The 288,358-nt window shown below is 38.3% G+C and overlaps 1 protein-coding gene across 7 annotated transcripts; it reads left to right on the top strand.

Moving 5' to 3' along the window:
* The first annotated feature begins 51,629 nt into the window (after positions 1 to 51,629).
* PTPRC (protein tyrosine phosphatase receptor type C) lies at positions 51,630 to 174,157 on the top strand. 7 transcript variants are annotated; one of them, XM_029231319.1, is made up of 32 exons: positions 51,630 to 51,722; positions 51,804 to 51,921; positions 105,857 to 105,883; positions 109,216 to 109,413; positions 115,138 to 115,281; positions 116,064 to 116,144; positions 117,313 to 117,342; positions 119,020 to 119,214; positions 120,426 to 120,554; positions 121,704 to 121,847; positions 128,934 to 129,053; positions 133,608 to 133,763; positions 134,934 to 135,148; positions 140,023 to 140,083; positions 147,663 to 147,771; positions 148,377 to 148,411; positions 151,010 to 151,119; positions 151,677 to 151,767; positions 151,859 to 151,935; positions 156,451 to 156,487; positions 156,586 to 156,683; positions 157,407 to 157,532; positions 159,254 to 159,411; positions 159,625 to 159,760; positions 161,653 to 161,802; positions 164,863 to 164,953; positions 166,181 to 166,314; positions 167,389 to 167,523; positions 169,133 to 169,255; positions 169,479 to 169,657; positions 171,171 to 171,306; positions 173,025 to 174,157. In XM_029231319.1, the coding sequence occupies exons 2-32, from the start codon at positions 51,849 to 51,851 to the stop codon at positions 173,298 to 173,300; spliced, it is 3,774 nt and encodes a 1,257-aa protein (XP_029087152.1). In that variant the 5' UTR covers positions 51,630 to 51,722; positions 51,804 to 51,848; the 3' UTR covers positions 173,301 to 174,157. The 7 variants fall into 7 exon arrangements, with proteins under 7 accessions (XP_029087152.1, XP_029087155.1, XP_029087158.1 ...); XM_029231321.1 differs by having other exon boundaries at positions 51,639 to 51,722; positions 51,807 to 51,921; positions 173,025 to 174,153; XM_029231322.1 differs by lacking the exon at positions 109,216 to 109,413 and having other exon boundaries at positions 173,025 to 174,153.
* Positions 174,158 to 288,358: the final 114,201 nt, after the last annotated feature.

Raw genomic sequence — 288,358 nt, 5'->3', positions numbered from 1 at the left:
GTTTCCAGTATTACATTTAGGTCTTTAATCCACTTTGAGTTTATTTTTGTATATGGTATTAGAGAATGTTTTAACTTTATTCTTTTACATGTAGTTGTCTAGTTTTCCCAGCACCACTTATTGAAGGGACTCTTTAATCCATTGCATAATCTTGCCTCCTTTGTCACAGATTAATTGACCATAAGTACGTGGGTTTATTTCTGGGCTCTTGATTCTCTTCCGTTGATCTATTTTTGTGTCTGTTTTTGTGCCAGTACCATACTCTTTTGTTACTGTAGCTTTGTAGTATAGCCAAAAAAATCAGGAAGTGTGATTCCTTCAGCTCTGTTCTTCTTTCTCAAGATTGTTTTGGATATTTGAGATCTTTTGTGTTTCCTTAAAATTTTTTAAATTACTTGTTCTATTTCTGTGAAAAATGCCATTGATATTTTGGTAGAGATTGCACTGAATCTGTAGATTGCCTTGGGTAGTATCTCTGCTTTGTTTATTTCCTTTTTAAAAATCTTGTCTTGTTCCCTTGTTTGAAACATATTTCTCTGTCTCCTCATTTTCCCCAATTATCCGTGTTTATATCTATGTGTCAGGTAGGTTACATTCCAGATCTTGAAAAAGTGGTCTTATGTAAGAGGCATCTTACTGGGTCTGGTAGCATGCTCCCCTCTGGTCACCAGAGCTATAGCTCTAGTGGTGCTCCCTGTGTGGGCTGCCTGCACCTTTCTGTTGTGCTGGGGTCAACTACTGGGGGTCCACTGGTAGGCTGTGCTGGCCCCTGGCCTCGTTGGCTGTGAGGCCATGCCTCATGTGATGGCTGTGAGCATACTGGAAGGTGGGATAGACTTCCCATGCAGTTGGCTGCATGGCCCAAGGGTGCATAGGGTGCTGTAGGCCTGCTGAAGGGTGGGGCTGCACTCCCTGTATTAATAGGCTAGAGTGAAGATTCCAAAAAGGGGCTTGCCAGCACTCATGTTACTGCTGTAGAATGAGCCCCCCAGAATGCCTGCCACCATTGCCTCCTTCCCCAGGATGAGTTTCAGCTGCCTTCTGCCTCTCCAGAAGGCTCCCCAAGATCAGCAAGTGTGTCTAACCCAGCCTCCTTTCAAACTACTGCCTCTGCCCTGGGACTCAGAGCATGTGAGATTTTGTGTGTGCCCTTTAACAGTGGAGTCTCTGTTCCCTACAGCCATCTGGCTCTCCCAAATGTAAAACCCACTGATTTTCAAAGTCAGGTGTTCTGGGGCCTTGTCTTCCCCATTCGGGACCCCCAGACTGGAGAGCCTGATATGGGGATTGGACCCCTTGCTCCTAGGGGAGAACCTCTGCAATTTTGACTATCTCCCTGTTTGTTTGTTGCTGACCCAGGAGTGTGGGTCCTGACTGTACTACGTCTCTGCTCCTCTTACACATCTCATTGTGATTCCCTCTTTTTGTCTTTAATTGTGTAAAATCTTTTCAGCTCTTCATCAGGTTGTTCTCATATGTAGCTGCTCTATAAAGTGGTTGTAATTTTGGTGTGTCCATGGGAGAAGGAGAGTTTAGGGTCTTCCTATTTCATGATCTTGATCACCTGTCTCTACATTGATTGATTTTTAAATGTTAAGCCAACCTTGTGTTTCTGGGATTCAACTCCACTTGGATTCAATTTGCTAAAATTTTTTTTTTTTTTTTTTTTGCGGTACGCAGGCCTCTCACTGTTGTGGCCTCTCCAGTTGCAGAGCACAGGCTCGGGACGCGCAGGCTCAGCGGCCATGGCTCACGGGCCCAGCCGCTCTGCGGCATGTGGGATCTTCCCGGACCGGGGCACAAACCCATGTCCCCTGCATCGGCAGGTGGACTCTCAACCACTGCGCCACCAGGGAAGCCCCAATTTGCTAAAATTTTGTTTATTATTTTTGCATCTATGTTCATGAGGAATATTGGTCTGTAGTTCTTTTTGTGTAAAGTCTTTGCCTGGGTTTAGTATTAGGGTTTTGCTAACCTACTATAAAATGTTGAGAAGTGGTCCATCTTCAATTGTCTGGAATGGTTTTTGTAGAATTGGTATAATTTCTTCCTTAAATATTTGGTAGAATTCATCAGAAAAGGCATATAGACCTGGAATTTTGCTTTCTAGGAAATTTTTTTAACTTCAGATTTGATTTCTTTAATAAATATTGGGCTATTCTGATTATTTTTTCTTGAGTAAGTTGGTTACTTGTGTCTTTCAAGGAATTTGTTGATCTCCTCTAAGTTTCCAAATTTATTGGCATAAAACTTTTTGAACTATTTCCTTACTATACTCCTAATATCTATAAATTCTGTAGTAATGTCAACTCTTTCATTCCTGATACTGAAATTTTGTGCTTTATTAATTTTATAGATTGTTTTCAAAGAATGAGTTCCTTGGTTTCACTGATTTTCTCTATTATTTTGTCTGTTTTCTATTTCAGTAATTTATATTCTGATCTTCATGAATTGCTTCTGCCTACTTTGAGTTTATGTTGTTGCTCTTTTTCAGTTTTCTTAAAATTTGGGCATTAAGACTTAAAAAAAAATATATAACTGTTTAGTGTTACAAATTCCCCTACATATTGCTTTTGAGGAATCCCCAAATTTTCAACTGTTATTCAAATGCATCATAATCCATTTTCATTTCAAAATACTTTCTAATTTTCTCCTGATTTCTTTTTTGAACTATAAATTATTCATAAGTGTATTACTTAGCTCCATATATATGGGGATTTTCCAAAGATATTTCCCTTATAGATTCCAATTTAATTTTATTATTGTCAGAAAACATATTTTATAAGTCTTGACTCTTTTAGATTTGTTGAGAATTGTTTTATGTCTTGAAATATGGTTGATTTTGATAAGTGTCTCATGTGCACTTGAAAAATTTGTGTAATCTATCGTATGATTAGGATCGAGTATGAATTAGGTCAATTTAGTTGATCGTTTTGTTGTCTAAGTATTTTATATACTTAACAATTTCTCTACTTGTCCTATCAGTTATTTACAGAGAAGTGTTGAAATCTTGAACTATAGTTGTAGATTTGTCTCTTTCTCATTGTAATTCTATCAGTTTTTGCTGTATGAATTTTGAAGCTCTGTAATCAAATGCATATTTAGGACTGTAATGTTCTCTTGAATAATTCACCCCTTCAACATTGTAAAATGATCATTTTCATCTCCAATATTTCTTATTCTAAAATCAAGTTTGATCTTAACATAGCCACTTCAACTTTATTCAATTTGTATCATCATGACATATCTTTTTCCATTCCCTTACCTTAAAACTGTGTCTACTTAAACATCATTTCTTATAGGTAGTGCATAGTTAGGTCTTGTTTTTATATTCAGTATGACTGTCTGCCTTTTAAGTGGTTTGCTTAGACTATTTACATTTAATGTGGTTGTTAATATAGTTAGATTACAACCTATCATTTTGCTATTTGGTTTTGATTTGTCTCATTTGTTCTTTGTTCTCTTTTCTTCTTTTGTCTTTTGGATTGAGTTTTTTCATTTTTGTTTTTATGATGTTTCTGTAGACTTATTAGCTATCACACTTTTGTTAGTAATTGCTTAGGGTTATCAGTATACCTATTTAAATTATTAGTTTGCTTTCAAATGATATGATATCACCTTATGTGTAGTATAAGAGCCTTTCAATAGTATATTTTCATTTACCCTCGCCTGCCCTTTGTGGTTTTGTTATATACATTTTACCTTTACATATGTCAAAAATCCCATATTATCTCATTATTTTTTGTTCAAATAGTCAATTATCTTCCAGAAAATTTTAAATAAATAATAGGGAAAATTTTATACATTCACTCACCTAGTTACTATTGTTGGTGATCTTCATTCTTTTGTGTAGATTAATATTTTCATTAGGTATGATTTTCTTTCTGCTCAAGTACCTTTTTAAACTTTTTTTTGGTAATACAGATCTGCTGGTGATGAATTCATCAACTTTTGTATTTCTGAAAAGGCTTTTGCCTTTATTCTTGAAATATATGTTTCCTTTCTATAGAATTCTAGACAGTTTTCTTTTTTAAATTTCAGCATTTTTAAAATTTCAGGTGCTTTTTCTCACCTTGATTGGTTTCAGTGAGAAATCTGTTGTCATTCTTATCTTTGGTCTTCTCTATGTAAACATGCTTTTTTCTCTTGATGGTTTCAATATTTTCCTGTTATTATTGGTTTTGCGAGATTTGATTATGGTGTTTGCTATAGTTTTCTTCATGTTGTGTGCTTAGGTTTTATATTTTTTGAAATTCTTATATGCATGTGGGTTTACAGTTTTCATCAAGCTTGAAAAGTTTTCATCCATTGTTTTCTTAAGTTCTTTTTCTGTTCACCCCATTCTGTAGACTTCAATTAAATGCATATTAAAGAGTGATGTCACCAAAACGACAGAATAGAAGACCTCAGCCTCTGTTCCCCAACAAAAATCAACAATTAGACAGCTACTCATGAACAGAAATAGCTCTGGGAGATCTTAGAAGTCCACTTAAGAAACTTGGCAACACAGTGAAACAAAATGCCTGAGAATACACAAAAAGAGAAGGAAGAGCAACTTAATTTTGCTTGCATTGTCCCATCTCCCAGGCTGAAACTGCTCATTGCTAAGAGGGAATTCCCAGGCTCAAAAGAGTTCCCCTTGCCAGGAGAGAAGGGTGGCTGATCAGCCTCCCCAGCCTTTTGTGGTCACTGCACAAAGAAGGACCCACTTTGGATTCACCCCACCCAGAGGCCAGAAAAGCTAAGATGAATAGAAGACAACTTAGAACAGGAAAAGGGCAGTGGAAACCAGTACGAGCTACATGGTGGGAGTGACCACAGTTCCCAGGGGCATACTCTGCAGGGGATCCCCACAGCTTTTGCAACTGAAGGAACCAAAGGTAAGCACAGCCATCATGGAGGCCCTGCAGATTTCGCCACTGATGTTTTCTTCCTATAAGTCTCATCTTTGCAGATGCCAACAGCTTGAATACCTCTCTCCTCCCTCCTCCCTACCCTCTAGCCCTCACTGGAGCCCAGGATCCACTGACCTCTTTAGCTGCACAGGTACAAGACACCATCCTAGACCACTGCAGCTCACCGCCACTGCTCTGTGCACACTGTGAGCTAGAACCTCCAGCTGTGCACCTGCATGCCACTCACCTGACTCCCATCACAGGCCTCCATGCCATATGTTTACCTGTGATGAGACCCTGTAGCCATAGTAGGGCACTCTGACAGCCAGGTGCCCCTCCCCCCAGGCTGCTTGTGGGCCCAGATCCAGCCCTCTCTCTTGACACTGGTACGCGCTGTTGGGCTTATCTGCAGCTAACCCAACCATCTGTGCATTTGCATGCCCCTGATCCTGCTGCTGTTACTGGTCTGCACTGTGTGTGCCAGTGGTAATGCCCAGCAGCCATGGGAGTGCATGTTGACAGCAAGTACCCCCACAACTGTTGTGTCTGTGCAGTTGACCACAGCCATTGCTGCTGGCCCTGGCCCTCAACACTGTATGTGTGTCTGCAACCAGCCCTTGTCACTACACAGGCACCTGCAGCCAGCCCTGCAGCTGAGTGTGTGTACATCATCATACAGGCCATGCCTGCTGCCTTTCCTTGTCCCTAACTGGTGGACTTGGAGGTGCTCCAAAACACCCCAACAGCCCTTGAAGCCTCTGCAGACCCCTTCTACAGTGCTCTCTAAGAACTATGCAGTGTCGATGTCATGAATCCCAGCAGCCTGAGCAATCAAGACATCACAACCCTCAGACCCAGAGACACCACATACTCTGGTGCTTAGTGCCCTGCAGTATTAGACCCAAGGTCACAGCACGCTTTTCTGGACCCCACTCCACGGATGAAGGTCTTCCTAATTGAAGTCAGTCTACAGAGACTGGAAGAGGTGACTGCTTCTTTAAACGTGCAGACACCTACGCAAAGCTACAGGGATAACAAAGCATCAAGGGAAACATGACACCAACAAAGAAACACAGTAAACCTTCATAATCTGATCCCCCCTCAAATGGAGATACATTAATTGCCTGACAAAAAATTCAAAATAATTGTTATAAAGATGCTCAGAGAGCAACAAGCAAACACACATAAACAATTCAAGAGAATCAGGAAAACAATACAAGAACAAAATGAGAAGTTAGCAAAGGGATAGGAGCATGCAAATGAACTAAACAGAAATTTTGGTGCTGGAGAATACAGTGGCTGAACCAAAGAATTCAATAGATAGCTTCAACATCAGACTAGACCAAGCAGAAGAAAGACATGGTGAAACTTGAAGACAAATACTTGGAAATCCAGTCTGAGGAGCAAAAGGAGAAAAGAAAAAAAAAGGAAGAAAACTTATGGGATTTATGGGGTATCATTAAAAGAAATAATCTATGCATGCTTGGAGTCTCAAAAGGAAAAGAGAGGGAGAAAGGAGCAGAGAGCTTATTAAAAGAAACAATGGCAGGACTTCCCTAGTTGCGCAGTGGTTAAGAATCTGCCTGCCAATGCAGGGGACACAGGTTTGAGCCCTGGTCCGAGAAGATTCCATATGCTGCAGAGCAACTAAGCCCATGCACCACAACTACGGAGCCTGTGCTCTAGAGCCTGTGAGCCACAACTACTGAGCCCGTGCACCACAACTACTGAAGCCCTCGCATCTAGAGCCCATGCTGTGCCACAAGAGAAGCCACCTCAATGAGAAGCCCGCGCACCACAACAAAGAGTAGCCCCCGCTCACCACAACTAGAGAAAAGCCTGCGCACGGCAATGAAGACCCAACACAGCCAAAAATAAATAAATATATTTTTTAAAAAAAGGAAAAAGAAACAATGGCTAAGAACTTTCAAAAGCAGGGAGAGATTTGGAACTCATATGTCCACAAATTCAACTCGAAGAGATCTTCTCCAAGACACATTATAATAAAACTGTCAGAAATCAAAGACTCTTGAAAGCAACAAGAGAAAAGAAGCTTGTCATTTAGAAGAAAAGCTCGTAAGTCTGTCAGTGAGTTTCTCAGCAGAAACCTTAAAGGACAGGAGAGCGGAATGACATATTAAAAGTGCTGAAACAAAAAAAAGAAAACGGTCAACCATGAGTACCTTATCTGGCAAACTTGACCATCAGAAATGAAGGAGAAATAAAGACTTGTCCAGAAAAATAAAAGCTGAGTCATCACAACTAGACCTGCCTTACAAGAAATACTGAAAGGAATTCTTAAAGCTAAAGTTAACAAATGCTAATTAGTAACATGAAAACATATAAAAATTAAAACACATTTGTAAGGTAGGTATATAGTCAAATTCAGAATACTTCAATACTGTAATATATTAGTGTGCTAATCACTTAACTCTAGTATAAAGGTTAAAGGACAGAAATATTAAAAATAGCTATAGCAACAATAATGTGTTAATGGGTACACAGTATAAAAAGATGTAAACTATGATATAGAAAACATAAAATACATGTAGGGGAGTAAAAGAACAGATTTTTTATATGCAATTGAAGTTAAGATATAATCAGTTTTAAATAGCCTGTTATGTCTATATAATGATTCATGTACAGGGCAACAGCAAAGCAAAAACCCACAGTAAATATATGAAAGAAAGCAAAGGGAATCAAAGTATAATATTATGGAAAATCATCAATTTATAAAGGAAAACAGCAAGAGAAGAAGAAAGGAACCTCAAAACTTCCAGAAAACAATTAACAAGATGTCCGTAGTAAGTACTTACCTACTAATTACATTACATATAAATAGATTAAATTCAACAACAAAAGAAAACACAGAGTGGCTGAATTGCTAACAAAACAAGACCCAACTATATGTTGCCTACAAAAGACTCACTTCAGCTTTAAGGACACACATAGGCTCAAAGTGACGCAATAGAAAAAAATAGTCCATGCAAATGGAAAACAAAAGAGAGCAAGGTAAACTGTATTTATTGTCAGGCAAAATAGACTTCAGGTAAAAAAAAAAACTGTAATAAGAGACAAGAAAGATCATTACACAATGATAAAGGGTCAATTCATCAAGAGGATATAACAATTATAAAGATATATGTACCCAACATCAAAGCACCTAAATATATTATGCAAATACTAACAGCTTTGAAGAGAGAAATAGACAAAATGCAATAATAGTAGAGGACTTCAATACCCTGCTTTCAATAATGGATAGATCATCCAGACAGAAAATCAGTAAGGAAACATGTATACTTTAGACCAAATGGACATATGCAGATATATACAGAACACTCCATCAAACAGCAGCAGGATAAACACTCTTCTCTAATGCATTCCTAGTTGTGTTCATCTCCCCAAACTCTTGGTTTCATCTCCTCAACACAGGAAATGTTCTGATCTTTCTTTCTGATCTATGAACTGGAGTCTCATTTAAGTCAGTAGGCTCAGGCAATTGTAGAGCTGACTTTGTCTTTTTTCTTTGTTGCGTGATATCCAGCGTCTTGAAGATCATTGCTTCATGTATTTTTTTTTCCTGGTTTTTGGTGACTATGAAGAAAAATAGAGCAAGGTAGGGGATGGAGATCAACAAGGAATAGAGTATAGATTTGGATAGGCTGCTCAGGACCCTCTATGAGGGATTAATTTGAAGAAACGATGAAGTAACTAACAGAAGGAGTGAGCTACGAGGCTATCTTGGGGAAGAATGTTTCAGGTGGAAAGGTAAGCAAATTTAAGAACAGGGGTGGGAAAATGACTGGCTCAGCAGAGAACACGTGGAGGTCAATGTAGCTTGAGTCACTTAATGGGGCTGAGAAGATGAGAATGGAGAGAGCCAGGTGCTCAAATAATAGGAGACACATAGGAAGGAAGGACTTTGGGTTTCACTCTCAGTGCGATGGGAAGCAATTGTAAGATTTTTAGCAAGGGTGTATGTTTAGAAGCAAGAGATTTAACACTTTAAAAGATAACACTAGTTGCTATATAGAAAACTGATTGTAAGTGAATGCTTACTACCCTTATCTATATTGGATTCCAAAGGGATCAAGAATAGAATCCAATTTACACAAGGGTAGTAGCATTGGAGGTGGTAATAAATGATTCAATCCTAGAATATTTTAAAGGCGATGCTGAAAAGATTTGGTAGATTGAATGTGAGGTATGAGACAAAGAAAGGAGTAAAGATGTATTCCCAAGATTCCAGCCTAAATGGTGGTCTCTTTTCCTAACATCGATAGCAACAGAGAGAAGAGTGATGTTGGGGAGAATTAAATTATGTTAAGTTTGAGATGCAAGTGGAAATGTCAAGTTGGTAGTTGGATATTCAAGCCTGGAGTTCACAGAAGATGTTAAAGGGGCATCACTAGGAAGTGTGAGGCTTAAAGAAGCCCAGGGACTGAATTGTGTTGCTTTCTAAACTTTAGAGGCTGGAGAATTGAGGCTGAATCAGCAAGAGACCAAAAAGGAGCAGCCAGTGAGATGGGACAAAACACAGGAAAGCGTGGAATCGTGAAAGCCTGGCACTCAGAAAGCATTTCAAGTACTAGGAAGGGATCAACCTTATCGAGTGTTACAGAGAGATCGAGAAAGATGAAAACTAAGAATTGATATTGGATTATTCAACATGCAGGTCTTCAGGGATAGTTCCTTTCTTATTATTTCACAAGCCTCAAATATTGGAGGCATTGCATTTATTAAATTAAATTCAGGTGAGCATTACAATTCAAGATGTGCCCACATTCTCCACTCCCGAGTTTGGAAGAAAATTTTGCTATTTGTCTGTGTTTAAATTGAGAAATATCCTGTGTTTTCCATTTTTCACTCACTAGGTTGTTGAAGGTCACTGTGGGATCGGTGCCCTACCATCTGAGGGATGATAGAACACCGTCCTAGAAGGGCTGCCTTGTGGAGCTCCTTCAAGCAACATGGGCAGTGACCTCGTAGTGGATGGGCTTGCCTTGTTCCCAGGGGATAGGGATCGTCTCTTGACCAGGATCTAAAGGAAGAAGTCAGTATTCCATTCAGAGTTTATTTCTTTGTTTAATTTTGAATATTATCATATTCTATATGTACCCCCAAAGATACTAGGAATCCACGAGAACCCAAAGGTACGACTTGATAAAGAAAACTCTCCTTTTCACTCCATTAAAAATATTACACTCCACCTGTGATTAAAAACAGTAAGACAGAAAGAGAAAAACAAATACCGTATGCTAACACATATATATGGAATCTAAAAAAAAAAAAAAAGGTTATGAAGAACCTAGGCGCAGGACAGGAATAAAGATGCAGACGTAGAGAATGGACTTGAGGACATGGGGAGGGGGAAGGGTAAGCTGGGATGAAGTGAGAGAGTGACATGGACATATATACACTACCGAATATAAAATAGATAGCTAGTGGGAAGCAGCTGCATAGCACAGGGAGATCAGCTCAGTGCTTTGTGACCTGAGGGGTGGGATAGGGAGGGTGGGAGGGAGATGCAAGAGGGAGGAGATATGGGGATATGTATATGTATAGCTGATTCACTTTGTTGTACAGCAGAAACTAACACACCATTGTAAAGCAATTATACTCCAATAAAGATGTTAAAACAAAACAAAACAGTAAGAAAAATAAATTCAAAGTAAAATAATTAACTATCAAACTTATTGTCCTGTTTGTGTTTTTAACGTTTGATTAATTTTAACTTAAACACTAAAAAGGAATTTCAAAAGAAATGTCTACTGAGAAGCTCACGGATTTACACAATGTTTTATGTGCATGGTTCAACACATTGGTTTAATTTTAGCCTTCCAAATGTAGTTGCCTCATTTAAGCTACTGTATTCTTTGTTATCGGAGTTGACTTTGCACAGCACATCTTTTTCTTGCGTCATTATCTAGATGCCATTTAGGATGATTTAAATAATCCATAAGTGATATAGTTTCTAAATGAAGCAAACTTTATTTTTCAGATATGGTAGCTTTGGAGAAAAAGTACTGTGAAAGTTTTGAAGGGTTAGAGCAGAAGTGGGTGCTTGGTATAAATGTGCACTCCGCCTCCAGTGACATGGGCCTGCCCGTGAAGTTCTTCTACGATGAGAGCAGCTCTTTACCCATCAGAGCTGCAAGGAGCTAGCAGGCCCACTTGAATGTCCTTCCTCCCAAACTTACAAAGGAAATACTCCAATTATCTGACTGGAAAGTAAATAAAAGAATAAAATGGGGAAAAAAATCTGCTGCTTTTCCATCATATGACTTCCTACGTTTGAAATCAATCGTACTGAAGAGTGTGGTAGGAACCAGTGTTCTCAAGGACAGCTCTTAGCCCTTCTCGGATAAGATAAGGGAGTAAAGTCCAGTAAGAACTTCTCCTCTTCTTTGTTAGCACTCTGATTCTTAGCCTTGCTTTATGTTCCCCTCTGTGATGGTCAATTTTATGTGTCAACTTGACTGGTCTTGGGGCGCCCAGAGGGAACATGATTTCTGGGTTTGTCTGGGAGGGTGTTTCCAGCTGAGATTAGCATTTGAGCAGGCAGACTCAGTAAAGTAGACGCCTTTCCCCATTGTGGGGGGCAGGGCTCATCCAATCCTGAGGGCTGAATATAACAATGGACAGAGGAAGGGGGAATGCTCCCCTGTTGAACGGGGGCATCTCACCTCATCTTCTGTCCCCAGACTGGGATGTACATCAGGGGCTTCCCTGGTTCCCAGGCCTTCAGACGCAGACTGAATTACACCACCCCTCTCTTGGGCCTCCAGCTTGCAGATGGCATGTCGTGGGACTTCTCAGACTCTATAATTGTGTGAACAAATTCCTTCCTCTCTCTCTCTCTCTCACTCTCTCTCTTGCTCCCACTTGCTCTGGTTTTCTCTCTCTCTCTCTTTCTCTCTGTTGGTTGTCTTTCTCTGGAGAATCCTAACTAATATACCCTCCCTCTGGTCCTTGAGCATAATAAATCAAATAAAGATGCTAAATCAGACCTCCAATCAGACCTTCAAAAACATCCTTTTTTAAAAAAAAGTTAATTTAATTTAATTTTTTTTTAAGGGGCTTCAAATGCTTGGCTATTTATTTATTTATTTATTTATGCCTGTGTTGGGTCTTCATTTCTGTGCGAGGGCTTTCTCTAGTTGTGGCAAGCGGGGGCCACTCTTCATCGCGGTGCGCGGGCCTCTCACTATTGCGGCCTCTCTTGTTACAGAGCACAGGCTCCAGACGCACAGGCTCAGTAGTTGTGGCTCACGGGCCCAGTTGCTCCGCGGCATGTGGGATCTTCCCAGACCAGGGCTCGAACCCATGTCCCCTGCATCAGCAGGCAGACTCTCAACCACTGCGCCACCAGGGAAGCCCTTTAATTTAATTTAATTTATTTTTTTGTACAGCAGGTTCTTATTAGTTATCTGTTTTATATATATTAGTGTATATCATTTTGAGTCAAGCAGAGGATCGTTAGTGAGCGCTCCCACGATGGACAGTCCTGATCTGGAGATCTGAATTCTTTAACTGAGGGGGGAGAGCCTCCTTTCATGAGGTTTCTGTATGGATAGGTTAGGTTAGGCAGTGGGTACTAACAGCCTCAACCCCTCAGAGACTTAGAACCAAGTTTGTGTCTTGCTCATACTATGTGGGTTGGCAGGGGGTCTTTCTCTCTCTACCCATTGCAGTCACTCAGAGATCAGCTATGGTCCTGCTTTCAGGATCACGTAGCAGGGAAAAGGAAACTGAGTGAATCCTACCCTAGATCTTCACGCCGCCACCCAGAAGTTGCACGTTACTGGAACTCACATTTTATTGGGCCAAGCAAGCATGAGGGTGGAACGATTCAGGCTTCAGTAGAGAACAACTAAAACCACATAGTTAAACCAGATGGCGGTTCTCGAGGTTCACGGCTGGGTTACCCCACCGTGGTTAGAAACATAGCTGCCAATATCTGGGGCTATAACAGCTCCAGGTTTAATGATCCAAGGCCAGGAACACAAGTCAGGAAAGCATTCCAAAGAGGGAGAACCCAAGGTGAGACTTAGCTGGGTAAGTGCAAACTTCTGAGCCATAATGAAACATTAAATAGGCAGACAGCCAAGCCTCTCCAAGTATCTAGAATGGATATCTAGAAGCTTTACTCTTCCATCTGACATTTATTCAAATGTTAATTCCAATAGACACAGAATGTCTAGTTCTTTAGGGCCCCCTCATATTTCGATTCAATTCCTGACCTCAAAGAACTTCAAACTAGAGGCTTCCTTGGTGGCGCAGTGGTTGAGAGTCCACCTGCCGGTGCACGGGACACGGGTTCGTGCCCCGGTCCGGGAAGATCCCACCGCGGCTGGGCCCGTGAGCCATGACTGCTGAGCCTGCGCGTCCGGAGCCTGTGCTCCGCAACGGGAGAGGCCATGACAGTGAGAGGCCCGCGTACCGCAAAAAAAAAAAAAAAAAAAAAAAAAACAACTTCAAACTAAGAGATTCCAACACCTTCAAATTATTTCACCGTATTATAAAAATGGACACGTTTACTCTATACTTTATTTCCACCAGACATTTCGTATGAAAATGGTAATACCTAAGCATCTATTAATATTCCCATAATAAATTAGCCATGGTTATTGATCTAGAGGTGAAGTGCTAGATATTCATTGAGAACTTTCTCTCTGCTAGACATTTAACATGCTTTATACAACTTGATGCTCCTATCAAGCCTGTGAATTTGTTGTGAGAAATTTGATGCCCAGAGCCTGTTTACCAACCGCTCACCACATTCCAGACCCTGGCATCACATGTTTTACATGGATTATCTCAGTTAGTTCTCACAACAACCTTAGGTAACCACAAAAAGTTTAGGTAAATTTGCCAAGTCACAAAGCTAAAATACAGAGGAGTGGATTTTTGGATTAAGTTTGTCTGTTTGGCAGACTCTATTCCATTACAACAAGCTGCTGTTTATTGAAAAAAAATTCTAAACTAAGAATAACTAAAAAAAAAAAATCTGCTTTATCCCATCACATGCTATCAATTAAGATTTCAGTTCAGTTGGACTCATACAATTATATCCGTGGCTTACCTGCCCTCCATTTATTTATTTATTTTTTTACCTAAATTGCCACTTGGATGTACTGCCTTCTGTCAGCAAGGATTCATTTATTACAGAAAACCCTTCCACTGTCATTTCAAGAGTGAAGGTATTTATCGCTTTCTTAACAGGAAGTCTGGAGTTGATTTATCAAAATCCTGGGTTGGTATTTTGTAATTCTGCGGGACTTCTTAATGCTGCCACCCCAAAAGGATGCCTCACATCCATCACATTTCATCATTCCAAGCAACGATAATGGCAGCTTGAGTAGAGACACCTTAACACATCACTAAACCAGATGGTGCCTGACTCTCACAACAGAGGGCATGGGTAGAAAGCAAAGGGTCATTTAAGGAGGAATGAAGGAAAGAAGAGGGAAGGAGAGAAATCTCATCTGACTCTCTTCTATCAGGTAAGAACCATCTTTTCAAGAAGCCCATGCAGCAGGAGGATTGCTTCCACTCACCTCTCACGGGTGATAGCAAGTCCACAATGCAATCCCTATCTAGGAGGAAGGTTGAAAAAAGGAAGTATCTGTTTGTTTCAAAATATGTTGTGGGTGGTAATTTTCCAAAACTTGTTGTGGGTGATGAACAAGGTAGAGAAGTTAGCTTAACCAACTATGACTACCACAGGCCTCCTAGCCACTGTCCAGCTATTCAGAAGCAGTTTATTTCTGTTCAGCCCTGGAATTCACCCTATTATCTGCTTTTGATATCACAACTATCCTTTATTTCAAAATTCAAAAAATTTTGTCATCCCATTTACCAACAAGTTCTTCCGGTTTTAATGTTTTCTTCTGGTTCCTGTATTAAAGTGCCAAGAAGTGGACTTTTAATTTTCTGTACAAAGAGCCCTCCAGTTTTGAACTTTTCTACCTTCACATCTCACCCCCATCACCATATTCAAAGTGGTGACGTCAAGTCCCATCAACCCCACCTCAAAACTACATTTGCAGCCTGTCCATTTTCTTCAACCTCACTCTGACTCTCCTTATTTCTAGGCACCATCATTTCTCATGTTGCCCATGGCAACAGCAGCCAACTTGATATCTTCACTTCCATCCTAGATTCCCTATAATACATGGTCTACAGAGTAGTTCAAGGAGATTTAAAAAATGTAAATCAGATTATGTCGCTGTTTGCTTAAAACTCTTAACGACCTTCCTGTTGTGCGGCTCTCAAATCCCTTCTCATGGACCACACCCCTAAACTGGGAACTTCTTGAGGAAAGTGACAAACTTTGGTTCACATCCTACATTTAGCAAACAGGACAGTGCCTGTTATATATGCATGTGTTTGCGTGCAGATGTGTGTAGTAGATGAATGAATGAATGACAGAACTGTAGGTTATTGTTATCAGAATATATAAAAGATTCGTAGTAGAAACTCTTTGAACAAGTTCTTCGCTTTCACGGAAAAGATATTCCAAGGTCCCCTTTGCAATACCATGTGGATAATAGGATCATAGAGCAATGATCATATAGTCAATACAAAATAGTATTGACTGACTTAATTCACATTAATACTGATATAATATATGTGAACACATAACATATCTAACTAATAGTCTATTTTCAATTCTGTTGTTTTACATGATCTTCTACTTTAAGCATCAAAATTTTGTCTAAAAGTATCAGTTGGATCTACCAGTTTACCATCTTAAAATGATGCCTCCAAGCTAGTCATTTAATATTCAGCTACATAAAGCTAATAAAATTGTTGGGCAGAAAGAAACCTCTCCTATGAAATAACATGTCTAGTTTACTAAACAGTTTAACCTAACCATAAACATATCTACTATCTACAAGTAATATAAAAGTTTAACAACAATGTTTTTCTGCATTAGTTTCCATTTAGTCTCACCTGATTATTATTGAGAATTGTAGTCAGAAGCAATTAATGCAGTTTTCTTGTTCCTGTCCCTTTCGATGATTTCCTTCTTTTGATATTTCTCTGTCCACCTTTTGCATCTTACTCTGATCTATATCCCATGCGAAGCTGAAACAATTCAGGTGGGTAGTAATTTACCTCGGAATTGACACACTAATTAGAGATGGTCCCTTGTCTCAAAAGTCAGTCTTTTAAAGTACAGAGTATTAGTTAACCTTGAACTCCACTGTTAGAGTTCTGCTGTTTCTGTTTGTGTTTGGCACGTCACAGATACAGGCAATAAAATCCCTCCAATTGCTGTTGCCAGTTACATAATGCCTGCAAGCAAGCATGTTTTCCTTTCTAAATCTGCACAGCAACAGAGGTTTTGCAGAGACAAACATTCATTTCTGATGCCACCCTGAAGAATCTCTCCAACATTACACAGTATTGAGAAATTCATCTTACTTTATTTCACCTGCTGCATGACAACGAAATTCACACTCCACACCCCACCCCAGCTCCTGGTAACAATAGCAGTAATTAAAAACGATCTGCTCCTTGTCTGCTGGGATCTTACCATTTAATTTTTTACACTCTACTGTGTAATAACAAAAGTGTCCTCTAAAATGCAAAACTATGAACGTAAAAATATCATTGTACTTTTAAGAGTAACTCTTTTGATTCTTTAGCTGTCCATTTTTGTGATTATTCTACTTATTACATATAACCCCTCTCAGAGTTCTCCTTGTGGATTATAGCAAATGGCTCTTATTTAAAGTTTATGAGTCAAGGATAATGCTAAAGTGTGAAGTGCAATGGGCAAGCTCTATTTTAATTCCTCACTTGAATTAAATCAGAAAGTACTCAGTTGCATTGATATCTATAGTTTTTATAACATTAAAATGCACTTAGTTAAAAGCATTTTTTAAAATGTGCCTTGTGTACTAGTGGTATAAAAACCACATGAATTGATTTAATTTTGAAGAGTTCTATGTGGTATCATTTGTCGGTTGTTGACTTGGCAATCTTTCCTTACTAAAATCCTAAGTCACTTGGTTCCCTGTTATTCAATGATAACTGAATGATTGACAACGGGTTTACTTTATCTCCCAGCCCAGCTTCACCCGAACACGTGGCAACACAGAGGTCGGGACCTGGTTGGGGAAAACTGGGAGGGTGTCATGCAGGGAGCATGTAACTGCCATAGAGAATCATCACATTACTCTTGACTATGGAAAAATCCACTTATCCCTTAAACCACTCACAAAAAAATGAAACACCCCAGCTTCTTACTGAACAGGTTTCTCTCCATTTCATCTCTATCAAGATATGTGGCAAAATTAGAAAAATTAAGTGTGTAAGAGTTTTCCTTTCCTAAGGAAAATGGAAAGTTGGCAAAATCTATGACACTTGTCCTTGAAATATTGATAATCAATAAAATCTGAATCTATCAAAAAGAGGGAAGGTTTTCTTTTGGGAAGAAGCAAAACCATCTGATTTTGTGACCATTGTTTCTAGTAGTAAATGTATAGCAATCCTAAAATTCCAGTAAAATGGCAAATAGTTACTCTGTGTGACATTAAATCAGTGGTTCTAATCAGGGGTAATACTACACCCAGGGAACACTTGGCAACCGCAGGAGACGTTTTATGGTTGTCACACTGGGCGTGAGGTTGCTACCGGCATCTAGTGGGTAAAGGTCAGGGGTCATGCTGAACAACCCTGCAGGCACGGGAAAACCCCACAGCAAAGAGTTAGCTCACCGAAATGTAAATAATGACGAGATCTGAGTCGGCTTGAGCACAGCCTACCGTGTTAAGTCATCCCCAACGTGAAATGTCCTGGGAAAAGTTTAATTCACAGAGTAAGTCTCTTCGTTTTCAGAGCTATCTAAAATTCCTGTGGTCAAAATCCAGATTAAAAGCTACTCAGAGTGACTCAGTCTGATAAATAGGAAATAATGTGGTAGAGGTGACGGGGTAGGGGGTATCTGGGGAGACTTTGCTAAGTACACAAACACAAAGCCGCCCTCTGAGCTGCCTTTTGAAGAAGGAAAAAACTTGTCTCTCAAGCCCTATGTTGGCCGCTCATTAGTTTCCCAACTGGACTCTGCTCTTTGCAAGAGAAACTTCCTCTGGGGTTGGGGGATGGGAGAGCAGGGGCTCCAGGGGGGGGAGGGGGCGGGCAGTTTGCAAGTCTGAGGAATACAAATCTTTGAGGTGACTAAATTAAAACCATGCTATGAAGCTATAAACTCACTAGCGGATCTGTGGCCTCGGGTCAGAAGCCCTGCAGGGGAGCTCTTTCCTCAATGCCCGAGCTTGTTAACATCTTCTATAAGGAGCAGCCCAGGGCGAAGTCAGCTCTGAGCAGGGCCCCCAAGCCCACATCAAAAATGACCACAGGCGGGCCAGGGCGACAGGCCTGGCGGGCGGGTCACCCTGCGCGAGGTTCTGTCCCGCACACCCCGGGAGAGCAGCAAGGACGGATATAAATGTGCTGTTTCATTGAAAATCACTTTGGATTAGACAAAGCCCATTCTTTTCCACTTGAAAAGCTACCAATTTTTGCATTCATACGCGTAAGAGATGAAGATTTTCCACGGGCGCCCGAACAGCCCGGTAACAATTTCTGTGCGTGTTTTATCCACACAGCGCGGACGGTGTGATGTAGCGGCCCTCCAGCCCCGCTGCCCTGGTCACACAGCACCCTCCTCAGGGCTCCTCGGGCCAGGCTTTCTAGCTGCGGAAACAGAAGAGAAAGCCCGCCATCATTAGCCTAGGTGAATTGAAGGTGGTTTGAAGCCAATGCGAGGTAAAAGAGAGTGCTCTGTTTCTACTGTATTTTATTTACTTTTTAAAATTCCTAATGCCCCATCCAAGGGTTTCAACTGGGGGCAAATTTACCTCCTCGCTTCTTCCACCCAGGACATTTTTGGTTGTTGCAACTGGGAAGTGTTACTGGCATCTAGTGGGAAGAGGCCAGGAATGGAGGTAGACATGGCACCGTGCTCAGGACAGCCCTTCGCAGCAAAGAATTACCCAAGCACAGGGCCGATACTGACAAGGCTAAGAAATGCTGGCCTGATCCAATGTCAAGAACATAAGTGGAACCGAATGCTGGCCCTTTATTGAACTATTAATATGTCAAGTAAATAGTCCATCTACCTAAGGAAATTCAATGGTAATACTGAGAGTCAAAAAATTTTGCTTCAAACTTTCTGGGCCTTTCAAAGATAATTATGTTGTAGATCTTGAATAGGAAATTAGTCCAACTCACACCTACCCAGACACACCCCTTCAAGAATACCTTTTTGTACAAAATGGAAAATTAGTTTAATTATAATAAAGTTGAATAATAAAACCCTAGAATATCAATCTCAATATATAGAAAGAGTAATCACAGGAGCTTATAAATGAATGTTATCTTGTGTAAACCAGATATGGCAGTTTTAACTATAATGCCAGCAATGTCACATTTAAATCCCTTTATATCATAAATATTGTGTTAGACTTAAAAGTCTCAAAGGCTTCAAATAAACCTAGACTGTGATAACTTCAGGACACCTAGTTCAAACCTCAAAACCTCATTTATTAATTAATGCTTACTTATAAATATAAGTGAATATCACATGAGTTTTTTTTTGTTGTTTTCTAGTTTTTTTTTTTTTAAATTATCTGCCTGCATTTTCATATTGCAAGATTGAGCATAAACAAGTGAAAGTCTTGAAATAAAAATTGCTTAGGAAACGACATATTCTAAATCCTTTTGTGTTAAGTTTTGTGAAGTGTTTTCTTGGGCTAAATTGAGGGTTTTGATCCTATGAAATATAAAACTCAGGCTCCATGGCTGGATTCATTATGAATTATTATGTAAGTGCCCTATTTTGCTATCATTTAGGTGGTCAGCATTTGCTATATGACACAGTGTTCAAAATATGTACTTTATGTAATTCATCATGCTTTTGGCATTTTCTTACTTTTAAGTGTTTATATTTTCTATTTGGAAGTGCAAAAATAAACGAGGTGCAATTTTTTGCCTAATTTAACAAGTTCCCAAATCACAGCTTCTTTTTCACTCTATAAATAAAGTCTTTGTGCTAATGGGAGATGTATTTAGCAGGTTTCAGATTTCTACAAGTAGAAGTACATTACTTAACGCAATATTTGAAATCCTTTAGTCTGTCAGATCAATGCTGGCCATGTCGTGTAAAATAGATGACAACACCTGTGTGAAAATTAAAGAGCTTTTTTTTTGCATTGTTTTTACTAATCAACTTTGTTATCAAAGCCTTTTAAGATGCATTGTTTTATTAAATGGATTTAGGAGCAGTCTATGAGCTGTGATAATCTGCTGTCTGCATTTATCTACCGGGTCAACCCTGTAAACATCTCCACACCAAGTGCTCTCATCCATGAAGAGACAAGGGCCATTCTAATTAAGTCAGATTAAATGAAAAAGAGAATTCTAAAATTTTTGTTTCAGGTAGTGCCTAGAAATGGCACTCCAGAAATGTGATTCAACTTCCAGATCTGACAATAATTAGCCATCAGCCATGAGTTTATTGGGGAGACCATGATTGGGCTCCAGTGGCCTCCTGTGTAAAATGAAAAGAGCTACATGAAACTGTGAACTCATCTCCTTACACATATTCCTTAGGGAGTTTTATCCTTCAATAAAAACTTGCTCAAACAAAATGAGTTGAGCATTTGGAAGAGTTATTTCAAATTTGGTGGAGTTATTGCCATTCTTGCGGTCGTTATATATCCACGCACAGTTGATGTCTAGCAGATAATCTCAATTTAAGACTCTTATAATTGTTAGCTTAAAAAATGTTACAATTTGAAGTTTTAGGGCCTCTGTTGTATTTTTAAGAGCTCCAGAAAACATCTTATATACACCGTGTAAACATTGCTTGTGCTCATTTCTAAAAGGGAAAATTGTATCTTTTACTCATAAAATGAAGAACAGATAACATTAAAGTTCTAGTCACCTTCAAATGTAAATTGGTGCAGCCACTATGGAGAACAGTATGGAAGTTCCTCAAAAAACAAAAAATAGAGTTGCCACATGATTCAGCAATCCCACTCCTGGGCATATATCCAGACAAAACCATAATTCAAAAAGATACATGCACCCCTATGTTCATAGCAGCACTATTCACAATAGCCAAGACATGGAAACAACCTACATGTCCATCAACAGATGAATGAGTAAAGCAGATGTGGCACATATAATTTATTTCACACATTTAAATAGTGAATGGAATATTACTCAGCCATAAGAAAGAATGAAATAATGCCATTTGCAGCAGCATAAATGCAACTGGAGATTATCATACTAAGTGAAGTAAGTCAGAAAGAGGAAGACCAATACCATATGATATCACTTATCTGTGGAATCTAAAATATGACACAAATGAACTTATCTTCGAAACAGAAACAGACTCACAGACATAGAGAACAGACTTGTGGTCGCCAAGAGGAAGGGGGGACAGGGGAGGGATGGACTGGGAGTTTGGGGTTAGCAGATGCAAACTGTTATATATTATATATAGAATAGAGAAACGACAAGGTCCTACTGTATAGTACAGGGAATTATATTCAATATCCTTAATAAACCATCTTGGAAAACAAAAAAAAACAGTTCTAGCCACCTTCAACAACCCCAAGGGTCTCTAACAGTAAGTCTGAAGAGCTTGAGGCCTGCAGGGGGCGGGGGGGGGGCCCAGGTCACCACTCTCCCGTTCATGTCTGTGCACTGCCAAATCCATCCCTTTCTAGTCTCTTGAGTCCGAATTCTGCTCACTCTTCCACCTGTGGTAAAACCCCACCCAGCACAAAGGAGGAGACCACACGCTCAGGACCCTTTTTGATTCTAGAGGGTGGAGGATGTTCCTTTTCATGCTGGAGGTTTGTGTTTTACTGGCTGCTCTTTCTGTCTCTCCCCCAGCCCCTGACCCAGCTGGGGCTGTGCTCGATGAATGTTGCTCTTATTTTAATTCAGGGTCTTTTAGACATAAGGCTGTTTGGGGAAGGGTTGTCATGACCTCTGCCACACAGACTAACACATTTATAATAATATGAACATATTGCCCCAAAATAGTGATTTGTGCATTTTAGCTGAACTATTTTTAGTATATGAGAGCAAAAAATTATATATATATATTCACCTGCACGTTCATAATTTAAAGCTCTAAATTCCTAAAATTTGCCATCTTCAGAAACATTCTGTTTTCGAAAGATTGTACTATTGTAATGATTGTGCTATTTTCCTTTTAGCTGGCACTATTTAAATGTGTGAAATAAATTATAGGTAAGAAAAGCAGATATATTGGGGAACTATTTTCTGACAGGCTTTTAGTTGGATGTCAAGAATTCAGGTCATTTGGGTAGCTGAATTTCCTATTACTTGGCAGGAATTAAAAAAATATTTTTTCCTAAGAAAATGTAGCCACTATTTTTGGAAAGTGCCTACTTTCTTTTGAAAACCCTGTCTTGGGAACATACATAAATTCACTGTTACCCTTCCTCCTTTTCTTGCTCCTGTGCTATTTCTCTTTTTCTTCTCACAGCAGGAGCTTAAAGATTTCATGATTTGGTGGGTCCTCTTTATCAAAAGGAATACAGAAAGATCTTGCTTTTGCAAATTTTATAAACACATACGACCATGTAAACACCTTTGTAGGTCCTCGAAAGGGGACTGTATAAGCCAGGGGCCTTGAAACTTCCACTTAGTAGCTTCAAGGTACTTCTACTTCTGCTTTATTTCTGAACTCTGCATCAGTGGGCTTTAATACTTTCCTTTATTTCTTCCATGTGAGAGCGTGATCACATGTAGAACACTTACTCAGCTCCACAAAGTTACTGAGAGATAAAAGGATTCCAATGTAAGGAACTTGCTTCCTGGGGTCCAGGCTGTAGATTTGATTCTCTCCATCTGCTTTTCCCTCCTAGCACAATCCACATCTAGGCAGTGATCCACTTAGTTTCCTGGAAACAAACTGGGTGGGGAGTTTCTTTATCTTTGAATATGATAAAGATATCAATATCTTTGAATATTCCAAGATATCTTTATCTTGGAATATGCTTTCAAATCTCAGGTGGTTCAGTGCTAGATTCAACCCTAATATGCATTTGGCAATTATAAATGAAAACAAAATCATCTTTGAACCCAGGAACTCTCGGCACAAAATTAGTAGAGAAAGAAAACACTTTGGGCTTCCCTGGTGGCGTAGTGGTTGAGAGTCCGCCTGCCGATGCAGGGGACGCGGGTTCGTGCCCTCGTCCGGGAAGATCCCACATGCCCCGGAGCGGCTGGGCCCGTAAGCCATGGCCGCTGAGCCTGCGCGACCGGAGCCTGTGCCTCGCAACAGGAGAGGACACAACAGTGAGGCGCCCCAACAGTGAGAGGCCCACGTACCGCAAAAAAAAAAAGAAAACACTTTTATTCTTGAATAAGCAGTAATCCAGAATGTGGCATATATCACAGGCAATCTGCTAAGAGACTGCAAAAACAAAAAAACTCATCTCCTGCTATAGCCAGGTAGATACAATCCATTACATACATGTTTTTCAGATTCTAAGTAAAGAATACCTAGTCCTTAATGAAGAGAACTTGACAGTCACACATAGTTCATCCTAACTTTACCATGGTAATTGGCGTCACCATTGATGTTAGCTGATTGGCTTTATCCAGAGGAGAAACAAATGCCTAATATCTTTATGACAGGCGATAATTTTGAACTTGGAGCAAGGTAACCGCTGCTGTTGGGTTTCTAGCTTCCCATGGAAACTGGGAGACAGGGGTGCTAGCTCCCTTGAAGTTACATTTCAAAGAGAAGGCTCCCAGGTGCTTGGGAGAGAGAGTCCTGGTCATAAAGCTGACAAAAAGTCTATCTTGTTTTCAAAATGATATGAACACACATTGGAAAGAGAGGAGAAAGTACTTAAAATTACAAATTTTCTAAGGTAAATGCTTTAAGAAAAAGGAGCGGAGGGAAATCTTTTCCCTTACTTTCAACAGGCAGAATTAAACCTCTTATTTTTAATTTGTGTTTTCCCCTATAATGTCATAGATGAAAACCCCAGGTCACTGAGGGGACTTTATCACAATTGTCTTATGAATCGTCTTTGTGTGAGGACTTCTCCTATTTTTTTTTGTTTTTAAACTACCTGCCAGGTAAATTTTTAAAAATTTTCTTTCTTTCTTTCTTTCTTCCTTTCTTTCTTTTTCTTTCTTTCTTCCTTCCTTCCTTCCTTCCTTCCTTCCTTCCTTCCTTCCACTACATTGGGTCTTCGTTGCTGCCCGTGGGCTTTCTCTAGTTGTAGCGAGCAGGGGCTACTCTTCCTTGTGGTCTGCAGGCTCTAGGTGTGCAGGCTTCGGTAGTTGTGGTGTGTGGGCTCAATAGTTGTTGCACACAGGCTTAGTTGCTCTGTGGTATGTGGGATCTTTCCAGACCAGGGCTCGAGCTCATGTCCCCTGCGTTGGCAGGCAGATTCTTAACCACTGCACCACCAGGGAAAGGAGTTGTCCTATTGAACTTTGTCTTGTCTGGATAAAATGTTGTTTACCTCAGACTTTTTTTTAATATAAACTCTTTCCAGGTACTCTTTTGATGTTGAAAACCAAATTAATTTACTTTTTTTGTTATTTGTGATGATCTTTCTTGATTGATCCCATCTTGTGTCTGTAGCTCTCTAGCTATGAAAAAGAGGACCCAGGAAACCAAGCGTCACTCTCAGGCTGACAAGGTCTGTGGTTCCTACCCCTGCTATGACTTTTCCCAGCTCTGCCAGGCTGTGCAAGATGTGTTTCTGCACAGAGAACCCCATTGACTTCAGAAATGCATAAAACCCATTGAATTTTAAAACTGTTGTCACTGGGCCCCCACCTTCAGTAATACAATGATTACTTGACTAAAAGTGCATTGCCTATTTCTTAAACTCTATATTTTTAACCTCTCTATAATATTTGATAGCGCTGATCATCATTTCCTCTTTGCAACTCTGCTGTTAGAACGGAAAGGAACCTTGGGAATGATTAGTCCATGCCTTTGTGTTACAGAAGAGAAACAGTAGCCACGAAAGTGGAAAGACTCGTACTTAGGAGGTAACTAGACACAACTCGTCTGGTTCTCGTCTCACTTCTCTGTCTCCTCCAGAAGCTGCTCTGTACTTAGCAAGAAGTATGCATCAGTCAAGGTTCCTTTGTTTTACTTTTGCTTTTCTACGTTCTCTTTCTTCCAACTGATGGCTTATATAATCAACCCTATGTGAGAAGGAAGACCATGGATTTAAGAGTAAAACAGCCTGGATTTGAATCTTTGCTCATTTACCCCCTATCAACTTATAAACATGTCAAACTAATCTTAGACAAGTTAAGGACCCTTTAAAGGATTTGTAAGCACAAATGCTGTTAGAGAGGAAAGACGTAATATAAATGAGTAAAGCTTGTGGTATAAGATAATATTAGATGTTGAAAATCAAAGATCTAAGCCTCCATCTCAAGAAACTAGAAAAGGAATAGCAAACCAAACCAAAGTATTGATAACATACAAAAAAGGAGCAAATATGTATAAAAGCAAAAAACAGATCAGTTAAATAGAAAATAAATATAGGTGAGAAAACTAACTAAACTTCCAAAATTGGTTCTTGGAAAGGATTAGTATATATCTAGCAAAACTCATCAAGAAAAAAGAGAAAAAAAGATAAAATATTTACATCAGTAATTTAAAAAAAGATATCACTACAAATCTTATGAACATTAAATTTTTTTCCAGTTTTATTGACATATAGTTGACATATAACATTGTATTAGTTTAAGGTGTACAACATAAATATTTGAGAGATATATATATATATATACGTATATAGTGAGATATATATATGTGTGTGCATATATATATATAGTGAAGTGATTACTACAATGAATTTTGTTAACATACATCACCTCACATAGTTACACATTTTTTTCTTGTGATGAAATTTTTAAGACCTTTCCTAGTACGTTTCAAATACACAATAGAGTATTGTTAACTACAGTCACCATGCTTTACGCTACATCGCAGGACTTATTTACTTTATGACTGGAAGTTTGTACCTTTTGACTACTTCAACCCATTCTCCCACCCTCCACTTTCCCACCTCTGGCAACCTCCAATCTGTTGTCTGTTTCTATGAATTCAGGATTTTTTTTCGATTCTGCATATAAATAAGGTCATATCTATCTTTTTCTATCTGGCTTATTTCACTTAGCATAATACCTTCAAGTTTCATCCATGTTGCTGCAAATGGCAGGATTTCCTTTCTATTTATGGCTATATAGTATTCAATGTGATATGTATATATAGTATAATATATATCATATTATCTTATCCGTTTATCTACTGATGGATGCTTAGGTTTCCATGTCTTTGCTATCATAAATAATGCTGCTTTGAACATGAAGGTACAGATATCTCTTAGGCATAGTGATTACTTTTCCTTCAGATATAAAACCAGAAGTGGAATTGCTGGATCATATGATGGTTCTATTTTTAATTTTCTGAGGAACCTCCATGTTGTTTTTCATAGTGGCTGCACCAGTTAGATCTTATGAACTATAAAAGGATAGCAAAAGAATAGCAAGAGTGACTTTGTATCAAGAAAGTTGTCAATTTAGGCTAAATACACACATTTCTTGAAAACACACTTATCAAAACTTCCTCAACAAGAATTAGAAAAACTAAGTTTAGTTTACCTAAAAAATTGCTTCTATTATTAAAATCATTGCTCTCTTCTCCTCTAAACCTTCCAGGCCCAGATAGTTTTTGTAAGGTTAACACCTGTCTTATATAAACTTTTCAAAAGAACAGAGAAAAGAAAATAGCTTCCATTTTATTTTTAAGATGGTAGCACAATCTTTTTATCAAAAGTTTATACTGGCATTACAAGAAAGAAAAAGTACAAAAGAAAGCAAAAATGCTAAATAAAATATTAGCACATAGGCACTAAAGAAATATATAAAGAATAATATACATCATGGCATTACTCCAAGAATGCAAGGAAGGTTAAGCATTCAAAAAACAATTCATGTATCTTACCATGTAATCGGGAGAGAAAGAGAGAGAGACAGAGACAGAGGCAGAGAGAAACAGAGCGACAGAGACAGAGAGACACAGAGAGAGAGAGAGACAGACAGACAGACAGAGAGAAATCCCATAATTATCTGCTCAGATCCAGGAAGAAAAGAAATAAACTATGTCACAGAAAACTCAGTGAACTGGGAAGAGAGAGGTACTTCCTTAATCTAAGTAAAGAGCTTCTATTAAAGAAAAAAAAAATCCTACAGCAGATACCATAGGTAATTGTATAATATTGAAAGCTTTCCCCCTGTGTTTGGGGTTGAGAAATTGTTGCCCAGTATCATCACTGCTTTTCAACAGGGTACTGGAGGTACATCCTAGTCCAGTAATGCCAGAAAAGAAATAAAAGGCATAAGGCTAAGGATGAAAGAAATATGGTCAAATGTATGGAAAATCCAAATGAATCTACAAATTACTAAAATTCACAAGTGAATTTAACAACATTGAAGCTACAGTTGCTGGATATGAGGTCATTATACAAAAACCAATTACATTTCTATGTATCAAGAGCAAACAAATAGAAAATGAAAGTAAAAACAACGCAATTTACAATAGTGTCAAATAACATCAAATTTTTAGAAATACATCTAATAAAATTGTGCAAGACACCTACGGTTAAGATAACAGCACATCCCTGAGGAAAACTAAGATTATCTAAATAAATGGAGATATATACCATAGTCATGGTTTAGAAAACAAATAATGTGTATAGCACAGGGAACTCCACTTCACTGTACAGTAGAAACTAACACAACAGTGTAAAACAACTATACCCCAATAAAAAAACATTTTTTAAGAAAACAAATAAAGTAAAGGTATAGATTATCTCAAAATTGATCTATCGAATGTAATCTCAACCAAAATCTCAGAAGATATTTTCAGAATACTGCCACACCCTTTTTAAGATTTATGTGGAAATGCAAAGTACCAAGACTAGTCAAGGCAATCTTGTAGAACAAAGCTGAAGGGCTTGCATTTTTATGTATCACTTTTTGGTAAAAGTATGGTAATTAAGACAGTATAGTATTGGTATAAGAATAAACTGCCCAGAGAGCTGAGTAGAGTCCAGAAAAACTCCCAACCATTAATTGTGTAACAATTTATGACAAAGGTGCCACTGTAGTTTACTACAGAAAGGGATTTTTTTTTTCAATAAACGGTGCTGGGTCAGTTGTGTACCTGTGTAGAAAAACAACATTACGACGCATACCTCAACACCATGGAGAAAGAACAATTTCAGATGGATTATAGAGCCAAATGTCTAAAGGTAATAATAAATATTCAAGAAGAAAACAGCAGAATATCTTCATGAACTCCATATGGGCAGCAATTGTGTAAACAGGACACAAAACTTCATAGAAGGAAACATACAAAATAAATGACATGGATGAATGAATGAATGAATAAATGAATGAAATGAAAATTGAAAAAATGACAAATTGGATTACATTAAAAAGGAAAATTTTTGTTCACTAAAAAACACCGTTAAGGGATCAAAATTTAAACCACTTAGTGGAAGAAAAGGATTTGTAATACATATGTCTCACAAAGTCTCATATCTAGAACATGTAAAGAATTTCTAAAAATTAACTAGGAAGGGAAGGACAACTAAAAAAAAATGGGTAAAAGACTGGCATGCACTTTACAAAAGAGAATAGTAAATAGTCAACAGACTTATGAAAAGTACTCAATTTCATTCATCATGAGGGAAATGCAGATTAAAAGCATGACGTGATACTATTATACCCCCATCGGAATAACTAAAATAAGAGGAAAAAGAAGGAAGAGGGAAGGTGAGAACTGGGTATAGTTAGAATACTCTTCTGATGGGGTTGTAAATTGGTACAGTCACTCTGGAAATATTTCTGACATTATCTAACTAAGCTGAATATATATAACCCAGCAATTCTACTCCTCAGCTAATTCTCATAAGAAAATGCATGTATGTTCACCAAAAGATATACACCAGAATATTACAGCAGCATTATTTGAAATAGCCAAACACTAGAAAAAAACTGATGTCTCTCAGCAGTTGAATAGGTAAACAAATTTGATATATTTGTGAGTAGAATTCTGTACCACAACCAGAATGAACAGGCTACAAATAGACAGTACAATGTGAATGAATCTCAAAAATACAATGAGGGTGATAGAAGCCACACACACAAAATAAATTGTATATTATTTATGTAAAATTCAGAAACAAGCAAAAATAATCTACATGCTCGAGTCAAGATAGCAATGATCTTGCGGGGGGCGGGGGTGGGGGACATTACTGGGAAAGGGCACAGGGGCTTTGGAAGTGCTGCTAATGATCTGTTTCTTCATGTGAATGCTTCTTTGTGCAAATTAATTTCTTATTTGTGAAAATTCATCAAGCTGAACTTGAATTGTTTGCCTTTTTCTAAAAAATACATAAGTGGACAGTTGATGGCTCGTTTAGAGCTGGCATCCATCATGCATCTTTATCATGTTATTGTTTGGTAAAAATGTAGGCCCTGGTGTAGCACACAATCTCCTAGTTTTTCAAGAGAAATTAAAAATGTGAACTTGTAAGTAAATCCTTCTTATTTTTAAATGGTAGCAAAGAATGCAGACGAAAACAACCACAAAAGCAATATGGGCCAAAAAAAAAAAAAAAAAGTCACAATTTTTTAAGCTGGCTTTGAAATCCACGTCCCAGCTATGTAACAGAGATGATACCTCACTACTCAATATTGGTTTCAACACTTAAATGAAGCAATGTACACAGAAGTTTTCAAAAAAAAATGCCTGGTGTACAGCAAGTGATTAATAAATGGTGGCTATTGATCTGTTGCTATTGTTTTTATTGTTGCTGTTTGGAATCATAACCTGTCTCTTAAAATTTATTTTATTCTTTATGTTGATGGACATTTCTACTGAATCTCACACCATTACTATAATAGCATCACATCTAAACTAATATAGGGTGGATGTTCAATACGAATTTGTGGCTTAAATATATTTGATTACTTTGGTGGGTTAATAACGACCTATATTTATGTACTTTAAAATTTCAGAGTAGTTGACATTATTCAGTGGCATGGCCTATATCTTGGAATATTGTATTAATGTTAAGATTCTGGAAAGCATGGAAAATGTAGGGCTTAATTATAGATGATTTAGGCTAGTTATAGAGGATTTGTAGGCAGCTGGAGTCAAGTAAGTGAATCATTAAAATACATGTAAAATGTGTTTCCTAGGCAGATGCTAAGAAGAGGTTCTCAATATCCCTTCTGCCGTTTGTGAACTCTGTCTGGCCTTCTCCACATTCCTTTCCAATAGTCCTGAGAACATCTATAGGTCAGGAGGGGGTGGTCTCACATGTGCTGCCACTGGCTCATCCTCTTGTGCCCCCCCTCAGCACCTTTAGTCTTTATTCTTTTCAGCTCTGGTGACATCTCTCCTTCTCTAGTCCTGGCTGAAAGGTGCTACTGATCCCTGCTGCAGCTGAAATCCATAGTCACACCCACAAAGATGCTGACGTGCACTGATGAAGATGTTAATGTCTGTGTCAAGGGCATCTTATCACAGCAGAAACAATCACCATTGTATCCTGCTGCTGGAGAAGAAGCGGTGCCCTGACACCTTGTACCAAGGCACTTTCAGATTTCAGTTACACATTTACTTGTAACCCTTTTACCATTTACAGGAATCCCAGGGAGTTGCACTGGAGCTAGGTCTAAGCACCAACACATGATACTATGCAGGGAATAGGGAAATGGCTGGAGAGAGATACGGAGGGAAAAACACAGGAGCCCCAGAGACAAAGGAAGAGGGGTTGACAAACCTCATTAGTTGCAGGGAGAAAAAGCGGCTTCAAAAGGGAATTGATGTCGTTAATGTGCTGATTTCAACCAGGCTACATACTGCATCGGATGCAAACAAGCACAGACAAGAGATCATTGAGTTAGGGGCTCAGAACTCTTGTTTTGACCCTGATATGAGAGATCTGACAGCATCAGAGAAAACTGATGTATCCACCGGGGCCATTGCAGCTCTAGAACCTGGTTGTGCTGACACTGTACTTCTGTTTCATGTTCGTCCCTCCAGGGGAGATTGGTTCTTCCATGGAGACAATGTTTTCCCGATTTTAACTTCAGCACATTAGATCCTTAGAGACCCCCCCAATCCAAATCATTTGTTTTCCCAGTTACAAAACTGACAGATCAGTTAAATAATTTGTAGAAATCAGATAATTAAGGGCAGAAATACGTCTAGATTCTAGATCTTTGATGTTTAGTTGAATACTCCATCACTATATCGCTATTAAGGATTTTTTCTGATCCTTACTTGAGAATGGGTTTGCTCAGAAGGACGAATGAAATAAACCAGAAAGAAAAGCACTAGTAATTGTGTCACTTCACTATTTTTTTTTTTCTGCATGAGCTACCTTGAGTACATTGGCATGAACAGCATTGAGCATGTTCTAATCCACTAAGGGAGAGGGTAAGAAAGTTAGCTCTGTTCTGTCCAAGCAACAGCTCTTATCTTGTTCTGCTTGTTGCATGTTGCAAGTTTTTAAAATATTTAAATGAACCACTTTGTAAGTGGGGTCCAAGTCTAGCCATGGAGAACATCTAATAAATATGGCAGAAGATGTTAAAAATTAAGGATAAATGTCATCCTTGTAATAAACATGATGAGGAAATGTATACACGATACAACAGTGTGACTTTGAGCTTATTCCACTTCATAATTATGTACACCAATATGAAAACGATGCATATGAGATTCATTTATAAGATATACCATGAGGTGAGAAATGTACAGACCTACTTTGATGATGATTCTTTCAATGAGTAGAAAGAGACTCGTTGAAAATGTAACAGTCATTTTGACTTATTTCTCTCATGGTTTAGCCTGCCTCGGTCTATGAATAATTCTTTCCTTAGGTACAGAGGAAAATACAGTGTTGGAGAACGTTACTTATTTAGCATTTCAAATTCTTTGAAATAAAAACCTCATACTCAAATGCTATCCTAAGTGGAAAAGAAGAAGAAATATGAGTGTAAGTACAACATAAAAATACCTCCATGCCTTTGCATTGTTCTTGAGAAAGTCAACTTCATACCTGTGTACTGTGTACATAGACTATGTTTCTGGTGAACACGTTCATGTATTTCTTAAATAGGACAGGATTAAAGTCAATGTGTTTATCTGCTTTTTGATACTTTTGTGTTTAAGATGATAGAACACTCATTGTAAAAAACCAAGCAAGACTAACACGTACAAAGAAGAGAACATCACCTGACCATGCAACACTCAGAGATAAGCCCTGTTTGTCTCCTGCCAAATAGTCATCTCTATGTATACATTCGTGTACACACACACACACACACACACACACACTTTGATGTCAATAGAATCTTACAGAATGTGCTCTGCAGAACCTCCCGTTATATCTGTCAATAAACACACACATTTTATAGGAAGATGGATAAGTTTGTACAGGAATGTGTATTTGGAAGCATCCTTTTTAAACTGAGCTTCAGCCGTACATGCTTTTCACAGACTAGCAAAGTGAATACTACTTAGTAATATGATACCGAATGAGAATATTTTAGAGCGTGACTACCAAATAGCTATGATTAGATACTGTTAACTGGAAGGTAAATCTGCATGTGTGTTACATATATTCTTTTTCAAAATTTGTATTATGAAAATTTAAACAAAAATAAAGATAACTGTACAGTGATCACCCACATACCACGCCTAGACTCATCAATTCTCAGCATTTTGCTGTATCTTCTTTGTCTGTCTGCCTATCTATCAATCTCTCAATTTAATCTCTTTGATGTTTTTTTTCCGGAGCATTATAAAAACAACAGGACACTTTGCTCCTAAAGACTTCAACCAGAGTGTACAAAAATTATGAACATTCTCCTACATTCACATTTGTATCATCATAATGTCATTAGCACATACCTAATAAAATTACCATACAATCCCGAATATCATTTAATATTGAGAATTGACTTTTTCTAAAAGCCAACTTTCAAAAGCTAGAAAAAAATTTCCTTTTAATTACAGTTGGACACACAGCTGTGTACAGTTTTGCACACAATCTCCTTTGCACGTGATTTGTTGTGGGCATCTAGTATCTACAGTGTGTTGACATTTGTGAGCTTCAAACCAAAACAGCTGTTTCTACCATCGGCACGGAAACACTGCCAGTTTGTGGGATTCACCCCTTTATCCAGAAACCCAAAGTGCATTTACATTCTTAGGCAGAGCATCGCTGTTTTCAAACACAGTACAACATGGACCTGGTTCTTGTCTTTCAAAGAAACAAAAATTAAAGTAAACAGCAAAAAAAAGAAACAAAAAAGCTGGCTTGCAGGGATCTTATTCCTTTGGATCTGTTGGGACCAGGAGGGTAAATCCTATAGAATGAACTGAGTTCCTTCATCAGTCTTTAAGCTGGTGACTAGGATCAGAATATACATTTTCCTTCATCGTATACTTGAGACTATAAGTCATTTCGTCACTGGCATGGTCCTGTTCGATGTCCCCCCCCCCTTTTCTTTGCAATCATCACTTTTCCATTGAATGGACACTCAGTGCCATGGTAACGGGGGGGGCTCTCTCCCTCACTCATTTATTTCTAGGTGTAGTAGGCATTTCAACCCACTCTAGATGTCCTCAAATCATACCTTCTTATTTAAATGAGGAAGGATCCTGTCCAGAGGTAGGATGTATATGTCAGCTGGGGGCAGGGATGGGTGTGAGCCCTGGCTGTGTGTCAGGGAAGCTGCAGTCCCCACCGTGCATGAAACACACACGTGAGGGAGATCTATTGCCACGTGAAGGGCTGACCATTTTGCTTCCCGCCTCTGCCACGGCCTCAGGGTCTCTACCTGGCACAAAGCTCAGCTGCCCGGCTGTGATCTTGGTGCTGGGCCTCACCTGGGAAGCAGCCTGTGCTTCCTGCTCCAGCTCCGCCTCCACCGGCCCTGGAAAGCAGCCCACAGGTGGGCAGGGCAGGCACAGCATGCAACCGGCCCCCGGTCCCACTCAGAGAGGGTTCACCAGGCAGCTAGAGAGGCCTGGCTGCGAGCCCGCAGGTATTGTGAACAAGCAAACTGTTGGCTTCCTGTGAGCATCTCACCTCTGATCTCAGCAGAGGGGCTGCCCCTTCTTCACAGAGGAAGTGCTCTCAGCGCCCTGGAGGTACTGCTCCAAGGAGCTGTGAGCTGTGGGTGGGGAAGGCATCCTGCAGGAAGACAAAGGGCCATATTCCCACTGGTCAGGTCCCCCGGGGCCTCTGTTCTCTCTGTTCCTAACTTAGAGCCAAAGTCATGGCTCTGTGGCTCCCAAGGTTCACAGCACACACTTTGCAGCTGCACCGCCCCGGGGGTGGGGAAGCAGCGGAGCATCGCGGGCTGAGCTCACTTCCGCCCACATCAGAAGCAGCGAGGTTTGTGGGGAACTACATTTGAGCCCTCCATTAGCTGTTTTGCATCTTCTAAACCGAGATGCAACTTCCTACACCATGTGCTGGCGGGGGCCACGTGTCCACCATGTGGAGGGACGGTGCCCTGAAAGTGCTGAGGTTTTGAGATGTCTTCCTTCCTCACCCTGGCTTCCCAGGGACCTTCTGCAGCGGAAAGGAATGCTGCTCCCCAATCCCTCCCGGAATCTTACGTCCCTAGACGCGTTCTGAGTGCTTGGAGGAAGAAACAAAAAAACACACGCACACAAAGAAAGACAAAGAAAGGAAAAGAGAGAGAGAGAGAGTGAGCACATATCAACCAAAGGTTTATTAGAAGATAAAAGAAGATAAATTTTTTTTTGAAAGGGAAGTTACCAAATTGTACATTCTTGAGGGAAAATGGAAATGAGATGGTAGCAGAGAGGAAGAAAACACGAAGCATCTATAAGATACAGAACAGGAGCAGCTGGAATGAAGAATAGGGAGATCTTTACTTTTGTCACCTTTTAAGTTTGAATAGTCTGAGAGTTTTTCATTTCTCCCACTCCTGGGGACAGTCTCAAATGTATTGATGAGGCGTCTTTAGCAGCTTTGGCTTCTGGTTTCTACCCTCAGCCTCCTGGCCTTTCCTTAGCCCGGGCTCTTATCATGGTGTCATGAGGAGTGTCCCTTTACCTAAGCTATTGGCAGGTCGATTTACCTCTTCTGCCCCTGCTTAGAATGCTTTGATGATCCTTCACTGCCCACAGGCTGAAATCCAAACCACTGGTGTCACATCCAAGGCGTCTCCTGACCTGAGAAGGGCCCTTCTCTCCAAATTCCTCCTCTGCAGTCCTCTCTGACTTGGAAACGCTTGCAGCTCTCCAGACAAAGAGCTTTGCTGAGAACCTGGGTGCAGAGCGTTTGTACCTGCCACCCCTCCCCCACCCAGCTTGCTGTCTCCTTTGGGCACCTTCTACTGTCAACTCAGCCATGGTGGATCACTTCCTCCTTCAGGCCACAGTCTTGTTCAACTGTTATCACGCTGCACCTGAATTACTTGTTTATACGTCTGTTTTCACTACTAGATGGTGAGCTGCTGGTGGCAGTGGACTTTGTGCCTACTTGTCTTTGTGTTCTTATGTCCTATCACCACGCCTGGAATAGCCCTGATATAATTCCAAAAGTATTAGATAAAGAGTAAAGAAATGAATATTCCACTGCAAGAAAGGCTTTTTCCATGTGGTGACTCAGGGCACTTTCTGTTGCAACTTTCACAGAATTGGACTTCATCTAATTGAAGCAAAGAGGTAATTTGGGGGCTAAGGTAAGATAAAATATTTAGGAATATTACTAGATTAGCTATAACTCAATGGAGCATACCAAAATGTCATGTGTTTCCACATCTCTTACTTCCCATCCCTACGGTTGCATTTAAGCTGTTTTTCTTTTTTTTTAATTTTTACTGGAGTATGTTTGATGTTCCATGTTGTGTTAGTTTCAGGTGTACAGCAAAGTAAATCAGTTATACATATACATATATCCCCACTTTTTTGGATTCTTTTCCCATATAGGTCATTACAGAGTATTGAGTAGAGTTTCCTGTGCTATAGAGTAGGTTCTTATTAGTTATCTATTTTATATATAGTAGTGTGTATATGTCAATCCCAGTCTCCCAATTTCCCCTCCCCACCCGGCCCGGTAACCATAAGTTTGTTTTCTACATCTGTGAGTCTATTTCTGTTTAGTAAATAAGTTCATTTGTACCAGTTTTTTAGATTCCACATATAAGTGATATTGTTATGATACTTGTCTTTCTCTGTCTGACTTACTTCACTTAGTGTGACAATCTCTAGGTCCATCCATGTTGCTGTAAATGACATTATTTCATTCTTTTTTATAGGTGAGTAATATTCCATTGTATATATGTACCACATCTTCTTTATCCGCTCCTCTGTGTTTAGACTTGTAGGTTGCTTCCATGTCCTGGCTACTGCAAATAGTGCTGCAATGAACATTGGGGGTGCATGTGTCTTTTCGAATGATGGTTTTCACCAGATATATGCCGAGGAACTTTAGGTTTAGAATGGGTATGTTAGCAAAAGAGGGTCCAAACTCCAGCCTCTTTTATTTTTATAATTTTCAGTCTAGAAGAAAAAAAAGAGTGAGAGTTCTTTCTCAGAAATACCAAAGTCGCTTGAACCAAATTGTCTCTGACTGGTATGTGTGTCAGTTGTGGAACCAATTTCTCTGTCCAGGAGGATGCTCTACTCAGATGGCCTCAGGCGTGAGTTCTGTGCTATACCTGCCTGTCAGCCTCCCCAGAGCCCCGGGGTGCTGAGAGCGGAGAGGTGGATACACTCAAAGGGTTACCAGAAGAGGAAAGAATTAAAGCTGGGTGACAAAAACAATAGGTCCGTGAAGATAGGGTAATAAAGCAAACACCTTGCTCTCTTAAACCTAGACTTGGGAAGTTGAGAACTTCATCTATTGCCTCACTGCTAATGGCAAAATCAGAAAACACACCTTCTATTGGATTTTCACATAATGCATACCTTTCAATGTGATTTTTAAATGGAAACTCTGCTCATTTTATTAATGGAGTTTTGTCTACGGCACCAAGAAAATTACTTATTTTGATCAGTACAGTCAAAATTGTTGATTCATGTGGCCCAAGGGAAAAGGGCATTTGTAAGGGATAAGACCAGGGAGATGGTCACCAAGTTTTCAAAAACATTAAATGTAGCTTTTCATTGTCGTCTTTGTTGTAAGGGCTATCCCAGTTAGATTATCTACCAATGCTTAACAAACTACGGCCAAAATTAGGGCTTAAAGCAAATTTTTATTATCATACCTCATGCTCTGAGAACGAAGAACTTGGATAGGGCACAGTGCAGATGACTCATCTTGCCCTGATAGCTGGGGTCTCAGCTGGGAAAGCAAATGTCTGAGGGCTGGAGCAATTGAGGGCTCATGAACATCTTTTTCTCTCTCTGTCAAAAGCATTCTGCAGCCTGTTGTACAGCCTGTGAGCTAAGAAAGGTTTTAAAATTTATTAATGTTTTTTAAAAAAATATGAAGAATAAAGCTCCATGAAGTCTGAAAGTTATATGAGATTCAAATTTGTATCCATACATAAAACTTTATTGGCACACAGTCACACACACTTGTTTAAATGTTGTCTACTTTCTGTCTACTCTCTTTAAATGTTGTCTATATCCTTCAAAACACTTACTATCTGACCCTTTACAGAAAATTTGCTGCCCTCTACTGTAAATGACCTCCACATGTGGCTGTCATAGTAGGCTCAAGGCTTCAAGGGTGAGTATTCAAGAGACAGGACGTGGAAGCTGCCATTTTCTTAAGGCCTCTCCTATTGTTCAAATCTTGTCAAAGAGAGTGTGACCATCTTTCATCTCTCTCACTTGACCTACAGCCTTTTTCCAAAAGTGGCAATTTTTGGAGGGCAGAGGGCCTTTGTTGAATTATTTTTCCCTAAGTCAGTGAACATGTTCATGATTATAGTTCAGTTATTAAAGCGATAACATCTCTTTGCCTCGATGTCTAACTTGGGGAGAAAAAAAGCGAGTTCCATCTTACTTTCATCTTTAGTTTGGAAATGAGGATCCAGTGGAGAACTGGAGATTTTAGAATTCTAATTGCTGTCCGTGTTCTGACCTCCTTCTAATAAACTTGAAAACTTTGGTAAGTTTTCTATGGTAAGTTTCTGATCTTACCATAGGGCATATTCATAATTCATCCAGATGTTTCCAAATGAGGGTAACTGATTCCTTTTTAATGAAGTTACTGATTACTAAATAGGTCCCCTTGACTTTCTACTTCATGCCAAATCACGATGAGATAGGGTTTCATTAGCTGGTCACCCTTTCATGTGTTCAGAGTGGAGGATGGAGTCTCAGTGTGATTCTAGAAAGTGGGAGGGTAGCTTCCTTTGACAGTCTTCCCAAAGCACGGTTCCTCTCCCAAAAGAAACAAAGGTCAAACCCCCTAGCAGTCCATCTGAGCCAACTGATTGCATATGACAGCAAACTCCATCGACCCAAACACAGGTGCTGCCCCTAGGCCTGGGGCAGATTCCTTCAGGTTTGTGATTCTCAAACACTTGTACGCAGTTATTAAACAGTTAACTAAGAGGTTGGAAAAGATGGGCTTGCAGAGTTTTGAAAGCCATGTTTAAAAGTGGTTACAAATTACAGATTGACATATTTTGGAAATTGGACTAGAATATCATTTGGAAAAAGTTAGCATTTTAATTTTTGCTTCTCTTGCCACTATTAAGGTTCATTAAGAAACTACCTTAAACTTTTCCCAGATGAGACAATGATGGATTTAAGCCCCCAAATTAGGGCTTAAAGCAATTTATTATTATCCTATAACACTAGCTATAGAAGCTAATATGTGAGAGAGAATTTTATATTTAGAAAAAGGTGGAGTATTTCCCTTAAGTAAAGAAATAAGAAAAAGACTGGCTAAGGGGTCAGAGAGCAAGTAAGTGGGAAACCCAAGTATAGAAATAAGTCCTTCTGGCTCCTGGATCAATGTCTAGATCACAGGCTGTGTTCTCTAAGAAACTAACATTTCATGTATAAGACATGGTGCTAGATGCTTGACATTCGTTTCATTTAGTTCAGGTTCATATTCAGTAAAGTAGTAGCTACCATTTTATATTGAGAAACTGTGCTAAGAAAAAGTGCCACTACATGTAGATAGCACAGTAACTTTTTTTTTTTTTTTTGCGGTACGCAGGCCTCTCACTGTTGTGGCCTCTCCAGTTGCAGAGCACAGGCTCGGGACGCGCAGGCTCAGCGGCCATGGCTCACGGCCCCAGCCACTCCGCGGCATGTGGGATCTTCCCAGACCGGGGCACGAACCCATGTCCCCTGCATCGGCAGGCGGACTCTCAACCGCTGCGCCACCAGGGAAGCCCCGCAGTAACTTTTTATAAGATCTCAAAACTTAGTGGCAGCAGCTAAATTTTCAGGAAGGAAAGCTGACTCAAAAGAGTAAGCTGTCGGGCTTCCCTGGTGGCGCAGTGGTTGAGAGTCCGCCTGCCGATGCAGGGGACGCGGGTTCGTGCCTCTGTCCGGGAAGATCCCACATGCCGCGGAGCGGCTGGGCCCGTGAGCCATGGCCGCTGAGCCTGCGCGTTCGGAGCCTGTGCTCCGCAACGGGAGAGGCCACAACAGTGAGAGGCCCGCGTACCGCAAAAAAATAAAAAATCAAAAAAAGAGTAAGCTGTCTATATGTTACGCTATATCTCTATCTAGCAAATTTATTTATGTTAAAGTTTCCTCACATGGGAAAAAGAAATGCACCTCTTTCATTTATTCATCTTGTTCTTGTGTACCATCATTCCTTCACTAACAGACATGTACTGAGCACCTTCCAGAAGACAGACACTGTTCCTGGCACCGGTGATTCAGTGACGGACAAAGCAAACAGATCCCCTGCCCTTATGGAGCTTACATCCAAGTGGGGAAGATGGATGAAAGGTTAGTAAATAAATGGACAAATAAAAATATAATAATTATTGGACGATGTTACAAAGAGAAAGTGTAAGGGGTTGAAATAAAGAAGCGAATCAGAGTTGGGGATCTTTCTTAGGAAGGATGGTCAGGGAAGGCCTTTCTGATAGTCAAGCCATGATGTGAAAAAGAGAAGGATTTGGTGATGGGAAGTAGGAGAGAAGGAACGTAGTAAACAACACACATCATGGCCAATGTTGGGGGAGGACAAACATGGAAGAAGCATGGAGCGAAAAGTCAACAGGGTCAAGCGTGAGATCCAGGCTGGAATTTGCAGGGCTCTATGGGGTTTGGATTTTATTTGAATTGCAAACAGAACCTTTAAGCAGGTTTAATGCAAGGACCTATCACGGGCTTATTTACATTTTAAGAAACTCTCTTGCTGCCTTGTGGAGGCTGGCTTTGAGCACAGCAGGAGTGGAAGATGAGAGTCAGGTTAGGAGGCTGTGCCAGTCCTCCAGGAGAGAAGGGGTGTTGTACAGACATGGCGGTGGTGCTGGTGGGAAGAAGTACATGAAATGGATACACATTTTAGACGCAGGACTGAGAAAACTTGCTTCTGGATTGGGCTCGGCGGCTTGCGATGATGCTGGAAAATGAGGATGACTTTCATGTACCTGGCCTGAGTAACTGGGTAGGTGGTGGTGCCCTTCACCAAGGCAAGAGCATACTCGGGGCAGGAGGGCGGGTTTAGGGGGGTGAATCGAGAATTCAGGGTCTGCGTGGTTGTCGGTGGAACACAACCTTGTCACTTTAGGCAAAAGGAAACAGGGGCACAGAGGTAAGGTTCAGGCCTCAGGTAGAAAATATGGATGAAGATTAGAATCAATGGAAATCAACAGCGTTTTAATTCAGGGGAGTCCATGAGATTGTCTTGGGAGAGAGTGTGGAGAGAGAACAGGACCACTGACTGCAATGTTGAGAAGCTGGATAGAAGAGATTGGATATTAGACCCCTGAACAATTGCTTTTTATATTATAAGTGTTTGCACTGTTTATTACTTCTGAGAGACAGGAAGATAGGTTTGATTGAAAATGTTTCATGATTCTGTGTCATTTCTGTTTCCCTTTGAGTTGCATAGAGTTGCATGGATCTGCAAGTGAAAACTCCTTAGTGTAGAATTTTGGGGAGTTGGGTTGGGTTCAAGTTCTGAAACTCAGGACTTGGGTTCAAATTTAAGTTCTGTCTCTTACAGTATAAATGAACTAGGGGAAGTTTCTTTACTAATCTGGGCCTGAAAACGTGACGACATAATACTACCCAGCCTCATACTGGTGCTCTGATCCCACGAGAAAATTCAAATTAATGTGGGAACAGCGCTTGATGAATATATTACAACTGCTACTACTATTACTACTCTTATCAGTGTTTGAGAAGACATAACTAATTAAAGCCAAATCTTTCCTCTTGGTACTTTAAGCATAATCTCATTCTATAGAATTGTTCAGGTACATGATATTTTTCCATTTTCATGCCAGGTCATCCACTATTGTGGTGCCTTTGTGATCTTGCTTAGTTTACAAAGATTTTTTTTTTACCATGAAAATTTACTACCTTACATATTAAATATACCCTCAATTCACAGAAAACTAAAGTGTCAAGGTTATTTGACAGGTAATAAGAGGTCTCAAATGCCATGCTTCTCCTATAAAACAAGTTACATTTGCAGGGTAATATTCCTTTGGCACCCAGAAAACCCAGTGCTTGACAATCATCTCAAGAAAATGAAGATAATTCTTCAGATCTCAGCATATCCTAAAGGTTTGAAAATTCTTATATTCATCAAAAAATTGAACACATACATACGCCTATGTACATATCTTACGTTATAGTTAACTGTGCATTTGTCCTTTTCCTCCCTGGCCTGAACTCCTAGAGGGTGTGGATAATATCCCACTCGTTTTCCTTTACCCTGTACACTGCACATAGCAGTTTTTAACACTCTCTTTTTTCTACGTCCAAGTTCTCCTGGTTTTTTCTTATCCAAACCCAGGGTATTTTGGGCAAAAATGTCTAGCTGTCCTCCCAAACTTATACTTATTCTCCTCTTCCAGAGTATAGAGTTGCTGCAGGCAGGTAGATTACCACCTGGAGACATTGTCCCAGTCTACATTTTCCCATTACCCCTCCCCCATTGTATCTGGATCTGATCATTGTCATTAGAATGGGTGGCGAAGTGATATGTGCGCTTCCAGGCCAAGGCCTTAAGGATTGTGTGGGCCTTATGCATGCTTTCTTAGCCCTTCTCCCACTAAGTGCAGACAACGCCGAGGCCAGGGGATTGTGAAGCCTCAAGATAGAAAGGACCTGGTGCCTGAATCACTGTGTGGAGAAGATCAGCTTCCAACCCTGGAACGCCACCTTGGACTGTCTTTTGAGGCAGAAATAAGCTTTCACTGCGTTTGAGCCTTTATACCTTTGAGAGTCTCTTTGATCCAGCAGGAAGTGTTAACCCTAACTAACGGAGTGCTTATTAGGAGGAAAGGGACTTCCATCAAAACAGAGCTACATCTTTGGAAGATGGTTTTGGTGTTACATGCTCTTTTGTTTCTTCCTGCATACGGTGCAGAAAATGAACTTGTCTTTGAAAACAGGAAGAATAAGTGTGCCCTCCTCAGCAAGTACGGATCTTCCTTCACTTACGATGGGGTTATGTCCCGATAAACTCATCGTAAGTTGAAAATATCATAAGTTAAAATGCATTTAATACATCAAACCTCTTGAACATGATAGCTTAGCCTAGCCTGCCTTTACTGTGCTCAGAACACTTACATTCTAGCCTACAGTTGGACAAGATCATTTAACACAAAGCCCAGTTTATAACGAAGTGTTGAATATCTCATGTAATTGATTGAATGCTGTACTGAAAGAGAAAAACAGAATGGTTGTCTGGATACAGAATGGTTGTGAGTGTATTGGTTGTTTACCCTCCTGATCTCATGGCTGGAGCTGTGGCTACCCCCGTCCAGCATCAGGAGAGAGTGTCGTATAGCATATCACTAGCCAGGGAAAAGATCAAAATTCAAAATTCGAAGTATGATTTCTAATGAATGTATCATTTTTGTGCCATCGTAAAGTCAAAAAAAATCATTAAGTCAAACCATCGTAAGTTGGGGACTGTCTGTCTATATAGCAGATATGATTCTGTGACCTTAATTCAAGTGTCCCCAAATTGTCACAGTTCTTTATTTTCTGTAACTCAAACTAAATCTAACCTTCTCCCCATTTTATACCAGGAAGGGTGGAAAATTTAATCCTCATCTCAGGGCTGCAAAAAAGTCCTGAGAGTCTTAGGCAGCCCAGGAGCATCAGGAAGGGTGCAGCGGTTATTCATTCATTTAACAACGAATGAGAGTATGCCTCTGCCTGCGGGCTGAGGTAGCAGACCTCATGGGACGTATGGTTTGGTGGTAGAGAAAGAAATGAATCAAATAATCACCCAAACAATGTGACTGGTGCCATGAAGTAGATGAAATAAATACTGGGAGAGCAGTGGGAGGTTATTTGGTCTAATCAGAGAAGTAAAGGAATACTTCCCAAGACAGGGATGATTGGTCCTACCTGTAGGATTAAAAGAATGTTGCCAGATGGGGGAAGAGTGTTTAAAGCAGAGAGGACACTATATATAAAATCTTTTACCTGGATAAAGCTACGGTAAACAGGAAGGTCTGAGCCAATGTCTGTATGACTAGGGTGAAAAATTGGGTTTGTAGAGGAGTAGAAATCTGGGCCATGCAAAGCCATTGAGGTTCTCTTAAGCATTTTTCTTTCAATCCTAAATTCTGTGGAAAAATACTGACAGAATCGGGGGCGGGTGCCCAAGATACAATTTCATTTAGAAAAGACCTCTTGAATACAGAGTGGAGAATGAATTGGCAAGTGAGAAATAATGTTAGAGCAGATATAGGCAGAGCTGTTAGGAGGTCATTTTTTTAAAATTAATTAATTAACTAATTAATTAATTTTTGGCTGTTTTGGGTCATCTCTGCTGTGAGCGGGCCCTCTATAGTTGCAGCGAGCAGGGGCCACTCTTCACTGTGGTGCGCAGGCCTCTCATTGGGGTGGCCTGCCCTGTTGCGGAGCATGGGCTCTAGGTGCAGAGGCTTCAGCAGTTGCAGCACGCAGGCTCAGTGGTTGTGGCACGCGGGCTCCAGAGCGCAGGCCCAGCAGCCGTGGCACGTGGGCCTAGCCACTCCACGACATGTGGGATCCTCCAGGACCAGGGATCGAAACCGCTTCCCCAGCACTGGCAGGCGAATTCCCAACCACTGCGCCACCAGGAAAGTCCCGGTATTTTAAATGTTTATTCAAGAGGTGGTAGTCCCTTGGCTGGTGGTGTAAATGGAGAAAAATTGAGAAATTTAAGATCTACTTAGGAAGTCATATGGAGAGAAGTTAGTGATGGATTGGAGGAAGTGAGTTTCGAGAATGACACCGAGGTTTCTATTTTCATAACAGAATGGCTGGTGGTGCCACAAACTGAGGTAGGAAACTCTAGAACAAAATTGTATTTGGGGGAGAAAGATTATGAGTTGAACTTGCATCTTCTGTTTCCCACAGGTTATCGTGGATGTGTCCACTGTGTCCATTTTCTAAGCCTGTCAGGTCCCTTGAATTCTAGTTATACTCTCAGAGTTCTAATTTTGCTAGGCTCCCTCAATGACATCTTGTGACACAGCCTATTATAATGACATGGGAGAGAGAAAAGGATACAAAAGTCAGGGTAAGAGAGAAACCAAAGGCCAGCCTGTAGGGAAAGCTGAGTGTGGGTCTCTTACACACGTGGCTCACAAAGTCACAGACCCCCATATCTCTCCTTACTCCCCTGAGAAAGCTGGCTTCTCAGAAATCACATTTGCACTAGGAAGTACTTTGCACAACTCAGTGCCCCAAGTGGCAGATTTTCTCACCCTTCTTATTCTCGGAAGCAGCATCTCTGATGCTTCAAGGTAGGCAGTCTTGCAGCTAGCATAGCTTTTTGTTCTTCAGTTGGCAAGAAAGATGTGGAACTTGGATATCTATGGTATCGACCTAGTTCCTCCTGGGCAACGTACCCCAGAAGACATTTGGCGTGAAGCACTCCATGGACACAGGTGTTCCATGACTGTCCTACTGCTACAGGGGCTATAGGGGGAGGGGCTGGAAGACAAGATTCCTTGGAGGAGGTTGCCTCAGGTGTCTCCACCAGTGGGTCTTATTCAAGCAAACAAAATGCTTTATGAAAAGCATTTCTGTTTACCAAATTTTTAAAAATCATACAGGAGTCCACTGCCCTCACAGTAGCAGGTTGGGTCTTCCCTGGCCATCCAGTGGTTAAGACTCCACACATCCACTGCAGAGGGCATGGTTTCGATCCCTGGTCAGGGAACTAAGATCCCCTATGCCGTGCGGCCAAAAAAAGAACAAAACTAGCATGTTATATCTCACATTATCCACCTAAAGACGTCTTCAAGATCATGTCCAAGTGAAACCTCCATAATCAGAGCTCACATGTTAAATTTAACCCAGTCAGAGTAGAGAATGAGTCTTTTTTAATGAATCGCTTTTAATTGAACTGTAGTTGATTTACACTGTTGTGTTAGTTTCAGGTGTACAGTAAAGTGATTCAGTTATACACATGTATATCTATTCTTTTTCAGATTCTTTTCCATTATAGGTATTACAAGACATTGAATACAGTTTCCTGTGCTCTACAGTAGGACCTTGTTGTCGTCTTCTTTAATGTGTTTTACTAACTGGCCAAAGTGATGTGCAATGACTTTAAGATGCCAAGAGGCTGACTGTTGAGATTTGCAACAGATTGAATTTCTAGGAGGACGTTACATCAAATCTACACATTTTCTCACGTGCTTGGCCCTTGTTTTATTTAATTTAGTTTTGTGGGGTTCAGTCCATATCTCCTCTGACACTATTTCCTTTATGACTTCATGTGACAAACTTGAAATATCTGCATGTCCATATTCTTTGACATTTTGAAATTGGCTGTGAGCTTTTTGAAAGAACTATTTTTTTCATTGGTTATCGTCCATTATTTATTTGGATTAATTTCAAGCTGGATTCAGAAATTTTAACTTCAACTCAGGTGAACAGCAAAGTGATTCAGTTATACCCATACAGGTATCCATTCTTTTTCAAATTCTTTTCCCATTTAGGTTATTACTGAATATTGAGCTGAGTTTCTTGTGCTCTATAGTGGGTCCTTGTTGGTTCTCTATTTTAAATATAGTACAGACTTTTAGAAATTTTTTTATGGAAAAATAAGTAAAACGCAGACTACTATTTAACAATATTTTCAAATAGTAAGAGCTAGCAAGAAAGAAACCATTGCTTTTATACTAAGTTGATGTTGAAGAGTTTGAGCCTTGTATGACATGGGATGGGAAACAGCACACAAAAGTAAACACGTGCATGCAGGTGGGCAGGATACCAGCTGCGTGGACGTGATATGAAGGAAGCATCAGTGACAGTTCAGATAGAGCCAAGTGTGCAGTATCTTCTATTTTTTATTTTCTCTCTTGTTGAAAAAGCCATAACACTTGGTGTTGTGAGAACTAAATGAATCAATTGAGCGAGTGCCCAGTGCATGGCTTGGAGTGAACGTGTTAGGTTATAGTTAAGGCATATACAATGGACCATACGTAGAGTCCCTATTTTACACGGTCATAGTTTCCAACATTATATCTCATCATAGCATTTGGAGGCTAATTCATCTCCTGTGCAAAGGAACCAACCAATGTTAAACGTGGCTTGTCATCAGTCATGTTACTGAAGTAAAGCACACACACCTCGGTTCAGACCTTATGGAACAAAAACAAAGTGGAATCCGCAGACGACCCAGACAGAGTGGAATATTCTCTTAGTTTATGAAAAGCTACAAGACTTTCTTATTGAGGCAGATTTGGAAACTGGTATCAGAACTCACTGCCCGTCTTATAGTCTTTTACATACATGACTGGCTTATTAAACAGTCTGAGCTCATTAAAATAATTGTATATTTCTCCTGACACAGGTCAGCTGTTTCAATGTATTTCATTGATTCTGAGACACATATTTTATAAAACATTTCGACATTGCTGAAATCAGCATGAGTCTTGCTATCCACAGTGTCTTTAAGCCAAGTAAAGAAAACAGCATATTGAATTTGCCTTTTCCATCTCTTAACAGTATATAGGGAAGTTCCCCCAACTTCCTAATTACACTGGGGTAAAAAAAGAGGTTCATTCAGCTGAGTTGAGCACAGTCAGTGTCACTCTTTCACCTCCTCTCCTGCTGTGTCCACAGGACGTTGCCTGGGTGAGGTGCAGAATGTTCTGGTGAGGTCAGGTCCTCGGGGTCCTCCCCCCTCCCTCCTTTGGGTCTCTCCTCCTCTGTTTGTTGGGGCTGGAAGGAAGGGCGGGATGTATGTTCTACTGTGTATGCTTTTAATTGTAACCTAGTGTATTGACACCATTAACTGAAAGCTTGTTGAATTAATTTACTTCTCACAGTCACACTAAGGTAGTATTACTAGCTCCACCTTAGAGAGATTCAGTCATTGCTAGGATTAGGATTTAACCCTGTTTCTTGGTCACTAGGAAGAATCTTTTTTTTTCCTTTTGCACATCAGTATTGAATTTTTTACATCAGTTGACAGTGATATGTGGGGATCCATGGGTGAGGGTTACAGAGAATTGCCAGGAGAGTTAAGGTTCCGATGCTCAGGAAGAGTGAAGCGGGGCCAGACCTGAGCTTGTCATGTGTCACAGAACTTAGCAGTCAGATAGAAGAAGGGCCCACATGGCAGCCACTGAGGATAAGCCAGTGAGGGTCAGGGAAAATCAGTAGATAATGGTGTTTTGGAAGTTGACCAAAGGCAAGGGTTGGAGGAGGGGCTGACAGTACTTAGTGCTGCTGTGTCACATAAGATGAGCACAGAGAAGTGAGTGAAGATATCAGATCTGGTGAGGCCAGTGTCATTGGCAAGGAGACTTGGGAACAATGCTTCACATGCCTCAATACCTCCTGTATCTTTCAGGATAAAGGATAAAGAGATCAGTGTCCTAGAACCTACAAGGCCTGGCAGGGTTTGACTATCACCTCCCTCTGAGGCCAGATCTTTTTTTTTGTTTTTCATGTCTGACTTTTTTTTTTTTTTTTTGGCGGTAAGCGGGCCTCTCACTGCTGTGGCCTCCCCCGTTGCGGAGCACAGGCTCTGGACGCGCAGGCTCAGCGGCCATGGCTCACGGGCCCAGCCGCTCTGCGGCATGTGGGATCCTCCCGGACCGGGGCATGAACCCGTGTCCCCTGCATCGGCAGGTGGACTCTCAACCACTGCGCCACCAGGGAAGCCCCTGACTTTGTTTTTTATTCAGACAGAATTGATATATAACATTGTATAAGTTTAAGGTGTACCATGTGATGACTGTATACATTCGTGTATTGTGATATAATATATATAATATATGTAAATATAAGGCTCTGCTTCTCTCTGTGACAGGCTCATATGCCTCTTTCTGTTCCTTGAACACACTCTCCTCCTTTAAATATAAAGTTATTTCTGCCTGGAATACTCTTTCTTTCTCTCCATGTTCATTTAACTTCTATTTTTTTTTCAAGTCTAGCTTCATTGCTTTTTATTTCACGCGAACTTCCTTGACCTCACGACCAGACCCAATACCTTCTTATGTACTTAAATCGTAACATCAAGTATTTCCTGTGTGCTAATTAATTATTGTCTCTTCCACTAAAATATATTCCATCAGGGCAGGGAGCACGTCTTTTTTTGCTCACCATTTTTTCTTCATCATGGTAAAAATGACTGTCTTATATTGGGAAGTGACTATATATTTGTGGATGAATAAATGGATACCATCTGCTTCTGCAGTTCATCTCATGTAATCACTTTCTATCTTTTTTTTTTAACATCTTTATTGGAGTATAATTGTTTTACATAAGTTTCTATCTTGATGTAACTTTTACTTTATATAACAAAAAATCTGGGAAATGATTAATTTAAAGAAAATATTTAAAATTTAAAAATACTATATCTTTAAAAAATCTAGTATAAGTCAATCAGCTATGATTATTTTGGCATTTATTGATGAAACTTTGAGATTGTTTTGGAGTGTTTCAACCACTCAGGAAGGACCCAGCTATTTACTCTTTTACATATAAATTCTGACATCACTTCCTGGTCCTTTCCCAGTGTCAGTGGTTCTTAAAAATGCCATTCATCAGCCTTCTGCCCAGTCCCTGTTTCTCAGAATCAGTGGATCATACCAGTGTCACAAATGCTCCTTCTGTTTTTTATGAGAGTCTGTGGCTGCTACTGCTTGTCTAGGGCCGTGTTGGGCCTACATGTGATAAAGCAGAGATTTCCTCGGGTGCCCTGTGGAGAGGCCAGCTGCTTACCAGGCTCCCACCTCTATGTCCAGTTGTCCACCACCAAAGGGGAGCTGTGCTCTGTCCCCCAACAAGCTGTGAGGGCCTTCCTTCTTGCTTTAGCTCCTGGGTGCCTTTGCCTCCATTCTGAGAGCACTTGAATTGTGTCCTATTCACCCAGTGCTGTCTCTACATCAGGCCCTATTTCTTTGTACATTTAGAGTATCCCATAAGCATTCTGCTGCCTCAAGGTCTAATATTTCTGGTTGACACTAAACCCAATTTTAACACCTTAAAACGCATAATCCAACTCATTTGTTGTTAGTTAATCTCAGTATTCCTTGGGTAGAATCTCTCTACCCGCCTGCCTGAAATGAAGTTGAATCTCCTAATTTCTTATTATTTCTTCAAAGCTGTGATATGCAAGCCCTTTTGAAATGTCTCTTTGAGGCGTCTGACCCCCTCTCCTTAGCTTGTTCAAAAGTATGTTTTCTGAACTTCACTTCCTTTTAAAAGATGGTGTGTCACGCAGTTTTTTCCTGGCCTCCAGTTTTACCAAATACCCTGCCATAGTAGCAAGCTAACAGAACACAAGTATTCACTTAAACATACTCTAAGCTAACCCCCAAATAGATTTCCATTGCAAATGTATTTTAAGAAATAGGCTGGGGAGCCAAGAACTAAAATCTGTGGCCTCTGACGCATACATTTCCTTAGACCTACCTCCTAAACAGTAGAGCAGGCATGCCCAGCTGTTTTATTTGTTCTCTATTGCAAAAAGAGAACAAGATCATTTTTATGACATCAAGTTCTATCTTTCTGAGATTAAGAATCATAAAAGTACAAAGTAAAAAAGATTGGAGAAAGAGGTGAGAAAAATGAAAGAAGATAGCAAGGTAAATAAGGAAAGCAAGATGAAACTTGGGGATGGTTTCAAAACATAGCTTGTTAACTTTGTAGCTGTGAGACCTTGGACAAATCACCTAACCTCTCTGAACTTCATAGATAACATGAGGAATTATCTGTCTCATTATCTATCTCAAGGGTTGTTGTACAAATTGGATTAGGCAATTAAAGGGTTAAGCATATTCCTGGACATGGTAAGAGCCCAATAAGTTAGCTACTATAATAATAATCGTATAAAATCAGAATCCTAGTAAGAATCTCATTATAGTTTTACTATGCAGAAATTAAGATGTGGGATTACTTTCATTTGCACCAAGGTTGGCTGCAAATGTGGCTCTGTACTTCCTAGCAGCCTAAGTAAGTATAAAACAAGCAAGGTTGCAAACTTCAAAAGATGTATATACTTAAACGCAAAAGTCCTGCAATACTGCTTCCTAACCAGCTTGCTGCAAGGGCTCTGTCTCTCTCAAAGTCCCCTCAACATTATCTGCAGTTCAAATAATAATGCCTGGTATGTCTGTGCACGAGGATTTTTAAATGCATTCAGAGATTGTGACCATGATACCAATTCACTTAACTGTATTGCTGAATTCACAGAGGCTTTCTGCCAGCATGAGTTTTCCTAATTAATGGACTTACTAAGAACACCATCAGAATCAAGAAGAACACTGTGTGTTTGTTGTCTTTTAATCAGAAATATTGAGAGAGTATTACTGAGGGAGAAAAAATGGTTAACTTTTGTAAAAGACAGCTCTTGATTTAATGGCTCATCTTTTCCTCATCAACAGCACCAAGAATATCACAGAAGTATTACTTTTTTGAAACAGGACTTGCTGCAGTAGAAGTGAGTGTCCAATTCCATGGCTGGCTCCACAAGGATATCTATGAAAGATTTGGGGCAAACCTGTGAAGCTCCCTGAGAGTGCTTTGCATAGGAAATGGCTAGATGCTAAAACTGTCATATTGCTGGGTTTTGAATGCCCTGATGGTAAATGATACTAGTTGTCGAAAATAACCAGATAGGTAGTAGTTTTTTCATTCATTTGGTCCTTTTAAAACCCATACAGGTATTTTTTACTAATTCAATTAGTGTATCATCTTGCCAACCCCCATTTTGCTGTAGCCATGCTGACTATGTTTCATCATCTTTTAGGTAAAAATGTTATGGATTTTTCAGGGGGGGTTATATTCGTTTTTGGTTGTAATGGATACTGCTTGGGAGCGTTATTTGGATACTAAAAACACATCTTCCTTGTAGGGAACATCTTTTGAAAGGCCTGCTAACTCAGTCTAATCACTTGGGTTAAGGAAGTAAGACGCCTTTGCAGTGACTTGGAACAACTTTCTTGACTTCCTGCAAAGAGGACGCTTTACAGCATTTTTGGAGAAGTTAGTAAAACCGAATCTGACATCACTACCTAGCAGCAAGTGGTTTGTTCTCAGCAAAGGAGGAAATTGCTCCCTGTCCGATAAGACGCCAGTGAAGAGTATGCATTCATTTCTTTTCTTTTTGATTCAGTCTTACAGAGAAACATTTTTGCGGAAATAACCATTATTTTGCCTTTCAGAAGGACGCATGCTATATTTCACAGGAATACGGCTGATTTCCAGATATGACCATGTATTTGTGGCTTAAACTCTTGGCATTTGGCTTTGCCTTTCTGGACACTGTAGTGTTGGTTACAGGTAAGTACGAGGAAATTCATATTTCCTTAGTGTGTGTGTGTGTGTGTGTGTGTGTGTGTGTGTGTGTGGAAGGTCATTGGTTTGAAATAGACATAAAAATAAATTAAGCATTGGTGACTGGAGGTGAGGAAGCCAACTGTAAAACAGTCAAGGTTATTGTACCTCAGAGGGACATGGCTTGCTATGTGACAGAATACATTGTTTCTGTTTAAAAAGGCATACATGTTTGGCCAAAAAAAAAATCACGATTTAAAAGGCAAACATTGTCTCTCTGTATCTTGGTTTACAAACTGTTCAAGGATATTACAAAAGCTATTACTTAACCCTCAAAATATACAAACACAAGTTTATGAATGTCTAAGGAAATTTTAATGACAAAAGAAGTAAATTTTTGTCTTTCCAACAAAAAATGCATTTTAAAAAATCATAATATGGCTTTGCTTGCATGCAAGCCACTCCCTCTTTTCGGACCAGTAGTTTGCTTCCTCAAATTTTGATTATGACTGAAATATTTTATTGAATACTTAGTTGTATGGTAGTTTAAAATAATACAATTGGATATTTAATTAAATATTAACTTTCTGCAAATTCTTATCACAGAATGTATTTTAAATCAAAGTTTTGGTCCCTTACAGTCATTTTAATGATTATTTGCTTTGAAAATTCTTATGGGGCCGCCGCCCTTCCTGGGTGATGGGTAAATAGTAGCGCCTTGACGAGATAAAAATACTTGAACTCCTAAGAATCATGCAAATGCTGTATTCTATAGGAAACTATAACTAATCGGACCTCTGGTACCTATTCACGTTTGAGATTTTTGTACACTTATGGTCCATTTAATGTACATTTCTTGAATAGTTTCAGTTTGGGTCATAAGTACATTTTTGGTTGATATGTAATATTACTCCTTATGGTGTAGAATCTAAAAGCAATGTTTTACTATTGAAAAGATATTTAAATGGTATTTTTGTAGATTTCCAAATAAGTAAAAAAAAAAAAAGAAAAGAAAACAGGAAAAATATTTTTAAAAATCTTGCTGATGGTAATTCACTTTGAAATCTTTTTTTGACTTTCTACTGCTCTCCTTTTCTCTAAAGGGCAGGGCAGTAGCTACCTTCTGAGCATGCTACATTGTTAATTTACATTTTGTGTAACCAAGGACAGTAGAAAACAGCGTGGATAGTGTTTTTTTTGTCTGTTTTCTTTAACTGCAAAAACGGATTAAACATTTTTTATATAGGTACAGCATTTTGTCTAAGTACAGAAAATGTTTACCAAGTTACCATTCCTATAAAGTTGGTTATAATAATAAAAGCCAACTTATAAAGAATAATAATTTTAATAAGGTAATAATATGTGTATTGTCGTAAGTCAGAGTAAATTCCATTAAAAATTCCCACTCAGGAACTGTTGGGAAACATTTCTAAATGAGCATCAAGAAATTCTCAAATATTTTATAGGCCACAGAGCAAACCACCATAAAAATTTCAACACAGTCTATTAAGGATTTTTACCATAAGAAACATCTTTGAATTTATCATCAAAATAAGAGTATAAAATGATCTAGCAACCTTTAAACCAATTGGGCTGAATAGTTTATACTATAAATAAATGTATCGATATACACAGATTTATTTTGAAAACCAAGTTTCACTTCAACTGCTCACATAAATATGGAGAGCAAACATACTCATTTTTAGAAAAAATATATAGATATAATTATTTAGGTGTGCAAATCTTGTTTATCATACTTTGAAGTCCCCAGAGAGATTTTGGGATTCACTGTATAATTTTGGAAATTATTAATTCTTTAAATGATATATTTTTCTATATTAGCAACCTAAGAGTTGCATTATATGTTTTACTTTAATGTGTTCAGTTGAGTTTAGTGTTTATAGGAAATATTAGACCTCAAATTTATATTGTGAACTCTAAAGGCATAAAGAAATAGAGCCAAATGGAGAGTGACTTCAGTGGATAAATTGTTGCACCACTCGGATGTGTTATTTAATCTCTAAAATACAAATATGGGCAAAGTTACACTTTGCCAGAGCAGAGTAACATTGCTGGCTGAGTTTTACATAAATGTCTGATCTATTTGCTCTGTGCCTCTTTGCCATGTTAACCGGAAACCAACACTTTGTTTAAAATTTAAATAGTTCTGGGGGACAGTGATGGTTTCAAGCATGCAGGTAGGAGTGAGTGATCTCTGGCTCTCACAAAGTAGTGCCAGAATCTACGGCTTCACACCATAACAGCCATGAATACATGAGTTATGTGAGTTATGAGTCATAACAGTTAAGAGTCATTTCCTGGACATAAGTTTTCATTTTTCCATCGAAGTAAAAAAGAAAGAGCTCTTAGTTCCAAGCATGTACCTTGCCTTGCCCATGGCAGGTATTCAATACTAGTTATGAATTGAATTTGATCAGCAATCCTATTAAGTTCTGAATACAATGTAGAGTTTGGGGGTGGTGAGTATGATTATATATTGAGTTTTTGGAAAACATTTTCCTAATACAAATCTGCCTGGGATTGTTACCATCGCTAGACTCTGAAATGCCTTTGGTTAGAGGGAAGGTGAGGTGAGGTTAGGGGTCTGGTTTCCTTTTCCTCCCTTTCTCTACGTGACTGAGCACAGGGTCAGAGCCCTCAGCTTTGAGCTGGGTCTTTGCTCTGTTCTGGGCTACTTGGTATCCTTCTACCAGTGACAATTAAGTACTGTAAGAACATAGATATTTCTACACTGTTTGTATGCATATACATACACACACACATAAATAGATGAGTTATATATATATGTGTGAGTTATATAATACACAAACATTATATATTTATGTATATATGTTGGTCTGTCTGTCTATCATCTCTCTACTGGTTCTCCACATTTGTCTACTTTTAAATATTGGAGTTCTATGGGCCTCAATCTTCGGCCTGTTTTTTTTTTTTTTTTTGGTACACGAGCCTCTCACTGTTGTGGCCTCTCCCGTTGCGGAGCACAGGCTCCGGACGTGCAGGCTCAGCGGCCATGGCTCAAGGGCCCAGCCGCTCTGTGGCATGTAGGATCTTCCCGGACCGGGGCACAAACCCGCGTCCCCTTGCATCGGCAGGCGGACTCTCAACCATTGCGCCACCAGGGAAGCCCCTTCGGCCTGTTTTATTCTTATTTCCTAAACTCAGAGTTCCTTATCATCACCTACTATGTACTGATGATCCTGATTCTCCATGTCCAGACTCACCCCTCAAAAGGTGGAACCTACTTCCTTTCCTTTTTTTTTGTTACATTTTTGTGTTTAATATTTATTTAACACAATATTTTCCAACTGAACCATGAAACCCAGATATATTGTTTCATTCCTAACTTTCTCAGTCAAACAGACAGTGATGTAGAGCTATTCTAGAGCTCTAACAGTATTGAGGCAAAGTCTCTAAGCAAAATTATTTTAGCCTGTGTGCTGAGGGCTTATGTCTTTTTACTTTTTCTAATTTTACTTTATTTATTTATTTTTATACAGCACGATCTTAGTAGTTCTCTATTTTATATATATTAGTGTATATATGTCAATCCCAATCTCCCAATTCATCCCACCACCACCACCACCCCACCACCTCCTTTCCTAAATTTAATCTTGTTTTACTGTGTTGTGTTTTTGCAAAAAAGAAAAAAAGAGAGGGAGAGAGGGAGAAAGAAAATCTGAAATATATATTTAAATGCTCCCCAAGTCCTATCATTTTACTTTGTAATGATCCCTAAAATCTTCGCCCCCCCCACCTCTATTGACATCCCTTTAATTCCCAACTTTATCCCTTTTCACCTGCAGTGTTGTAGTAGTATCCTAATCTGTCCATTTCTTTTCACACCCTACAGCTTAAAAATAGAAAATCAAAGAGGAAAAAACCCTCCGACATCTTTTCGTTGCCTTGGTTTCTATTCTAAACTTTTGCCAGAACAACTGAGTCCACCGATGAGTTAGGAGCATGGCAGGAGCTGGGCAGGGATCTTTTTTTCTTTTTCTTTTATGATTGACTAAAATAGAACAAGCAGCAGGTAGTTTCAACACCCTGCCGCTCTACACTTCCTCAAGACCTCCAAGGCGCTGCGCCAATCCTATTTCCCCTCTAAAATTCTCTTTCATCACTCTTGCCACAAAACATCTCCACTGAATTTGGATACTTTTTAACACCTTTCCTTGTCACTTTTCACATACTATTTCAGTTTGCTGTTGCTGGTATTATTGTTTACCAATCAGAGCATTATGGCCATTGTAACCTACATGATAGCAGAAACCGTCTTATGCTTTTTTTGTATCATTTGTGCTTAATTTCTTCCCAGACACTGAAAAAGCAATGGGCATTTTTTGATGAAACTGCAGATTATAATAATAGAGGAGAAGGAGGAGGGTAAGAAAATTTTCAGAAAGAAAGGACAGAGAGGGGAAAAACATGAAATGAAAAAACTAGTCAGAGGCAAAGTGGAAGGTGGAGGCCATTGGACAATTTTATCACGATTAAGTAGAATCATTTTAGATCTAGATCTTTATAGGCTTTGCCCTTCCCCCCAACCCCACCCCATTTCCTTCTTTCATCTCCTTATTTTACCTTTTCTCTGGAAAGAGCCTCCTGATTTCTTAAAAATCCATAGTTCATGCATATGTTGTTTCTAAATTTTCCTCAACCTACTCTTTGGACATTCTCGCTAGTGGCATTTCATTTGATGGGTCTGTTTTGTTCTTCAGATCCAGACGTCCACAGGAAGAAAAGTAAGGAATAGGGAGGGAGGGACTCATGTAGCAGGGGAACGAGACAGCCCTGGCACATACTGGTGTGGGTAGCACTTGACCTGGGACTGTTGCCAAAGGCAGATGGAAAATGGCTCACCCTGCCAGTTGCATTTTGTGTGCACAGAAAGCCTGGAGGAGTCTGAGCATCATTTCTTACTAGATAATGTGGTAAAGAATTTCAGTCTGAGCAGGTGAAGGGCAGAGATCTGTAGTCAGGTTGATTGACTTTGTTGATGAAGGTGCATGCAGCATTCATGTTACAGGGTTTTGTTTACAGACCATGTGTATATAAGAGTTACTGGTGCAGAGAAAGAAATTCGTCATCACTGCAGATCTTTGATCTTTTTCAGTCATCTTATAAGTCTATAGGAATTGTTAGACAGGAGAAAAGAATGGAAATTTCACTTAACCTCAGTTTAAACTTAATTTCAATCTTGTGTAAGTAGTTTTGTCAGTACGAGACACCCAACCACATACTAGTTGCTGATCACCAAAGAGTTATTGCTATGACTTTTGCATGCATAAAAATAGTAGTCTTATAAACAACAAGGTCCTACTATACAGCACAGGGAACTACATTCAATATCTTGTAATAACTTACAATGGAAAAGAATCTAAAAATATATATATATGTATACAACTGAGTCACTTTGCTGTACACCTGAAACTAACACAATAATGAAGTCAACTATACTTCAATTAAAAAAAAAGATAGTCTTATGGAAGGATAAAGAAAAAAATACAATATTGCAGGCTATTCATTTAGCAATACCATGTGATATCTATTTCTACACAATTCTGCAATATACAGAAGTAAAATTTACAGTAATTAATAGATTTTGTGTACATGGCTGTAATCAATATTTAGATAAGAAAATATTTAATTATTGCCTAAAATCTTTAATGTGCATTCCTTTTATATGTCAATATGTTATTCCAATTTCAGTCTCTCAAGAGTCTAGGGAATGGCTATTGTAAGCAGAGTATTATGTGTTCAGGAAAACAACAGAAACAAGAAAAAATAAAGAAAGAAATGAAAACCTTCCTTCTCTTTCAGCTGGGGCAAGCATAAATATATATAAAATTAGTGTTAGGGAAATAGTCAAGAATCTTTCACGCTCGTTCACTTTATCTTCAGTTGATTCCCTTCTGAAAAGATAATCAGCAAGATTATCAATGCTTTTTCTTAGGTTCTGTACCGAAGACCCAAACTCAAACAAACTTTAACATCTTTTACGGTGCATACTTACACAGTGTTGAAAGATTAAACATTCATTTCCTGTTAAAAATGAGACACAAGTATCTGAAGTTAAAAAAGTGACTTTACTAAAACTTCAATTTCTCCTATAAATATATCGCAAGTGTGATAAAGGTGTAACTCCATGTGATGATATTTAAATGAAAATGATTGCCATTCATATATTCAAAAATTTGCTTCCAACCAAAATGTGAGCAACTGGAGGAAATTCATCAACCATCTGAAAAAGTGATCTGCTGGAGAGCAGAACTTGAGTTGAGGGCAACTCAGCATCATACTCAGAGGTAGTGTTAGGAAATAAATACACGGTAAAGTGAACTTAACAAAAATCACTGATAGAGAAGAAGAAACTCTTTGCTTTGTAAATTAAAACAAAATGTCCTGATAGTCATGAAAATAGATTAGAGACACCTATGCAAATAATAATGATGTATCGATAAAAGAGGTTATCAAAGGGACAAAATCAAGAAATAAAGTGTGGTCACCATATTTTAAATATTTCCACTTAAAGAAAAAGACAATAATTTGTTTACTGATAAAAGCAATACTAAGCATCATAGGAAATGAGTCAGGAGCCATCCAAGTTGGAGAAAACCACGGCAGGTGGAACGAGAAATATTTTGGAAAGCAAATTCTATGAATAGTGTGAGCTGGATCCAAATCATTTTCCTTCTCTGATACACCATTTCCTCATCTACAAAGTGTTGTAAGCATTAAACGTGATAATATTTGTGACACTGCTTTGAAAACGGTGAGGTACTCTGCAAAGTTGTAAATTTCATTTACGTAATCCCTCGAAATCACAGCACACAGCTCTTTCCCGTTGAAACGTGACCCCAAATCACATCTCTTCCTTTGAGAGATTCTGAGAAGATAAGGTTTAAGGCTGTGTGGAAGAGGAATAAACTCTTATAGATCTTTGAATGTTTTTAACTTTGTATCGCCTATTTTAGGGATTTTCAGACTCCTCTAGATTCTACCTCTTAAATAGTTTATAGATACATTCCGTGTCACAGCTCTGCTACAGCATCTTAACATTAGTAGCCTGGAACCTTGTGTCCCTTCAGCTGTTACCAAGATAATCTTTGTAAAAGGCAAAACTCACTTTTGTACATTCCTCCTTCAATGGCTCCCAGTTGGGATAGAGAATATACTGATCCCATGATTTTGGTCTCAAGGGGTTTTGACTCAACATTTATGAATACAAACATTTAATTAGAATATACCAACATTTATAAATTTTTCTTGAAAATATATTTCACAGAAAAATTCCCCTCCATTAAGCTAGTTTAATTCCTTGAGTATTTTTTATATAACCTGATTAAATCATTACCAATTTTTCCATTTTTATTTTACTGAACTAATGTTCAACAGCATCTATTTTCATTTAATTTTTACAATCACTATTAAATTCATGAATTGATTTTTATCCACGGCACATTTTACTGATTATAGTTTATGCCTGTGGGAATTTTCCTTTATGGTTATTATTTTTCTTTTCTTTTCTTTTCTTTTTTTTTGCGGTGCGCGGGCCTCTCACCGCTGTGGCCTCTCCCGTTGCGGAGCACAGGCTCCGGACGCACAGGCTCAGCAGCCATGGCTCACGGGCCCAGCCGCTCTGCGGCATGTGGGATCTTCCTGGACCGGGGCACGAACCAATGTCCCCTGCATCGGCAGGCAGACTCTCAACCACTGCACCACCAGAGAAGCCTGGTTATTATTTTTCTAAGTGCAATTTTTCTTGTCAAACCACACAGATCTAAATTGCCCAAAAAGGCTTTAATTTTTCTATTTAGCCAGAAATAACACTTCATGTGTGCAGTTTTAGCCACTGTTGGTTTCTTTCTTTCTTTTTTTTTTTTGCATTTCAATGTCACATAAAATATGTCATGTAATATAATTTTTCACTTTTGTCAAAGTTTAGATTGGGCAGTACTAGCTATACTCAAATCTATTTTGTGTTGATATTTCTATTAGTAACATCCATTTTGTGATTGAGAGCTCCTTCAGCAAGATTCCTTTTTGAGATTTTGAGAGTTTTTGGTTATTTGTCAGGTAGCCAATGGAAACATTAGTATCACTTATTAGACTGCTGTATAGCCCAGCATTGGTGTATTTTAATTCTCATTCATTTGTACCAACTTCTTACTAACTGGTGGAACAAAAAGCGAATAGAAGAATCAACACAAGTTTAAAATGTTCTCAGGGCACAGTGGTGGGTGAGGTCAAAATAAGGTGTCAAATCATCCTCCTTTGGTCTCTGTGCACTTAGGAAAAATGAAAGCAAACAGCATGGCACACACGGTTCTAATTTAATCCCTCCAGATTTCTCCAGCTTTATCTGGGGTCACTTTGTGACATGTACTATGTACTCTTGTAACTTTCATTTTCCTAAAAATATAATGTTTTCCTGTCTCCAAACTGTTGCTCACCCCTCCATGTTTTCTTCCCTCCATAATATTTTTAAACTGGGCAAATTATAATTGCCCTTCAAAATTTAGTTCAAAGGTCACTTCCTCTGGGCAGCCCTCCTGCACATCCTCTGTTCTTTCACCCCTTTCACACCTGCACAGGTCCTCTTCTGACCTTCTGGGGATCTCTTTACCTGGCTGTTTCTCACAGTAGCTGGTGAGCTCCTGTAGGTTTTCACTGGGTCTCTTTTTTTTTTTTTTGCTGTACGCGGGCCTCTCACTGTTGTGGCCTCTCCCATTGCGGAGCACAGGCTCCGGATGCGCAGGCTCAGCGGCCATGGCTCACGGGCCCAGCCGCTCCGCGGCATGTGGGATCCTCCCGGACCGGGGCACGACCCCGCGTCCCCTGCATCGGCAGGCGGACTCTCAACCACTGCGCCACCAGGGAAGCCTGGGTCTCTTTTTATTTACCAGTGAGTTGAATGAATGGATGGTGTGTCAGTGCAGCCCACCCCTGTACGTAGAAAATACTTAACAACTCAGGCAAACAATTTTAATTGTCCTTTTGTTGTTGTTTCTTAAGTGAACTATTCATGGCAAAATTTCTACATGATAGAAAATTTTAGGAAATAGAAGAAAGAAAAAAATCGCTTTAAAATCTTTGCCAACATTTTTTCTTTCTTTTTCCCGATCTTCCTCTCTTTCGATCACATGCTGTGTATAAAACTGCATATCCTATTTTTTTCCTAAGTAAACCATGATTATTCTAGGCAACTTGAGAAATACAGAAATGAATACATAGGAAAATAAAAATCGGATTACCCATACCATCACCTAAACACTTTATGAGTATTTCATTTTACCAGGCTAGCTAAACCTATTTATTTATTCATTTATTCGTTTCATGAACATTTTATAAGTGTTTTCATTGTTCCATGAATTGGGCATACCATATCCCATTCCTCTCCTTGTGAAGTCTGTAATCTCAGTGAAGCAGTGGCTACTTAGAGATGGGGTTTTAAATCTCCCAGATTCTTCAAAAGTTTTCTCTTCAAAGTAATAGTATACCTCACAACAGATAATTATTTGTGTTCTCAATGTTCTATAAATTATAACTTATTCCTTTAAAATCTACATATAGTACACTATTTAAGTAAAAACTCTATTCTTGCCAGACTACATTTAGGCCTCCATTCCAACCAGATTCCTTTGGAAGGCTTTTGGTTATAGAAGTTTGGGAGCTGCAGAACTAGGCAATAGCCTCAATTTGTTTTTGGTTTGGTTTATGATTTAAACCGAAAATAAAAGATTTATTTGGAGAGAAATTTTAAACATACACATATATACGCCACACAAACAAAACCTCAACTGTTTTTGGTGATCTTCCACAGTAATTTTCCAAGGTTACCAGTTCATAAGGAGTAAGACTTGGGGAGGAGAGGGTTGAGATTTCATGCGGTGTCTATCTGATTCTAGGTCTATTTTTTTCAGCCTTCTGAAAGGTCAGCTTAATAACCAGGTAATTGAGGACATGATGATGGTGGTCAAATCACAGCAAGTCTGAAGGGTAGTTGGTAGTTGCTTAGAGGTCATTTGTGTGAAACATGCATTAATCCCCATGCACCTGATTTAGCTGCATGAGTGAACCATTGTATACTGAGCCACTTCCATATCCCTAGTGAGATCTAAAACTATAAAAAGCAAAGAGGCATCTTTAATTAATTTGTCTTTACTATGAATGCTGATGCCATGTTAATAATGCAAAAGTGATGTTATCATCATTGTCTTGAAAGGTGGTTAACAAAGCATAGCACCCAGTCTGTCTCAAGGTGAGTGATAGGATGGAAATAATGGATCTTCTCCGTCCCTAAACTGTTTTTGATATTACATAAAATGAAAGCCATTGAATAATGTACCAAAATATCTAGATTTTTTTGTTGCTGTTTTTGAAGTGCAAGGGAAGCAACCTGACATTTGTTAAATACTTTGATCATGGAAAACACATGAGGTTTTCATATTATTCCAGGAAGTGTAGGCACTAGACAATCTTTTCATACTCATCCAAGAGGCATATTAAATGAATCCGGTAGAGCTCTCTTACAGTTTGCTACTCCAGGAATAAGTTGGCTATAACTTAAGGGAAAGTGAAGACAAAAGTATGTGTATTATTTGGTTACTCTGATGAATGTGGGCTGCCAATCAGATAATTCAGGCCAAATATTGTACTTTGACTTCTTAAACTTGAGTTTCCAAATCCCCTTTTTGGTTTCTAAACTAAGATTTTAACTTATGCCTAATAAACCCTGTCTTTTTACTTTTCGGTCGTTTTATTTTCTTAATTTACTTACTGATACTTCAGGTATGATCAAGATATATAATATCTAAGAAAACATAAATGAAGTGGAAGACATCAGTTCAGAGTTTTGACTGTAAGAGGAAGTGATGACATGAAGGGGACAGATGATGGAAAGAAGAGGGTCAGAGAGCTGATGGAAGTAATTTAAAGAGATAATTATAGAAATGTTGGATTGAGACATGCTCTCTCTTTTTTTTTAAAGGTGTTGTTTCTTTTTTTTAATTAATTAATTTATTTATTAATTTATTTTTGGCTGCATTGGGTCTTTGTTGCTGTGCGCGGGCTTTCTCTAGTTGCAGCGAGCGGGGGTCACTCTTCATTGCGGTGCGCGGGCCTCTCACTATCGCGGCCTATCCCGTTGTGGAGTACAGGCTCTAGATGCGCAGGCTCAGTAGTTGTGGCTCACGGGCCTAGTCACTCCACAGCACGTGGGATCTTCCCAGACCAGGGCTCTGAACCCATGTCCCCTGGATCGGCAGGCTGACTCTCAACCACTGCGCCACCAGGGAAGCCCCAGACATGTCTACTTTTAAAGTGCTTAAGAAATTAGTCTTTGACATCTTGTCTGGAGTCCATTCTGAGCTTTCCAATTATGAAATGTGAGGAAAATTACCTTTTAAATTCTCAGCTTCATTATCTGTACAATGGGAATAATGGCAGTAGCTCTTAAATGAGACGATTTACTCCTTGATTCAGTTGTTTTTAGAGCCCCTACTATGTGCCAAAGTGCTGACACAGTGGTACATACAACAGAAATAAAAATCGTAGTAAATAAAAATAGTGGTAAATAAAACTTTCATGAAGCTTATATCTTAGCAAGAGAGATAACAAAAAGCCAAAAAAGTATTAGAGAAATTTCAGATATTGATGAGTGTTGGGAAATGAAACAGTGTGATATGACAGAGACTGGCCAGACTTGGGGGTGAATGGCCCTTTAGACAGAGTGATCAAGGAAGGCTCCTTTGAGGAAGTGTCGTGAAGCTACTTGTTGGCTGATGAGAATGTAAAGATTCAGGTGAGAGGAACTGGCAGGTGCGAGGCCCTTTGGAAAAAGCAAACAATTGGTGGGTCCAAGCCACAGAAAGGAGGCCGGGTGCTTGCAGGATGGCAAGTAAAGGCTGAGTGGTGTGTGGTGAAGAGGGAGAGAGAAACAGAAGGAGAGAATTTATATTCACCCTAAGTGTAATGAGAAGAAGCCATTTGGAATTTTTAAGCAGGGAACGGTCAAATCTCTTTTCCATATTAAGAAACCACCCTGGTTGCCATGTGGAGAGCAGGCTGGAGGTGAGACAAAGCCTGGGGATTAGTTAGAGCCCGCTGAGTTGGTGGAAGGGAGAAGGGTTGGGGACCTGGACCAAGCGTTGACAGTAAAAGAAAAGGACAGATCCACATGGGATCTGGAGAAGTTGCTGTGCAGAAGGGGAGTAGGAAGTTGTTCAGAATGACTCTTTTTTTTTTTTTTTTTTCCATGAGTAACTAAGATGGGAAACATCCCAGTTGGGGGTAGACAATCCAGTGTCTGCTTTGTCCATGTGAATGCTAGAATTCTCATCAGGCATCCAACTACAGATGCCAAGAAGTCAGCTGGAGTTAAGAGTGAGGGGCTGATCAGGTTTTGATCGGAGCCATAGCTTTGGGAGTCGTAGTGCAGATGGGATTTAGAGCTGAGGGATCCACTATGAGAGAGTCAGAAGAATATTCAGACGGAGAAGTACCGACGCTCCGACTCTGAGCCCTGGGACACTGCATGTCTGAAGGGGTTGGAAGGAGGGGTTAGGAGAGGAGAGTCAGAGGGGGCAGTCAGTGAGGAAAGAAGAATGTTTTGCTTGGGATGTTGAAAGAAAGGAGTGATGATTATGAAAGGCTTAACATGTTTGCTGGCATATAATAAGAATCCAGTAAATTCCACTGAAAATCCAAATTCATGTCTCCTCTTGAAAGCTTACTGAACAGTGATTGTGAACATACTAACTATTGTCAAATATCCCCTTTTAACTTTAATATTATCACAAAAGTAAGTATGAAGGAAGTTATAACAATATTTGGAAGAATCAAATATCTTCAATGTATGTATTATACATGTCTCTATATATGTTTACATGTATCCTTTGTTAGCTTAGCTATTAAAAAAAGGTACAGCTTAAAATAATCTCTTTTAATAAAAACTATATAAAATGTATTGAGAGACTAATGAATCAGGAATTTAACTGAGAATGTCTTGAAAAGACAATGCTCTGTTGAGTCCATTTTGGGGACCTTGTTTTGATGCATATTGATAAAAATATCTTTAAATATTATTTAAGCCAATATTAGGACAGGTTGGGGGTTTGCTGAGAGTTAATTTGTTACATAAAAGGCTTATTTCTTTTTTTATTGAAATATAGTTGATTTACAATATTGTGTTAGTTTCAGATGTACAGCAAAGTGATTCAGTTTATCTATCTAGCTATATTAGATTATTTTCCATTATAAGTTATTACAAGATATTGAATATTGTTTCCTGTGTTATATAGTAAACCCTTGTTGCTTCTCTATTTTATGTATAGTAATGTGTATCTGTTAATCCTATACTCCTAATTTATCCTTCCCCCCTCCCTTTCCCCTTTGGTAACCATAAGTTTGTTTTCTATGTCTGTGAGTCTGTTTCTGTTTTGTATATAGATTCATTTGTATTATTTTTTAGATTCCACATATAGGTACTATCATATAATATTTGTCTTTTGCTGTAAGAGGATTATTTCTAAATCAAATTTTAAATCTTTCATTTCTTTGAGAAAATTGAAAACAATTGGTTATCACATAGACTTATACTAGGTAGAACCTAATAGCCTTGATAATTGTACAGGATACAAATAAGGATTTGTCTTTATGAGATCATACATAAGATTTTAATATCAGACTTGGCAGGTTTGCTTAGAGAAGATCTTTAGAGCAATGTAATTTTTGTAGTCACTGGTAGCTAGCTAGCAAGAAAAGTAGTGCTTACCAGGTACTGCTCTGAACGTTTTATAAATGTGGTCTCGTTTAACTTAAGTACACAAACCATTATCAAGTCTAGCTTATACTTGTCTTTGTTAATTTGTTTCCCAATATATATCATAAAATGTACTGATTTTCGTGTCCTAAGAGGAAAGAGCTAAATTTCATTTTCCTTGTTCTAATTGTAAGTACTAAGATTGACCAAGAAGGAAAGGGAAGCAGCCCAGGGCCCCTCCTGTGTGCCTGGCCCTCTGAACGATGCTTTGCGGGCACCATGCTGGTCTCACCTCTTTCTACATTTTCTGTATTCAGAATTCTTCAGAGTATCAAATAAATGTTCCAACAATTCTTGTTCTCTAGTCTTAATAGCAGATAGCAGAATTAAGGTTAAACCAAAAAAGTAAGTGATCTAAATATTACTGATATTTATTTTTGTATGATGGTGTTTTGCTTATGTTGAAAAATGGGCACATTGAATGTTTTAGCAGTTTACTGTGATCTCTATTATGAAATCGTATTGAAAAGGCTCAGCACAGGAGAAAGTTGTACAGCTTTCTCTTCCGGCCCTGCTGCATTTCATACGGATGTAAAGCTTAATTTAGGCACATCTGCTTCATCACACGTGCACACAAGGTGGAAGAAGGCGGAAGAGGGGATGAGAGAAATAGGACCAATTTACTGCAGGCAGTATCTTAGTGCAGGGGAGATAGATAATCATGCATGTGACTGTAGCATCAGTGAATCAGAAAGCCTAGTTGCTGTAATGCAGAAAATCTGCCTGTGTGTAAGTAGTAGGGAGATAAAAGCCTGGTAAACCTAAGTAATCCATTTTCAGATGTGTGAGCTCAATTATGGAGCAAATATGACTTTAGCTGCCCATTGCTTCAAGGATAAAAGTTCGAATGAAGGAAATGACTTTCCATCTAAATAATAGAGGACTCAGAGTCCTTTCAATGTGAACAGCTATGATGCTGCCTTGCTACCTGGTAACTTTAGAACAATGGAGCCCATGAGTCCATCTACAGGTTCAAGAAAGAGAGGTTCTTACAGGGAGGAAGAACATTTGCAGGATGACCTACAACAGAAACTCACCAAGGCCTTTGAAACCCAAGATTATCCCTGTTCTAAGAATAGAAGGTGGTGCTGTGTTGAGGGCAGCTAGAAGGCATGGATGAAAGAACCATTGGGATGACCAGTGAGAGACCAAAGGCAAGTAGAACCTCAAAAATCTGGACGTGGAACAAGTTAGATACAATATAAGGAGAACTTCAAAGATGGTAAAATAAGAATAATAAAAATACCTTTAGTTGTCAGATGTAAAATTTGTCCAGTTTTGTCACTTTCTATTTTTCAGGAGCATTGTAAAACTAAAGATATTTTCTATTAACATCAATTTAGCTCTACGTGTTTTTCTCATCTATCTTCATTGGTCAATTTTCAAAACAACAAAAAAAGTATATGTTCAAAGAATCCAAAATGACTTTTTTGTTATCCTTAATAAAATGCCTTCTTTTAAACTAAATTTTAAAATTTACATTTCTAAATAGGGGGTGGTTACAGAAAATGGATGAGAAAGTACTTCATAAAGTATAATGAAATGAAATCATAAGGGATTCTTACTTTAAGCATTTGGAAAACTATGGAGTACCAATTTCTGTTATTACTATTTTTATAAATTTATTTATTTATCTGTTTGGTGTTTTTCTTTGGCTGTGTTGGGTCTTCGTCACTGCATGTGGGCTCTCTCTCTATTTGTGGCGAGCGGGGGCCACTCCCTGCTGCGGTGTGCGGGTCTCTCATTGCGGTGGCCTTGCAGAGCATGGGCTCCAGGCACATGGGCCTCAGTAGTTGTGGCACGCAGGCTCAGTAGATGTGACTTGCAGGCTCTAGAATGCAGGCTCAGTAGTTGTGGCTCACGGGCCCAGCCACTCCGTGGTATGTGGGATCCTCCTGGACCAGGGCTTGAACCTGTGTCCCCTGCATTGGCAGGTGGACTCCCAACCACTGTGCCACCAGAGAAGTCCCTGTTATTACTATTATCACTAGCTTCTCTTTTGTTTTTTCACTTTAAGAATTGAAATAAAAGTTGAAATCTTTATTTAAAAAACAAGAAATGTTTGCATATTAATCTATAAATCAAAACACAGAAACATGGAATGTTCAGCCACTATCAATGTAGACTCCTATTTTGTAATTAAACTATTTTACAAACATCTGTATTTGCTAAAGAGCAACGGACTAAGAAAAGAAAAAAGTCAATGCAACCCACAAAACCATGGTTCTGTGGAATCTTTGCTGTGGTATCTGTTTTGTCAATTTATGAAAGAAAATGCTTATCATGGTTCTATTTTTTGCTAAAAGAGTAACCTTTATATTTTAAATCAAATGTTAATCAAGTATTTACATAATGTTGTTTCTGAAAAATAATTCATGTGCCTTTTATTTTAATTCACTCTTTATTCCATTCCATATTGAATGTAGAAAATATTACTACAATTCTTTTAAAACAAAAGTAAAACATAATTCATTTAAAAATCTATTTTGGGGCTTCCCTGGTGGCACAGTGGTTGAGAGTCCGCCTGCCGATGCAGGGACACGGGTTCGTGCCCTTGTCTGGGAAGATCCCACATGCCGCGGAGCGGCTGGGCCCGTGAGCCATGGCCGCTGAGCCTGCGCGTCCAGAACCTGTGCTCCGCAATGGGAGAGGCCACAACAGTGAGAGGCCCACGTACCGCAAAAAAAAAAAAAAAAAAAATCTATTTTGGCTTTCCTTGACCATGAATCTTCTCAGAAGTAACACTTCTTAAGGATATCAGATACCATAACCTGCCTTTCTTTCTAGGTCTCCATTTTATGGGCTGAACATCTGGATTTGATGGGCAGGAAAATATTTCCTTCTGCTGACTTTTCTAATAATCCTTTCTTATAGATACACATGCTTCATGTTTGTTAATAAAATTGACATGATTTTCATATCTACTGTTTTTAACACACAGTGAATTATGGAAGTTTCAGTGGCTTTTTAAAAATTAAATACATTCTAAATTCCTTATAAAAACAATATTAAGAACCTCTCTAAAAAGTATTAGGGCCACAGATGTTTTCCTTTATAGTGTTAATTGATTTAAGATCCATCAAAATGTTGTTAAAACATCCAGAGGTTAATGTGCTATAATGATGGCACATGGGTCAGATTAAAATTCTTTTCATGGAAAAAAAAAAAAAGAAAAAAAGAAAAGAAATGATAACTTATTTTCTTCTGATTAAAAAAAATTAGCTAGTGGAATGAAATAGCAATCTGACATGTAAAATGTCTTTTGCTTTTTTTTTTATAATGAAAAGGGGTTTAAAATTAGGACTTAGGGGTTACATGGTACCCCCCAAATTTATACATACAGGTTACAGGTACTAGTTTTGTTTTTAGTGAATAGATGAGAACTATACATATTTTCATTTTTTTTTCCCATGTCCTCTTTTACAATTTTAGCAATTAATCTACTGAACTTTTTAGTCTTCAAAATATAGTACATAACAAGTGACTTTGGTCCCTCTTTTGCACTAAACTTATGAGTATGAAAATTAAAATTTAAAGCACTGATTAATTTTTCTTGTCTACAATATTAAAATTACTGAGAACGAATTGCAGATCCGTGAAGACTTTGGGGAACTTTTTTTTTTTTTTTTTTTTTTGTGGTACGCAGGCCTCTCACTGTTGTGGCCTCTCCCGTTGCAGAGCACAGGCTTCGGACGCGAAGGCTCAGCGGCCATGGCTCACGGGCCCAGCCGCTCTGCGGCATGTGGGATCTTCCCGGACCGGGGCACGAATCCGTGTCCCCTGTATCGGCAGGCGGACTCTCAACCACTGCGCCACCAGGGAAGCCCTGGGGAACTTTTATCTCAGGAAATATATCAATGGATTATATTTGTCAAACAAATTCCATTAATTCAGTAACAACATCTTGCTGCTTACATGGCTGCTTTTCTTTTCTTTTTATAAAAGTTTTTATGTGGCATGTATACAGTCAAAATAAGTTAATATGTACACAGGATATAAAAGGACCAGAAAAACTTGTCTTCCTATTAAAATCATAGACAATGTGGATACGTTTTATTCCTGAATTTTATTATACGCTTCACTATTTGCTGAGAGCCGAATATTGGTCAAGGCACTGTTTTGTTCTGTTTAAATCAGCAGCAATATTTCCTGCTTCTTTCTGGGTTAGGATTCCTAGAGAAGTTTATAAAGAAAGAGAAAGGGAATTTAGAGACTATGATAATGTAAGGTGTTATTATTTATACAATAATAGAATGTTAGAGGAATAAAAAGACTTTAGAAATCATCTATTTTAACTCATCTATTTTTTAAAATAATTTTATTTATTTATTTGTTTTTATTTTTGGCTGTGCTGGGTCTTCGTTGCTGCATGCGGGCTTTCTCTAGTTGCAGCAAGCCGGGGCTACTCTTTGTTGTGGTGCGCGGGCTTCTCATTGCAGTGGCTTCTCTTGTTGTGGAGCGTGGGCTCTAGGTGTGCGGGCTTCAGTAGTTGTGGCACGTGGGCTCAGTAGTTATGGCTCACGGGCTCTAGGTGTGCGGACTTCAGTAGTTGTGGCGTATGGGCTTAGCTGCTCCACAACATGTGGGATCTTCCTGGACCAGGGCTCAAACCCGTGTCCCCTGCGTTGGCAGGAGGGTTCTTAACCACTGCACCACCAGGAAAGCCCATTAACTCATCTATCTTACGAGACAAAAAGCTGAAAGTCAAGAGTGTTCAGTGGCTTATCCTGTGTCACACCCAAAATGAGGGACCTTGGTCCAGAATTTGTCCTGTACACCACCAGGTACTTAGCCATTTGCCTGACAGAATGAAATGAGTATCAGATTAGATGTTTAGGGACAAGTTTTGAATCTTGACTCTGTCACCAATTCCTGTTGCCTAGACTCAGACTCTGATGTGTGGTGTTGGTTCAGTCACTTGATGTCCTCAGACCTCAGTTCCTTTTTTGGTGAAATGCACTTCTCCAGTCCCTCAGCCTGAGTATGATTGACATTCTGGGCTAGATAACCGGGCTGTCTTGTGCATTGTACCATGTTTAGCAGCATCCCTCGTCTTTACAAATCAGATGCAGTAGCACCCCTGACCCCCTTCTTCCCTTCCCCACAGTCATGACAACCAAAATGTCTTTAGGCATTGCCAAATGTCCCTCAAGGGCAAAATGGCCAGCCCTCACCACTTTCCTTGGGAACTAGTGGTTTAGTTGAAATCATTTCTTTAGGACTCCCCTAGCAGTACCACTGTACAATTCTGGACTACAGGGTTAACCCTTGGATGCTTCCAGCAAGGACCCACGAAGCAGGAAGTTTGTTGGATACTGTTTACAGTGACCAAAAGGGACATAGATTTTTTAGAAACTTAGAAGAACAGAAATATTCACAGGTGAGAATTTTATCACACCCATGAGATAGTAAATATTAGAAAGGTTTAAGAAGGCTTAGCAAAACAATATAAAAATGTATTCATTGTAAGTGGCATCTTTTTATTTTTTCATGTAAGAATGATCTCTGTATTTACCAGTTGTCCCAAAGGTACAGCAACAATTCAGTCTTTATTGCATAGATTAATAGGGACCCACTTCAAATCATAGGTGTCCACAATGCATGTTCCTCTCTAAGACCATTTCAACTGTGTCGGACAGTTGTTTCTGATAAGATGTGCTAGAACAAACACTAAGTGTTTCATAGTGAAAAGGATCACAGACATATTTGCACGTGGAAGAAATAGATACCCATTTTCCTCAGTTTTTAAACTAAAAGATATTGTTGCTTTCCTTTCTCTCTCTCTCCTCCATCCTCAATTCTTTTTCCCACTGAATCCAGATAACTGCCAGTAGAATAGGAGAGCCTCATTCAGAGCAGAGCTACAGAAGGACCTCGGAAACTTGTTTAGCAATTGATGCAGCTCTGCTGCATGCCACAGAGTTACTGTGTTTGTCATGTGTTGCTACTAGTTCCCTAAGTAGGTTTACTGACTTAAGATTTTACAAGAAATGCACATCACGGAGGTGTGGAGGGTGGAGGTCAAGCTTGCAGGGAAAGTTTAGTTGCTATAGAGTGGGAGCTGAGAGCTCAAATATGTTGGTTATGCTCTACCAGATGGAGTTAAAATGGAAGCATGTGCGATGAATTGGGAGATTGAGATTGACATGTATACATGATGTGTATAAAATGGATGATTAATAAGAACCTGCTGTATAAAAAAATAAATAAAATAAAATTCAAAAATTCAAACAAACAAAAAAATGGTGGCACGCATCCTGTGAGTAAATTGTTAAAGTATGCAGACTTCTACCAGAGAGTAATAACAGAGTGCACTAGACAAGGGGATTCAGTTAGAGAGGGAAAGCAAATTTTGTTTCAATTAGATCCATTTCTTGTGTTTATAGAACATTTAAAATGCAGCATAGGATGGAATTAAGATCATCTTACACCAATAGGTGTATATAGTATACAATGGTATATACAGTAGTCTATATGTATATGAATATCTGGAATAAAGATTTTGATTTATCTTTTTCCAGTCAAGTAAAGTTTGGACTGATATCCAAAACTTCTGGTTATTAGAGCAGAGAAAATTACCTGGGTCTTTTCCCTAATCATAGTGTTGATAACTCTTGGAGAAAAGAAGCTTTTCTGATACTGAATACTCTCACCAGATTACTGGTGCTGTAGTATTTTTTTTTTTTCATTAAAGAAATTCAACTTTTGTAAGTCATTCTGTTTTCTGTTTTTACTGGAGTCAAACAAGGAAGACTATTTCTCCCCAAGCTAAGATAAAGAATGTCAAGAAAAAACTACTTTTCATTTTAAATAAAAATAGATTTATTATAGATAGTCACGTAAAATCCCTAACATACCTGAATGAGGTAGACTCAGTTTTATGGGTAAAAATCAATTGTCATTTAAAAAAGAATAAACAGTGTTTCCATTTTTAACTCTCTCGCTGTCTCTGGGTTCTGACTGCCGAGTCCAGAAGCAGAAGTTGCAAAACATTGTGAGAAAAATTTTGCTCTATTTTTTTTCAATCTCCACCCAAATGGAAATACCAGAAGTCCATTTGGTACTTCTGGAGGAAAGTCCATTCTTACTAAATGCTCATTTCTGTGCTGCACCTTCACAGCAGGGCTTGGTCACCCCCTACCCATTCAAAATTGCTGCTCATGTATTAACATCCCACTCTCATCCTGAATGAATTCTTGCAGGTTTCTTGTTGCCACTGGCTTCTTCCATGCCCCCTAAAAATACACATTGGTTAGCATCTCTTCCATAATTATATAGAAGTAGTCTAATTATGTTTAGAAATACTCAGTGAATGTGTTAAAGTAAACTGTATCCAAGTAACAAGCTCTGTGGCATAGCCCGTTTTTTTTTCACTTTTGTAGGGAAGAGGTTGGGTACATGTAGATTGCAGCCCTCTCACATCCCCACAGGGACATCCTCTGATCCCTGTGTCATGGGAATGCCCTTCCTTATTTACTTTTAATTTCTCCGAACAATACTGTAAATCCCTCTCAGGAGGGACTTTTCCTTGTTTGCTTTGCGTCCTCAGATGCAAATGCTTTTGCATTAGAGAGCAGCCTTTCAACACATCCCTGTTGAATTCACAGGAAACGAATGAATGAACCCTTAGAACTCTTTGAGCTACCTTGTTATCATGGGAATATTTTAGACTGTTTTGTATAGAGACACTGATACTGATGGCTGATATTCTGAGAGAAAAATGGCAAACCACTGAATTTGAGTCATATCTTATTGTGTTACTTCCTTATATCAGGAGGGGATGAAACAAGGCAGCATGCACTGTGAATAACTGTACTCATGAAAGAAACGTGGTACATAAATGCTTTACGTCCTCGAGACAGAATGACAGGGATAGCCTAGAATGTTCACCGTGACTTACCAGTCTCTAGTATATGAGAAAAGTATTTATTCCACGTGAAGTGGTACGTGTTGTAGAGCCTTTTGCTTGGTCTTTTACAGATGAAGGTAATGAGTTTTCTGTGCCTCTCACCCCCCAAAAGGTGGTTAACACTTCGTTATTTATGACCCGAGACTACTAAATGAAACACATCTCTCTCTCTCTCTCTCACACACACACACACACACACACACACACACACGACAAGATGATGAAATGGCTCTTCTGTTCTGATGCTAGTTTCTGAAAAAATCATGATAATTCAGGTCCCCCACAAAGACTTCAGAGAAAGTGACACTGCTGTCTGGAAGCTTTTCATGATAATCAGAGAAGAAACCCAGTTCTCCCTTCCCTCTGGAGTAAAAGTCTCCAGAAGAAAAGGCATTTTTTAATGAGACTTGGGAATGTCAAGTTGAATAATTGACATGGTCCTACCTCACAGAACCTTACAGGATGTGGCAAACATCTGCTCCAGCAAGCAACGTTCTGCCTTTGCAGTGGTAAATGAGAAACACCATTTTCCTCTCAGACAAGATTTTACAAAATAACATTTCTTAAAAGTCTTAATGGTGAACTTAAAATTAAAGACCAAGTTATTTCTGGTGAACTTAAAATTAAGGACCAAGTGATTTCAAGTAAAATAAACACTTTTGGAGGATTGAGATTATATTTCCTTAAGGTTGGAAACTGCAGATGGACCCGTGGAAGCACCTGGTCCTAAGGTGGTGTCCACACAAGTCCTGGGTCTCTGAGGAACAGGTACCAGCAACCTCACACTTTGATGTCTGCCTCGTTCTCTTGCCTGTGTTCACTAGACACATACTATGTCACAGAAATCATTTGCTTATTTCCTACAAAGACTCAACAAAGGTACTTATCACTCAGTGCCAGGGGACAGAGGACACAGCAGGGGCGGGAGGTGGCCTCTCCCCACGTGGAACTTCCTGTGTTTCCCCCCTGGAGATGCGGAAGTGAGCGATGCTTACTCTGAGGCCACAGCACGTGCGGTCTGTCTCGGGAAAGGGACAGTGTGCGTTTAATGACCAAACCAATTTGGTCCTCAAGGATATTTGACTTACTTTTTCTGTGAAACTAGTTTATTAGTTTGCAGTCAAAGAAGAATGTTTTGGCAGTTTTTCTTTAAAATGCATATCATTATGCAGAAACCCTTGTCCTTAGATGTATGACCATTTCATTAAGACAGAGTCCTTGACCTGGAATTTCTCTTTCAAAAACCAGGAATGGTTTAAGTCTCTCCATGTGTATGAACACATGGCTTTTCAGAAAGATTTTCTTGTGGAGGCTCTTCCTGGCAACGTATGTGAGTTTCCTGTCTTATATATTTGTCAGGGTTTACTTGCATCATTTTCAAACGTTTAATTGTAAAGCTGCAACTGGTGCTCCTTAAAATTTCTATTTTGCATTTAATTTGATTTTTACTGCGGTTTTTTTTTGCATTTGCTTCTCATCATTTGCATTTCCTCTGTGAAGTGCATTCTCCTGTTTTGCACACCTATCTTTGGTGCAGCTGTGTTTACATTTTGATATCAAGTTGTACGGAAGAGGAGAGAACTATATGTACATTCCCAGTTGATACAAATGTTAGAACCAGGACAGTGGGTCGAGATTGCCAGGTTATCAGCTGTGACATATCCTAGAAGAGGAATCATATGTGCTTCGATCAATTTTCATCTTTGAAGGACTCTTGACGATTAGTTTCTGGAATGTTCAGGGGAGACTTGTGAGGCCATCAGGGAAACCAGCCTTTATCCTCCCAGGAGGAGGTCCCCTAGGAAATGTCGGTGACTTGGGTGGTGAGCCCAGAGCCTCATGACCCTCCTCTCAGAGAACCTATCAGGGGCACAGCAATTCAAAGTGCACTGTTCCTTGCCCGGGGGACTCTTCACTTTTTGCTTCACCCCAAACTTCCACCCATAACCACATGCCTATCTGCCCACTCTCCCAGCAGCTTCACGAGAACAATATCTGAGTAAACTCCCTTTTGTTTCCTTTTGCAAGGGAATTGCACAATCTGAGTTGAAAGAAATCTTGAAGGCCATTAATGTCAATGCCTGTATCTCTTTTAGCACATACCCTCCATGTTTGAATAGTTTCTAAAGACTGTTACTGTAAAAGAAAAGCTTAGTTTAGTGGTGAAATTGGTGGTTTCAAAGCCTCTCCATGATGACTGAAGCTCATGGACCTCAAACATTTTAGTCCCAATATGCCTTCTTCAACGTTCTTTAAAATAAACTCCTTTCTTCAGCATCATTATGGATCCTGAAGAGTTTTTCTTTATGTGGGTCATATCTCTATTTACCATAGTGAAAATTAAAACTGAGACTTTAAAATATTTATTTATTATTAATTTAATAATAAGAATAAACCCAATATATGTTAATATAAATAGCATTTTTTCATGAAAAAATAGCCACATATTACAAAACAAAGATTTAGTAAGAATAGTGCACTGTTTTACATTTTTACAAATTTCTTGAATGTCTGTCTTAGTAGAAATACTTGGATTTTCATATCTGCTTTTACGTTTTAATAGCTGCAGTATCATATGGTATGTAGCCTCTGGAAATATCTATTTTCTACTAATGATAGAGAAAAAAAGGCAAAAAATAGCTTAGTATCATTGTGACAATAGTTTTGACCTTGAAGACACTTGGAAAGATTCTTGATGACCCCTTGAGGTTCTAGAATACACTTGGAGAACCACTGACTAAACCAACTGGATACAATTCTTTTTCTTATATCAGCATAAAATAGGACGATACCTTCTTCCATATAATAGTATTTCAAGTATTTGAATGTATTTCTTGTAGCCTCACTGACACTATTTAACCTTAGGAAAAAATATCCTACGTTTTCCTAAGTTTTCTATATTTGGCATGCTATATTTCACCCCCCATCACCATACCATCGGGTTAATCTCTTCTGAATATTTCAGGATTTCAATTCCATTCTCAATGTGTGGTATCCTGGGCTGGACCCAGCTCTTCAGGGACCTAGTACCTTGACTCAGCAAACGTATGTCTTAAAAAGGATGGCTATTGAGAAGCGACCATGTCCAACTGATAGACCAACTTTTCATATTAAACACTGGTAATCTCAGAGCCCACCTAACTGGGTTCAGGTGATACATTTCTTCCACGCTGTATTGGTTATTTGAATCATACTGTCAATAGGAATAATCCTTAAAATTCCTGACAGTATTCAGCACTTGAAATGTGCTGGGTGCTACGTTTAATGCATATATTCATTCACTCACCTAATTCTTAGGACAATCCTATGGTGTACATACATTTCTTATCCTCATTTTATAGATAAAGAATGTGAAGCATAGAGAAACTGGGTAAGTTGTTTGAGGTTACATGGCTAATAGGAAGCAGAGCTAAGATGTGATCCCAAATCGTTTGATTCCAGGCTCATTTTGACTTGGAATTTTCTGGGAGCTGTGTGTTTCAATAAATATATAAAAATGTAAACATAAGCCTGTATTTGTATAAGCGTACATATCAATATATATTTTAGACTGAAATGTCACAGGTAGGAGTGGCTTATTTGGTAGCAATGAGTGAAATGGAAAAGGACGGTGAGAGAGAGAGAGAGAAGAAAGGAAAAAGTAATTATGAAGATTAAAGGATCTAAAGAATCGTCCTCTCCTTGTTCTGGAGACTCCTGCTTTAAATCCACTCAGTGACTTTCCACCACACTGACAAATGTCACTCTTTCCTTTTCTAGGACAGACTTAAAGAGGCTACAGATATTCAGCTACTTGACAGTTACATTTCTTTTAACATGCCTGCCTGTGTTTTCATAGGAATTATGAAAATTACTGTTTCTCCTTTAGCTCAGAGGACTTCATTTCAAGCCCTTGTTCGGGACTAAGCGTCCCCTTTATGCAGTTGCTGTAACAATGCCATATGCATCCCCTGCCCAGATGTGGGAGGGAGGAGCTGAACTGCCACGGTCCCCAGCCAGGGCGTGAACCACCTGCCACAGGAGAAAGCGAGCAGCTGTGTCCTACTTCCCAGGTCTCTGCGCGGGGAAGGCCCCAGCCTCCTGAGTCTGTGACCACACTGCTGGGGAACAGAGACACTCTCCCAGCACAACTGCCCCACAGGCAGGATGCCCCTGATCATGACTCCTTCCATGTAATTCTGCGTTCCTCAGACCTGAGCCCTGCTGGGTACTCCTACTCCCCTGGACACCTTGCTGAATTTCATTCTTTTCAGTCCATTTACGGAGCCAAAAGCTGGTAGTGTTCACAATTTGAGTAATAATGGTCTTGAACTTTTTATCTTTCTTTAAAAAAAAAAAAAGCATTCCGAAGAGTGCCTGAAGCTATATGGTTCCTTTATCTAATTAAATAAGCTGAAACCCCTGGTAAAGTGTAAAAGGGCCCAGGTGGGTTTGTAGAAGTAGAAGGAAAAAATCCTGAGTCTTAATAAGTGGAGACACTGGCGAGCTTCTGGAAGCAGTTAAGAGAGGCTTCAGTTAGAAGTTGGTCCAACGGATGATGCCCTGACCAGGCCACTGCAGACCTGCAGCCTCCCTCTGCATCCAGCGCTGACCTGGTGGCCTTGAAAAATACTATCAGTTACAAGGTAGCTTTGAGGTTGGTTAAGATTGAGGACTTGAATAACATAGACTTCTTGGATTTAAATCGCAGCCCTTTCATGTACTGAATTTTCTTTGGGAAAGTTGCTTAACTTCTCTGTGCCTCGGTTTCCTCATCTGTAAATGGTGAGATTTTGAGCATCTACCTCCCAGGTACTAAAGAATAAATGACTGGCACAGACAAATCATTGAATATATGTTAGTATTCACTATTATCATTGCTATGCTATTATTTGTATTATTATTCCTTTATGCCTGACATCACGTTACCTGCCTATGAGCAGAGTAGAACAAAAACCAAAAAGCTTTTCTCTATTAATAATAGCAACAAACACTTTCAATGCTTCAGAACGATACATTTTTCTCCCATATGCCGTTAGGTCATCTAAGGAGTAGTACATCAAATAGCAAGAATATACGGGGGTGAATAGGAAGGGAAATAACATTATTTAAGGCGGTGTTACTCTAATTACTATATATCCATATAAGCTTATGTGTTCTAAGAAAATTGGTCTGTGGATAATTGAGGTGATAGTGGCTTTTCATTGTTTCCTTCAGTGTCTGTGGCTGGCTGTGAGAAATAAGGAACAGACCATCTTCCCACATCTGAAAGGGAACTGTACAAAAATGGGAAAATATTTGCTCAGAATGGTTTTTGCTGTGAATTCTGCTGTAAGTGTGAAGGGCTTTAGTGACAAATTCAACTATTTGGTTGGCAAGAAGAAATCTAAAGATGCTCTGTGCGTAGGAAAACCAAGTCCTGACCTATCTTTCTGAGAACAGGTTTCAAAGGACAGGATATTTTCCATACCCTTCGGACTATCTCCTTGGGGCCCAATGTAGAAACTGTTTCCCTGTAGAAAACTAGAAGACAGGGGTTTTTTTTTTTTGGTCAACTCATAATTTTTAATAGTCATGTTACTTGATGACAAGGTCAAGTAGAGGAACCCTTAATCATATTTAGTGAATGCTTTTTGGAAATTTGGAAAATTCCAATTTAGATATGCTAAGCGCTGCTCTGATGTTTATTTCCACTCATGTGTATGAAGCTGGCTGGAAAAGAAGATAAAATCTCCCTGAGGCTACTTAGGACCCTGGGAAGCACCAGGTTGCAAGTTGAGGACTTGGTTTTCCACTGCCCTGGGCCGCCTCCTTTTAATCTCTATAGATTCTAACACCGGAAGAAGTGCTTGGACAGCTATTTTCTTTCGACTTTGTGATACTCAGTATCAACAGTGGTCAAAGGTTAGAAGAGAAAGAAAAATGCTATTTTTATCCTTTGAAGGCTAATGTTCTGGGGGTCTCTGAAGAAAAATTCAGGTCTTCCAATTTGGAGATTGTCTTGAATCTGAATGGGTTTGGAGCCAGTACAAGGGGAGCAATTTTGGAACCTTCCTGCAGCCTTTTCTAACAGTTTAATGGATCATTTCAATATCAGAGTTTGTAAGGGAGTACATTTTATTATTTTTTTACAATGTTGATGGGCGTGTTTTGACATCAAAATGGGCCCAAGAAATCAAGTTAGGCACAAGGGCAGTGGAGTAAGCTGGAAGCAAAGCCAGTGAAGCAGCAAATGGGTCAGCCCCCAGGGCATGTGATGCTCTCATCCCGCTCTCTCGACACACTTATGTGTTCCTCTTTCTTGGTTCCTTACCATCTGACTGGTAAACACAACAGAAACATTCAAGTATGTTCCATATGGTGCATGGCAAGAAATACCGCAGGGCAGACCAAGGAGCCTCTTTGGTAGAGTGTAGAAGTGTTGGCAAAAATATTCTGATTGGCGCATTCAGAATAAAAAGAGAATATGGAGAAATATGAGCGAATCTCTTCCTGGTCCTGGAAAGACAGCCCAGTGCATGCATGATTCATACTGTCATTAGTGTATCTTGACCTACAAAGGCAGCTCACTGTCTTTTAATTCATTCAGATATTCACATTTACAGATGTAGGGAGAGTGAGAGTTGTGGACATCTACTCACAGAGTTTGAACGGTAGAAGTGGGCAAACGTGTGTCTGGAATAGTGTGTTTTTTTCACGCTATTTTCACTTTGCTCATGGAAGAGGGAGAGATGGGAACGAGGGTGAGATTCCTTTGGTGATCATAGTGGCCCCTATACAGATTCTTTGGATTTAATAGATTTTTTTTTCTGGGCCAAAAAGTTTTAGAAACTATTGGTGACACTGATCTGTCTTAGAAAGAAAAAGTTTAGTAAATTAAAGCATTTACTAACCATGACTAGATGCTGAAGTAAATGTAAAATTGAAAGTTCTGATATGTATCGGTCAGCTTTGTATTCAGCTAGCAAACAAAATAAAATAATTCCTGATGGTTCAAATATAGAAGAGCTATACCACTAGAGACCTAGAGTAATTTAATCCATGACCAGCACAGAGGCATCGGGATGGCTTAAGCAACTAACCTCTTGTGTCTAGTCTACCATTCTATTTTGTAGGCTTTTGTCCTCAGGCTTTGCCATCTCACATCTCCTGATGGCTGCTCTGCATCCACACTTTTCATCTGCATTCCAGGCAGTAAGAAAGGGAAGGACAAAGTGGCAGGAGGTTTTGGGTAGTGAGCTTTGGCCTTTTGTTTCAGAGATGGAAACCTTTCCCAGAGACTTTGTCTACGCTTCTTGGCCAGAAAGATATCTCATGGTACCCACTGCAATATGGGACGGGGAGAGGGCACCAAGAAATAAGATATTTTTGCTTTCCAGCCTCTATTGTAGCCTTACACCAGGAAGAATGGGGGTAGGAAGAGCTTCTGAGGACATATTGTGTCTGCTCGTTGCCAGAGCTGGTACTCATTTCCTATGACTGAATCTATCAAATAAGGCCATTTTATCTGACAAGCTTCCCCATGTGCAAAGATCAAAGAAAAATAGTGAGCTGGCCTCGGATGGGAATAATAATTCCCAGATGAATCTGGGAAGCCAAGATTTTGGCTTAGTTTCTTTACTGATGGGCACCGAAGGGCGCTCATCCAGGTGTGGGTCACTTGGGTCATTCTAGGTGTGGTATCGAGTCCTTATTATTGACAGAGCAATGGGCTCAACACTGGGCAGAACCCAGAAAAGAAAAAGGCGTGATCTTTGCCTCCAAAACATGTTTCCTCTATTTGTGGGACAGGACGCATACCGGCAGTTTACAAGGTGCCATAGAAATATGCAAACCAGATATCACTACAAGCTAGGATGTCCGCAGCAATACTCAAGTAGTTGATAGAATTTAAATCGTAAGATATGGACAAGTAGTCGCTGTGTCACAGGCATTCTGGGCAGTACACAGCGTGGGAAAATAAGGTCATAAAAATAAACACAGGCAGAGTGAGGGAGTGTTAGAAAATTACTCAGGGATTTAGCAGGTAGCTAACCCCAAATGCAGAAGTCAAAGTTAAAATGTGCGGTCATAACAGTGGAACAGTGACTGTAGGAGGGGTCAGTGTGGCCTCACAGAAAGAGACATAACACGGAGAGCAGAAATGGTGAGAATTAGCCATAGGTCTAGGTGGGGGAAGCACATTCCACATACTCAAATCAAAGGTGAGGATACGGTGTGACACGTTTTACGTAAACAGAGGCACAGAGTGACATGGTAGCAACAAGTAATGTTAGCTAAGGTAGGGTTTTGAAGACCGGATGGGAGTCAGGGGAGGGCACGGCACACAAAGAAATAGGCACATTCAGACATCAGAGGTACGAACCTGCATACAAACGGAGGGCTTTAATTTTGCCAAGCACCTTCCATACAGCTACTAAGAATGGACAGTGTTAGGAGAAGGAAGCAAGACTCTTCCTTGCATTTGGCAAGTAAATGCCAAATGAGCATAATTATTCCAATTGCATGGTTTGGAGGAAAGACCACTGATCAAGGTTAAGGTTAAGGTGAGAATGGGTGATAAGTCATTAGTAGGTTCTGTATCAGGAAAGATGATTTAAAAGAGAAGAGGGAAATATGGCAGTAGCTAAAATGTGTCCCAGGAAAAATCAAAGATCTTTTCAGATTAGGTGAAAAACGCACATGAGAGCAAAGATAAAGGAGCAGAGAAGACTGAGTGTACATTCTAGAGATAAACATGGGGTCACAGAGATTTCAGACTCCGAAACGTGTAGGGAGATGTTTTAGCCTTTCAGAATTGGGGAATCCACTTCTCCCTATGGAAGAATTAGAGCCCTTTGGTGAACAGATATATATTTAAGGGAGATTAAAAGAGTCTAACAAAGACCTGCCATCCATCCCTATAGCAAGACCACTGAGGGCTATGATACTTTTAGCTAGAAGGTATTTTCATATGCACAGTAGGTGACATGGGACATATAGACTGAAACACGGAATTGAGGCTCTTTGGTCCCTGTTGGCCTACAGAAGAAACCATTTTATGTGATTCAGCCTCATGGCAATCTCTTCAAAGGAGTGACTTTTGTGCAAATAACATGGTTGAAATGGTACCCACAGCTAACACATTGGGTCAGAATTACAAAGAAGTAGCTACATTGTTACATAGTAACCACAAAAAATGAACACATTTTCAGAATTCAAATCGTGGTCGATGTGAGAGTGTGTTTGGAAATGACTAATTCTTAGCTTTCTTTTCTCCTGCACACGCTTTTCCGGGACTCGCAGCCCCCTACCCAGTCACCCAACATTCTCCTTGGATGCCCTCTGGCCTACCTGCTCACGCTGTGCAGGCCTCCCTCCTGCTTCATCCACAAAACAAGATCTATTTTTTTTTTTTTTTTTTTTTTTTTTTTGCCAAACCACTCGGCTTGTGGGTTCTTAGTTCTCTGACCAAGGATTGAACCCTGGCCCCTGGCAGTTAAAGCCCCAAGTCCTGACCACTGGACCGCCAGGGAATTCCCACAAGATTTTTTTTAAACCTTGAGAATCCTCATTCTTTACCTCCACTGGTCTTTAATATTTACATTTAGCCCCTTGTTAATGAATGACTGTGTGTAGCAGATAAGAATTATGTTTGCTTGTGGGTTTGTGTGTGTTTATGGAGAAAAGGATAGCATATTTGTGTCTGACACTAACTAGAAACTATTCTATGCTTAGAAAAAATATTAACTCATTTGTTTCACTAAGAAAGCATCTGATGGCTTAGAAAGTCTACCAATAAGCTTCATTTGTGCAGGGAGTTGAAAGATAATTGATTTATTTGATCAAGAGTTTTTCAAGTTATAAAGCCTGAGATGTAAGTTGACTTGTTTCTTTGGAAAGAGATGAAAGAATTAGATTTAAAAGTTAAGTATTTCTTTTAAAATATTTTCCCTTATTTTTCAAGTTTTCACATTATTTCCATGCCATGTTTTAACCTTTGCTAAGCATCCCACTGCTGAATCCTTCAGATACGGATTACTTGGCTTGTGTATTCTGTTAGAAGCAGAGCCAGGGTGTAATCCAGAACCTGTGCCACTCACACCAGCATCCCTCCCCTTCCCCCCCAAGAAAATGTAAAACCTGTTTCTCCTACAAAGAAACAACTGGGAAAGTTTTACAAATCAGGTTTTATTTTAACTGAATTAATAGGCTGGTCTTTGAGCTGTTAAGTCTAGTGAATGACAGAGTCATTTTTTCCAAACTACACCCTCTTCTTCTCCACTTTTCTTCACACCCTCATCCTCCTGAAAATTGCATTTGTAAAGGAATGGATTTGATGGGCTATTTCTTTGGCATCGCTCAAAGGACCTAAGTGAAAAAAAGCTAATATATGATCCCCTTTTATTTTTTCTATTGTGAGCATCTTAATTCAGAACTGTAAGGACACATGCTATTTTTTTTCATGTTAAATAAAACCTAAAAGTATTATTAGCTTCTGCTTTGAATTCATTTTTATACTTATCTCAGGAGTTTTGTTAGTGATCTACACATTTTGTAAATTAGGTCACAAGTGAAATACATCCCTGGCATAGCTTGGCGAGGGCCCATATGACAGATTTAACCTTAAATACTGAATATAAATGTTACTATTGTTGATTTGCCTTATCATTTTTAAGGAAAGACACTGAAAGCCAAAATTCATGATAACTTTTTTATAATAGCTGATTAATGTTATACAACCCTATTAAGTATAAAAATTATATTCAACTTCCTAAATATGAAAACTGCTCAGTTTGGGGTTTAAAGACTGGTAATAAAAGGAAACACCATTGAAGAAATACACAGAAAAAAGAACACGAGATAGCTTTGGACACATTCACTACTTAAATTTATAAACAAAAGTTTAAAAGCTTAAAAAACTTCCTAATGGATTTAGTGCATAATATAATCCCAGAAATATTTGCATTACATTTTAAAAATCTTTCTTTGATAGGCTGCAAAACAATTTGCAGCTGTGATCATCAAAACACAATTTTGGGAGAAGCGCTGTAATTGTGATGTCAGTGCAATTAACAAATAAATACCCTCTCTCCACTCTGCATCGCCAAGTCATTCTTCTTCAGCTCTGTCTTCTCTTTCACAGACTTTGTGAAGATTTTTTCCAGCCTCACAGTTTACACCCTCACTTCCCATTCACCGATCCGCCTACTACTTTCTGTCTGCTTCTCCTCCGATGCCCCTGAAACTACTTGTATTCACACACCAGCATCACCGCCCATGTCCCAGTTTCTAAGAAATTAAATCCCATGGACCAAGCTTGAGGATTTATTTTACTCCACTTCTCCCAGACGTTTGACTTTACTGACAACCTTCTTTTTGAAACTCTTTCCTCTCCTAGTTTCCATGGAACATGAAACCACCTTCTCTAGGTTTTCCTATCTATCTCAGTCCTCTGGCTTCTCTTTCTCTGCTGGCTCCTTAGATGCTGGTGTTGGTATCTTTCTGGGAGCGATCACTCACTCCCATGGCTTAGTCTGTGCTCTGTAAGGTGGCGGGTTCTACGTCTGTATCTGCAGCTTTGCTGTCTTCTCTGCTTTAAAGACCCGCTTGTCCAACTCTGCACCAGATGCTTCCAACCCATATCCCAGGCGTCTCAGACACAGCCTTACTGAAACTCAACTCAAAATCTTCCACTAACCTACTCTGCTCTTCTATTCCCTATACCAGTGAATTCTATCAGCTTTCACACAGTTCGTGTCTAGGGCAGAAACTTAGAACCTATTCTGAATTTCTCCATTTCCCTTACTCGGCATTCAGTTATAAAATATTCCTAAGTCTACAGTCTTTATATCTCTTGGAATATTCACTCCTGTCCACTTCCATTGCCACAGCTTTGATGCAGCCTACGGTAGAACCACACGAGACTGTAATCGCCTACACCTCTGTTTTTCTTGCAAATGAGAGCTTCCTTTTTGAAGAGAAATTGATTTTGTACTTATTTAATTATTCAGCTATTTATGCCTTTCCATGAGACTTAAAGTTCAGTTAGACCTTGCTGATTCCACGTGACCTAAACTTAGGGCCTGATTGGTCAGGGTGAATGATGGTGACCATTTTCCCTTTGACAGGGGTGCAGTTTAGACCAATGAAACATAAAAAGGGTTTGGGGATACTTTGTCCTCAGTCTTAAAAAGAAACAAAGGGAAGACAAGGCCCCTTTCCTGTCTCTGGTTGATATTTTATGAGAAGGTGACACAGTCATTTTGAGAACTTGAGGGCAGTGAGGCCCAGACCCTGTGAATGTCAGAGAAAACATGTGGAAGGAACCTGGGCTCTGATACCATTGCTAAACCACTGAATTAACCCTGTTCTGGAAAAAAGTAAATTCCTTAGTGTTTATTCTGTTTGAGGGTTTTTGTTGTTGCTAGTTGCAGCTGAAAGTATTTTCACAGCATTTTAAAGCATTTCGCAGGCTCCTAACCCCTGTCCTCATTTTGCATCCCTAAACTCTACTCTGAATGCCACACGGGGATCACTCACCAGCTGAAAGCTTGACAGTGGTTATTGTTGCCTGAAGATAAGAGTATATAATAGGAGGTCCTTCCATCAGCAGAGCAGTTTCCCTTCCAGAAACATTTCTAGCCCTTTCTACCTTACCTCTTGCTTTCACTTTCTGAAATGTACTAGGTTCTCCACTCAGGGCCACACTGTTCTGTTCTCTGAAAGACTTGTCTTCCCTTCCTGCACAACTCCAACGTGTCCTTCTCAACTCAGACATTGCTTTTTCCTGGGCATCTTCCATGATTACCCCAAGATTGGCTTAGGCACTCTTTGTTTTCATGGCCACTGTGCTTGGTTCCACTAAGGCACTTAGCACGTTGCCATGTGGTTATAGCCCGATGTTTAAAAGAATTGACTTTGAGCCCTGACGTCTGCATCCAAATCCTGTAGTCCCGGTCAAGTTGTTTAATGTACCTTATTGTGGTTTCTTTATCTCCAAAATCAGGATAATAATTATACACACCCCATATGATTACAATGATCGAGGAAGCTAATGTATAGGGTACATTTTACACAGATATTGGAGATGGTCTATTATAGTGCTGGATACATGATAAGGGCTGTGCACATGTTAGTGTTATTAGGACTGTATTATTATGACTGCATCTCTGTTAGGCTGTAAGTTGCTTGAGGTCAAGGACTGTGTATCCTTAGCATCAGACATGGCCTCTTATACACAATAGGGATTTGAAAATATTTATTGAGTGAATAAAGAGTGAAGTGTTTGTTTTTAATAAACAAAAAGACACCATTTGGGCTGTTTCCTTTACAGAGGCAAAGTCCCACTCTGTCACCCTCAGTTTGTTATTTTGAAAAATGAAAGAGTTAACTTTTATCATTCCTCCAGTGATATTAAGGAATACAGTCTCTTGTGGAAAATTAACAAAGTATGATGAAAGGCCACAGAAGAATATACTCTAAGAGTGAAATAGAATTTCCCCAGGAATAAGCCTTTTGTTTGTTATATATATATGTATATATATATACACACACACACATACACACACACATATATATATATATGTATTTATATGTTACTTATGTTACTTTGCTGGTATTTTTTAAAAAGCAAAGCCAAATTTAAGAATTTTACAGTCAGGAGATGTTCATAATGTATTTTTCTCCAAATTTTGCTTTAATTAAATGATTAAAATCATTTAACTAAATTTCATACTATGGATGAATTATATAAACATATGGGGGCTAAAAACCCTAAAAAATAATCTTCTTTCATTGATTAGTAGACTTTTGTCTATTCATTTGGTATACTGTAAAGTAGCAATCAAAAACTTTTATGAAAAAATTATATTTACACATTTTCAACTAAATTCCGATTTATCTCCTTAAACCAAAGACATTTATTTCCCTGCATTTGCTTATTCCTTACATGCAGTAGAAATGACACTAACTCTTTGGCCTAAAGACCATATCCTCTTTTTATGGGCGTCTGAAGCAGTAGCTAAAACTCAGCATCACTTCCATTAGGTGATGGATGCTGTGTCCACATCTATAAAAAGTTATGTTTTCAGTAAAGACATTTAAGAATAAACTCACAAGTAGTGAGTAGGGGTTTTATATATCAGTTTCTTGTGGGCTTCCCTGGGACACGGGTTCGTGCCCCGGTCCGGGAGGATCCCACATGCCGCGGAGCGGCTGGGCCCGTGAGCCATGGCCGCTGAGCCTGCGCATCCGGAGCCTGTGCTCCGCAACGGGAGAGGCCACAACAGTGAAAGGCCCGCGTACCGAAAAAAAAAAAAAAGTTTCATGTATTAAGTAGATGATTAGGTAAGCTTTATTGTATCTTTCAATCCTGAAATTTTATGATTCCTTAAACAGAGCACAGTGTCCAACGTGGTCATTTTACTAGTGGCTGTTTACAGCATCTGTATTATAACTGCATGAAGACCGGGGCCATGACGGCAAACATTTACCAGGTGTGCTAGGAAAGCGCCTCCAATTTCAAAATAATTCTATTTCAGAGTGAAAGAAAAGCTGCTTCATCTTTCTCAGAAGTATAAAAATAAAACTTAAAAAAATAGCCTTTAATTGGGGAATAGTTTTAGATTCACAGAAAAGTTGCAAAGAGAGTTCCCATTTACTTTTCACTCAGCTTCCTCTAATTTTAGCATGTTACATAACCACGGTCCATTTGTCAAAACTGAGAAATAGTCATTTGGATTTCACCAATTTTTCCATCAATGTCCTTTTTCTGCTGCAGTGTCTAATCCAGAATACCACACTGATTACGCGTTATGCCTCTTTAGTCTCCTTGGATCTGTGACAGTTCTTAAGTCTTTCCTTGTTTTTCATGATCTGGAAATTTTTGAAGAGTTACTGGTCAGATGTTTTGCAGAATGGCTTTGAATCGGGGTTTGTCTGATGGACTAGTTGAGTTGTGATGCTCTTTCTTGAACATAGATGCTAATCATAAGTAATTTTCAAGAGAATTTTATTATTAAAACTAACTTCATTTAGGACTAGTTTACAATAGTATCACTCAGCGCATGCGATTTCATTCTCACAGTGATGCTGAAGCCTGGGGTTCTGTGGCTCCCAATGACATATTTTCCGCTCTGCAGCTAGACTGTTAACACAGGGCTCTGTCCTCATCTACGTGGCATTGGCCTCCCCTCTGCAAAATTCATGCAGTACCTACATCACAGATCCCCTTACACAAATATTAATGAATACAGATTTCCTTATAGAAACTTCCAACCGGTATTTGCTGTAGCCTTTCTGTAGCTGGTTGTTTCCTACCTCAAATTTGCATCCCTGGCAATGAAAACAGCTACCTATTATTTGGAATGTTTACTATGAATCTGAGGCTTTACATATCCCTAATCTTCACCACACCACTGCCAGATAAGTCTTACCCACCCAGTTTTTAGATAAGAAGGCAAAGCTCACTCCCAGGACCTAAATCAAGGGGTGCGAGGCAGAGCCTCTGAGTCCCCTGCCCTGTTACCCTGGACCGCAGGAGCACGCATTTTGTCTGCGTGGCCATCCGGTCCACGATAATTCTATTATGCCTCCTGCCTAGCCCCCCACAGGACATATATTAAAGAAATAGTGATCTTGAAGAGATACTGCTTGGGAGAGAACTAGTAGAGCAGCGAGAGAGGGAAATGATCCGTATCAGTCAGAGACTGAGTAGAGAGTGTCAGGATGCTACATAAAGGGAGGACTAGGTAACTAAGCACCTCAGGGTCAGACTAGCAGGGTGAGGGCTTAATTGACATTAACTACGGTCATCATCACTATTATTATCCCTGCTGCCATTTCTACCATTGGAGGGAAGCTCCAAGTGATTTCAAGTATTTTCTCATTTTCCTAATTCTTCATTTTATATTCTTCATTTTTAAAAGATGTGGCTATGTGTTCTAAGATACTCAATGGGTCCACTGTTCTGATTTATTATAAATATATCAGCACATTATTTAAGCATCCACACGTTTAGTGTGTTGTATAATGTGATCCTTACCTTCTGAAAACATAGCTGCTGTGTTCCTTTTTATATTTTTTCAATCTTTGTCTCAAAACCAATTAGCAGAAAATATAGAGATTAAATGTAGTTTTAAATAAATTTCTCTCAGACACACACGATTAATATTAATTTTCTAATTATAAATATAATGGATTCATGATAACAATATAGACACAGAAATGTGTGAGTTAGATGGATAATAATGTAAATAGTTGATAATACTTAATAGTTGACATAATGAGGCATACGCTTCTAGACTCCTTTCCCCATGCATACACCAAAGTGACTGTATTTAATTTACCCCAAATTTTAATTGTACCATATGCTGCAAAACCACACTATCAGAATTCCCACTCCATTTTTGGAGACTCTGCAGTGCCCCATTAGTTTGCATAATTCTATAAAATAATGTATTAACAGTCATATAGCACGTGAATTTCACCTAACTGTTTCTCTAATCTGAATGCCTGATTTCAGTTATAACAATTTTTTTCCAGTCATCCTTGGAAAACTTTAAATATTTCTCAATTCTACTCACTTTAAGGACAGTAGTTTTTGACATGGAATTAATTTTTGTGAGAAACAGACGTCTAAGTTTTAAAGAAAATGTAATTTTGTTGAGGTAGGCGAGAGGCTGTGAAAGAAGTATTTATTATAGGGGAAAAAAAAGCCCAGCACTTTCTCACTAAATGTGCCTCAAATTTACCTTTATCTCATTCACATTTAACTTTCATTCTTTAAAAAGGTATATGACATTGATAATAACTCATTAACCATAAGAATCTACCTAATTTTGGCTTCACCTTCCTTCTCACTAGGATCAACTGGAATAGATTCTCATAAAGAGACAAAATGATGTAAAAAAAAATGACAATAAATCTATGAGCTTCTCATGAGATTTCCCATAAGAATGATCTCAGCCCAAGTATGCTTTTGGTTCTATGATATTAACTGATATATTGGGCCAAGATCTGGATTTCCTTTGTCATAGATCAGGCATAAAAATTATTTTTCTATCTCTGTAAATTAGGTATGTCATGAAAATATGTTAATGAATTAATAATTCAAAACTCACGTGGTCTGTTTTCCCTGGACAGTTTTATCACTACAAAAGGAAGGCAGGCATCCCTATCCTATTTTATTTTATTTTATTTTATATATATATATATATACATATATGTATTTATACATGTATATTTTTTGGCCGTGCAGCTTGCGGGATCTTAGTTCCCTGACCAGGGATCGAACCCGTGCCCCGTGCAGTGGAAGTGTGGAGTGTTAACCACTGGACCACCAGGGAAGTCCCCAGGCATCCCTACCCTTAATGCCCCCCCAGTGGCTACATTCCTGGTTCTAAAATGGGTGGGCTACACCTCAAACTTGAGGTTATGGATGCTCTGTGAGATTAAAATTGCACCTCAGTGTGAAAAGTAAGTAAAAGACATGGCTACAACGAGAAACAGACCAGTAACAAGTCATTTTATTTAGGCCACTGCACATCCACCCTCCAACGTTGTAATCGTTGTTGCTGTGTTTTTTAACAACTTGATTCAGTCCAACCAGTTTCAGTTCAGTACATGGAGAGTTGACGTGCTGTCTGGGCACCCAGGCTGGCACTGCACATGTCAAAGACTCAGGCCTAAGGAAACCATGCCCTGAGGTTTTAAAAGGGTGACAATTTTAGCATAGCTTGAACCTAAGCCTACGGTGTTCTTTTGACTTTGGGGAATGCCTCAGCCCGTCGGTAAGGAGAAACAGTGAGCTGAATGTGAGTCTGGAAAGAGGCCATGCCTGTCCATTCTTTTGTACAATTGTCAAACTTAAGATCTGTGTCAGTGAGTGAGGGGTTCTGGAGTCGTGTTCTGGGTGATGGCCAGGAAGCTGGGTCCCAGATAGCATGGCGCTGGTGTCTGAGCGCCTTTGGGAAGGGGCACCTGGGATCCAGAACCCATGGGACCCAGCCGTTTCCACTGCTTGCCCCGAGATGGAAATCACAGATGATAGGTCATTGGAAAACCACGTGTTTTTGAGGTCTGGTATCTTCATGGTCACTCATAAGCCTTGCTTTGATAAAATTTTTTCAAAGCCCTCCAAGGGATGGGGGCATGCAAAAGGAATATAGAAAATGCAGCACTGGATATGAAAAGCACATCCAAGCTAAGGGAACACGGAATGCTATATTCTGGGTGTGGAACTCAGATTCTTTCCTTTCTTGCCCAGCACAAGTTGCATTAACCATAGAAAAAGTCTGCAAACATTCATAATTCAAGACAGTAGGCACATATAGATTCTTACCCAACCCATGATGAAAACTAAAATGAGATTTTGTGTGCCAATTAAATAAACAGATGGCTCAGCCCTGAGAGCCTCTTAAAATGGTAGTTTTAACTACCACAGGATTCCTGACTCTCATCTGAAAATTATGACCACTGATGGCCACTGAGTGTAAAAGGCAGAGGGATGGATGGGTGTTGCTGTACTGAACATTTATTCAACATCACCTGTGTGCTTGCTGTCCATTTTGGGAAGCCCTCTGCAAGTATTACTCCATCTAATCTCCTATGTACCTGTACATACATTAGGTGTGGTGGTTCTGTCTCTACATACAAGGAGAACAAAGCTCACAAATACTATTTAGCCTGTACAAGGTCCTAACTGGCTGAGCTAGGATTCAAAACCAGGTCAGTGCGAATACAATGCAAAGCCCAGTTCGTTATGGGTATAGTTTTACATTCTGTTCTTCAATGCAGGACATAAATAGAGATGTGTGTGAAAATTCAAAAGCACATGAAAATGACAAGAGGAACCACAATACCATTTCATCTTATGAAATGAGAAATGACACATACCATATATTACAATGAGTTTCAAAATTATATTGCTCAATGTTGTCTTACCAAGTACAAAATATACTAAGACTAAAACCCAAGATATTTATTATTTACCTTCCATAGATTAGCCACTGTGTAAACTGCAAGGGATGACGATTCACCAGCACCTTTACGAAACACAAATAGAGTTAATAAGTCAAATGCCCAAAGGTGATAATCATGGTGATGATGACAAAAACAGTGATTAGTATCATTTTTTGAGTTCCTAAGTGAGGAAGGGCTCAATGACTACTTAAGGGTTCAGTGCACTTAAGGGCTTCACAGACATTGTCTTACCTAATAGCCGTACAGTCCTATGAGCAGATATTATAGATTAACGGGAGAAGAACTGAGGTTCAGAGAGGGTATGTCACTTTTCCAAGGTCACACAGCTAGAGAGTGGCAATGGAGAGATTCAAACCCTCCTGTGCTGGTTCCAAACATCTATGATCTTAACTGGAACATTCCATGTAAAGAGATAACTAACTAGATAAGTCGATTTATCATGTGCATCCCCAAGAGTGCTACACATCATTATTATTCTAAATGTTAGAAGACTTTGGTGGCCTGAGGGGACCAGGAAAATTGTCATGAAGTTGGATTTTGAATCAAGTCTTGGGGAAGGCTATGAATCAGGGTCATTAAAAGAAGGAAAGATATCCCAGGCTAGGGTAAAATTAAACTGAAAGGGAGAGAGGCAGCGTGTGCTGAAATCCTACTGGGTGACAATACATTGTGTTTGAACTGAATTTGAAATGAAATAAGTGATTTCATTAAAGAATATTGATAATGTTATTGAAAAGGCAACTTGGAGATAGATTGGGAAGGACTTTCAATAATAATAGTAAAGATTCTGGAATCTTCTACTAAAATATTTTAGCAAGAATGAAGCATACCACTACATTGTAAAAGTGGACTCGTGGCACTACCTAAAATGCACGGGGGGTGGGGGGAACTTCCCTGGTGGTCCAGTGGTTAAGATTCCACGCTCCCAGTGCAGGGGGCACAGTTTTGATCCTTGGTCCGGGAACTAAGATCCCACGTGCCACATGGTGTGGCCAAAAAAATAAAATGCATGGGGATAGGGGGAGTCATGGTTTAGAACTGAGTATAAAGGTTGGTGAAATAGGATAGGATAAGTAGTCAGACTAGGGGAAAGCACAGGGAAAAGGAAAGAAGCCCAGACCCCAGATACTAGATATTCACGGACTATGTACCAAAGTTCGAGAATAAAGTGAAATGGATACTCTGTATCCTGCAGTCCCAGGAGGTGGCCTTATGTGGTTAGTAAAAACATGCAAGAGCTTTGGTGTCTGGTAGGCCTGGGCTTGAGTTTCTGCACTGCTACTTATCACTCTATGTATTCATTGAATTCAATTTATACAAACTGTCAGCTGCCTCATTTCTAAAACAAGCATAATAACACCACCCAGAGATATTCTGAGGAGAGTAGGTATTCCAAAAACATTCCTCTTTTTACTCAAGAGAGAGAAGGTTCCTGACATAAAAAGCCACGAGAAACCGACCCAATATGAATCTTTCTGAAAATCTTCAATAAAAATGATCTCATGGCATTTTCCAGGGTAGTTAATTTATGGATGTTCATATATTATTTTAATATTTTCTACATCATAAGCTAATTATCTTTAGCTAAGACCTAAGACCGTTGGTAGAAATACTCAGCATGGAAAATGGTTACCGACCAGGGCTGAAGTGTGTCGGTTAACATGGCAAAGGTAGCAAAACTCACCTGTACGTTTCTGTGTTCTCAGGCGTGAACTTTCAGGAGACTTCAAGTGTGATGTTAAGGAAGTCACTTAACTTATTTAGCTCAGAACATTTGCTTGCAAAGGGTGGTATGTGGTATGTCATAGTGGGAGAGTAACATCTGTAAGTGATGATAAAGAGCTGTGTGCTTTGTGAAATATCCTCACCTCCACTCTGGTCATTTCATAATCTTGAGGTTAAAGGAGTGTGAATTCTATTTACAAATAAGCACGTTTGTCTTACTTTTCTCTTGGGAACCTGTTTTTTCCAAGTTGCATTATGTAATGAATGAATCCAGTTTCACTGCGAGCCCAAGAGAGGGTGACTTCTTATGTTACTGAAGAGACGATTGGATTTAACTTTTTTTTTTCTCACTAAAATATGATTTGCGGGCTTCCCTGGTGGCGCAGTGGTTGAGAGTCCGCCTGCAGATGCAGGGACACGGGTTCGTGCCCCAGTCCGGGAAGATCCCACATGCCGCGGAGCGGCTGGGCCCGTGAGCCATGGCTGCTGAGCCTGCGCATCTGGAGCCTGTGCTCCGCAACGGGAGAGGCCACAACAGTGAGAGGTCCGCGTACCGCAAAACAAACAAACAAACAAACAAACAAAAAAAACATATGATTTGCAAATGCCTTTCAAAACGAAGTGCTTCCAAGCGAAACAAATCATCGTTCTAATCCTCAATCTTCTCTTTGAAACACCTTTTCATTGAAACAAAAACAAATCACCCTGAACTTCAGTTTTGCTGCAGGAGCTCATTGTCTTATCAGCCGGCTTCACCATAAACTATAAACTAGAGACGTTGTGGTTTAACTCCGAGATGGGGCTGCTGCGGCCGTTGCCATGGCAACCCGCTGCACCATTTGCAAAGGCTTGTGCGCTTAACCGCATCAGCTACACCTCTTCCTTTCCTATAAAGACTCAGAAAAAGAAAAACAGAAGTACCCCGAGGAGGAGAAACCACAAGAGCAGAAAAGCCACCGGTGTGCTCTTCGCTGTGCAAACAGCCGTCTGGCGAGGAGAGCGTGTTGAAAACCTATTCTATCTGAAAGGGGAGCTTTTCCCGTTAGGCGCGGTTCCTTTAATGATTTTGAAAGTCAGTCGAGTGTTTCTCTTCGGAGTTTTCAGCAAGGGGAAATGAGAAGAAGTTAGTAGCGCGTGTATCAGACTTTGCTTTTATTTCCCTTCCCTTCTGGGCAGCCTCGGCCGACCCTGGGATGCTGTTTGCAACTCTACTCCAATAAAAATTCATTTAAAATAAATAAATAAATAAACCAACGGAAGGCCAGTTGGTTAGGCGGAGTCCCTACAGTCTAGCGTGGATCTTCTGTTTATCTCTTGTTATCTTGTACTTAGTTCACCAAAAAAAAGAGTATGATTTAGATTTCACTCCTGATTCGTCTAAAACAATCTGCGGATGGTGTTGCCAGTCGCTGGCCTTGACGCAGAACTGAGTCAACGCGCAGCCCCGCCCCCAGCTTTCAATGACCCGCCAACCGGGAACCTGCCCACCGTGTCTCTCCCTCTCCCCACTTGTTTTAGGAAACGTAGGTTTGATCAGCACAGTCCTTTTTGTTTGTTTGTTTAGTTTTAAAGCATGCCCGTAATAACAGTAAACCATTTTCAGGCGTGTTCTATTTTTCCTTCCTTGAGGATTTGGGTAAAAATACTGAAGGATAAGGTCCCAGCTTGGTTTTAGTTTGTCTGAGGTCTGTTCACATCCCCTCCCCGCCTTCCCAGCTTCTCCACCCTCCAACTTTTCTCTAAATAAGAATCTACCTCTTTTAATTTGCACTTTTTAAAAACACATTTCAATGTGGGACTTAACTCTGAATCCCATTTTGATGGTCCACACGTGATATTTTACTCATTTGGGGTCTGTTTAGAGTAACTGCTGGATTTAGCGTTAAATATCTTTCCCTTATGGCAGTGTGTAGTTGAACAAGTGTGACGCTCTTTAAAGTCAGATCTGCATTTAAAACCAAACTCCTCTTGCAATGAGCTCTTTAGCCTTGCATAGATTTATTTATTGAGTCTTCCTCTGTAAAAAGAGGACAATGCTATCTACTTTGTGGGGTGTCTGATTAAATGAAGTAATACATACATTTATTTATCATAGTGCCATTCACACAGGAGCCGGTTATTAAATAGTAAAAACTATTAATAGTACTAAAGACACTAGTAAAATAATTTCACGACTTGTGCAAACATCCTTCGATGACTCTTTGAATTTCTTTGACTACGATCTTACCCTATCCTAGAGAAAGCAAAGAGCTACAAAAGCATGCTTACTAAGAGATTAATACAATTAAAAAGTTTTTGCTATCTGGAGTATATTTTATAAATGTGGTGTTTATCCCTGGATTTCAATAAAGGAAAACAGACTTTTTCATAAGAAATAAAAAGACATTTAATACATAAATAAACCTATTCTGAGAAATGTTTTTACAGAGTCAGTGTGTGAGGAAGTATTTTCACCAATTATTCTTAACCCTGGTTCCCCACCATCATCAGAGCTTTAAGAAAATACCAGCCCACAGGTCCCTGCACACGTGGAAAAAAATGGGTTTGTGTCAAATGCTTTTGAGAGATTCTGGGTTAAACAGCTGCATAAATTTTCTCTTTGCCTTTACTATATTAACACACTTTATATATCTCTCCAGGGGACATGTAGCATGAAATACTTCTGAAAAAAACATTGACTATGGGCCATTTTAAGACATTCAAGTCTGAATCAAAGACTCCAGGTTGGCCATCAATACCCAAGAAGTGATAATCTCGTTTTCTTTTCCCCCATGACTTATAGATACATATTTTAAGATAGAAAGTAAGGCAAAATAACCAATCTTTTATAGATGGTCATCTTGCATTTATTATTATTTTTTCTTATTTGTTAGTTAATTACAATGGCTAAAATTGATAGCATGTTTTAAGCCAAATATAAAAGACATATAAATGCACACCTAGTTTTAGAGGTGGATGTGTGTGTACTCACACGTGCTCACGTGTGAACAAGAATATTTGTGATGTGGCACATGACAGTTGTTTGGGAGACAGCCAGATATGACTGGTTTATTTATTTATTTATTTTAAATTAATTTTTATTGGAGTAGAGTTGATGTACAATGTTGTGCTAGTTTCAGCAAAGTGGATCAGTTATGCATACAAATACATCCACTCTTTTTAAGATTCTTTTCCCATATAGGTCATTACAGAGTATTGAGCAAAGTTCCCTGTGCTATACAGTAGGTCCTTATTAGTTATCTATTTTATATATAGTAGCATGTATGTGTCAATCCCCATCTCCCAATGTATCCCTCCCCCACTCCCTTTCCCCCTTGGTAACCATAAGTTTGTTTTCTACATCTGTGACTCTATTTCTGTTTTGTAAATAGGTTCATTTGTACCACTTTTTAGGATTCCACGTATAAGCGATATCATATGATATTTGTCTTTCTCTGTCTGACTTACTTCACTAAGTATGACAACCTCTAGATAGCTAGATATGACTGCTGTATTTAAAAAAATTAAGAATTTTAAAATTTTATTCCACTCCAAGGCCAAGTGCATTTGCCTTATTTATCCTTAACTGAATTTTACAAATTGATACCTTTCTTTCTTATTTGTGTTTTTTTCAAGTGTGTGTGTGTGTGTGTGTGTGTGTGTGTGTGTGTGTGGAGAGTTTACACACGACGTAAGTTCTATAGTAAAAGACAATCCTTTGCCCCCATCCCACCCCTCATCCTCCATCTTTCCAGAAGCAAACACAAAGATATTTCACCATTTCTAAATGGTATTGTCTGTTGTTCTGCAGTTTCTTTTTCTTTTTTCCAAAGATTTTAGCCAGTATCCATTGACTTCCTTTCTTCTTCTTGGAATGTTGCTTTTTAATACCCCTTGTTTTGTTCATGCATGCAACGTTGTCTCATTTCTGAGAAGATGAATTATAGTTGGTTTTAGCGGTTTGTGTTCTCCTTGAACTGTCTTGTTTCTCCCAGGCCTGTCTTCTGTTTATCTTGATCTCTGTCCTTCTTCTTAGAGGCTTCAGTCTAAGTTTCTTGGAAGTATATTGTATTTCAGAGTGAGGTTCCCCAATAGGTATGTTGAAATTCTGTCATAATTGACGGAGCTTATAAGTCATGGGTCTTACTAAATGGCATGAAATCAGAAAGGCATTTAAACTCAATGAGACTTAGTTTCCTTATCTATCAAAGGAGCTACATGTCAATAGATATTAAAATCCTATGTTTCTATACCAGTTGAAATGTCTAAAATTATTTTCTGGTGGTCAGCAGCTCCAGGCACTTATAACAATATAAGCAATGTTTTAACACAAATCCTGCATGAAGCATAAGAAAACTAGTATTGGATAGACTCCTTCACACCTACCACTTCCTAGGTGTGTGACTGATCAAGCTCCTTGAAGTATCAGTTTTGTTCCCTATAAAATGGGAAAAATAATTGCTAACTCATTGACTTGCTGGGATGATTAAGGGCAAAAACATGTAAGGAGGTTTGCATAGTGTCTGATACATAACATTTCAGAAAACTCTGGCTATAATTATTATATTTACTGGTGGAGGGAAGGAAAGACTACTTCCTATGATTCTCTGAAATCCAGCTAATGCTTTGTTTGTCATTTGCACAAAGGACTTACTCCACAGGTACTTAGTAATTTCATGCATTTATTGGATTTGCTGTTTGTGGACCATATATCACATTTACAGAATAAGTAAAGGTAGAATCCTTTTATTTTTATTTATCTGCTTTATTATTATCCTGCCTTAGTAAGCAAGGAAAACCATACATATCTCTTTTAGTTGACCTGTGTTTTTTATCTTGATTTGCTTTTTCCATTTTTGTATTGCCTTTATGTTTATGGAGGTCAGGTGTGCATTCTCAACCTTCAAAACATGAGACCATACATTTTAGGCTGGATGCTGAAAATCAGCATTTATTTCATCTCTTCTGTTTCACCCTTCTGTCCTTGTACTTTTCTCAGATTTGCTGAACTAGACAGATTTAATTCCCTTTGGAAATGGTGTTCCATTCCTTCTGAGGAAGTGGGGGGTCAGGGTGGTGGGTGGTGATGGGAACAGTTGGTATTCAAAGCCCAAGCATGTCTTTTGAAATGTCATTTTCACTCAATTGATTCCTAGTTTTTGCTGAAATCTCTGATGGGGGACTTAGGGGTGCAACTTCAAGGTAGCTTTGATTTGCAATCACTTGAACATTTTGAGTTGTAAAAGAAACATATTGGGAAAGGTAAATTCAATAACAAGACACGTGTTAGAATAACACAGCTCTGAAGATCAAGTGGTCTGTTAACTACATTTTCATTTGTTTAATGTACCTAGTCAATTCCATGGGTGATTCACAACAGGATTATAACGCTGGGGAATGATTTGCAGATTTTTGGTGCTATGGTGCCACCTACTGGAAGATTTATAAATAGTCCTTTGTCTAAATAATGAAAACAGGCACTTAACGTGTGTTAAAAAATGGTGTAGAAAATATTATCCCCAGAGGAGTAAAAGTCAAAGGATAATATATAGAAACACAAGGTATATAACAGTGCTCTCTTTTATTACATTTATTGGATGTGATGTGTGTGTAGAATCTAAGAGACCATTCAATGCAGTTCACACTTTGAGAAATCCTGACACCTTCCCTTTACTGTCACACCCTAAGCCTGTGACCTCCTAATTCCCGCCTCTATTTCACATATTTTTCTTTACCTGTTTTCCACACCCTCACAGCATTGTTCGCATATAATGTCTACACATATTGTAATGCTATTTATATTAATACAATCTCCTAATTTTAAATAGGTATTTATTGTACATAGTTATTAAGTGCTTTAGGTAGATGTTTTATTTGCTTTTCCAGGTCTATTTGACTCCACTATCAGTAGATGACTGCTTTCTAGTCATACATAAACTTGGGTATAAAGACAGCAGGGCTGTCCACCTACATCAGACAACAGACGTAACCAGATTAACTCTGCTGGCCGAGCAGATCCCTCTGTGACCAAACCCAGCAGCCAAGTGGGTAGATCGTGACATAGTTAAATACCTCATACAACCCGTCTCATCAGGTCTTCCTGTTTGGTGATGAGAATTCAGCACAGTCCCTTCTGTCTATGATTTTGCTAACGTTCTGATAATGTCTGAAATGCAACGGACACTTGAAGAATTACAAAACGTGATGAGACATTGACAAATTATGCAGACGTATGGTAATATTGTCTCCTCTAAATATTTAAGTAACTTCACCCATCCTCTACTTTATCATGTTTTTGTTTGTTTGTTTTTGTTTATTTTTCGCCAGACCTCGGGGCTTGTGGGATCTTAGTTCCCTGATCAGGGATTGAACCTGGGTCCTCGGCAGTGAGGGCGGGGAGTCCTAACCATTGGACCACCAGGGAATTCCCATCCTCTACTTTATCTTGTGTGGAGAGACAGCCTCTGCAGAAGTATTTGTCAGTGCACATTAATATAAAACTCAGCACATTATTTGGGGGCTGGATATGTCCTTTAGATATTACTTAGATTTATAACTAGTCTATTTCATGTAGATTGTCTTTATATGTGTTCCTACTTTCCGAATTGTAGTTAATTTTTTGATGTTTTAAAAACTAATTGAAATGTTTTTTAAAAATGTATGTAGTCTAGTGGATATAGCTTATAAAAATGAAAGTGTCATTTCCAGTTACATTGCTGTAGTGCCTGAATATTTTCTTAAAAATGTTGGCTTAAATTTGGGAATGGCTTACATTTGTAAAATTTTATTTTCAAGTGCTTCTATCCTATATTTTGAGTGCTTAAATAATTTTCACATGATTTATCATGTTGACTAAAAGTGTTACAGGGACTGCAAATCTGCTTATAGGGATTTTGTGACCATGAGAACAAGCGGTTTTAGTCTTACACTGAGTATAAACTGTGTTGCCGAGGGCTTGGAATTTTCTTTCAAAAAGATAGAAGGCTCTGTGTGTGTGTGTGTGTAATACTCTATAAAAAAATGAAATAAAACATAAGCATCTGTGTTTTAATACACTAAAAATCACTGAGCGGACAAATTTAGAATCAGCTTCTGAGATAAATGGATAGAAAAGAAAATGTATATTCAATCTGAGAAGCTTTTATGGGAAGTAAACAGGAACAGAGAAGAAAGGAAGTGTGATCAATGTTTAGGTATTCTGCTGCGTTCCATGGATGCTGAATTTTGTTGCATTGAAGGTTAAAGGATTTGGGGAAATGTTAGATATGAGATCATGATTAGACCAGAAATATGTAGATATAGGTACAGATAGATAACTTATAGATATACAGATATGTTATTATTCTATTCCCAAGCTCCAGAAGCCTCTTCACAGCTAAACAAGAGAGGTGTGAGTGGTAATTCTTTTGATGTTACTGTTGTTTGGTTGCCTTTCCTGTCAAAATAATATCCTGTAGTAAGTTAAATTGACACACCACTGAATTTTCTGATATTGGTCTGTACCATACAGAGAGCATTCACTTAGCAAACTATAATTTAGTCTGAACGTCCATATTTAGGGTCAAGTTTATTTTAGCCTTCGTAACACTATGAGTCATTTACTCTGAGGTCCGATCCTGATTAAGATGCTTTTTTACTCAGCTTCTGAGCTTTTCATAAACACTGACCTCTATGGAACCTAAAACACTGGCTAAAAGAATTTCCTGGCTGAAAGGTCAAATGGAGAGAAAGGCTAGAGGGCCAAGTTGATGGGGAAAGCAGGATGCCAGAGGGTGGAGAGATGGCCTGCGGAGTCAGACGGGCTCAGGGTCAAGCCCTGGCTAGCCTGGACCAGCCCTGAGAGCTTGGTCAAGGCATCCGTCTTCTCTGAGCTCCTGAGGGTTACTTTGATGTCTCAGAAAGAAAATACAAGCAAAAGGCTTAGCGTACTGCCTGGTACCCAGTAAACACTCAATACACGTTAGCAATTAGTAATAAAATATTATTTCTGAAATGTTCTTTAAAAAAGACAAATCCCTAGTAACTGTCTTCTTCATTTTTGGTAACTTACCTTGCTCTCCTTTTCCAAACTTAGACTAAAATACTGAACATCGTCTATTTCCTTTAAAGAAATGCATTGCTTTCAAACCAGTTGGAATTAAATGAGTATCACTGGGGCACTTGACACAAATGTGGCCTGATAAGTGGTCTACTGGTTGGAAACATTTCTAGCATATTTATTCTCGTATTCATAGTTCTTAGGTGAAAAAGAAATAGCTTCCTTGTTGTGCCATCATTTCTTTTCTCATGTCCACAATAAATATGTGATAAATTATAATTCCTTGTTATAAAATGCTCTATGTCATTTGTGTTACGTATTTTAGTGGCAAAAAATTAATAGATCAGAACAATAGATTAGAGTGGTCTGTGGAATTAGTGATGGAGCTAGTATGGGTACTATTAAGATTTCTCTTTGTCATCAAATCTACTATTTGATTTTTCCTCTATATTAATTGATTCCATCACTCAGGACAACATTCAGTCTCCTCACCTAGTCTCTAATGTTCGCTCTTGGCTTTTGTCCCAAAGCTGTTGTTTTCAGGTCTGATTTCTCCCTTGCATTTACTCATGCTCAGAATCATTCAGTAATGACTTGTGGACCACATATTATGTGCAAGACTCTTTGCTATGTAGCCAAAGCTTCTTCTCTTCTTCACCATCCTCATCTTGTGTGATTCTTGCTGACCTCAGGTGGACGGGATTTTATTTATTAGTCATAATAAAGTACATCTATGACTTAAATGTCTGTGCAGACCACTGAAGATTAAATCTCTATCTCTATGTCTTATGGGTTATGAGCTTTTCCAGGGAAAAGGACCATACCTTTGTCATGTTCAAAAGCAGCCACTAATAGCATGCCAGCAAAACGATACATCTTTCTTGGACCTGACTGAATCAAGTGAACTTGTCTGAAGTTCCAAGGATTTAAGTGTTTATACCGAGAAGCGGCACATCAAAATAGCTTTAGATACTTAAAACCTTATAGATTTCTCAGATGAAGAAGAGGGGTGTATTCTATGAAATGTGTTCATACACTTAAACTAACTTGAATATTTTGAATGTGGCAATATGCTAAATTCTTTATGAACAATTTCCACGAGGGCTATTTTTTCTTCACTTAAAACACAAGATGTTAGTTACTGATAGGCTGATATTTTATTTCTCTTATTACTTTTTTTTTTTAACAAATCAACACAATTCTAAGAACTTTATTTAGAAGGAAATAAGAATAAATGAGAGGAAAGGGAAGACTATTAACAGGAAGATAAAAACTTAAAAAAAAAACTTTAAAAAAGTCATTTTATATTATGGGATAGAAAGATAAAAGCTGACTAAAGAGGAGGGACAAAAATGCAAATAATATAAATTTAAAACAATATTAAGTATGAATGGTAAAGAAAAAGTAGAATCAACTATACTTCAATAAAATAAATTTAAAGAAAAGGAAGAAAACCTAGAGAACTATAATAAGAAAATAAAGTATTTTATATATTTTTAAAAATATATTTTAATTACACATATTTATATAATATATATTTTACATATACGTATATAAAATACAAAAATACATTTTATTTTGAGGAATAAGCCAGGAAATGTGATTGAAGAATACTGGGTCATATACCTCTGATGGTGCTTCTGAGGGGAGAGAGTTTTTTCAGATCAGTTTATTCTCAGAAAATAAAATCTCAAGGCAGGAAGTACCTTAAATACTCACGCACCCATACTTCCATCTGCTGCTTGCTGCCCTTTCACAAGGTGAGTTGACTGTCATTTGGGGGAGAACTTTATGATCTCTTTATTTAATTGTCTCTTACTAAGATGGCGGATGGATCCACGTCTTACTCGATGTGGATGGAATCCAGTTCCCATCACGCCAATAAAGCCGGTTTTCCCAACATTCCCACAGACCCTAGTGATCAATCCAGTGACCCATGTTAGTACTCGTCTTAGTTCAATCATTTCCTTCTTGAAACAACCCTTGCTCTGAAGTCTTGTTGACTTCGGTCTCTCCACTGCATGGAATGTTAGGTCGCCTTTGCTGGGCTCTCCTTCAACATTAAGCTTTAGGGTTCTATCCTGGATGCTCCTCTTTTATATGACTTGGAATCGTCACCTCCACAGCTGTAATATCTGTCCATATGCTGATCTGCAGCCTCAGCCCAGATGTATAGCCTGAGCTGCTCACCTCCACAGATAGCGCTGCTAAGCGTTTTCACACAGAAGCCTCAGGCGTATCAGATGCTCCCCTCCCACCTGCTTTCCTTTCTTCTTTCACTCAATGAAAGCATCCACAGTCTCCCTACTGCAGTTCACTAAGATGTTCAGTTACCAACTTGAGTGTCTTTCCAATTATTCCTCCTCCTCCTTGCATTCAAAGCTTTACAAAACCTTGATGACTACCTCCTAAGTGTTTCATGAATCCCATTTTTTTTTTTTTTTGAGTTGTGGGTACCATTTTCCTCACGTAGGACATCATCCTTCTCATACACTTTTCTTTAAGTCTCCTCATTTTCCTGTTCCCAGCTTTGCCTTCTGATAATCTATCTTCCATTTCATAACAAGACTGATCGAAAATTGAAATGCTTCTCCATTAGACCTCCCCTTAACACCTCTTGCCGATGGCTAAAGCCTGCAAGATAAATCCCAACTTCTTCTTATTCTAGGACTAAGGTAGCTGTCCATAATCCTTTAGGTCACAGACTAAATGTACCCACGAAACCCTCTCTAACACCTCCTCCACCAGCCAGCCACCAGCCCTGGGAGTCTGAATTAGGTGATCCTCATATTTGTTTCTGTATCACATTTCTTCTCATCTGTCATCACACTGTATGGCTTTCTTTCTTTTCTTTTCTTTCTTTCTTTCTTTCCTTCCTTCTTTCTCTTTTTGTCTCTCTTTCTTCCTTCCTTCCTCCTTTCTTTCTTTCTTTTTTTCTTTCTTTCTTTCTTTCCTTCCTTCCTTCCTTCTTTCTTTCTTTCTTTCTTCCTTCCTTCCTTCTTTCTCTCTTTTCTTTTTTTTGTTCTATATCTCACATTGAACTAAGCTCACTGGGGGCAGAGAATTTCTATAACTCGATCATATTTTATCCTAGAATGTGGCATAATGTCTAGAATATTGTAAGTACTCAATCAATAATCATCATCTCAATAAAGGAATGCATTTGGGAAAATTTTTCCAGAAGTCTTTTCAAAGTCTTTTGCAGACTTGAAATTAATTCCAAAGCTCTCCTTTTTTTCTATTATTTTTATTTTACCTGAGAATTCAAAAACTAATAGCATAGTTTTGACATACTTGGGCTTTGTAAGCATGATATTAAGAGAAGGACTATGGTTTCACTGGGATAAAATGTACTGAAAATTGTCACTTTGTGAATGTGAATTAACATAGGGATGCTGTTTGTATATACATATATAGATATACACATAAATCTAACTTATATTTACATATGTATGTATGAAGTTTGAAACTTTCTAAGAGATGTTTGTTTTCCTTTTTGCAGGACAAGACACCTTTCCTTCCATTCAAGGTATTTACATTTTACTTATTCTTGCCAAGTTTATATATTTAACATTGATAGAATTTTCTATTATTTTCTTGGGAAATCGTTTTGTAAGGACAACTTTATAATCATGAATAGTCCTTGACATTCTCTTGTTCTTAACATTCCTGCTTGTAAGATATAAACTTTGATAACTACCTGAACATATTTTTATTTGTAGATGTATTATTGTGTATAAATTATAACTTTTCTTACACCTGACAGTAAATCACATAGCAGGTTTCCAATCTCTTTTTAAATTTTACCACTATAAATAAATCAATTTATTTTAGTTAGATTGCAAAACTTCACAGTTAAGGAACTATATGAGAAATTAGAATTCTAAATGTAACTTTATATATCTATATAAATTCCTGCAAGAGAAAAGTTCTGACAATATTGAGATATTTTGTGATAATCATTTCTAAATTCGATTGTACAACTGAATTGTCTTAACAAGTGCCCTAATCCTGAGACACATTTAAGCAATGAAGATGCTGACAATAAATTCATGTATATGAAGTGTCAAAGAAGAAAGAAAAATTAGATCTGGTTAAAAATAAATTACACCACTTAAATGAGATTGTTATTGAAAATATATTATTGATGTCCTGATTAATCATATGGTTGACATTATGCGTTAAGAAGATAAGTAAAGCCCTTAAGATAACCCTGATTTAACAGTTATAATGCACAGTTCTAATGAGGCACATTCAAAATGTTCTGAGAAGTGGATTATTAAAGAAGTTCTACCATGGCAGAGAGGTTTTATAAATATGTTAAAGTCATTGATGCATAGCATCTTGTGATTGGTTTATGCCACCTAAAGACATGCAACTCAGCATCTCCACCTTTTACAGAAGAGTAAATTCATCTCAACCATAGAAACAGGTTACTTTTGCAGAAGGGGAATGGGAGGGAGTAGAAAGGGGACTGAAGGTTTAAAACAGTAAATGACCCTCACCTTCTTGAGAGTGTCCTGATCTCTGCCCAGACTCGATCACAACAAGCCCCCAAATGGTGAAACCAGGTAAGTTAAAATAGTGGCCCCCAATGCAAATCAGAACGTTCTCTCCCAAATACTGCCTAGGAGAATGTGATCAGTGGAAACCAGTATCTCTCCAAAGCGGGAGCACAGGAGCAATGTGGAATTGGCAACTGAAGCATGCTTTCTCATCCTAAATTCAGTTCTTATTTATGAAGTGAGGGAATGTGCATGGAGCTTTAGAATGTCTGCAAGGATGTTAAGGCTTCTAGGTGGAGGGTGGTTCTCCAAACACCCTTTCTTCATACACCATGAATTGAATTTGCTCTTGACTAGAAGTAATCCTTAGGAATGCTACTCTTCAAAACAGTAAAGCACTGTTATATGAGATATTTGCAGTGATTTTCCCTCTTTGGAATTCAAATCTAGCAAAGGCATGGAGGGGGTGATAAAGTTGCAACAGTTTCCTCAAAGCAAATGGGATCATTGGAACTTTGCTGACACTAAACTTAGTTTAACCTGAAAACAATAAACGAATAATTGGTTGTCTATAATGTTGAATGTGAATGAATGTTATTGGACAGAATTTTAAGCTCCTCCCACCCTTCCATCTTCTCTCTCTCCCCATCCCTGTCTCCCCAGTCTCTCCCCCACCAACCCACCTCCCCTCCTTTTATTCAGTATATACTATAACGATGAGAGAACACTAAAGTTAGATTTAGGATTTGGCACTGAAGACAGGAAGGCACCATTTGCTTGTTACTTAGTTGAACATGTTGACATGTAATTATGGGTAAAAGTTTGTTAATAAAAACATTTATTTGTGAGTTATTAGGCTATGAAATTTTAGGGATTGGAATTTTTCTTTGGAAAAGAACACATATAACAGCTGTCCTATCTCTTTGGATTTCTGTAATCACAGAATAGTTCTGTGATCTTTCGTGTACACTGACGTCGAGGCAATTCCATGCAGCTCAGATGGGTTTTACGGGTACTTAGTAAAAATGGATTTCACATCACCTTCAACATTAATGAACAAAGCTGGGACTTCCTTGTGTCTTCTGTTTCCATTTCTTAATTCTCTACTCAGTGATCTTCCATTTCCGTTCTTAGTTCTGCCCTTCTTAGCACTTCTGCTCCTTTTCTAATTCGCCCCCCCCATTCTCTCCCTTTTCCCATATTTATGCTATTCTCGCTTGTCCAATCTTATTGAACTGAGTTAATTAAAATGCTTGTGTGATATAACTCAATTTTTTATTAATTAGATATTGCAAAACAAAATTTGCTATTCATAGAAGTAAACACATGTTAAACAGAAAATTCAGAAAAAAATGCACCTCTATAATCCTAATATTCAGAGAGCACAACATGTTTCTTTTTTTAAACTGGTGTACTTCCGCATTCTTCGAGATAAAGAAATCCACTTTCTGAATAAGAGAACACACAAATGTAAAGGCCTTTAGTACACGGTGCTCATTTGCTCTGCAGGCAGGTTTTTGCATTTGTGTGCTCATCTCAGCTGTGCACAGACCTACTTCACCATGCCCTTTCTACAGTTTTCTTTTCTCTTGCCACAGTTTTCTTTTTCCTGAAGTGAACTGAAACTGGGGAAAAAGTTATATCAGTATCTCAAATTGTGTTTCTTTGGTTATCATGAAAAAAACATTTTTGTAGACTTGGGTCATCTGTATACTTGTTTGTGAATTTTGTTTTCCAGTCTTTTGCTTGGTCTTTGCTTTGTTTGAATTTGATTGATTAAGGAAAAAAAAACAGTGTGTGCGTCTAGAACTCTTGTCTTTCATTTTCTTCTCCTGGAATGCCTAGCCCTCCTAATAATCCCCTTCCATCTTTATCTTTCTTTATTCTTTTCTTCGTTGATCAGTCTTCCACAATTTCTTTTAATCCTTTTTACGCCTGGTGTTTCACTCTTCTGAACCCAATTGCTTTGGACAGTTGAGAATCCACCAGTGAAGTGAGAAGAGTGCAGGGAATAGCTGCTTTCACCTCATTTCCCCATTTTCACCTTTAGCCCCTGTTCTGCAGCTTGCTTTCTGTCTAAGTCTATATATTCCACCTGTCCCTCTGGATGCATCTATATTTGTACGTACGCATGTGCATACATGTGTACGCATTGTCAAATATACACACACCCCATATACACACACACACCATAACTCATATCTGTATGGTGTGTGTGTGTATATACACACGTATAGGTAGGTATATTTATGTACGTGTGGTAATGGGCTGGGGGTTAGCCGGCTCAGATGATATGATTCAGGGTGTGACTCACATGTTTATTTTCTCCCCCTTCCATCTCCCATGAATGTGACAGGAATGAACACAACAGAAGAGCCCTCTACTCTGCCTGCAGGTGATCCCTTACCTGCTCACACCACTGCATTCTCACTCACAAGCATCTCTGAACGAGGAAATGACTCCTCAGAGACCACGCCTCCTCCTAGCCCAGAAAGTACCACCACGGAAACATCCCTGAACTCTTGGGATAATGATAGTTCTCTTGCTGTGACAGGTTGGCAGCGATCTTAACTGAGACGGGATTAGGGAAAAACTTGTCTCTCTTTGTTTTTACTTTTTAAATTTTAAAGTTATCAGAACAGTTTAAATTATGTTCAGTTTCTACGTGTGAGATTTTACTAAAGTGTGTAAAACGTAGAACATCTAGGTGTTCATGAAATATTGGCCGGCGTAAGTAATGAAGCCCGTTGTTAGGGAGATGGGGAGGGAGGGAAGTCCCCCTAAGTAAAATCAGGGTGTGTTGGCGGGGGACAGAGGCGGTTCTCGGTGTCCTCTGATCCCCACGTGCTGCATCATTTTCCTGGTTCCTGCTCACCTAAGTTTTCTGTAACTCCGGGGAGGTCAGAATGTCCTCTTTCAGGTCTTTGTTGGTCTCACACTCCCCGGCTCTTACCCCAAAGTAGAAATTTTCTTGGTTCAATCCCAGATCCTCAATAGCAGAAAATGATTGGAGACAGACAATTTATTATTTTTTTAAAAAAACACACTGAGGATTAATAATTCAGCTTTGCTATTTGGATTTCTTCCAGGGATATTTGCACTGTTTTTTTTTTTAAAGTATTTAATTAGGGTTGTGAGTCCCAATGGTAGAATATAAGATGATGTGGTCCTGTTCGTAGCAAAATATCAGAGTGACATGGGAGGTATTTCTGCTGGGGAAAACCTCTGATGCTCCTAGAATCCAGGGACACCATTGATCCACTCATTCTCTGTTTAATGTTAGGTCCACAAGTGTATCTGGTACATAAACTGACCATCCTGAGATTGGTTCCTGCCTTTTCCTAAATAATGTGCTGTGTGCCACTTTCTGAGGCAAACTGGTTAATAGACATGTTCTGTTTAAAAAGACTAAGATATTTGTTCAATAAGGTCATCAATCTTAGCTTGAAACGCAAGCATGGGTAACACCATCACATTCCTGGGTGATGGGTGCACGCAGTGTTTTGAGTACCATCCGGATGAAGTTTATTGGCTGTGGTAAGTGGTTGAACAAATGTTCAGTGCCTTTTATATAAATTACAGTAAGGTATATTTAATCTTTATCCCATTTTCCCTCCTACCATAGGGCAGCGGAGGTGGCTGGGACCTATCTAAACATTGCAAGTGTTGGAATTCCTTTTAACAAAAGGAATGTGAGGATGAGAGGGAACTGATGGCTACACAGAACTTTTCATGCTAAACTTTTTTATTGACTGAATAACATCACACAGAGTTTTCTATTTCAAAGCTTCCACATTTCACCTCACATGCACAAATACACACATACAACGTTCCTACCTTTTTATTTCCCCAATTTTTTTCCCCTGAAAACGTTAAAGCCAGAGATTTACATATGAAGCAAAGTGCGAGAAAAAAAGGTTTAAAATGAAATAGATTGGACATATGGATGAATTATTTAAAAATACTAACTTGCTCTGGCTCAGTAATACTAGTGATAAAATTAGCTTGGAAAATTTCTTATGCTTTCAAACAATACAACACATTTATTTTTCTGGAAAATAATCTTGGTGATATTTCAATTCTCTACTGGGCTAAAACCTATAGGTGTTATTTACTTTGTTTATGATTGATTTGTACTGTGGAATGGAATGTAATCAAATTTTTCTTGCTTACTAATATATGAAGGGGAAAACTATGCCTCAATCCATTATAATATACACCATTTCAAAAATTAAAATAATTATTACAATAAGCATTCACATACATAACACTAAATTTAATTTTGTAATATTATCTCTATAAAATTAATGTATGCATGTTGCAAAACAGCATTATAGAAGCATTACACACACACACACACACACACACACACACACACACACACACAATGAAAATACACTCTCCCCAAACACTGTTCCTTAAAAAGTTGTCTTATCTTCCAGACTCTCAACATATAATTCTGTGAGTGTGCGTTTTCTCATATCACTTCTGATACTAGCTATTATCAATCTTTTAAAACTCTGTCAGTATGATAAACACTTTTCATTTTGATTTATGCTTTGATTTACATTAAACTTTTTTCATAATAATGAGCATCCTTGCATATACTATTTGGCCATTGTCTCTCACATCTCTCGCACATTTTTCTGGTCTTTTCCTCGTGTAAGAGATTCTTGTATATTGGGGGATTCTTTGCTTATTCTGCCTACAGAGAAATGCCCTCACTTTCAGTTGTGGAGTTGATGGAGAATTCCAAAAGCTCATAGTGACCCGAAAGTCACAAAAGCCACCTGGAAACATGAGCCATCTATGGCTGCATCAACCCAGACAGGCTCCGAGATGTGTAAACGAGCACACGGGTGCTTCTGGCAGGTGAACTTAAAGACGAGCAGACTTGCACTTGAACAGACTGGGCCATTTCACAGTTTGGTAAACTATAATAACAGTTTGCTCCTTATAACTTCCTGGTATTTAAAATTTTCGCCTGCCATGGGGAGATATTGATATAATGATCTCGCTTTCCTACCTTAGAGGTTAACCAGCCCAGACGCCTCACCTGCCGTCTCCCGCAGACCCGCGGGTGCCTCTCTGCACTCACCCCAGCTCTAGGCAGGAATGTCAAGTCCAGTTTGTGGCTCCTTCAGACTTGTGCAAATACAAAGAGCACATGAACACCGTCTAAGTACGGAGTGAGGGACTCCAACCACTGTTCCACGTGTAGCATTTGCTGGTGGATGGATTTGGAATTTCAAACTTTCATAGTCACCCCTATTCCAAGAGGGCACCTAACAAAGGTCCTTGTACTAGTGATGAATTGATAAAGAATGAGAACTATGAGAATACAGGAAAGACCTGTTCAGGGGGTTAGTCAGGGCTTTATATGTTTGTTTATATTTTAGGCAAGTATAATTCTGCAGTGAAAACTTCTTGCTAGTAATAAAGAATATATGCACAGGTTCTTTCCTTAAAGACCTCCTACCTAAACAAAACAGTGAAGAGTAGATGGTGTACATTATCAATAAAGGGCACTGAGAAGTTATAACCACAAATACATCGGTTTTAAAAGAATGAAAAAAAAATGGATGCTCATATTTTCCATTCAAACATCAAGATTCTTTCAGTTCAGCATCTCTATTTATAAAAACTGCAAAATATCCTCTCCCTGGTCTTTCCAAAACTGGTGTCTAATCAGTTCACGGTGCCCCTTTTTACCCTAAAAAACAAGCATGTTTCTCAGGTTGCAAATGCACACAGCCACATGTATACACTTAGTGACCTGAGAGCCTGAAAATTAAAGATATGAATGGGGAGCCTGGCAGTGAAGTGGCCTTGCTTTAAGTATGGCTCCAACGAGGAAGCCAAGTGTATCAGATAGAATAATTATTATTTTGAAGTATTAAAACTGCTCCTTCAGCATAAAAATCATGACAGGCAATCCGGGAAGCTTAAACAGCTGGTGAAAGAGCTGCCCTCGTCTCCCTGCCCCATTTCACTCACTCTGGCTGCCATGGGAACAGCAGTAAAAAGATCTGGAGCTTTTAGCAAATCCACAGAAGTTGTGGATGGGAAGGATCTGGGAAAAAGCTAAGGAGGGTTGACATGGGAGGCTGGTCGTCACACAGTTTAGTCTGCTTTGCCCCATCAAGGACTTCTTCCTCTCCCAGTGGCTAATTACACTAATTAAACATCTATTAGGATTAATTAACCTCATTCAAATTGTAATTGCCATTCCTAAGCCATCGCTGAGATTACTAAACCAGGGAACGTAGTTTTCCTATGAAGAGGGAAGGTCAGGGATGTGCAGAGGGTGAGGGTGGGAGACCTCAGCATGGCATGAGGACCAGGGACCTTGGGGAGGGGCAGAGAGAATGAGCTAGTGAAGCGAGGAGTAGAAAAAAAATGTGGAGGAAGGCTAAAGCCAAGCCTAGCTGATTTCAAAGTTTGCAGAGGGCCAGTTGTGTGCCTACCATTTTTTTTTAAAGGATTAAAAAAATGCATCTTCTCCTCTTCTCCTGGTTCTGTGGGAGGATCCCGACCTGAAGAACTGATGTTTAAGCTATTCGTCCTGTTCCGTGGTTTAGCTAAATTTGGGGTTCAGTGGTATTTGAAGACTGAGCTGAGAACCCCAACTGAAAATTTAGCAGATGCATGTTCGGTCCTAGTGGCATGGATGTGTGTGACTGGAGGGTGCCTGAGGGCTCGCGTCAGAGCCATCTGGGGGATGCGCATGCGTGTGTCACTCGGCTGAAACACTGAGCATCTGACTGCAGATGCAAGACCCACCTCATACCATTGAACCGGTGACCCCAGGGATCGTGACAGTGAAATAACCACACAAAGCTCAACTAGGAGCTAGCCCTATTTCTTTTGCTTCTGCCAGGACCACTAGCATAGTGCTAGGCGTCTAGTTGGCACCCAGTGAATACACGTTGCTCCCTTGTGCTGTGATTCTGGGTGTGGTGTCTGTGCGTGGGAGGAAAGATGTGACATGGGGTGGGTGCTTTGAACCTTAACAATGAAAAGTCCTAACCAAATACAGTGTGGGCTTTTATCGGCGACAACCCTTGATTCTATACCCACTAGCTCATCTGTAATTGGAAACGAAGGGGATGCTGTCAATATAATGGGAAGTTCCTGGGCTCTAAACCAGTTTGCTTTTTCCTGGCGAGGGGAGCCTCCATAGTGAAGGTAGTATGGTGACCTTCAGCTGGAAGGAAAACAATCCCCCAGTTCAGCAACTGCACAGGCGGGATCCCCTTCAGCTCTATTTTCAGAAAATCGGAAGGAAGCACCTCTCCCCAGAGAGGTGCACCTCACCCACGGCGCTTGGCAGGGGCGGGCGGCAGTTCCTCTTGTGGTAACCTCACCGCAGCAGCCTTTTGCCCTCAGAGCTCACGTCCATCTCTGTGGTCCCTGCGCCAGCCAGCGGCACCCACTCTGTGCATTTTCAGTATTGCCTAAGGCAGCCCCCCGCCAGGAGGCTTGGCCTCCCTGGGCAGTCCAGGCTTTCTCCCGAGGTCCCAGATACTTTTAAAATGTGTGCTGTGATGCCAAAGCTGCATAGGTTCTGAGGTGTCTGCCCTTAAACTCATCTCTCCCATAAGCCGTGTTATTTTTCATCCCATTTTGTAGACGCGTAGGTTGTGAGGTAGCAGGAGTGCTTGAGTGTTTACTGCCTGGCCTTAGCTTCTAAAGTGATTTTTTTTTTAATTTATTTTTGGCTACCTTGGGTCTTCGTTGCTGAGCGCGGGCTTTCTCTAGTTGCCAGCGAACGGGGGGCTACACTTCGTTGCGGGGCGTGGGCTTCTCATTGCAGTGGCTTCTGTTGCAGAGATCAGGCTCTAGGTGCGTGGGCTTCAGTAGTTGTGGCACGTGGGCTCAGTAGTTGTGGCACGTGGGCTCAGTTGTTGTGGCATGTGGCCTCAGTAGTTGTGGCTCGCGGGCTCTAGAGCACAGGCTCAGTAGTTGTGGAGCATGGGCTCAGTAGTTGTGGTGCATGGGCTTCAGTAGTTGTGGCATGTGGGCTCAGTAGTTGTAGCTCGTGGGCTCTAGAGTGCAGGCTCAGTAGTTGTGGTGCATGGGCTTCATTGCTCCGTGGCATGTGGGATCTTCCTGGACCAGGGTTCAAACCCATGCCCCCTGCCTTGGCAGGCAGGTTCTTAACCCCTGCACCACTAGGAAAGCCCTGGCCTTAGCCTCTATTAATAAACATGCCTCTGTGTGCTGTGTGGCCCCTGCCCTTGTGGGGCAGGAAGGCTGATGGTCTTTGTGATTACAGGGGCTCCAGGAGAGAGGACTGCACCGAGCACCTTGCCTGCAGACACATCTTTCCCACCAGTAACCACTCTCAGCCCTGCACACAGCAGTCCCGCTGCCTCACCTCCACACATCTCCAACTCGACCACCCAAGACAATGCCTCAGGTTTGACCGTGATGCTCTAGGTGTTTTAGGTTCTGGATGATGAAATGGAAACTTGAAAACTGTCATGCGCCTCTTTTATTTCACACCAAATATGACTGTGGTTTTGCTGTTTTACAAATTTTCATACAGTGATACTAAATTAGTAAAAAAAAAAAAAAACCTTACCAGTAAGCTTTCTATGGGCATATTTTATTTTATTATTTATATTATAAAAGTTCATGGTGAAGAAGAAAGATAACAAACTTTAATGTCCTATAGCCCTGAGATCAAATACAGCCTCTTCAACTTTCTAGTTGACTTTAGTACAAGTTACTTAGACTTTCTGTGTGTCAATTTTTCTTTCTGTAAAAATGGGTATAATAATACTCATTTCATAGGATTGATAGGAAGACGGAATATGTAAAAAGTCTGGTATGAACTGAATAGTACAAAAGGGTAACGGGTATCCTTGTTAGTAATTAAAATAAGGATAGCTGTAACAGGATGAGAGGTAGTTTGAGGGAGACTGCACATGTCAGAACTATACTAAGGAATGAATAGTTTCTTCTCAACGTATACAATGTCTAGTTCCAATTGTTTGCACTGTTAGTCATCTTAAAGGGCCACGTGTAGACAAATCTTTGACTCACTTTCTTATTTTAAAAACAAGCAAGTGTCAATTCAAACGAGGAGGAAGCCCTAGCAAAGATTCAGTTAAGAAATCATCTTTGCTAAAGAGTTTTCCCCTCGACCCTCGATATGACAAACTCATTAACCGTGACCCTCTGTTCATTTCCTTGCAGATGTGTTCAATGCGTCCACTACACCATCCTCTCCGACCCCTGCAAAAGGCATTATCTCTACAACTGATCTCACAACAACAGGTGACAACCTGACCCCCAGTCATGCAGTCGCACCACCACCATGTCCTTTGGACATGCTCATTGAAGGGTCTTCCGTTGACTCCACCCTGGGCTCTTTCTTCGAGAAGTTCAATTGAGTGTTCTAGTCCTGAGGGCTGTGGAAGGGCAGTTAGTCCAAAACACAGATCAGTTTCTGTAGTGCAACAGCCGATGAGATCAGGACCGGTGTTACTGTGATAACCTCTTACATCATGGTCGTAGCATCCCCCAAAAGTTGTGTACTCTATGAAAACTCGTAGAAATTACCAGCTCTACTAGGACTTCTAAGAGTGGGTTTCAGTGTTGGTATGAAGAAGAACAATTCTCTCAGTGGAGCTCTCTGTTCCAAGAGGTCAGTGGCAGAGGAGTGATCGCAGAGCCCCAGACACACACGTGGGATGTGGAGATGGAAGTGGGGGGCTCCATGCAGGGAACGAACGTCCAGGAGGTGGTAGAGTCTGCAATGGGTCAGCCATTCAGAGCCCGCCAGGACACTATTCTCCCTGCAAGTTCTCCATCTCAAAGACCAGATTAGCAGAGATCTATTAGCTTCCACAAACCCCATTTCCATCCAATTCTTCAGTTAAATACATATGCTCACACAAGATAGTTCTCAGTTGGTGGACAGAACGATGTGTTACCCTGGATTTAGTATATGGGCAAAGAGCTTACAAAAGTTAAACCAGACAATGAAGCAGCCCTTGCCTATTTTCTGATTTTTTTTTAATAACCAAAGGAGTAAACTGAACTTTCTAAGGATTATAATTATATAAACCTATTTTGAGATTAATCAAGGGGAGGAAGACTTTTAAAATACTTCTGGCTGCGTAAATAGTCAACCACGTCTCCATTACATAATCAGATGTGTGCCCAAAAGTCTTAATATTGTATTATCACAGTTGTGTTTATTGGGAGAATTTATGAAAACGTTTTATAGAACTAGCTTGTTGGTTTACAACCTCTGAAGTTTTGAGATCCAAACATGGGAACAGGCACTGCAAACTCTGCATTATCTGTTAAACCTAACTCAGTAGAGTCTATAGTTTATGAAGACGAAACATTGTAAACCACCCTTCCTCAGAATGACTAGAGCAGAGATATTCTAAAATGCAATTTTAATAATTTGCATTTTCTTTTTTTTCTATTACAGATCCTACTACTACACATAAGCCATCATGTGGTAAGTTTGTCTACCTAGAGGCAACATATATCACTTTAGGGATTTCCTTATTTATTACAAGCTTTCAAGACCCCCCAGCAGGCTAAACTCACTGGCTCTAACTTCTCACCAACGATTAGCTCCAACTATTAAGAGCCAGGGTCCTTCAGGGCAAGAAGCTTTGATGTCACATTCAGACCTAGTTTTGAGGACTAGGATTGATAATTACTAGCTAAGCAACCTTGGTGGAGCCACTTAACTTCAGTTTGCGTATTTGTAAAGTGGGATGATAGCAAGGTTGTTTAGCGGTTGGGAGAGGATTCTGTGTAATGATAAATATGAAATGTGAATAATACCTTCAAGGCTCATCAAGAAGAAAAAGTCTCTCTGTCTCGCCAGGGTTAGGCTCAAAGCAGATGCTTGAGAACAGCTTGTATCCATCCTTTTCCCATTTTCTTCCTCTGTCCTCAGTGGAAGCAGAGTCCTTCGTGGCCAGGGCTCGTCCCTCCACGTGTTTCTAAATCTCACCGCTGGAGTCCCGACCTTCAGTGGCTCTCTGTATATTTAGTGCAGACATCAGCCTTTGTATGTTTGATTAATGAATATGATCTGGATGACCAGGTTCCTCTTGCACTGTTGCCTCCTTACACTTTTCACTTAAGTAACGTGGAAGTGCTCAATTTCTTAAAACATGTTTCTTCCCGCCCCTGTGTTCACCCCTGTTCTTCTTCCTCTACACTTGGAATGCATCCTCATCTACCACCTCCCTCCCCCATCAATTTTTCTATGTCCTGCTCATATTTTAAATGCAAACTGACTCACCTCTCTGGAGGGCCCCTCCTGGTCCTGCAACCTGAACAGACTTCTCTGCCTCTTTACCCCTGTATTATTTTGTGCATCATCTTATTCTGGTGTTTTCTGTAGTTCATGCCTGTGCCTGTCTGCACGTTAGATTCTATAGTTCCAAAAGCGGATCATTTGTATTCCTAGTGCTTGGGACAGTGTCTTAAGCAAAATAAAGGCTTCATAATTTTTTTGTACTAAAAATGAGTGAATAAGTGAATGTGTGTTGAAAAGATATTTTTACGAGTCAATGGAGTCTGTTTAAATAAAGGGAAGAGTGTGAGATGACACTCAGAGAAAGTGCTTAGGAGGAGTTGTTATCAATAATTTTACACAAGTAGAGGAATAACGAGGCCTCTGCTCCCTAAGTAATTAATGTTCCCCGTATCGAGAGAAAGAGATAATCAAATACTACACTTTAGAAAGCAAGGGAAATGATAGAGCAAGAAGAAGAAATTTGTCAGATGCGTTGTTCATTTCTGTGTAATTCAACCATTTTTGAGCCCTTTCTGATGACAGGTTTTACACAAGGGTCTGGATTTATGGCGATGGTCAAAATTGATGGGATTTTTCTCTCATGGAATTTACAGTCCAGTTAGGAAGACAGACATTAATCCAATTATCATCCAAATACAAACTCACAAGCTGAGGTCTTTGATGGGACAGTGATGAAAAGGGAATCACGAAAGAATAACATGGAGGCACTGATCTGTCCCTTCTCTTTTTTATGTTCCTGGGGTTCTTTTGTTGGAGATTGGATATTCTTAAAAATATACATTAAGGAGTTTGTATTTAATAGAGCTTTATTCATTCTGAAAAATAAAAGATAAGCTTCACTATTTTATTTTATTTCAGAAGACAAATATGTAGGTATCTCTGTGCACTACGTTTATAGCAAGGAAAATGAAACGTATAATGCAACACTTAGTGAAGCGAATGGTGTGTATGAAAAGCATCTCCATGGCCTACAGGAATGTGAAAAGAAGAATATCAATATATCACATCCTTCATGTTACCCTCCATTTGAATATTTATTAGAGGTACCACCAGGTAAATATCAGTTTATTTCTGTTCGTGCATTTACAGCAACACTGCAGTTTTGTGTGTGACGTGTCCTACTGGTCACAGGAGTTAGTAGGCAGGGGAACAGGGCTGAGGGAAAGATGGCGGCAGGAGGCCAGTGTGTGGACTTCTGCTCTCCAGACCCAGTGAAAATGGTAACCTCAGAGAAGCCTTACCTGCCTCCTTACACCTCTTTTACAGAGTGCTTCACGTCGATTGGATCTAATTTATCCCACTGAGTGGTTATTTACAAGCTTTCTTTTTTCTCCGCTACTGAATTCAAGTCATTATATATGTGTGTGTGTGTGTGTGTGTGTGTGTGTGTGTGTGTATATATATATATATATATATATATATAAAAATCCTTTTAAATACAAGTGTGTCTAGAATATCTTGGGGGAATAACACAAAGTCAAAGATTTGATGTTTGTGGAAAGAACAAAAGTACTTTCACCAAAAAAAAAAAAAAAAAGGGGAGCGTTATAGTCATGTTAAGGCGATCAAGCTGCTTTTAGTACCTAAGCTACTGCTGGGAAAGAGGAGACTATGGTACCAAGCTGACTTCAGAGAAGCTACCTTCACAAAATGCATTTTCTAAAAGGGATTCAGGGACTATGTAAGTTTGTTGAATCTCTCACATCTTTTAATAATTCAAGATCATTGATTGACTTATTAACATTTAAATAGGTTAAATATCTGATGTTTTTGAAAAAATGCCTTTTAACTTATTCATTTTTCTCTAAATGTTACTGGAATAAATGATCAATTAAAAACAGAAAATGACAATTTAAGACAATACATTGCCCAGAGTGAAGCCCCCATGCTCTGTGTAATGATCATGCAATGAAAAAAATCAAAGAGTAAATGAAAAATTGAAGATACAAAGAAGAAAACAAAATGGAGTGAGTCTTTTAAAATGTGCAAAAAATGCAATTTTATCTAGATGTTTCCTTGGGTTCCATTTTTTTAAAGTAGCATAAATTCTAAGTGAAATGCTACCAATATGTGTGATGTTAAAAAAAAGAATAAACTAAAGAATCAAGAAATTCAACATGCTGAGGGTTATTAGACTTTTTTCAAAAGTAATCTAAATTCTTGCCAGATTCTGTATCATGAATATAATTTCAATGACTGTAATTGAGCATAAGGCACACATTATGAAATATTAATCATCTATTTTTGTATCTTTTTCTTAACAGATCATAAACATTTTCAGCTGAATGAGTGTGTAGAACCTGAAAAGGCAAATACTTCTCTTTGTTTATGTTGGGAAATCAGTAAAAATTTTACTTGTGATAAAAAGAAAATAACATATAAATTTAAATGTGGTAAGAATTTAACATTGATCAGAGGAGTTTTTTTCCTATAGTGGGAAGTTTTTCTAGATATTATCTAATCCTTCCTTCCTTTCTTCTTCCTTCCTTCCTTCTTACTTTCCTTCCTTCTTGCATTCTCTCTTTTTCACTCTCTCTCTTTCTCTCTCTCTGTCTCTCTCTCTCACACACACGCATAGTCCATGATATGTTTGGAATCAAATCATTGTATTCTCTATACAACTCAAATTCACAAAATAGACAAACACTCCACCTGAAAAATAATGTTTGAAATAGCAATATCAGTTAATTCATAAGAATTTTCTTGGCAACTGCTATACATGAGGTATTGTTGGAAATATTATCAGAGAAGAGAGTTATGAAAAATTATGGTACACATACTCTTAGAATGAAAGGGAAAACAACCATAATTTCACGTGATTCCGAGAGTTTTCTTTGTCAGCCCTCCATCAACCACATTTATAAACAACTACAAGAAGACTTAGATAAAATGAAAGTAGAGAAAGAATAGTAAGTGCTTCTAGGAATATGAATTTGAGTTCCTGGAAGGGGGAATAATTGAGATAGCATTTCTTTTTAATGATTTAATAACTTTTCATTTATTTTCATTTGAATTTTTTGGGATGAAATCTCCCCCCCTTGGCATAAAGCTATCTGCTAGGCCATATTTGGCAAGACAGACAGACAAACAAAGACACACACACTCTCACACGAAGGATGGAGTATGATACTGCTTATAATCATCATGTTACGGGGAAGATGCTCAGCTCGGACACGAGCAGGGTGAGGAAAGCAAGGACAAACATATGACAGTCTGATGATTAAACAAGATATCTTCGAGGTAAAGGCGATATCAAGGGCAATCTCAATTTCTGCACAGAGAACAATGAACTAAGGCCTCATTTCATCAGCTAAATTAGAGACACTCTCAAATTCAGTTCTACGTCTTAATGTTTTCTTTAAAATTGAGTGTAGCAAAATCATGCAGCATTATAGCTGATATCAGGTCCTTTTACTTATTGTTTTGACCATTTGCATAGGTTTTCAATCTAATAGATATTAATTATAGATATAAAACCGAAATGAAATTTAAGTGTGATATATTGTATTCATATACTCATATGCAATACTTATTTCTTTTAGATGACTTTTCTCCATATAATGAAAGTGGAAGATTTGAAAAGTTCAACCTTCAGCCCCAAAGTAATTATACTTGTAGTTCAGAAGTATCTTATAATAACAAGATTCTTACTAGCCGAAATACAACTATTAAAACAGATTTTAGAGGTGAGTATATCACTTACATTTATATGTTAAATTTCTTTCCTTTTTATATTCTTACGATTCGTTGAGAATCACAGAAAAAGATGTTATAGATTTGGAGAAAGGGTTTCAGAAAATGGCTTTGTGTCCGTTTTAAAGTAAGAATTTAGAAGTAAATGACAGCGAATCCAAACCTTCATCAAGTTTTTTGCAAACTGTAGGCTGTTGTGAGGTCGGGGTGGAAACGAAACTGTGAGGTAAGTGAAATGCTTGTTCACGTGTTTTCCATTTTATTTCCCCTTTCTTCCTGTAGCAGCATTCTCTTCTTGGTGTGTCCTGCATCTTTTGCCCCCTCTATCAAATCCTGCCGCTGATAGGAGTAAAATGAGCACAGAAGCTCACTTTAAGAAGCTAATAAAACGCAATGGTAAAGCTAAGTGTTGATGGCAAAATAACAATTGTTATTACTAAAATGTCAGCAGTATAAATAATAACCAGACTATCATAACTAATAACAACTGGAAAGTAAAATTCTGGAAAGTAATAGCATTTGGAAGATGGAGGGGAGAAGGAAGTGAAAAGTGCTAAAATTTCAGTTGTATTTAGTGGAACAGGGGTCCCCAACCCCTGGGTACTGGTCCTCGGCCTGTTAGGAACCAGGCTGCACAGCAGGAGGTGAGCATCCGGTGAGCAAGTGAAGCTGCATCTGCCTCTCCCCATCGCTCCCATCACTGCCTGAACCAACCCCCCAACCCCAGTCCGTGGAAAAATTGTCTCCCACGAAACTTGTCTCTGGTTTCAAAAGGCTGGGGACCGCTGTAGTAGAAGTAAAGACATTCCAGTTAAATTTAGAATCTGCTAGGAAACTATGTTAATTGTGCATAAGACAACTTCTGAGTAACCACTAAAAACGTGAAAGACAGATAAATAGATGGCATTGCCTATCCGCAGTAGAAGAAAGTTACGGAATAAAAAAAAAAATTCTTCATGTTAAAGGAGGAAAAGGAGAAAGAAGGGAAAAGAATGAGGAAGAAGAGGGAGAGAGATTGTGAGAGGGAGAGAGGGAGAGAAGGAGAAGGAGAAGAAGAAGAAAGAGGGGGAGGGGGAAGGGAAGGAAGAAGAAAAACGTGGCAGGAAGGGAGGGAGAGAGAGACTGCTAAGCAGGAAACAATAGGTAAAACAGCAGAAACATGTCAAAGTATCAAAAGTCACTATAAATATAGATGGCTTAAATTTACCTTTTGGAACAAAGATATTCAGACTTGAGTAAAGTAAAGACATATCTGCGGGGAGGAATTTGTAGCCTTAAGTAAGATCAAGTGACATTTTATGGAAACTTTTTTTTTTTTTTTGTGGTACGCGGGCCTCTCACCGCTGTGGCCTCTCCCGTTGCGGAGCAACAGGCTCCGGATGCGCAGGCTCAGCGGCCATGGCTCACGGACCCAGCCGCTCCGCGACATGTGGTATCTTCCCAGACTGGGGCACGAACCCGTGTCGCCTGCATCGGCAGGCGGACTCTCAACCACTGCGCCACCAGGGAAGCCCTATGGGAACTTTTATCACTTTGCTCTCTATTGAATGAAAATCATTGGAGAGTGCTTGGAAAAGAACCAGAAAACAAAAGCAGAGAAAGCAGAAAATAACAAAGTTTAGAGTACAGATTATTGAAAGAAGGAACAAACAAAAATTGCAGGAATTTACTAACCAATTTAAAGGCTTGGTTTTGAAAAGAATAATAAAATAGTTAGACCTCTAGCAAAACAACCTTCCCCCATGCATTATAAAAAGGAAATTAAAAATACGGTAGAAATTTTACAGATTATAAAGAAACTTGCATCCAATATGAAAAGTTAGATAAAATGGGTAATTTTCTAGAACATAGGAATTATGGACATTTGCCTAGGAAGAATTAGAAAATTGGAGTTGTATATAAAATAATAGTCTAATACCTCTCTAATCTCTTCACACTCGCTGTCTGCTTACCTCACCTGCCCTTTAAAAAAGAAAAACCAGAAAGGTAAGTTTACAGTTAGTTCCTATCCTATTCAAACTGTTCCACAGTATAGAAATCATGGAAATCTATCTACTAATTTTGATTATTGTTAGGGTGGGGGATAGACTAGGGTTACTGTTATGTGGATACCAAACTTGGGCAGAGCTGAGGCAACTATAGGCCAGTCTCTCCTATGAACATAGATAGTAAATAGTAAATGAACTGTTAGCAAAGTGGATCCTTTAGTACATTATAAAATATGTAATTACAGAAGAAGTTCTATGGATGGCAAATAAGCCTATGAGAAGATGCTCCACGTCACATGTAATTGGGGAAATTAAAATAACAATGAGATATCACTGTACACCTTTAGAATGGGCAGAATCTAGAACACTGACAATACCAAATGTCGGCAAGGATGGGGAGCAACAGGAATTCTCATTCATTGATGGTAGGAATGCAAAATGGTACAGTCACTTTGGAAGAGATTTTGAGCGTTTCTATAAAACTAAACACCATCTTACAATGCAATCCAGCCATCACACTCCTTGGTATTTACTCAAAGGAGATGAAAACTCATGTCCACATAAAAACCTGCACATGGATGTTTATAGCAGCTTTATTCATCATTGCCAAAACTTGGAAGCAACCAAGATGTACTTCAGTAGGTGAATGGTAAATAAACTGTGGTCCATCCAGACAATGGAATATTATTTAGCACTAAAAAGAAATGAGCTATAAAGACATAGAGGAACCTTAAATGCACATCACTAAGTGAACAAAGCCAGTCTGAAAAGGCTACATACCATATGGTTTCACTATATGATATTCTGGAAAAGGCAAAACTGTGGAGACAATAAAGAGATCAGTGGTTGCCAGGAGTTGTAAGGGAGGGAGGGAGGGATGAAATGGCAGAACACAGAGGATTTTAGGTCAGTGAAAGTACTCTGTATGATACCGTAATAATGGATACATGTCATGTAATATATTAGTCCAAATCCATTGAATGTACAACATCAAGTGAACCCTCATGTAAACTATGGACTCAGGTGATAATGACGTGTCAGTGTAGGTTCATAAATTGTAACATAAGTACCACTCAAGTGGAGGATGTTGGTAAGAGGGGATGCTGTGTATATCTCTGTGCCTTCTCCTCAATTTTGCTGTGAATTCAAAAATGCTGTAAAAAAGTAAGGTCTTAAAATCCCCACCATTATTGAGTTTGTTCCAGTAATGCAGGAATCCTGCAGCCTTTGAAAATAGCAATATAACCATTTTATATGGCATTTTATTCAGGCAACAGGGGAAATTTTTCAAGACCGTTGCCAAAGAAGCCACATTCTTAAAAAAAACAAACCCACAAACTTTTGTTAGTTCACCTACTGTATGATTCACCCATGTAAAGTATAGAAGTCAGTGGTTTTTAATATATTTAGAGTTGTAAATCATCACCTGAATCAACTTTAAAGCATTTTCTTCACACCAAAAAAAAAAAAAATAAAAATAAAATAAAACCTACAAAAAAACAAGCAACAGCAAAAAGCTGGTATCTTTTAACAGTCACTCCCCATTTCCCTCCGGCTCCCATATCTAGGCAATTATCAATTTACTTTCTGCTTTGATGGATTTGCCTAATATGGACATTTCATATAATATGTTGTCTTTTGCAAGTCTGGCTTCTTTCACTTGGTGTACTGTTTTCAGGGTGCATCCATGCTGTAACGTATCAATACTTCCGTTTTTTTATTGTCTAATAATATTCCATTTTATGAATGTACCTTGTTTTGTTTGTCCCTTTATCAGTTGAGTGACAGTGAAGCTGTTTCCACTTTTTGACTATTACGGATAATGCTGCTATGAACATTTGTGTACAAGTTTTGTGTAGATATATGTCTTCGTTTCTCTTGTGTTTATACCTAGGATTGGAGTTTGGGGGTTATATGGCAACTTTATGTTTTGCATTTTGAAGAACTGCCAATCAGTTTTCCAAAGTAGCTGCATCATTTTACATTCCCACCAACAACGTATGTGTTCTTATTTCTTCACATCTTCACCAACACTTATTGTCTTTTTTATTTTAGCCATTCCAGTGGGTGTGAAGTGGTATCTCATTGTGATTTGAATTAATGACTAATGATCTTGAGCATAGCTTCAGCTGTTTATTTGCCATTTGTATATCTTTTATCACTATTTGCCCATTCTTAAAAGTTGGGTTATTTTTCACTGAGTTGTAACAGTTCTTTATATATTCTAGACACAATTCAGATATATGACTTGCAAATATCTTCTCCAGTTCTCTGGGTTGTCATTTTAATTTTTTGATAGCTTTTGAAGCTTATAAGTTTTTAATTTTGATGAGGTCCAATTTATTAAATTTTACCTTTGTTACTCATGTTTTTGATGTCACAACTAAAATTTCGTTGCCAAATCCAAGGTTATGCAGAGTTATCCCTATGTTTTCTTCTAAGAATTTTTTAGTTTTAAGTCTAAAAATTAGCTCTATTAATCCACTTGAGTTAATATTCATTTATGATTTGAGGTAAGGGTCCAATTTCATTATTTTGATGTCCTAGCACAATTTAGTGAAAAAACTATTCTTTTCCCATTGAATGTTCTTTTCATCCTTGTCAAAATTAATTAACAATAATGATGGGCTTATTTCTGGACTCTTCCATTCCATTAATCTATACATCTAATGCCAGTACCACACTGTTGGTTAGTGTTGCTTTGTGTAAGTTTTGAAACCAGAAAGTGTGAGTCCTTCAACTTTGTTCTTCTTCAAGATTGTTTGGGATATTTGAGGTCCCTTGAAATTCCATATGAATTTTGAGATCAACTTGTCAATTTCTACAAAGAAGCCAGCCAGGATTCTAACAGAGGTTGAGTTAAATCTGTAGATCTATTTGAAGTGTTGCCATCCTAACAATGTTAGTTTTCTGGTCCATGAATATGGGGTGTCTTTCCATTAATTTAGGTATTCTTTAATTTTCTTGGAGAATGTTTTGTAGTTCTCAGTGTGCAAGTCTTAGAGTTCTTTTGTTAAATTCACTCCTAGGTTTAAATTTATTCCTGCTTATAATGGTGGTGTTTTCTTAATTCCATTTTCAGATTGTTCATTGCCAGTGTGTGGACATACAGTGGGCTTTTCTGTATTGATCCTGAAATCTGTCTCATGGCTGAAGTTGTTTATTAATTATACTATTACAGGACTTTTGACAGAACGTACTAAAGTGATTCTGAATTTCATGTGGAAGGGATAGCTAGCTGAGAGTCAGGCAGCTTCCTAAATCCATGTCTCCAGTAGCCCCCCAAACAACTCAAAGCCATTAGAAAATAAATGAACCTACAGAAATACTATGTCTTCATGTAACTAGCAAAAATTTAATGCTTTTTGGATACAAATACTAAAATTTGTATACTGTGACAAAATAGAAATCCCAGGAAAAAAATATTTTATTGTTTATAAAAGTGCAAAGGCAATTCAGTGGAGGGAAGGATTTTTTTTTGGTTATTTATTTATTTGGATATTTATTTCATTATTAGATTTCTTTTAGTTATCCCTATAGAAAAAATAAATACGTCAGCCTTTACCTCTCAACAAACACAAAGATTAACTCAAAATGGATTGCAAAGCTAAACACTAAATCTAAAACTATAAAATGTCTAGACAAAGACATTAGAAAAATCTTTGCTAGTTTAGCTTAAGCAATGGTTCCTTAGATGGACACAAAAAGCAAGAATCATAAAAGAAAAACATTTAGAAATCAAACTTCATAAAAATTAAACATTCTTGCTCTTTGAATAAAGTCACTAAGGAAATAAAAATTTTTCACAATTCATACATTGTGAAAAAATATCCACAATTAATTTTTTCAACAGAGAGTTTTGGGAGAATATATAGAGAATTCTTCCAAATACAAAATAAGACATCAAGTAACTCAATTAAAAATGGACAAGAATTTTGATCATATGCTTCACAGGAAAAGATACACAAATGGTCAATAAGCACATAAAAAATTTCCCAATATCATTAGTCAACTGGGAAATGCAACTTAAGACAACAAACAGATGCTGATGCCATCACACACCAACTAAAATGGCTAAAATGAAAAAGACTGACAATACTATTGGTGAGAAGGCAAAGTAATAACTCAGCACTTTCACTCCAGGTATTTACCAAAGAAGAAAGGACATGTCCTTTCCACAGAAAGGCTTCTGCACAAATATCCATAGTAGATTCACTCATAGTAGCCAAAAGCCTGGAAACAACCCAGATGTCCATCAACAGTTGAATGAATAGGTGAAATGTGGTCTATCCTTAGAATGGAATACTACTCACAAATAAAAAGGACTAACTACTGACACATACAGTGTGAATGAATGAATATGAATGAATCTCCAGAACATTCTGTTAAGTGCAATATGCTGGACGTAAAAATGTACCCACCGTTTGATTTTATCTATATGAAATGAAAGAAAAGATTAATTTAATCTATAGTAATAGAAGGCAGTACAGAGGGTGTTTGGGGGTGGGCAAGGGAACTGGGTGGACTGGGAGGGGACACAGAAAAACTTCCTTGGTTGGATAGAAATGTTTTATATCTGATTGCGATGGTGGTTATATCGATGCATATATTTGTCAAAACCCATCCAACTATACCCCAAACGGGCAGGTTTTCATATAAATTATACCTTGTAGTTTTGATTTAAGCATTTATTACATTCTTCACCTCAAGTTCTGATGACTAGTTACTGGAAGTGATGACAAGTGTTACTCCAGTACTGACTGTTAACTTTATCAGCCCTACCAGTGACAGATTTCCAGCATAGGGAAATCTAGACATCCCAAGATAGCTGGACAATAATATAAATGAGAGGAAGAGGGGTTTTCAGATCTCGTCGAGTCAGTGGAACATTTAGGCTCCACAATGTCACCCTGGAGTGACACTCTGTTACATGACCATATCAAATTTAACAAGACCAGATATCTTTCTTTTACTTTCATCATCAATTCATAATTAATCAAAATATGGCTATTAATAATGCATGCTAATAATATGAAGAACGTTTTCTCCATGTCTTGTTTCTTACATTTTATATTCTTATTTTTTCAACAGTTCCAGGAATCCCTCAGAATATGAGGTGTTCTAACTTCAGTGCACATAAAGGATGGGTTACCTGGGAACCACCGGAAAATGTTTTTCATACGTTCACTCTTTGTTATCGGAATCATTCAGGTAACTTTTATAGAATTTAATTCCATATCAGGAAAGATAAATCAAAAATTGGAAAGCGCACTCCACATATGGATGGAGCTAGTGAGCCACGGAGCTCTCTACACTACAACCGTGACGAGCATCCTGTACACCTTGGTTTTAGAACTACCTCCACTCACTACAGGCTCCGTAGCCTCTGAAATGACTAAATCTCAGAGTATCCCCCAATACTCATTTCTCATTCTTGATCTTCTTAGTTCTAATTGTTACACTCCAAAGCTTAGAGAAAGAAAATCTCTGGAAGATAATACTCATATCTGTTTTCCAAAACCTCATCATTCTGGACTACAAACAACAACTTCCAAAACGTGCCCCAGCTGATATACACAAAAAATTGGGTGAACAAAAATGAACATATGCCCACTTAGCTACAGAGTTTGATGGCAGGTGGAATCTTGGAACATAGGTCTAGTTAGCATTAACTAACTTCTGCAGAACTTGTGCAGAAATAAAGACAGCCCAAAAAATGTGCTATGACTAGTTCAACCATTGGCCTAGTCCCTCCAAATGAGACACTATTTAAGAGGCCAGACATCTCCTGGACGATGTGAAGTATCTAAAATACTTGTAGAAAACAGTGGGGACCATGGACCACCTCAGAACAGATTCAGCACACGGAATAGCCCACTTGTCAATCTTTTACCTGTAGCTTAAAGTAGTATTGAGTTGGACATCTCACAGAATTCCATCTCTTTGTTTGGTGCGTAGGAACCAGACATAAATTTTCAAATTTTGAAAAGTAGAAAGCCACTTATCTCCAGTGTGTTATTTTACATTTTGATAGCATATTGTTTTTGCTTGTTGTTTGAATCTTAATAATCAAACTACTACAGCAAAGTTCAATACACATGTAGTTTTCAAATTAGCATAAGAGGACTCAAATTCTATGGAGAAGAAATACAGGCAATGTATTTGAGGTTATGGTAATTTGAAAAGTTATGTCTATGAGAAAGGAAAAATGGAACTTACAGGAAGATGAAACATGGAAACTACAGGAAGACAATCTGTAATCTGACATATTACAGGAGTACAGTCTGCCTCACTGGACACCTCTCCTACAAACTTTCTTTGCTTGGTTTCTGTGTGAGCACATTGTTTTGTTTTCTCTTCTCTTTTCTGAAATTTCTTCTCACTATCTCTTTCTGTATTCCTTACTTTCTATATTCTCTCTCTACTATGGAGTATTTTGTATGCCAGAATATATGGTGGAAATTTATGGAGCAATATTTATTGCTTCTTTGTATTCTATACTATTTAAAAAACCTGTATTTGAATAATTAGGCTTAGAAGGATGTAATGTGTTAGTTACTGCAGTCAGATGAGTTTTTGTTTGATTTTTGCAATGAGTACAGCTCCTTCTTATTCAGTGCTACCCAAATTTATGACTCTCCAAATATAACACTTGAATAGAATGGGTGGGGAGGGAAGGGGCAGGTAGGCAACATCTGGCTCTGTGTGTCCTCTCCAAAAGTTGGTTGGTAACTAACTGAACTCAGTCTCCACTGTGGCTCATGCACTGACTCTGCTCAAAGGGCCCTTTGGAAACAGCTCATCCCCAGTCCTCTGTCTCTCGTTGCTATCATACTCCACTGCTGGGAAGAGGGCCGTGCTCTGTCTTGTCTTCTGGTTCATCAGGAGCACAGGACATGAGATCCTCTTCTGTATTATCTAAGTCAAAGAGAGATGATCGGAGTATAGCATTGTTAGAACAATTCTTTTAACTACTCTCATTATTTCAAATAAAACCACTATTAAAAATCCATGGGAAGAAAGTCAGTGAACTCCTATGGCAATTTATATTACTTTTAATTAGGTATTAAATTCCTTTTGTTATTCCCTCATTTAATCATCGCAGCGACTCCGAAAGCTGTAGACTAAAAGAGGTAGAAAAATGTAACTGACATTTATTTAGTTTTATCTGCTTGTGGGGTGTTTTTATAGCTTTTTAAGATTTTGTTAAATGTTTCAACAATGACTCTGAGAGGAGAGATACATGGATATGTTCAGAGTTCATACGATTCCCTGAGGATCACAGAACTTAAAATCAATGCTCAAATTCAACAGCTTGGACTGTGCTTTTTTCGCTACTGTAAGTTCATGTTTGAGCATGAGACACCTTGTGCATCTGTAGTATTATGTATTAACTTAAAGTGCCAAGTGACAATGAAGTTTCCTCGGTAATAGGGAAGAGACCCTGAGTCATTGTTGCATTCAAAGGACTATTTCTCAAAAGTTATTGAAACCAGTGTGCACCCTTCCACATCGCAACGTTGTTATTGGAAATGATTTTGTTTATTGCCTTTTTGCTTAAACAACATAAGAGAAAAATTACCTCTTATTTTGGGAGGTAGCAGTGCAAAACCCTTTGGGGATCAACAAGTTTATACTACTTTGCATGGTGTTCAGGAAGATGCTTTAGAGCAGTTTAAACTGGGAAGTTGTTAATGGATTTCCTGAGGTATTTGCTAAAAAGCAAAGAGGTGACAAGTGACGAAGCCAGTATCTATCTAGCCATTTCCAGTGCAACAGGCATGACTTGAAACTAGATGTATCCCTGTCGCCCTAAGGAAAACTAAATTTCATCACTAAGTCTAATAAAGTCTTTACCTGTGCCATTCGACTAGTGCTTCTGACCTCAGGGTCCTGAGGAAAGGTATCCCACATGGAGGCAGAGAGGCTCGTGTAAAATATGTTGACCTTTCAACCAAAGCTTGAAACCCTTGGCAACTGGAAATGAACATTCCAAACCATCTTTCTAAGCACTGAACACTTTGATTCCCCAAACAGCAATGTCTTTTGGAAAAAAATGTGTTGTTCAAAATTAAATCAACAATTTGATTTTATCAAGCTGGCTAAGATGAAAGCATCACAGAACAACATAAATGAAACTCATTTTGATGCAGAATGGTTGTGAGATTACATCTACAATCATACAAAATTAGGTCACTGAATGGAAGCCAGATGGACCTTGAGAACGACATCCTGACATTTGGATTGTAGCTGAGTTAGAAGCTGATACTTGTCCCGACAGCCAGACAGCATATAAGGGGGTGCCACCTGCCCCTCTCTAGAACTCACACCTTTCCTGTCCTCAAAGACAATTCTCACTGGGGACAGGGTAGCTGAGCTGGCGGGTATTAAATCAACTAACTCAGATTTAGGGATTTCTGAGAAAATAGACATTTAACCAGGCTAGAACAGACACTTTATCTCACTTACTGTTTAGCATCCCATGGTGAGGTAGAGATATTACTATAATCTCCATGTCATGGATAAGTAACTGAGACAAGAAATTAGCACGTGCTAAATCTTCCCTTACACTGTTTCTGCAAGTCCATTGGCGTGTCCACCTGGACCAGAGAATTAAAGTGTCCAAGAGGAGGAAAAAGCTTGGCCCCATTGCAGACCCTTGCCCCCCTCTTCTACCCCAGACAATATACATGGCGGTGAAGGGTAAAGCATGGCCTCTGGGACCTCAGTGTCCGGGTTTCATCCTGACTCTGTTGTTCCTTTCCTGTGAGATCATGGACAGATTGCTAATATCTCTGTGGCTCAGTTTTCTCATCTGTAAAATCGGATGACATCAACAGTGCCAACCTATAGGGTTGTGGTGATGGTGAATTAATTCACATAGACCACTTCAAGACATGCTTGGAACACAGCATCGTCTGTTCATTGTTTTTATAACTACTGGTATTATTATTATTATCACTGTAACATGCTTCCTCTCTAACCTTCTTTTAACCTGTCTTTCTTGGTGGCATTTGGCTACTCAAAAATAGTCAGTGGCTAGTGATTTTTCAACTTAACAAGTGCTAACTCATCTGTGTAAGCAAGGTCCCACCTCCCATGTTCCTACCCAGCCAGAGTCTGCTATCCCAGTAGGGCTCATGCCTAAACTAAAAATGCTCCTTCTTTCCTTTGTAAAATTTTATTTCCTCCCTTACACCTACCCAGCCTCACTCATCTTTCAATGATCAGCTCAGGTTCTACTGCCAGTGTGAAGCTGTCCTTCACTGTTTCAGCTCCCATGAATTACTGTAGTGCTCTGATGAATAGAGCAGAGGATACTTAGTTACTGGTGATCAAATGGATTTTGTATCTGAAGTCTATAACAGTGGCTCATACCAAAGTTCAAAGTTTGGAGGTTAAGTATCAGAAAAGGGGTTGCCAAAGTTTTGGAAAAAAGACTTTCATGATATCCACCATGAGCTGTGTTATCTCAGAAAGAAAAGGGATCATAGGTAAACAATATGCTTGAACTTATTAAATACGTTATGTACCAAATTAATGATATGAAACCATCATTTTTGAATATTTGAGTTTATAGTAATCACGGTTGTTCAATGCATTTGCTGATAATTGTGTGTATTCCTGAGCACCAAGGATTTTTCATTTCTCAATCACTCAGTTTGGAGTCGGCTTGGAATGATTTACTGTAGACACTAAATTAAATATGTGCTAATCTTAAATTTTGATGACTTACTAAAAGTTTCCATTTTTTCCCCTGAGAAGAAAGATGCCACACTCTGAATAAAACCACAAATACAATTAATTTGGAATATTTGAAACCTTTTACAAGGTATGAGATAACATTACATGCCTCTGTCAATGGAAGAGTGGAACGTAATGGAACTGATGTGAAATGTGTAGCTGAAACAGAAGCAACACGTAAGTTATAAGCTTTAATGCTTTTTTCTATGAACAGCAAAGTCTAAACCGTTAAAACAACATGTCCACCTTTATGCTTCATTTGAGAAACACACTGACCTGGCACATTTGTTAACATCTAGGGTTTATAATAATTTAAAACACAACAATTTAAAAACTCTCATCCTGGGTTTTCTCTGTATCCTTCAGGTATAATCATAGAATTGTAAGAATGAAGCCTGAGGGCGTATGAACAGGTACAATTTATGAGATTTCAGGCAATTAAGTATCTAACCAACTTAGATAAAAATGCGTTATCTATTGTTTTCTTTATTCTCTAGAAATATCGACTGCCATCAGACACCCAAGAACGCCTCACTCACAAAGCATCCACTGCTTGCATGACCTCATGAAACAATATTTTGTCAGCATTTTCTTCTCCATTACAATGAACTACATACTACTTTATTTTATGTCACATTTTACATTCATTTGGCTCTTGCCCCACCATGGGATGGCTCCATAGATTCCAGGTCCAAAGCTAGATCTGTCTCTGGGGTGAATGTGAACTCCATGAGGTCAGGGCAGAAGAAATACCCCTGTGTAAGGCAACAGCTATGGCTCCAGAAACCCTACCTGGCACCAGGCTCACGCAGAAAAATTGTCCTCTTCAGGACCAGATGTAAAATGCTCTTAATGTCATTTAAGTTCTGGTTTCAAAAGTCCAGGTCCTCAAGCGTTATTATGCTTTTGTTATTTTCCTGAAAGTCTGTGCTATCACAGAAACAAAGATGATTCATTGCTGCTGAAGAAACCAGCCAGGTATCACCAGGGTCATGTAAGCATTTCCAAAAGGAGGACCTGGACTGTTCGTAGGCCTTCGGGGTTTCCCCTCCCTGCCCCTCCACTCCTTTCTTCTCTATTTTCTATTTCTACCCACTCTCTTTGGGGGAATTGCAAAAAGTCTCATAGTTTCAAGTACAGCTTACATGCTAATATTCATCAAATGAATGTGTAATTTATTTTCAGATGTTTTGTTATAGCTTTTTATGTATGTTCTATCCTAACTTCCCCATCTGTAACACCCAAATAAGCACTTAAAACAGTTTATACTGTACACATATATTGTCCAGTAATTTAAATACGCGTTTACCAAATGATTAAAAATAAAATATTTCTTCATTTTGATAGATCCAAGCAAGGTCAAGGACTTACGTGTTTCAAGGAAGACAGATAATAGTATGAATGTGAGCTGTAAACCTCCTGACGACTTTAATGGCCCCAAGACAGGGAAGTACCATTTGATAGTCAGTATTGGAAATAACTCGGCTAAAAAAGAATTACAACAACAAAAGTGCACATTCTCGGTAGAAGGTCTTCAATATTCAACAGAATATACATTTCAGGTAAGATTACAATTTCCATAATCATACATTACTGATATACATTATAGTGATTATTCTGCAGTATTTAAATAATACTAACACCAGTGCTCACGAAGCTCTGATGTCTAATGGAATCACACTTTAAAAGTGTAAAAGTTTGACTCCAAAATTTTCATCTCTAGTACATAATACAGTTGTTTACAACACATATTTTGTTGGATTATTTTTGACCTTTAACGTGATTTACTTATAGCTAAATTATTGCTCCCGTGTCAAGAAGCACAACATTTCATGCACAGTAGATTATTCCTTTGCCACAACTTTTATTCATCTAGGCTAGTTATCTTTACTACTGTTACTTTTAAAAAAATTTTAATACTTTATTTTTATTTTTTATTTATTTTATTTTTGGCTGCATTGGGTCTTCATTGCTGCGCACGGGCTTTCTCTAGTTGCGGCAAGCAGCGGCTACTCTTCGCTGTGGTGCGCGGGCTTCTCATTGTGGTGGCTCCTCTTGTTGTGGAGCACGGGCTCTGGGCACGTGGGCTTCAGTAGTTGTGGCACACGGGCTCAGTTGTTGTGGCGCATGGGCCTAGCTGCTCCGTGGCATGTGGGATCTTCCCGGACCAGGGCTCAAACCCGTGGCCCCGGAAGGTGGACTCTTTCTCACTGCGCCACCAGGGAAGCCCACTAATGTGACTTCTTAAATTACAAACATTTTTTACAGGTACATTGAGATTAAAAAATAGCAGAAATAAATGTAAGGAAATAGCAGTGTACACAGAGAGTTAAAAAGCTCACCCATAAGCTCGCTGTCTACTGATCATATTCTGTGTGTATACTTCTAAAATGGGAAAACTCAGTCTTTTCCTCCTGCTGTAGGGAGAAACCTCAGTTCATTCTATCTCCTGTGTGTTCTTCACTATAAGAAACACAGGGAAGCATTTCCAAAGAAAACCGGACACCTGAAACACTTCACTTCTGACACTTCTGGTCACCAAGTGTGTAAAGGTTTTTCCCCTCATCAAGCAAGTATCTGTGACACCAGCTGGGTGTCCATTCAATTTCGACACCATGTACCCAGAGGTAGCATCAGATTCCACAGGTGAGGGGCTCAGTCCCACGAGATTGGTCCCACCCTATGTCAGAAGACAATGACAAGTAGGAAGTCCCCACCACTTTGTAGCTCGATTTGTCTGCAAATCAGGGGTTCCCGTGACCCACGTCCTTTGGTTTGATTAATTCACTAAAGCAGCTCACAGGACTCAGGCAAACACTTACATCATTTACCAGTTTATTAAAGGTTTTGAGAAAGGATACAGGTGAACAGCCAGATGAAGAGATACGTAGGGTGGGGTCTGGGAGGGTCCCAAGTGCAGGAGCCTCTGTCCCCGTGGAGTTGGGAGTGTATCACCCTCTAGGTGTGAGTGTGTTCCCCAGCCTGGAAGTTCTCTGACCCCAGTACTTCTGGGATTTTATGGAGGCTTCATCACATAGGCATGATAAATCATTAACTCCATTTTCAGCCCTTCTCCCTTCTCAAGAGACTGGGGGAGGGGAGGGGCTGAAACTTCTGAGACTAATCATGGCTTGGTCTTTCCAGTGACCAGCCCTCGTGTGGGAGCTATCCAGGAACCCACCCAGAATCAGCTCAATAGAGTAAAAGACTGTCGCCCTGGAAGTTACAAGGTTTTCTGCAGCTCTGTGTCAGGAATCAGGGTCAAAGACCAAAGACCAAAATGTTCCTAGCGCTCTTATCAGTTAGGAGACACAAGGGTTTGGGGAGCTCTGTGCCAGGAACTAGAGGGAGAGGCAGATGTAGATTTTCCATGATCTCACAAATTCCTTAATATGAGCGCACCGTTTGATAAACCGCATGTTTCATAAGTCACTGTATCGCGAACGTTTTTCCATGTTAAATATTCCGCTACTAGTTTTTCATGTTTGCGTAAGATTCTATCTTACGGCTTTATCACATTCTACTAACTATGCCTGTTTTGACAACAGTCAGCAAACACTCTTACTGGGAAATAACAACATCTTTGAATATGTCTTTTATCATTTCTGTCTGAATAAATTCCCAGAAATGAATGTGTTGGGTCAAAAGGAATTGACATGTATTTTGAGATTTTTTTATGATACTTTTTCTTTTCCCTGTGGAAGTTACCAAATTGCCGTTCCCATGGCAGTGTGTGAAATAACTGCTCTGGAGAATCTCACCAACACTGCGCATCCCCTTTTCCTTTGATATTTAGTGGGTGGAATACTGTATTGGCATCTCTTTTTGTTTTTATGGATTTTCTTTACTTACTGTTGAGGAGAAATATCGTTTTGTTATTTGTCTTGTAGTAACATCCTTCCTGCTCCTTTGTCTAGTTTTCTTTGGGAATGCTTCTTGGCTATTAATAGTATTAAACTCTTTGTCCTATGACTTGCAAATTTGTTTTCAGTGTATAGTTTGCCTTTTAATTTTCTTTATAGCACTTTAACTCATACACAATTTCCCCTTTTATTTTTATTCAGTCAAATCTCTCACTTTTATTTCTGGTTTAATGGGAATTTCCACAGTTGACTGCTTAATGTCATGTTGACAATCTGCTTCACATTCTTATCACTTAAAGAAGTGTTTAGGTATACATAAGCTTTCTTGTTTTGTTTTTAACCAGAAACGTAGGTTTGACTTTATCAAATGTGTTTTATGGTACTATGTTGGGTCTGCCATCGTTGTGATGCTATGGTGTGATTGGTGTATATGCTGAATTATAGTGATAGGTTTTCTAATGTTGAACCAGTGTCACATTCCAAGAAAAAAACCCTGCTCTGTCATTGTGTATTATTCTTTTAAAGTATTATTGAGCTCAACAGCTTAATATTTTATTAAGCCTTTATGAATAGGCATTCATAAATGAGGTCACTTAATAAGTGGGTAAAGGCGACGCTGACATAGGTGGGGACACGCATCATTCTTTTCACATTTTTGTATGAAGGTTATGCTAACCTGATAAAACAGGTTGGAGACATTTTCCTGTTCTGTGTTTTATAACTTTAAATAATACAGGAATTATTTGTTCACCAAAAAATGTGTTTTAGTCCCTTTAACACAGAGGGATTCTTTGAGAATCATTTACGTTATCTTTCGATATTACTGTTCTTTTCAAGTAGCTACCCTTTTTGAGTGGGTGTGCCACTTATATTTTCCCAAAGAAGAGTCGGAATAAAAGAAATACTTTGTTATTACCTATTATTGTACATTTCACTTCACCTCCCTCAGTACCCGGGAAGCTCCAGGCACACTGGCTTCCTTTTCTTTTCTCCAAACACTCAGGTTTTACTCTCTTTTAGGCACTTTACTCAACATTCCTCTCTTTCTAGAATTTTCTTCTCCCATTTGTCAATGATGATAAGCTATTCTGGAAAAATATAGGTAAACATCGTATTAAAATGCAATCTCAAAATTCAAATTAGGAGACAATTATTCAGTTATCCTTTCTCTTCCTCACTCTTCAAAAGGCTGCCTCTTGTTTTCTTCACTGCAGTTCCCATAACTTGTTTTTATGTTTATTTCAGAATCCACTGCTACATTTATACCTTCATGAGGGAGCAATCATTTTAGATTTATTCATCATTGTGATCTCTGGTTAATAAATTAATACAGTTGTTTTTATAATTGTTAATGTATTACTTTCTTTTATTGTAGGTTTATTTTGATATTCTGGTAGTTTGGGCATTGAAAGTGATTTTTGACCATTTATTTCTTTCTCCTTTTCCTTTTTATTAACTATAAATAAATAAATAAATAAAGCTACAGATTGTTCTTTGGTAAAATTTTGACTCTATCCCATGTCTATATTACTTATTACTAATTTCTCAATGACTGACATAAAATTTAATGAGTGGATTTTTAAAGTAGATTGTTCTTATTATTGATAATTTCTAAAGAGTATATAATTGTAATTTGGAATAATTTTTAATTTATCTTTTTTTTTTTAAAGAGACTTTTCTACATTTCTGGTTCCTGAATTTTTTATTGCAATTAATTATTAGTTTAAAAGGATAATTGTCCTTTACAATTCCTGCCCTTTGGAATCTACAGTAATTTTTACAGCTCAGTGTGTGATAAATATTTATGAATACTCTGTGAGTACTGAGGATATTATATACCCTCCATGGGGTAAAAGCTTAGATATATATTTTTCAGATTTATTATTAATCTCTTCTATTAATACTCTTTAGATATATTTTTGCTTCAGCTGTTTTTTTGCTGAAGACTCTTAATGCTTTCCTGCTCCATGCTGTTTCCTTGTATATCTAAATTGTTTTGCTTTACTGTGTTCCATATTTTGAACTACTTATGTCTACACTGTAGAGTTTACCCTGTATCATCAATCTTGATCATTTTAACCCTTCTGAACTAAATATCACTTGAATATAAATACTGTGATTCTTACATTATATTGTTTCCACTTAGCCTTAAAAACTTTTTTGTACGTTTTATGTATAACTCTTCTAAAGAGTATACAGCAGAATTTCCTTTTGAAAGAAATGTGAAGATGTTAGCCTATTAATAGGGAATCAACTTTAAATGATGAACATTTTGATGTGTTGGATTTTGTTCCTTCATTTTCACTTATTCTTGCTGATTATAACTATTAGTATTATTATTATTGCTAAATGGGCTAAGATTTCTTTATATCTTTTTCACTGGTAAATACTTTCTTTAAAACATTTTGATAATAAAGTATTGACATAATCTTGAAGTTTCAACTTTAAATTAAAGTTAACCAGTATATTTTTTATGAAAATAAACAACAATGTATGACAAATATGTATGTGTTATATTGTGATTCATAAATTTACACTAGAAAACTATTTTCTCTTTTATTACTGAAATTCAGGTTTTTTATCACAATGGGAAATATTCTGGTCATCCAATAATTGTTTCACAATCAACATCTTGTAAGTCATCACTTAGCTATTTATTATATTTATATTAAGTATATAGTAGCACTTAGCTTTATTATTTTACATTCCTACTCATGTTTAATTATTAAATGTTTATATTATATATTTTCCAAAAAACATTATATTTTAAGTTGTGTGTGCAAACAGATGTACAGGTGAACACCATATTAAAATATAATATCTTAAATTCAAATTAAGATATTAAATTATTAAAAGAGTTCATAAAATAATTCATAGAGTATTTATCTGCACAGACTAATATTATGATTATGCTTATGGCATTTCTTCATGTTAGTAACAAGCATGTTTGTTTTGTGTATGTGTTAGAAATTGTCACCTTATTTTATTCTGTCCCTCAAGCATTTGCTTAGCAGAAGCAGGCGTTACATACAAATCTGTGCTGATTTACCCAACTGAGCTAGGATACACATTCCCTAATAACAGTATGGCTTTTTAATGTTTGGTCACTAATATTTTAAAATATTTTAATCAAAATAAAGGTCACTCTAGAAAAAAATCACTGAAATGAAGAAAGCCGTGTGTCACCTTCCCTCACCGGTTGTTCTGCTCTCCAAAATGACCACTTTTCACCATTTCTGTTTTCAATTCTATAGTTTCCTCCATATATAAAAGGGATATTGTCTGCTGCTCTTTCTAGAGTTTTAATGTTGCTTATTGATCTGAGCCTGCAGAGGAAGAAGACTTAGCACACTGCTTTAAGTTTTCTCTACTTGTTAGCTTTGTAAATTAAATTAAATTAAATTAAATTCAAAGCTCCCTGTGCAGTGTTACGAAACACAGGCTGTTTCTGATGTCACCTTGTCACTTCTCCGTCTTTGTCAACTACCCGCATGTGCACAATCATTAATGCTTCATTTTCCCAAGTCTTTCCAAAGAGGGAAGATATAAAAACAGCTTATTTTCCAAACTGCTTTACTAAGTCCCATACAAAGTTTTAGTTCTTTCTGCTCAGATTTATAAAATAAAAGCTCCTAATGTGAAATGCCAAACAAATTCAGCCAAGTATCTTTGACTTTATTTCCATATACTTTTCTTTTATAAGCCCTTACTATAACAACAGCTTCATTGAGTTTTTCTGATTATGTAAATAATTTATAGTGTCAGCATTTATTCTTGGGGTCATAGACTCCACTGGACATTTCATACTCCTATCTTAATAAGCCAGGCCTGGCACCATTTCCCTCAGAGAAACACAGAGTGGGAAACACAGCCAGCAAGGGGGTCTGGCCAAGAAAATCCTGCTAGCATTGCCCACTACAGTCCAGGGACTATGAACTCTTTGACCCTCTAGAGGCAACTGAGCTATAAGACTGAGGCCATATGTGTGGGAGCGACCCTGGCTTAGAAGCCCCACGTATCTCTTATAATAGTTCCACAGGCATAGCTACCAGATGTGCCAACAGGGATGCGCCCAGTAACAAGATGTGCCAGGGGTTAGTGCATTCAGGGAAATCAAGGCCAGGGCTTCCCACCAGGACACCATCATTCATACATAACCCTCCTGTCCAGATGCCGTTTGGAAATCAGGGATTGCGTTTACATTAGCAATGTTGCCTGGTGACACAGCTACTATTCCATCTTTATCAGATTTCTCCTTCAGTGGAGCTAGAGGGTTATCCTATGCTCCTTTTTTCCCATAAAGCAGAAAAAGTATTAACTCTTTGCTAACAACAGCATTTTCATAAGAGATAAATAATGTCTTCACATTTTGATACTGACATCTACTCCAGGGGAGGGCTTGGGTTTCGAATTGCAAAAGCACAGCTGCTAGAAATGTATTACTGAGTTTCTCTGGTATCACATTCCACCATCTGCATTTTGACAACATTCCCAATTGAATTCCTGGGGTCCTTTTCTTCTGGAACTCTCTGAGGGTACCATAATAAAATTTTCCTTTATCAGTTTCCCATTTTAAAATTGCTGTATTTGAATCTCATGGGGTTTTTTGTTGTTGTTGTTGTTGTTTTTACTGGTTTATATCTTCTAGTGTAAGAAGAAAATATTCTAATTTCTGCAGGCATGAAAATATCTGTATTCTATTCTAACACAATCAATATTTTGCCCTGGCATAGATTTTAAGTTTAAAACTATAGAATTTAAAGTATTTCAGTTTTGTTCCCCTGCATCCAGTATTACTTTCTAATGCCATCCTGCTTCTCATTCTTTTCGTATGTTCCCTCATTTTATTTTCTCTCTAGAACGTTTAGGCTTTCCTCTTTATTCTTGGTCTGACATGGGTCTTTTTCACTTATTTTCCTGGATGCTATTGGCTTTCGTGACCTGGAGACTTGTATCTCTGGGAAGTTTTCTTTGTTCCACTTTCTTTCTGCAGTCTTTTTGGAGCTCATCTTAGTCACATTTTGGAATCATTAGTCGATGTATTATTTTGGCATCTGCCTTTTGTGTTGAGGGTTTCTTTGAGAGTTCCGTTCTCATGGGCAGTCTGACCACAGTTACAGTGACACAGGGGAGAAGGTGATTAGAAGTTCTGTGGTCCTTAAGGGGCCGTATTGACTGAGGAGATTCTCTGTGTTGTTACTGATTTATTTTCTCCGGCATCATTCATAATCTCCAGAAATGAGTCCACAACTGGTACTTGCGGTAGAGCGGAGGGTGCGGGATGGTTCCCTCAGGGTAGGGCACAGGGCCAGTGTCCAACCATTCCACATGCAGACACTTGCTTCTCCTGCTTCATTTCCGTGCTGGGTCTCCTCCCTTCTCTACTTGGAGCCTGATTTTACCTCTAGACTCTTACCTGTTCCATTCAATTTTTCCAAAGAGTAGGCTTGTGTCTCCTCCCTGGTTTGTCTTTCAAGAGATGCCTGGGTTTTCTGTAAATAGACCCTCAATTGTGCCATTTTTGTCTTTTGATTGGTTTCCACTGTCCATGGCGCCTGGGAGCTTGAGGCCCAGGTGTTCTTGGGAAGGTGTGTGTCCCTCGTCACCACATGCTTCTCTGGTTGTGGCTTCCTCTCCTTTGCTTCCTACCTTCCAAAACTTGTCAAAATCTCTCAACCTCTGGCTCCCCGTCTCCCATCCTGTCTGCCATCATGGATCTTTGCCTCGGTCAGTGTTACAGGGGCTCCTACAGAGAAGAGAGAAGAGCAAGTCTTAGGCCACGAGACGTATCTGAAGCCTTCATTGTTCTATTATTAATACGTTTATGGAGGCACATCTGATGCTATGTCATGTTTCTATAGAACCAACAGCCCTAATTAATTGCAATGGATTGCAATGCTCACTCAACACCATTTGGTGTGGTTTTTGCAAAATGTCTAGTATGTGCTGCTGGTCTTCTCTTTCCCACTTGATAGATATACATACATATAGACATAAATATAGATATAGATATAGACACACACATGACACGTATATAGGCATCCTCACAACACCTTTCTAAAGAAGATCAAATCATTCCCATTTTATAGATGAGAAAATTTAAACTCGGACAATTTAATCATTTTGCTCCATGTTAAGAGTCAAAGAAATGCCAGAGCCAGGATGCAGACTCAGCTCTGACATCTGACAACCTCCATCTGAAATTAATTTTCTATGTTCCTGTTTTTATGAATTTCCAGTTAGAGACATCTGGAGCATGAGACACGCTGTTTGGGCAGGCGTTGGCCTGGCGGAGTCACTCCATCTTTCTGGTTGTAGGAGAAATGTCTCATGCTCAGGAAGTCTTCCACGGACCATACAGAAAATAGGTTCCCCTTACTTTCTTACCACTCTATTTTTTTCCTTTAAATATAAGGAAAATATATAATTATTGTATTTACCTGTCTAGCCTTTCTTTTCCCCCAAAGGTAAGGAAAATTCCCTCAGAACTGGTACCTTTTTATGCCTATTTTCTGTCATACCCCCAGAGACGGTCACAGTTTTAGGACACGTAGCATTTGCTCAGTCAGTATGGGATGAAGAGGGGTACCAATCAGTTAAGGCAACGATGGATGCTATAACAGATAAACCAATCAATTAAGGCAACGATGGATGCTATAACAGTTAAGCCCCCAAATCCCAGTGAAGTAACAAAACAGACATTTATTTCTTACTCCACACCAATTGGGGAGGTTTGTGGGCATGTAGAGGGTGGGGTTCTGCTCCACACACCATTCAAAACTCCAGGCTGACACAGGGGCTGACTTCTCCCACACGTGGCTTCTGAATTTGTGAGGACAACCAGCATCCAGCCAGCAGTTTGGAGAAGAGACGAGGTGAAGTGTCTCTCCAGACGGGAGGTAAACACCAGACCCGGAAGAGGCTTATATGCCTTCTACCCTTATCTCAGTTACCTGGACACACTTAACAGCAAGGAAAGCTGGTCTGGAAGGAAGAGAAAAGAGTGCTTAAGAGTCAGCCAGTGTCAGCCACAGGCAGGAAAGAAGGAAGCAAGGGAGGGGAGGAGGCTGTGGCTTCAGCCACGCTGAACTATATGGACTGTCTCCATGCAAAATCACAGGGAGGTAATGCTTTGTGTTAGTTTTCTCTTGCTGTCCAACAAATTACTGCATGCTCAGTGGCTTTACACCACACCCGTTCATTAGCTCACAATTCCGTAGGTCACAATTCCGGCTCCATGTGACCAGGTCTTCCGCTCAAAGCTGAAATCTAGATGTTGGCCAGAATGAGTTTTTATCTGGAGAATATGCAGAAAAAGTGCTTCCGAGGTCATTCCAGGTTGATGGAGTCCTGTTTCTTGCTGTTGTGGGACCGATGACCCAATTTCCTTGGGGGCTGCAGGCCAGGGCTTGCACTCAGCTCCCAGAGGCCCCTCACGTTCTTTCCACCTGGCCTCCTCCATCTTCAGGCCAGAGCAGTGTGTGGGATCCTGGTGCTTCAGATCTCTGACTTCTGCTTTTAAAGAACTCATGATTAGTTTGGGCTCACCCAGAACAATTCCCATATCTTCCAGTCCCAACTGACTCGACGCTTGAATTCTCTCTGCACAATCGCTTTGCAGCAGTACCTAGATTAGTATTTTCTGAAGTAACCAGGACCTGGAAATCTTGGGTGGCGTATCTTGGAATTCTGCTCACCATATATTTCCTTCAAAAGACCCAGTCTTCTCAGCCTACCCCTGCCTAAAACATACAATTTCTGTATTGCCTTAGAAACATGACTGAAGAGGGTTGAATTTGTTTCCTCATTGAAAATAGTAAGAGCACTAAGTCTCTCCCTATCTCCGTGAACCATAGCCATGGTAGTGAACCCTGATGGACAGCCCCTCATCCCCTTGGGTCCTCCACTCCCTCTGTGCACAATGTTAATTCATAATCCATCATTATGGATTAACCATTAACCCATAATCCATAATCCATAGCCACTCTCTTGCAATTACTCTTGAATCCCTTGATCCTGTCAACCAAAACCCCTGATGTAACAGTTTTCTTCTTTCTCTCCGGCATCATGATTTCCCCTCTGTGCTGGATGGGTCTCATCAAGATGCAGTTGTTGAAAACCAACAAAAAACAGCAACGACCACAATATTTCTTTTGACCCTATTTCCTCTTTGGCTGCCACCCTATTTCTTTACCCCCTGCAACTCCCAACAGTAAAGCTCATTTCTTCCTATTTCACTTGTGAGTCCCTTTGCAGGTTCCATCTTTCTCCTCCAACCTTTGAATACTGGAGTGTCTCAGGACTCAGTCTTGGGCTTTCTTTCCTTTCTATCCAATTTTAATTTCCTGGTGAATTAGTCAATCTCATAGCTTTAAGTAACAGATCTGTGTTGAATACTCTCAAATTAATGTCCAGTCCCAGCCCCTTTCTCGTGAGATTTATGGTAGGAGAGCCTCAGATCTGCATATCCAGTTTCCTACTTGGTGCCTCCACTTGGGCATCTAATTGTTCTTTCAGACTCTCAAATCCAAAACTGAGCTTCTCTTCCCCTCAGAAGGCTGTTCTGCCCACAGCCTTCCTGATCTCCGTTCACTGTAGCGCTGGATGACTACTTCACCTAACTCCAGAGCCGTCAACCTCATCTGAACCACTGTCATATTTTACCTGGGTTATGGCATTTTCAATAAGGGGTCCTAAGGATCTGTATAATGCACACATTAGAGTTAATTACTCCTCTACTCAAAATCCTGCAAGTGCTACACATTTAACTCCAAAACCTGTGTAACTGGGAATTCCCTGGTGGTCCAGTGGTGAAGACTCTGCGCTATCACTGCAGTGGGCCTGGGTTCGAACCCTGGTTGGGGAACTAAGATCCTACAAGATAAGCAGTGAAGCAAACAAAACAAAACAAAACAAAAAACAACAATAACAAAACAATGTAACCTTAAAATGATTTACAAGACCCTCCAACCTGACCCTTGTGCTCTGCCGACTCCTGGCCATATTCTCAAATGGCATCTCCTGCTGCCCATCTCTCTCTCCCTCCACTTCAGCCTCTCCGGATTCTGGATTTTTGCTGCTCCTTGGACATGGGGCATGTTCCTGCCTCCAGGCTCTCACCTAACTGCACCTGTGCCTAGAACAAGCATCCGCCAGTACCTCCTTAGCTAACTCCTTACCTTCCCAGTCTTTATCATCTTCCAACCTACTTTACCATTCACTTACTTAATGTGTATATTCTTAACTGTCTGTCTTAAGTCCCAGAACATCAGTCACATGAGGACAGGGGTCTTTGTCTGTTTTGTTCTCTGAGACATCTTAAGTACCTAAATCAGTGTTTGACACACACTAAAGACTCAAAATACTTTGTGCGCATTGTGAATAATTAGTACTGACTATGCTCCAGGCATGGTGCTAAACGTTTACAGTGAATCAAACTTGTTTAGCCTCATTTTAGGAATTAGGGATGGAGACACAAAGATAATAAGGATTTGGGCCAAGGTCCCAACTAGGAAGTGGTGGAACTAAGTCTGGCTCCCTAATGCCTCTGTGGTACTTTACTGCACTTTCACTGCAGACAAATAGTATGACCTACTTATTCAAGGCAAAGGATATTTCCAATACACTCTCTTTTCTCTGCCCTTCCTCCAAGAAAGGGTGTGATTTCACATTAAACCTTAGTGGAAATACAGGTCAGAGTAAGACTAATCCCAATTGTAGAATGAAATAATTTTGTCCCTTGGATAACTGATTGTATACCTCAATGAGCAGGTTTATCTCTGTGGGGCAGAGACCTTTCTGATCCCCTTAAGAGGCTACCTACTTCTGCATATAAAGTTAAACTATAGGAGGTTCTCTCTGAGAATTGTAACTAGATTACCTCTTCGATCCCTTCAAAATGGAGTGACTGAAAGAAAGAGAATTAAATATAAATGATACTATCTCATAAAAGGACATTATTTGATAGGAAGGAAAAGAATTGCTCTTCTATGCTCTATCGCTCTTAAAATATGAAATGTTTTATTGGTTCTGAACAATATAGGCAAGATTTACAAAATCAGGAATGTATTGTCTTTGATCTCATTCTAAAAATTGTATTTTTTGAAAACTTAAAAAGAAATGAAAGCGTTAAACTGTAAGGTGATTTTTTCAAAGAATCCAGCAAAATATTTGACATAATAAGCTCTCTTTATGTGTTCTTTTTCATTTCTAGATAATTCTAATGCAGTGATCATATTTCTGGTATTTCTGATTATTGTGACATCAATAGCCCTGCTTGTTGTTCTCTATAAAATCTATGATCTGCAAAAGAAAAGATCCAGGTAAAAGTTGATTTTAAGATGAAAAAATAATAATAGTAGTAATAATGATGAAAACCCATTTATGAGGCCAGTTTGGAACCAATTAAGTGAAAAATGTGAATTCAGAGATGACAGCACTAAGTCCAGGACATCACTGACCTTTTGATCAAAGACTTTCACATGGTCTTATTGGTTTATATTAAATATTAATATTTTCTATGTTCACTAATAACTGGATGGATTCCCTTTAATAATAACCAATGAAAAGAATGTGTCTTTTCTTTTAGTACAAAGTGGTCAGAGATCTAGAAATGACAAAGGAGAGAAGTATCTAGGGAAGGATATGCATTCCTCTGTCCAGGAACAACTACATTTTACGAAAACCAAGAGGTTCCAAATAAAATAATGTGGTCAGTTATCCGAGTTTTGTTGACCACCGGTGATTGGTTTCTTCCTCCCCACTTTTTCTCCCCCCATCATCCCCTCCCATCCTCTGCCCTTTTCCTTTTTGTCTTCCCCATCTCCACTCCCTCCTTCCTTCAAGACATTCATTAAACATAAATTGATTGCCAACTAATTTCTATGTTTCTTAAGAGTATGCAAACTTACATTTCTTATTTTCACAGCAATTTAGATGAACAGCAGGAACTTGTTGAAAGGGGTAAGTATGCACATTTTTTACTGGTGATTATCCCCCTCCCATTTGAATCTACTCATTTGAAATAAGAATTCAATATTTAAAAAAATCTAACCTGGACTTCCTCTGTGGATACAATGATGAAATTTAAGTTATGTATTTATTCAACCAGCAAGGATCTATGCATTTCCCAGAGTATGCCAAATATTGTGCCAGCACTGAAAATATGTCAGTGACAGGCCACAGACTCTGCTTTTAAAGGTTTAGAATCTAACAGAGGAAGAGAGACATGTGGACAAATATGACAGATTTGATAGATACCATCGTCGTGGACTGTGTATGATGCTATAGAAAGATGGAAGATGGAAAACTGATTGTGGAGAAGGCAGGAATCTGGGTCTTCTAAGATTGTGGGGAAACATTGAGGAAGGAGCAGATGGAAAGCCACACAAATGAGGAGTGCAAGTGTATTCACATCCCTGCCAGGGTGGGACACTGGCTGTTCCCACGAAAGGCACATTGATGGACATGACAAAAGATGGCAATTTGACTTAGGAAATGAAAGCATATTCCATTTTTTCTCTCTTCTTAAAAACTTTTACAGTACTTCTTTCATTTCTCTTTAAAAATGTGATTTTTGATCCATTTAAAGGGCAGGAGATAAAGAAGTTGAAAACATGTTTATAATATAGGAAATGGTTTGTTTTTTTCATACTCAAGACAGGAAACATTTCAGAACTCCTCTATCTGGTTTTAACTTGTCTCGGAAGGGTTTCCCTCTGCCAGGGCAGGTCCCAAATCCATAAGCAGAAGCTTTTGGGCAGGTTCCTTGGAGCTCCCCAATAGGCTTTATTCTCCATTGCAGGCTCTTGCTGACACTGTATTTTATATTCCGCTTGTTTGTTAATCTTCCTCCCTTGTCTAGAATGTGGGCTCTGGGACGGCAGGGAGGCTTTCCTTTCCCATTTAGTGTTTTATCCCCAGTACCTGGGTGGGCATGTGGATTCAATACGTGTCAATGAATAAATTAAAGTGGGAGATAAAGTGTCCCGAGGGTTAGTTTGTATAGGTGGGCTGAGGGATGGATGAAGATCACAAGAGTGACAGGCACCTAAGACAGGAGGGGCACCATTGCCAGGGGTCAAGGAGCATTTATCTCAAAGTTGACACTGATCGCTCCTTGGAGTGATTAGAACCTACCCAAACTCCATAAAACCCCGAAGGTGGCCCTAGGTCAGAATTAATGAATGCCGGAAATCTCCAAACACCCAAAGAAGCAACCATACATGGACAGTTTGATAGTTATGATTGGATAGAAAATTTCCACGGACAAAAAAATAAATGTACAACCCTAATGGACATCTTCTTTCTTCATCTAAAAAATAGGGGAAATTAACATGAATACTGAAAAAATACTGTCAGATATACCTGGGATAGTAGGAGTTGTTTCAGTATTCATATACACTTACAGCTATTTACATTAATATGTATTTTGTTCTTTAGTAAGTTATTTCACAAGCCTAGCATATAATGAGTTTCACTCTGGTGGCATAAAATATTTACACAATCTGTTCACAGTCAACTATAGAGATTATCACATTAAGATGAGTCCTGGGTATAGAGTATTCATCATATTCTCTTATTTATATGTTTACAGTATTTCACAAGTTAAAATAGATACAATAAGAAGAAAAAATTACAATATAGATGAGTATTGTTATTGCCATAAAATGCTTCTAATCCAACAAAAAATGTATATATCCTCACAGTGGTGATATTTGGTCTGGAATCTGTTTGTAGATAGAAAATGAGGAAGGACATTCTATGTAGAGAGAACAGTGTGTGCAGAAACATGAGGACAAGAAAGTGTGTGATGCACTTGGAGAACACTCACGCCTAAGATGTAAAGCAAGTGTAGGAAACAGTGTGGTTGAGATGGGTCAGGTGAGATGATAAAAAGGGATCATATATCACATTAGACATTGAAACTTTAGCCTATAGGCTATGGAGCACAAACAATAGTGTGAGTTTTTTTCAACAAGCAGAGCTGCAAGCTCGTATTTGTATTTCAGAAGATTAATTTCTGGCAGTTTAAAAGATAAATCAGGGTGGGGACAGGCTGGAGTCAGGGAGAGGAGTCTGGAAGATGTCCTTACGTGGATGAAGAAGAGTCCTGAGCGTGACCACAGGCAGAAAGGATGGAAAGTACACGGTGACCTGTTGGATACGGGGACAGAGGGAGAAATCATGGATCACCTGGAAGTTTCCGTCTTGAATGACTTTGTGAACGGTGGTCCTGTTTGCCAAGATTTGAGATGCTAGAATAAAGGGAAAATTACTTTGAACATCTTGACTTTGAGGTCCCTATGGAATAACTGGGTGGAAAATCTGAGAATAAGAGGGAAAGATTAATACAAAGGCCAGAAGGGGGCTGGAGCCCAAGATTTAGACGTCATAGGTTTACAGGTGAATCTTTATGTGTGAGTGAGATTTTCCAGGTGGAATGTGTATGAAAAGGAAAAACACTAAGGACTGAATCCAAGGTATATATTTAATGACATTTGCGTGAACAAGGGAAAGAGAGACATTAACACTAGTCGTGAATCTTTACTACGTTTAAAGATGACGAGAAGCAATTGATGAACGTGGAGCCCATCCATGCAGATGTTTTGTTGGAAACTTACAAGAGAAAGATCGCTGATGAAGGGAGGCTCTTCCTGGCTGAATTCCAGGTGTGTGCTCTTCTCGATACGTGATGAGAAAGTTTACTCTGTTATCAACGTAATTCACCTTAAATGTATTGTATGACCATTTGCCTCGATAGTTTATCCCACCTAATAGTGCAACGGAGTCAAAGCAGCTTTTTATTAGCAGGTATTTGCAGACCAGAAGATCATCGTCATAAAACTAGTCAACATTTCAAGATAATGCTGCTTCATTGTATGAATACTAGTTATGAAGCTGTATCTCGAAACGTATTTGGCTGATTTTGTCCTTTTGCTCTAGGTAATCATCCAAGTGTGTTTTTCAGTGAATTTTAAAGTGGCAGAGCAATAACTGCTAAATTTGCTCTCTTTCATGGGATTTATTTTCCAAGTAGCCTATCATTCATTTTTCTTAAAGAGTGTTTTTTGCATAATTCCTAAGAATATTCATTTATGACCGTATGCAACTTGTTCATCGGTGTAAAGGAAATACATTCCAGGAAGTGTCATTTGTTCGAAAGGATAAGTGGCAAGGGGAAATGGTTTTTCTTGAATGTGACCCAAAGGATCTTTGTGTCTTTCAGAGCATTCCGAGGGTATTTGGCAAGTTTTCTATCAAAGATGCTCGAAAACCCTTTAACCAGAATAAAAACCGCTACGTTGACATCCTTCCTTGTAAGTGCTCATCGAGAACTGGATTTCCATACATTTGGGCTACTTGATTATTCATGATTTCACTTATTTAATATTTCTTTTCTTTGAACAGATGATTATAACCGTGTTGAACTCTCTGACATAAATGGAGAGGCAGGGTCCAACTACATCAATGCCAGCTATATTGATGTGAGTAAAAAGTGCATAACAGCCAGATGGTTTTATATCTTCATCATTTTGTCTCTGACTATTTTCATTCTTCTGGTGTCTATGCATTCCATTCAGCTCCTTCTTTGCCATGGCAAATTTTTGTTTAAATTTTTTATTTTTAAAAAGTTTTATTGGAGTATAGTTGATTTACACTGTTGTGTTAGTTTCAGGTATACAGCAAAGTGAATCAGTTATACATATACATATATCCTCTCATGGAAAATTTTTAGAAATATTATTTGAAATGATTTGAAGGAAGCTCATAAATGCCATTGATACAAACAACAAAATCACTAATATTTGCAAGAATAGTTATTTATTATTTGTTATTGGTGCTAGGTAATATAGGTTTTTTCTTTCCAAACAGAATGATAGCTAAGAATTAAAATACTCTTGTACCTGTTATACGCTGGATATTATCTAAATTATCTATGTGTGTATTTCTCATAAGAGCCCCGTCTTTGCCCCTCACCATAGAAGATAGGACTGGGAGGCTCTGATTAATTTGGTACTTTTGCCCTTTTCTTATTTATTTATTTATTAATTTTTGTTTTTAGTAAATTTATTTATTTATTATTTTTGGCTGTGTTGGGTCTTCGTTGCTGCACGCGGGCTTTCTCTAGTTGCGGCGAGCGGGGGCTACTCTTCGTTGCGGTGTGCGGGCTTCTCACTGCGGTGGCTTCTCTTGTTGTGGAGCACGGGCTCTAGGCACGTGGGCTTCAGTAGTTGTGGCTCACGGGCTCAGTAGTTGTGGCTCACAGGTTCTAGAGCACAGGCTCAGTAGTTGTGGCTCACGGGCTTATTTGCTCCGTGGCATGTGGGATCTTCCCGGACCAGGGCTCGAACCCGTGTCCCATGCACTGGCAGGCAGATTCTTAACCACTGTGCCACCAGGGAAGTCCCTGCCCTTTTTCAATTAGTAACAGTATGAGGATATAGTGCATGATTAATTTATCTAAAATGTTTAAAAATGTAATTTATTAAACAATTGTTCAGTAAGTAATGCATCACACGAATTAAAAAAAAAAAAGCAGTATAAAAACACAGAGAGACTTAAAAACAATTCCTCCCACCCAATCCACCATTTACCCAGTGCCTCCACCTACCTTAAAAGGTAACCTCTATGTTGTTTCCTATTTATCCAGCGGGAGTTTTTTAATACACAAACAAGAAAACACCAACATTTGTTACCCCCTCCTTTATCCAAAAATGTTAACGTAATATTCATGCTGTTCTGTATAATGCGTCATTTACTTAAAACATATATCTTGGATACATAAAATATCACTGTAAAAAGCAGGGACTGGCAAGCTTTCTCTGTAAGAGACCAGATAACAAATATTTGGGGTTTTGCCGGACATACCATCTCTGCCACAGCTACTCAGCTCTGAAGCCCAGTGACTACACTTCTATAAACAATACATAATGTGGCTGTTCCGAAAAACAAACTGCATTTACAAAATCAGGCCATGCTGATTTGACCCACAGGCTGTAGGTTGCTGGCTCTGAACACCGAACTTTTCTACATCTTTCTTTAATATTTTTAGAGTAATTCTTGGCATAGCTGCATTATGAGGTATTTAATCAGTTCCTATAGTAACAAGCGTTAAATATGGTTTCTAATCTACTATTACAAACAATGGTTTAATGAATAATCTTGGCTCATATTACTTCTCAATGAGTTTTAGCATATCTGTAGGATAAATTCCTCAAAGAAGAACTGCCGGCTCAAAGGGAATATGCATTTGTAATTTTAAAAGACATTTCCAAATAGTCCTCCACTGGGGTTGTACCCAGATATGTTCCACCAGCAAAGTATGAGTGTTTATTTCCACACAGACTGCCAAAACAGTGACTATCAAAAATTGTTTTTGACAATCAAACAGTTGACAAACTGTCTCATACTATCATCCATGCTGGTTTATAAGGTAATTTCAAATTTTTCTCAAAGAAAAAACAATTGAAATTGAGGTTTGGTTTGTTTGTTCTGATCTACATGATTACATAAGCTTTCACAAACTTTCAGTGAAGAAAGTAAAATGTTCAAATTCTATCTATCTATTCATTTATTTATTTAGACAGTGTATTAATTCCCCAGAGTGGACATAACAAAACATCACAAACTGAGTGACTTAAAACAACAAAGATGTGTTATCTCACAGTTCTGGAGGCTGGAGGTCTGAAATTAAGGTGTGAGCAGAGACATGCTTCCTCTGAAGGGTCTGGGGAAAAAATCCTTCCTTGCCTCTTCCAGCTTATAGTGGTTCCTGGCCATCCTTGGTGTTTCTTGGCTGGTAGCTGTATCACCCTGTTCTGTGCCTCTGTCAACACATGGCCTTCTTCCCTGTGTGTCTGTGTCACTGTGTGTCCTTTCTCTTATAAAAGACACCAGTCGCTGGATTTAGAGCCCATCTTCACCCAGTATGACCCCATCTTCCACAAAGACCCTATTTCCAAATAAGGTGACATTCTGAGATTCTGAGTGGACATGAGTTTTTTGGGGAACATTATTCAGTCCACTACACACAATTTATGTAAAATTATAGAATAATGAAAAAAAACTTTTTACTTGAATCGTTCATGAAACAAGCAACTTCTGTGTCCTTTTGTGAGATAGCTGATGATTTTCCAGAGCAAAATTCTTGACATTAATGATTATGATGACTGTATAATAATACAGTTTATTATACATTTGCTATTTATCAGTCATGAATTTAAGTGCTTTACATATATTGATTCAATGAACTCTCACAACAACTCTGAGGTGTTCCCAATTTTGCTAGTAGAAGCAAAGCTAGGATGTTTTTTCTCAAGCATTCTGTCTGGAGACAGCCCTCTAACCTGTACAATGTCCTACTTCCCATCAACTTTGTTTGATGCATAAGAGTTTTTGTAGGGAGATTGGGATTGACATATATACACTAGTATGTATAAAATAGATAACTAATAAGAACCTGCTGTATTAAAACAAAGAAAAGAACACACCCTCTCATCATACATAAAAATAAACTCAAATTGGCTTAAAGATTTAAACATAAGACATGACATCAAAAACTCCTTTAAGGGAGCATAGGCAAAACATTCTCTGACATAAATCATACCAAGGTTTTCTTAGGTCAGTCTCCCAAGGCAGTAGAAATAAAAACAAATAAACAAAAAAACTACAAAAAAAGAGTTTTTATATTTTTGTTTCATGTTGTCCCTGTAAATTCTATCCCAAGCAACACATACCTCTTGCCCTGATATGTGCTCTTGGTATCCACAATGCAATTTCTTGTTCTTATGATATTCAAAAGGCTTGTTTACAGTGGCAACTAACACTTTCAAATGTGAGGTCATAGTCCAAAAATAATTACTAAGACTGTGTCATAATTTTGGCCTCTATTTTAACTGATTCTGTAGGTGACCACTGCAGGCCTTCACAATTAACGTTGAACAAATTTATTTGTGTATAGTGTCTTTTCCAAACAATAACTTGTTCTTCAAAGTAAAGTCATTGAGAGCAGATTTTATAAGGATTTAGACAGTCTCTAGGAAAAAAAAACCTTATATTTTCTGTTCAAATAAATATGGTAATTATAGTATCGAGTTACACTTACTTTTCTCCAGCAGACCTGGGAGCTCATGGAAAAAATATGTCTCCAGATTTTAGATAGGTACTTGACAGACTGTAGCCACTCAATGAATACTTGTTGAATAAATGAATGTATGAATAATACTATATCATGAGATAGAAGTTTCAAGAAGTTACTAAAATTAATCATGGATTATTGTGGCCCACGTGACTGAATTTCATCTAAGGGCAAAGGTTATCTCTCTGAAGGGCTTTTCTGATCACTGAGGTAAGTCTGAGGAGTAGGAGATAATTTGAAAGAAACTAGCACAGTGTCTCACCTGTCTCTATTCCTTCTTTGCCTTGGTAACCAGCGTGGAGAAAGCAGACATTGTAGGTAATAAAATGAAAGTTATTGTATCTCTTATCTAGAGTGGCAGAAAAGTATTCTAGGGAATCAGCGGTATATCCCAGCACTCGTTAAGAGGTAGAAGTATGGGGCTAACCTCAGGATGATTTATTGAAAGAAATTGAGTAAAAATCCCCAAAGTATCTCTATGGCTGGTAAGGAGGTTTGAATTCTGGCAGATGGTGCTATAAAGGTTGGCAGGATCTAAAATATAGGAGTGCCTGTATTATGCTTATAAATTGCTGCACCTTCCCACATGAAGATAAAGTCTATCTAGCTTTAAAAATTGTTTAGGGTATATAGCAAAGACCCATGAAGGTCATGAATATTGTTTGTAAGTGTTGACTAACATATTTGACACAGTTAACTGCCACTGAGTTAATAAAACCCCCCTTTTAATTTGAAACTGCCCAGGGAAACACACAACCAAGAAATGGCAGATCTAAGGCAACTGCCCTATCTCACACTATTGCATGTAAATATATAACTGAGCGCTCAGTAAATGATATACCTCTGTGTGTGTTTTGAACAGGGTTTCAAAGAACCCAGGAAATACATTGCTGCACAAGGTAATTTCTCTGAGAGTCCAACATTCTTTTTGAAAAATTGTTTTATTGCACTTTTAAGGAGATATTTCTTACCAGTTTTTATTTGTTTTACTCCCTAGGTCCCAGGGATGAAACTGTTGATGATTTCTGGAGGATGATCTGGGAACAGAAAGCCACGGTTATTGTCATGGTCACTCGATGTGAAGAAGGGAACAAGGTAAGGACCCAGAAGGTTCATAGGGTGAAGGTCCAGGACTCACAGGGTAGAGGCTGGATGTTAGGAAAAGACAGTGTTGAATTGCATTTTGAAAAGTCACATATGTATGTGCTTGATGACAAAACAGATCATTCTCTGTCTGAATCAGTATAACACTTGATTTAAAATTTCATACTTGTAGAAAAATTAAATATGCACATATATAAATATTTGTATATAAGTATAACATTTAAATGTTTCTGCTTCATTGCTGGACTCCTATGTGATTCCTAGTTTGTTGCAGTATTATTTTAAGTTCAGTACACTTCTGTGGGCTGATTTCACAAGTACTTGTTAATACTTGAAACACACAGACCTTGGGCAGATAGATGAAAATTCATGTAACGTGACTTTAGGAAGCGTGAAAGCCTCCCCATCCCCCAGCCTGAAATTAACCACACGCAACCACATCATTTCTGCTGACCACCAAGCACGTCCCCATTTAATATGCAGCTAAGCCTGGGAAGATCATCCTTCTTCTGCTGGGTCGTATGAAGGAAATACTTCAGGGCACTTAATGGGAAATGGAATACTTTCCAAGCATCACAGTTTACCGGAGACTATAAAAATGTCTTGAGACTTTCAAAGAATACATTTTTGTTTCTTTTGCTTTACAAAGAATGCTTAATAAACAAATCCATTTACATGAAAAACTGGAATCATTAATGATTTTTTAAAATATAGAACAAGTGTGCATTATACTGGCCATTGATGGAAGAGGGCAGCCGGGTTTTTGGAGATGTGATTGTAGAGATCAATGAGCACAAAAGATGCCCGGATTACATCATTCAGAAGTTGACCATTGCAAATGTGAGTTTGCTTTATGACATAATTTTAATTTTCATACTGTTTGTCTAAAAATATAATTATGGAATATTAAATGTGAGACATTGAAATATATCTGGAAAATTATTTTTTAATGAACTGCAGGAGGAAGAGTTGGGTTAGAACAATAATACAAGCCAACAGGGTCAAGTTAAGTCACTAGTGAAAATAGTGTTTGTCCACATCACATCAAAAGTGTTTATAACACTGTGACCCTTGAAGTATAAAGAGCTCATCAATTGTGTTAAATGAATGACTGCATTATTGAATTAATGATAAAATGGTCCCTCGTCTCAATGGGTTTATTACCATTATGGAAAATATATACAAATGGCACAGAGACTACTCTAAGAAGTCTAAAGTTCTAACTCTGTAGGTGAGATAAAATGTTTAGTTCCAAAAAGAAAATTGTCAGTGTGGCCTTAAATAATAGTTAAAATGGTGGTCTTCTCACATATCATATGATTCTGCTCATATGAAAAGTCTACAATAGTCAAATTTATAGAGATAGCAAGTTGGTTAGTGATTGCTTGGGACTGAGGTGGGTGGAGCAGGAATAGAGGTGACTGCTAATCTGTATGGGTTTCTTTTGGGGAGGTCATGAAAATGCCCTATAATTAGACAGTGGTGATGATTTACAACTCTGTGAATATAATGAAAACATTTACACTTTAAAGAAATGTGAAAATATCTTAATAAAGGTGTCAAAAAATGGAAGTCTTTATAGATAAGGTTGAAATTTTCTCTGAATTCCATTTATGGCAGGTTTTCTCAGTAATCTAAATTGTATTTCCATATGATCCAGATACATTTTGTGAAAGAAAAAAATACCAGTTGCCTATTTCTCCCAAGGCCTTCTAAGGCCTTGTGGCATCACTAACAACTATGCCCTTGGAAGGCTGTGGAACAATCCCACCGGTGGTTCATGGCCAAAGACGTGATGCACTAAAGCCAAGAATGTAGAAGCCAATACCATTCTGGTTATGTTGATTAGTCTGCCATTACTATTCTTCATTAAGTCAGTTATTTCTTATCTGAAAATTAAAACCAACCAAGTTTGTTTGTTTGTTTGTTTGTTTCTTCTATTATCTAAGTGTAGGTAGCTCTTCTTCATACTTGGTCAGAGAATTATGAATTATGTATCTTCTAGTGCTTACCTTGAAACTGGGAGAAACATGAGCTGTAATCTGGAGCTGACTCTCCTGAGTTCTCTCTCTACAGTCGAGCTGACACTTCTAATATGAGAAATATAGCATTAATCAAATAATTAATCAGCTTTCTTCATATGACAATAATCCTGTTTGTCTTCCTACCAAGCAGAAGTATTTCAAACAGCTGTGAGAATGGCTTTTACTTTGTATCTTTTCACACCCACCCACCAATCCCCTTGTTTTGTGTTTTATTGTTTTTATTTTGTTTGTTTGTTTGTTTTTGGCTTGGCAGCATGAAAGTTCCTAGTGGTTTCAGCTACACTTAACCATATGTTACTTACCTTCCTGGTAAGTAATTGCTTACTGGTTGGTGCATGCCAGTCCTGTGTGATGTCTCAATTCCTAGTTATTCATTTGGAAAGGAAAATGTAATCATGAATGAAAAATAACTTGCACGAGGAGTTTTTTGTACTTTTCCTCCCTTCCACTTACTTATGTCCCATAGTTTGCTCTGAGAAAAAAATCATCTAAAAAAACATATTATCCCCTGGCTAGAGAAAAGAAAAAGCAACTGGGAGAGCAGTGACCCACATTCAGTTCACCAGCTGGCCAGACCACGGGGTTCCCGAAGACCCTCACCTGCTCCTCAAGTTGCGCAGGAGAGTGAACGCTTTCAGCAACTTCTTCAGTGGCCCTGTCGTGGTGCACTGCAGGTAAATAAAGACCTCCACCAAAAGCACAAGGGCTGTTCAAATTTTCACTCCTTGGGGTGTTAGGGCCACCCTCCCCTTTGGCAATTGCTACTTTGAGAAACAATCTATGAGGAGAAACTGACATTGTTTTCCCTGCTTCACCCTTGCTGGCTTTTCCATTCATTTTCCTGCCGTGATCGATCATACCTTCAACCTTTTCATTTGTTTTGTCAGTGCTGGTGTTGGACGCACAGGCACCTATATTGGAATTGATGCCATGTTAGAAGGCCTGGAGGCAGAGAGCAAGGTGGATGTCTATGGCTATGTCGTCAAGCTAAGGCGACAGAGGTGCCTGATGGTTCAGGTGGAGGTATGTTCCAGGCCACAGTCACTATCCTCACTTATGCCTTTTGGCTTAAATCTTTTTGTGGTGGGAGTAGAGATCTTAAAGGAAATCCAAATTCTTCTCAACCTTGAACAGTGGGTGAAAATTGTTTTCTTTTAATTTCCTGAAAAATAAAGCACCAATTGCAGTTAGAAGCATTTTGCATTAGTGGCTGAGAGTACTGTGGAAGGAGGATGACTATAAAATGTATTTAAAAAAAATAATGAGGGGCTTCCCTGGTGGCTCAGTGGTTGAGAGTCTGCCTGCCGATGCAGGGGACACGGGTTCGTGCCCCGGTCCGGGAAGATCCCACATGCCGCAGAGCGGCTGGGCCCGTGAGCCATGGCCACTGAGCCTGCGCATCCAGAGCCTGTGCTCTGCAATGGGAGAGGCCACAACAGTGAGAGGCCCACGTATCGCAAAAAAATAAAAAATAAAAAAATAATAATAATGAAATAGCACTTACACATATCAGATTGGGAAAAATTTTAAAATACCAAAACCCAGTTTGGCAGCATCTCATAAAATTAAAACTGGGGAGACAAGAATAGGATGGTACAGTGGTTAAGAGCCTGGTTTTGGGAACTAGATGTCGTAGTTTCAAAACGTGCTTGTTATTCTTAATACTGTGCACCATTTTACCAGTGTTTAATGTCCCTGTGCCTCAGTTAAGTCATATGTAAAATGGAGATAATGATAGTATTTACCTTACAGAGTTAAGACACAAAGGGTAACCCAAGTAAGCACTTAGACAAGCCCCTGGAAGATGCATGTAGTCAGTAATTGTAAACAATGGTTATTATCAAAATTGTCTGCATTTGACCCAGCAATTCTACATGTATGTATATAACCGAGAGAAGCATTTGCAAATGTGTGCAACTAGAAACATGTTCAAGAATGTTCATTGTGTTCAGCATTGTTAGAATAACAAAAACATGGAAAACCTTAAATATATATCAATATGGGAATGAGCAAACAGAATGTGGACATATGGACCCTTTGTAAACACATGCTCTGCTGCGATTGACAGGATAATCTAGGTCTGTAGCTCTCTGTGTAGGTAGATGCTCAGATGAAAACAATGAGTGAATATAGTCACCAGATGAAACGTATACAATTCAATTTATGTCATTGTTAAGAAAGGAGACAAAAATGTACAATGTCATAAACACATAGATATTAGTGTAGAAGTATAAAAACAGATTGTACACGAGAAAAAAAAAAGAAATTATTTCCTGTGGAAAAACACAATAGAGTGGAAGGATGCTACAGCCAAACTCAGGGGACTAGAGGTGGTGTTAAAGAGGCTTGAATTTTATCAGAAATATGTCATTTATTTAAAAATGGTGGATTCAAATATGATAAAAGGTTAGGGTTGTTAAATATGGGTTTGGCCTATTTTGCTTTATAGAATAATTTTCTCTATTAAAAGCTTCTAGGAAACTCTTTTAAAAAATATGTTCTATGGAATATCAACCTGCTTTTTTCTTTCTCAGATATAGTGTGAAACTTATTATAGTTTTATATATTAGTAATTTAACTTACTGACTCAATACTAGTCACAGAAGGAAGTAACAGATAATGTTTTATAACTGTTAGGAATGAGATATAAGTTATGCCCTACCTTGTAGATGCCTCATCTATTTACCAAGCTATTTTTTTTTTCTGGAAAAAAAAATCTGAGATGGAATTTGCTTATATCCCATAGAACCATGAGAGCTAACTTCCAGATTATTTAAATGTTACAGATATCAGTTTTCTTCTCCATACATTGTCTCCATATGAGCAAAATTATGGGAATGTAGGATTTATTTAAATGTGATTGATAGGACTTTAAGTTATCAATTAATTATCTATATTCTTCCCTGAAATTGTAGGCACAGTACATCTTGATCCATCAGGCCTTGGTGGAATACAATCAGTTTGGGGAAACAGAAGTGAGTTTGTCTGAGTTACATCCATATCTGTCTAACATGAAGAAAAGAGATCCACCCAGTGAGCCTTCCCCACTGGAGGCTGAATTCCAGGTAACAATAGTGAGAACAAGAGCACCATTACAGATAACTTGAACCTCTGTCTCTTTTCCAGTGCTGTCCTATGTACTTGACATAGTTCTTGTATTTGGGCTTTGCCATAAAATGGAGCACAGATGAGAGAACAAAGACATGCAGAGTGTAAGAGAAATGCCTGAAAGCACACAGCTATTCCGTAGGAAACTTGTTTAAACCAAGAAATCTGATTCTACAGCCAACATTTTAACCATTTTTCATTAAGCTGGTATCAAATAAAGTGTCAGAATAATAGCATATGGCCACAAAATTGGCCCGCCAAAGGCAATGTAGCATCTCACCTTTAAAAACTACATCTGGTTTTGGTTTGTAAAGGAAATAGTTAGAGGAGTTTATGACTACTTAGGAACATGAACTGGCTGGAGCTGGTAGACAGAAACTAAAGGATAAATATGTGTGTTCTAACCTATTTATCAGGCAGTTACTCTGAAAACTAACCTAGGATGTAGCTCACTGTGATTTCAGAGAGTTGGCATAGCTATCTCCAAATCGCTCAGTTGTCAAAAAAATGTTTTGTAACTTTTCTCTTTCACCTATGATTTTCAGTTTATTGAATCTTTCCGTAAACTACCAAACTGGTCAATTCAGAGAGTTTCACAGCAAGACCAGGAATGTGCTTTTAATCAGATGCAGAATCGTTTAATGTTTTGGATCAGAGTGGGGCTGGGGTGGGAGTGGGGCTTGAGATAATCACCGTGATGGAACAGCTAGTAGGCTACCGGCATGGTCTTTGATAGAGGGGTGTTTTCTTATTCTTGCCCTTTTAGCTGATAAATTGACCACCTTTGATACACTAACCCCACTATACTGCATATAGACAGACACTGTTTAAAACACTTATACATTTAATTTAAACATTCATATGTAAAGTCACTTAAAAAAAAAGGGTAAATTCTTTGGCTGAACAAATATGATTGAGTCTGTGCTCTGTACTGAGTACAATTCTAGGCACAAGAATCAAAGTGATTTGTATGTGGACATGGGGAGTGGGTGTGATCCAGACAGGTAGTGACCACAGCTCTCATAGAAACAGTGAAATTATTCCATCTAAGCAGAAAGGGAGACAGAAAATGAGGGTAGAGATGGAGGTTGGTTGGTAGATTAGTGACGGGAAGTTGAGGCAGTTCTTGTCTAATTGCCTTATTTTTCTCAAGAGAATACGAAGTAAGATCATTGGTTGGGAGTTTAGGGGGACAGAAGTGAGTAGGGCAAAGAAGGGCTTATGCTTGAGAAAGAGAAAAGCATATGAAATAGTTCTATCAAAGTAGGAAAGCAATCTCCCAGGCAAAGGTGGTAGGGGTGCCAGAATTATCGGATCATTTGAAATTTATGGTCATGAAATTAAAGAGAACCAGTCGGTTTTTTGTTTTGTTTTGTTTTTGTTTCCTACAGTAACATTGGGGTTAGAGCTGTGTATAGTTGGGTTAAACCCATCTAGAATTTTTTAAAGTGAATAATTGAAAGTTGGGAGGCAAAGACACTAAGGGTGTTTGCAAATGAATGATACAGTGTGGGTAATAAAGAGCATATTGGCCACAGAAAGACATGAGGGAAAAAAAGAAAGGAGTAAAAACAATATGATAAAGGTTTTGATAGGATTGCAGATTGCTGGATTGGAGGTACTAAAATAAATGACTGGGAAGAATAGAGGTAATTTTCCATAGGAAGGATGGTTGAAGTCATAACTTTTAAAGTGATGCAATCTTTGGAATGAAACCTACCTACAAAAGTGGAGTGGGGAATGTGGATGGCTGAAGAGAGGAGGAAAATTATAGGAGGTGAAGAGGTTAAGAAATGAAGAGGCTGGAGTGGATTTGAAACAAGGTTCCATATTTAGTTTGAAAGAAGGCACCATAGTTTTCGAAACATTTATATATAATACATATTCACACATACCTATATATACACAAACATATATGTGTATAATGTGTGTGTATAATCTTCCTGAACTTTGTATGATGAGCTCTCTCAGTTTAGGTTATTCATCCACTTGACAAATATTTATTTAAGTTATTTATTGAGAAGAAAAGGCTGCAGGCAGGGAGATCTTCCGGTAGAGATTGACCTGTAAACAGATATCTAAAGGGCAAGTAGAGGTTAGCAGAGTGAGAAAAAGGGACAAGGAGAGTCCAGGTAGAAAACACACCTGAGAATTTGCTAAGAGTTAAAGGACAGCTTAGCCCCTTCCAAGACTGGGGGAAGTAGGCTTGGCTGCAGTGCAGGGGGTCCCAGCAGGAGGTGAGGCTGCAGAAACAGTCAAGGGCATCTCCTGACAGGCTTTCTGTGCTGTACACATGCTGAATCCTTCCTAACAAAGATGGGAAGCTGCCAAAAACCTGAGGGGGGACCCGCTCTGTTTTGTGTTTTAGAAGGATTAGAGCAAGTGAGATTGAAGATAATGAGGCCAGTGAAAAAACTGCTGATGTTTTCAAGTAAGAAGTGAAAGCAGATTGGACTAAGTAGGAAGAGAGAAAAGCGGAAGGATTTGAGAGCTCCACCCGGAGAAATGATAGGTCTTGCCGACTGATTGATTAGCTATCGAGAGGGAGAGGGAAAGAGTCTGGAGGGCTTAAAGAAATGAGGTATTGATTATTTGAAACGTGAGCCTAGTCTTCGGCAAATGCTTCATCTAGAGAATTTACTTTGGATCATTTAAAATAATTTACCATTGCTTTTGCAATATGGAGAATAATCAACATCTATGCGTTGCTTTCAACTTATACAAGAATAAACCATACTATTTTGCTATCCAGCACCTCTTAACCGGGAAACATATTCTGTTATATAATTGTATATGTTCAAATTCGCCACGTCAAAGTACTTAATACCTGAGCAATTATAAAGAAAAATTCAGAGGCAAACTTAAAAATTGTGCCCTTAGGGAACGTATGCACATTTCACAAAACCTGGTGAAATTCTTTTCTTAGGGAGCATCTTACGCTACAATAATAAACTAAGCCAATACATAAATTTTTAAAGGAGTTTCCTTTCTGTTTTTTCTTTTTTTTTTTCCCTCAGAGACTTCCTTCATATAGGAGCTGGAGGACACAGCACATTGGGAATCAAGAAGAAAATAGGAGTAAAAACAGGAATTCTAACGTCATTCCATGTATGCAGCTTATTTTATTTTTTGTATCAGACAAAGTGAAGCTCTCTTTTGAATTTGTTTAATGTGAGACACACACACAAACCATTTGGAAGCAAGTTTTCAACATTTGCTTGACAGTAGAGAATAGTTATAGGCTATTTGAATTTTAGTTGTAGCAAATACATTGAACCCCAAACATTTACAATGGACTTCGGAGGACAGACAATATTCCATGTTTTCTTTGTACCAATTAGTTCAGAAATGGGTTTTCAGAAAGACGTAACCTCTGAAGCTGGGGGAAAAAAGCCAAGTCCTCTTTACCAGTTTTCTCTCATCTTCAGTTTATTGCAGTTATTTACTCCAGGGTAATAGCCAAATAGCAAAATTACATCCTTTTGTTCCCTTTACGTTTTCTGTTTATCCCTTCCTTACACCAAGGAGGTTAGAAGTAGATGGGAAATATATTGTAAATCATCAAATTTAACAGATCAAAATAAGCATCATTTTCAAGACTTGAATTTTGCTACTTAAGTATATTGATAGGACCACACCTGGTACAACTATAATTTTATTCAGTTGCCTACACTAAAACTAGCACGGAGAAAATATAACCCAAGGTAATAAGCTGGACAACCAAATAAATCAGATCAATGCATGGCTGACCTAGTTAATTACTGAAGAGGTCCTTATGAATATAGTTTAAAATATGGAATTGATGGTGCTGTAGCTAATCAGATCATTTGATCAGGTTATTATAAATGAAAGAAATTGAGAAACAGTGAGAAATTATGGACTAAATACTTTTCTTGTTGAAAAAATTATCTGAGATACCCATTGAATTAAGATTGTTAATTGAATGTTAATATGATATAATTGAGAAATCAGGTTTTTACTTAAGCTATGTATTTTATTAACATATATGTATTTTTAAAACTTTTATCCATCAGCATGATGATATTCCATGGAAAACTAAAGTATATATATCAAAGATTGCATAATCGTATGGAACATTATGACATAGAGTTATGGTCTATATTTTTTCCTGGAACTTTCTTGGAATCTTCTATTAGACTTTTAAAAAATAATTTGTTAATCAATAAAAATGGAGCAGGATCTCATTCCTTGTAGATCAATACATGTACATCATGTAATCTGTCACTTCTAAGTGACTTTCTAATTTCCACATGATGATCAAGCAGAGATTAAGGGCCTTTAAAGGAAGACTGACTGCTACTTTGTTTTGCATAGATGACTTTAACAGAGTGACACTTAAACATGAACTGGAGATGAGCAAGGAGAGTGAGCACGACTCAGATGAGTCCTCCGACGATGACAGTGACTCGGAAGAGATGGGCAAATACATCAATGCCTCCTTTGTAATGGTAGGTCCTTATGCTTCCAAAACCCAAGGTCCGACTCTAAAAACTATATGTATGTTATTATGGCCATGGATTAAGTGATTCTATAAAAGAATGATGAGCTTGACCATAACTATGTATTGATTGACATGAGAGTTTCCACTTTTAATGCTATATCTTAACTTATTGCAACACTCAGATGTTAAAACCTAATGAGTCAATACAGAACAAAACAATGCTATTAGTTACAGTTTATGACAAACATGACTATAATATAATTTGAAAAATAATGACATTTCAGCAAAAGCAAGTATTTGAAAATGTTTATACTTACTCATATACCCAAATTGTAAGCAAACCTAAATTTGCATATTTTTATAGTTAAAGGCTTTTCATTCCGATTTTCTGAATATTTAAATGAGTCTGTGTCACATACCTTTATTTTGGATACACTGAGAATTCAAACAAGGAACTTTTAGTAATTCAGTAAATACTTTTTGCATGTACACTAAGTTGAATTTATTTCTTTTCCCAGTTTTCTTAAAATATTGATATGTATTCATAGAATATTAATTATAAGATAGCAGAATATATAAACATAAATTAGAGACATGATGAAGATAACTTGAAATGCTTATGCTTTTTTTTCTTTTTACCATCACATTAAGCCTTCCAGTAGAAAAACTGGTATTTTGGGAAGGAAAAATTGTTAGTTTCCTAAAATAATATCTTCTAAACTTGATTTCACACTGTTAGTCAGGTATTATCATTAACTAAGTAAATATCTTATACATACATATCACATTGTTTTTTGGACCTAAGAATCTTTTTTTTCTCACTTTTTAAAAATTAAAGTATAGTTGCTTTACCATGTCATGTTAATTTCTGCTGTACAGCAAAGTGATTCAGATATATATATAATCTTTTTTTATATGCTTTTCCACTATGGTTTATCACAGGATTGGACCTAAGCATCTTAATATTAGGTAACAGCATTGATATCAAATTAAGTGACTGTACTTTCAAATGGTTACTTTAAACACGCACTGTTCGCTCTCCAGCACTAGTAACTAAGTCTCACCTTTATTTTTTTTAAAGAGTTATTGGAAACCTGAAGTGATGATTGCAGCTCAGGGACCACTGAAAGAGACCATTGGTGACTTTTGGCAAATGATATTCCAAAGAAAAGTCAAGGTGATTGTTATGCTGACAGAGCTAAAGAATGGAGACCAGGTTTGTACTTTTAAGAAGATTTTAAGTCTTTCTGTCCTAAAATCTGATTTTTCATTCTTGGATTACTTACTTGATTGCTATACCTGAGTCCTTTTGATCCCTCTGTCACACAATTCCATTTGTTCATTCTCCCCGTTTTCCATCCAAGCGCTGGCCTCCAAAGTTTTGCATTCGGGTTCTGACCCTCTCTTCTGTTTGCCCCTCACCAGCCCTGCCTACTGTTCACAGATCATATAAGGCACAGCAATCCCAGTGCCACCCTCTGCTAAAAACAACAAACAGTCACATTTTCCTTTTTTTTTTTATCAGGATAGAAACCAAACTCCTCAGTCTGATATTTATGACCCTCAATAATCGAGCCCTATGTATCTTTCCATTTTCCTCATATGTTTATGTTTTCCATACTTTCCACCTTGGGCAAGTAGATTTACTGACTGAATCTTCACACATCATTTATGCTCTCATCATTGACTTGATTTTCTGACATTCCATGTATCTAAACGTGCCTTCTCTTCCCATTTTGCTCCCATTCTTCCAGAACGATAAAACTCTGGAAGATGTTTCTAAATCCTGTCTTCTTTATATCCATGTAATATTTATTGTCATACAATTCTATAGTTGGAGATGAACCTGAGATCTAATTTGATCTTCTGCCTAATGCCTGTTACATGTATTTGAGCCTTTCCAAATACCTCAAGTTATCAGAATTTACCTGGCAGTACATCTTAGTTTTAGCACCTAGCACATTATCTGACATATGTTAAAGCTTATTTAATAAATATTCTCATAAGTACGCATTACACTATATGCCTTCTTCTTCTCTCTCTCTTTTCCCTATGTACCCTTGTACATAGAAAATTGTTTTTTTTTTATCTTTCTGTTTTTTCTTTTTTAAAAAAGAAATCTATGTTCAGATTTTCAATGTGGAATTCTAGCAATCTTTTCCTTCATCTAAATTGGGAATGTCAGGAAATGGAACGGGAGTGTGGGCAGGAATACCTATCATGGTCAGCAACTGTGGGACTGTAGTTGGTGGGAAACCATTTGAGGAAGGAGGAAATACCTTTGTGATCCACCTGTTCTTCAATCTGACCCTTTCCTTGGATATTCAATCAACTGATATAGACAAGATAGAGACAAAGCTCCAAGAGGTGTAACCTCCTTACCCAAGGACCTCTGGAGGAACAGAGAGACTTAAGTTGTTGCAGGGGTCATGAACAACGTCAGGTCAATCCATCCATTTTGAAAAGGTGATGGTGAGGGCATGGAAGGAAGGGAAAAACAAATCTGAGATCTACACCAGGGATGGCAGAGCCGTTCCTGTGGTGTCCTGGCCACCTCGGCTATCCCTAGGTTCCCTTGATTTGCACAAGACAACACCATGTATTTGTTGAATGGATGTCCAACATACTTCAAATAGATTTTAGATCTTTATGATTAAGATTCAATTTTAGAGCACAAGTTGTAATTTCAAATTTAATAGAACAGAGGGAAGAAAAGAGAAAAAGGACAGGGATAGAGCAAAGACAGAGAGAGGTACTCTGAGTGCATTTAAAAACAAACAGAACCCTTGGGTAGATGATGTTGAATCATGTTCTTTCTTCTCTAGGAAGCCTGTTCTCAGTACTGGGAGGAAGGAAAGCAAACATATGGAGACGTAGAAGTTCATATGAAGGACACCAATAAATCTTCAGCCTATACCATCCGTGCATTTGAACTGAGACATTCCAAGGTATACAAACAATTTCAGGAGTATGTATCTTTGGGGTAATTGATCTGGTTGAAAAACTAATATAAACCATTCTATGAACACAAAGCAACTCTCTCTATAATGTTCTCAGAATAAAAATGTTAAATGATTTAAATGAAAGTAACTGTGAGGAAAACATGACTATCAACTTATCAGATGGGCTGAGCTTCACTCGAGTTTATGTTCCCTTCCCTTCTGGTTTTAGAGGAAAGATCCACGAACTGTGTTCCAGTACCAATTCAATAACTGGAATGGGGAAGAGCTGCCCGTGGAGCCCAAAGAATTAATCTTAATGATTCAGAATCTCAAACAGAAACTTCCCAAGAAGAATTCCACTGAAGGGAATAAGTTTCACAGGAATGTGCCTCTCCTCATTCACTGCAGGTGGGTGGGATTTGATGGGATGTGCTCTAAAAATCAGCATCCTTCTTGACCTCTTGGTTTGCACCTTCTGTTAAATTCTATTTCTCCTAACAGATAAAAATGCATGACTGCAGTGGAAGCCTCTTAGGGAGTCGGGCACTCTCTCCCATGTGCTCCCACAGCATAACTATTATAGAAATACAGTAGAAATAATTATATTTTAGTGCAATGTTGTTAGGCTGTGAACCTGAAATGTCACATGTCCTGAATGAATGGAAGGATGCAAGGACAGACGGATGGATGGATGTTGCATTTTATTTCTGCCTAAGTGCATTGAGCCACGCTATTAGGCGTCAGTAAAATCCAGAAGACTGAATGCTTTGCCTCCAATAAACATATCTTAAGCTATTTATTAAACTGAAATCTCAATGTTTAGCAGCTTCGATTTGAAACCCATCACCTGACTCTCTAAATGGACCCAAAGGCAAAGATTTTAATAATATCCATAATAATACTTGATTTGATTAACTTCTGTTATGCAGACCCTTACTTTCATCTGTGATAGATATCCACCTTAAATAAGAGATATTGAAAGAAGGGTGTGTGATATAAAATGTTTGCATAAAAAATGGTAAAGTAAATTAGAAATGAAAAATAGTAAAGTAAAATGAGAAATGTAAATCTAGCAAAGGGCTTTTAGAATTTTTGAGAACCTTCATTATTATTATTAGAATTGTATATGCTATAATCAGGACCTTAGACAGATATTACTTTTTGGCATTTATTTGAGTGTTCAAAGGTAAAACTTATATGGAAAGAAAAATAAGACGGGAAGTTTAGGCTTTAAAACTGTATGTGTTTCTTAGGGAATGGCTGAATACCTACTATATGTTCCTTATTATGTACAAGAAATAAAGTTCTGCTATTAACATATTCTTTAAATTGAATTTTTATTATAATCTAACATACCTCTCACAGTTTGGTAAGTAATCTGGTTGCCCTCTTTTTAATAAATAACTTCACTAGGTATCATTTTTCTATTGGTGCAGAAGTGTTAACATTTGTAAAAAGCACTGGAGAGGCAGAAGAGAGGAGAAAAAGCATGTGGTTTAGTAATTTACAAAATACCAGGTCCAGTATTTCTGGTTTCATCAGTTTCTAGCCATGACTTTATCTTCCCTAAATCTCAGTATCCTCATCTGTCTGGCGGATATTATGATATTTGTCTTAACAACTTCAGATGTAAATTAAAGTGCATTATAATTGGTAAAGTACTAATAGAAGAAAGTATATTTTTAAAGCTTACGACAAATATTTTTTTAAACTAAATGACTATTATATTCCCAAATTGAAAAAGTTTGCATAAAACATGCACTTAGCAGAAAAGCTTTGCTCTTAAGATATTGGAATAAAATAATTACAGTAAACATGAAGTGGAAGCATGTATTCTTGTCTCTCTCTTTCAATTTTTATTCCAATGTCACTTTCTCCATATAATGTAGAATTTTTAAAAATCTATTTCTTTCTTTTTTAGAGATGGATCTCAGCAAACAGGAATATTTTGTGCTTTGTTAAATCTCTTGGAAAGTGCAGAAACAGAAGAAGTGATAGATGTTTTTCAAGCAGTAAAATCTCTACGCAAAGCTAGGCCGGGAATGGTTCCCACATTTGTAAGTATACCTCATCGTTGTTTTTTTTTTTTTTTTTTTTTGCTGTACGCGGGCCTCTCACTGTTGTGGTCTCTCCCGTTGCGGAGCACAGGCTCCGGACGCACAGTCTCAGCGGCCATGGCTCACGGGCCCAGCCGCTCCGCGGCATGTGGGATCTTCCCAGACCGGGGCGCGAACCCGTGTCGCCTGCATCGGCAGGCGGACTCTCAACCACTGCGCCACCAGGGAAGCCCTGTCATCATTGCTTTTAACATGTTTTGCATTTTTATTTTGACGATTTCTTCTCTCTCCTTCCCTTCCCTCCCCTCCCCCTCTTCTGATCCTCTCCTTTCCATTACTTCTTTTCTGTTTACTTTTCTAGTCTTCTCTTTTAAATTCCATTTTACATGATAATTCACATTGAATTATTATTAGTATAAATAAGAGACCTAATTGGAGTTTGCCAACACTTTGCGGTGGTGGTTCTTGAAGAACATGCTTTTAAAAGCTCATGGATTCCCTCAGTTCCCCCACCTTTAATCCTGTATCCATTTGTGTTGCTGTGTAGCAAACCACCCCAAAATTTAGAAACTGAAAAAAAAAAACGTTTATTATAATTCAATAATATGTTTGATCAGCTGAAGATTTCTGCTGATCACATTAGGCTGAGCCAGCCTGGACCAGGCTCACGGATATGTGTGCTGCCACTGATGTGTCCACTGCGATTTGACTTTGTCCAAAAGGACCTTGACTGCCAGCCGGCTGGCATTTAGCTGTGGCAATAGGGATGAGTGGATCCCCTGTCTCTCCTCATCCAGAAGCCTAGCCCGACACATTCCCATAAAGGCAGCAGGGTTCCTAGGGGCAGAGTGAGACCCCTTGGATCCCAGGCTTGGGACTGGAACATGCCTTCCTCTGTATTTTATTATCTGAACAAGTCACAAGGCCAGCTCAGGTGTAGGGCATGGAGTCATAGACCCAACCTTTGTCCAAAGGGCCTGCAAAGTCACCTTGCAAAGAGGTGTGGATACAGAGAGGATAATGAGTGAGCATTGTCATAATCAATCTAAGCTGTGTCCTCTGTAAGTGGTAGTGACCACAGATGATGGTCTGGGAATTAGTAACAAAGTAAACTTAACTACTCACTCAAATATAGGCAGCTTTTACTTATGTATGACCTTGAGCTTACATGTATTGATGTTAAAAGTATATTGAGTGCCTGCTACGTGTTTTGCCATTAAGAGACTCATTGTTTAGTGTGAGGAAGAGGCAGACATTTATTAAACAATGTAGTAAGTGAAATGACAGAGAAACTATCAGAAGAATATGAATGAGGGCACTGAATTTAACCCAAGGGGATCAGATTGGCTTCCTGAAGCAGGTGACTCCTGATCTGATGCTAAATGATATGTAGGCATGAACCAAGAGGGTGGGCACCAAATATGGCTTCCTTTGCAAAAGCTTAGGAATGAGACACCCCACACAGCCTGCAAGGGGGCCGAACACCAGTCTGGTGTGGCTACAAGGCAAATTCTGAAGATTGCCCTGCAGTCAGTCCTTTAGAACTGTAAGGAGGGTGAACCATTTAAAATGTTCTTTTTTATGAAAACACATGAGAATTGTTTTCTGATACCCAGGTCTTCCCCAAGTAAATGATTAAGTCTTGCTAATTTTCATCTGATGTAAAAATAATGACATAAACCTCTTTTATGTAATTCCTTCCTTCTTCCCTTTATTAGGAGCAATATCAATTCCTGTATGACGTCATTGCTAGCATCTGCCCTGCCCAGAATGGGCAGGTGAAGAAAAACAACCAACAAGAAGATAAAATTGAATTTGATAATGAAGTGGACAAAGCGAAGCAGGATGCTAACTGTGTGAGTCCACCTGGTGCCCTGGATAAGACTCCTGAAGGAAATAAAGAGGATGAAAGTTCTAAACCCACAAGTGGCCCTGAGGGGCCAGAACATTCTGCCAATGGTCCAGCGAGTCCAGTTTTAACTCAAAGTGCATAGGAAAAGGCAAACATGGGGCAACCCAAAACCTCACATTAAATGTTATTTCTATTTTTCTAGAACTAGAAAGGCAAAATAGATATACAATGGATTAATGAAGGGCATGGACAAATATTTGTGGGAAGTTTCTATTTTACAACTGTAGAAAAATATTTAAGACAGTTTAGCTGAAGCATTTTGTACAGTCTTATACTTATTTTAAATTTTATCCATCATTCAGCAGAAAACAACTTCTTTGTAGTCTGTGTGCGTGTGTGTGCATGTGCGTGTGTGTGAGAGGCAGACAGGCAGACAGAAGCAAAGAGGCAGAGAAAGAGAGAGAGAAAGAGGATGATTTCAAGTAAATCTAAATGCTCTTGAGAAACTTTGCTTTTCTGGTTTTGTTTTTTTTTTTAAGAAACATAACATTTTATACGGAAAATATTAACTTTGCTCAAAGGTTGTATTTTTTTAAATCATAAATTGTGTGTGAGCTCTGTGTAAGAATAACATGTACATTTCTAGAATGACCTCAAGATGGCCTCCTTGTTCTACTGAAATATATCTTATAATTTACTATGTTACTTCTAGAAATAGACATAAAATAGTAGGTGTGTATAGTTACTATAAGAAAGTTAACTAAATTAACATTTGGAAATCTTATATTCCATATGCTAGCATTTAGTACAATATCTCAAGCTTATTTAATCTAATTTAAAATTTCAGGAAAACCTATCTTGTTATCTTCATATGGTGTTTACGATTTTGCAACATGGATTGTTCTCTGTATAATATGTGAAATTCATTGCTTGATACTTTTGACCCCAAATTATACGTTTGTTACAGTTGAACTTAAATAAACATCTTTAAACAAGCAATTTGCATTCAATCCTTAGGACAAAAATGGAGTCATGCAAATGTAGTTGTTCTAAATATTTACATACAAAGCCCAACATAGCTATTTTTATGGAATAAGACATTGATATGAGATATATAATATTGCATATGAATATTTTTCATGGTAAAATTTGTCCTTGCCTTTCACTGAAGTGCATTTACTTTGAATTTCTCAAATGTTTATACTGCTTTTATCAGGAATTGATAACAACAACAATGAAATTCAATCATTATCTTTTCTTGTACATAAGTGTTCACATGTTCATATATGAATTATGTAAGAAGATATTGAAATATAGACTTATGCAATTAACATTTGTAGAATAACTCGATAGGTTTTATTTTTTAAAGATATATAGTCTAATAATTGCTGGGATCTAGAAAAAGTTCAAGAAAAGGTAATAAACAAAACTTTTATTGAATTTGCATCAATTTATTACATTAGTCACACACTGCCTCTAAGCTGGCTTGGTTCTCTATATCTTCACTCTCCTGATTGAGCTTAAATATCTCAACAATACATCATCAATTGTTTCCCATTCAACTCACATTCGTCTTGTGTTCATCCTTCTAATTCTTTTATTATACACACAAAATTAGCAATAAGTCTTTACATTATTATATAGTACCTTGCCATTAACATATTAAAAGAAGTGAATTTTAGAATGAAGCAATAGTTTCTAACTTACATTGTTTACTTATATCTCTTTACTTACTAATGAAAAAAAGGGGGATTAGGATTCATGAGCTACGAGCTCCAGAAAGAAAGAAAACTTGCTTTCATTTCTCTCATTACTCGTTCAAACAACGTGCATCAGTTTCTCCAACGGAAACTTGATCAGTCGCCATTTACTAGACAATGTAGTTAAAATTTAGAGTTCTCAAATTCAGTAGGCTAGCGTCATATATGTCTATTTTTTCTGTGAACTGCTTCAAAATGCAAACAGCAAAAGTTCTAAAGTTTAAAAGAAATTTATTTAAATATAGTGGATTTACAATGTTGTGTTAGTTTCAGGTGTGTACAGCAAATATATCTATATATATATATATCTATCTATATATATCTTTTTCAGATTCTTTTCCCTTATAGGTTATTACAAGATATTGAGTATAGTTCCCTGTGCTATACAGTAGGTCCTTGTTTATCTATTTTATATAGAGTAGTGTGTATATGTTAATCCCAAACTCCTAATTTATCCCTCTCCCCACCTTTAAAAGTTCTAAATTTTAAATAATCTACAAGTAAAGTTTTTATTTAGAGGTTTCAGCTGCAAATGACATCTTCAATTGTGGATGTTGTGTGTTTTAAATGTTTGTTTGCCACTGGAGTTTATCCTTTTGAGAAGACACAAAATAAATACTTAGATAATAGAGCAATGGTAATTTCTATCAGTTTAACAGGAGCAAGCTAGAAACATTTTTTTCTTCTGTACGTGAGAAGTTGTAATAAAGGAAGTGCTGGAGGCCAGTCAGAAGGTCCATTACTCTGTGAGAATATGTATCACTCAGAAGTTGGAGTCCATTGCGTTAGAAAGTGGAATCATATGTCTATGATTTTTATCTTAAAAAATAGAATAATATGTGAATTATAGACCCATGTCTATGACTACAGTTTACATTCCTAGGGAATCTGTCATGTTATATAAAAAATTCAATTTATAAAGCTTGGCACTGCCATTAGCAATGCCAAGACCTAGTCAGAAAAATTAAGCAAAAAGTTCCAACTTAATAAAGGCTGGTCCATTTTAGGGATAAGGCTTGGATTCCATTATATATTTATTAGAAAGAGACTGTGTTATGTTTCTTTTAGAGTTTGTTTATCTTATTTCTGGTACCAGAATTTATTGGTAGTAAAAGATATAAATACTCAGTATTCTCAAAATTCAGCTCCCAAGACATTAATATTTTACATATGACAAATGAATATTTGAAGAAAAAAATATACATTTTAATATCTCTCTGCAATGGTAAAACTGTATGAAGTGATTAGCAAAATGTCTTTGCAATGATAACTTTTAAAATGTAAGCTTTTAGCTTTTACTCAGAACTCTAATACTTATACAGTGATATTTCCATATCTATTTTTGCTCTTTTCCTGCTAAAACACTGAATATGAAGTTTATTAGTTCTTATAACTAACTAGGACTGATCTTAATTTTTAATTTACACTGGAGATTTGTTATAAAATGTTCTCATAGCACTATATTAAGTTTAAATAAGTGAGTGGTAATTGCCCTGGCTAATTGCAACATGTTTCTTGTTATGAAGGCCTTCGAAATGCACAACTTAAAAGAATATCTGTTCAAATGAATAGAAAAGGCTGTGCTTTCGTCCTCTTATACAGATTTTACAGTTGGAAGGATCTGAAGTTTCTTCAAAGAGACAAGTTCAAAATTGGGATTTTTTCATTTCCTATTTCGGGTGAAAAGATTTATTCTGCTAAAGGTCCATTTTCTGTAATCGTTCTTTTGTAAACCTCTTTACATTTTCTCGGATCAATACTAACCCAATCAAAGGGTATACAACCTGTATCATTTCTTTCTTTTCTTTTTTTTTTCTTTAATGAATTTATTTATTTATGTTTGGCTGCCTTGGGTCTTCGTTGTTGTGCGGTGGCTTTCTCTAGTTGCGGCGAGCGGGGGCTACTCTTTGTTGCAGTGCGCGGGCTTCTCACTGCGGTGGCTTCTTTTGTTGTAGCGCACGGGCTCTAGGCATGTGGGCTTCGGGAGTTGTGGCTTGCGGGCTCTAGAGCGCAGGCTCAGTAGTTGTGGCGCACGGGCTTAGTTGCTCCGCGGCATGTGGGATCTTCCTGGACCGGGGCTCAAACCCATGTCAGCAGATTCTTAACCACTTGAGCCACCAGGGAAGTCCCTGTATCATTTCTTAATAAATAAAAATACTATTACTATAATAACTAACATCTATTGAGGCATAATTCATGCCAGGCATTTTATTTATTTTATCTGCATTTGTTTCTCAAGACAAATTTTGTACTCATATCTCTATTTTATAGATGAGGAAGTGAGTCTTGGAAAAGTTTGGTGCCTGGCATCTTCCAACACATCTGGTAAGTGACAGACTCAGGATTTGCACCAGCTCTTCCTGGCACCATAGGCTGTGTTTATAACCTTCTGCTCTTCTGCCTTCCTGAGTATCAACTTTGTTCATGTGTTTTGAAAAATTAGTGGAAAAAGTAGTCTAAACTTATTTTCTGTCTTTTCTTTATCCCGTGATTAAAAACAAAAACAAAACCACGTGTAATATAGGCTCTCAACAACGCTGTATGATGTAGTAAGCTTAGCTGAACTCACAACATTGAAGTTATTTTACAAAAATAAACACACTCTTAAACATCCTTGGGGAAGGATTTTTCCCATAGTGCATATAAACGAAGATCACCTCATCACCAAAGTGAGTGTCAGGAAATAAAACCCAACAATAAATCACAAATGTCATTGTTCCATTGTCTCTCAGTTTGGTAATCAGAACATGTTCTTACTGTTTAGATCACGTTTCAGTATGTTTGTCAGAGCACCCATCTATCAGATTTTGAAACACGTTAACAGGGCACCATAAAATGCAAACCACATTTATGGAGCGTATGACTCCTTCTCTCTCTCTAGTGAGTGAGTCCAAGGGAGCTCAGTTCTTCTGATGTAGCTGTCCCCAAACTTAGGATGCCAGGGACCTGGAAGTGGACTATCTATGTAAAAGAACACAGGCATTTCTCTCTAGAAAAAGCAGGGCTTTCTTGACTCATATGCACATTTTTACCTTAGTAAAAGTGGGACCTCTGGGATATTATGTTTAATTTTCCAGGAAAGGAGAACTTGTTGGACTCGATGGTAACTCTTAGGTATAACAGGCAAATCCCACCAGTAGAGGCTGATGACCTGTCAAAGAATAAAAATATGCTCTTGAATTTTTATGCATTGTGCAATCTTACCATGGACACTCTGTGAGGTGGGGATGAAAGTTGTCAATATTTGGGATGAAAGATGGGATGGAATTGAGTTACCCACAGAACTTGTCCACCATTGGTTAACACAGGCTCGATGAAGGGGTTTCCTCAAGATGTTAGATAACTGCACACTGAGAATTTTTCCTGGTAATCCATAATTGAGATTTTTCCTTAGTTCAGACTAAATTATCCCTCATGAATTACATTGCATGACTTTTGTCATATGTTATGTTATAGAATACAAAGGGGAGAATTGAATTATTACATTTATAAGAAATTGACATGTAGTAAATCCCTTTATAAAGGGGTTTCCATTTATATTTAATAATCATTTGCTTTCATTGCATTGACAACTTAACCTAAAGACGGGGATGGAAAACAAAGAATTTGCAGAAAATTTAAAACTAAAAGTTTGGATAATTTCATCATAATTAACAGAAATAAAAGCTAAACTTGCTCATTGGCCATCTAGTATCTGCTTTGAGTTACTTTGAATTGACTTGGGGGATAAATCTCCCATCGTTTCTCCTACATTGCAGTGGGTCTTCATAGATAATAGCAAAGAACAGTTAGCTAGCTATTTAAGGTAACACTCTGTGGAACATTTTAGCAATGGTTATTTTTACATCATCTTTTAAAAACATGTGTTTTTCTCTCCCTTACACTATTCTTTTCCAGCGGACACACTCTGATTAGGTTACAAGTCTTAATAATCCATCAGATCTTTGTCCTAGGACCTAGAATCTTCATCTTGACGTTTCTCCCACACTATCTTGCAATGTCTAATAATCCTAAAGAACTCTGCATCCGTCTTGGAGGACACAAGTACACCATAAGGGATCACAGTTAGTTCAACATCCAAGGAGCACTTTTTTTCAATAGCTAGAGTCATGTGAATTGTGAGAGAAAATACATGTCAGTGATATAAATGCAGTATACTTTAGTCTGGATTTTTCAGTGTTGTGCAAGTATGTGGGTTTCCCCTCAGACAGTCTAATGTTCTCATCTGAGCTCACAGTCAGTTTTACTTTTATAAAATGACTTCTTAAACAAAACAAGTTATTTTTGTAAATAAAACAGGCTTTGGCAGTTTTCTCTTTGTTTAAAGTAGCATTAAATCATGGAAGTCAAATTTCTCTTTGATGAGAGTCAGTGGTAAATAAACTCTATTTGTTCTTGCAAGAGGTAGCAAAATATTTATTCACAATTTAAATGCAGGAAGTTAAAAAAAGTCAAAATCAGTCAAATCAATGACAAGTTTAGTCAAATTACTAAAATTCACTGTTTCTCCCTACACATTTTATAGTATGTTTTAATTCAATGTCCTGCAGTCTTTCAGAGAACATGTGAATTTGAGAAATAAAATCAACCCTACATTTATACAATGTTAAAGGAAGAGATTAATTTTATTTATCATTGCAAGATGATGCACTTTGTAGGCAATTCATTATTTAAAGTAATTCTAAATTTACATATTCACATGTGGAGATTTACATATAAGATATCTTTCTGGGAATATTATCTGAGATTTGTGTTTTATGTAGCAGCTGAAATTATTACAAGTGAAAGACATGCTTTGATATGAATTTTTACAAAAGGAAACAAAAAGAAAAGATAACTGGGTATGGTCTGGAATTTCTAGTTACCCCATGGAGAACTCTAGTCCTCCTTCCTGTCTTGATCCTTTTCTCCTTTTTGTGCACTCACTTCACATACTTGTCAGGAGCATTCCCAGTTCCTGCCACCACCTTGGTCACCAGCCCCCCTGCCCTACCGACAATTAAGTCTGCATTGGTCAGATTTCTCCTATCTCTGTTCCCACTTCCACACCTGTAACTTCTCTGCTTGGAACTAATATTATTTTTAAAAACTTACCACCCACAGCATAGGAGGGTTCCTTTTTCTCCACATCCTCTCCAGTATTTATTATTTGTAGACTTTGTGATCATGGCTATTCTGACCTGTGTGAGGTGGTATCTCATTGTAGTTCTGATTTGCATTTCTCTAATGATTAGTGATGCAAATTGGTACAGCCCCTATGGAGAGCAGTATGGATGTTTCTTAAAAAGTTAAAAATAGAGTTACCATATGATCCTGCAATCTCACTTCTGGGCATGTCCAGAGAAAACCGTAATCCGAAAAGATACATACACCCCAATGTTCATTGCAGCACTATTTACAATAGCCAAGACATGGAAGCAACAACCTAAATGTCCATTGACATAGGAATGGATAAAGAAGATGTGGTACATATATACAATGGAATATTACTCAGCCATAAAAAGAGTGAAATAATGCAATTTGCAGTAACATGGATGGATCTAGAGATTATCATACTAAGTGAAGTAAGCCAGACAGAGAAAGACAAATACATATATCACTTAAATGTGGAACCTAAAAATTGATACAAATGAACTTACATACAAAACAGAAATAGACCCATAGACATAGAAAACAAACACGGTTACCAAAGGGGAAAGGGGCAAGGGTGATAAATTAGGAGTTTGGGATTAACATATACACATTAATATATATCAGATAGATAACCAACAAGGACCTACTGTATAGCAGATGGAACTATACTCTATATTTTGTAATAACCTATAATGGAAAAGAATCTGAAAAGGAATATATATATATATATATATCTCACTGAATCACTTTGTTGTGCACCTGAAACTAACAAAACATTGTAAATCAACTATGCTTCAATTTAAAAAAAAGAAACGAAAACTTACCTATTGGCATCACTAAATATGTGTGATTCCAAACTTGATTCAGGACCACAATATGATGAGTGGATTATTTTCCTTTACCAGCCTCCTTGGTGCTCTTCCCAACTTGGACATCTCCATAGCTGCTACTTCCATCAAATGCCATTGATTCATTTACTAAAAAAAGAAACAAAAATAAAAGCCACTCACCTAAATTTCTTCTTATGCATTTAAAAATATATTTCTATCCTTACCTTACTCATTCTCCCACTCCTATCCTATCTCAGAAAGGGTTTTTCTACACTTTACCAAGCCAAACTCTTCCTCTGTGGTCTTATGCTTTTTTACAGTAAGTTTTGTTTTATAAAATTGACACATTCTTATTATATAAAAACAAGCAATACAGAAAAGCAAAAGCACCAATAAAAATAAACATCACCCCAAATCCAGTCGAAAATTGGTCAAAGGAGAATGAGAGTTCACAGAACAAGAACTACGAAAGGCCTAAACACAGGAGATGCACAGTCTCACTCGTATGAGAAAGATGCACATCAAGACAACATTGACATAACCGTTCTTAATGGGAGATACACAGGAGGTCTGGGGACCGAGGACCCTCACGATTTCACCAGCCCTACTGTGGGCAACGTGGCAACATCTACCAAATTTACAGATGCATTTCCATTTCTGCCTAGAAACCCCACATCTCCAGATTTCCTTCCAGAAATAGCTATACAGTTACAAGGTGTCACGTGTACAAATTATTGCATTTTCCTATGAAACTGGAAATTATTAGAAGCAACCCAAGTGTCCATCTATAGGCTTCTGGAATAACCTAAGGTGCTCCCTTTCAATGGAATATTATGTACTTACCTGTTGGGGCTGGTGGGGGAATGGTAACACGGGTAGGATCTTGTATGTCTTAGCATAACTGTTTGAATTTTAAACTGTGAATCTGTTACCTAGTTGAAAAACAGTTAAATTTTTAAAAGTCCCTAAAAGTACTTTCAAAGTGAACATTATTTTTTGGTGAATATTATGCTAGCCATTTCTCCATATATATAGAAATTACCAAGAGAGGGAAGGAGAAAGCGAAGGAGGGAAGGAGGGAAGGAGGCCAAAATAAATAAGGATTTTCTTTACATTAGAAAAAATGTAGAACAATTTAGAAAAACATAAAGATTTGAAAATACAAATCAAAATATAGATTTTTTATTTTTTAAACAAAGGATTATGTTTAATCCAGTTAAATTTACTGAAAAAATGGAATTTTAATGAGTTGAAAAAATTTTTAACCTATACCTAAATTATCTTTTTTTTACTGTATATATTAATTTAAATGACTTCATGTTAACTTAAGGCAAAGAAGGATCATAAAACCTTCAAAATGTTTTAACACCACTTACTGTTCTTTGTCTTCCTGCTTTTCAAAACAATGAGTTCTCATATCCACACTTCCTTCAACTTTGTCTCTCTCCACCTCTCAGTGTTTTTCCTATTTGTATTGCTAATTTCACAATATCAAGCCTGCAAGAACTGCATTAGACCTGCATCTAAATTGAGTAAGGGTCTAGAGTCCTTTTGAAGGCTTTCCTACTCCTGAATTTCTTACTTTGATTAATCTTTAACTGGCTTGATTTCATTGTCAAGTGGGTCTTATCAGATATTCTTTATGATGTTGTTTCCCTCTGACCTGATCCTTGAGACTGTCCAAAGTTAGCTGTATACTAGAAAGACAGCAAGCAGGAGGCAGAAAATTTAGGAGTCACATTTTTGATGCCAAATAATTTTATAGACTCTGCTTCACTGAATTCTGCCATTGATTGTTGCTGTGGAATGTTGGAGCCAACCGGAACCTATTTTTTCTTTTTAGCATCCAATTGTGTTTTCTTCCTGGATGATTTCACGATTCTTTCTTGAACTTTGAAATTCAAAAACTCATCCCACCTAATCATGGTGTTAATCTTTCTGTATGAAGTCTTCCTGGGACACAGTGTGTACCGTTTTCTTTTCTTTTTTTTTTTTTTAATTAAGAAATAAGTGTCATATGGCAATATGCTAGTCTCAGGTGTACAATATATATAATCTTTTTTCTTGTGATGAGAACTTTTAAGTTCTACTCTCTAAGCAACTTTCAAATACAATATAGTATTGTTAACTATAGTCTCCATGCTGTACATTACATCCCAGGACTTACTTACCTTATAGCTGGAAGTTTGTGCTTTTTGATCCCCTTCACCCACTTCACCCTTCTCACCCTCAACCACCTCTAGAAACTACCAATCTGTTCTCTGTATCTATGACTTAGGGTTTTGTTTTGTGTTGTTGTTGTTTGTTTGTTTCAGATTCCACATATGAGATCATATGGTATTTATCTTTCTCCATTTGTCTTATTTCACTTAGCGTAATATCCTATAGATCAATCCATGTTGTCACAGTGGCAGAATTCCTTTTTTATGGCTGAATAATATCCCTTTGTATCCATATACCACATTTTCTTTATCCATTCATCCATTGGAGGACACTTAGGTTGTTTCCATATCTTGGCTGTTGTAATTAATGCTGCAATAAACATGGGGGTGCATATATCTTTTTGAGTTAGTTTTCATTTCCTTTGTATAAATATCTAGAAGTGGAATTGCTAGGTCATATTTTAGCTCTATTTTTAATTTTATGAGGAACCTGTATACTGTTTCCCATAGTGGCTACACCAGTTTGCTTTACCACCAGCAATGCATGAGGGTTCCCTTTTCTTCACATCCTCGCCAACAGTTGGTATTTCTGGGTTTTTTTGATAATAGCCATTATAATAGGTATGAGGTCATATCTCATTGTGGGTTTGATTTGCATTTCCCTGATGGTTAGTGATGTTGAGCATCTCTTCATGTACCTGTCGGCCATCTGTATGTCTTTGGAAAATGTTTATTCAGGTTCTCTGCCCATTCTTCAGTCTGACTGATATTTTGCTATTGAGTTGCATGAGTTTTTTATATATTTTGGATATTACCGTCTTATCATATATACGATTTGCAAATATTTTCCCTTTTTCAGTAGGTTGCCTTTTCATTTTGTTGATGGTTTCCTTTGCTGTGCAGAAGCTTTTAGTTTGGTGCAGTCTCACTTGTTTATTTTTGCTTTTGTTGCCTTTGCGTCAAATTAAAAAAAAAAATCATCGCTAAGACAGATCAGACATCAAGGAACTTACCCCTGTAGTTTTCTGTTGGAGTTTTACAGTTTCGGGTCTTTTGTTCAAGTCTCTAATCCATTTTGAGTTAATTTTTGTGTATGGCATACAACAGCAGTTTCACTCTTTTGCATGTGGCTGTCTGGTTCTCCCAACACCATTTATTGAAGGGAAGGTTCTTTCCCTATTGCATATTCTTGGTTCTTTTGTCATGTATTAATTGACCATATATGTGTGGGTTTATTTCTGGGCTCTCTGCACTTTCAACTTTTATATTTAGATTTTACTTTTTCATGATGTTTTTCATTTACTGTGTCTTTGAATTTCTCTTCCATATATTTGGTTTCTTTTAGGGATGCTCATTCGAACTTCTACATCCATTAGATTCCTTCAGATTTTTAAAGGCATCGCCCTTTTGTTTCCCAGCATTGGCTGTTGCTTCTGAGAAGTCTGATGCCACTTGGTTCCTGATAACCTGGTTTCAGAGGTTTCTTGTTTTCCTTCCTGAGATAGTTTAGGATCTGTTATTCACAATAAGGTGCCATGATGTGGGCAGGTTTTATTTTGTTTGTTTGCTTTTTAATGTCACTGTTTTAGTCACTTGAGAGGGCCATTCATATGGAAACTAATAGTTTTCTGTCTGGGGACATTTCCCTAAATTATGTCTTTGTTGATTTCCTCCCTTCCTCCTTTTCATTCTCTCTTTAATTCTCAGTTTCTCTCTGTCTCTCTCTTCTCCATCCTCCCTCATCTTATTCTTCTTTGTTTGTGGAGGGCGGGGGGAAGGCAGGGGTGACAATTACCTTCTTTTTGTGTTGAATTTACAAATTCTCTAATTTTCTTTTATTTACTTTGCTATTAAAAAAAAATCTCATTGTCTTTTTTTTTTTTTTTTTTAGATTAATTAACAGTTCTTTTTTGTTTGTTTGTTTTTGCGGTACACGGGCCTCTCACTGTTGTGGCCTCTCTCGTTGTGGAGCACAGGCTCCGGATGCGCAGGCTCAGCGGCCATGGCTCACGGGCCCAGCCGCTCCGCGGCATGTGGGTTCTTCCCGGACCGGGGCACGAGCCCGTGTCCTCTGTATCGGCAGGCGGACTCTCAACCACCGCGCCACCAGGGAAGCCCAAGTTAACAGTTTTATATCAGTGTTAGTTTCCTGGTTACAATCAATTTACTATATTATACTATGTAAGACGTTAACATTAGGGGAAAGTGAGTCAAAGTTACACGGGGATTCTACTATTTTGCAATCTTTGTATTACTAAAATTATTTTTTAAATAAAAAGTTCAAAAAAAATAGTTCATGCAGTTTTCACTGCGTTGTTCTTTCATAGGTGAGCAATCCAGAGCCCTGCTGAATTGAAGAATTCAGAATAATTTTCTAACACCTAATAGCTAATGTTTAAAATCAGTAGTTTTGTTTTCCCCATTTGGTGTAATCTAACTCTGGGTTTTTTTCTTAATTATCTGAAAGAAGCAGATCTGTTGTTCATTTAACAAAAGAAACTGCCCTTAGCCCTTATCTTTTTTTTTTTTTTTAAATCTCATTGTCTTTTTGGTCTCTTCTCTGAGAGTCTTCATTTCCTATCTTACATTGATTATTCCCTCTAAAATATCATTTTATTAACAAGAATTTAATTAATTAATTTATTCTCAGGATCTTCATTTTTAATCACCTCATGTTGATACTTTATGATGGGAAAAGTTCTCCGAGCATATTAATTACCATTTTGTCCTATTCCTAATATCGTCTGTTTTTATCTATGTTTCCTTTGCCCAACTCTAGACTTTTGTCCTTTCTTGGTGACCTAATAAGTTGTTTTCACTGATTGGTGAACTTCTATGCCTTTAAGACACATCCTAAATATCACTAAATCTGTAAGTATCTTCTTATTACTTCAACTAGAGTTTATCACCCCCTCGTCTTACTCTCACTGCACAGTTTTTATGTGTCATATCCCATCATAACTTTTATACAAGTGTCTCTTTCAGGAAACCTAACTCCTCGAAATGAAGAACTGTGTCTGAATCTATTTATGTACCTTTTCTGTAGAAACTTGCAGTAGCGAGAACATTGGAGTGGTCACTAAGTGTTTTAAATGCTGTCAGTCATCTTTTACTTTTCTTATGTACAGATGTACTTTGTTTTATTGTGCTTTGCTTTATTACACTTTGCAAGTACCGCATTGCTTACAAATGGAAAGTTTGTGGCAACACTGGGTTGTCGGATGATAGCATTTTTTATCAATAACGTATTTTTAAATTAAGAAATGTACATGTTTTCAGACATAATGCTGTTGCACCCTTAATAGACTACAGTATAGTGTAAACAAATTTTATATGCACTGGGAAACCAAAAACATGCATGTGACTCCCTTTATTGGCATATTTGCTTTATGGCAGTGGTTTGGAACTGAAGCCACAATATCTCAGAGGTCTGCCTGTATAAATTTATATCAACCTCAAGTAAAATATTGACTTGATGGTGAAATAGATAATCCTCAACTTCATTACCATGTTTTCTCATCCAAGTCACCCATCTCGAAGAACAAAAGTTGTGCTATTCTCCCCAGCTTCAGGAACTCTCCTCTCCCATGGATGATGTCCGGCCACCCCCTCCATGGTGTCCTTTCACCCCTGTGTGTTGCTTTCATCAGGGCTCACCTTGACAGAGCTCATGCCCCAGTGAGCTTGTCTCTTGTATTTCAAGCGCCTGACACATGGTAGTCTCTGGGGACGTTTTAATGCAAGTGTTATTAACTGGAAGGAAGCAAATTTGTGGCGGGGGGTCTCTGTGGTCTGCCACAAACCGAGGCAGAGAGCAGAGCTAGCTGCTCATGCGGCACTGAGCCTGCAGCCTGGGGAGGCCTTCCCGCCATTGGACAGGAAGGGGAGGGGTCAGTGAGGGGAATTCAGAGACGAACTCGGAGGAAGGACTGCAGGAATCTAAATATACTCAGCATGGCCCTTTCGGGGGCTTCTCGGTTGGACATTGTTGTATTGGAGGGAAACATCCGGTTCTAGGCTCTCTCTCCCTGGTTTTCTTACTTCACCTAAAATTAATTTCACACTGTACCTACCAAATTTTAAGATAAGAGATGGGGATTACTTTGAAACAGCTAATGAAAAAAATGCCCCAGAAGTCATAACTGGAGGTTTTTGGATTTTTTTTTTTCCATCAGACATGTGCAAAAATAAACATGTGATTAACTTTCACTTTCACTGGGGTGCATGTTTAGTAATTCCACTTTAACAAAACAGCTATTATCCTTGCAGTGCAATATATAGTACAGATAATGCAATGTGTCATACATTTTACAGGGTCTCGGTGAAGTGATTTTACTACTGAATAGGCATTTAAAACATTGGTGAATTTTTTTCATGAGAATCTGCATTTTTAATAAATGAAGCATTTATACACATGAATGTGTATAAATTATACAGATGCAAATAACCTCCCAAATAAATAAGTTTTACCAATGGAAAGTATATATTTTTTGTAGTATTAAACAAGCTTTTACATTTTTTTTCCATTGTGTGTAGCTCTTCATCACTGGGCCTATTACAGAGAGCTAAGTAAATATTCCATTCCAGTTTCAGTAAAATAGTCATATTTCAATTATCAAAATAGTCTATTTCAATAGTAATTCTTAACAGATCACTGACTCAAAAAGTAATACTAATTCATTAATTTAGAAATAAAAGTGGTATTTAATCCTTTAAAAATCATACCATCATTAAAGAAAATGTAAAGATCACCAAAGACATACGGCTATGGGTTCATAATAAATGGAATATGGAAATTCTTTGCTTTGTTTATATATTCTCTTGATAAAAACTTTCTTCAAAAACTATAAAAAAAATCTTAATGAAGATTTAAAATTCTTAGACTTAAACGGTTCTGACCCCAATAACTTATAATCTAAAGTCTCAGAGGAAATAAGTCCCTAAATGCTCCCTGGAAAATAAATCTTCTTTGAGCTGGTAGCCCGATCTGTATCTCAGTCAAATCAGCCCTTCTAGCCCTTGCTTTATGAGAACTAGAAAATGTTTTGATAAAGCTTATTTAAAATAGATAACCAACAAGGGAATTCTGCTCAATACTCTGTAACAACCTAACTGGGAAATAGTTTGAAAAACAATAGATACATGAATATGTATAACTGAATCACTTTGCTGTACACCTGAAACTAACACAACATTGTTAACTATGCTCCAATATAAAATGAAAATTAAAAAAATTCAATATACAAAATTTTGCCAGATCAACATGTAAAAACAAAGACATCATGTAATGTGCCAAAAAAAAAAAAAACAACATATAAACATATACAATATAAATGAATTCAGTGGGCTTTCTGTGCTAGGGTGAGAAAACCAGGCCAATAAGTTATACAATTACTTTATACTTTTTTTAATCGCTCTAAGAGGAATGTTTATTTATTAGTGAAACAAAATATCAATATTCAGTGTTTAAATTTGGACTTCCTAAGACATTCTTTCTATTAAAAAATTCATTAACTTATTTTTAAACTGCAAATTCTTATTTTTTTGATGAAGACCAAATTATTAACTTTAAAATTATTTTTTAAAATTAATTCTATGGAAATAACTCTCTGAGTAAAAGGAAAAAAAAAAAGTCTGTGAAGAATCCATTTTCAATTCAGGACACTTTTTCATCCAAAATGTATATTCCCTTTTGGAATGAGTGCTGAATAAAAACAAATTTGAGAAATTGTATGTTTTATTTTACTGATGCAGACTCATATTTTATTATTAGGTAATGCCAAACAGTAAATTTCATGGGAATGATTTGTATTTTCTCTGGGATAATTTTTGTCACACTGAAGTGTTTTTACATGGATGTACTTGAATTATTTTCCTCATCTCATCTTACACCGTAGAATGACCACCAGGTTGTGCTAAAACCTTTGCAATGGTTTTATTCTGCTCGAGGCTGGGGTGGAGAGGGGTGGATGGCTTCTAAATGCTAAAATTTATACGCCTGTTATGTCAGTAAACTCGATGGTGCATTCAGACACGCCTGCTTTACAGGTTTCTGTGTGTGCTGATACCTTACATCATTGAGTTCACCCACATTTACTTAAGAATGGCACTACTAGGTAAATCAATCATATTCTTTCTGTGTAGAAGGATTTTTTTTCTAGACTGTCTTCCATACAATCTCCCCAAAGTGGTCCAGCCTGACATCTCCACTCACCCATTACAGAAATCCACTCCTATCTCACTGCCCTGACAGCAAGAACCCCTGGGAACGGAGTTCTCTTTGGGGGTCAGAGCTTCCAGTGGTAGATCCCAAGCCTTTAATCTTTCCAAGTATATCCTTTCATCTATCCCACATCAACACCAGCTCCTTCTAGGCAAAAAGCAGAAAAGGAGCTCCAGGTTGGTCATATTTTTCTTTGCCCCAAATCATAACAATGTTGCAAAAGGCTTAGTATCTCACAGATACAGAAACATGTGCACAGAAGCCCTTCTGTGCAATGCATTTTGGCTACTTGGAAGACTCAGTCAAGGGTCTTTTCTGCCTACTTTGGCTATGACTTTGTTAGACCTTTATCAGGTGGTAAGTTAAGTTCATGTAAGTTAGGTACTTCAACTTGAACATCCTCTTTGGACACCTTTTGAAACAAAAGAATTTGTCATTGAGGAGAACAAAATAACATGGTAAACGAGCAACATGTCCAATAAAGATAATTTAGAAAGTATAGTTTTTAGAAAATACGTATGCATAAATCTGTGTGTGTTTTAATCCTAAAAAATTTGAAACTCTATGGTAGCTCTTAGTAACACTATTTCTTTCCCAGGAATTGTTTCTGTCTCCATGCTAGCTAGTTGTGGTCTTGATTTTGTACATTCCTTCCCTTGGGCCCAAGCTTATCTCCGCTGGGCTGATCATCTTAGGAGGTTATGCCTCTAAAAATGCTCAAGAGCTGGAGTTTGCAAACTCTAATACCTTCAGAGGTTAGGAAAATAAACAAGAAGGAATGAAAACGGTTGATAAAATATTAAGGGTGGCAGTTTCAAAAACATGGAAAATGCATACCCCTAAAAGCACTCAAATTTAATTATTTTTAAAACATGGCTCTGGCCTGAGAAAACACCCCAGCAGCCTGAGCTTTACACCATCTCTGTGCTACGGTTACCGGTCCTGCTTCTGTCCCAGGAAACTCTTGCTGCTGGTCTGCTAGGTTGCTCTTTGCTTCATCTGCCTCTGTTTCTTTACATTTATACACTGTAACTTCCACCACTGAATAGGATGAGGGGGAGGGGGAGGGGGAGAGGGAGTGGGGGAGGGGGAGAGGAAGGTCTTTTGTACTCAGGGGAGAGGAAGGTCTTTGTACTACTCAGGGAAACAATGACTTCTTTCCCTCTGTTATACTTTTCACTTGAAACATCACCTTACTCTGTGCTGGTCTCAGTCTCTATACAGTAGTTTCCAGGGCTTTTTACTTAATTTTGACATTTGTTTAGATCCATTGCTTTCACTGTGTGGTCATCTGCCTCTGAGGGTAATTATCTCAGGAGATCTCAAACCATCCCCTAAGGCAGAGCTTCCCAACCAGGTGAGGTGGACACCTTGGCATGCCTTGACATTGACCCCCACTGTCCTCACAGGGTCCTGAGGCCACAGAACTTCGAGGCTGGTCACCCGCAGGGATAGGAAGCCTGTGCAGACTACAGCTTCTTTGGTTTACTATTCATCACAGTTGCCTTTTAATACTTCGATTCACTCTGAGCTCATGAGATGAACACGCTGGGAAGCTCGACCTGACCAGAGACGGGGCTCGTTGGCCACGTGGTCACTTGTCACGTGGATCAAGTGTCGGTGGTCTGTAGAGCAGGATCCATCCATCTGTCCTAATGACCTGTATTGACCTCAGACTCACTATTGCCTATCTGTGGCCCCTGATTTATAGATCCCAACGATGCAGATCCTCTGTTTTGGAGCCTCTGGTTTCTCCACTCTGTGCGCTGAGGACTGTTTATTTCGTCCAGGACTGGTGGAGAGGAGGTTGCCACCAGGAAAAACGTGCCCGAGAGAGGGAGACGGCTGTCTTGAACGGTCTCTTTTCTTCTTCCTTTTTTTCTTTCACAAGCATTCTCCCTTTTTCCGCAGCTTTGTGCCAAGAGGCAAAATGACCTTGTTTTTTATACAGATGCATTTTCTCTTCTTTAAACTGCTGCTGTCCCAGGAGAAGGGGATTCGTTTTATCAGCTGTAAGTACTGTAAGTTTCCTTGATGCATTATTCCTGACTGGCACTTGGGACCTACTGGTTTCACAGCTTGGATTTTGGACCTTTCATTGCTTCTGTGTTTGTAACTTTTCTGCCGCTTAATTTAGGGTTTTATTTGCCCTCCTGAATCTTTCCTGCTTTCCACTTAGATAACTGTCCACTGCTTTTGTCTTGACTACACACACTAACATCTCACTCTTTAGATATCCAACTGTCTACTTCTTTTGTGTTTGCTTCTTTCTTTAAATTTTAACTGTTGCTTTGTCTTCTTGGGGCGTCTCCTTTTGGTCTATCTGACCCTTCCTTACAGGATGATCTCTTACTACTTTCTGGTTTTCCAGAAAATCTCAACATCTGCCTTGAACTCGATCCAGGTTCTTCCAAAAATTATTCCAGGAGCATTTCAATAAACGTGTAGAGAGGAGGTCTGCTCTCTCTCTGGTGTGCATTGTATTCTGCGAAAAGAAATTTTGCATAAAGATAAGGTGTCAAACCCTGCTCTCCTCTACTTCCCGGCCAACTCTCCCCTATCTCAGCTGTGAGGAACCGGGGCTGGCCTGACTCCTGCCCATCCTCTTATCTTTAAGGGGGCACTTTGCAGGGCGAGAAGTGTCAGCCTGCTTAGTGCGAGTCATTTATATTAATGCACCTTGTCGTGCGGCATCAGTCAAGTGGCATGAAATTCATTGTCATGTAAAACATAAGGGGATTCTACCTTATTATATGTATGTATTTTAAAAGAGGGTAAAACGATTCAGTTTCCTTCTGAAAGTATTGTAGAGACACAATAGACTTTTTTTTTTTTTTAAGATGGAGGCAAAGCATCTTACATGTTTCATTATAGTTTTTAACTGTATTGACTTTTTCTTCTTACATGCTCAAGTCTTCCTTTCTATCCATACTACTGCTGGGCATAGCCACTGATCATAGAGAAATTGTTGACTTTACTTCTCACCCTTGGCTAAAAATATAAATAAAGAGTTGCTTAACTCTTCAGAGAGATTTTTCTTTTATCCTCAGTAATGTATTGACTCGCTTCTTTGCCCAAAAGAAACCCACAAAGAGAATCAGAAGTGGGAAGAAAAAAAGCCCACCGTTTTCCTCTGCTTTTAGATCCCAAACTAATTAATTAGATGAAATCAAGTTCTACATATTAATCTAACAAACGAAATATACTGCGTACAGAATGGGTTTAGACATCTTTCCTCCACCAAGTTTATTTAAGGTTCTTGGCAGGAACTTCCACTGGAATAGGCAGCTTCTTGGATGCTTTCTACTTGCAACTAGACACCTAATGGTTTTTCTCTTGGCTGAGAAACTCCATAAACAGAAGTGAGCGAGAGACCATGCGGCTCCAGCAGTCCCTGGAAAGGAGGGGCAGGCAGGGCGGTGGGATGGAGGCTGCTCTTGGCTGCTGTTTTAAGATGCACCCAACAACGAAAACATCCTCTCTGAGAAGCATGAGGCCATGTCCTTAAGAGCCGGGGTATCCTCTTGACCTCTGAGAGCTGGGTGAACCTTCCACTCCATCCTGGGTGAGCAGGTTGCTTTCAAACAGCCCTTTTGGTGCCAAGGCAGATGCAGGGGTAGAAAATCCTTTAGAGCTGAAAGTCTGAGCCTAGCTGTACCAGCACGGTGTACGAGTTGGGGAGAGTTACTATGCCATTCTTAGCTTCAATTTTTTCATCTCTAAAATTGGGATAATATTTAAAAAATTACCATTTATTCAAGGCAATAACCCAGGCACTACGCTAGCATGTTAGGTTTTCTCATTTAATCCTAAATAGAAAAGGAACCCAGAAGTAGAGTTTGAAGGTGGGTCCACTTTCTGACCTCTTCAAGCCCCAGTTTTCTCATCTGTAACCCGGAAATCACGAGGGTTCTTACCTCCCAAGGGTTGTTGGGAAGACCACCCAAATACTATACAAAAAATAGTTACAAGAGTGACTGACACGTAATCGGAACTCAGTCGACGATGGCTATTAACAGTCCTCAACAGGTAGCTATTATCCCCTTTAAGGATGTGGAAATTGGTACCAATAAACTAGCAGACCTGGTATTCACGCTTAAGTCCGTTGGCCTCTAAAACTTAGCTCAAACCACCAGGCTAATAAAAATTGCTGTTGCCAGAATCCTCTCCTTGCCTTTGCCTCACTCCCACCCACCCTGCCTTCGCTGGGCCCACTGATGTCTGTGAATCAACCCAACACTCAGCCTTATTATTGTAGTTCCCAGACCAATCCTGACTTAAGGGAGGAAGCTCCAAACCAGACTCAGCCTCTCCATCCTTTGAGGCTGGAGACTGAGTCACTCTTCCTGTTACTGTGAATTCAGGACAAAGATTTCCAGCACTAACCACAGGGTCCTGTCTGTTCACTAAGGAAACCCCCGCAGTGGTCTCACAAAGGAGAGGAAAGCCTTGCGATGATGCTGGCCGCGGTCTCTGAATCCCACCCCCTCCCTCACTAGCTTCTCCACCTTCGGCATCCAGTCCTTCCCCCTCTGCAGCTCCCCAAACCAGGCTCGGCGTGCTGCTGGCGATAACAATGACACCGTGATGGGCACTTTATACGCCGCCCTTCTAATCGGCATCATATTCCTCAAGGAAGCTATTTGTCTCTCAAATTTAAATCGAGGAAACACACTTCAAATGATTACATGATGTACCCAAGGTCACACAATCATTAACATTTATAAAAATCACAATCTTTTGCATTTATTCTTTACTGATTTATCTGAATCACCTAGAACAAGGTTTCTTCACCTCCATACTAGTCTAGTTATATTCTCGTGGGAAGTGGAAAGGGTTTGCCATGGCCCTTATTTTTAATTAATTTTTGTTGGAGTGTAGTTGCTTTACTGCCATTGCCTTTCAATGGCGTAACATAGAAGTAGCACACATTGTCTGCCTACATTTTATTACCTCCTCTCTCATCCCATTGGCCAGGACTTAGCTATCTATAGTGGCAAGGAAGCCTGGGATGTTTGGCCTTTCTTTTGTATCCGTATAAAAATCAGGGGTTGCGTTGGTTCGTTTTATGTGTCAACTTGACTAGGCTAAGGGATACCAGATAGCCAATAAAACATTATTTCTGGGGATGCCTGTGAGGGTGTTTCTGGAAGAGATTAGCATTTGATTCAGTAGACTGAGTAAAGAGATCTTCCCTCACCAGTGTGGGTGGCTTTGCCCAGTATATGGAGGGCCCAGATGGAACAAAAAGGAAGGGAAGGGTGAATTCTTTCCCTCTCTCTTCTTGAGCTGGGAAGTCCATCTTTTCCTGCCCAACTCCTGGTTCTCAGGCCTTCGGACTTGGACTGAATTACACCAGCAGCTCTCCTGGGTCTCCAGCCCGCAGACAGCAGACCATGGGGCGTCTTGGTCTCCATAACCTTGTGAAGCAATTCCTATAATAAATCTCTTCTTATATGTTTTTTTTTTTCTATATCCAATGGGTTCTGTTTCTCTGGAGGACCCTGACTAATTAATAAAGGAATTCTACTGTTGTAGAAAAAAGAAAATAGACTTTGGGAACCACTAGCAATTTCCACCACATCACTTTACAGTATTGTCATGAGTCTCCAGGGCTTTGTAAATGTGAGAGTGCTTTGTGAGCCCTAAGGAAAAAACCACCCAAAACTAACAACAACACTGAACTAACCCTAGCTGCAGACTTCTTCTAAAGAAACTCTTACACCACAAATCCTGAGATTTTTTACCAACTCATAAAAGTAAGATGGAGCAACAACCACATAAAGTTTCCCCAAGATTAGGGTTGAGGTTAGGGATAGAGTTAAGGTTAGGGTAGCTTTGTTTCAGCTGGGAGTTGCAGCTGAGGCCTGGGTGAAGGGCTCAACGATGACACGGATTCTGAATGTACAGGGGTTTACCATTAGCTGGGCTACAAGTCATTTGATTTTCACGTATGTCATTTTTTCTAGAGCCGGGCTCGAAGAACCCCTCCCGTCCTCACGTGGCCGACCACACAAAGAAGGCTGCTGATTGGCACGGTTTATGGCAAAGGGCTTTGGACTTGGGAGTTGAGTCTGTCTCGAGTTGCACGGATCTGCTTTGATGATGACAAGCTACAGGTCTCATCTTGACTTTTCTCATCTGCAAAATGAAGGGAAAGGACTCCAGGATCTCCAAATTCTATCGTGCAACATCATCCTCTAAATCTGGGTTTCCACGGCCACTACGTAAGACGGATGGGGGACAGGGGCCGTGCCAGGGGCTCCCTTTGGTGGTCTGAATAATCCAGTGTGGCCCCCACCACAATCATTGCCTGGCTGACTCTCTCGGTTCAGCCGAGGTCCAGGCATAACAGGCCCGCCCTGCTGCCTCTGACCGAGGTATATTTAGGGAGGCGCATGTGGCTGTTTACACAGGCCTGGGAGCTGGGGCCTGGCTCACCCCGGCCCGAGCCTCTCACTTTCTCTGCGAACTGGAATTCCCCAAATTTTCCCCCAAATTAAAAGAACTAACAAACTGTATTACAAAAACAAACAGAGTTTGTTTTTCTTTTAACAAATAAAAACTAATTTATGCTCAAGCTTTGTTGCCTCGAATCAACCCGACCGCACGATTTCACTGCCAACACTTTTCTGTATTAACTTCTCAAGTTCGTCAAGCTTAGCCCTTGCTGGAAAAAGTATAGGGTTTGCAAGCCACTAATTGGCCTAAAATGCTCCTCTATTTTATATAAACACACAGCATAGTATCAAAAATAGAGTTGCATTCATTAGCTTAAAAATCCAGCTTCCCATGTGAAACATTTTTTTATACCCCTTAAGATTTAGATCTGCGTCTGGAGTTAAAGGAAAACTTGTTTTTTAAACATGCACTCTGTAATTTCACATAAAAAAAAAAAAAGATGGCTTTGATTTCTATCTTTGCCTATTAATGTATTTTATAAGCAGTGAGGCCGAAAACAAAAATCTTTCCCTCATCTATTCAGTGCTAATATTATTAGGAAAGTAAATCTGAAACTATGCAAAACCAAAGCAATAACAGGACAACAACAACGACAGGAAGAAAAGAGAAATAAGCAGGTTCTTGTGGGTTCTGCCACAGGTGGGTGATTAAATCTCCATCACATTTGCAAACTATTGTTTGCCATCCTCCGTGATTCTCAGTGGTCCAGCCCACTCCACCCCTCACTATTTCTGCAGATGACTCTTCCTCTGTTTCACTGAGAGAAAGATAATTCCATGTGTCTCCTTGGCCAGCTTCTCCCGAACTCGGGGTCCATCTGTGTCTTCCTCCTTCAGGCCTCCTTCCTCTGCTGGGTCTCCTTCTCCCCCCTCCTTTGTTACACGAGGCCCCACCTGTGTTCTTGGTTCCACAGCCTCACACCCCCTCCTCAACTTTACCAGCCTCTGCTTCATATTCGTTTTGTCTGCTGATCATCTGACCTACAAACACGTTTCCCCCCGTTCTCAAAACGATGATCTATATTGCCATTCCCCCAGCTCGTCCCATCCTAGCTGCCTCTGTATCAACTTCAAATTATCAAGAGTCGTGTACGTCAGATGCTACATTGCCTCATTCCATACTCACTTTTCAAATCTTTTGAAATCTTCACCTTTGAAATCTAATGTTTATGCCCAAAGAGATGCCTGACACTAGTCTTTCCATATTTAATGATAAACTCTGGATTATCAAATTTAGTGATTCTTTTGAGTCCTCCTGTGAATTGACTTCTGTAATAGGTGACACTAGACACACTGATCCTCCCAGTTGCCCGTTAACCCAGGACTAGAGACATAGGCAGCCCACTGCCCTTTCCTCGATGCCCTGCCCTGGCATCGAGCCTTGGATCTAGAAGGACACTAGTTTCCCCAAGGACAAAAGGCCCTGCAGGCCTGTTCCTAATTGTAGGATGATGACTCCAATTTTGACTACATTCAATGATGCAGTAAATTTCTCCTTAGCTTCCTCTACAATATAGTTTTACTCTTAGCATCATACATATATTTCAATGAACAGAAGTTCTTACATGTGGAAACTTAGCTCCCCGACAACCAGGGATCAAACCCATGCCCCCTGCAGTGGAAGTGTGGTGCCTTAACCACTGGACCAGCAGGGAAGTCCCAGAAGTTCTTACTTTTAATGTAAAGAAATGTATGCATTTTTTTCTTTTGTGGATGGTGATATTTGTATCTTGTTTATATAGGTAGCTTCCAGACCAAAAAGTATGGCATCAGCTCCTCCTTTGAGGGACCACACACACATTTTCATTCACTTCTTGGAAACTCCCATCTAGTCCTGGTAAACAGAATTGATAACTGCCCAGTGTCCTGGGATCAAGGCTTCAGTGTTGTCTTTCATCCCTTCCAGGGCCCATGATCATAAAAACTGATTGATTCCATTTTTCAAAGTGTCTGGAAGGTGTCCATTATTTTGATACCTGCAGCCAAGGCCCTAGTATAAGCCCTTCCTATCTTTTGATTAGACTATTTTAATACAAGCTCAGGGTCTTCCGGACTGGACTCTGAATGCTCTCATCTTTGGTTTATCCAACACATTGCTGTCAAATAACTTTCTTATAGTGCATATCTGATCATAACATTATCTCTCTGTGATTTTCCCATGGCTCACAAGGAAAGGTCACTCTCCCTTGCTGACCTGAGACCCACCGCCTCCACGATCTGCACCTTACCCTATGCACGAGCTCACCTGCTCTACTCACTGCATGCTCACTACCATCTACTCTTTATGTTCCTGGAACTGATTTTAGTGTGTTCCGCCTGCTTGGAAGGACTTGACCCCAGAGACAGCACTGTAAAAGGTCGCTGTCACATTAAGTCTCAACTCAAATGCTATCTACTCTAAGAATCATTTCTGGATCCCTGTTTACATCCTCCTTTTGGAGTTATTGCTCTTGGAAGTAATTTCTCCCTCAACTTAAATCCCACTCATGTTTTTATCTCCCATCCTCAGTTCTTTGAGAGGCAAGTTTCTTTGGGAGGCAAATGAGTTCTTCTTTATTTCAAGAATGAATTAATGGAAAGAGAAGATGGGAATAAAGAGGAAAGAGGCAGGGGAAAGAGGGAGATGGAGAAATAAGGAGAAAGAACTTTGGAGAGGAAAGAGAAGGGAAAAGAAGATGTGGTGGGAGGGGGAGAAAAGGGAGACAGATGAGAGGCCTGAGTTGAGGAGAAAGGGGAGAAGGACCACAGCAAGGGAGGTGAATGCTCAGCAGAGACACCAAGACAACCTCTACCACCAGATATAAAAATACTCAGTTTAACAGAGTGTGGCCACACCAGGAATAGACTAATAGAACAGACCTGTGAGCATATAGGGAACGTAATTCAAGGTGGACCCGGCAATCAGAACAGGGGACAAACTATAGGGGCCTCTGATTAGTGATACGAAAAAGAATGAAACTGCATTCCCATCCCATATCCCCCCCACACACACTAATTCCATTTAGTTTAGAGATTTAAAACCAAAAGGAAAAAAATCTTAAATGTTTAAATAAACAAATAGGAGAATAATTTGCATACCTAGGAAAGAGAAGGATTTTTTTAGCAAGATACAAACAGCACCATCCTTATAGGATGGTGTAGGAAATGTAGGAAAAAATTCATACATTTCATTACTTTCAAAGTAAGATCTTCTGTTCATTGAAATGTACCATGTTAAGAGTGAAAAGACAAGTCACAAGCTTGAAGTGTATACATGTAACATATATGAACAACGTAGAATTAATATGCAAATACACACTCATACAAACATGCGTAAAAATACATTCTATAAGAAATAAAAAATAACTAAAAAGTTGGGCAGGTTTTATTCAGCAGTGAACAGAAAATAGATGGCTTCTAAACATGGGAGAAGATATTTAGGCTTTTTGTTAATAAGGAAAACAAAAAGGGTATGAATGAAATGCTCATGGTAGACAGGGAGACCTCTGATTGGGGTGCGCCTTGCTACACCCACTTTGACAAACACTTGGCTTTAAATATGTTACACGGACATAAAGCCTTGAATTAGAGAACATTCTACTAAGAGCAGAGTCAATTTCCTGATGCCCTGACTCCTCTCTCACAACTTTCTTCCAAAAATTGATGGTTCAGGATTGGCTCTGTAGTTATATAAATATAAAGCAAGTCCCCACCCATCGCCCTTGGCCACTGCAGTGAAGTCACCATAAATCTGAATGCTGATGCTGCAGATCCAGATGCCAAGTATTCTGTCCAGTGATGTAAGTGGGTGTCTTCAGCCAGAACCATGCCCTTGAAGAGGGTGAGAAATGTTTTGCCTAAATGTGTATCTAGAGCTGGTAATTTTCCAAAAACAAAAGGAATCGGTTCCAGAAATTCTGAGAGCTTTCTCAGCCTCTCCAAACTAAAAGCTGCCAGCAACCTCCTAATGGCAGTTCCAGCAAAGAAAAAAGAGATTCTGTCTTTCCTAGGTACCAGCATCCTACTTGTTTCACAGATAGTCTGTATTCTGAATACATACCCTAAACCAGATGTTTTCCTTTACATCAAATAAATTGAAAAGAATGGTTGAAGCTTTAAAAAAAAATTGATGGTTCATTCAAATATTCAAAGAGAAAGCTACACGGAATGTACACATAAACATTACCCCCAAAAGAGAAAAAGGGAACGGCAAAAGAAAGTGGTTGTTGACGAACACAGATGTGAAAAGTATCTCCACTAAGAAACGGGTGGATTCTATGTTCCAAGATATTCCCCAATAACCCAAAAGGATATATGAAAAGCTTATTAGAACTACTGTTTAAAGTAAGTTAAAGTAGGGCTTAAAGAAGAAAATGACATTTAAGATGTTTAATTGGCAGATGTCAGAAAGTAAGTAAAGGAGGGAAATAAAGCCATGAGAAAGCAAGATAGAAAAGAAGTTGACAATCTAATTAGGAACAGAGAGGAAAATTGTAAGAAAGAAAAAAGTTAAAAAATCTATATTTTAAAATAATTTAAGTAATAGGAAAAAATAGTTATAGAAAGTAGACAATGGGATCCAATCGACACAAGAACATGGTTAATAAAGAGGGTAATGGAGGAGAATGAATATTCAAACATATTTTTCTGAAATACCAGGAGATAAATTTCTGGATTTCTAGGGTCTGCGGTAAATAGTTGGTGATGATGGGGCACTACCCACCCTCTGCACCGTGCACATGCCACTGCTCACACCGAGATGTGGAGGGTGTGTGCCCTTCACTGACCTTGTGACTGGCTTCTACCAATACCTTGTGGTGGAGGTGAGGTTCAGGCACTTCTAAGCCCAGCTCTTAAGAGTCCTAATGGCTTTCACTTCAGGTAAAATAATTCCACTTCAGGGAAGATCTCCTTTCCTGACCTCTCCAGGAAGAGTAAGGATTTTCCTAATGCTTGGCATCTACAGGGAACTGTGAATATTTTTACCCTAATTTTCGTCACACTGCAGCAATCCCCTGCCCAGATCTGAATGATCATGTTAAGATTTCTGTCCAACGAATAAATGGGTTGAATGATACATGAATGAACATCACAGAGATAGTAGTGACCACCATCAGAGAGAATAACGCCACTAAAGATAAAGAAAAAAAAAAAAGGATGAGAATGGATAATCTATATTTAGAGGTCCAAAAGTAACCTGAAGAGTAAGTTATTGTGGAGGTCCTTCCGACTCAGTTAACCAGATCTTGGATAAGCCTGTATGTGCATGAAAAGATTATTGGGCTCAGAAGTGAGTAAGAGAGGACAATTGAAAAATGAACTAAACCTAAATAAAAATGGAAGGAAGCTGAATGAAGGAAATTGGAATTGTTTTGATGGCATGTGATAATGCCCTAATGTGGCCTTAGTTTAGGGAGTCTAAGACAAGGTCCAAGGTCCCGCTGACAAGCTGAGAAGGTAAATACAGAAATCAGGGTGAAGCCAAGAGCCTCAGATAGGGCAAAGGAAACCCAAACTATCTACAGGAGAGAGGAAACTCATTGTTTACTCTCAAGATCTGTAGATTGAGCTTACTCAAATACGAGTTTACATATTAAAAAGAAAAAGATAACAAAACATTAAAACTTCAGTAACTTGCTAAGCCCTGTGTTTTGCTTCCACTTTGGACCTATACATTTCAATTATTCCCACTTACCTCTCAACATTTAAATAATCAACTGATATCCTCTAGGGAAAATTATACATATAGGTACATATAAGTTATATCTATATATCTGTATCTATCTATACATCTGTATCTCTATGTATGTATTTAATTTCCAGGTTATATATCTGTCTTTTCAGGAAATAACCAAACTTAATCATTATTTCTTGGTTCAGACATCACCACGCTATTGGCCACTCCCCAGCCTGAATCATCATACCACTTCTTTTGGTAATACCAAATTACTCATTCATTTATTCAGTAAATAATTATTAAGTGCCTACTATATACCAGACCCAGTGAAACAGCTGGGGATACAAAATAAACTATACAAGTATGAACTCTGTTGTACTACTAGGGTACAGGCTAAGCATCTATAACAAAGAGACCCTGAAGTATAGAAAAACAAATAACAAAATGTTTATTTCTTTCCTGTACCAGTCTATCGACTGGTCAGGCTATCCTTAACACTTACAGACCCAACATGTCTGTTCCAGTGTTTGCCATATTCCAGCCAATGTGAAGGAGAACTCATGGGGAAAGAGCAGGAAAGTTCACGGACAATCGTATTTGAGGAAAAGGCCTGAAAAGATCATACATCTATCTGCTCAAATGCTTTAGATGAGAGGGGAGACACATACCTCAACTGGCTGTAAGAAGAATGGGAAATACAGTCTTTAACCTAGCAGCTCTGGGTCAGCTAAAAGTCTGCCATGCATAAGTGGAGAAGAATGGATATTGGGCGACCAGAAGTCATCTGCTACATCTCTTGTCGGCCATCCTAGAATCTCCATGATGTTTCAGTGATAAGTGATGAATAGTGACTATGCCTTTAACAGAGACTTTGGGGGCCACGGAAGTTGACCTGGATGAAATTCATTTAACCTGGGACTCTTAGGATATTTAGGGATTAGTAAGATAAAAGGTAGAGTGAAGGAGTGCTCATGCAGAAGGTGGAGTGTGCAAAGATAAATGAGGGCAATTACGGCAACTCATGGAAAGTATCACTAAATCCTAGATTGGTGTCTGGTACCTAATGGTCCCCATTACATAACAGACACTCAATACATATGTACTGGGTGAATAAATGAATAATCTATTGAGTTCAAATACCAGCACCTCTATTCTCAACAAGCTGTTTTCCAGTCTCCAAATTCTTCTCGTGATAGAGAATTTCTATCAAAAATACTGGATATTTATTTATCAGCCACCCAGCCAGCCAGCCAGTCAGCTAGCATCTACTGAGTATCTGCTATTGTAAATCTTGGGACATAAAGCAATGAACCAAAAGAGAGCCTCTATTCAAATGGCAGTCTATGAGGGAGGGCAGAAAATGAAAAGTAGTCACTCACAAAATAAAAAATCAACACTGCAACAAAAAATAGTAAAGGTTGCCATGAGAGCTTGACCCAGGATTTGATCTAGATAAGGATGCCCAAGAAGGCTTTTCTGAAGATATGATTAAAGGACCCTCTGAAGGATACAGAGGGATTAGCTACTTAAAAAGGGGAAGGAAAACTGTGTGTGGTAATTTCCTTTGTAGAGTGGAATCCTGGGGTCATAAACGAGAGTCAGAGAAGCCCAGTTTGGCTGAATTGAGGCTGGAGGAAATGGTTGAAAATAAATCAAATGCTGGATGACAACCCACTAGTGAGTTTGTTAAAGACTGTTGGGTCTTGCCAAATTTTGATGTGTTCTTTTCCCCCTCACATATGAATGAAGGTCATGTGAACAATTCTTACCAATAGCCTGTGAGCAGAGCGTCCCTGCCAACTTAATTAACAGCGGTTGTGTCTTCTCCATACCCTTCCTCTCTTTCACCCATGCACCTGGAGGCAAAGGGCTCTGGCTTTGTGGGTAGCACGCCTGACGTAGGGGCCCTAAAGCCCTCCTTGTAGGAAGCACTGATTTCACTGCCACCCATAGGCATTAGAAGATCCTCCGGTCCCTTGTTGACTCATCCTCCTCTTGCGCCATCCACTTCTCTCCCTTTGGGGACGTTGCCCCAGCAGGGATTCCATTGCTTTGCAGTATCTTTGGCTCTGGTCCTTGCTCCTAGCATCTCCTCCACCCAGGGTACCAATGATGGCAAATGGTATTATAGACGATTCTATGAAAGTCCTCGGGACAGACTGTGATGGTGCTGCCCAGGTTTCAAGCTTAGCCCTCATCACCAACCTCACTCGGTCACGTTCAGCCAGTAACTTACCTATCCAGGTCTCAGTCACATCATCTGTAAAATATCGATCATAAACATACTTAGTTTTATGCGTGGTGTGAGGATTAAATGAGTTAATATATATATAAAGCCCTGAGCACAGTATCTGGCACATTGTAAGCTTTCAATTAACATCAGCTATTAATCTTATTTCCCTTATTAGACATTGAAGAAGAACCAAAACAATAGTAACAAAACTAAAACAAACAAGAAAACACTTGCACTCATGGCTAAAGAGACTGTTCATTTTCTGGTCCAATCAAGAGTTTTCTTTTTCTTTGACGTGCAAGATCCTAACCTTTTCTGGACCCATGTGAATCTGGATTGAAATGCCAGTTCCTTATTTTAGGAGCCTTGTGGCCATCTGCAGAGACTTGCCCATTCAGTTTATTTACTCATTGTATGTAACTGAGTTACCTTCTTCCATTTAATCTTCTAAAGGCCTGCCCCTGGTTAATTATCAACCCTGGAATGGCCTTTCTATTTGCATGGCCCTGCCTCTCTGCTTTGTATCTTTTGCCCCCTCACATTCGTATGGCCCACGCTTTCATTGGAATGGGTTATATACTGCCCTGGCTTTTTTGGGAAGGACAGATGCCCATTTGAGTTAGAGACACAAAGATGTGGTGACGCTAAATTTACAACACTATGAAGCCATGCTTTCTCCCACTGTAGCTCAAGGTGGTTATTTTCATGTTTGCAAATTGGAGTAAAACCCAGTAGGAAGAGTGAGTAGGAAGCCCTTTTTCTGCCATGGAGGGCATGGGGGAAGGAGCAGGGCTAACTTCAGGAAAGAGGCAACATTGGAGACATGCTTAGAATTTTCTCTGCAAGGGAGGGAAGTGCATTCTAGACCAAAGGTCACTGGGATGCCCTGTGCCTCTCAGTAGCTGTGGCCTCCCTCTGGTTGCCTGGGTAATGTATTGAAGACACACACAAGTCTGGCCCTGCACCATCTAAGGAAACCTGATTGACCTCATGATATCCACTGGCGACAGGAAAGTAAGCCGTGTAATATTTCAAGCTGTCACAAAGGAAACCACTTTCACAAAAGTTTATAGGGGTTAAAGGCCCCTCCACATTGCAACAGCTGTCACTGTTCCCTCTCAGTTCAGCAGCACCCGCCTCCTCTGAAGATAACCATAGCAGCCCTACCCCCAGCTGGCTGTGTGGCCTGTCTCCATGGTAGAGGGCAGGGCAAACCTCCAATCAACCTCCCTCTTCTGGGGATTTCACCTAGTGATGTCCTGAGAGACAAAAAATACTACAATAGTAGTAATATTTGGTCTCTGTTGAGTTCTTGTATCTCAGGCAGTTGTTATATCTTTTATCTCTTACAACACACATCTGAATGTAATATTATTATCCCCTGTAGGGGAGAGGGCTTCCAGTGAAGTGATCTTCAAATACAACAAATATAATATATTCAAATAGACACATTCAATATGTACATAGAATAAATCACTCTGGACACCTGGCTTATGAGGAAAAGTTATCGAGAAACATTTCAAACATATTTCCCAAGTCTAGCTTGCGTGTCTCATCTCTGCCTGTTTTCCTGTCTGGATCCGTCCTCTGCAGAGTCCTCTGCAGAGTCCTCTGAGTTCCTTGAAGCCTCCCGCTACGACTAAAATCCTGACGGGGCCGAGGGAGACGGGTGGGAGAATGCCAGGGAAAAACCAGTGGTCCAGCAATTACAAAAGTGAGTAAGTCTGCAAAGACAGATGAAAATTGAAAGGCAAAATGCTCTGCATACCATGTAAAGGAATTATTTTAGATCCTTTAGCGACCTGCTCACCACAAAGCAGAATGTCTTCTGAAGGCAACATAGTGCTCTATGGATCATGGTTTCCAGCTACCAAATTTGAACAGTACTGGGACTCTCAGTCGCCTTCCACATGAATTCGACTGATTTGCACTTATCTTGTACCTTTGGATAAAAACCGTTTTCAGCTAAGCCCTTATTCTATCACCTTTCAAACCATCTACCATCCTAGCTACCAGGTAGGATAAGCACGTGTAGGAGAGCCAAAACATAAATAATATTATGAAAATGCATATCTCAAAGAAATATATCTATTCAAAGTAGTATGTACTTATTTTACAATATTCTCTTTTTAGGATAAGAATGGAATATATTGAAGACTAGATGTACTTCCTTCAATTTCAAGAAACTATGACCAATCTCTAGCTAAACAAGCTGTCTTCCTTAATACAAAACAAAGCTCTCAACCTGAATATCACTACTTAGTTTATTTTCCAAGCTTCCTCCATTTGTTCCTTTTTTTTTTTTCAGAAAGGTGAAATTTTATTCATTTTCTAAAAGTTTCCAATTTAGTTTAAAAATTTTTTATTTTATATTGGAGTACAGTTGATTTTACAGTGTTGTGTTAGTTTCAGATATACACAAAGTGATTCTGTTATACATATACATATATGTATTCTTTTTGAGATTCTTTTCCCATTTAGGTTATTACAGAATACTGAGTAGAGCTCCCTGTGCTATACACTAGGTCCTTGTTGATTATCTATGTTATATATAATAGTGTGTATCTGTTAATCTCAAACTCCTGATTAATCCCTCTCCCCCTCTTTCCCCTTTGGGAACCATAAGTTTGTTTTCTAAGTCTGTGAGCCTGTTTCTGTTTTGTAAATAAGTTCATTTGTATCATTTTTTTTTAGATCCCACATATAAGTGATATCATGTGATATTTGTCTCTGTCTGACTTTCTTCACTTAGTATGATCATCCCTAGGTCCATCCATGTTGCTGCAAATGGCATTATTTCCTTCTTTTTTATGGCTGAGGAATATTTCACTGTATATATATGTCTACATTTGTTTCTGAAAGTGTTGTGAACTTACTTTTCATAATTAGGCAGTATGTCTCATCAGCCGACCAGCATATCAATGTCTTACTGTGTTATGTATGACCCTTATCAGCAAAATACATGTTACATGAGCAATCCTGTCCCCTTCCGTGTCTAAGAGAGCACTTCGTGTACCTCTGATCTCCAAATTGCTATCTTTAGGAGTGGCAAAGACAGGCCCATTTCTCATCTAACCTGCTTCCTGGCATCCCAGCTAGACTCCCTTATATGTACTTAGGTATCTCTTTGCCTCCCTTGTAAGTAAGATGTGACCAAAAGATTGCATTCTCCCATCTGAACAGGAGTGCAGGCGACAGCACATCTTCCCGGCCGGCCATGCATGGTCCTCCATGCCCTTCCTCTTCTGTAGCCTGAGGCTGATGAAGCCACCTGTCAGAGAGAGAAGGCTTCAACAACCTATTGATCAAGAACCTATTTTATAATAACTTTATATGGAGTATAACCTGTAAAAATATCAAATCACTCTGTTGTGCACCTGAAACTAATACAATACTGTCAATAAACTATACGTCAATAAAAATAAAAATACCTCTTTGGGACTTTACATGAGCCAAAAATGAACGCCTGCAGGTTAAGACATTGAAATGAAGGAGGTGATGGTGTTAGAATAGTATGTACTACATAAACCAATAACCCAGCCAACACCTGCCTTGGGCTCCAGACCTGGATTTCTAAATATCTCTTGTCTACTCATATCAAGCACAGCATATCCAGAACTGAAACAATTATTTTGGACTCCAAACTTATCTTTCTCATTTTTAATCACCACCCTACTTACCAACCTAGGGATTTTGGCTCATCCTCTCTACCAGGGCTTCCACAGCTTTGGCACGAATACAATCATCCGGCAGACTTCTTATAACACTGAAGTTTGCCCCCCGCCCCACTTCCTCCATCCCACTGATTCTGATTGAGGAAGCCTGGGGTGGGGAGTGACCCCAGGTGATGCTGATGCTGCCGCTGACCACACTTTGAGTAGCCCTGCAGTACACCATCTCCTCCAAACCATCTCCCCTTCCCCTTCCAATTTGCTCTGAGTGCTAAGTAGCCTGCCCCCAATTTACCTCTTAAACCTGTCCTCTTTTCTTCCTTTTTCCCTTGGCCTATTTTTATCTTCTGTTATGTTTATTGACTTGGTAAGTGGTCTGCCTCCTTCAAACCCATTCTTCAGACAACTGTCAGAGTGGCTTTAAAACCCACCCAACCCACCAGCCAACCAACCAACCAACCAACCAAGACATTGTGTATCTTGGTTTTCCCATTTCAAAATACTTAATATATTGATTTGTAAACTTCTTCCTTCTTTAATTAGTGTAGTTTTCCTTACACAGGAGAACCCTTTCCTTAATAACATTTTGTGGATGAATGAGGCTCATCTCTGGCTGAACTCTGAGCGGGGACTGGGATCCTGGTACTCAGTCCCCTTCTTTCACCCACGTGGCAGTGTCTGATGGATGTGCTGGTAAAACCTATGGCTTCTCAGAGTTTGAAGATGACTTAATCAGATGGAGTCTCAATGTTCATTAAAAAAGAGATACAAATCTGACAGCATGGCACTGATGGGTCGTCATCTTCCAGCTCCAATTTAGGTGTTCAGTTTCATGTCTTGACTCTTTCTTTCCTTCTGTGGATGTGAGCTCATCCTGGAGCCACCTGGCTGCTCACAGTGAACGCTTATGCTACCAAGTTTGTACTTTCCTCTCCTTAGGATGCCCTGGGCACACACCACTGAGCCCAGCACTTGTACCCCATCACCAGGAAAGCTCTCTCAGCTTCTCATCCCAGGACCCCCATCACCCCAAGATGGAGGTCTTCATTTTATCTTAATCTCTGTTTGCATCCCAGTCAAAATTGCCGTATGTTTATTCTAGGACTGAACTCTATGAAAGCAAGCCCATGTCCTTGTATACGTTCGTATATCATCATTTTTTAATATGGAATATGGACACGTGTGTCGGTAATAAATGTTTGCTGTGCCCTAGAGCAAGATAGGATGGTTAGCCATCACGATTATCCTCATAAATCTTGTAGGATATAATTTAGAATCATTACAAGAAATAATTTCCTACTATGACAAAGAAATTAAGTACTGTGCAATAGTCCCACCTGTAATTATTCTATGCCTTTTATTTATAATACAGTAAGTCCCCTACATATGAATGAGTCCTGTTCCAACAGCGCGTTCATAATTCCAACAAAATTAGCCTAGGTACCCAACTAACACAATCAGCTTTGTAATTACTGTACTGTAATAGGTTTATAATACTTTTCACACAAATAACATATAAAAACAAACACAAAAAATAAAGAAAACATTCTTAATCTTACAGTACAGTACCTTGAAAAGTACAGTAGTGCAGTACAACAGCTGGCACACGGGGGCTGGTAGCAGTACCAGCTACATCACTACTGCTTTTACACTTGCTTCTGGACATCCTGGGCTTGGAATAAAGATACTATACTGCTGTACTCTATACAGTACGGTGCAGTAAAGTACACAAAAGCACAACCACTTGTAGAGGATGCACGCACATGACAGTGTATGCCAGACCCGTGAACTAACTTACATGATTGGACATGCAAATGCACGTTTGCATCTTTGAAAGTTTGCAACTTGAAGGTTTGTATGTAGGGGACTTACTGTAGATCAGAGGAAGGATAACTTCATTGTATTAGTCATTTAAGGTCATTTGGCCATCCAACCCTTCTGATTGGAAATCTATGTCTTCAAAAGGAACTCAGTTGCAATTTATTTTAGCCATCACAAGTGAGACATTATCCCCATCACAGTCTCAATGAATATGACTCCCATTCTACATATTCCTGGGGGGTAACAGAGTTATTATGCCAGAGTCACATGTAAATTTAATTCTCTTTCAATCTCATTGGACACCCCTGATTCCTCTGTGACCACCTCTAGCAGCAAATGGCTGATGAACTAAGGAATATTCTGTGCTGGAAGTAAGTATATTTCCCCCCTTAATTTGGAAAAACATGCCCTGCTTCAATGCAAGAACTTTTAGTGTGTTGCCATTATATCTTAGCATGAATGGTAAATGACACAGACCTGATAAGTCGTTTCCAAGAAAGCTGGAAGTTAATTCGAAACAGGAGTAACCTCTTCCCCAATATATGTAAAATTGCTGCCATCCTGAAGTTCTGACTCCCACATGGATTATTAGTTTCCAATAGCATGAGCGAGAGTTGCACATACCTATGAAGGAATAGGCTCCCCGAATACAGTTCAGTATTTATTGTGATTAAAATGTATCATGCTTTTATGTTTTTCTGCCTTGTTATGAATGTAAAAGCTGTTGTTAAATTATTTTCATACACTTCATATCACATTACATTATCATTTTAAACACATGGCATGACCTGCATTGTTTTCTTCAGGCTTCCAGATTTGTGGGAGCATTTATGCTGGTCATAACAAAGCACTTGGTACTCGAATAGTGTTTACGGTGCTTGGTAGTTTTGTCTCTTTAAATTTCGAATTGGTTGCCAGTCCCAAGCTGGTGCATTCTAAGCTATAACTTTCCATCAACTGATCCAAAGGCATTCTTTCTCCCTTTTGAAAATCATGGCTGATTAAAAGTCTAATGCAGCAGCTGTTACTGATCATGTGATTGATATGTTTTTAAAGACAGATGTTGAGTATTAAAAGCAGAGCCCTGCAGATTTCTCCGCAGTCAATGAATATTTCTGAGTGGCTGCTGCTCTTTTCCCCACTTTTCCACGTGGCTTTTTCTTATTTTTTTCTTCTCTTGTCTTTTCCTTTTTTTCTTTTTATTTGTTGAACTGAAATAGTTTTAATCAAACAAGTTATTTAGAAGTATATCCAATACCCTCCATTCTCCAAAGCAAGTACTGGAATAAAATCCATCTTTGATGGTGAAGAGTTCTCTAAACTCTCAAGAAATCATGAAAATATCTTTAGATTCTGAGTAAGAACACAGATACAGTGAAATTCAGTCACCATGTACTCCTCCAGTCGGGGAGTTTCTAAATGGTCTAAATTGCCCTAGAACAGAGCATATGTTCATTAGAAAGCATATTTCTAAATAACTTCAGTTTTCATGGTTTCTTAACGTGTTTTTTCACAAATCAACTCTCACGTTAGGAAAATTTTAAAAAGACATCACAAAAGAAATAGGTATCTATGTAATTATAATTGAATCACTTTGCTGTACACCTGAAACTACACAACATTGTAAATCAACTATACTTCAGTAAAAAATAAACTAAAATAGACTAAGACATCACACATGCATTATCTTAACTCTTTTTGAACATTTAAAATCATGTGCTCTCCTGGTTTTACACATCCCTTTGATAACTCCTATCCTGAAGTTTTTGTGCCTGAATTTATGACATGCAGGTGAATTTATATCATGATACGGATGGTATGCTAGAAAGTGATTTATCTGGCAGCATCTCCTAGAAGAAAGAAACTGTGCTATGAAAAAGAGAGACAATATTATTTATAGAGAATCACAGCACTTTAGAACTGCAAAGAGCTTTGGAAATCACTTCAGAAAGAGAGTATTTAAAACACTTGATCTTGAATGTAAAAGCTTAGGAGTGGAAGGTGATGCATCCACGCAAGCCAGAGGGCCCACAGAAGGATTCTAAGCCAGCACATTTACCGTGGTGTTTGGAACCTTCTAGGTTATTCCAGTTTGGGTGGTCTTATAGGATCCTGCCCACCTCTACTGGCTACCCAGCAAGAATGGAAAAGCCATTAGCAAAGCCCAAATGAAATCACCACGAAAGTTATAGGACTCAGTTTTGTGATAAATAGTATGCATTCAGGTAATAACTTTCACCCCTGAATTATCTGGGGAAAGTCTCAATATTATTCCCACTCCATGTATAAAGAGCAAAACAGTAATTTATCAAAGTGACTGAGTAGCTTGAGCTTTCTGTGAATAAAAAATGTATCATTGAAAAGCAAGTTAGCAATTTATCTCGGTCCTTAAAAAACAACTTCTCAAAGGAAAAGCAAGGGTGGATCCATTCAGCTCAGGGGAGAGAAGTCAGTACATCTTGCTTTTTCCTCATCAGCATCCCTGAGCTGTGTGTCGTTTACACGGATTTCACATCTCTACTCATGTCATTGCTGTTATCCCCAGCATCAGAATCAGTTTTCGTTCAGTCTGCGTGAATTTAGAGCAGTTTTCAAAAACTCTCACAACCTTTTTAAGTCCCCTGGTTTTGTCTTGACACGTGCAATATTTGGTCTGGGACTAATAACTTAGTGTGGCTTTCAAGTTATAAGCAGCCGTAATCGTCAACACCATTTTCACCCACAAATGTGGATTGAGTAGGATGTTGCACCAGGCACGTTATCAAAGAATGTGCTCAGAGTGGCATCTACCCAGGGCCCAAACTTTGCAAGAAACCATTTCCAACCTGATCAATGAGTATACTTTATTTTGAGCGTTGGCTAATACACATCAATTTCCTGGCACTTTCTAATGAGGCTGTGGCCCCTGAAATCATATTAGCTGGGAAATCAAGGGCATAAAAAGGCAATTTATATTTAAAAATCATACTAAAGTGCACAAACATTTGATTTTTCTGAAATTTTAAGTGAATTTAGTTAAATACAGTCCTAAGCTGTGTAATACACTATGTTATTGTTCCTATTCAAAGGCTCCTTTGATTTTGTAAAAAAAAAAAAAAAAAATGAATAAACAGAAGCCCCAGGAGACCAGAAAGGGGCAGGCTCAGTCCCTGTGACCATAGCAGAGCCCAATAGGAAGAAGAAATACTGTTCTTTCCTGCAAGGACTCAGCCAATGAAAAGCCACGGCCTCTTTGTTTACACAGCCCTCTTGACTTCCTTTCTCCTCCGTAAAATGTTTTCCTTCCCTTGCCACGTGGGACTTGTATGTGGCTCACCATGCTTGCAGACCCTGAGTGCAATTCTCTGCTGAGATCCCAAACACACCCATCTTTGCTGAAGAAATATATGGCAGTCTATTGATTTTATGTCAACAATTTCAATCGAGGAAGATTCCAAAATACCTCACGTCTGTACTGTATCTGATAATATTTTCAATCACCAGCAGAGAAGCCATAGAAATCTCCTCTTTCTAAGAAGAAACTTTATTTACATGTGAATAGGTTTACCTCAATGCTTTAAAGAAAACTTTATGATTACTATTAAAACTAGTTTAATTCAGAATTTCTCAACGTCTGCTATATTGACATTTTGGGCTGGATACTTCTTTGCTATAGGGAGTTTACCTGCACGTAGTAGGACATTTAGCAGCATCCCTGACCTCTATCTACTAGATGCCAGGTACACTCTGTCAAGAGATAAACTGAGTCATATTAAAAAGAATTTCAGTGGCTTCCCTGGTGGCGCAGTGGTTGAGAGTCCGCCTGCCGATGCAGGGGATGCGGGTTCGTGCCCCGGTCCGGGAGGATCCCACATGCCACGGAGCGGCTGAGGCCGAGAGCCATGGCCGCTGAGCCTGCGCGTCCGGAGAGAATTTCAGTTTATTTGAGCAAAAATTGATTTGCATCAAGTAGCATCCAATCTAGTAGAGAGGAAGGAGCTCCAAGTTGCTGTGTAAAATGAAATACTTTTATAAGCCAAAGGGACTGAGAACAAGGAAGTTCTACTAGGAAAAAAATGAGGCTGGTTATTGTGAGGTTCCTTTCCTTTAGGGGATGCCAGAGGTTTATCAGGTGGATGAGCTCCCTAGTGCTGATCAGGTGATTCCTGATTGACAGGTTTAAGGTTCTATTGCCAGGAGAACCAAAACTGTAATGAACTCTCGGTTTGCTGACATGGGGCTTGACATAAATGACACCACTTTGGGCCTGTTGTATAGTTTTTTTAATAATTTCCAAGTTGTGACATCAAAAATTCTCCAGACATTGCTAAATGTCCCCTGTTACAGGTTCACCCCCTGGCTGAGAACTTCTAGCCTAACATGTAAATTTCTGTTTTCAGGGCTCATTGCTGGAATTGTCCCTTAAGATACTGCATTTTCATTGTCAGGGTCCTTCAAGATTGCTGGTCCAACAGCTGCATGGATTTCCACGGTGAAAGATATGACTTTAATTTCAGTCCCTATATCACTAATTCCAGGAAGCAATTGTTCCTGAGTTTCTCCACAGGCAGATTGTTTCTGAAAGGGTCACTGGCTGATTTTAGGTTATTATCAGACTTCAGCCTCAGAAATTATTTTTGTTGGTTAAATTTTAGGGCTGAATCCTAAAGTAATATACAATAGCTTCCGGAAGTTAAGTTTTTTGTGATTTTTTTGTTTTGTTTTTTGAGCAGAGAAAGTTTTATTGCAGGGCCAAGCAAGGAGAACGGGCAGTTCACACTCAAAAGACCTGAACTCTGATCTTTTGTGATTTAATGTATGCATACACTAAAAACCTTATAATCTGCAAATCTCAGTAAAGAACACCAAATTACAAAAGCTTGATAAACTTAAGGAAGTGTCATAAGAAGTAGACAGACTAATTTTTTCTAATAATAAATATTTATAATGTATTTGATTTTTATGTGGTTTTAGTTTTATTATTTTTTTCTTGAAATATATCACACCCAAAATCTTATCATTGCATTAAATAAAAAATTAATAAACTCCAACTTTTTTCACGTTTCATCTCACTTTATGGCAAAATCCATAGTTTGCCAGAATGAAGCTTGTACACAAAGAGCTTTTTGCCTTATTGAAATTCTCCAACAGCAGATGCATGTAAGCCTCCAATAAAAAATAGCTCTTTTGAAAATTTAAATTCAAGCAGCTACTTCGCTGGAAGCCAGTGAATTCTGGACAAGATCTGAGAAATCTGGATGTTATTACTTAACGTAAAATTAATCTTATTTTTTCCATCTGTAAAATGGTAAAAATATCTGCTTTGAAAATGTTTATAGAAATAATGTGATTGTTGTGATATGTGAGGTATGCTTCCAGCTCTTCCAAAGAAAAGCACTAGTCATTGTGTTCCTTTTCTGTTTGTACACATCAAGAGAATATACCAAATAACTCTATAAACTGTTGAACTTACCTGCTTAATAAATGCCCTTTGATGGCTGTAAGAATTTTAATCAGTTCAAAATGTCAACACGCTTGTGTTACCCTAAAGCTGGCATACTGTTAAAACATAGCCTTATATTTCTCATTTAATAACTTTAGACTGGGTGAAGAAGGCTTTCTTTCTTACTGTCTAGAACAACTCTACTGAAACCAGGTATGGTTGTATTCACAAAACAAACAATGCTTGATCTACTCACTTATGATTATTGGCTGTTGCCCTGCTGCCTTTCTGATAGCTATATTCATTCCCAGTTTTGGAACAGTGCTCTCAGATTAATCGTATTCAATTTGGAATATAGAAATGTAGCTCAAGAAAAGAAAAAATAAAAGGTGTCTTGGAGAGACTTTGGGTTTTGTGAGCAGATAGTGAAAAAATGGATGAGAAAAAGGCAAATACCAGGAAGATAGGTTAAAATTTTATAATATATATAATATATGAATAAATATATATTTTACAACTTTATAAATTACATAAATTGATTGATTGATCTCATTCTTTTTTTTATTGAAATGTAGATGATTTACAATATTGTGTGAGTTTCAGGTGTACAGCATAGTGATTTGGGGTTTTTTTGTAGATTATATTCCATTGTAGATTATTACAAGATAGTGGGTATAATTCCCTGGGCTATACAGTAAATTCTTGTTGCTTTTCTATTTTATGTATAGTAGTTTGTATCTGTTAATCCCATACTCCTGATTTGTCCCTCCCCCTCTCTTTCTCCCCTTTGGCAACCATAAATTTCTTCTCTATATCTGTGAGCCTGTTTTTTACATACACTCATTTGTTCCATTTTTCAGATTTCACTACGCATTATGTTCTCTAGGTCCATCCATGTTGCTGCAAATTGCAATATTTCATTCTTTTCTAATGACTTAAGTAATATTCCATTGTATCTATATCCATATCTATATCTATATCCGTATATATATATATATATATATATATATATATATATACATGCCACATCTTCTTAAGCCAATCATCTTGATGGGCACTTGGTTTCCTTCCATGTCTTGGCTATTGTAAATAGTGCTGCATGTGTATTAATGTTTTATTAATTAAATATATATACTTATACATTTTATATATTGTATTTAAAACCACACTCATGCTTACCGTGGTGCCCTGATGCATACAGTAGGAGCTTAGTGGATACTTGCACAACATCTGATATCTCTATGTAGCTCTCTGCCTCTCTCACCACCCTACACTGTGGAGTCCTGCCTTGTGTGTGTACAAACCAGCTCTCAGACAAGTTCCCTGCTTTCTGATATCTAGGCCCATGAATTCCACCTGGCTCATCAGTCCTGCTTTGAGCTCAGCCTCTGTCAGCAGAATGGACCACTGTTCTCCACTTGGTTTCTACCTCTTCACGCTGGAGTATGGAAAGTCCTGGGGTTTATTTTTTGTGTTTCCTGCTCTCAAGGATCATACCATCTGCCTTCTGTTTTCTGGTACCTTAAAGTGTTGTCTAGCATATATTATTCAGTTTTAAGATTATTTTCTGTAGCAAAAGTGAATGGGTGCTTGTGTCCAATTGTGGTACTCCATTGTGAATGGAAGAGGAAGTTGAAACACACATGCTGTTGGATGTTATGTCTGATATCATGGGTCACTACAATTCCTGTTTACTAGAAAATGTCAATGAGGATTTATCTAAAGAATCTACTTCCCTTTTTTTTGGTAAGGACCTTACTCTCATCTCTTTTAAAAATCAGAGCCAAGTTGATGCTACGATATCTTGGCAAGTGACTAAGTGCTGTGTGTGTGCATATCTTTTCTTTGTTCTAATTCATTCGAGTTGATCTTTTCTTGTTTATTTAAAATGATAACTGAGCATGTCCTTTGAGCATAAAAATAACAAGGACAAAGCACACAAATAAATTCAAATTCAAGAAAAGAAAGCTCTCATGAGAGGCCTGACTCTTCAAAAACAAAATACATAAACTCTACACAATGAATGGAAGCAGAATACACAGTTTCAGTAAAACACTTCAAAGAGAATTCTGGTTTCTTCTTAAATTAACCTTCAGTCTGACATGTTCATAATGCCTGCAAAAGGCAACAGATTGGTATTAGAATGGTAAATTATATCAAAAGATGTGTTTCAGCATGGATAGTATATTAATTAATTAATTTATTTAGTCACAAGTTCAGTTTAAAAATAAACTCACTTATCAGGGCAGGTGTAGCTTAAGGATAAATTCAGAAAGTTGCAGATCTATTTCAGATTTTAGGAAGGTAGATCCCACATTCAGACTGATGCAACTGAAAGGACTTCCCATGAAATGTAGCTCTTTTGGCAGTGAGTTGTTCTACCCAAGGATTAATAGTAGCCTTTGGAAAAAGATACAGGAAGGCTAGCAAGTTGCCTTTAGTAGCGCATATATCTTCATCTGTTTTCCAGAATTTGAGGTGGATTGAGTGAATTCATCCATACTTGTATTTCAGGGAATCTTGATGAGTTTAAGGACTTAATCCAGGGTCTTAGAACACAAAACTCACTGGTTCACAGTGCAATAAACATATTATTTTGGACTCAATAATTTAGTGTAGTTAGAAGCACGAAATAACTAAGTTAACTAAGTTCACCAGCTACAGAGAGACACTATAACCACTGGTTACATGAAACAGAAATCTTCCAGAAAGTCAGAGCCTTGGATGGCCAGATCTTAGGTGATCATGTAGTCAAGAATCTCAGGTTCAGAAGAGACTATTGCAAATCTCCTTTTTCAACAAAATGCTACTTCCTTGCTTGATGGTCTTCAGCCCACATATGAACCTCCCCATTGAGAGAGAACTTGTTATCACCTAACAATCCATTGAAGTTTTCAGAAATTTAGAAAAATGGTAGGCTACGTGGTTTAGGAGAAAAAGCATGGCCTTCAGAAATTACTGAATTTACTTTAAACTTTGTTACTTCCTACTTTTCTCACCTGTCAAATGGATTTAACAAGGTGTGCCTCTTAATATTATTTGTCCTATTTTTGAGAAGATGAAACGAGAAAGTCTTATGACTTCTTCAAATGAAGGAGATAAGTATTGTGATAAATAAATACTATTGTTATCTTCAATAAAATGTGAAGAAACTGAAGCCCAGAGAGGTTAAAAGAATTGCTCAGTGTCCCACAGGTAGAGAGAGGCAGGGCTTGTATTGCATTCAACCCCTGGCCCCCACCCCTTACTCTTGGTTGATGTTTAGAAGGTGCTTGGAGCATTCACAGAGGAAGTTCCCCACGTGGAGCAAGTCCTCTTGTTAATTTTTCTTTGAAAGAAGTTGGCCTCTGTCCTACTCAGACCCCTTCACACGTGGCTTACTGTGTGTGCAAAGTGGGACAAGCAGGACATTTCAGCATTTCCTCTCTGAGACCAAGGTCCTCATTAGCCAGAAGTTCACGCCCCCAATTGCTATATGGCATAGTGATTAGTCTCAATGCTCTGGTGTTAAATGCCTGAGTTCAAGTCCAGGATGTCCTACTCACTGAGGATGGCCCCTTTGGAAAGTTACTTAGCTTCCTTTTTTTCTGGTTTTAAATGGGGATGATGTGAATTCTCAACTGACAGCGTGGCTATATAGTTCGTGTGATTGGGAGCGGTTGGAACAGAGTAAGTATTTGATAAATGCTGGACATCCTTTCTATCTCCCTGCACCAAGAATAAAACAGGGAAGGGTTTTGTGAGGTTCTGTCCAAATGGTAAAACAGGAAGAAGACCTGCTGATAAGGTGTTCTTTATAATGAACGGTTCTTCCCACTTTTGTGCGACATTATATGACAACAGTGCCCATCTGCCTGGCGCCAAGAAGGTGCAAGCCACTAAGGATGCAGCTCATGAAAAGATCCAATTTTGTCCCCAGACACCTCTGGGATCAAGCCCCCCTGGTTAGTATCAATATATATTGTTTCCTGACTTCTGAGACTTACATTAGCAGAGCTAAGAAACTTTCAGATACAAGCATAATTAATATATTAAACACACTTACATACACTGACAGATTCATGACTCTCGTGATTAACCATTTTCCCTAGAAAATGTGTTTTCTGACCGATACTGAAGACCCCGACGATGACATCCTATAGATGACCGTGGTGATTACAGCACATAGTGATTCATTAGCCACATTCGTTTTTAATATGTTATATTCATATTTTCATGTTCCTCCAGAAAGACGAAGGAATGATTTCTGATTCCAACCTGGGCCACGTGTCTCTAATAACAGCTCTTGCTGTGCCAATTTTCTTTCCTTTTTTGATTTTTGGTTTTTTTTCCATAAAGATACATGGGCTGTTGAGTAGCTTCGATGTTCTAAGATTAAACTGATGAGATCAGGCAAGCCTGACTGCTTTGTTTTCTAGGAGTCAAACGACTGCAAATTTACAGGGTATAAGTAGTTCAGTTAGACACGGAGGCACCACCAGGGAGACAGATGCTTATTAAGTTCATGGATTAATGCAGAGGCAGCATGTAGAACATGCCTTCAAGGTCTGAAGCTTCCAGCTGTATGATTTGGACACCGCAGTTGTGGTTGTTAGGACAGGCTGCTGGCCGACACAAATAGAGCCAGTTCTAGGGCAGTTAATAAAAACCCTGCTAATTACCTTTGGTTTTGTTTGCTTCTTGATGGTTTGCTGTATATAAATTAAAAAAAATGTTCATCAGTGCTTTCAGACTAAGATCCGCATAATGAAAAAAATGATTTAAATGTGATTCAAAAGTAACAGGTGAGGTCTTGAAAGAATCACAGAGAAAGATGGTGAAAAGGTTACGGCCAGAGTTAGCTCTTCCCCTCATTCTTAGATTGCTGATTGTAATAGCCTTCTCTTTTATGTTGCATGGAGTTAGCCTTAAAAAAAACACTCGAGACACAGGGTAAATTACTTTTCTAGGCAGTCTTTTCTTCCTTTCTCCTTTCTTCTCTTACTTTGTTTATAATTTTTCTATTATGTTTTCCTCCTCTATTTCTTTGACTTAGATTTTTTCATCTTTATCCCCATGCCTTGTTTTGCTGAATATTTGCCCACCCAGGCCCCCTGCTACAAGGATAAAGCACATTCTGATGGAAGAGAAATGAAGAGAAACTAAAGAGATCTGGTTCTATGCGTGACCCTAACATGGGAGACTGGTATTATGGGCTGAATAGTGATCCCCAAATTCATATGCTGAAGTCCTCATCCCCCAATACCTCAAAATGTGACTGTGTTTGGATATAGAGCCTTTTAAGTGGTGAGTATATTTACACAACCCCTGCATTGGAAGGCAAAATCTTAACCACTGGACTGCCAGGGAAGTCCCTGGTGTCCTTATAAGAAGAGAAGATGAGGACACAGGCACACACAGAAGAAAGACCACGTGAAGACAGAGGGAGAAGGCGGCCGTGCACAAGCTAGTGAGAGAGGATCAGAAGAAACCAACCCTGCCAACACCTTGATCTTGGATGTTTAGCCTTCAGAATTGAGAGAAAATAAATTTCTGTTGTTTAAGCCACCAGTCTGTGTACTTTGTTAAACAGCCCTACCAAACTAATACAACTGGTTGAATATATTCCCATTCCTTCACAAGACTCAGAATATATCCCCATTCCTGCCAGGATAAATTAACATCATTCTATTCTACAGTCAGTCAGTAATTAGTTACCAAGATACATCTCATCACAATGACCAAGACAGGAAGAGATTTCTACCCTCGTGGAACTTACCAAAATGTCACAAGCAAAAGTGCTTGGTAAATAAACTTGTTAAATACATTTACTGGATTATTGGAAATATTTTTATTTTCAAAAGCAATGATGGAAAGGCCTGCATTAACAGAGGTGTCAAATTCCAAAGCTCAAGACTTTTTACATGTATTCATCCCCATGGTAATAGTTAACGTTTATCAAGCACGTACTGTGTCGAGTGCTTTATTAGCAATAGTTTGTTTTATTTCCATTATGACACAAATAGGTAGACGCTTGTATTTTCCTCATTATACAAAGAGGAGAGCTGGGACTCAGGCATTTAAATAACTGGCCCAAGATCGTGCAGCTGAAGATAGCAGCAAGTGACAAATCAATATGTGGAAGTTGAAAGTAAAATCACAACACAATAAAGTCGGCATGTAATAGAGTTGTTAGAAATAACAGTTGGAAAGGTTTGACTGGAAGAAGTCTTCCAATGAGTCAGTCTCTGAGCTTGGCCTCATGCACAGCCTCCTTCAAACACCAAAAACATGGTAAATGGAAAGAAGATGAGCAAATTAGAAAAAGGGGGAGATATATTTTGTCTGCTGATAATTTTTTTTAATATATCTGCAGGAGGGGCTGATGTGTAAAGAGGATGAAAAATGAAGCAGGAAAGAAATGATAGTGATATAATCATATAATCAGCAGAAAGTTTGGTGCAATGGGGCATGTACACCCCAAGAAGTCTTCTTAATTGGGCTTTTTAAATATCAGGTGACAGAAAGGAAGGAGCAAAACTGTCTAATGGTGGTCTCCAATCCCGACTTGTCTAGACAATTGCTCTGTAGAAATGGTTAATTTCTGATTGGTCCCAATTTTTATTTGCCTAATTAAAGGGTATTATAGTTTAATATGGATTAAATAGATTTAGACTTTGTATATATAAATAAAACAATATTAAAGAGCCCTACTAAGAATGTTTTCTGGCACGCATGTGAGTGCGTTTATGTAAAAGTTTCTTCCTGCTTATAAAACAAAACAAAACAACAAACATTGAAAAGCCATTATTGGTTGGATTTTAATATGTAGAAAAACTAAGTTTATTTTCCTTTAGGCCAATTTTTTTCTTGTTATTCAACTAAATAACGTAAGTCGTAGAAAGCCCTGAATTATTTTAATCTTTTAAGTATTATAGGTGTGATATCCATGCCCAAGAAACTTAAATGTTGAAAAACAATAAAATAATGACATGCAAAAAAAGTTACACATTCTCCCATCTGCAGAAGTATTAGCCTTCCTATGGCAGCTGATTTATTATTGCTTTGTAGGAAAGCAAGTTCATGCACATTTATTGAACAAATATAGAGCTTTATAAACATTTTAAAAGCTATGAATGGGCATCATCAGAAAATCTACAAACAACAAATGCTGGAGGGGGTGTGGAGAAAAGGGAACCCTCTTGCACTGTTGGTGGGAATGTAAATTGATACCGCCACTATGGAGAACAGTATAGAGGTTCCTTAAAAAACTAAAAATAGAATTACCATATGACCCAGCAATCCCACTATTGGGCATCTACCCAGAGAAAACCATAATTCAAAAAGACACATGCACCCCATTTTTCATTGCAGGGCTATTTACAATAGCCAGGTCATGGAAGCAACCTAAATGCCCATCAACAGACGAATGGGTAAAGAAGATGTGGTACAACTATACAATGGAATATTATTCAGACATAAAAAGGAACGAAACTGAGTCATTTGTAGAGACATGGATGGATATAGAGACTGTCATACAGAGTGAAATAAGTCAGAAAGAGAAAAACAAATATCGTATATTAAGGCATATATGTGGAACCTAGAAAAATGGTATGGATGAACCAGTTTTCAGGGCAGAAATAGAGACACAGATGTAGAGAACAAACATATGGACACCAAAGGGGGAAAGTGGGGGGGTGGTGGTGTGATGAATTGGGAGATTGGGATTGACATATATACACTAATATGTATAAAATGGATGACTAATAAGAACCTGCTATATAAAAAATAAAATAAAATAAAATTCAATTAAAAAAAAGCTATGAAACTCTGACTTTTAAAAATTGCAGACATAATCCAAATAGGAAACATAGATAAGACTGAATGAAATGAGGATCAGGCTTGGCAGGGTGTTGAACACTTAAGGACAATCCAGTGAACAGAATGTGGTTGTTTTGCTGCTTTGATTAGTGTATAAATAAGCCAGAGTTTGTAAGATAGCTGTACTAGAAAGATATTTAATACTATTTTCTTTATTCTGTATAAAGAAACCCAATCTGTAATGATGGTTACATAGGCCATGATTCAACTTTTATCTAGTATGTCAGCAGTCATAGGTTCTTACTTTCCTGTAGGACCACCACATTTTGTTCAGTTTTCATACAAACGTGCCTGTAGTTGATTGCATTTTTGTCCCTAATTGTTTGTTTCTCTCCTTGTAAGATGATCATACTTCTTTCTCCATTGAATTCAGACTTGGCTGTGTACTTTGCTTTGGCCAATAAAATGGGAGTGGCAGCGAAGTGTGATGCTTCTCAGTGCTAGTTTTAAGGGCCCTTGTGTGGTTTTACCATTGCTCTTTGCTTTTGACTTAAGAATGGCCCATCGTTGGGAGACGCTGTTCCTTAAGCCTGGGCCCAGGAATGAAGAAAATTGGAAACAGAGCCAAAACCAATCCATGCTGGAGATGTAATTTAAATTTAAAACAAGTTTTGTTGTTGCTGTTGTATGCCACTGATACTTTGGGGGATGCTTATTACTGCAGCATAATCTAGCTTAAGCTGATTGATACAACATCCTAAATAAAGTTTCTTATTTGGCCAAAATACAGTTGAGATACTAAAATGAGTCACGTTGTCTAAAGTCCAGTGTCTTCCCTGCTTCTCCTTTTTCCCTTCTCTCTGTTCCTCTCAATTTCTTTCTGTGAACAGCTCTGGAGTGATAACCACTGTGTTGCTACCTTTATAATCCCCGAGCATATCTAAATGAAAAAGGTGTCCTCACTCATACAAAATAAATCATGAAAACATGATTAGAGGTAACCTAATCCAATGTTCTCATTGCATATAGGCCTGTAATTTGAAGTCCAGAGACACACATTGCGTTGTCCAAATTCATGCAGTGAGAGAATGACAAAGTGAACTAGAAAGCTAATATCAAGGCTCCTGGTCCAGGGCCATTTCCATGAGAGGCTTAAGAATCCCCAAGGAATTTCAAGATGCTACAAGGAGATCTGACACAATATTCTTTTCTTTTCAACATTTGGAAAATGACTCATATACATAACAGACAGCAGGAAAACAAGAATGAGGCATTTGGGGAACAAAAAGATAACTTCTCAGTCTAAGAACTGAGAGGAAACACGGAAAAGGCAGGAATGCATGCACTATTGGCCACTTACCCTTGTTGGATCAAACAGTAGGGTTTCATCAGAACAAGCCAAGTGGAGCCCATGAACATATGAATCTCCCCATACAGTTATTTTTCTATCACAAAAGAAAAAGAGGCAGCACAAACACACAGCAAAGGGCCATATCCTAGTTTCACTGCAGTTGGGAAAACTAAACCTCTCCCTTTGATTGTTACAATAAATGTGTTGGTACCATTATTTTTCAACCTTTCTCTTCTTCCTCATTCCTCATAAAATAACATGGAGCTGCCCTTAAATTTTGTGTCTTCTTCCAGAGAATCAAAACATGAGATCAAAAGCCTCCCAACAAACAAAAGTCCAGGACCAAATGGCTTCACTGATGGATTCTACCAAAAATTCAAAAAAATTAATACCAAATCCTTCTCAAATTCTTCCAAAAAATAGAAGGTGGGGGAACTCTTCCAAACACATTTTACATGGTTAGCATTACGCTGATACCAAAACCAGATGAAGATACCATAAAAAGAAAATTATAGGCTAATATCCCTGATGAACATAGATGTAAAAATTCTCAAAAAAATGTTAGCAAGACAAATTCAACAATACATTAAAAGGATCATATATCATGATTAACTGGGATTTATTCCAGGGATGCAAGGATAGTTCAACCTCCACAAATCAATCAATGTGATACACTGCATTAACAAAGTGAAGAATAAAATATATATGATCATCACAATAGATGCAGAAAAAGTATCTAACAAAATTCCACACCCATTAATGATACAAACTTTCAACAAAGGGGGTGTAGAGGGAATGTATGTCTACATAATAAAGACCATATATAACAAACCCACAGCTAGTATCATACTCACTGAAAGTTTTTCCTCTAAGATTAGGAACAAGACAAGAATGTCCACTCACCACTTTTCTTCAACATAGTTTTGGAAGTCTTAGCTACAGCAATTAAGCAAGAAAAAGAAATAAAATCATCCAAAGTGGAAAGAAAGAAGTAAAACTGTCATTATTTGCGAAGCTACTACATACAGAAAACCCCAAAGACTCTATCAAAAAACTGTTAAAACTAATAAATGAATTCAGTAAAGTTACAGGATAGAAAATCAATACACAAAAATCTGTTGCATTTTTTTAATACTAGTAATGGACTATTAGAAAGAAAAAATGAAAAATAAAGGAAAGAAAAATGAAGAGAACAAATTCATTCATAATTGCATCAAAAGAATAAGATACCTAGGAATAAATTTGACCAAGGTGGTGGAAAAACTCATATACTGAAAACCGTAGACATTAATGAAAGACATTGAATAATACACAAATAAATGTAAAAATATTCCATGCTCATGGATTGGAAGAAATAATATCGTTAAAATGTCCACACTATGCAAAGCAGTCTACAGATTCAGTGAAATACGTATCAGGGTTCCAATGGTACTTTTCACAGAAACAGAACAAACAATCCTAAAATCTGTATGAAACTGCAAAAGACCCTGAATAGCCAAAACAATCTTGAGAAAAGGAAAAACGATGTTAGAGGTATCAAATGCCGTAATTTTAGACTATACTACAAAGCTACAGGAATCAAAACAGTATGGTATTGGTATGAAAATGGACACACAAACTAATGGAATAGAATAGGGAACCCAGAAATAACCCAAGCATATATGTCAATTAACTTACCACAAAGGAGCCAAGACTATACGGTGGGGAAATGACAGTCTGTTTAATAAATTGTATTGGGAAATTGAACAGCCACATTCAAAAGAATAAAACTGAACCACTATCTTACACCATACAAAAAAGTTAATTCAAAATGAATTAAAGACTCAGATGTAAGGCCTGAAGCCATAAAACCCCTGGAAGAAAACATAGGCAGTAAGCCCCTTGACATAGAGCTTAGCAATGATTTTTAAAATCTGATATTCAAAGCAAAAGCAACAAAAGAAAATAAACAAGTGGGACTATATCAAACTAAAAAGCTTCTGCACAGCAAATAAAACCATCAACAAAATGAAAAGGCAAGCCACTGAATGGGAAAAAATTATTATAAATTATATATCTGATAAGGGGTTAATATCCAAAATTTATGAAGAACTTGCATAACTCAATAGCAAAAAAACCCCCAAACAATTCAATTTAAAAAATGGAAGAAGATCTGAACAGGCATTTTTACAAAGAAGATGTAGAGATTGACAAAGGTACATGAAAGATGTTTAACATCATGAATCATCAAAAAATGCAAATCAAAACCACAATGAGACATCACCTCACACCTTTTAGAATGGCTATTATCAAAAAGACTACAAATAACAAGTATTGGTGAGGATGTGGAGAAAAGGAAACCCTTGTGCACTGACGGTGGGAAAGTAAATTGGTGCAGCCACTGTGGAAAACAGTATGGAGGCTCCTCAAAAAAGTAAAAACAGAACTACCGTATGGTCTAGCAATTCTACTTCTGGATGTTTATCCAAAGGAAATGAAAACACTAATTCAAAAAGATATATGCATTCGTATGTTCATTGCAGCTTTATTTACAATAGCCAAGACATGGAAACAGCCTAAGTATCCTCCATCAACAGATGAATGGCTAAAGATACAGTGTGTATATATATATATATATATATATATATAAAATGGGATATTACCCAGCCATAAAAAGAATGAAATCTTGTAATTTGTGACAATACAGATGGACCTTGAGAGTAAGTGAAATAAGTCAGAGAAAGACAAATATCACATGGTCTCCCTTATATATGGAAACTGAAAAAGAAAAAAAAAAAGAAAAGAAGAGGAAGATTAGATGTGGAAGGGGAGGAAGACTCCACATACGACTCCCGTTTTTCTGGCTTGAGAAGCTGGGCTATAGTGGTACCATTAACTGAGAGGTAAGGAGATTGCAAAAAGAGAAGCTGCAGAATTTGAGGGAGGAAATCCAGAGTTCAGACAGGAGCATGTTAAGTTAAGCTCTCCCCTTAGACGTAGAAGTGGGTCAAGTAGGCAGTTGGAGAGATGAGACTGAAGCTCAGAGGAAAGGCTTTGGGCTGGAATTTTAGAAAACTTTTTATAAGCATCACTGAGACAGGTTTATTGAGTCCATGGCCAGGACTTTCAAACTCTGTCAGAGAAAGGAACTGATCTGTCTCATCCTGGGTCCCATTGCCTTCTCTTTCAAGGCCCCAGTGGAGGTAAAAATTAGAATCAATGTATTTTTCAGAGGCTGCCTCAGTCACCCACCTTCTGATTCTCTGCAAGGACACTGGCTCACACCGTCTCCTTGCTTGGTCTGTGCCTTGTGAGGATACATGTTCAAATTTTACAAGTAACGCAGGCTGAGTTTTATTACCCGAATGAAAAATCCGTTTTATTGAAGTCCAGTATAAGATGAGGCAAGGCAGATAAAAATATTTCAAAGTTAGCTAAAGCTAAAACTCAACAGATTTTTATATTTAGGAATGTTATAAAGTGCATGCTTTCCTTTGTAAAGTATTATTCCTGTCGTGGCATCTCACAAACCCCAAGGTGTTCATGACCCCGCCCGCCTTTGATAATAAGCATACCCTCTGGCATTCTGGAATCTCCACAGCAAGGCATATCTAAATTTTATATATCTCTCCTTTCTCAGGTTAGAATCCGTGTGTTTTTCTCTCACAACCCCGACACTTTCTCCTCCGACAACCCCTATGTTTGCAATTTCTATCTCTGAGGGAGCTAAACAATCTACGCCTTTTCCTTTAACCTCACGTGCATGACACGGATACATCACCACAATTTCTCCTCTAGACTCAGGAAATAACCTCCTCACCACACCACCTCTTTTTGTTTTGTTTTGTTTTTGTTGGGATAACATTGCTTTACAATGTTGTGTTAGTTTCTGCTGTACAACGAAGTGAATGAGCTATATGTATACATATATCCCCTCCCTCTTGGGTCTCCCTCCCAGTCTTTCTCCATCCCACCCATCTCGGTCATCACAGAGCACCGAGCTGAGCTCCCTGTGCTATACAGCAGGTTCCCACTAGCTATCTATTTTACACATGGTAGTGCACATACCACATTTTGACCCCTTCCAATACATTCCCAATGCACAGACTCATCTTTTGCAAACACAGCTCCCGTTATGTCGGCCTTCTATTAAACCATCAATCTTCCCCTAGCCATTGGGGCCAAGTCCTACAAGCAGTCTCCAAGCACCTCTTTCTCTACACACATCTTTATCTTCCTGTCTCTCCTAAGCTCCAGCTGTACTGGATTCCTCTAGGATCTTAAAACAGGCTCTCCCACTCCCGGGCTTCCGAACATTATTTTCTTTGGCTGGGACATTTCTTCCTTTGACCTCGCCTTATTTCTCCTTCAGATCTCAATTTCCTCTAGGTATCTCTGGCCAAATGCTTCACCCAATAGAACTGTATGCTCTTCCGTAGCATTTATTACACACCCATAAGCATTTGTTTAATTGTGTGGAAAGGGAGGTATCCATCCTTTCCATGGATGGGTCTCCAGCAGCTCACAGAATGCCTGGAAGGTAATAAGTCACTTAAAATTGTATTTGGTGTGTTACAATTGTCTGAAATTGTCACCAACTTCCTCAGGTTTCATTATAAATATCTCTTTTCAGGAAGGCTTTGTAAAAAGATGATTAGATGAGGGTATGGCAAGGGTGGGAAGGAAAAATAGAGAGCCAGGGGATTTGTGGTAATAAGGGTCTAGAGAAAGAACATGACAAATTCCAGTGAAAGATGTACTCGGGATAAGTAAACCTCGAAGAAAGAGGAGAAAATTCAGGAAAGGGATATTGACCCAGCAAGAGGGGGTGACAGGAGGAATCTAAAGAACAAGAAAAACCCTTGACAGACAGAGTTAATTGATTTGAGTGGCTCTTGCTCTTATCTAAGAAATCTGACCAATATTCAGAAATGAGTCTACAATGAAATTCAGTGTTTCAGGCCACTCAGTAGAGTTTCCAGGGGTTTATGTGTCTCTTATTTCCCCACATCCCAGGCTGGAAAAACACAGTCAGAGAAGTACAGGCTGCTCTATAGTTCACCAGGCACAAAATGCCTGACAGCTCTTTTGGGAGCTCCATATCAACAAGGAAAGAAAGCCAGCTTGTCAGATATGATCATCTCTCGCTCGTTCAGCACTGTGGCTATCTGGCCCTGGGATATCCCGTGGGGTACCACACATCTAGACCGAGGATTTAAGTCTCCACCATGTTGTGACAAGATTCCCACGTTTTAACTTTGTGATCTCAGTTCTTTCATTAGAGGAGATGTCTCTAGACCACATTGGAAGATAGAAAATCGTGCTATCATGTTTTAACTTTGTGATCTCAAATCTTTCATTAGAGGGGATGTCTCTAGATCGCATTGGAAGATAGAAAATCCTGCTGTCTGGAATCTGTACACAGAAAATGTCTAAGAGCTGCCAAAATCTATCTTAGGCAATAGAATATTATCTTGTGTGTGAAAAGAAAGTATACTTAAATGGGAATGCACATTTATTATACACATGTTATATAACTGGTCCTGTGCTGAGCACTTTCCTATTTACAGGGAAAGTACCAAACACTACTTTTGTCCAATGCTAAGGACATACTTTTGACTAGATTCTGATTCCATTTTTAACTCAATACTGGATATTTAAAACAATCTTGAAAAAGAACAAAATGGGTAGACTCATACTCCCGATTTCAAAACTTACTACAAAGCAACAGCAATCAAGATGGTGTAGCACTTACATAAAGTTAGACATGTAGATCGATGGAAATTACAAGGCCGTCCCAGATTCACATGGCTTTTGGTGGGAGTTACTGCAAAATTGCATTGCAGAGGGCCTGAATAGAGGGCAGGGTGAAGAAATGTGGGCATTTTATCACCAATATGCAATAGTCTATATCTTCTGCCATAGCCATTCATATTCCTTCCACGGGCAAAATTTCTTCACCTCCTTACATATCCTCAAAGTGATATCCAATTACAGCCTGAGGATCAAAATTCAGTATCTTGGGTTCTACATCAGGTCCTGATGTGGCTCATCTCGATTCAGAGATTTAAGGACCAAAAAGACAAGATATCTGTTTCACATCCCCCAAACACACAAGGGTGGAAAAGGAGTATGGTTCGCTTAATAATCATTCTCATTTGAAAAGGTAAGAAATGAGACATAGCAGCCATTGTTCCATAGCATTTCAAAATCCTGTTGAACAAATATTCCCAGATTCCCTGCTCTGGCAGTGGGGTGTATTTCCACTGGAAAATATGGCCTTCGAGGAACTTTCCCAGTTCTTTATTGCCTTTTTGATTTTCAAATAATTTCATTTTTAGTCTTGCAGCACTTTTGCTTACATAACTCCTTTAAGGACTTTTTAGGTTTTCTGTGAATCTGATTCCATTCAGTTCTAACGGTGAAGACTATACCTACAATTCAAGAGACAAGCCTTTCTCTAGATTTAATTACAGCTATTTAAGGCATATCAAGTTCTTGTGGGATTTCTAGAATCCTTTAAGATTTCGAGAAGTTCTTTTTTTTTCTAGCGGTTAGAAGGCCCTCTGTGAATGGGAATGCATCATAGCACAGGGCATAGAAGCATCATAAAAGATTGTATAAGCACTCACTTTACTTGATCTCCTCCTCAAGCTGTATTTTACGAATGTTTTGCTGGCTAGAGAGGCTAGGGATAAAAAAAAAGTTTTATTTTCTAACCCAACAAGGCTTTTCTCTTTGATATTTCCTCTAAATTCTTCTTACAAATTGCTCAGTTCTTTCTTTAGCCCATCTATTTCTATATCTTATCACGCAAAGCTAGAAGCAACTTGCTGACACATTCAATATTCTAACTGAAGGTCTTCTTAACCAAATCCAAAAGTTCACTAGGTCCTTCATTTTCAATTTCCAAGTGAATACAGTATTTTTCTGCTACTACGTAGCCTGAGTCTCCTCTTTTCCAGCCTTAATACATTTTTTTAAATCATTTTTTACAGCCTTTGCTAACAATTTTCTTGCCATTCTGTCAGCTTCTTCCTGCCACCTGGTTCTAAAGCCAATGCCATATATTTTGTTTTTTTTTATGATATTATTCCTTCTAGGTATCAATTTCTGTATAAATTATTTATTGACACAATAAGCTACAATAATATCCCAAGCTTAATGCCCTAAGTAGCAAGCACGTATTTAATTCAGAAGTCATTTCTCTGGGCTGGTCTTGTCTGATAACCAACTCATAGGTCTACAACCAACGGGCTGGTCACCACCTCCCCAGAGGTGGTGTTTATGCCAGATGCATGGATATCATTCTGCTCCTGTCCCTTCCACATCCAACCTCTAAATCCTCTAACTTGTCAACCTCTCTTGCTCTCTAGAGCCTTAATCCCACCTTTCACCTTTTCTTTTATATTCTCTATATTGTGTGCTATGTTTCCATAAAAGATTATGCATCATAGATGTGATATAATTTCGTAACTTTCTCCTCATTATAAAATATTTTAAAAAGCAAAGCACACATTATGCTTTTAATTCATCCTTGCAAGATGTACACAGGCTCCTGTACATGACCTCTAGCACGGATTATAGTAATACCTACCCGTTAACAGTTCTCATACTGAGTTTTGATTTCTACAAATTCATTCTCCCTTAGATAGTCATTTTTGGTTGTTTGTTTAAATGGAAATCTAATTTCACCACTTCTTTATATAATAGCCTCTGATTGCTTCTGGGATAAAACCTAAAATGCTCTCACTCCCCAACTCTGCTCCCCATGTTTTCAGGGATCACCTCTCAAACACTGCTCACATTGAAATCCTTGCTTTAGGGACTTTCTCTGGGCAAACTTAACTGTGACATGTTCTGAATAAGCTTTGAAAACAAATGATGAATGGATAAGTGTGAAAATGAATCATTAACCACAGCTGAGTAAAGTGGATATCAGCTTATGATGGAGTCAAAAACAAATATAGATTTGTATCCAAAAAATAATATTTTATTAAGAAATGTAAGGATTCAGTTTTTGAAGTTTGACATTATTGGGGAAGATAATTTCTCAACAGTGTGCTAATAGATTGTTCCTCTTGTTCGTGAAACTAAAAAGATGCTCATTACAAACTGAACTTGGTAAGTTCAGTTAGGAACTGAACTAGGAACTGAACAGTTCTGAACTGAACAGTTAGGAACTAAATTAGGAAGTACCTAATTTATCTTTAATGCTTCTACCATTACTTCATATTCTCTATATCCTGTATTACATTTCAGTAAAGATTATTTATCATAGATGTTATGTCATTTTGGAAATGTTTTTTCTCCTTATGAAGTTTTGTAATCGCAGAACATGCATTCTGCTTTCACTTCATCCTCATGAGATATATACAATTCCCAAATCGTATTTTCTTTCTTTAAAAGAGTCAGGGCCTGAATTGATTTTTTAAAAAATTAGGGTTCTTGAAAGCTTTTTGCTTTATTTTGCTTTATATTGTGAATGCTATTACACCTAGCAATTCTACCATATTTAGAATCGAGTATAATCTGCTTTCTATAATTCTGCTTTGCATCATTATTTTTAAATTTTTCCATTTTTGGCTTAAAGGATATAATTCTTTTTTTAAAAGTTACTTACTATCAAATGTCCTAAGATTTGTATTAACTGTCTCTATTTATTAAATCGACCAAAAGTTCTTAAATGCTTTTGCACATAAAATTAACCATCATTATTAATGTTTATATCATTTTACTAATCATAATAAGTACATATTTACAGTTCTATTGATGAATAGAATTTCAATATATAAAATGCATAAAAATATTTTTTCATTCAAAATTCTTTATAGGTCTCTATTTGAAGGAGAGTATCTGGATATTAATAACACATCTTAAGGCGTGCCTCGCAGTGTGACTAAGGTGGAGATGCCTGTCAGGTGTCGGGCAGCCTTTGCGTTCTCACCGAGGTCTGTGTGACCCCTGACCGCAGGCAAGCACAGCCCTGACTCAAATAACAGTCCTCTGATTAAGTCCTTCAAAAGCCCAGGCTGAAGCTGAATGGGAGATTTGAGCCCAAATCTCTCTTTTTAACATGTTCTCTAATTTTGCCTCACAGCAACCCTTGAGAAGGGTATTATTCCTGTTTCACAGGTGAGAAAACTAAAATTTAAAGATACTGGATCATCTAGTGAAAGCTGCTGACCTGACAAGAGGTGAGGCCAGGCCTCAGATGTAGATATGTTAGATTTTAAAACTGAACTTCTTATATATTATCTTAAGAGATCATCGTCTTGTGAGAAGGAAAAATAGAAGATGACAAAGAGTTATAATACAGACCGGAGAGTAAGGAGAGCCATAATAGTTTCAAGGTTGTATCTCTCTTCACAGTGAAGTGGGTGGCCTCAACCTTCCCTCATTCTTTCTTCCAAAATTCCTTCTGGGTTCTCCTGTCCTTATTAACTCAGAGCACAGACTCTGCCTTGGCAGATTCTTTATCTATTTATCTATCTATCTATCTATTATCTAACATCTGTCTATCTCTATCATCTGTTATCTATCTCTGTCACCTATCATTCATCATCTATCGATCGATCTATCGATCTATCATCTATGTATCCACATCATACACAGACTTGATTCAGTGCCTACTCCAGCTGTTCCCGTACATGAAAACCACACAGAAAGCTCTTCTATGTCAAATCCAAGCACATCTCTGCTCTTTTCAGGTCTAGGTATCCTCTAAGTGGAGGACTGAACCAAGCCTGGTCCTGCTGCCTGGGGGAATGTGTTTGTTTATCTTAACACATCTAATAGGGGTCTAATAGGAGTCTAGAAAGTAGGGCAACCAGCTGATTAATACTCCTAGAACATTTGAAATTAATCCAGAGACCAGAAAGATGGTCTCCACATGTTTTCAATTTCAATTTTCTGTTCTGCCTAATCATTTTATCATGAGGTTAAAATCATCATAATAAGTCTTAATTCATTTTATTATAGTTCTGGCATTATGCTTATGCAAAATGGTGACTTCTTTCAGTAAATAACATATGCTGAGAGGATTAACTTTATTAATGGTTCACAGAGATCTGTAGTAGAAAAATATGTATTTTTTCAGATATATTAAACACTATTTCCACTGATACCTTCTTTATAAGTCTGATAGGCATGTCAGAACTAATAAATTGCTTCTCTTCACTTCCATTAAGAGTGAAAAGAAAGGTTAATGAGCTAAATAGACAAGAGAGAAAGTTGGAATATTTAGCTAATATGTTACATTTGATAAGTAATTTTCAAAATGCTGGTAAAGGATTCACCCAGATTGTCACAAGTACGTTGACACATGGGCTGAGTCCTGAGAGGAGACTTGAACATGTGTTTACTCTAATGCCAGAACATTTTGGGAAATCAGCAAAAGGCTGAAAATAAGGATTGGGGCTTCAGGTGAAGAAAAACAAAAGGTGGGTAAGATATTTGGAAATTCCTTTTTTTTTAACAAAGTATTACTAAAAGGCGTGTGTTAGTGTTTCGTGTTCTTGTGAATTTCTTCAACAAAAGGGAATTGGTTGAAGATTCAAACTCTCTTATATGGTGAGAATAAATGACTTCCGGTTATTATGCATAGGGGCATACCTAGAAGAGAAAGCTTTCCTGGAGAGGTTTGGGGTGGTAGTGGGTATTGTCTAATCAGCACTTAAAAACTTGTCAAAATGATGTCTTGCTTATTTATTTTTTTCTTTATAATTGACCTCACATTATTTGAGAAGGCCCCATATTTTAGTTGTTTGTTTATTTTGCCTTTTTAAAAATTGAAGTATAGTTGATTTACAATGCTGTGTTACTTTCAGGTGTACAGCAAAGTGATATATATATATATATATATATATATATATATATATACATATATTTTCAGATTCTTTTCCCTTATATGTTATCACAAAATATTGAGTAGAGTTCCCTGTGCTATACAGTAGGCCCTTGTTGGTTATCTATTTTATATATAGTAGTGTGTTTGTGTTCATCCCAAGCTCCTAATTTTTCTCTCCCCCCTTATTTATACATATTAGTGTAAAAATGGAGAGAATTAACCTCCTATGCAAGTCAAAAAGTTAAAAGTTTAAGATAAATAGAAAATTAAAATTTTGCCTGTAGACGTTCATGAATTCTAATCACAAAAATAGTACAGTTTTCCAGAACCATAGTAGTTAATGGTACTTTTAGGACCGATTTTGCAAAGTGAAGTCTCCAGTTTATGGAATATTTTACTGTGGGTCCTCTTTGGAAGAGGGGAGTGAGGTGGGACCCCCTTGGACCATAGTTGTTCCTCTGATCCTGCTGGGTCTTCTCAGCTGCTATAGATGCAAATCAGAACTAGAAGTTATCCTTTGGTGCTTAACCATCACCTTTTTCCATCAAGGTGCTCCTGAACAGATTGCCCACATTATATACTCTTCCTATTAGGTATTACATTCCTTGGTTTTGAATTGGTATCATTGCTTTTCAATCCTACTCTGCTTCTTGTGAGGGCAATTTTTTAAATCTTCCCAAATGCGAATCCAATTAAGTCATTCCCCATGATTCCTTATTGTTCAAATTCCTTAAAAAGGCAGATAAATTTATTTGGGGATATGGGCACCTGTATCACCTAAGCTCCCCTCCTGCACACAGGCATCTCTTTCTCACATGTATCTTCATTTCATCCAGGTCACCTCATCATTCTCCTTCCAGCCTTCATGCTTTATTGTTTATTCACTTCATATTTAGTGTTCCCTTAAATGGGAATACGTAACCTCCCTGATCTTTCCACTGAACTCAAAATTCAAACCAAACATAAACCCTATATTACTGAAAAGTTTCCTATTGTTGTAACAAATTTCTCCCAAAACAATATCATAAAACAACACAAGTGTATTACTTTACGATTCTGGAGGTCAGAAGGCCACAGTACATCTTACTGGGCTAAAATCAAGGTGTCAACAGGCTCCACTTCTTCTGAAGGCCCCGGGGGACAATCTGTTTCCTTGATTTTCCCAGCTTCTAGAGGTTACCTGCATCCTTCGGCTCATTGAATGGATGAATTCCTTTCTCCATGTTCAAAGTCAGTAGCAAGGCATCTTCAGTGCTGATGACCTCCTCCTTTTTCTTATAGGGACCCATGGGATTCCATTGGGCCCACCTGGATAATCGTCTCATGTCAACGTCCTTAATATAATCACATCTGCAGAGACTCTTTTGCCATGTAAAGTAAGGTATTCATGGGCTGCAGGAATTAAGATGTAGACATCTTTGGGAAGGGACGTTATTCTGTTTACCTTAACCCCTCAAGCAAGTCCTCCTCTACCTCTCACACTTCTGACTCCATTTATTTTAATTAGAAAGTTAGCATATTGCACTAGATATAGAGGCAAAACAAAAATACCTGCTGCAATTCCATGAAGGTGACAATCAATAATGATGACAGTGTTTTCCACTTCATTGTATTTGTGTTCTCAGTGTTCATCATCAAATATCCCCCAGCAGAAACTTCTAGTTTTATAATTTGATGCATCTTGAGCTATGTCTCACATCTATTGTATATGCAAAATAGGTCTTTTGTAAGATCAGTTTCATTGAAATGATGACAAGAGACTCAATCTGTTGTCATTTCTCATAGTGTTCTATGATTTATCCATGATAAAGTTTAGTATTATTTCAAAACTTTGAGGGTAAGAGCTATTTGTTAATAAGGTGAGATTTCAAAAGAGATAGGAAAATATTAACGGCTTACCATACCATGATAAAATTAAGGCATCCTTTGAAGTTTTTCTGTCTCTTAAGGAAGTGAGGTATACCTCCGATTAAAGGATGGGTTCTGGATTAGCACATTGAACAAGGGCTGAACTGAGAGATGGCAGAGTTCAGAAGGATGGCTGGGACCCCCAACAAAGTCTCCACTGCCAAAGGTCCAGCCAGCCTTTGTTCTTATCAAACATCGGATGTGAATCCAGCTCCTGGACTGACTTTCTCAAATAAACTCTCTCCATTTCACTTCAATGTGATAAAAAGGGCTTTTTCTTTTCCTTTTTTTTTTTTTTTTTTTTACCATTTCTCTACCTTATCCTATTTAAAATCAATAAAAACAAATATAAATTGCTATGCTTTAATCCAAATAGCCATTATAGAGATAGTTTTGTGTATGTGTGTTTTTAAGAATAGAAGGCATTTTTAAAAGGTATTTCTTTTGTAATGGGAAACCACATGTGTGAATGTCTTTGAGAATTGCTCACAGATGACAGGGCTTACTTTGTGTTGTGTTTTTGCACAGATGGTGGGTCTGTGCATGGGGGAAAGACTCATTTACTGTTAGGGTCCACTTTTGTCTACAGACAAAATTGGGTATGGCCTTATATAACAGAAATCCAAATATTGAGTTTAATAAAAATTGAAATTCATTCATCTCCTTATTTATATATTAATTATTTCACTTATTTATTCATTCATTTTGTGATAAGAAGAAATTGAAAGGTAGGTGATTCAAGGCTGACGCAGGGGCTCAACTGTATCCTGGCTGGAGACCCCTGGATTTTCTGAACCGTTCCCTCATTTCTGTTACACCTCCAGTCATCCTGTCAGCATTTCAGACAGATAGAAGGAGAAAGCACAGTTGCTAGCTGGTTCTCTTTTAAAAGGTTTCTTGATAAATTCCACCCCAATTCTTCTGCTCACATCTTATTGGGGAGAATACAATGGTTTCCAAGCTCAAAGGGAAGTGAGGACAGTTGAACAGTTGTGGATTTTTTGTTTTTGTTATTGTTTGTGCTTGGTCGTGTGTTTGTATATATATATATATATATATATATATATATATATATATATATATATATGAATAGTTTTTTAAAGCTAAGTATATTGACCTACAACATCTAGGCTCTACAGGAGAATGTAGCAGTCTCTCAAACTAGCCATCTGCCAAAATTGTTCTCCTCTCAAGTATTTTAACTTTTAATTTTGACACTGAATCTTAATGAAGGTAAAATATGCAATTAAAGATAACTCTGGAATGATATTGCTTGTAAAGATTTGTTCTAGGCTTCCTTGGTAGGCTTGGTTTCTCCTATGATCTTTAGTCAGTGAGAGAAGGAATTATGAATGATTATTTTAAGGAGAAAGGAACTCTTCTGTAGTTAGTAAATTGGGGTCTTGCTTTTATAATCTACTCTGTGTTTGCTTGAGAGACTTCTAGAAGCCTTTAACAACAAAGAGAAAAGTTCCCGCACTTTGTTTTTTCCTGGTACCGTTTTAAAGGTGACTCAGTCCTTTCTTCCCGTGTGCTCTTGTTCTCATTAGGGACAATGTTTCACTGGGATGGGTGAAGAGGGGAAAATCCAGTTTTCTAGCAAACAGAACGTTGTTACCTTTCCTCTCTTCTCAGGCTGGTCCAGAAAAAGACACAAGAGACTAAGAATTAGAAGATAGGGCCTCTATACTTCCTTCTGCCCAAACTTCAGTTTTAAACTCACTTTCTGCTTTTGTAAATAACGGTGGTAATATTTCCCTTCCAACATTACTAGGTTGTTGTAAATATAAGGTCAGCTATGTAAAAACACATCAAGAAATTTAAAAGTGCTGTATGAATTATAGGAAATGATAGACTTCTCAGAAGAGTTTACAAAATACTCCTTAGAGATAAGCAGAGTGCTCTACATTAACTTACCCATAAATGTTTTATTGCGAGAAACACAAAGTGAGGAGTAATTCTATCTCCTAGGTGATATAAATTGTAGGGGAAAAGTAGTGGATTGCTCAGTTCCAATCACGTGTCTTGAAATATAATAATAACTATTAGAAAAGATTTTCATCTAATTTATAGTTTCAAGGTTTTAAGGAGATGCTAATAACAATCAAAATAATAACTCTCAAGGAGGATTCAGTTAATCATTATACTGTATTATGGTGTAAACGCTGTTATTAGCACCATAGTATGCAAGAGGAAATTGAGGCACAGAGTTAAGAAACTTGAATAAAGTCACAAAGCTAAAAAGCATTAAAGGCAGGATGACCTGCTAAACTTCTGGCTCTAGAGTTTGAGCTATTGATCAGCGAGAGCTACACAGTTAAAAGTTTTCAGGAATAAAGATGCAGACCTACTAGAGAATGGACTTGAGGACATGGGGAGGGGAAAGGGTAAGCTGGCACGAAGTGAGAGAGAGGCATGGACATATATACACTACCAAATATAAAATCGATAGCTAGTGGGAAGCAGCCGCATAGCACAGGGAGATCAGCTCGGTGCTCTGTGTCCACCTAGAGGCGTGGGATAGGGAGGGTGGGAGGGAGACGCAAGAGGGAGTGGATATGGGGATATATGTATATGTATAGCTGATTCGCTTTGTTATAAAGCAGAAACTAACACACCATTGTAAAGCAATTATACTCCAGTAAAGATGCTAAAAAAAAAAAAGATCTGAAATTTTTAAAAAAAAGTTTTCTTTCATGGCATCGGAAAATAAGGTTTAGTGTTCATCATTGATTGAGGAAGCATATTAAACATGATCTGTGTTTCTTCGAAGTTTTCTGAATCAGTACTCACAACGTTACGTTCACTCAAATCTCAGGTCTATTTAGCTGGCTAGCGATCTGACTTAATTGAATTCCCAAAGTGTCCTGGATATCATGGTCTTTATACTTCAGAGACCACAAGGAACTGTTAACATAGACATGTAAGGACATACAGGCTTTGAGACTTGGGGAAGCAATCTGTACAATTCTATTCAGTTCTCAAGAGCCCAGGGTAGAATCCGTTTATTACTAAATGCCTGACCTTCTGGTTCTCAGCTTCCTTATCCATCAAATAGAGATAATGGTACCCAACTCACAGGATTATTGACAGTCAGGTAAGTTTAAAATATATAGCACAGATCATGATATATGGAAAACTCTTAACAGGTGTTGGATGAATTATAGCAAACTTTTCTGTGGAAATGGGGCAATTCTTATAACTTCCATTGTCAAAATGATTGGGTTGGAATTGTTTCTTGTTAGCCAATGAAGTAGAAAAAGAACCACTAATGCACAACAGGAGGCTGTCTATAAAATGAAACTCTATTTTCAACATAAATCCCAACAGAGCAAATGTAAGTCAGCCATTAACACTTTTCCAAAGCCTGTGATACAAAGTAACATAATCAAATCCTCTTCAGGCATATGTCATTCATGAGTGTTTATTGAGCTGATTCTGAAAGGAATTCCCAGTCTGAGTAAGAATCTTAACTTGTCACTCAACGTTTACACGTCTGACTAGATACAAGGAAGCTATTTTAAATAATCTGGAATATAATCTTGTAATCAATGTTAGGTACCAGTTTAATAGATTATGTTAAGTGTAGAAAGGATATACAGCATTCTCAAAATGCAATAAACAAATTGCACTAGGTTATAGCTATCCTCATATAGTACTGAGTTTTCTCTGTCAGGGGACTTTTCAATTAAATCAGTTGAAGGTGTCCAAACGTTGGGTCTCTAAACATTAAAACACACATACACACACACACACTTATACACATCCAAATTAAAAATAGCAGCTCTACAATCAGAAAGTAATTTTACATGCAGGTATGTAAGTATGTAGTAGGAGTCTACCCCTGTACTCTTTTATTGTTCATTCAAATGTAATTCTCATAATGAAAAATGAGCTCTGAACCTGAATGAATCTAGTGGACAGACTGGGGAACTGGGCAAGAGGTTAAGGCAGGCAAAGCTTCTCATCAAAACTTCCCTAATTTGGGGCTTCCCTGGTGGTGCAGTGGTTAAGAATCTGCCTGCCAGTTCAGGGGACACGGGTTTGAGCCCTGGCCTGGGAAGATCTCACATGCCGCAGATCAACTAAGCCCCGTACGTCACAGCTACTGAGCCTGTGCTCTAGAGGCCACAAGCCACAACTACTGAGCCCACGAGCCACAACTACTGAGCCCGCATGCCACAACTACTGAAGCCTGCATGCCTAGAGCCCGTGTTCCACAACAAGAGAAGCCACCACCATCAGAAGCCTGTGCACTGCAACGAAGAGTAGCCCCTGCTCGCCACAACTAGAGAAAGCCTGCGTGCAGCAATGAAGACCCAACACAACCAAAAATAAATAAAAATAAATTAATTAAAAAAAGAAAAACCTTCCCTAATTTTTGTTTGCAGCCCTTCTTCACTTTATAGCACTTGTCTCTAGGTATATAAAGGTTCTGGAGTCAGGTGGATCTAAGCACTTACATAACCTCTTTGAGTCTTTATTCAGTAACCTGGAAGTTATGACTAGTAACAGCTGCCTCTAAATGTGAGATTGATCTCACAAAATGTGTCTCAATTACCTGGCTCAATGCAGGCATTCAAAGAATAGTACTTATTATCATTCATGCTGTCACCTGCCTTGCAGGGACTTACAACTTGGTCCTATTCTCATGATGCTGGATTTTATTGAATGACACACATGCACATGCACATACATGCACATCCACAGAAATACACAGAAACACAAACATATATGTTACTGAAAGTGGGGTCTGCCTTCTTGCCACTTGAAAGCCAATACTTGGGAGGTAAGGTTGTTTTGTTTTGGATGCCAGCAACTGTGGGGAGGGCGGACTCCTGTCCAAAGGCCGACTCTCTCCCTCCCACCCCCATGGCAACCAGTGGGCAAGAGCTTTTATAGGCAGAGGGAGGGGGCTACATGCAGAAACAGCATAGTCAGCTCTGACACTCATCTTGAAATTGGTCATGCAGTGGTCCAACCAGCATCATCTTGATTGTTTTTTAAGAACAGTTAATCTTCAGTTCCAGGGTCTGTTTGTTCCCATTTCTTTGAGGCCAGTTCCTTGGAACTGTGGCAGCTTATGTCATGGCTATGGTCTGGTCGACATGTAGTTAATGTCTTCCATCTGGCGGGGGTTTCAGTATCTATAAAACAGTTCACAGGACATGACTCTGAATATTATCTATAGCCCTTGAGGAGGAGCTAAAGGCCTTTGTTTAATGACTAAACTATTATTACTTGGTCTTATTTGACTGTTTTCCTTTGCTTCTGCATTTTCTCACTTCTCTGATGAAATTTATTCTTTTACTAAAGTTTTTCTACAGACAAAAGGCAGGCTGAGGACATGGGGGGGTGGTGGGGCTATCCTGGGAAGGCCCCAGAGGGTCCTGCTTCATTTCTTACATACAGATGCTGGGCAGTGGGTTTCATCAGAAATTGCAGAGCCATGACTAAAACATGGTTTCTACTGCTGAACCAATTCACAACTAATAGAGGAGATGGCAGATAAACAAATTAATTAATCTGGACGCAAGTAACTCCATGAGTAGATTAATGCATTTCTACATGAGCAATGATTAGTCCTGAACCAAGGCGTATGGTCAGAGAGGGGCTGGGAAAGGAGGGGTGGGATGTCAGAACCAGTGACCAAATGCCCATGAGGAGCGAAATGAGGGAGGGGGAGTCAGATAGCACTGAGGGGTCTCTGTCCTAGGTTCCTGGTGGTGGGGTGCAGCCAGCAGGGTCTAAGTAAGGCAATCGGATTTGGTCGGAGTGTGTTGAGTATAAGATGCTCTTGAACCTGAGGATGTACCAAGGAGGTTGCTTAAAGTTTCAATATTGCTCCCAAATATTTCTATCACACAGTTTGTAAACAATGGAACATCTTGAAGTCCCATTAAAACAAACGTCCTAACCAGCATGATTGTGACAGATAAAGCTTATGATGTCCTCTCTTCTATATAATGATTTTATTTCAGCAAGAGCCTCAACACCAAAATATAATGTTTAATGATCCCCACCATAAAAACACACACACACATGCACATACTAACACTGTAAAGTATGCAAAATGGATAACATAAGAAATTTTCATGTTACACTGGGTCCAAAAGGGACACTTATTTTGCAACAAGGTGTGACTTAGGTTGCCCTTCAAATGACAAGACTGCCTTCTCTACATTAGTGGCACTGGGTTATTCTAAACATGCTCTTCAAGGCTGCCAACTGCTATTCAGTAGTTCTTCTCTGTTAGATAGTTATTGCCATCTTGGAAGGTATTTGGATGAAACATTAGCTAGATGTTTCCCAGCCCTGTTGTGTTGAGCCTCTGATGTGACATGATGTAGAGTATTCGCTGCCTCAAGAGATAAGGTGCACGTCCACAAGTGTCAGACATGAAATAAATGATTGGTTAGTCAGTGCTGTGTGACTCACAGTCCATTGGCTCCTTGGCAGTGCCACATGACTTTGCGCATGTTTTGGAAGCCCAGTGAGACCTAGTGGAGAAGAAAAACGTGGATAAGTCAGTGCGTGTGTAACTCACCCCCTACCAAGTTGGCAAGTCAGCAACGGCAATAGCTGTATGATAGTTGGACTCACCTACAATAAACTGTGGGAGGGAGATCTCTCACTATTCCTTTAGAAATGAAGTCTTTTTTTGGGGGGGGGACTTAAAAAAACATTTATTATCTCACTCAGTTTCTGAAGGTCAGGAAGCAGCTTAGCTTGATGGTGATGACTTGGGATCTAATGAAGTTGGCCATCGAGATGTCAGCTGGAGCTACTTTCATTTGAGGCTGGAGGGTCCTCTTCCACACCCATCCACATGACTGTTGACTGGACATCTCACCCCCTCACTACGTGGGTCTTTCCACAAGACTGACCCAGTGTCCAAGTCTTAACTTCAGATTGGCCCCAAATCTATTTTTAATTCTGTATATGAATCAAGTAAAAGATCACCTAGAACCATGTTTATGCTACAAAGCTTATCCTAATCTCAGAACTGCATGATGTCTCCATCATTGATTGAAAGTTCCAGTTGCCACTGATTGGTAGTTGTTTGCTAGCACTCTATTTTAAGAAAGATCCTTAATGCTCTTTTGAGGTCACCCAAGATCAAGTATTGGGTTCAATTACCAGGCTTCCCACAGTTGTTAGAGGGAGAAACACAGCTCAGAGATTCTCTGTAAAGAGAGTCTCTCCTTTGGGCTTAGATTTATGCCTATAGAGACTCAGCTCAGATCAGAAGCAGCCTTGGGTGGGCTCCATCTAATCAGCCCCCATAACCCCCTCCTGTGCATCATTTCCACACAAAATCTGTGAGCTCAAACATCTCCTCCCCATTTCTGCTGATCTTTTTGAGGACTTGCTATTATATTACAATAGGCAGGTCCTTTTATGAGTATCAGAGCAGGGCATCCATCCACACGGACCACAGCAGCAGAGACTTCCTGGAAAATTACAAGTCTTCACAATCACCCTGAAAATTGTGTCCAATTGTGACAAAAGACCTGTCAATATCATGAACCACAGGTGAGTAGTTCCTGGAACTGTTCAAACAATAAATAAAAACATTTTTAAAATACCTGAAACTAACACAGCATTGTCAGTCAACCGTACTTCAATATAAAATAAAATTTTTTTTAATTTTAAAAATTAAAATCTCAAAACCTTCCAAAATACCTGAAAGGAAGGGACAGAAACCTTTTTAATAACTCTATTACAAGACTGTAAAATGTAAACACATTCAGCTCAAAGCCAATGTCTTTTCATGCTGAGGAAAGAAGTGAAAAGAAAAAGGGCTTAAACGTCACAGTTTCCTCTACAAGAGAAACTACACCACCTGCTCATTGCTACTGAATACAGTGGCTTTTATGCACACACAACAATGAACCTCATAAAACAATTTTTTCTGTTTTACAATTAAACAATTCTATCCCGTGTCTAAGACTACGGAGGGATACTCTTCAGTTGAATTATCGCTCTTGGCTCACGGTAAAAATTGTTAAACTGTGTAGAACTTGCTTTACATTAGGGAACCCCCTTTAGCCTTCTGGTGGCTCTGAGTCATATAAATGTGCTCAACTCTCAAATGTCCAGTGTTGATAATCAGTCTGTGAATTATACAGACTCTGGTGGTTTTTCCCCTTCATCTCATCCTTGTCTTTTAGTCTTTTTGTTGTGGTTTTGTTTCTGCTTCTGTTTGCTGGCTTGACTGTGCTTTGGTGTCTCTATGAGAGAATGGAAAATGGAGTGAAAGCAAACAAAACAGTCATTTCTTTTAAAGCTTGGGTTAAAACAGTGTCTAGAGGATCTTGACATTTCAAAGGAGGTCAGGTATTCAGGTTTTCCTGACCGCCCCCAACTTCCTGGCCTCCAAAACTGACTCCGTTGCCAAGAATTAAGGGTTTCCTGAAGAACTGGCTGAATGCATCAGAAAAACTAGCATTCCCTAAAACATGTGGACTAGAGACCCTTCATCCCATGTATACGGTACCCCACACTCTTTCATGTGTATCCCCTCTCTCATGTTTCAAAGCGAGGTGCAGCTGTACTGGGCTCCAGAGGATAAGATGAGGGTAAGAGGCAGAGCCGAGGTTTGGACCCGGTTACAAAGGCAACGCTCTTTCCTCACCTCCAAGTCAACTCTTTTTAGTGGTAAATATGAAACCAGGTTTAACAATTTGTTTGAAAGTCTCTGTTTATATAACATGTGGTTTGTTGATTTCGCAAACCCTGAAGGCCTAGCTTAGCCTCAGGATCAAAGTTTACTTTTCCCCATAGTTATGATGGTGTTTTCACATGTTATTTAAAATATATGATGGTGAAGGCACACTAGAAAATAATCTTGATAGTGAACTTTTGTTCTCCAGATACTGTACTTCCCCTCAGTGGGCTCAGTGAGGTAATGTGCAAAAGAGATTTTGCAAGATGAGGTGTCTTCCAGCTTGAGTGTAAGGGGTGCATCTGGGTCTCTCACAAAAGTGTGTTTTGAGTAGGTCTTTGACTGATTTATAATTCACTAGTTTTGCCAAATGAAGCATATGAAAATCCCCTCTTTTGCCTACTGTGAATAAAGCTGCTATGAACATTCTTCTACAAATGTTTTCGTAAACATACATTTTCATTTCTCCTGGGTAAAAATACCTAGGAGTGGAATCTCTGGGTCATAGGTAGGTTTACTTCTAAGTAAATAAAAAAACTTGAAATCATAATTTAAAAACATCTTCTCGACATCAGTGTTATTTTCACTTCTCTTTCCTCAGGAAGAGATCATTATAACAAAGTCCTGTGGGAATTCCTTCCCACGTGGCAACTTTTCTCTGTCTCCTGCCCTTTCCTTACTTCCAAGGTGAGAAAATCACAACATATTTTATGTACTGAGAGTTTGGGATGGACATGTACACACTGCTCTATGTAAAATAGATAACCAATAAGGACCTCCTGTATGGCACAGGGAACTCTGCTCAATATTCTGTAGTAACCTATATGTGAAAAGAATTTGATGAATAGATACTTGTATATGTATAACTGAATCACTTTGCTGTACAGCTGAAGCTAACACAACATTGTTAATCAACTCTACTCCAATTTAAAATAAAAATTTTAAAAATGACTTGGTAGATTTAATAAAGATGTAAATTGAAAAATAAAATAAGATAGTCAAACTCAAAAGCAGAGAGTAGAATGGTGGTTATCAGGGGCTTGTGGAAGGGGGACTTGTTATTTGATGGTTATAAAGTTTCAGTTATACAGATGAGTATATTCTAGAGTTCTTCTGTACAATCTATGATTAACAATACTGTGTTGTACACTAGAACATTTTCCAAAGTGTAGATCTCATGTTAAGTGTTTTACCACAATAAAAAAAAGTAAAATAAAAAATAAAAAGAAATTAAAACAATAAAAATACACTTTACACACCTCCTTCTACTAGCTGGTTGCTTCTCTCTTCTTCCTGGCTCATGCTGCCAAGTAGGAGACTCTGAGCAGTTCAGCTGATCACTGTCACCCTACGCTTGGCCAGCTCTCTCACGCGCACACAAAACTCGTTGCTGATCCCCTACAATTGGCTGAGCACCCTAAGGCAAGGAGGTATCTTCCCGACATCCCACTACTTGTAAGCTTCACGTGAGCCTCTCACCACCCACACAGCTGCTGGCCAGACGGACAAGGCTGAGGTTTCTCTCAGTGTCCTGTCTTCTGATGCCACCTCCCAAGATATCCGCGATGAAGCTGCTGGTGCACTGGAGACCTCATGCTACACACAACTCTTGGGAAAAAGAGCTCAAGCCTTCTCTGTGCTCCTCTGCCTACTGTCTTCCTCCCCAAGGAGGAGTGACCTTGATAGATTGGTCAATTTCCAGGCCACGAATTCCCATTTTCTAGGGGTGGATGTTTCCAAGAAAATAAAAATGAAAGCCCTCCTCTTCATAACTTCTTTCCTCCTTCTGAAACTGAGAAGGTCCCTGTGGGACTCCTGGGCACAAAAGGAGCCCGTTTGTCCCCTGTTTCTTGTAGGCAAGACTCCAGCCACCGTGACCTTCCCTGATTCCAAAGGGCAGATTCGAACAGTTGCTTATCAAGGGAGAAGAAGCCAAGAAACCACCTGAGGCGAGATTAAAGGGACCAGAGAAGCTCGTCAAGATTAGGAGGCCCTGCACACACCCTAACTGTATCAGCAACCCCACCCTTGAACTATTGCTATAAAACTCCTCACCAAATCCTCCCGTGTTGGGACACACAGTTTTGAGAGGCATGAGCCTGCTGTGTCCCCCTTTGCCTGGCAAAGCAATAAAAGTATTTTTTTCTACTTCACCCAAAACTCTGGGATTTGCTTTGGCACTGGTGCACAGAGACAGATTTCAGCATCATTTCCATCCAATCAGACTAGTGGCTGAGGAAGTCCAGGCAAATGGTCAGTCAGGCACTCTCCCTCCCCTGAGATGCTGTCTTTTTTATCTATTTGGTGTCTAGACCAGAATTACAACCAGCTGGACTCTAGGCATGTGGGTCAGCACTCAGTCTCACTCTTTCTCTCTGACCCCTCTTCTGGCTCTGGTGGGGATGCTTGATTCAACCTGTCCTCCCGTTGTACTGGTAGGCTCTGCTTCTTATTAAAGAAATCAGCACTTTCTCAGCTCAGTCTTCCAAGGTGTGTGGTTTCTACTGTTGTGTAACAAATACCACAACCTTAGCCCCTTAAATCAACACCTATTCATTATTGCATAGTTTTGTAGGTCAAGTTTGCACTGAAAGGCTCCTCTGGTCTTTGGACATTCAGGACAACATTGGCCCAAGTTAGATCCAGTAATGGAGCACTTGATGAGCTAATTGATGAGTTTACAACAGCCCTGCCTTAGAACTCAAGACCCAAGCTCTAGTTAGCGACGTAGTATTACTTTGTGTAGCTAGCATCGATCTTATGCTCATATTGCAAACGGGGATTTCACAGGAGGAAAGATAATTCTGTTGTGTTAGTCCAGGTCCTCCAAATGATAAATGCTAAGACAGGGTTAAGCTTTCAAGAATTGTCTTAGGGGAAAAGCCTGTGTGAAGGAAAATGGGGTTGGCTGGGAGGTGGGAAAGGCTGGGAGAGCAGTCAGACCCAGAGAAGAGAGAGGGAAGGAAAGTTAGATAGAAGTGCCTAGACTTCTGTACTATCTAAGGAAGGCTCAGCAAGGCTGTCAAGGACTCTTTTAAATTTCTTATTTTTAAATTTTTTATTGAAGTATAGTTGACTTACAACGTTTCAGGTATACAGCAAAATGATTCTGTTATGTATGTCAGGTTGGCCCAGAAGTTCATTCGAGTTTTTCCATTTTCTTATGAAAAATCTGAATGAAATTTTTGGCTAATCCAATAGGTATATCTATTCTTTTTCAGGTTCTTTTCCATTATAGGTTTTATTACAAGATATTGAATATAGTTCCCTGCACTGTACAGTAGATCCTTTTGGGTTATCTATTTTATATATAGTAATGTGTATATGTTAATCCCAAACTCTTAATTTATCCCTCCCTTCCCCTTTCCCCTTTGGTAACCATAAATTTGTCTTCTATGTCTTTGAGTCTGTTTCTGTTTTGTAAATAAGTTCATTTGTGTCATTTGTTTTTCTTTTAGATTCCGCATAGAAGTGATATCATATAATATTTGTCTTTCTCTGACTTAGTATGATAGTCTACATGGATGGACCTAGAGACTATCATACAGAGTGAAGTAAGTCAGAAAGAGAAAAACAAATATTGTATAATATGACTTATATGTAGAATCTAGAAAAATGATACAGATGAACTTATTCTCAAAGCAGAAATAGAGACACAGACTTAGAGAACTGACATATGGATATCGGTGGGGGGATGAATTGGGAGAGTGGGACTGACATATATACACTACTATGTATAAAATAGATAACTAATGAGAACCCACTGTACAGCACAGGGAACTCTACTCAGTGCTCTGTGGTGACCTAAATGGGAAGGAAATCCAAAAAAGAGGGGATGTATGTATACTTATAGCTGATTCACTTTGCTGTACAGCAGAAACTAACACAACATTGTAAAACAACTATACTCCAATAAAAATTAATTTTTTAAAGAAAGGACTCTTTAAGCTAAAGTTTGGAGTCCCCTGTCACTCAGGAACTGGTTAATATGTCTAAGGCAGGGCTTGGTCAACCTTAGGCCCCAGCCTGTACTCAAAGGTTGGCAAGGAGCAGTTCTGCAAAAGATGTAGCCTCAGGGAAAATGGAGCTGGGCCTTTGGTCAACTAAGCTCCCTCTAGTTGAAGGTTGAGAGGCACACACCCATGACTACCAGACAAGCTGACATGGATTTTGATATCTTTCCAACTGTCAGCCAAGGCCACTTTCAGCTCCTGGAAGTCTGCCTTCAGGTCCTTCCACCTGTCCCCTCCAACTCTGCAAGGATCCTCATGTCAAATTCCTGCCCAAACACTTTCTGCTTTTAAAAGGCTCATGTCACTAGATTGGGAACATGGAGAATCATCTGTCTCTAGGTCAAATATTAATAACCTTATGTACATCTGCAAAACTACTTTGTCATGTAGTATGACATAATCACGCTAGTGAGATCTCATTACATCCATACGGAGTGAACTTAAAATGCTGGCTACCATGCAAGATACTCCAAGGAGGCTTCTTCCAGCTCACGTTGCTTGCTTGTTTCTCCTGAGTCCCTCTCCTCCACCATCCTTTTCCTCACATGACTTTATCCCGTACTGAATGCAACACCTTTTCCATAATCCATCAATAGTATAGCAAATAAAAAACTAATATAATGTGCTTTTACTATCTGTTGGAGTACTAGTAGGAGATTATATCAGAGCATAATAAATACAAAATATTGAAATAAACATGAGAAAATTCAAAACTTTCTTCCTGGCCAAATCCTAATACTTGTTCATGACTGTCTTGTCAGGGTCAATTTTTCTTTTTAAAGACCTCTCTCTCCTTCTCCTGTGTGCTAATCACCAATGACTTCTTTAGGAGACAATGTCACAGTTCATCACTTACCCCCACACTATCCAAAGCTACTCAAGCACACATTCTGGAGTTTTCTTAAGCAAAAGAATCATCAACCAGGTCTTCATTCTCAGCCATAGTCTCCATCCATGCCCTCACCTCCATTGGGATATAGAAAGGGGTTTTTAAAAAGATTTATTCTATCTCTGTATACAGCAAATCACTAGGGGTATAGATTTTTTGTTTTGTTTTGTTTTGCTTTCTTCCAGGTAAAGAAACTCACCATCAGCCTCACCAGCTCCCAAGGAGAGCAGCACAGCCTGAAGTCCTTGTGTGTTTGTTGGAGGCTAAAAGATTATTTTCTATATCCTAGTGCTCTAGTCATGCATTCCAAGGTAGCGTAGCTTTGTGCCCCGCTTAGTATAAAATAGTCCTCTCATCTCTACTCTAAGGACTCTCTCTTCCTAGGACGTGTGTGGGTCTTTCAGGCTTTACATGGAAGGAAACCGACAGACATGAGATACCGCCTTCTCCTTACAACAGAGGGCCCCTTCCTTACCATGTCTTTCTACTCAAGACGTTTCCCCCAGCCCTTCGTGCAAACCAGGTCTTGATGAGGAGTCTGCCCATCATTCACTAACGTGTCCGAAACGCTGCAAAGAATATGGACTCTACCGGATCTGGAATCACCTACACAGAAGAATTTGCAAATTCTTCTTTTCCCTATGTACCTGGACAGAGAGTCTTCTAATCCCAGCATGGAAGTGCTTTACCAGTCTTATTGGTCAGATTTGAAATTGCCCCTTTCACTTCTGGTTTATATGATTGAGGTCAGAGTGTTAAGGTTTATGGGTTACACAGAAAAGACTCACTGTTCCTTCTCGTTTTTCTTGTCATAAAGAGTACAGTACCAGAGTGGCAGAATTTAATGAATCAAGCCTTTAGACTGACACTCCAAGTAGCACCTGCTGGCAGCTGGAAGTGACCTTGCTATAAACCTCCTCCCCCAAGGTCAGGCCACATTCACACTAGGGCCTTGTGAACTCACTACCCTTTAAACTGATGATAAATGTTCTTGTTTAAAAATGAGGTGTTTTAGGTCAAAATTTTGTTTTCCATGTGTTGAATCCTTCCCTGCTATCAGTGCTAGATATCTGTAAAAATAGAAAAGTGATGGTGAGCTGCATTTTTTGTGTGTGTCTTTTTACTCTAGGCCCAAGATTGTACATCTTTTATATGCTCTGCCTACATTATGTTAATACCTAAAATAAACATGGGAATTCGATTCACACTTAAAAGTCTTGCATATGCCAGGGATAGTAGCCATGTTTCCAGCTGGGAAACCAAAGTTCTGTAGTTATAATGGGCATGTCAATTTCTGTGATTTTTTAAAAAATTATTTATTTTATTTTTGTCTGTGTTGGGTCTTCATTGCTGCGTGCAGGCTTTCTCGAGTTGTGTTGACCGGGTGATACTCTTCATTGCGGTGCACGGGTTTCTCATTGTGGTGCCTTCTCTTTGTTGTGGAACACGGGCTCTAGGCCTGAGAGCTTCAGTAGTTGTGGCTTACAGGCTCTAGAGCACAGGCTCAGTAGTTGTGGCACGTGGGCTCAGTAGTTGTGGCTCACGGGCTCAAGAACACAGGCTCAGTAGTTGTGGCGCATGGTCTTTGTTGCTCTGCGGCACGTGGGATCTTCCCGGACCAGGGCTCAAACCCGTGTCCCCTGCATTGGCAGGTGTATTCTTAATCACTGTGTCACCAAGGAAGTCCCAATTTATGTGATTTGACAAACAAATCAAGGAAGGGGTAATTATGATAATTCCTATGATTTGACAAGCATTGCCCATCACAAGCACTGAGGAACTGAATAGTCGGTTTGACTTTGAAAAGTCTTTTAGCTGCAAAATATGAAATTATTTTCTTTGTTATTTCCCTAATGAAATAGTGGTAAGAAATGTGTGACAGTTACTTTTTTAAATTTTTCAAAATAAATGTGATTTTTCTAGAGACACTCTTTTAAATAAGTTCGGATAAAGACAGCCTGTAAGACAGCTAAGGAGATGCTCTACTTATCTCCGGGCAGAAAAATTACAGTACAACCAATCTTGCTTTGAGAAAATGCTCATGAAAAACATTTTACAACAAAAATTTTATTGTCATGCAAACAAGCATGGGATTTGATAAACAAAAAAGTGCCTCAAATTAAGTTTTCTTGTTGCTAACCAATCATTTTGAGGATTTGCATAGAACTTTACATAGGAAACTCCATCTACATGTTAAAGAGAGTAGATTCAGTGATCCAATAACCTCAGAATTTACTTTGAACAAATTGCCTAAGAACAGCAATATTTGGTGAGTGTTTTCTCTGTGTCAGGCTCTGTGGGATAGATTATTCTCTATTGAAGCCTTACAAAACCATTTCAAAATAAGTATTTATTTATTCATTCATTTGTTCAGTTAGTCAATCAAAATTTTATTCATCTCCTGCTCTGTACTAAGCACTATTCTGGGTAGTTAGTAGGTATCAGTGAAGAAGCAAACCCCTCTGCAGTCAAGGAGCTTACATTCCAGTGGTAGAAGAGAGAAAATAGGCAATAAATATATGTAAATCATGTCACCTATTAGAAGGGACTAATTTCATTTTACATTTCAAAAGGATGTCTCTCTTTGCATAATGAAGGCTATAGGTAGGTAGCCAAAGGAAGCAGGGAGACAGGGAAATGAAGTAAGAGGCTTTCCCAACAATTCACACAGAAATGAGGGTGTCCCTGACCCTCATTTCTGGTAGGCTTTTTAAAAAATTTATTTTATTGAAGTATAGTTGAATTAACATGAACAACATTAGCAATGTTGTGTTAATTTCTGCTGTACAGCGCAGTGGTCCATATATATATACACATAGATTCTTTTTCAGATTCTTTTCCATTATGGTTTATCACAGGATATTGAATATAGTTCCCTGTGCTCTACAGTAGGACCTTCTTGTTTATCCATTGTACATATGTAGTTTGCATCTGCTAATCCCAAACTCCTGATTCTTCCCCCCATCCCCCCACCCTTCTCCTTTAGCAACCACAAGTCTGTTCTCTTTTTCTGTGAGGCTGTTTCTGTACAAAGAGTTTATTTCTGTTCATTTGTGTCATATTTTAGATTCCACATGTAAGTGATATCATATGGTATTTGTCTTTCTCTGACTTACTTCACTTAGTATGATCATCTCTAGGTCCATCCAAGTTGCTGCAAATGGTATTATTCCCTTCTTTTCATGGCTGAGTAGTATTCCATTGCATATATGTACCACATCATCTTTATCCATTCATCTCCTGATGGACATTTAGGTTGTTTCCATGTCTTGGCTGTTGTAAGTAGTGCTGCTATGAACATTGGGGTGCATGTATCTTTTTGAATTATAGTTTTGTCCAGATATATGCCCAGGAGTGGGATTGCTGGATCATATGGTAGTTCTATTTTTAGTTTTTTTTGAGGAATCTCCATACTCTTTTCTACAGTGGCTGCACCAATTTACATTCCCACCAGCAGGGTAGGAGGGTTCCCTTTTCTCCACACCCTCTTCAGCATTTGTTATGTGTAGACTTATTAATGATGGTTATTCTCACTGGTAGGAGGTAATACCTCATTGCAGTTTTGATTTGCATTTCTGCAATAATTAGCAATGTTGAGCATCTTTCCATGTGCCTGTTTTCCCAAAGTGATAGCCTTTATAAGGAACAGCCAATAGAGTGGCCTGACTGAGTTGATTTCAGGGCTGACTCTAATGTTTTGGCCTAAACCACTATTAGGATGTAGTGTATTAATTGAGATGGGAAGGGTTACATGGGGAGCACGTTTGGGGTGAAGATCAAGGACTTTGGTTTGGGACCTGTGGAAAGTATGATATCTCTTGGACATTCCATTGGCAATGTCATGTATGCAGTTGGATATAGAAGTCTGCATTGAGGAATGAAGGCTGGGCTAGAGATTAACTTTCAGAATCACTAGGATACAGATATTATTCAAATACATTCGGCTGGTTGAGATCAACAAGACAATCCTACAAATAGATAAGATGACCGAGATCTGGGCCTGGTAGGGGAAGGTGTAAGGATAAGAGGTGAGGAGGAAGAAGAAACACCATCAAAAAGGGCTGGAAGGAAGGACAAAGGAGGTAGAGGATAAACCAGAAGGATGATCAAGAAAGTATGGTGGTTGGAAAGTCAACTGAGTACCATGAAGAATATTATTTACCTATACATGTGGCTCAAAAGGTTTAACAATTTGATTAAATTTCATAGAACTAGCAGGTGGTAGAAATTGGACTTAAAATCAGTTCTTTTGACCTCAAATCCGGGTTGTTTTCTCCAAACACTGGAAGCTTAGCATAAGAGATATAGTTGTCATAACTGTAATAAGGACTACAAACGTGAATACAAGAGAGTAGTGCTTTCTTGTCTCCAACAAGAAATGTAGACCAAGTTTAACCCAGAAAAGTGAGTGCAATCCACTGATTTTTGAGTGACCTGTAGATGGTTGCTTGATATGAATATATTTGCGCTCTTATTTTACCTTAAAATGGTTTCTTGACAGTGGTTTACTGGAGATTCTATTCCCATTTAATTAAGATATTTTCAAGAGTATATTTTAAGAAGACTTAATGTAAAGAAGGCAAAACATACAGAAGAGAACAGAAGAGGCAAAAAGGTGTAGTAAACACTTTCTATGGTACATTGATTGTGCTCAGCTTTGGGGAAGTAGGTACTCAGCTGAAATATGTGTCTAAAAACAGAAAAGACCTAGGGAGTACTTTTGTCCAAAAGTTATGTAACTGCCCTGGGGAACCACTCAGCTACCAAAGAGAGGAGATATGAATTTTCGGGATTCCACAATATTTTCTCCATTTTAATCAAAGAAGCATCCCTCATATCTGTTTTATACACAAGGCTTCCTAGTAAGATTTTCTTTGACTAAATGGTCTCACAAACAATTGATGCTAATCCAATTTTTATTTTATCTGTAAGAAAACTGAGGACCCAAGAAGTCTGTGACTGGTACAGGATCATAGCTATCAAGGCTTAAGCTAAACTCAGATCTTAAACTTACTATCGCAAATCTAACGTGTGTGCATGTGTGTTATTTCTCTACACAATAGTCCCATCCTATAATGGAAGAGTGAGGGAATCCCACACTGTTTTTTTCTTTTAAAAGATGAATACGAAATTCTCACAGCTTGGCTAAGCAACAGCTATGTTTAGATTTCAGTTCAAAGTAGTTATTGAGTAAACTCAGGGGAGAAAGTACCCAAATTATGCAGGGCTGACTTCTGCTCTGTGCAGTCTAATAAGGCATCACACCTGTAGCAAGACAAAACCCTCAAAATTCTATCTCAAAAACTATATGTGAAGCTTTGGACATTGTAGGACCTAAACAAATTTTGCCGTCACCAGGGTTGCCACAGTGATGGAATACCATGCTTAAACGTGCCAGTTGGTGCCTCTCAGACTCTTGAACGTCCTCCCCTCCCTTTACGTTTCTCCATCGCGTCTAGAAACTCACTGCTTCTGAGTGCCTAAGATTCCTGCTAATTGTAATCGCTAATACTTTTCAAGTCTTATATGCTCGGCACCGCCCTGTGTTTTATATAATGCTTTATTTAAATTCGCCACAACTACATGAGGTTTCTAAAACCACTTGTAGCTTAGAAGTGAAGAAAATTGAAGCAGTGAAGTAACTTGCCCAAACTCACTGGAATTCAAATCTGATACTCTGACTTGAAAGATTGACATGGAACCACCAGGTGTGTGTGGGGACATAAGCAGGTTTGTTCCTCCAGGGTTTTACCATATGCCTCATATTTCCTGAGTCATTCTTTCTAAGGATAATTGTTTTATTTTTCCATAGGACTGTACACGTTATTTTGTATTTTCCCTAAGCATTGCATCATGAAAATAGGCATCCAAAATCTCTTGCTGTATAACTCATTCCTTTCCTACACAGCAAATCTAAGAAACTAATATGAGGGATGTTATTAATAGTTCATGGTGGGATAACTTGAGTCCCCTACTTTGCACTCATCCTATATTACATTTGAAAAGAGACTTCTCTGAACCAAACACTAAATAGCTGTGGAAAGTTTAGGCTCCATAATAGGATTGAGAATGAATGCAGTTCTGACTTTGCTGATCTCAAATTACGCCATCTGAACAAACATCACTGCCACCTATGAAGTTGAGCACATCCTAAAAGCACTCGATTTGTAAACCACTCAGCTTATATCCACCAAGAGTCTATTCCACGACCTTTCAACTGGGATGTTTTCTGTGCTTAGATGTTCTTCTGTGCTGAGTACTAACACCACACCTTCCCCCAACATTCTGGAAAATGATCCTTCCTACACTCCTTTTCTTTTGTTTTTTAAAAAATTTACTGAAGTATAGTTGATCCACAATGTTGTGTTTAATTTCTGCTATACAGCAAAGTGACTCAGTGATATACTCTTTTTCATCCTTCCTACACTCCTAATTACAGGATTTCAGTTGGAGCAGTCGTGGGTTTACAGCACTCAGCCTCCTTAGCCAATCAGGTTGTGATTGTTGATTGGTCGACATTGCCTGAATCAACCAGAATCCTGTCCTAAGGTTTTGAAATGTGAGTATATTATGAATCCCTCTTGGTCCCCTTCTGTTTGCTGAGCTGGGGTGGGGGGAATGTGTTTTGGTAGCTGTGAGGTCATAATACCTACTGTACAGGAACTCGTGTCTCAAAATATAAAGCAAATCTGAAAAGAGAATCCAAGACGAGGGAACTGGTAGATTCTGGCAGCTTTCAAATGCCTGAGTCCAGCTGTGCCCTTATCACCCTGCAAATTGGAAGCAAGATGTAGGGCTGCCAGAGCAATGCCTGCTCAGAAGAGTTCCCTGCTAGACCCCTTAAGTTTCTCCCTGAGCTTTGTAAGAGAAAAGGCAGCAGGCAGAAGCTGAAGGAATTTTCTTTCTACAAGAAAACCTCTGAAACCTTGAGTTATGACTGTGACAGTGTGGGAAAGAGGAGCAGCCACCCCTCTAATTCCTGAGAACCATGTGGCTTCCGTTCATCACCAATTCATCAAGTCAGAGTCAAGTCATGTGTATTTGGCAATAGATCTATTGGAAAGGACACCAGAACTTCCATAGTGGTTATTGACACCAAGGGGCAGAGAAAATGTCATTGTCATTGGAATTGTGTAAAATACCTCAGAGACTCCCAGAAATCCTTTTGTGAACTTTTGGAATAAAGGGTAATTGGGGCTGGAAAAGCTGTTCTAGTTAATGTGAAAAAGTCATAAAAACATGAGTTATTAAAACTGTTACACATTAGTTTCCATTGAGAATCAGTAAAATATAGAATATACTAGTGCCATTTTACTTTATATTTTTAAAATATTTCTTCTTAAAATTACATGAATCGTAGTTTTTAAAGATTGAATTGTATAGTGATGTTCATAAGTAAAAGAGTAATCTCCTTCTCCAGTTTTACTTAGAAATAATTCCTTAATTTTTTTGTCTTATCTGTATTCTTAAAAGTACATTTCTGCAGCTACTTATTGATTTATCCACTTTGCACAATTTATTGATTTTTTTTGCTATGATTCTCCCTACCTCCTCTACACCCTTTTAGTATATGGCTCTTCTGTTGGTAATATAAATAATATATTGTAAATATATATAATATAAATATCTATTATATTTATATATAATATAAATATATATAGCATTAAATAATATATTGACTCTACTATTTCTTCTTCCATCAATATTGGCAGTTTATTATCACTCTCCACTTCTTCAAATGAGGGTACAAAAACCTCTAACCTTCTACTCTCTAACTTCTCTTCCACTTCCCATATTCTGGCAGATTTATTGCTGCTTTCAAATCAAGAATGGTAACATATACCTTTTGTCTGGAAACCCAAGTGAATCTTACATGCATTGCCCAAAAAGTGAAAATAATTTTGCATTACTATGACTCTATTACTGTTATTTGTGTCACAACCCAACAGTGTAATATAATAGGTTGCGATGCTCCTGTGTCCTTCCTTCTTGCTCCAATGTGTTCTCTAAGGAAAACAATCATATGGATTCTCCTTTTTTACATTCTACCAGTTGCTCAAAATCATGACAAGTGTGTAACTTTTTAACATATGTCTCTTTTGTGGGTCTTGTAATATCTACAAAATCTGATGACTATCCTTCTTCGTCCTTGTTCTTCTTTGTTCTTAGGCTGGAAGCCGTGTGTGTGTGTGTGTGTGCTCATGTTTGTGTAAACATATACATTTAACCACATCCATATTATTTTCTAGTATCATTAATTCTGTCTACTTAATGGAGTGATTTCCATTTTTATTCTGAAGACTTCAGAATGCTTGTTTTATTCTAAACTGGTTAGATCACATTTTTTTCATGGAAATTTAGATTTTACTCTGTTTTTTATTAAATAATTTTTATTGGAGTATAATTGCTTTACAATGGTGGGTTAGCTTCTACTGCACAGCAAAATGAATCAGCCATACATCAACATATATTCCCTCCCTTGTGGATTTCCCTCCCTTTTAGGACACCACAGTGCATTAAGTAGAGTTCCCTGTGCAGAGCATTAAAAAAAAGAACTCACTAGAGTTTTTCCTTTATATTTTCTTTCTTTGCTATATTCTGTGCCTCTATCAATTCAGAATTTCAATCAAAGATTATATATATATATATATATATATACAATCAAAAGTTATATATATAAACACATATATGTATATTCAGAATTCTCTCCCATGACATTTTTTGTTGTTGTTATTCAGACCTTCCTTCTCCCAGAGTGTCTGTCTTCTCTAACTAGAGTAACTGTTTCTGTGTTGAATTCAATGATTCCTATAACAAACTGAAATAGCATCATTTTAAAAAAGTATGTGCGATGAGCCCCCCTTCCTGGGCAGCTGCTACAGCTCCATCAAACCTGGTGGCACACACAGTCCATGAGAGGGACACTCACAGAGTGACAGGCTCTGGTGGCCAGGGGAGATGGCACTTCTGGGCCACACAGAACAGCTCCTACACAAGACCACTCCTGCAGGACTGAGGGAAGTCTCCGTTTCCCCTAATACATATAGACAAACACAGAGAAACAGAAAAAATGCAGACCCAGAGGAATATGTTCCCAGGCAAAGAACAAGGCAAATCCCCAGAAAAAGACCTTAGTGAAACAGAGGTAAGCAACATACTTGATAAAGAGTTCAAGGTAATGGTCATAAAGATACTCACTGGTGTTAGGAGATACATGGATGAACACAGCCACAACCTCAACAGAGAGATAGAAAAGTACCAAACAGAAGTTATAATTGAACTTGAAAATACACTGGAGGGGTCCAACAGCAGATTGGATGAGGTAGAAGCATGAATTAGCGAGCTGGAAGACAAAGCAAAGGAAAACACCCAGACAGAGCAGCAAAATAATAAAAGAATTAAAGGAAATGATGATACCTTAAGGGACCTTGGGTACAACAACAAACAAAATAACATTCACATTATAGGGGTCCCAGAAGGAGAAGAGAAATAAAGGGCCAGAAAAATTATTTAAAGAAATAATGACTGAAAACTTTCCTAACCCAGGCAGGGAAACAGAAATCCAGGTGCAGGAATCCCAGAGAGTTCCAAATAAGATGAACACAAGAGAAACATACTGAGACACGTTATAATTAAAGTGGTAAAAGTTAAGGATAAAAAGAGAATCTTAAAAACAAGAGAAGAGCGACTCATTACATACAAGGGAAACCCCATAAAGCTATCAGCAAATTTTCCAGCAAAAACTTTATAGGCCAGAAGGGAGTGGCATGACATATTCAAAATGCTGAAAGGAAAAAACTGCCAACCAAGAATTCTCTACCTAGCAAGGTTATCATTTAGAATTGAAGGAAAGGTTAAGAGTTTTACAGAGAAGCAAAAGCTAAAGGAGTTTATTACCACTAAAACGGCCTTACAAGAAATGGTAAAGGAATTTCTCTAAGCTATAAAGAAAAGGCACTGACTAATAATAAGAAAACTTATGAAAGTAATAATCTTACTGGAAAAGTAAATAATTAAGAAAGGTGGGGGACCAATCATTTATAAAGCAAGTACAAAAGGGGAAAAAAGAAAAGAAGTAAAACTAATTAAAAATGTAATGATTAGTCAAAAGATACACAAAATAAAAAGATGTAATATGTGTCATCAAAAATATGAAATGTGTGTATGGGGGGGGTAAAAATATAAAACTTTGGGCTCTTTATTCTGTGTTCTGATGACTCTTTAGATGACTTATTTTGTTTTTTTTATTTTCTGGAATTATTTAAGATCTCTTTATCCTTGGTGCACAGAAACTTCCTTCTTCTCTTATGTGCTTTTCTGGCAACTTAAATATTAGACCTTCAGAGATGATCCACTTTCTTCAACCTTTCTTTCAAAGTCTTACTTACTTGGGATTTTACCTACCAGGAGATGACTTAATTTTACATTTTAAAATTCCTATTAATTTTTTTGGCAATTACACATTTAACTGCCAAGATAACCATTGTGTTCTCTGTTAATTCCTTTTCATTATCATCTGTTGCTATTTTATAAATATATTTGTTCCCAATTGTCTCTTAGTTACAAATTAAAATTTAAGCAAAGTCCTCTTCTTTTTTCTGAATTACCTCTATTTTCTCTGGAGTCAGCTTTTCTTTTTATGTTGGTCGTGATCAGTCATGATAACTTACCTGAGTAGTTAGTGATTCCTGCTATCTCCTAATATTCGTGAGTGAGGAAATTTCCTTTTTCTTCTTAATTCAATTGTAGAGATTTAAAGTTGCAAAAGACTTTAGGAGATCAACTATTCCAGAAACTTTATTTAGAGATGAGGAAATCATTTCATCTGGAAAACTCTGGGAGAATATTCAGTCTGACTTGCATCAAAGAAGCAGTGTGCGTTAGAGCTAGCCTGAAACACAGATCTCCCAATTTTTAAATTCAGTGCTTTTACCATGAAATCTTGAGACATTTATTCATTTTTTGTTTTTGCCATTGTTGCTGTTGTTGTTAACAGAAGGACATGAAAGGGGTAGAGGATGACTTTCCTTTGATGGTGGGTGGAATTAGTTTGAGGTCAAGTAGTTTCCTTTGCTGTGATTCAGATGATTCTGGCCATGCCATCCCTAGAATCTATTGTATGAAAAATTGAGACGCTTTCTTACAGACAGCTTCATTCTAAGAAGAGGAAGAAAGAAGGATTTTAATTTGAGCCCAATCTTAAAACCTTAGCCTTAACACGCGGGGCAGTTCGGAATTTAGCAAGGTGCTTGGCATGGAGATGAGTCTGTTGGCTCCACTTACGGATTTATGCTCGGTTCTCTGAATAAACAGGAAGAACTGCTCCATTAAGGCTGTATATGATATTGGAAAAATGCAGTTCTTCAGTACCATTTTAGCAGAGCGTTACACCGAAAGATGAAAGAAGGTTCCTTCGAGTCCCCCATACTGGCAGCTCTGGAAGTTTGAGTCAGCACTCCAGAGGGGTCGTGGTTCCCAAAAGCAGCAGAGCTTGGCGGCCAGATTGCTGTTATCCAATGAGATTGTCAGCAGGGGGAAGCAGTCCCTGCTGAGGGTGACTGCAAGCAGCCAAGAGAACAGTGATGCTAATGGGAGTGGTTATAATTCAATGGAAAGCAGAAGCAGAGAAAAGGAGGCTGGTGCGGTGTCAAGTTTGGTTTGGTTTGTAAAATCTCCTGGAACCTCTCAGAAATACTTCGAGATTGGAGGAAAGATAGGAAGGGAATTACTGAAGACTAAAGCCCTGTAGTATCCAGTGGACAAGATTTTCATGGAAATAAGTTAATTTTATAATCTATATATGCCCAAAGTTCATTTCATTTTGTAGTAGCCAAAAATCATCAATGAGATACCAAGAGGTCTTTCTTTAATTATTACTTAATTACATCAAAAATCTGAAGACTGTTACTTTTACTTAATAAGTACAACCATAGTTTTTACCAAAATTATTAAAATTAACAAAGCAGAGAAGATAAAAGTACTTTAGTACTTTGAGCTCATCTATTCTTTGAAAGTGTGAAATTTACCAAAGCAAAATGCCTCCTAACTTTGTAATAGAGTTGGGCTTATAAAAAGTCATACCACTATTCATTTTGCTTTTATCAACCTCTGAACTATTAAAACTTAAAAAGCCATTTAAAGTTTCTATTATGTCTATCTGTCACTGACTGCTGTAAAACATAACATTTTAAGAAAAGATTTAGTAAGAAAAGTGACAAGGCATAAAATAGTGAAGAAGTATAAAGAAGTGCATCAGGAGATTTAAAAAAAAATCAGTGTCAGAGGAAGGGCAAACTGCTTGCTTAACCAGCAAGCTTTCTATGTTTGTTATCCATTGCTGTGTAACAAATCACCTCAACACTTAGCAGCTTAAAAGAATGAAGACTTGTTATCTCACAGCTTCTGGGGTCAGGAATCTGATGCAGTTTGGTTGGGTTCCTCTTGGCTCAGCATCTCCATAGGCTGCAATCAAGGTGTTGGTCCAGCTTCAGTCACATCTAGATTGGACTACAATGGGATCCACCTGCCAGCTCACTCAAGCAGCTGTGGCCTCAGTCTCTCATCACGAGTCACTTTCCACCAAGACTGTCTCAGGATACAGCAGGTGGTTCTCCCCATAGAGAGTGAACTGGGAGAAAGCAAAAGAGAACCACCAAACGAGAAAACACATTTGTTGGTACCCTAATCTTGGAACTGATTCCCTCACCTCCACCACATTCAACTGGTTAGAATTAAGTTTCTGGGTCCAGCCCACACTCAAGAGATTGTGGCTATACAAGAGTATAAATACCTGTCAAAGAGGATCATTGGGGCCCATTTTAGAGACTGCCAGCCACACTAAGATGGAAAATGTTGGATCAAGGGTTAAGTGCTATATTCATGAATTATTGGGCAGTTTGCATTTTGGGTGCCCTAATTCAGGGGTCCCCAGCTCCCAGGCCACAGACTGGGACCGGTCCCCCCAAGACCCCTGCCGTCTGTGGAAAAATTGCCTTCCATGAAACTGGTCCATGGTACCAGAAATATGGGGGACAGCTGCCCTAATTATTTCTTCTCACACTATCACTCCTTTTCATCGTGAAAATCATCCAGATTTATTGGAAACTTCTCTGTTTAGAATTCCTTCATCTTTCTTCTGGATAATGATTATTTCCTCCTAAATGGTGTATCAGCAGCTCTACTAGCAAACCCATCAGATCATCCTTCACACGATAATCAGAGTGATTTTTTTTTTTTGAAACTCAATTGGATCATCCACTACCCTCCAACTCCCACCCTTACCCTTTGTTTCAAAATTCTTCGGTGGATTCTTATTGCACTTTGGACAGTAGACCAACATGTTTAATATGGCTTATATATTCTTATATGGCCTGGCCATAGGCCACCTTCTCAACCTCAAATGACAACAGTTCCGCAGGCTTTGTTTCATCCATACCATGCTGGCCTCTATCCTATCCTTAAACTGACTTTCCAATCCCACTGCTGGTGTCCACATTTGTTATTCTCTCTGCCTGGGTTGCTTTATCTCCTTCCCTTGACCCCTTATCCTCAACTCCTTTACCACTTACCTCTACATCTGCAAATGGAAATTTTTTCCACTTCAGCAGAACTTGCCTGGAAGATATCAAAACTAAATTTCATGACAACTCTAACTGGAAGTTAATTTCATCTCTAACCGGATGAAACTTGTAGAAGACCATGAACTTTGAGTGACCTTGGTATACCAAACCGTTACTGGATCTAACTGAAGACCCTTCACTGGTCAATAAACTATGAGTTTTTTTTTTTACCCAACCATAGATAGACCTTGAATTCATTCATCATCTTATTCAGAGAGCTAGTTTTTAATCCTGACTTATCATATGGTCAAGAATGTCCTTGTCTAGCGCTCAAAAACCATTACTTTGCCCTGTCCCTGAATGACCTAGTGAAGTTCTTCATTGGTTTGCATTCCCTTGCTTTGCAAGTTAGGAAGACACAGTCTTGACATTTTTTCTCTCTTTTATGAGTTCTGGTGGTCTACCTTTTCCTCTCTAGACCTTGACTTTAGAGCTCTCTATTAGCAAATTTTGTGATGAGTATTTTTCTGTGCCACTCTAATTCAAGTACCCAGGAGGTGGGACCGCTTACCGTGATACCACTCAGCACTCAACAAAATGCCAGGAAATAAATAGGCTCCCAACACATACCTGTTGAATGGAAGAGTACACAACTTTGCATTTTATGACCTTGCATTCTAAACCAAGAAACTACATACCGTGAACTTATTCATTTCCTTTTCCACTGGTTTAGGTCTTCATTTTCAGGCAACAGCTGTCATTTTTAAAATTTAATCAAGATTCATCTATCTTAACTTCTGTGTTAGTTTGTGATTACCAGTTGCAAAAGGCATTTAATGGTTTGGAGAAGGTGGTCTCTCCTCCCCTTCCTTCTGACATGCCCAGTAATGTGCTTGGCCAGCTGTGCAGTGCTGTCCAGTGTACACAGAAATTCTTTTCTGAAAAGCACAGGTGATCAGGTTACACCCTGAAGCCTGAGATCTGATTACTCTTATTTTAGTAGCTTGAAAAGTAACACATGTTATTAGGAGTCCTTAAATTACTCTCTTTGGCTCTCTAAAAGGAGCTCTGGTATTTGACTCAGCGATCTCACATGGCTGTAAATTCCACATTTTAAACATGCATTTTCATGGGACTTCATATTCTTTGACAGATTCTATGTGTTATTGCTCTGAAAGTGACTCTCAGTAATGAAAGGAGAACCTGAGCCCAAGTATTCTAATGGAAATTTATGGAAACCCAAGTCTTAGAATTAAGTGTGTGTGAGTGCTGGCCTGACCAAATTGTCTTCTTCACCCCTTCGACTACCCTCTTCTTTTTTGCTGTGTTCAAACAATTTAATTCTGCATCTAATTTTAATCTGTAAACCATATCCTCTCCTGCAGTTGTAAAGCATGTGTTAGCACTTAACCAGCAGGAGGGGTTTGTCTAAGGTAAGAGGACTGATAGCACACAACAGGCATCTAGAAATGGCTCTGTGTGATTTGGCCCCACTAGCAAAGGCTTATGTGCCTGTGTCCAAGCTGTCTGTCCAGGGCTTAGAGAGATTCAGGCAGGGAATCTTTTATTTTTATTATTTGGTGTTGATTTTCCAGAAAACTTTGCATGGGGAGGGGTGGTTTAAAGGACTCTGAAGGAATTCACAGAGGGAGCAGGAAGAATGAGTGAATTTGTCTGAAGAGGAAGTGGGACTGACTTGGAAAATGTGATTAAGACCTGTTAAAAGTATATTGAATTGTATGGTGTCGTAGAAGGTAAAAGAAAGGATTTGTAAAAATAAAAATTTAGCTGCTAGATAAATGCTAGCTCTTCTTACTACCTATAATTTATAGTCTTAGAAATTAGGAAAATTTTGTTTATACCTAGGAGTTATTCTTAGCTTAAGGTCAGGGGGAAAGTTAGATTAAGTCAGCATCTAGGATAAACATCATGTAGAGCTCAAACAACCCTTGGAAATTCTTAAAAACACTTGTAAACTTCAAACGGTGCATTTAATTTGTGGTCAATGGCGGGAAAAAATTAAACCCATTCCCAAAATCTTTCCATCATTTTTTTCTTACTTGCATTACCTTTTCAGGTTTGTGTCTATTTTTTAATAGAAGGAATGCAACCCGGTGGACTTCTGGGAGTAAATATTCTATTTCATTGATTCTAGATGCATGTTTTATATTTTAACATCTCTTAAATTGAGATGTGTCTTATAATTGATGGCATTTTAAAATAATGGTTAGAGTTATTTTTCTTTCTTTCTTTCTACTTTCTCTTACTACTTTATACAATGATGGTTTGTGTTGCCATTATTGGTCTATTAGCTGGAAGAAATATTGTAGTTAAATTCATATATGGTAAATATATAAGAGAATGTTAGGAATCCACTCTGGAGGCTAGAAATTAATGCCACTGTTGTACATGTAGTTTTCTGAAAAAAATTACAGTCTCTTAGCCAAGACTCAATTTTGACTCATAGTATCTGGCATAAAGCATCGTATCATATGAGTCAGTCATTGAGGGCTTGGCTTGCTATGTAGCCATGCTTATGACTCATTCATTCACGTAATATTTGTTGAGCTCTTATCATGTCTTTGACATTGCTCTTTGTGCCAGTTTGAAGCAGCAACCAGAGCAAGTAATTTTCACTGATGAACAAGAAAAACCAGGTCTCAAATCACTTAAATTATAGTGCCATCCTTCCAAATATGGAGTCTGAGAGGACACACCTTGTTCTCAGACTGTATCTTTATATTTCACTTAAATCCCAGGGATACTTAACTTGGGCTGAATTATTGTCTTGAAAGGAATATACTATTCTTTCTTTTCTTAGAAGTTGTTATGCATTAACGGCTAGATTCTCAAAATTTGGATATAAATGAAATGGTAGAGTTTAGTGCTATCACTCCACCAGTTATGACAACAGCTATATGACTTATTGTCTTGTCCCCATCTTCAAAATTGTATGTCCTTCCTCAAATGGTTCCTATGAGGATTAAAGAAGACAGTATACCTAGATCATTGTGTGAACTTAGTAAAGTAAATGATAATTCTATTTAATTTTATTTATTTTTGCAGTTGACTAAAAGTTAAGCATAATTTGTGGTGTGACTTTTTGAAACAAGACCTAGAGTCTTTTAGGATAGTAAAGAGGTAAATGTTGTCAGCTTGAACAAATCAAAGAAAAACAAAGCAAAAAAAAAAAAAAAGAAAAAAGAAAAATTTAAAAAAAGATGTCATGCATATGAGAAGTAAAAGGACCACAATTTCAGCAATAAGAGTTAAATAAAAAGAATAAATTTTACATAATGGGATCCTATGATACATAGGATAGAGTTTACTACCACTACTACTACTGAATGTTTATTGTGTCAGGTATTGAGCTAAAGTCATTGCATAAATTATTTCATTTATCCTCAGAAAACATTATCAGATAGAAAATATTATACTAATTATATAGTTAAGAAAATCGAGTCTTAAGAAGCTTAATTAATTTTGCCAAAGCTGCTTCTTTAGTAAGTTGGGATTTAATCCTCAGTTTGAGTTTTACTTAATTATAAGCAGGCTCTTCAGTCATGAAAACATTCTTGGGTTATTATTATTTTCTATCATATTCCTGTTATAATTAATCGCCGCATTCCCCATTGTTGGACATGTAGTTTGCTGCCATCATTAAATTTTTGAAAATAATGTTGCTTTGAATGTCTTCATACATACATACATTAAAGAGAATCCTAGAATAAGAATGAAAGATTCGAAGTTTACAAACATTTAAAATTTTTTAATAAATAGTGCCGAATTGTTTCCATAAAGTTTACATGAGTTCATATTCTCATGAGCACTATATGGTTTTGAAGGCAAAGAATAAATACCAGTGTTAGCTAACAAATAAACTAGGGTAAATTTCAAGGCTTCAATCAACTTGTAGATATGTAAAAGCCATCCAAAAGCATAGCAAAGACAGCTGGGAAAATGAGTGCTGGACTTGGAATTTTGTGGATGAAAGCTGCCTTGTCCATCTTTCAGGGAACTGCTGTCCTTCACTAATTACCCTCTGCTTCTGACTTACTAACACATAAGTAAAGTAAAATGAAATCTACCCCACATCTTCATGACATTATAGATCTCTTACACACCTACTACCTCCTGACTCATTTAATGGATTTTAGTTCAAGTTCCCAAGGGAAAAATTATGAAAGTCGCTGCCAAGCTTATGGATTAGCTCCCCTTGGGACAGGTGTGTGCCCTTGGTCCAATCAGCCATCAGTGGGGAGGTCACAGTTTCAAAAAAGGCAGATCAAGCATAAAGTGAGTATTAGCAAAAACCAAAGGTAATCATACATTATACAGTACGAGTACATTTCTTTCAGCGTTAGTGGCTTCTGTGTTCTTTTGTTCATCAATTAACTTTACTAAAGATAAATTACATCTCATTGTTTTAAACTTGAATTTTCATGAGTGAAGCAGAATTTTACATCATATATGTAAAATTTACCTCTCTCATTTGCATTTCTTTTGTGACTTCTCTGTTCAGATCCAATGTTCTTTTCTCTCTTGAGGTGTTAATTTCTCCTTATTGAATTTTCTATATTAAGAACATATATTTTTAAATTTTACATATTAAGCATATTAATAATTTGTCTTATTCATTTCTCATATTCTTTTTCATTTGGCAATTGCCTTTTCATTGTATGTTTTTTTGACATGCTAAAGATCTAAGTTCAAGTAATCAAATCTTCTCATTATTTTGTTTTCCTTTTTCCTCCTTCTTTGTCGTTAATATTTTAAAAGTTCTTCACCATTTTAAGATTAGTAACTCTTCAACCTCACTTACTTTAGAAAAATTTTTTAAATTGCAATTAGCTCCTTAATGTACTGAAATATAACTTGAGAGCTTCTGTGAAGTTTCAGGTAAAATTTCACTTTTTCCCACTAGGCTAATTTTCACATTTCCCACTAGAACAATCCATCTATTAAACATATTAGGACTTTTTATTCAGAGTGCATTAAAGGATTCTGTAACACAATTAATTGTTTTAAGGATTTTTATTTTCAAATGCTATGGGGAAAGTATATTGACCAGATGGCTGATTGTAGACAGAAAGTTAGTTAGGTGACTATGGAATAGTCCAAGTAAGAAGTGTGAGTTTCTCAATGACACAGGAGAAGTACATAGAAAAATTGGACTCTTAGCAGGATAGCGAGAAGTGGACATCTTTAGGACTTCGTGATTATATGTGCATGGAAGAACAGAAAGGAAGAGTCAGGAGCATGTGATGGTGTCCAGATTTCTGGCTTTGGTTGCTCAGGAGATGAAGGTTGTTATCCCTTGGGGAGAAGACGATGAGTTTGCTGTGGTCATGGATGGACAAGGGTCTATGGGAAGAGCAGAAGACAGAGCTGCAGATTTGGGATATCTTGACTGGAGATAAACACTAGAGTATCAGCAACATCTAAGCAGATATAAACATCGTACAGGTGACTGAGATCCCTTGAGAGATTGTAAAGCATGGGAAGAGAAGCAACTTTGAAAACCAATGATGTGTCTCACAAAGAAACTAGTCGTGCTAGGTTAGGCAGTTTAAGATGGGCCTCTAAACAGTAAGACTTCACTGTAATAAAGACAGAAAGAAATTCCAGTGAGAATAGGCTCACATCAATGGAGACTAGAGTTTAAAAAAGGAACGAATGTCAGTAGTGACAGACAAGAAGGGGTGTTCAAGTGGGATCACTGACAGAAAAGTGTGGTTTGTAGTATTCGGCTCTATGGAGCTTGCTGGTGATTTGGTCAAGAGCAGCTTCAATAGAATAATGTTATGCATGAGTGAGAGTAATGTTAAACGCAGACAAATTACAGACAATTAACGTGAAATAGAAAGTCATCAAGTACAGAAAGTGCTGTAGCTGCCACATCCTATGTCCAAAGACCTAGCTTGAAACAGCAGGAAAGAAATGGGATGATTATTTGGAGGATGCAGCGGTACAGAGATTTTTCTTAACTTTCTTTGTTTCTATTTGAAAAAGGAGAAAACTGAACTGTGTTACACGTTAAATGAAAAGAACAAATATGGCGACAAAGGAGAGAGATATTAGGGAGGAAGACCTGTCCTGAGCAAGGAGAAGGCAGTAAGAAAACCACAGGGCAGAAGCCTGGGCATTCAGAGACCATGAATGAGGAAGTGGGGGAACAGTCAGATGAACTAAAGCTTCTCGGTGAAAACCAGAGGTCACTAACTCTGCTGCAAACAAGATGGTGGAGAAGAGCAGTTGAGGAAAAAGGAGAAGGTTTAGGCTAATTCCTGGGGACCAGGCTGGGAGAATGCAAGGTCGGAGTTGAGGGACCAAGGGATTTGGAAACCCATGAATACATCCAAACACAAAATCATAGGATTGTGTGATTGTTTTCAGCAACGCTGCAGCTGAAAGGACAGTTGTTTTGGGGATAAGAGAATGAGAAACTAGAATAGTAGGAGATGATAGGCTGAGAGTGGACTACCACAGTTTAGGTACTGGATGTGGTGAAATATTTGATGGTCATGAAGAGATCTAGAGCAGAGGCTCAGGAATGGGCTTCTGCAGTGAGAGTTGAAGATAAATGGAACTGAAAAGGGCAAGAAATGGGAAGAATAATGTATGTGACAGATTTTTAAAAATAAACATTGAAGCTTTCCAGATATCCCTAATATGGACACTCTATAAGTATTTATATTGTGAGTATTGTAACAAGAATATAATGGTTATTATCATTACAAATGATAAGCTTAAAACTGCTGTGATCAAATTCAAAGACAGTTGTACTAAATAAAAACATAGAGCCAAACTAGTTAAGAGAAACAAACCGGGCTGTATTATAAGCCCCACAGACTTATGAGGCTGTGGTCCTAAGTCTAATGATATAGATAAGGTTCTTGGAAGGGAAAAACACAAAGAAGGTGGATAAAATTTCATCTTCAAGTTGGATTTAATTATGGAAATTAATCTGCTCTCTGACTCTTAGAAGTGTTCTGACAGATATATAGTTATATATATTTTCTTCTCTCCTTAGCAAATTCCATGACAAGAGCAAGTATTCTTTGAGTCAGTCCCCACCCAGAGCAGCAGAAATAAAATTACCTGGTGATTATGTCCCAATTTATCAGGAAATCTAACAAAAGATGCAGAGAATGGATACTGTTAAGTGTTGCTGTTTTAAGGGCATCGGTACCAATGACAAAGATGCTGATGGACTTCTCATGCTTTCTTTTACACCCCTGTAGGAAGATGTGCAAACTTAGACGGTTATGTTACAGATTCCATGAGCCAAATAGTTTACCTTTTTAAAAAAGTGCTCTATTTATAACTTACAGAAGTGTAGAAAAGTGTTATTCTTGTTTAAACTAGTGCCTTTTTCATCGAAATCTGATCGTAGGGTATACATTGAATAAATAAACCTGAAGACTCTGCAGATTGGAAAAGTTAAAGTAAACCATATTACTACTTTCAATGCATCTTTCAAGGATGAACTAGCTCTTGACTGCAAAATGCGGGGCCACAGTTGCATTCATCGTTCAGTGAGCTTGTCCACACAGCTCAGCCCACCGACAGCAATGAATGTTGATTGTGACCTTTTAAGAAATAACCTCTGCCAGGGGAAGAGAAGGTCCTGGTGTGTCCTGCTTTGGTTTCCTGTCTTCAGCAAATTCTGAAGCCACGGTGGAGATGGTGGTTGGCCATAGGGTACAATCAACGGTCGATGGTTTTGATTTTAATTCCAAACTCACCGACAGCGTTGAATGTTCACTGAAGCAACCTCTAAACTCAGAATTCTGTTGACTTTACAGGATCTGTGAGTATCTGGAGGGGGTGGGAGGGGAGACAGAAACAACAGAGTAGCTGTAGTCATACATTTGATGCATTTTAAGCCATTTCTAAAGAATCAGAAAGAAGCAGCGTGATTTCTCCAACGGAGACTTTGGCAGGTCTCCACTTCACATTGTGTGTGAGAGAAGGATCTGTTTTATTGAGCTAAAAAAATGCCTATCCTGGATTAGTTCCAGGGATGAAATTATCTCACTATTGATGACATGGAGAATTTGTTATTCAAAGTAGCTTGAGGTATCAAATCAAAACAATATCTTCTAATATAAATATGGTTATTCTTATAGTAGGTAAACATGATGTATTTAGATTATACAAATTAAACAGAATTTCTTACATTTACTAAAATCATATTAATGTTAGCCAGTGTTATCCTTTTATATTTAATGTATTTTTTTTTCTAAAATAAGGTTGTAAAATTAGTATCATTTAGAAACTACTGAACAAATAATAAATGAAGAAACCAACTCAACACATTTTTCATAGCTTATGACACAAAGACTTCATTAATACTATGAAAGGTACAATCTTGGTATGCTTCAAAACCATTCATTTCCAAGGTTTTGGATATGAATATCCTGTTTTTTGTTTGTTTCTGTTCTTTTCAAAACCATTCATTTCCAAGATTTTGGATATGAAAATCCTGTTTTTGTTTGTTTTTGTTCTTTTCATGTCTCCTTTCTCCAAGAGTGCTTTATACTTATTTTTAAATTATTGTGAACTCCAGTGAATGTATTTTTAGGACTGCTTTCAATAATTTTCTATCATCAATTCAAAAAGTCACTTTGCATGTATCAAAACCAGGGTAGAAAGTCACTATTTCATGCATTAAACTGGCATCCAATGTGATTCTAATTATCTGTGGGTGAGACAACCCACAACGATTTGGGCTACTACTTTGAAGGTGACCATAGTCTATTCAATTAAGACAATTGTTCTTGAAATATAAGTGAAACAGGTCCTTTAACCTTTTATACATTCTAATATTCACTCGGTTAAAATATTTTAAAGCCACTAATTGTTTAATACCTTCTAGACAATCTTTTTTAGGGGCAGAGGGCTTAATGATCTATTGGGAGTTCATACTGAGGTGACAAAATCTTAGAATATAAAAACAGTGACTAATCTGAATTCTGTGGTGTTTATTTCTTTTGAAATAAGCAAATTTTTCCTATGGGATAACACTCATTAGGAAGGTGTGCTTTATCAGTAGGTATTTCTGTGTTGCTGCTGGAAAGAATATTATCATGGGACTGGGGACTCACTTGTTTGCATTATCAATTACAAACGAAAGCCTATGACTCCTGCTCTGTTGCCTGTCTGTTGCAATATTAGTGTCAGGTCAACATACAACCATTTTCAATCATGCCTATTCATCTCTTGGTACATCTGCTAACATTTGTATAACAGGGGTGCTATGAAAAAAGGCTCTAAATTGTGTATTTTGCATTAATACAAAATATGCATTGGCCTACTAATAAGCAAATCTCTAGGGCAGTTGGAATGAATTGCAACGCATAAACTTGTTTTTCTTTGTATTCCAACATATTTTCCTAGAAGTCCTTAGCAGAATATAATTAACTTAAAATTCTTAAATATAAAAATGATTCACTTATAGCAATAAGAAATTCCATTAAATGTCATATACACATAAAATAACAGTAGTAAATTCAGTAAAGAATTCTTTCTTCTTTCCTTGGACTAAACAAGATGTTTCACACAGTTATAGTTGGTTGAAGATAATACCTCATCTCTGAGTAGTTTAACTTTTCCACAACTGGAAAATAGGATCTTATTCTTGCTTGCAGGTACCTAGTGCCAGAAAAGAGAATAAATTTAGGGCCCTATATTCTCCGATATTTTTGTTCTGTCCTTGGCTTTACTTGCTGGTTCAACTTAGTCTTTCACTGATTCAAACGTGGCTTTCAATCAGTACTTTACATCTTCCTATGTCTTCCACATCTTTATTTTCATGACATAATCCTTGGTTGTCAAATATTTATATTTAAAACATTGAGATTCAATGGTACCGAGGTTTTACATTTTCTGTAAGGAAGTGTGTAGTGTCATTTTGGGGAGAACACACTGTCCTAATTCCAGAACTCTAAGTGGATGGCAGCAATCTGAATTCTTGCATAGTTTTCCTTGAATGAAAAGAGCCACAAGCAATAGGTCATTTATGGACAAATATCTTCCTTTCCACTTTCCCATAACTTTGGAGGGTCGTGTGGGCAGAATAAGACTGACTTGTACCAAGGCCAGATTTATTTTAGCCTTTATTTCTCCATCCCTACGCTTGTGAGAACATTAAGTATTTCAGTTTTCCTTAAGGTTAGTAGGTCATAAATAAACAAAAGCAATTTCTTTGCTTTGAGCAAGAGGGTCACAGAATACATGAAATACCACTTTTAAACACAGCCAGTCCTAATGTGAATTGACAGAGGAACACCAGGAGGTAGTGTGATGTGCCCCGGTAAAAGGCCATAGGGATTTGGGATGCTCGAGTTGTCTGTTTTAGGAATAGATTATATATCTTGCCTGATGACCTGTGTTTAATTTAAGTGACTGTTTCTGCCAGTCCTTCCAGAGGGCAAGTGTGTGAAATAGAGCATCTCAATGTCAGTCTGCAGTTCTTCCCTCTGCCTGATGCCTTGACCTACATTGAGCACCCGGGCTCTGATCTGGACAAACGAAAGGGAAGGAGACTTTCCTACCGCATGAGTTTTACCCTTCATTCTACTTTGTTTGAATGCTTTAGGGGAAGCTCATATTCATGAATATTTATAGTTTAATCAGCTTTACTTTCTGTTCATGGAAATGAATATTTTCAAAATAGAAAGAGTGAGAAATGTTGCTTCAGAAAAACAGCCATCACTGTTCCCCCTCCCCTCCCCTTCCCCTCAAAGGACATAACGCTCTCTCTGAAACCTATAAGACATTGAGAGGCCGCTTAACTGTTATTTGGGGGCCCCCACCCCTTTCTTAAGTCGATTTCCACTTTCTTAGAGGATTTCTTCCTCTTTTTCAGATATGAAATCTTATGAAATGTTTCAGCACTGGTGCTTTCACCTTACCAACTATACAGTTAAAGTGAAATATAGATCAATGGAACAGTGTAGAAAGCCCAGAGATAAACCCATGCACATATGGTCGCCTTATCTTTGATAAAGGAGGCAAGAGTATACAATGGAGAAAAGAGAGCCTCTTCAATAAGTGGTGCTGGGAAAACTGGACAGCTACATATAAAAGAATGAAATTAGAACACTCCCTAACACCACACAAAAAAATAAACTCAAAATGGATTAAAGATCTAAAATGTAAGGCCAGACACTATAAAATTCTTAGAGGAAAACATAGGCAGAACATTCTATGACATAAATCACAGCAAGATCCTTTTTGGCCCACCTCCTAGAGAAATGGAAATCAAAACAAAAATAAACAAATGGGACCTAATGAAACTTAAAAGCTTTTGCACTGCAAAGGAAACCATAAACAAGACAAAAAGACAACCCTTAGAATGGGAGAAAATATTTGCAAACGAAGCAACTGACAAAGGATTAATCTCCAAAATTTACAAGCAGCTCATGCAGCTCAATGTCAAAAAACAAACACCCCAATCCAAAAATGAGCAGAAGACCTAAATAGGCATTTCTCTAAAGAAGATATACATATTGCCAACAAACACATGAAAGGATGCTCAACATCACTAATCATTAGAGTAATGCAAATCAAAACTACAATGAGGTATCACCTCACACCAGTCAGAATGGCCATCGTCAAAAAACTTACAAACAATAAATGCTGGAGAGGGTGTGGAGAAAAGGGAACCCTCTTGCACTGTTGGTGGGAATGTAAATTGATACAGCCACTATGGAGAGCAGTATGGAGGTTCCTTAAAAAGCTAAAAATAGCACTACCATATGATCCAGCAATCCCACTACTGGGCATATACCCTGAGAAAACCATAACTCAAAAATTGCCATGTACCACAATGTTCATTGCAGCTCCATTTACAATAGCCAGGACATGGAAGCAACCTAAGTGTCCATCGACAGATGAATAGATAAAGAAGATGTGGCACATATATACAATGGAATATTACTCAGCCATAAAAAGAAACGAAATTGAGTTATTTGTAGTGAGGTGAATGGACATAGAGACTGTCATACAGAGTGAAGTAAGTCAGAAAGAGAAAAACAAATACAGTATGCTAACACATATATATGGAATCTAAAAAAAAAAAAAGGTTCTGAAGAACCTAAGGGCAGGACAGGAATAAAGATGCAGATGTAGAGAATGGACTTGAGGACACGGGGAGGGGGAAAGGTAAGCTGGGACAAAGTGAGAGAGTGGCATGGACATATATACAATAGCAAATGTAAAACAGATGGCTAGTGGGAAGCAGCCGCATAGCACAGGGAGATCAGCTCGGTGCTTTGCGACCACCTAGAGGGGTGGAATAGGGAGGGTGGGAGGGAGACGCAAGAGGGAGGGGATATGGGGATATATGTATATGCATAGCTGATTCACTGTGTTATAGAGCAGAAACTAACACAACATTGTAAAGCAATTATACTCCAATAAAGATGTTAAAAAAATAAAAAAATAAAGTGCCTATTACAGATACTCATTCTGGGTAATTATCATGGTAATTATTGGGACTTCTGGCTACTTCAATAGAAAAAGTGGAAGCATTAAAGCGTCAGAGTCTGAGTCAATGCAGAGAGAGCCAAGTTGAATACTTGGACATGGTTCTTCACCGAGAAAGCAGAAAAAGCAGGGCAAGTCATGCCAAAGCTTGGCTTGGGTTAGACAGCTTTTACTACTGAAACACTGACACCCCAGAGGGGCTATAATTTTGTTTTCCAACAGACTCATAATTACTGATAGCCCTTACTCCTGTTGACGGCAAAGGGCCAGAAACGTTTCTCGTTTTCCTTCTCCTATAAACTGTGGAAATAATTCCACACTACTCACTTTGTAAAATGTCTTTATGATTTTTTTTTTGGAGAAGAGGTGCATTTCTAGCACAACCTTTGTACTATTTGGCAAAGTTATTAGGAAGGAGGAAAAAAGTGTTTGATGTTTAATATATATATTAACTGGATATATACATATGAAACCCATACTGTATATATGTTCCAAAATACACTGTAAGTCATTGAATACTATTTTTTCACAGGTAAATCGGTCTAATTGACATTTATGGAGCCCTTATAATTTTTTTAAAAAATTGTATTTTCTGGAAAGATTTGTAAATCTACTGATGTGATGTTTGTTTTTGGAAGTATTCACAAACATATTTATTTCTTCTGTATAAAAAACATATACTACCTCAAATATTTACAGTTTCATTTAGTAGAGAAGGTTAACAAAGAAAGAACCAAATCGAATGTTTTAATAAAAGCCTAGAATTATTGATATTTTGTGCTTATCTTACTTTCCTTATATTAACCATTTATTATTATTACAAGTTGGATTAAAACTGTTTATTTATACAAACTATGTGTATATGTCTACAGGTTTCCTCTGCATGGGAATTGCAGCAATTTAAAAGATGTACCTTACTGGGAAACACAATACAATAGTTAAAAAAAGAGCAAAAGAATTGGGTCATTGTTCTGGGGTCTGCCACTCACCGGCGTGGTTACCGAACCTCCCCGAGCTTTCATTTCCTAGATCAAACCTGGATAATAAAATCATCCTCATGTACACTAGTTCACTTTATTTCTAAACAATCCTGTATAATAGATATTCTTCAGGGGATAGTGTGATACTCATTAATATAAGGGGTAAAAGATTTAAATCTAGGTCTTGTAAGATTTTAATGCTTCTTCCCTTCACAAACTGCTGCTTTCCCACTTCTAAGATTAAAAAAAAGAGAAATATTAGATTTATTTTCTAAATAGCTTCCTCATATGTCATTCTTTAAAGACCAACAAAATAACATTCCCAGTAAGATCAGCCCTTTGCTCTGTCGCCCTCTTACCTGGTAGGTGGTACTGCCTGACAGGTAGGGAGAGCCCTTCCAGGACACGTGGTTCTCAAGAGAATCGATGTTGACCTAAAAGTTAAAATTCATCTCAAACTCTCCTAAAGAACCATCGATTAACCTAATGTGTCTTTGTCTTCATCACCAACGTTAACACAGAGTGGGGACCAGAGCACAGTCAAGATGGCTTTTCCTGATCACCTTTCAAATAGTTTCTTGTCCTTGAGCTCCTGTCATAAATCATTTTCAATCAAATAAGTATGTCATGGGCTCTACATAGAATTAGACCAGTGTTTCCATATTATTGTATATTTAAACAGTCATCAAATCTTCATATTTTTTAATGTTTCAAAGTTTGTCTACTGGAAAAATATGTCAGCATTTCTTTGCTCTGAAATTTAGACTTTTTCCGAAGCAAAAACAGGAAAGAAATATATACATTACTACATTTTTCCAAAAACCGTGAGCTTATTTTTTAGTTATACTGAGCTATCAAAACTATTCCTTTATGAACAATTAATCATTTAAAGAACCAATTAACAAGAACATTTAAAAAAATAGAATAAACCTTCTTTACAGAAAAGGGAACAAGGATGGTGTTCAGTTTGGAGTGAACTGAATATAGTGAAAAATTCAAATCACAGTTGAAGCTAGATTGTTGTTTGTTTGTTTTTTTTCAGAGTGAAGAACCATTATGTCAATAGGACAGCCATCATGACTTCAACAAATGTGCCAATGTCATGTTCAGAATGTTTATTTTTAGCAAAGAAATATAATGTCTGTGATCTCAGACTTTGCAGGAATGTTTGATGCATCCTTCAGTTTGGAAAGGAGATATGTGTTGACTGGTATTCAAAATAATTTAAAAATTAACTCCCAGGGAACACTATCATGGTAGTAACTCAACTTGTCTTATCCTGGTTTATTATTAATCATGTGAATTAATCTTGGAAAATTAAGAGCAATATGTGTGTTACAGAAAATAAGACTTTTTCTAGGAAACATGCTAGTTTTTGAAAAGAGGTAGACCTCTTGCTTATACAGATTGTTTAAAGTTTGTCAGCAGAAGAGATCAGATATGCATAATAAAAAAATGCTAGATTTTTAGTTTTCATGTAAAACAATCAAATACTACTTTATAATTATATCGTTACATTATAAACTGAATGATTACAACCATATTTTTAGATTATTGATAGCATCTTTTGAATTGTCTATGCTCCATTCAAAATAAGGTCTATGACTTCGAGTCTCCCAAGCTTTTTGACTTCATTCCCCACTAACTGTGTTATTAGAATATCTTACTATTTTGGGAAGATATTGTGAATGTATTTCTGGCTTCATAAATTATACAAGCATCTGTTCTGTTCTTTCAATCAGGATACCAAATGTTTTTTACATCAACCTGTGTGAAACAATGTATATAATACAATTTTATTTCCCATGAGTTTTTAGTAAGCACTGACTTTGTAGCAAAAAAGAATAAAAATCTTTGAATGATTAGGAAGGTGAAAGGGAGATGAAAAACAGTAAACAAAATATGTATTATAAAGTAGGATCCATGGGAATTATAAAAAGGAATTTATGATATAAAAGTGGTTTATAATAGTTTTCTAGGGGTCCATTCTACCTAGAAATTTTAAAATAAATGAGATCAGCAGAACTCCATAATTTTTAAGTACAAGCTGTATCTCTATCAAAAGATTACTTCTTGTGGCTTTAGTATTATATAAAACTCTATATTTGTAAAATATGGGAGTTTATAAAGATTTTTTTATATCAAGTTCTGATATGCAGAACTTGATATAAAAAGTTTGGTTACTCCATCAAAATCACTTTTTATTTTTTCTTTTTGGCCACACCTCGTGGCTTGTGGGATCTTAGTTCCCCTACCAGGGATCTAACCCAGTCCCCGGCAGTGAAAGCACCAAATACTAACCACTGGACCACCAGAGAATTCTCCAAAATCACTTTTATTAGAATTTACCCTTAAGAATGAATAATCTAAAGGAGATTTGGACATGCAAGAACATTACCTAACTTGTGGCTGAGAAAGGATTCCAACCAAAAGTCAAGAGTCCATTAAAGTTAACTAACACATTGCTCAATAAATCTTATGAAAATGAAATACCTTAGCACAGTTATTCATCAGATAGATGCCATATGATATGTTTGGATTCATTGTCTAAGGAATTTATGCACTGATTTTGAATGCTGATTAATGACCTCTTCTAGACATGAAATTCTATGTTTTAAAATTCTACATTTTAAAAGAACAAACAGGCAAGCCCCCAGTATTTAGTTAACAACTCACAGTACTTTTTTTAAAGAAATATTAATAGATCAGCTTGTTCCTTGAACAATAGGACCATGTGGCAACTCAATTTGTTGAAATCATAATTGAAGAGAGAAAAGACAAAAGACTTCATTCAGAGATTACTTTATGTTTGTACCATTGTAAGAATGTTCCTTATTAAATGTGTAGCAATAATCCAGATATTTTAACAATTTTTAAACTACTCATTGTATTCTTTATAACAGTTTCTCCTCCAAAAAAAGTTACACAGACATTATTATCTATTAAAGTACATCTCCAGAAAGAGAGGCAGAGACAGAGAGAGAAAGAGAGAGAGAGAAAAGAAAGTAAGAAAGAAAGTTTTCTTCTATCCAAATTATTTTCAAATCTTCACTGTTGGGTTGCTTTCCTTTCATATTGACATATTTACAGAAAATCAAATGGCTTAAATTTTCAAAAAGGACCATATGATAAATTAAAGCTTATGAGAGATGGAGTTAAACCATCTTTGATGTTACTAGGTAATAGTGGAAAATTATGATTTGATTTAAGCAATCTTTATGAAATTACTATTTACAACCCTGTAAGGACACCTCACCACCACTAATCCAGGGAGAAACACCTAGTTTCTCGCAAAGACATGTGATAACTGTACCATATTTTTCAGAATTATTCCTTTTGAACTTAATTCACAAGGAGTGTCTCTCCTGTATTAATCATAAATGGTTATTGGAGACTAATGCAGAGGGAAACTGACACAACGACACATTTGTAGAACTGTTTTTAACAACCTTTATTTACCATGTATAATAGAGTGGCTCTAGAGCTTACAAATTTTTAATCAGTGAGGGTATTAAACAGATAATCTCGGAGCAAAGTCAATGTAGGTGCTTTTTTTAATGTCCTCTCTGAAACTCCAATTAAATACACTACTCTTCCCAGTTTCCTGTCTTAAAACTAGTTTTTAGTGTTGCCTGGAGGCTGGTGAACAGCTGCAACATTCCAGCCATGAAGCTAATGCTTTTTAGTGATGAGAAAATTACACAAATGCAAATACTGTTACGTATCTTCTGGAAAAGGATTTATAAATACATAGATTTGGGGAAAAAAAACCCTTAGATATCAAAGGATTTCAGGCATAAGAGTATACGTATGCCCATATGTACCTTAACTGCTTTATGGAAAAGATGGTGATCATTGTACAAATAAACACATCATATAGCCATAGGATGGAGACAAAGTTATTCTTTAAAAACATGAAATGTTACGCTCAATTGACAGAGACTCAGATACACTGAATAATTGGGGACAAGCTATCGGACAGTGACAGAATTCTACTCCCTACCCCAGCCCCTTTTCATCATCCTATGTATACAACGTATTAGCTTCTATTTTTAACGCCTTTTCATTGCCCAGTTATTAGCTACGGATTTTTTAAATCAAAATTGCACAAAAAGACAATATAAATGATTCTGTATTTATACTTTGAGACTTAAAGGCCATTTGCTATTTCCCACTGAACTTGAAAAAGAGAGGAGAATAAGGAAGGATAGTAAGTTAAGGACAAGTACACCAAGAGACGTAGAATTCTATTTTCAATACTGAATCTTTTTCTATGCGACATGACTTTCAAAAATAAAAAATAGATACACTCATCATTGCATGAAGGTACGTTGATAATGCTTCTCTTCCTTTGTCTGTTCTCCCACTAGACGGTGAGACCCTTGAGGTCAGAAACTGTTTCTCAATCATCCATGGACTCTGGGGACCTAATGCATCTCCTTGAGTACAGTAGGCGTTCAATGTTTACTTGTGTCTTCTTTAATTTTCGAGCACAGGTCTATATCCAGCTGCTCCACCAGACACAGTCTACACCCCATCCATCCCTCATTTACCTGACGATGAAACACGGGTGCGAGCAGCTAACTTCCCCGTTGGGGCCCCATGCGTCTGGATGATCTAGAACCTAAAGTCGGTCATGGACGCTAGTCATCCTCCAAAATTTTAACACGGAAACATTCAAACAAGTTAGTGCTCATCGGAGATCTTGGCCATCACCAGAATCACTGATATCAAGCAACGCCAAGGGCCAAATTTCAGACAAATAATTCTTTTTGGTTCTTAAATAAGGTGTTTCATTAAGTTAGGAATTCTACTCTTCTATGCAACAGACCATATACGTTCTTCTAACAATATAAAAAAGATGACACTTTTTAAAAACTTATAGTCATGAACATGTTTCTAGACCTTAATGTACTTTTTGAGTAACTGTATACTTCTTCCAATAATATTCTCATTTTAGAAAACGTTTCTGTTGTCTCTACTGATCCAGACTAGGGTACTATGGAAAGTATAATAATTTGGGGCCTATTCTTTAAGTTTTCCAAGTTTTATTTAGTGAAAGCCTACATAATGTGCTCTGGGTAGACTGAAGTCCTCCGTAGAAATGAGCTTTTCTGCTTCTGTTCTTACCAAAACATACCTCTGGCTGTGAGTTTTGGGCTCCACTCACTCTTGTATCTAAATATTTTAACCACATACTGTTTCCCATTGAGGAAAGGTCCAGTAAAAAAAAAAAAAAAAAAAAAAAAAAGATAATCTGATTCTGCCCATCAAAATGACCTTCAGAGTTATTTCATAAACACAAGTGAAAATTCGTGTTAATTTTTTCATTCCAGTCCGTGTGAATTAATCTTATCAACTATTATATGCACCAAACTTTGTAACGTTAAGGATATTTCGGCTCTTCTGAAAATTGAATCATTAGAGGAAAGTTGTCATCTTTCAGAATCTTTAAAAAGTAGGGTTAAAAAATAAGTGGGGCTGGATTTAAAGACAATTCCAAAAAGTGACTGGAGGCAGATCTCCTGGCTTATGTTTCCACCATCTAAGGCGATTAATTCTGAAGGCCCAGTGGAGTTTGGATTATATACTGGGATACGTTTATCCAAAAATCAGTCACATTAACATAAACTTGACATTTATAAAAAGTCTCAGCAAATGGAAAATTAGCTCCACAGTCAATTTAAAGAAACACAGAGGTTTACTTACTAATGGTTAAGATGCTATCAATAACAATGTTCTTAAGGGAAAATGTTCCACCCTTCTTGGATTTTTTTTTTCTTTGTTAAAATTATGTTAGCTAGAAGATATTTTGCCCAAAAGATACCATTAGAAAGGCTTTTTAAAATATCATAATTTATTCTAGAGTCTTCTTTTTCCAACACTTCTTTTGCTGTTATTAAATTCAGCTTCTATCAGTGTCTAAAAAGTTGATAATCACTCCATTGTTATGTTATTACTCTTATTTTATTTTTCAGTACAACTTTCTCAGGGAGATGCCTGTTTACATTGTGATCATCATATTATACCTGAAGTTGCATTTCTTAATGTAACTTTGGATTTCTGCTTATTGCTTAAAAGAAGAAATTCTGAACAGAAATCAACAACTTATATTGCATAGTTACCTAAAAGGCTAAGGATTCCCCAGATAGTTTCAAACATGTTGACTAATTTGAGCATTCCAATTAGTTTCTCCCCATACCACATACTTTTCCACAGGCAAGGCATATTTTACATAATGACATTTACAGAGAAAAATCTGTCATTTGGAAAGAGAGCTATAAAATATAGTATGTTTCAGTCTACTTTCAGCTTTTATTTTACGGTAAAAAAGAAAAATAATTTTGGCAATTACTTGTCAAAAAATCCCTTCGATTATTTTCACTGTTTTAGGGTAATAAAAATATTTTACTAAATGGGGTTTTTGACCTAAATGTTAATTTAAAAATAGTTTCTTTCACATTTTCAATTCTACACTCTCCCCAGTTATGTTAAGATCACCTGAATGATACAAAATGTTGCTAACTTATGCTGACTTAAAAGAAACCATAAAAGCACAATTCTATGGACCGAAACTACACGACTGTAATTCTAATTAACAAGATTAAGTCCATGAGATATTTTTCAATGAGCACTTTTAAGTTACCACAGTTTTCCCACACTTTACTGAAAACCTCTGAGGGCACTGTAGAGAAATATTATCGTTTCTTTGGGATAAAAAATTAGTATCAAAAAGCTAAAACTGTCCTTTGGAGGCAAAAGATATGAACAAGATTTCCTTTCTATTATGGGAAATAGCTTGACGTATATGGCAGAAGGAATGGCAAAGGGCTCAGTTTTCCTAATGCCTTTAAATATAACTTTTTCTTTAGCTAAAGCCAATCTTACATTGAAAGTACAATTTTTGTAAACCTCTGTGGTTACTAAACATACATTACTGAAATGGACAGTAAAATTTCAAAATTAGCTGTATACCCATTATCACAAATCTGGAATACTTTGGGAGAAATAGTGGAATGAAAAATATACACAGTATACTGAGAAATCCAAAACAGATGTCTCCTAAAATTCAGTATATTTACATACTTGTAAATAGTATATCTTTCCAAAACATGGCATTTCTTCTTTAGGATAGTTTGTGTGTGTCCATGGGAGAGTGGGGGTGGGAGAGGGGGAATACATTTAATTCAAACTTAAATGCTTGATGAAACTAAGATCGAGTCCTTAAAGTTATTCCAAGAGCAACAGAACATTTCTATTTGAAGAAACATTTGAGTGAATAAAGATTGTTGATTTGATTTAAGTTGATTTATTTTCACACTTTTGCATGCATCCTGTGGAATACTTGCTCAATACTCACTCCATGGTTTTTATATTTTTAAAGATTTCAGAGATTGATACATAAAAATACAAGCCAGGGCTGTTTTCAAATATCTTTCTGCAGGAAGATGGCTGAATTTGGAAGCTTCATCCCTTCTCTTATTTTATGGCTTCCTAGCTTGCTTTGGAATTCTCAGCAGAGTATCGTCAGGTAGTAGTTACAAAACCTTGGAAACATAGGGAAAGTCTTCAAGAATCTGAAGTTAATATTTCCAAACAGGATCAACCCATTTTTTTCCTTAGATTTAGAAGCTGACATGAAAACCAAATGATAACTTCTATTGCTATTTTAGCAACTGCACATCAAAGCCACAAATACAAATTGATAAAATATTTTTCCATCTAAAGCTACCCTTGCATAAATTGTTTTCTTAGTAAAATAACATAATAAAGAAAGGAAAGAAGAGATGGAGGGAGGGAGGGAGGGAAAGGGGAAGATTTCTAAATGGGCATGTTACCATCCTAACAGCAATTTCATCTTAAAAGAAAGGGAAAACAAACCAAAAAACAAACTAAAAAAACTTTTTAACATTGCTTCATCTTTGTTTTTCTTTGTGAAATGTAAAGTTATGAAAGCCTATGGTTTAGTTACAGGGAATATCAATGTGAGAGGTTGATACCAAATAGAGCACATATTATACTTTAAGTAAATGGCTCTGCAATACTTCTTTGATTACAGATTATTAACTGAAAGTGATCATAAATTTGGATTATTTCCAGTTTAGCTAAAACACAAGCATACGCTCTCTCATAAGAAGAAATCTTAAAAAGTAACTCTAAAATTAATGATGATTTCATGAAGTAGCATTGACAAATGATTCGAGCTCATTCTATTGATGTTTCTTTTATTATAAAGAATATTCTAGGATTATGTTTCCTATCAAAATAAATTAGTACTTAAACTCCAATTCTTTTGATTTTTTTCTTCACCTAGTCTAATCAAAACACTTTATCTCATAAAAGAGGAAATGGATGCTTAGAAAATTTAAGTGACTTTGCCTGAAACCCACTAAAAATATAGAGTTAGAGCCCGGAGTCAATTCACAGTCACAATCGTGGACCAGTTTCAATCATCAATTCCTCTTCTTTCAGGTGCTCCGAGAAGCTCATGAGGCTACAATTCTTTTTCCAACTTTCAGGACTGTCATTATTGCTCCAGCCCTGTTTCTATTTTTTGGTTCATCATATGAATTTATTTTTATTTTGTTTTAGCCAAAAGATAACACTTAGAGTTTTATAATCTTTCATTATAACATCATGTATCTCCTAATTGTTTTTAATCTCCTTTACCTTTTGGTTTTAAAAAATGCATTTAAGGGACTTCCCTGGTGGTCCAGCGGTTAAGACTCCATACTTCCACTGCCGGGGGCACGGGTTCAATCCCCACCCCCCAAAATGTATTTAAGCACCTAGAACTTCCCAGTTCCTTCGGATCAATGTCATCACACTGGTGTCACAGGGACAGTGAATCTCCTGTCCAGCCCTCCCTGCCCATCCACCCCAAAGCCACTGGCAAGTACATTTGATCTCAAAATGTCATAAAACATCAACCTCCATTCATTTGTATTTTGAAGGGCAAGGATGCTTAATGAATTTTTTCTTTGCTATTTTTTTCTGGGACTAGGAGTGGAATGCTTTCTGTTTTGTAATAAATAAAAACTTTTAATCCTTTAATCCTTAAACCCCTGGATACTTTTTCTTCCTTCCTTCTCCCCCTCCCCTGACTCTCTCCCTCCTCCTGTTTCTTCTTCTCCAAAAATAGCTACCTTATTTTTAATTATTTGGAAGGAAGAAGGGGAAATATAACTTGGAAACAGAAGAAAGCATTACCTGCAGAACTATACATTGGACCTTAAAATTGTATTTTCTCAATATATCTTCCCATTATTGAACTGATATTCAAAAAAATTAAAAGCTCAAGTTCCATTTGATCCACGTGAGAGATACGTAACAGTATATTGTGCGAGATGTTTACCAACATGTGTTATTAATATAGACATTTAGGTTATGGAGTAGCTATGACAAAAGTTCGGATTTTGCTATTTACGGCTTTCGCTCTTGCCTTTCACCTCCAACCAAATCTGTATACACCAACGTGTAGATCATTGGATTCTTAAAATATAAAACTATTCTAAATATCTAGAAGAGTGGAATATGAGAAGTGGGAAGTCCGTAAAAATGAAGAAACAAATTTTCTGAAGTCTTTTCAGACCAGCAACAAAGCTCATCACAGAGGTCTGTGACTCTTCAATAGAGTCTGTGCTTCGTCAGACATCAGAAGCTGTCCTTGGCCCCTGTCCTCTCCTGTGACAGAGTTGTGGCCCCATTTTTGCCTCTACAACTATGAGAAGAATCCATAAACAAAACGGTGTGTTAGTTTTTTTTTTATCTGTGATCCTTGATAAGAAGATTGAGGGAGTAGATTTCCCAGAAATAAAAGAAGTACTAGGTGACAGTTAAGTTGGGTTGTTTGAACACATAATTCATTGAAAATGATTTTCCTGCATCATTTTATTAAGTGAAAGGAAGATACTTAGAAAAGGTCAGGTAGAATACTTTTTTTATTCTAAATGAGAAATAACCAAATTAAAAATCATTTTCCTTCCATTTGAAACAGAGCAGTCACCTAGTAAGATCTGAGAGCCAATTGCAAGGTGACAGCCGCTGACCCTTTGTGCTGTCAAGGCCGGAGATGGCCGTGCTCACCTAACGATGTTCCTTCACTTCAGGCTCCTGTGAAGAAGCAGCATCAGGACCCCGATGCTTGGGTTTGAAAGGGCAGATGTAACCTAAAGGGGCTGATTTGGGGGTGGGTTCATTTCTGTTTCTTTTTTTTTTTTCACTTCTGTTTCTTTTTTCCCTTATGTATTTATGTTTTTTTTAATTGAAGTATAGTTGATTCACAATGTTGTGTTAGTTTCAGGTGTACAGCACAGTGTTTCAGAGATATATGTATATATAAATTTTTTCAGATTATTTTCCATTGTAGGTATTACAAGATACTGGGTATAGTTCATTTCTTCTAAGGAATATTCCAAGGGACCTCTTAGCTCTCTTCCAGGGCTCAAGTGACAGCTTTCAGGTGTAGGGCCAAGGGCCAGAACAAGTCCACTGACCTAGGGAGGTGCCTGGTCCCTGGCCAGGCATTCGTCTCAAGGAGGACTCAGCACATCCATTAGAAACAGAAAGTCTGTCTCCAAGGAAGCCGAGGGGCAGCAGAGCGCGCGAAGGAGCCCTTGTCTGCAGCTCCTGGCTGTCTGCTGAGGGTATAATTACAGGCTGGAAAAATGCAGCCCCACAGAGGTACACGGGCCTGAGTTACAACATAGCAATTAATTAGAGCAGCCCATACTCAAAGTCCTGAAATATGAACACGTTTTCAGGACAAATGGAATTAATTTATAATGTATAGTAGGCAGTGTGCCCATTGCCGTGCCTTTTGGACAAGCAAAATAATTAAAAGCCTACATATTCTACCAACTCTATGTGAATTTTTGGACCAATTTCTAGAACTCTTTTTGGGATTCAATATAGCACATGCTTTTTAAACTTGACAAGTAAAATCTGTATAGCACAGGGAAATATGCTAGATATCTTGTAATAACCTATAATGGAAAATAATATGAAAAAGAATGTATCTATCTATCTATATGTATACATATATATGTATGTATGTATAACTGAATCACTTTGCTGTACACTTGAAACTAACACAACATTGTAAATTAACTATACTTCAGTTTTTAAAAATCTGCTAAATAGATTAGACTCTCGCTATCATACATAGAATTAGACTAAATAATGAAGTATAAGAAAGGCCCAAGACTCCTATTTGGAGTCTTTTGAAAAGGCAGCTTCCTTTCTCTGGTGAGGCTGAAAGGGCATGCTCTGGTGTTACATTGAATCTGTGGCCACCTTGACAATGAATTATTAGGTGATTTGAAAATGTTCTTTTCA

This window comes from Monodon monoceros, unplaced genomic scaffold (genome assembly GCF_005190385.1).
Source record: "Monodon monoceros isolate NGI ecotype Baffin Bay Population unplaced genomic scaffold, NGI_Narwhal_1 Super_Scaffold_18, whole genome shotgun sequence".
NCBI classification, from domain to species: Eukaryota; Metazoa; Chordata; class Mammalia; order Artiodactyla; family Monodontidae; genus Monodon; species Monodon monoceros.
The sequence above is the reverse complement of the archived record's forward strand: the minus strand, read 5'-3'. Positions and strand labels throughout refer to the sequence as shown.

Bases quoted from the DNA above. Each gene is read 5' to 3' on its own strand.
- PTPRC (XM_029231319.1), top strand. From the start codon at position 51,849: ATGACCATGTATTTGTGGCTTAAACTCTTGGCATTTGGCTTTGCCTTT. The intron at 151,768-151,858 runs GTAAGTGCTCAT...TTCTTTGAACAG, and splicing joins CTACGTTGACATCCTTCCTT to ATGATTATAACCGTGTTGAA. The intron at 169,658-171,170 runs GTGGGTGGGATT...TTTCTTTTTTAG, and splicing joins CCTCTCCTCATTCACTGCAG to AGATGGATCTCAGCAAACAG.